The following is a 225,090-nucleotide window of genomic DNA, read 5'->3' as shown; positions in this document are numbered from 1 at the left end:
CAAAATATGCCTGACTTCAATGCCTGGATAGTGGGGTCCTTGTTTAGTCATCTCTGGAGAACAAAACATTGACCCAAAAGTCACTGGTGTCTGGAAGTGCTTTAGTTTCAGCAAGTAGATGCTTTAGAGTCCATTAAAAAGAAAGTAAAGAGAGAAAAGTCCAAAAAGTACAGAGTCAGCAAAGTTGTGAATTGTGTTTTTCTTTTTCCTCAGTTAAATTGCTCTTTTCTTTTTTTTTGACTGAATGGAACATTTGATCTGTAATTCAACTGCAAAAACAACAACAGAGACCCATTTAAATAGAATAAATCCATAATATTTACACAATAATGTGAGTATTGATTATAAAAATGAATCATCTCTTTTTCTTTAAATATGATTTATGTTTATCTACAGTTTTTCAAAACAGAAACCTAATCACAATGAAACGCATCATACTTCTATCATTCAAATCTACTGATAATGATGATTGTGGATTGCCATATTTATGCAGCAACTCTGGTTGCAATGAAACTCAGCTCATCTATCAGCAAAGATCTTACACCAGCTCCAGTCGTGTTAAAGCCATTCTCCGCCTCTGAAGCTCCTCACACGATGACAGATAGTACAGAGGAGTCAAATGTTCCCTTTAAAAAAATAACACTTGGTGAAATGGGCTTGATTCTGTCAGCACAGCAAAAGCAAAACAAAAACTTGGCCAAAGCATCAGTGTCCAACAGTCCGGCTTCTTCACCGGATAACATGAGACCTTCAAACAACTGAGGCAGCGTCTTCTGTTCAGCATTGGCACCATAAAGCCTCACAGGGATGTCCAGAGAGAAGAGCGCCCCCTGCTGTTCACCTGTTGTCATCAGCGATGCTCAAACCATCCACCCAGGTGGGCCATCCAAAGCCAAAGCTGCAAAAATAGTAACTGACAGACTAACCTCAACTAGTGAAACTAAAATGCTTTGCGCTCCATCGTCATCATGACTGAGATGCAAATGAAATCAAACATAAGCATGCTTTTAAAGGATGTTTTTGATATACAGTAATTATAGGAAAATAGACTATCAAGGATGACTCCTTTAAAATCATTTATAAAGCTTTCCTGGATGCAGACAGCTCGGCTACGAAGTAAATAGATACTAAACAAAACAAATCCTTAAAGTATATGCAAACACAAGCATAAATATTTGATCCACAGAGTAAGCTACGAATGACAAATATTAGTGATATATTGAAATTCTGGAACAGGCACCATTTCTGTCTTTTTAAAATTCGCTCTTCTTTTTCGAGTGTTTGTCGATTAAAGGTGTTTCCCAAATCCTAAAAGAGTCACTGGTGACTGAAGTGTTGGGTGCTGCTGCAGTCCATCCAAAAGTCTTTGCTTTGTCTTCATTTTTTCTAAAATGAACCAGCTAAAAAAGTTGGTGCACTGTTTATCTCTCATTCTCTCTCTCTCTCTCTCTCTCTCTCTCTCTCTCTCTCTCTCTCTCTCTCTCTCTCTCTCTCTTGATTTCTTCCATCTACTTTAATCCCCCCCGCCCCTTCTTTGCAAGCTGGCCACCGGGTTTAATGGACGTAGTAGAGCCAGTAGACGACGTTGAAGAAGGAGAAGACGGTGGGGAAGATCATCCTGGACCACTTATCAATAGAGTTCACGTCGGACAGGTCTGGGATATTCACCTTGAGCTGGGAAGCCCGTCTCCGTAGGCGCGACTTCTTCTGGGCGTGGCGCTCCAAGGCGCTGTGGCCATAGTTCTGGCGAGCCATGGCTGCCCTGCGGTACTGCAGCGTCGAGCTATCATAGGCCAGCATGGTGTTGCGGGGGTCTCCGGGTGCTCCGAGGCCCCGGGACAGATCCCCGCCACCACCCATCTCATTCTTCATCTCCAAGGTGCTGAACAGGATGTTGTCGTCAGGAGTCATCTGTGTGAGGGTGTAAGAACAGGTGGAGCCATGAGAGGTTACTGCCTAGGGGAAATCTAAAAGGGTTTATCAGTCTAGTCAAATTATGCATAGCTATGATGATCATTCACTGTGTAAAAAATTCTGATGAGGTGCTAGAATGGGTAATGCAAATGAGTCAAAAATTGTGTTACACATTTTAAGCACTTTAAATTATTATTACTATTATTGATCATCTGTCAATCAATATCTGAGTGATAATATGACCACGAGACTATGAGATAACATTCCTGGAAGAGCACAACGCACTCCACAAACTAATTATCATGGAGAAATTTTCATTGTCATCTCAGAATTTCAACCAGAGTGGTTCAAATTCTGTCGATTCACAAGACAAACTGAATAACAAAAGAGAAAGCAAAGGAAAAAAATGTGACAGGAGAAGGTTGAGAGAAATAGTAAGGACTTTGCAATGATGGAGGAGAGGCTGAAAAGGTTTGGGGGCAGGTCAGGAAAGACGTGGGAAGTGAATTCGGATCAACATTTCTTCATCCATAGCCTGACTTCTGAGGAAAACGTCCCTATAATCCAATGCTGTCCCGCTGTAAATGGAGCTTGTTGTTTTTTGTTGTTTTTGTGTAACTCACAAAGCGAAGCCACTTATCTGGCACTATTCATCAAACTGCAAATTATCTCTTTCTCTCGTATGACCATCCGTGTTTGTCAATTGCTTCACTTAGCCTTAAGAGAGTTATCAATTTCCTTTGAGATTGTCCAGTATTTGTATCTAAATGATATTATCTAAAGAGAAGCGACTGATGTTTTCTTCTCTATAACCATATTTGTCATTTCCCATCAATTTAGATGTACAGCCCAGGTAAAGATTACATTAATGCCTGCAGAAATCAAACTGCTAAGTCATGTTTGTCAGGAAAATGTATGAAGAGCAAACCAAGAGAGGGAAAAAACACAATGGTGGGAGTGATGATCAAAGTTGCCTTTAAAATCTATAGAAATCAAAGAAATGCACAAAAACTACAGCATTTTCCTCTGATCTGAATTGATTCAGATTGATGACATTGTTAGTTTTGACTTTCAAAACCTCCAGTACCTTATTTCTTTGCTCGCCTAGTCCTAATGCGGCATCGTCCACAAAGATGGGATCCCACATCGAGTCATATGCGTCAATTTCCCTCTGTTTCATTCTGGCATACAGAGCATCATCTCTCTGAACTACATTTCCCACCAGCCACTGCAAGCATACAAAATCAGCACTGTTACTTAGGTGAAATCGTAGCTTGCCACACTCAGAAGGAAAGGGTGTTTTATTTTGTATGTTGCTGTTGTTCCTGCTAACTAAAGAGAAGGCTTTGGCACCACAGCGAGTGCTTTTTCCAAGGCGCCTTGAGAGACACAGACATATTGAGATAAAGTATAAGCCAATCATTGCTTCTGCATTCACTCTTTCAGATCCTAGTATGAGTAATAAAGTTGATACAGAAGGCAGTGAGAAATGGAGAGCTAGAGTAGGAGTAAAGAGTGCTGGTAAAGGACATCAATCATAGATCACAGCATCACATTGACCTTGAGAGGAGAAGAACTCATTTGCTCCTAGAAAGAAACACATAAAACACACACAAACACACACACACACACACACACACATTAATAGACAGCACAAATACCTCGACAGGAAGTCCGGCGGCACATGTACCTTGTTGGGGTCGGGTCTCAGCTTCTCGTTATTGGCCGTGGCTGCTTTCTCAGCCGCCTTCTTCTGCCGCTGGGGGCCCTGGCCGAAGAAGATGTAGTTGACGAAGGCGTACTCGAGCAGAGCCAGGAAGACAAACACAAAGCACCCCATCAGGTACATGTCAATAGCCTTCACGTAGGGGATCTTTGGGAGCGTCTCTCGCAAGTGGGTGTTGATGGTGGTCATGGTCAGCACCGTGGTGATCCCTGGATACCACAGGTCACACGGTTAGAAAGAAAGTGAAGTCTTTAGACACTGAAAGACATTGTTTTAAATATGAATTGTACAGTAAAAGAAAATAAGATTGTTAATTTGACTGAAAGTGAATTCAGCTGCATGGCTCTAGGAATGTCAATGTCTATCCGTTGGTCCAACACTTTGATCCAGACTGAAATATATCAACAACTACTGGATGGATTAAGACATTTTGTACAGACATTCCTGGTCCCCAGAGAATGAATCATACTTCATACCCTCACTTTTCCTCTAGCGCTGCCTGCAGGTTGACATTTTCAAGTGTTTGTTGGATGGCCATGAAATGTAGTACAAACCTTTTCCACTCAGGATGAATAATATTCATTTTGGTGATTCATTAAATTTACCATCATCGAAGCAGAATTTTTACTTGTCCAACCCATTATGACAAAATACCTGGAAAACTAGTGACATTCCCATCAGCCTTATATTTACTATTCACTCTTCAAACTGTCCACATACTATGAGTTACCATTATAAAGAAAGTAATGAATGAACAAGGGTGACTTGTTTTGGCGTACATCCAAAAAAGGATTTCAGTTGTGCTTGTGAACATAATAATTCATGTTTTATCACGTACATTGTATAACGTTTAGCTGAAATAATGTGAACCCATGTGGATAAAAAGATCCCTTGAAACCTCCTGAGACTGAAATTGTGTGTGTGTGTGTGTGTGTGTAAGTGTGTGCGTGTGTGTGTGTGTGTGCATGTGTGTGCGTGTGTGTGTGTGTGTCAGAAGGTTTAAATCCAATCATGTATTCAAATGGACACGGAACAAACTGCAGGCTATATAAAAGCACGTTGTAAACATCTGCTATTAGTCACAGCACAATTCACCTGTTTTTTTGACATACACACACTGTGTTTGATACATTAGTCATCTGCATGCACAATCTGCATTTGGTCAGATTCACACGTATTATAAATAACCCAGCAGTGTCGCTGTAGCATGGAACCTCATCTCTCATTGGCTGTGCTCACTCGCTGCACGTTCTCAGGACGCTGAGCAGAGACAGATCTTTCAATCACGTTACCCTCTGAATGTATCATCTGGGGCTCCAACCCGCATGTGTCCCACTCCAGAAAACAAATGGTGTGTGACAATAACGACACACATGAAGCTCAAAGCCATTTCCTCTGCTTCTCCGACCTGTTGTGCCCACGTTTAACACTAAAGGGAGCTTCCATTTCAGCTATTTGGACATTTATGTAAAAACAGTAAAATGTGCAAGATGCATTTATGCAAACGTTGACACCTTTCATTTGGCTGAAATTAAGCTGTGATCTGCCTCTGATTAGCTGGGATCTTCGACCAATGAGAAGCTCCGATAGATAGACAGGCAGAGAGAAAGACAGCATGCTTCAAGGTCGAGCTGCAGCGCATCTCGCTCTGTATGAGTCATGCATATAGTCATCTCTGAACAACAGACATTTAGCCAGGCGGCCAATCACACAACGCTATCACTCACATGCTTAGAGCTAATGAGAAAAAAGAAATAGTCAAAACAGAGATCAGACAGACATAATAATGTATAGATCTAAAACAAGTCTAAATGTACTGGGCGCAGTGTGTGTTAAATGGCTCAATTTATGCTCTGTTATCATTTAGCTTTGGGTTATTTCCCAGGGTCACTGTTCAGCGGTGGCAAGGCGATCCTACCCAGGGCCACTCTGGCAGCCGAGGCGTCGTAGTTGATCCAGAAGGAGACCCAGGAGAGGATGGTAATCAGGATGGAAGGCATGTATGTCTGCAGGATGAAGTAACCAATGTTCCTCTTTAGTTTGAAGCTGAGGGACAGGCGGGGGTAGGAACCTGAAGGAGGCACAGGGAGAGAGGAAGTGGGATGGAAATAGATTTTCCTCAATGGCGCTCACTAAAAACTATATTTTCTTTGACACCGGGAGCCTGCTCCATATTTTATGTGCATGTGGAATTTAATATTTAAAATATAACTATGGAATGTTTTAATTTACTCTACATTTTTCCTAATAACCTGTTCTCAGTGCACAGAAAACCTGCAGCTACAAAGTCAAGTACCAAAGACCAAGCTGGCTGTCATGTACCTGTAGAGAAGACCACATTTTTAGAGATGAGTTTATAGTCAACAATATCGAACTGAGGCAGCTCTATTCTGTCGACCCCGGACACGGCTCCGTCGCCACCACGCCAGTAAAACTCAATATCATCTGTGGTGTAGCCATCTGCAGAGGAGAAACCAAAGAGAAACATTAACATCGCCCAATAATGGTCTATAATACATCATAATGTCAAATGTCATTTTCTAAAGCAGAAGTTCTAAACCTGAGGGTCGAGACCCCCACAAGGGGTCACAAAGTACTTTTGAGGGGTCACAAGATGATTAATATGTTGCCTATGTTAAATGATCGTTTATTTTTTCTGTATGTTCTTTGTATCTTTTTTTTAAATTGTTCGATAGGACAGTTATCATTTCAGCCTCTTGAAAAACAACATTAAATAATGTTCTTAATTGATGTATGGTGAGTCACTTAAAAGGCAAAAAGCTTCAATATGTATACAAATTCAAATGAACTGCACATACAGTATATGGGGATCTACTGGTGTTTATAGTGGAGAAAAATAATCAACTCCAATGCATTTAAAGGACTATGAGAAGAGTAATGTTGGGAGCAAAGCATCTTGCATTGGCCACACGTGCTATTTTAAAGCTACATAACACAGCAGAGATTTGAGATATGTTTGTTGCAGGCGGATGCAAACCGTTGCAGTTGCATTTGGGGGAATCAAGTGTTGCAGACTGTCTCACAGTGTCGCAGGCAAACATGGAGCATCCATCTCTATTCTACTTTGTCTGCCTCACACTCAAAATAGAGGGAGTGATCTATTAAGATGTGATGAATAATTAAACTGCAAGGCTTTGAGTTTTTTAAATTAACACGCAATTCTTCTTGCTGTGGCACTGACATTCAAGGTAAAGTTAATCATGGTGCTTGTGTTGGACTGTGATTGGTTGGACCATAGTTAACTTCACTAGGCCTTTTTCACAGCAGACATGTTGACTTGTCAAAGTAGGGAAAGCACAGGTGTTACTAACAATATCAACAATAACTGTGTTCCACATGCACCGGCATGCACACCACAACACAATGAAACTGAAGACGTTCAGCCATTATTAAACATATTATTTACACCAGTGTATTTCCCTCTGTGACATGTCAATGTGTCGACTGTGAAAAAGTTAAGGTTGCCGTTATTATACTTCCAACAAATCCCATTAAAAAACATGTGTTTTCCCTTCTCTTTACAAATTCCTATTGAATATGTAAATCATGAACGACAGCTCACAGATATATATCAAACATGCTAAATAATTTCCTAAAACGGCTGAGCACTGCAGCTTTTAGCAATTTCTTTTTAAACTGGAGTAAATTCTGTACTTGTTGGGAACTATTTTCCGCTGCAGATTAAACCCCATTTGGAGCTCTAGCAGTGGTTCTCAAATAGGGGTTAGTGTACCCCTGGGAGTACGTGAAGGCACTCCAGGGGGTATGTGAGATTTAAATATAAATATTTTAAATTAGCATCCATTCAAAAACCCTGTAAAAACTAGTTATTTAATAAATATGTAATTAATATAAGTGTAAGCTTATAAACTGAATTGTATATATTCTATATTAAATCAGACACTGATGGCACACGCTGTGTATTACATTTTTTTTTCATCCAAAAATGCTTTGCGCTGGTTAGGGGGTACTTAGGGGGTACTATTTCACAGGGGGTACATCACTGAACAAAGGTTGAGAACCACTGCTCTATAGGACTGCGTATGTGTGATTGACTCAAAATAAATGTGTGTGTGTGTTCATGAAGGAACATCAACAATGGAGCTCTATTTCCACAGAAGAATAATTTAGACTTTGGCTACACAAACAATACTTGTTAGTAGGATCAATTTATTACAGATGTTGGTCTTTTAATGGGATGTGTTGAAAATAAGAAAAATATAGATTATTTGCAGCCTCATTCTTTAACTGTGGCTTTGGTGAAAAGAAACACAGAACACACTGAACACACTGTGGCTTTGAAGCATAATGTAGTTGATGTTGAAATAGTACATCAGCAGATACACTAAGCTCTCGCTACACGCCTGCATTATCATCATTCCAGCCTTGTGCAACCCCACATAACCCCAATTAGGTCCACCATAGAGTCCACCATACTGCAGTTTTGATGTGCAGCTCAGTTCAGTTCTGATGAGCCGGGACTGGCTGCCATCAGGAGGGTGTCGAGGAGTTTGAGAATGGGAGGTTTTGGCACGAGGAATGTCGTAAGGGAGCATTTTATGGCTCCTACATAACTAGTCAGTCAGTTTGTAGCTCCATTAGTTCTGGACCATTGTCTCTGTTCGGAAAGATGTATTCATTCTGGGCATGTGAGAGAGACAATGCAGTATGAGCTATACATATGCGTACATACGTGGGTGTGTTTGCATTTGTATGTATGCGCTACAAAAGATATTCCGTGTTAGAGAGGTAGAAATCAATTATTGCTCAGTGCAGTTCAGCATGTGAGACCAGTGGTCTGAGCCACAGCAGTGAGCTGCTGATGTATCACAGGATCTGGGATTTTAATACTTGTGTCTGTTAAAAATGCATCAAGTTTATCAAGGGAAGTGAGAGTTCTCTGGGCTCATTAGTCTGAATAAAATAGCATGCTCTGGCATGAAGCGATTCCAACGTTAAAACCATTGCCAGTTAATCCATATGAGAGCAGATACTGCCTGGTGATCAAACTGGAGCTCTGTGTGTGTGTGTGTGTGTGTGTGTGTGTGTGTGTGTGTGTGTGTGTGTGTGTGTCCATTTTGTGTTGGGCTGCCTGAGAGAGGAGGAGGAGGAAAAAAAGAGAGCATGAGTGATGGAGAAAGAGATAAAAAAGGCTGGGAGAAAAAAAAGGCGAGGATGAGACTGTGCATGAAAGGAGATGAGAAACGGAAAGAGAGAGTGATGAAGAGAGAGATGGGGAGCATAATGGGAGAAGAGCAGCGAGAGACGGTTCTGACCCGAGCTGTTTTTGTGCTGCTTAGCGCTGCTGGCAATAGCGTGATCAAACCCGGAAAGACTGAGCCCTACAACACATCCCAGCCCCATAATCCTTTTCTCCGGGGACCCAGATAAAACACGCAGAGGACCTCGTCTTTCCTTCTCATGTTCCTCTCCCCTCCCTCCCTCCCTCCCTCGACTCGAGAACGCCTGATCACGTACAATTACAAACTCCATGTGAAATGAGCTCTTTGTACTGTACAAACATGGAGGCAGTTTCGGGAAGAAGCTACACACATAACATCCATTATCAGCACACCCCTGAAACACTGGACCTAATCAGGCTCCTCCACGCCTTAGGAAGCCACTGCAGTTGGAGTTGAATTAATTAGGCTGGATGTTATCAGTCAGTGAGCCATTAGTGATGTTCCTCTTCTTGATACGTATCTCTTGATATCTCATCAGCCTTTCTCAGCATTTTACATGCAGTCCAATCAGACTTCCTTTTACCTTGCTGCCGCCAAGCCTGACAGACTGTTTTAAAACCAGATTTCAGAGCTGCATGTGTACGTGGGATCTGTTTAATTCTACGTCTACGTGTGGGCGTGAGAGCTGGTTGTCAGGGACAACAGTACTTACAGCTTTCAATCTCCAGGGTGCAGTTTTGCTCATCGAGAGGGTAGCGGCGCAGGTCCATCATACAGGCTGCCGTTGTGGTGATCCTACACACAGAGTGGGATAGAAAATATAGGATTTGTCAAAGAGCTCAGGCTCAGGCAGCCCAGTTAATTTCATTTGACCTTCAAGGCAGAAGTCCTTTTACCTCAGGAGCACCTGATATAGAACCATTCCTCCAAAAACAACAGGGCCAAATGGGAAATGTAATCAAATAGGTGAATCAAGATCAACTCACAATCAAATGCTGTTGGCCAAGTCTGAGAAAGTCATCTGAACAGAAATTTGTTGAAATAAAATATACTCGTTAATAAAGTGGTCGGCCATAGCTGTGCTCTCTCTGTCCCTTTAATATGTATTTACTGTTGTAAGGGAACGCTTCTCCTTCCCACATTTATACTCTGGTATGTTTTCATTCCTTTCACCCTGGTGCTGGCCCACAAAGCCACAAAAAGCCCAGGTTTATTATTGGTTTGATGCCCTTGGACCAGTTTCTACTAAAATTTTATTTGCATTTTTGTAAGTTTTATGTTTATCTCAATGTTAGATTTTGTGTACAAAGGGTGTCGGTGTGAAAAAAGAGTAAACTGCTTGCATTGGACCACCCAATATGAATATCTGTTCAATGAATAATTTAATTAATATTTGTAGCAATTGATTTACTGAGTGACAACAACACTTTTCCTCCTTCAGATGTCTACAGATACTCAGGGATCCTGGACTGTGATATGACTTTAGCTTTAGCTTGAGAGTTTGCAGCATTTTTAACACTCTTTAACAACAAAAACTCATTGTAAGCAGGTTTTAGATATGCAGTGTGTTCATACTGGAAAAGTGACAAAAATAAGTAAACTAAAAAAGCACTGCGGTTGCACACTACTGTCCCACAATGCAATGCAAAGAGAAAATGGACTATCTAATCAGATCCTTTGACTTTCATTGTCAAAATGTATTGTCTTCCATTAGTGCACCTATTGTATCATTCCCTGTTAATAAAATGTGCTTTTTCGTAGTGAAATGAAAACATACAGTATATGCAAGTACTGCTGAATGTAATATGGAATTGGGACACAACACTTATTTTACTTTTAAGTAGATAAAACAAGGTCACACAATCCTGTAATAAAGTCTCGCTGAGTGCCAGCCAGCTGCATCCGACAGGTTCACTCAGAGCGACTTACTTCCTGTTTCACACACGACAAGTTGGACAGAGCTGAGACGGGCTGGCACCCGGCCGTGCTAAAATCCCGAGGCTGTCTGAGAGAGACTGGACACACAATTTAACTCTAGGTCTAAGTCTAGCATCCTAGACTAGGATAGCCGGGAGATTATACATTCGGTTGTAAGTGTGTGCGCATCTCTATGTCTGTCCCCGGCTAATCTCACATACTACTGGACACATCAACCTAATATATTATAATATAGTGTTCCTATATATATATATATCCTCCTATATATATATACACAGACAATACAAACACGTTCTACTTCTTCTGCGAATTACGGTGTAGCCTTCAGTAGCAATTTCTGATCAAACTACACTATAGCATTCATATTTCTGTTTTTGCAACATTTAAACATTTTGTTTAAAATGTGCTTTAAAATTGATTGGAAACATGGCTAATGACTGCTGACTCCTCACAACTCTTAACTGGCCGGTAGGGGGGCACACGTAAGACCCCTGGTCTCATATCTCTGAAACAGCTGCCAATCACAGTTAAACCTGATAACAGCAGCTCAGGAAAAGGAAAAGCTTTACTTTATGTTTTGATGGTTTCAGCGTGTCACAACATAAGCAAATAACCACAAACGTGCACCAAAAGACAGATATTCACTAATAGAAATACAAATTAAACACATTAATTCCCATCCTCGTATATATATATATATATATATATATATATATATATATATATATATATATATATATGCACACACACACACACACACACACATACATATACACACAAATATACACATATATACGCATATACATACATACACATATACATACATACACAGATGCATATACATATATACATATATATATATATATATATATATATATATATATATATATATATATATATATACACATAAATATATATAGACAATTTTGGAACATAAATGGAAAACCTTTTTCATCAATAAAACAGGAAGCTGTTAAAATACTTTATCATAATGTTGCAAAACTGATATATAACATCCAATATTGCCATAACTCAGTGCTGCTGATTGAGTTTTAGCATTGAACACAACGTCCTAATTCACACAGAGATATTAAAGGGATGGTGTTGTCTGAGTGTATATATCATCATGTCACCTCCAATCCTACTGGGTGAGATGGAGGGTTTGTTTAATGTATAAACAGAAACAATTAAAAATAAAATGTCATCGAGGGGAAGTGTCCACTTTTGAGCCAGTCTAAAAACACACTTTTGGAATTGTACACATTTTAGAAACATTTTAAAGCTCTTCCCTGTTTAGCATAATGGCATAAACTAGAATAAACTGTTGTGCCATAGAGCGAAGGGATACCGTAGCAGTAAAAACTAAATCACAATATCTTTTCTCTCTTAACTTCATCATAACTACAAACTTATCTTGAAGAGTGCTTTGTCTTTAATAATTAAGAGCAGAAGTTTATTTGAAATATGTCTACATAAGACTTGGAGCTCCCCTGGGCCCAGCCTGGCAAGTTTAGGATTTCATTTTTTGAGATGTAGAGACGCACAGTCTCTCTCTCTCTCTCACACTCAGGCTCTCTCTGCTTCCTTTCTCTTGCTCTCTGGGCTCTTACGTAAGAGCCAGTTAGCAGGGCCATGGTGCACTGGGGAATTAACACAGGAGTCTTATATCTGTCCTAGTTTTACCCCTTTTATGGCCACAACTTACTGGGACGGTGTGCTCACCAGCCAGTCAGTCATCATCACCACCACTAACTCATCACGGTGACAGAGGTAAGCACAGGGGAAAAGCGGAAATGAGGCCAAAATGGCAGGGGTAAAAATAACAGCCTATTTATAGCCCACCTACATCATCAGCAGAAGTCTCGAAGATTTTTTTGTCTGAGACTCTGCATCACTGATCAAGAGCTGCTTCTGCATCCTCTGGCCAAGCTAGCATGTCCAATATCCTCGATAACAATTAATAAACAGCTAATAGCGGAGGAGGAGGAGGAGAGACGGATGAGGATTTCTCTGCAGGATTCCCTCCCTGTCTTCGCCTCTCCTCCTCCTCCTCCTCGTCATCTCCGCTGCAGCGAGAATCTGCCGTGGACCTCTGAAGTAGCAGCAGCAGCAGCTCTCATGAAGCACAGGCTTGTTTGCTCTTCATCAACATCAGGGCCGGTCCCTCTCTCTCATCCCAACCTGCCGGAGGAGAGGCCACGCTCTAACAGATCACGCAGATTCAAACACGCTACATTTGCTCTGCGTCGAAGCTAATAGGACATGGAGCTCTAAAAAAAGGCTGTTCTTTTCCGTCTGTGCATGTTCCATCACAGTTCAGCCAGTGTGCGTGCGTGTGTGTGTGTGTGTGTGTGTGTGTGTGTGTGTGCTTGGACCCCCCCTAAGGCAGCCTGTGCACCTTTATTTCGAATGACCTTGTTTACGGACATAACACAACCACCACAAATTCCCAGACAGAAGCTCATTTCGAGGGAGCATCACAGCAGAGGCTGAATGCAGAGATGTGTTTGCAAGCAGGTTACAAACCTGGGTACCTTTAATTAAACTGACATATTATTAAATGGACATTATAATGAAGTGAGACATTAAATTAAGATGGAGAAGCTTCCTCCATTTTGGATAGAGAGCCTGTGTTGAGCTGAGGAAACATAGCATGCAGGAGGATTGTCTCTCTGCTCAGGCACCGTTGCCAAATTTGAAAATAAAATGTCTGCAGTGGCAACCAAGAGAGTCCAGCATGTGTCAAAGCATGCCAAATCATAGGAGAGGATTCTTAAATTCAAAGTGCACGCTCATCTGAACACATACAACATATAACCCACCCTGTCGGATCAATAGTTTGAGAGAGAGATGGATAACTTTTAAGGCGATGCTAAACCCATAATGATGTTATTGACAGAAAAGAAGGCTTATTTAAATCCCTCTCTTCCACCACTCAGCAGCTTTCTCCTCCTGGCCATGCGATGTCATCTATTGAGCTGTAGAGTGGAACACTCCTCGCCCAGACAAAAGAGAACGCCAGTCTCCATAGCACAAGGATGTGTCCTCTCACAAAAGGAGATACAATATTCACAGAGAGAGAGGAGGGAGGGGGGAAGACAGGAAAGGGAGGGAGAATCCTAATAATTTCTCCATTTTGAATGAAGTCTGACCTTCATGTCTCTTTCTTTCTCTCTGGCTCTCCCTCTTTTCTCAACCCCTCTCTGTGAATTCCGAGTGACATGCATCAGGAGTCGTGCACCAAATCTCTTTCCTTCTTTCCTGCATAAAAAGTTTATGTTTTTTTTCTTGTGTGTGTGTGTGTGTGTGTGTGTGTGTGTGTTTCTTTTCTCGCAGCCTGGGCGGTATCTGTGTTATTGGCTGAGCCTTTTCAGGGGCTGGATAATTAGATCAGACTGCCTCTTCCCGAGAGTGAACTGAGCTCTAAAGTGACAGTTGGGAGCACTGTTGTAATTTTTTCTGCTCCTCCTGGTAATTGAAGACCAGGATTTGGCAGGATTGTGATGCATATATCCAGGGAATAAGGAGTAAACAACACACTCACCCTTCCTCCTCAGCATGCACCCCAACAATAACACTTGCCCACTCGTACACAGACAGCCACCCACCAACAGACACAGATACTCCACACGCAAAAACATATAATGCGTCCTGCAAACTAAATAACACTCTAATCTATTGGTGTCTTCCCCAGGTGTAGCATTAGACCATTTTTAGTTAGTTTGCACAAATCCACGTTCACCTTTGAGGCCAATAATATGTTTCCTTTTACCCCTTATTATTCAATGATTTAGTGAGACAACATTGCATCTTACTTACTAGAGTTTAAAAGGAAGCAAACAAGCAACGAAATTAAGCTGGAGACTAGATCATTAATTTGTGTTTGTGTGTAGTTTCAACAGTTGGTACATTGATAATAGACTGTTTGATTGGCTGGGTTTTGGGGTGCACAGGGTGTTGATATCATGTACAAAAATATAAGTCCCTATTCAGTATTTCCTGTATTTTCCAGCACGTATGAAGGTCAAGGTCATGGCTAAATATGCTACAAAGCATATCTACTCTGTACACCAGTATAACACTCCCATTAAGATAAAGGTACACAAAACAGACTAATTTCCAGAAGAAATGTTCAAAACCGCATAGGTCGACACATCCTGCTCTAAAAACACCAGCTCCTACAGTTCCCATCATGCAACTGGAAGCCATCTTTTCATTAGACCTTCCGTACTGGATACACACTCTTTGTTTTCATCCTGATGACATCAGTATGACATCATCAAGATTGACAAAAACATTTAACAAGATAAAAGTGCAAAAGTGGATCTATAAAACGGAGAAATCCTAAAGCTTCAATTAAAAATACAATTGGATTTGAAACTATCTTTAGCGGTGGAAAGTTACATTTATTCTAGTGCTTTACTTCTTTACAATTTTCAAGAACTTCTAGTACTAGTACACTACTTGAGTACTTCTATTTTGTACTACTTTTCCCTCGACTACATGTATTTGACAGCTCTATCGTTACTTTACAGATGACGATATCACAAAAACATGATCAATTAAAATGTGATGCAATTGTATAGATACAGTATGTAAACTGGATTACTTAGCACGACATTGACCAAACACATCAATAAAAAGGTGCACGCATGTGTATGCATTAGTAATAACAATTACATTATAGATATGTAATAACATAACTTGAACATAAACATGATGACAAGTACTTTTTGCGGACATTTTACTGTTAATGCAGGACTTCTAGTTGTAACAGAGTATTTCTACATTACGGCATTGCTACTTTTACTTAACTAAATTATCTAATTACTCCTTCCAAATGTACACTTATGATAAGGAGTGATGTGAATTAATAACCAAACAGATAACAACACAGACAGGACGTGTTTTCACATACAACCTGTTTTCCCGGGGAGGACTCTGAGTCTCCTCTCAGTTAGCCATCCCCTCCACATCCACTAAAGCCCTGCTGTTGTAACCAGCCGGCCCGTCTCTCCAGGTATGTGTCAGCGTGCTCACAGCGCAGAGGCATCTGGCCGGGCTGACTCTGACAGAAGCTTGTGTCTGGACTTGCTAGCATCAAATAAAACCTGGACCAAACCCACGAACCAAAAGATGGAGAAGCCGGGAGGCAGCGGCACTGACAAGGACAACGTATCCGAGGTAACAACCACATCTCTCTACTGCACGTGTGCTCGGGCTTATATAATTGCGTCAGAGAGTTATAAATTATATTTCTTGACTGTTGAAATAAAATGTAGCGATGAATAATCTGGTGCAGTGCAGATACCTACATTTTTTAAGCAGTCTTTGCACAAGAAGTGCATCTCTGTTTCAAGAGAATGACTGAATGCTGCAACATCTTGAATTAGCAACAATAATCTCATCTTTTAAACACGGATACTAATCTGAGATCATTCGCGCGCGTGCAGTCACACTCACACACACGCACACACACACACATATATGAAGAGGAGGCAACAGATCAGAGGAAGCAGCAGCACAGTGATGGACGGGCTGTGCTAGCTTGTGAAGTCAAATACGCAGCATCAGTACAAATACAGATTCAGTGTTTGTATTGAACTACTACATTATTGATTATGAGTTATCAATTATGGATGCGAGTCTCCTCAGAGGCATCACAGTCCAATACCACAAAGAGATGTCTTGTAGATGGGTTGAACCCGCCTGCACAATCAGACTCAGTTTGGCTGTTTGCACCACCCTGCTTTATTATTGATCACAACCAATACATTATTGATATTGATGATCATCAGGGGATGCGGAAGGCTAAAACATGGAGGCATAGTGCTACTCTTATACACAGTCGTTAAAGAGTGATTTGGCTTTCTTACAATGTAAGTCTTATTTTCATACTAACATACTTTCTAACATATGAAACCAGTGAAGGCTGAGATTTGGAAACATGGTGACCATCCAACAAATGAAATATGATCAGGCAGTTTAACCAAATGATCTAAACCACTGGTTTCCAACCATTCGGTCTTGTGACCACACAGAAACCACACAATCACATTCTCAAGTGTCTATGTGCTGTAACTTCCATTTCAATAGTTTGAATGATCTTAAAAGTCATAAAGAGGTCAAATTATCCAGTATTTCAGCCAAAATATTAAGAAAGAAAGGCACAAAACATACCTAGTTTTTTTGGCTTTCTCTAAGAATTGTGTTTTGTCCTTTCAAATAAACTTTTGCTACTGCATTTTATTAATTTAAATATGGGACTTTTCAGTGTTAGCGCTCTGTAATTTCAACCTTAATCTGTTGTAATTAAATTGTATCTTTCTCTTTTTAAATCCTGTTCAAATGTGTCTTTTTATTTTTTGGTCTTTATTTTATACCTTTATCCGTATGTATTTTTCTGTGCTAAAAAAAATCATTGCATCACTGTTGAGAGGTGCGACACAAGTAAACCCACGTGCCTTCTTGTATCTTCTCTCCAGTCTCGTTAATCATGTCAGAATTACCTTGCAACCCCTTGGGCAGTCCCAACACCCAGGTTGCAAACCCCAGATCTTAAAACACCAAAATATGTCTATAATTTGCCTCATTGCGCTTAACTTAACTATGACGGCTTATTACAACATACAGTTTGCGTTATATTTTTGCCATTTAGCTAATCTGGTTTTATCTTCATTTGACTGCTTGTGTTTCTTGCCCCATCTATTTTCAGCAATGTTGCTGCCTTCCAAGATCTCAGATATTAACTTGGTGTGTAGAATATTATTAATACCGAAAAACAAAAAGATAAGACCCAAGTTGTAAAACAAAATCCTTTCACTGTAACTGTATGTTGTGTCACGCTGAGCAGGAAATTGAATAGCCGCAATAGTTTGATTCAAAGTTGGAGTTCATTAAAAAGGCTCAGTCAGACACAATGTATGTCCTGCAATCACATTACTTCATTATGCATCGTGATCAATCCACTAATAGTCATGACACTGTAGGAAGGGCATTTGTAAAAGGCTTACCTGAGTCCATAAAGCACCGTGCCGTCGGGGTGGAGACGGATCATTCTGTTCTTGACGGTGACGCCGTGAACGAAGGACTTCTTGTCGTTGAGGAAGTAGGTGTCGGGGACCCACAGCTGATCTGCCACTCGGTTATCCAGAGTCAGGTTGTATGCTATCTCAGAGTAGGAGAGACGCTTGTCCCGCCATGCTTGCTGGAAGTACATCGTCAAGGTGTAGTCCTGTAGGACAGAGGGGGGGGGAGTCCATTTAATGAAGCCAGTGCAGCACTTCAAAGACAAGCTCATAAGGAGAACCACTGACGTTAATTCCAATATGGAGCCAGTAAACACTTTCAACTCAATGTACTGGCTAAATCTTTCAGGTGGTATCCGATTATGTTTACGTTCCACAAACATCTCAACTGGGGAACATGTCAAGCACACACAGCATGTCATCTCACGCTCATATCTGAACATGAAAGATATGTGAAAGGCCACGGCCTGTACTAGGGGCCATGGTAGCCAGGGCGGGGGGGTTAATATTCAACTATCCTCACTTAAATTTGGAATCATAACCAGAAGGGAACTTTCTCCGCTGGCTGACTCTTGTCTCAAGCAAACACTATCTGCTTAGACTTGAACCGAATGACTCCACTTTAAAAAAGTGGTTTACAGAGACAATACCACTACTACTCAGTCTTACGCAAATGGGGCTTTATCCTGGTCCCTTTTTTGCTTGGTTTTGCTTCTAATTCTGCATAATATACCACCAAACTACTGAGATTTGGGTGAGCTTTTCCAGGTTGGAAAAGAGGCATTCATACTGTACAGCTTGTTTTTAAACATGCTATAGCAGTACACTGTATTTCCTCCTCCTCTCTCTCTCTTTTCTCTGCTTCTCACTCTTAAAAAAGACTTACACCCACACAGCCACAGTAAAACACAGCACTGCAGTTGGATTTGCTCTGTTGCAGTGTATTGCAGTGCAATCGATGAGTAGGAAAACAAATTAAAAAATACGGCCCGTGAAACGAGGCCCTTGAGCATTTACACCAGGCAGCCATCATCATTACTTATCGCCGTGTTTCTATGTTTCTAAGCCTTTTTTTCTATCATCACACATTGGCGTGACACTGCAAAGCCACTTTTGCTCTTAAACTCTTGTCGTTCATTATATGCAGTGTGCGCGACCAAAGCACTGCGTAAAAAGGGCATCTAAAAATACACGTGCTGCTGCCATGTTGATTTTTTCAGGAGTGAAAAGTCAAGCGAGGACGGCTGCATCCTTATCCTATTTTACAAGAGTTCCCACTGAACCCTCCTCTCACACTTGCTCCCTCTCTGTCTCATTATCAGCCTGTCGATCGGATATCTCTATCACCTTTGGGATCGTTAGCTTCTGCCTGCAGTCTCAATGAACATCACCCACTGAGGCAACATATCCTGCAATACCTCCCTTTCTTCTCCACTACCATCCTTCGCCATATTGATGAAGGAACACGGAAAAATAAGCAGCTAGAATCCTCTGAGAGGAAGAAGTTAATAGCAGAAGCTAAACCTCTCTCTGACTAAATTAGAAGACTGAAGCTAAGAATATTAACTGGAGCCCTGTGGTAACAATCTGAGCAACATGAAGCAGAGATCGTGTATTAAAATGGAGTCACAGACTTTCAGAAACAAGCTTTCTGTATTATTTTTGATACAACTGGAGTGAAATGTAATTTGACATTATGTTGGATATGGTAACAAGGGAGGGAGAGTGGTGTGTCACACACTTTTGCATTCATAGCACTTAATTATCACATTAATAGGATTTATTTATTATTATAATTTAGGTTGCAGCTCGCAATTATTATCTCAAATCGTTTAGTCTTTAAAATCGCAGAACACTGGGAAAATCTTAATTATCCAACAAAGGTTTATCAAAATAGCATGTTTTGTCCAACCAACAATTCAAAACCTCCAAATAATCCAATCACAATGATAGAAAAAACAAAAAAAACAGCAAACCCCGCCAACGGAAAAGCTCAAACCAGAAAATGTTTCTGCTCGATAAATGATTTCCATTAATGATTAACTGTCAAAACAGTATGTTACTTATCTTTTGATTGATAGAATTGACTAATGATTTCACCACCAGTAGGAGTTTTGCTTATAGGTTGAGTTCAAAATAATTTCCTCATTCACTCACTCAATCGTCAAGTCAATTCTAATTTATACAGCCTAATATCACAAATCTCAAATTTGCCTCAACGGGGCTTTAAACCTGTTCACAACGCCCTTGATCAGATGAGGGAAAAACTCCTCAACAGGGAAAAATGGAAGAGAGCTCAGGAAGAGCAAGAGAAGAGTCATAGGGACCAAAATAGCAAAATTACAGTATGGAAAAACCATCACTACTCCCAATATAATTCAATATTTTACACTATAGTGGTTAGTAGAATTAGATGTTTGACACTTGACATTTGTCTGGTCATTTTCTGGTCACTATAAAATGTTGAACGGTGCATTGTAGAATTATTAGCTGAAAGTTGGACATTACTTTTTTCAACATAATCAATGCAATTGACATTCATAACTAGAGATCTAGTACAGCTCTCTGCCAGATGTGTCCGCAATGCCCATTGCTCGCTTGTGTGATGGAATGAATACAACCCACAACTGCTTAACCCCCAGTCTAGACACAAATGGGCTGTAAGGCGTTGCCATCCACACTTCATTCAAACTCCTAAAACAAGCGGCAATCGACTCAAAGCCGTCATATAACACACGTCACACAATCTTGGCCAAAAACCCAATCAAACTCACCAAGCTGTCTGGCCGTTTAGCAGTGGCAGCAATGTACTGAGCAACGTGTGAACTGGTAGTTCCTGCAGCTGTCCTAAACAATGAACACGCTGAGCAGTGCCTGGGGGTCGGCGATGCACTTGCCAATCAAGATTAGTGAGTGAGGAGTCAGTAGGCAGTCAATTGTGGCATGAAATGGGCAATAAATGCAGTTTTGAGAAAATGTGAGTCACTGCAACCGCGAGAGGTCCTCGAGCATTCAGCCACAACTAGCCACCCAAAATATTCCACAGTTTTCTGCGGCAGAATGCGAGATTAGCCTTGGACAGACACAGCGGTGCACACTCACTCACAGACGCACGCACACACAGAGTGGATGACCTGATCCTCCTGGCGGAGATAATGAGTGATTCTGGACACAGCCCCTGTGCCGTCTTCACAGCAGACATTGTGACGTGTCGCCGTTGGAAAAGCACAGGTGCTACTAATAACATCAACGATGGCTCCGTTCTATTCAGGATGTCCCAGCAAGTCATGACGGCGTGACAGTGAGCCAACATGCACAATAGCAGAACTGCTCTTATTTCTTTTCCGTGTGTGCGCATTAGTGTGTGCAGTGCCCCGTTGTGTACGTTTGAGGGGTTTAAAGGTGATGCACAGCTCCAGCACAGAGAACACCTGGGCCTGCACGCTGCCTCTCGGCTGCGCTGTAAAATGGCAGCATAATCACGACCACAAAGATGGTGCCGTTTACCTTCGCTCGGACATCACATGACAAAATACAGCTGCCTTCCCACTCTTTGCAAAACATTTGCAACGTAAAGTACTGTACTGCCAGGGAGTACAATTTGTTCTGTGACAGGTGAAAGGGTTGCACTGTTCTGGTGTAACACAAAGAAGGGAAATCATGTTGTTTTCAGGAAAACAAGGCAACAACATGTTCATTGCTTTTGTTTTTTGTTTTAAAACGGCGAATAAAGAAATAACCACGTATATATATATATATATATATATATATATATTTATGTCACACAACATTAAGCAAAACTCTCCACAGAGCCCTGCGTCTAAACATGAGAGTGCACACCCAAACAAAGCATATTTTAACACACAATATAAAGATTAAGATAGAAGGCCTGTGAGTTAAGGAGTCTTATTTCAATTAGCGTTTTGTCTCCTGGAACAGCAAACAATTCTGAGTAATGCACAAAACATTTGTGTTATGAGCCTCTTCAAAAGACAGAGAAGAAGAAGCAGGTGAGGAGGATTTCACAGCACGCGGGTCCATAAAAAACAGTGAGAGACAGCCGTCTCGTGCCGGAGTGTCGGTCTCCAAGGCGACCTTCAGTCTCCTTGTCACAAGCACTCCTCAGAAACTCCATTAACATCACACAGGACCACTGAGCATCAGTGAGGGAGACATCTTGTGGAGAGCACCAACATTTAAAAGAACTGACAGCAGTGAATATGTAAAGACGATGAAGATACAAACAAGGCCCGGCTAACTTAAAAAACCTCAAAGCTAGTTGCACAGTGACAGTGCCTCACTACAGATATGTCTCTGGGCTCACAAACTCCCATTACGAATCTGACAGAGTGACAAAGAGTACATTTGTGTTTCCCTGATGAATCCGACTGGCTGCAGTTGTTACAAGACCTCCATTACAACACATACCGCTGGGTTTGCACATTTAGGTTTAAAGAACCGATTTGCTCACTTTCTCCCTGTAATGAAACCGTCATGCCAGTTCCACTTATGCATAGTCCTTTTGGTTTGTTGTTGTCTATGAAAAGATGTGTCCACCAATAATCATTCTCATTATTTGTAGTACATTCAGATTTTTCTGCACCGGAAGAAAAACATGATGTGCACTCTCCGTCTTCTCTCGCCCTCTTTAAAAGCTAAAAAAAAAACAGACCTGACATTGTTTTATCAGTGCAATACTTTCCTTTGAACATGATATTGAACGTTTAACATATCTCAGACTGTTTGGTGTCTCCAGCTGTAAAACATGGTTTAATACAATATATTTTCACATGCCCTTTATCTGTGTTTACAGTACTACTACCACTATGACATGCATAAAGTGAATTAGGAGTTATGCAATAGTAGTTTTATACAACTTTGTTTAGACCTCTTTGGGGTCTCAAACATAAGAAACGTCACGATAGAATGCACATTTTAATAAATGAATACACATTTGTTTGTGTATAGCCCATACATCAAAATGTAAACGTTATATAATTTATTTAACAGCTGATAAAGAAATTATCTAAATACACCTGCATGTATTATGTACATTAAGAAATGTATAAAAGTATATTTCTTATTTGGTGTAAGAACAACGCTTCATGGTCATTTCTGGTCTTCATATTAGGGTTATAAGGTTAAAGAAAGGAAAACATAATTAATGGGAAAACGTTTTGATTTTGCAATTATCTTCATTATTATTATATTATTTATTTTTTATAATACAACATTGTAGTGTGTGGAGCAAAGTAAATCAAATTTCAACAAACAAAAGGGTTGAAAAACATAATCTACCCATGAACTGATGGTCCGACTGTGGTCCGTGTGCTTCTCTCTGTCTTCTCTGCAGATTCACGGGACCAGACAGACGTCCACCATATTGCTTATCGCTTTCATCTGCAGCAGAACAGAGAAGAATCTGCTGATAATGACAATGTCCACTGTGCACAGCTACGAGGAGACGATATGACGTTTGGGCAATAACAAGCTCTTCTGCAGACATCTCAGCCTCTTGTCTGTTTGCCTTCCATCTCCAAGCGGGACGAGACGCCACAGCACATCAACTGGTCAAGCTGAGTTTACTAATTTGTTGTGCTCTCTGTGTCCAGTAAAGTATGGGCTTCAAATTAAATAGTAGGGGTCAAGGAAGGAGTTAGCGGATTCTGAATGAGTTTCCCGCCATACGCATCCTGAGGGAAGTGACAACATGGACGCCTTTATGACTCCCCCTTCCAATGGAAATGACAAACCAGCAACTCCATGAAAATACATTATGTACAGCCTTTCATTATTTTAAGTTGAATTGATTCATTTTGGTGAAGTGCATTTCGGACGATTTACTAAATAGAGAAAGTAAATTATGATTTCACAAAATTACACATTTTAAAATACGACACTAACTTCCTAATATATAAAACATGCATTTGTTTTGCACATTTTACAATGAACATTGATACATTCTATGTACCGGGTTTTACTTTCAGATATATTGTCGTTATCTTTTCTTCAGCTCATGGTTTTCCTCTGCACATGATCCCAGTCTCTGTGGACTAAACATTAAACAGAGAACAGCTGCAGGATTAAGTGTTGTTCTTGCTGTAATTATGGTGCTGACCATATTAATCTGTTACTTTGTGTGTCCACTCAGCATAACTAATGACATTGTTCTGGACAACCTGCATTCTTGAGCTGTTTGGAAAGCTAAGCAGAGCAAACCGAGCAGGCACGACAAACAAGGAGACACAATCTGGGAATATATCTGTAAAAGAATGTGCAGGGTCGTAGTTTTGATTAAAACAATTACAGCAACCTCAAAAGAACCACAGAGAAGAGGTGACAAAGAATAAAGATTTCATAGTATTTCAGATGTAATTCTGATAATCATGTAATTGATTATGTATTCTATCATGCAACAATGTCAATACATTTTTTAGCTTTTCTGTGTTTTATATATTTGTGAACATAATATATTTGTGTTTATGGTGACTGTTGTGTGGCTCTGGTAAACTGTGATAAGCATTTTTAACAGTTTTCAGAACTGATTAAAAATCAACAACCCAATCATTAAAATAGTCGTTAGTTGACGCCCTATTTAAGAGACTACAAACATTGATACTAATGGAAATTACTGTATCGTTGGCAAAAATTAAAAAGGCAAAATATCAACAAAATGCAAAAACAACAACAATCCTGCATCTTCAAAACCAGAACAACCTTCACATGGAAAAAGTCCTTAGAAAAAGAGGCCGTATTTGCTTTTCCTTGACTTTCTTGGATCCACCCCCAAAAAAAAGAGGCTGCGTTGTCATGGCAACACTGAGTAAAAATAACACAAGCTTATTTTCCACAAGCTGAAAATAAAATGGAACAGGATCAGTTTGGACAAACAAGATCAAAATGGTTGCTAATTCACAGACACAAGAAGCTGCATCCTTCACACGGATTAAGCGTAGCGTCGAGGCCTGCGTCGCGTTCCCTCTGGTCATCGGCTCGCCGTTATCTGACGCCCGGATCCCCTTACTCATGTAAAGAAACGAGCGCTTGTCAGGATAATGATCGTAATAAAAGGAACGCTCACGCCCCACTAATTCCTCCATCCCAGAAGCCTCCACAGCTGGTTTGTTTAAATCTTTTAATTCACAGCCAGCTAATTAACATTCAGAGAACAGTACTACAGTTCAGGCAGTGCCTCTTAACAACCATCAACTTGAGGTATTTCACATGCAATTAACAAACGGGATGAAGAAAAGACGAGCAGTGAAAATACTTATTTACCTCCATCTTTATTCCGGCCTTGGAGTGCATATATGTGTGGCTGCACTCAACATATGGATGGCATGCTGAACACGCTGTTATGCACCGCTGATGCATTGCCGAGACAACAGACTCAACTTTTATTTAATCAGCTGCGCTGGCTGTGTGCAGAACACTTTTCAATGCACCGTAACCAGGGTTCGGTTCCTGGATCTGTGATTTCAGCAAAAACAAACAGCATTATGCAAATATGATTTTCAGCTGCTAAGTGAGGGAGATGAGTGATGGAGCGGGATGCCAGCACTGAACAGACAGACAGACAGAGATAAACAGGGAGGTGGAGGGTCTCGGCCATGATATCAGATCTGGGCCATATTTTGCACTGACCCCAGTGAGTCAGCACAGCCCACCCAGCGAAGATGTGTGGTCACACCTCGGACTCGAAGGACACTTCCCTCTCAAAATAGCACAATTGTAATGTCATGCAGGCAAGGCTGCTATACAGCGCTGGCTGACCTGCACATTTGTATTGCCCGACAACACAGCTGACCTTTGAGCCTCAACGGGCCATCGTTGAGGAAGGAAATGCCCCAAAAAAGTGACTCCACACGTGTGAACCAGCCTCTTACATGTGCACAAAGAAGAAACAAATCCCATCGAGCACTCAAACACCATCCCAAGAACCATCCTGCCCTTCATGTCAGCTTCGGAAGAAAAACAATGACACAATGGCTTCAATCAGCCCCGACCAAAATGCAGAGTTCATTCTGTACCAGAGGCATTTACATCTTTAATTAGAGGAGTGAGCAGCTGTCTACAACCCAAACCTGCTCACAAACACTGATTTCAAACCCAATCATATTCTTTCATGACTGACAGCAAATGACTCCATTTTGCTTAAGGCTCATATATCGTAGAGACAGAACTCAGTGTAGCCGCTATGGTGTTATCACATACACAGGGTTAAGTTATCTTGAGGAACAATGTAGTTCAAAACATGTTCACCATTGTTCTTATTTATGTGAGAAGTATTTTTCCACCATCGATTTCCACCATGGATTTACTACACATGAAACTGACTCAGCACTTCATTCTTCTTTTTAATTCTAGGTCGAGGTAATTCTAAAGAAAATAAATCTCCAGCTACAGCTGCTCAAGTTTTATTATGTTTTTTACTGGTTTTCTGGTTTTTTTCTGATAGTAAACAGAAAGAGTGATGGTTCTGGACAGCTGATTGGACAAGACACTTGAAAACATGGGCTTTATGAACCTATAATTTACATTTCTCAATTTGTATTGACATTTGTGAGACGAAACAATTGGAAAAGGGAATAATGAATAGATTACTAGCAGCCTTAGATACAATCACAGCTTTATTCCCTCAATCCTCGCTGAAGCACTTCTGGACCAGTCATCACAAACTCAGTGCAGTAAAATATTATTAATAATTTCAAATGATTATGGCATCCCAACGCTTACAAAGATACCAAATATGTCAAGCTGAAATTTGAGGAAAATGTATTTTAAAGGATGCACAGAAGATCTAGAATACCCATTTGATGAATGAATGTCATATAGCTTCAATAATGAGCTGGAACACGCTGCTAAAGAATCAATATGAGATTGAGTCAGGCAGTGAGGAATAAGATGTTTTTCCAACCTCAAAGCCACTTACTTAGAAAGAAAGGTAAACCACATGCTGAGGGGTTAATGAAGCACTGGCTGCAGCTCTCTTGTGCTAACCCAGAGTCTGCCACAACTTTTCCTGGGCCTCCACCAGGCCGTGGATGTCATTGGAGGGGACGGTGAAAGTGATCACATTTATAACCTTCACCTCTCTCCCACCCTGTTCTCCACCGCCTTCACCGCCTTCATCCTCGCCTCTCCGTGTGTTTTCCCTCTCAGCATTTTAATCTTAAAAGCGGCTACCCCCGATGAGGAAGATCAAAGCAGCCCAGCACTGAGCACAGGTCACCAACTCCATCCTTGTGATCACAGTGCAGGGTGATATTATTGATTTCTCTGAGATCAATCTTGTCAGCTGCTGTTACCCTCTATTGTAAGAGAGCTGGATGTGAAGAAAGGAGGAGGAGGAGGAGGAGAATCCTGTTATGTAAGTCGCAGAAAGGATTTTTCACAAGGTGACAACGTGTGGAACACAAGACCGCGGAGGTCTTGGATGTTTTGTATTTTAACTTTTTGTCTGAATTTGTCTGTAGTGTCAGAGGGACACCTGTGCCGATCTGGCAGGGGGAGCTTTCCTGAGAAATAAGCGAGATGAGCGCTCTCTCATAGCCACAGGGAGTTGCATGACGTCAGCCGCCATTCACTGTTTGAGCACAGCTTTGTGCTTTGCTACACACTCACGCGGATGTATGAAGCTGTGTTTTTTTCCAGATGAATGCTCGCATAGATGCCTAGTTCTTAAGTAAGATAACCCTTTGGAGCAAGGCAGAGGTGGATTACATGGCTGCTGAGCCCAGAGTCACAGCCAGGGATCCAGTCAAAGTGGTGGGAGGGGATGGATGGAGGAGGGAGAGGGAGAACGAGAGAGTGAGGGGTTTCTATTTCAAATCTCCCTGGAACCCCAAGGCACTTCCGTTCTGGCTGCATCCTCCACCAAAATAAATCATTTCCATCAAAGGAAAAGCTCTGACCATATTCAATGCTTTTCCTCACGCTGCTGTATTTATGTGCTAAAAACTCATTCAGCGCCATCTAAAATGGCCACACAGATTTGACAGGCTGCCAAATCAAACTTAAAAATGGCTCACTTAATAATAGAGAACACATCTCTTTCAATTCATACTGGCAAACTTGTTTTTCATGCTCTTATATAACATCTCTATTATGTTGCTCCATGGAGAGGCTGCTTTGTAAATGATCTTTTCTTACACTCTGAATTCTCTGCATAGGCTGCCCTTCATATTTATCTCAATGCATTCCAAAATCCCAAGAGCAAAAACCAGTTGTTCTAAATTAGAAATAGAGTGTATTTAATGCAGCAGAGCGACACTGAAGTAGTTTAAATTGCCGTCAGTTTCCTGCGGGTTGCGGTCTGTCTGTCTGTCACACGGATCAATAGGTGGTGCTCTTGCATGGGCTGCTGAACTTTCCCCCCTCTCCTCTTCAAGTGGCAGATAACGTTCATCTTTGTGCACCAAAGCTCAAGCCGTTGTTGGTTTTTTTGCAATGCTGTGACCGAACATTTATTATTAACAATTGCTTACGTCATCTGACAAGTATAAGGGGGAAGATCATTTACGTAGACGGTGACGATGTGATTGGTCGCCCGAATTAAAAGAAATAAAAGCCCTAAAAACACCAAATGATGCCAGTTTGGAGAGGATGCTGTTTTTTAAAAATATTTATTTTGTAGGTAACTGCACGGAGAGTGGAGGAGGGGAGTGCGTGTCAACAAAATTACACCACCGAGGCTTGACAATGTGAAGCAGTCAGGAGCACACACACACATGCAGCTCTCCGCGCGCGCAGCCGGGGCTGCGCGTCCGAGTGCGCCAGTGAGTGTGTGTTTTGAATTCAAATGCAGCAACACACCAGAGCTGCAAATGCGGAGACTGAGAGGAGGATGGCGATGATGTGTTTGGCAACGGAAGCCTTTACGTTTTTTTTTACCCGAGTAAAAAATATATATTCACAAGATGCCTTAGCCTGGCTCACATTATCCCGGCTTCTCTCGCGTACAATCACACACACACGCGCACGCGCGCACAGACACACACACACACACACACACACACACACACACACGTGATAAGTAGCCCACTTCAGGGGTATTCCAACCGTGCCGTGCAATTGGCAACATTAAGCGGGGTAATAATCATGAAGATGCACCTACCATATTGACTTCAGAGACCATGTCTATGCTGGCTATGTCTATATTCATCCCCACTGCCACCGGCGCACCTGTGAAGGAATAGAGGCATTAATAAAAGAACATGTGAATAATTCTCTCATCATGTAAATTTAACAAATTCGTGACGCGAGCTCAGGTTGCTCGCTGCTCCCCTCCACCTACAGGAGACGTGTGCATCATCCGCCTGAGCGAAGAAAAAAAATCTTATGTTTAACACGCAGATGCGCTTAAATGCGGTTAATTTAATCTTTTTAGTGGGATAATCAAATATTAATGAGCGGGATCGATCACGCTAAAAAGCCCGTCTTATCTCGTCCATCAAATGAAATATGCACATCATTTCTCATAGCCTAATTGGAAAGGCCTATTTGGCTGTGAAGAGATGATTACGTAAATTAAAGGAGATTTTGCGATTCATTAAACATGTATTGCACGTCAGGGGGGCGAGAAAACATGACATTCCGTTTTCAATTTGCTCGTTACCTCCGAAATCTGGCCTCAACCGAATGTCGTATCCTTTCATCAGTCTGTCCACGGTTTCCTTTACCAGAGGCATATTGCTCGGATCTTTGAGATCCTTGGCGCTGTGGGAGAAAAGGGTGGTGTAATGCAAAACAGCTTATTAATATCACACGCCATGCACGCTTGTATCGATGCTACATGACATCCGAGACAGGGGACCAAACATAGGAAACGAGATTACCTTTGAGCCCAGACAAAAGTCACGAGTAAAGAAAAAGTAAAAATCCCAAAGTGGTTTTTCCTGATCCTCCCCATCGCAACAGTTTTTGAGGCGGTTTCGGGATGCGAGTGAGGAGAGCGCACATCCAACTTACTCCAGACAGCGCAGAGGAGCCAATGAGAGGCGCATGCGTGCAGCCAGCCCAAGATCAAAGAGTGGAGACTGATGATGGTGGATGAGCAGTTTCCATTGCAGAGAAAAATATTAAAGGGACAAGTGGTTGTGCGTAATGAAGAAGCAAGCAGTTGTGCCAGGAGAGAAATGAATGACAGCAGTGTCCATTTCAGAATTGTTTTATTCTTGTGTTTATCACTTGACAAATGAGTTGGTTCCTGACAAGGTCAAACAATGGGATGCACTGAAGGGTTAAAGTGGTCAAAATATCAACTTACGATCAAGTTTATTTCCTCACCTTTTATGTTACTGGACATATTAAATGGCTAAAAAGAGAATAACACTCCACCCATTTCAGATTGACACTTCATATGCAAACATCTGTGCCCAACAATCATGCAGCATCCGTACAAAAATAGAAAATGAATGTCATCAACACCCATGGGTATTACATCCTACTCTTCCCTGCAATGTTTTCAGAGGACCTGCAGTAGATCGGAAAATGCAGAAGGAGCACCAGAGCGCCAGAGCAGAAAGGTGGGATGGAAAACACAATCCCACAATTCATTTTCCCAGGTTTGAGTACATTTTCGAAGCCGCAGGGAGGGATGCGAGCCTCCTCTAAATTGCCTTTGATCTTGTTGTAGTGGGAGCTGTGCTTCTGTAGAGGGCAGGCTTCTGAAAGCATTGGTTCACTGTTGCATCACCACCAGTTACAGCCATCATAGATTATATCATGCACTTCTTTTTGATGTGTTTCTAAGTGTGTGTCTGAGCATCATGCATGCTGTATGTGTGTGGCGTCTATCTCAGTCCAGGGCACGAGATGTTGTTGTGTGTACTGGCAGACTTTAAAGTGATTGAGGCCCGTGAAGGGCAGCTCTTCAGCTACTGATCAGGACACAAGTGGGCAGTGGTCACAGCCTGTGAAATGAGTAGATGTGCGGCAGGAGAATAAATGAGTTTCTGATTCATTTCCTCTGTCAGATGAGAGCAGACTGACTGCTGAAAGCTGGTTCACACACAGAGAGAGAGAGAGAGAGAGAGAGAGAGAAGAGAGTGAGGTGAGGCTGGCTGGATGCTGAAGGTTTCTCCGGCTGCACGTGCCCTTTTCCCGGTCCTCTTAGGTTTTAAGAACCGCGTCCCTGTAAGAGCAGAATACGGCAGTGAGAGGAGAATACAGAAACCTCTCTCTTCCCACATTCAGACACTCTATATCTGCAGTATACGGCACAGCTCAGACTGTTACTGTGCTCCCTGTCCTCTCAGAGCCTTCTTCAAAAGTACCGAATCAGGGACGTGAGGAAAATATATGTAAAAGGAATAGATGTGATGCAGCTGTTCTCGTGCTCTCCATCTTGTCTCTCTCATTATTCTGCAGAACGTTATCAACAAAAAAAACATACACATTATCTGACGGGAACATGAGAAGCATGATGAGCAGATTTGCACTCCTCAGTGTTGCATAACACATCTCACTCTCCACCGTCTCCCTCTCCCTCTCCCTCTCTTTTTGCACTGTATCCCTCTCTTTCTTTCTTGGACATGGAGCTTTGTGTTCTATAAGTGGCTCACTTATAAGCGGGAAAGTGAATAGTCTCTTTTTCATGTGCTTAGTGTACAAAGTAAGCTCAGGTTTCTTTTTCCTTTGGAGACCTCCATAGGGAGCATGGAGAAACAGTGTTGTCATTAACACAGCTGGGGTTTTGCCAGCCCTCAGGTGAACCTTATATAAAAGAGGAGAGAGCTTGATGCATATTTTTCTTCTTAAATTAACTGAGCCCGGCCCTTTTGCATTTTAAATCTATATGATGATAAAAGCTACAGTGCTGGCGTCAATGCAGCAACGACGGGACGTAACATCATTCTCTTTTTCTCTCCCCCTACAACTCTGGGAGCTGTTTCAGCGTTAGAAATGATTGATGTCTTTACTGCCAGGATACAATTATTTAACAAAAACTGTGGGTAGTTATTGTTCTACTGAAGCTATTGTAATTAGATCAGAGTGAGACATGTTTGTAATTCTTAGAGATACAAAGTAAATATGGAAAAATATATTTTGCCCATTGTTCGATTCTTTGCCCTTTTCAACTCATTTGTTCCATGAATGCTGGATACCTTCAAGTATGTCACTACTGGTATTACTATTGTGCAGGAAAGGCTTTCTGGGTCTGCTGCCTTGTCACACAAAACTCAAAAGGTTAACGCTTAAACTCCAAAAGGGAAGCTTACTTGTAAGATGCGGTCATGGGTAAAAACACTAGTAGTGTGTACGTTTATGTCAGTGGTTTGAAATAGTGGGGCTAGGACCTTCCCCAATGGGTCACAACGTAAATCATATGATTTATAAAAAATGAATGAAATACAAGACAATCTTCCCTCTTCAGTTCTTTAAGTATTATCCAGATTCAGAACAGTCTCAGTCTTTCATAACTGGTTAACAAATTCAACTTGTATATGAGATTGCTGGTAGATATTGCTTTGTTTAAGGGTGTCAAGCCAAAATGGTTGGGACTAACTTCTTGCAATCTCCATTTCCTACAGCAGAAGAACAGGATAGGGCTGATGATAGTCTATGTTTTTTCAGTCCAACTAATATCATAAAACAGCTGGACACTGCAGTACGTTACTCTTACTGGAGGAAATTGTGTAAATGTGTTGTGGATTAATATACATATTTATCTATATCTATATCTATCTATATACAATATCTATATCTATCTATATACAATATATATATATATATATATATATATATATATATATATATATATATATTACTCAAGTGAGTATTTGTGGAACCAGGACAGTGTACAGTATGTGTGATTGACTCAAAGATACCCACTAAGTACCCATAGTCATCATAAATAAAGGAATATTAGTTTCAGTGTAACAGCGTGGCATATTTATGTTTTTTGAAGTTCCTGGCTACGTAGACAATACTTTAGTTAGTACAATCAACTCATTATTGGATTTGGGTTTGTTGATAATAAGAAAAACATAGATTATCGTGGGGCCCTGAGGAGTACCAAGACACATGTAACTGTACCAAGATGATTTAATTGACTGATGTACCTGGCACTCTCCATGGTGTCCTTGGCCAAGTAGATGTACCAGTAGAATAGGTTGAAGAGGGCGAAGGCCAGGGGAAAGAGGATACGGGCATACTTGTCGATGGGGCTAGTGCCGGCCAGCTGCGGGATTTGAGGAAAAGCTGAGCCCTGCTGGAGGAAAATCGGCAGCGGCTGAACATCTCCTGGCTCACTGCGACACGTTGAGTGGTTTCTCCTCTTCAAGCCTTCCTGAGGGCTGCAGTCCGACTGGCGGGAGTGGGGTGGGGTGATTTGGAGGAAAAACAGGAAAAGATGAGATGGAGATGTATGGGTTTTCTTCTCAGTGTGAGGAAAGCGGTTGGTATAAAGAAAAACTAACAAGGAATTTCTAGCCAACAAGTACATGTATGGTGATTTTAACATGCTGGAGTCGTGTATATGAGGCTGGAAGTTATGTTGGTTCCCACGGGAGCTTTCTCTCAATGGCATGCCAACATCTCTATAGAACGCAGCAGGTAGTTTGCTGGATGCCCATAGGATGGTTAAGAGATTATGCAGCGAGTGCTGGAGTTAGTCTCTGTTCTCACACTGAGGCTATTTTTAAAACATCTAACCATGAGCCCTGCACGTGAGACAGATCCCAGGAGGACGCTGTTGTAGCTTACTGTATTAGCATAAAGCATATAGCTCTAGATGAGAGCACGTATTACTATTTAATGTGTGGTGTGCCCTGAATTAAGAGAATAAAAAAGGCAGGGTGGAAATGCATAGAAAAGACTGATCTGTAGCATGATTTCCTATCTCCGCGTTTCTATGAGTCGTGGCTGCCGGCTTCCTGTTCACAATAACCACCAAACTCAGTGAGCAGACTCTGTACCGCCACTCGCCATTATTAGCTATGTAAATGCATTTAAATGTCACGTGATAGGATTGTTTTTATGTCTTTGTTTTACTTAATATCACAGGTTGACCTGACAAACATGGCGGCTTCCTAACGTCCTGTTAACGTACGTTAGCAGTACATCTTGAACCCGCCCGCCCCCGGTAACATTACGCAACAAACACCTGATAAGGTCATGTTAAACATGTAATGTCAGCAACTTATTCATCCTGCATACCCATACAACGAGCGGAGGGTCGGCTAAACAGAACTATTTTTATCCAAACAGAACACAAAGCCAACACCAAGGAAATAAATGAGCACACAGCAAAGCTAAATGTGCACGTGCACATGGGGACAGGACGCGTTTAGCGTTAAGTCCCGCCCACACCTGAGGGGACGATAATTCCTCTCTCTCCATTGGCTTTGTATTGTGTGGAGGTGCCTCCTTGTCACATTCGTCTGAGCAAACAACAGGAAAATGCTTAAAAGATGCAGCTGCTTTTATTCATCCATGATGGGATGCACTACCAACAAGTTAAAGAACCCAGAACAACGTTTTTATAAGGAGGAAGAACAGGTCAACCGTGGGCTCCTGGGTTTACCGTGAGCTCCTGGGTTTACCGTGGGCTCCTGGGTTTACCGTGAGCTCCTGGGTTTACCGTGGGCTCCTGGGTTTACCGTGAGCTCCTGGGTTTACCGTGAGCTCCTGGGTTTACCGTGGGCTCCTGTGTTTACCGTGGGCTCCTGTGTTTACCGTGAGCTCCTTGGTTTACCGTGGGCTCCTGGGTTTACCGTGAGCTCCTGGGTTTACCGTGAGCTCCTGGGTTTACCGTGGGCTCCTGGGTTTACCGTGGGCTCCTGGGTTTACCGTGTGCGTCAAGCGTTTTGTCTGAATGTTAGGTTTAGGCTAACTGTATTTATGTAAATCAAACAAGAACTTGTTGTCAGTATGCAACTTGTTTTACAGTGAAATGTGAATGAATCAGAACATTTTACAGTATTATTTTTTGCAGGAGCCTGAGATAATTATATTAGGTTGCTAACACATAGCCGACAGTAGCTTTCTAACAGCTTGCTAACTTGTCCCATGATCATTTTAGTTAACAACTGCACCCCTACTGCCAAATAAAGCATTTCAGCCATTTTGCCATTTGCTGTGATTTTGACTGTTGAACTCCAAACTTTGAATCAAATTTCTTTAGTTGTGAATATTTAATTTGATAAACTACTACTAAAGATATAAGATCATGTTTTCAGGGGCTTTAAAATCTTTTCTACAATTTTACATTGTTTTATATAAATTGAAACAGCAAAGAGAAATTATTTTGTAGATGCAAACTTAATCAATAACACTCTTTTACTTGTAATTCTGGTTCCACAAACATTGATATAAAATTGGCACAGAAAGGGGCTGGGACATCTGTTGCACTCAATTTAGTGATCACGTTTGAATGATGACAGTAACATAAAGATATGCAGATTCTCACCGAAGCGTTGTCATCATCGTTGCCGGTAGCCAACACCTCGAGCGTGTCTTGTCGAGCTTTCTGCTTCTTCAGGCGGTTGGCCTGGAGGGTGGCAAAATAGTTGACCGCCGCAAACTCGACAAGAGCCGACGCCACAAAGGCAAAACACACAGCGATGAACCAGTCCATGGCGGTGGCATAGGCTACTTTGGGTAGTGACTCACGGGCACTGATGCTCAAGGTGGTCATGGTCAGCACTGTGGTGATGCCTGGAGCAAGACAAGCATTTATGAAACACACATGGAGAAGGATAACAAATATAAACAGGACTAGTAGACAGTAAGTGGTGGGAAGAGGGGCGTACCGGCAACTGTGCGTGCAGGAACAGACTCTTTGTTGATCCAAAAAGAGACTTGTGACAGCACAACAACCATTATAAGAGGGATGTAAGTCTGTATGAGGTAGTAGCCCAGCTTCCTCTTGAGGAAGAAATGGACCACCATCACAGAGTAGTGACCTGCAAGATCAACAGCACGTGTGAAGAGAGTAACCCAGAGGGACCGAGCAGGGTAGCACAGAGCAGATGCCCTTGCCATGCCCTTGAAACCGAATAGCTGCTGAGAGAAACATATAGATTTATTGCTGCTGTTAAGGCTCGAATAGCCTGCTAACTGTAAGACAGCACTCGAGAGACAAGAGGAAGTAAGAGAGGAAGCACCAAAAAGGAGGAGGGAGCACAGCACACATTTATTTAGAAATGGGATAAAGTCAAGAGGAAGGAGCGTGTGAGGAAGGGGGCAGGAGAAGAGCATGCAGTGTCAGTATGCGTAACTGCCTTGCTCTATCCGAACACATGCATGCAGACATTCACAGACCAACAACACGCTGCACACACGCACATACACAGATCTCTCTCTCTCTGTTTTCTAAATGGGTATCATTGCTACATCTTTTCAGCCTGCCTCATCCTTTTCCTCTCTATTCCAGGAATCTGCTGGGTTCACAGCAGGGGAGCACTTCTCCTACTTCTGGTGAGTAAAAGAGAAAATGCACACACACACACGCACGCAGACGCACGTGAGCACGCACACACACGCACGCGAGCACGCACACACACATATTACTCCATCCTTCCTCCTCTCTCTCTGTCAGAGCATTTGTTTGACTTTCAATCCATAGCTCTTTTAAAGGTACACATTAGGCCTGACCACTTAAGCATCTTACAGTAGATGACTGCTATAGGAAGTCTTTGTTTTTATATCGGCTCTACTCTGGGCGAGTAATGGACACTTGTGCAGAGTTTGAAGAAACTCATCTCACCTCTCTCTGCTCTCAGATTCATCAGCTCATGAAATTAAAAAAAAGCTTCTAAGCAATAGTGTCCTTATGAAAGAGCAATGTGATAGCTGACAGTGAGCGTTACCTGTGTTTGATTTGAATATCTCACTAGACAAAGTCTGTCCCACCAGGTCATACTGCAGAAGACTCATGGACTCAGCGGGACAATCGACGGATGCTACTGGTCCCTTCCTCCAAGTGAAAAGGATTTCACTGCTTGTGTAGGCATCTAAAAAAAATACAACAGCAATTAGCAAGAAATAAAGTTACTGGACATTATTATTCCTTCTGTGTATGAACACATCTGTTATACTTACAACTTCCAAACCTGAGAGGACAGGCGTGGCCGTCCATTGGGAAGTCCATGAGCCTCATTGGACATTCTGAAGTGATTGTCAGTCTAACAGCAAGAGAACACGCAGACAGTCAGAAGTTATCTTTTCTCCTATAAACCTCGTCAACAAAACAAAAGGGGTTCAATGTAGGATCACCTCATGGTGTAGAGGACAGTCCCGTTCTGCATGATGCGGAAGAGTTTGTTTGGTGTGGTCATGTTATGAGAAATGGACTTCTTGGAGTTTCGGAAAAAAGAATCTGGCGTCCAGATCTTGTCCACCATGCGGTTGTTCAGCCGCAGGATTTCGGAGGGGCCTTCAAACTTTAGCCGCTCGTCAACCCACATCTGACGGAAGAACATGTCCATGGTGTACTCCTGATGCATAAACATAACATGTTAGTAAGACGCAAGACAGAACAAACTTTAAATTCAAGCTCTAAATTTCAATCTTTGTGCCCGACATTCATCAGTATGCATAATACTGGGGAGACATTTCAACTTGCAGTGGAAGGTGCGGTGAGATGACGAAGCAATGATAGATGCCACTCATCCCAGATAATCATGAATCAATCAATTCAGCCATTCCCTCTGTCTGACGTGTTGTCATATTGATTTAGAGGCCATCAATAATGGAGTTATAGGGCTAGTCAAACAGATTAAAGCTCATTAGATGGCAGATTGCCCATAAGGGCTGTTATCTCCCTGAGTCAGCACATATACATCTCCTCACAACAGTAGTATCTTACCATCTCAACATCTGATACTGGTCCAAAGCTGGTGACAAAGATGTCTGTTTTCACTTCTGTAATACCACCTATAAAAGTAATAAACAACTGTACAATACACACAATAACACAAGATGCACACGAGTGGTCTAGCACCATCTTCTTAATTTATCAATGAATATGTACATCTTTAAAAACAAGGCTTTAGGATTTAAAGTCTGAATTACCTCCGGATCCAGGTCGCAATCTGTTGTCATAACCATCCAAAAGTCGATCCAAAATGAGAGTTATGTTGTCCGAGTAAATTTTCTCACTTCCATGTACACTACCAAGACTGCAGAGGGGAAAAAAAGTTACACTTGCATGCTCATTGTACTCTGACCCATGATCAAGCAGAGAGGGAAGACTTACGTTATCCAGCAGACAAAAGTAACAAACGTAAATATCAGAATGGCCATCCTGGGCAGCATTTGTCACCAAATATGCAGTCAACTCTCGGAGCAACTCATACTTAATAAAATGGCATGTGAGGTGGAGTAAAAAACCGAGCTAGAGTACTTATTGGTGTTGCTAAAAGGACTGGTTGGTATGCATAAGGACACTGGAAGCACTAAGTCAAGAACAGTAATCTAATTAACAGATTAGTAAATCCACTCCATTTTTAGACAAACTGGGGATTCTCTTGGTTTCATTTAAAGGTATTCAAATTAAATGAATTAAAACAGAAATCAAGAAAGACTTAAGTAAATGCAACTCCTTTAATGACAATAAAGCACTGACCATACTGCCATGTATCTCACAAGATCAGTTTGTATTGCTGTAGTTCCTTTTATCTGACAACAGATGGCGCTGCGGCCACAATGTTGTTCACAACCGGAACTGAAGTCCTCACTGAGAGAGGAAGAAGAAGAAGTGTCGGGCAACAGTCTGGAGGGGCAATACACAACACGGGCTAACTATCTAACACTTGAGATGTTGACAGCAACAATTCTATGAAGCAAAGTAAAGAGTGGTGAAGATCAAGCGGAGCAAACTGAGAGCGTTACTTCTTCCGCAGCATGTCGGTGCACTTCGAGGAGCGCAGCGGCGTCGTCCCCTGCAAGACACCCTGGGGCTCCTGGTACCAGACCATGGAGGAGGTTTTCATCGAAGTGGATGTGCCTCACGGGACGTCTGGTAAGGAGGTCAAGTGTCATTTGGGATCCAGAGACATCGAACTGCAAGTCAAAGGGAAGGAAATGTTCAAGGTAACGTTCAACTCCCAATCAGCACACGTTCAACTGAGAGAAGGAATATGCGTGTTCAGGTTTTGAGATCTCTAAAATGATATACTGAATGTGTGAGTAGCAGGTCTGTTATTGATTTGAGTTTGTTATGACACAGCTCTCTGAGGGAAAGGGAAGCATCACATTTACAAATGACACAAAAACAAATTAGGCAGACAAGACAGGGCGCTGCTGAAATGACTTCACATAAAGAAGACTCGTACACAAAAGCTTTGACAAATACAGACTGACTGCTGAAGGGAAGGACACAGTTCCACTGCAATTCAAATTCGAGGGTCAGTAAAAGTATACAGTCAATACGTTAGATCAAAAACTAAATCAGAGAAACTTAAATTGCCAAAATTATGTTGTACAATCACTGGCATAGTCCCAGTTGCTAGTTTTAACACAACGAAAGTCTGCAGCCCCTTAGTGGTAGTAACAGGGCCAGTGTGACAGACTCTCATCTGCACAGTAAACATCTATCAAGCCGAGAGGCACAGTAGCGAGCTGTTTACCCTCAATCAAGCGGGCTGAGTGTATGTATTTAACTTCCCCAGAATCTAATCTCCTGGATTGGAGCATATCAAATCAGTCAGGAAGTGGGATAGGCATCAGAGACCCTTCATCCACTGGGCATCCATTAAACCAGTAATTAAGTAGCAATACCACAGTTTTAAATGCATTCAAAAGGTAACTTAAGTGAAGTATTATCAGAATATTCTGCATATTATTATTATTATTATTATTATCATTATTAGATTACAGTACAGCACTTACATGTTGTAGCTGGTAATGATGGGGCTCATTTTATCTGCTCAACATGCTTGTGAATAACCTCCCGGTGATCAATACTTGTATCCAAACTAATTCTAAAACAATTTAAATATGTGTTGATCATATATTTGTGATTTTAATTTCAAAGATTCAATTTGTTCATCTTGGTCTACTTGACCAGATTAACAATGTGGAGACAATACCCTATTATTTTAAAACCACATCATCCTTCATGGAGGAGAAAAAGAGGAAAGGAGTGCTCAAAGTTCAGCCCAAATCATGTTGGTACATCATGTTTTGTGACCAGTACTTAAATCATACACTCGTGAAAGGTTTGTCTGCAAACACGTGTATTAACTTCACAAAATCTTCTTTTACATTCTGTCAGGGAAAGTTGTTTGACACAACCATGTCTGACGAGGCTACATGGACACTTGGTAGGTTGCCTCTCAGTAACACACTCATGAACTTAGACTTTAGGGGACAGTAGTCACCCTTATCTCTCTCGTTTTGCTGCTTAGAGGACAAGTGTCTCATCCGGATCATTCTGATGAAGACTAACAGAGAGGCAGGGAACTGCTGGTCCTCCCTGCTGGAGGGGGAGTACTGTGCGAATGCCTGGGTCCAAGACCAGATGCAGAGGAAGCTCACACTGGAGAGGTTCCAGCGGGAGGTTAGTTTCATGAATTCCAGCTGAAGGGTCATGGAGTATGTTGCGAAGATTGTATTACAAGTTCTCAGCTGCACACCTGTCTCCCTCTACACAAGGCCACATGATGGTATCGTATTTAGCCACGCAGATACCTCTTTTTAATAAGCCACCTCAAATAAAGGGTTAGAAGTAGTGACTAATGGCTTTATTATTTGTTTATAAATGATTCACTAATGCCTTGTGATTAGCTTTTGTTTCCAGGTTGTGAAAATATCTTAAGACTTGTTTCTGTTTGGTAATAATAAAGTTATAAATGTAAATACACCGTTTATAACTGCTCATGGACTTCTTGTTAATAAGATGCTAATAAATGGATTTTTCTTCTCTAGAAATAAGTGTTTAAACAGTCTAGCCAGTCCAAGGAAGTTGTTCTTATTAATGACTTAACTAGTCTATGAAGCATCAGAAAAGGATCTGTTGACAATTAATAAAGCCAGTATTTACGTTTAATGAACGCCTGATAGTGGTAACGCCAAATAGAAGCTGAATTACATCACTTTGCTGCAAAAGTAAAAAAACAAGTAGAAAAAAAGGAAAGCAGGAGATGTGTTTTTTGTCCATTTACACTTGACCAGTATTTTCCAGGAAGTGAGAGAAGTCCAATATTAATTCATTGTCAGAGCATCAAATTCTGTGTGGATTTGTAAAATAAATGAAAATGTTTGCTTGAAACAAGTGCACTCTGCTTTGCTAGAATCCTGGATTTGACTTCAGCGGTGCGGAGATATCTGGGAATTTTGCTGGTGGTGGTCCGGACTTTTCCAGTTTACAGAAGTGACCAGTGTCACGTTGCCAAATACCTGCAGCTTGCCGGAGATGTCACCTGTTTAATGATCACTCCTGACATCCATTGGATGAAGAACAGAGGATTGATCAGTGCGACTATGATGAAAAGTCAAAAAGGCTTTCCCGGAGGAACTCAAATACTGAGCAGCCGACAAGACTCAATTGTTTGACAATGATAAACTTTTCACAGCAGCTCTTTCATCTGGCTTGTTTGAGCCCGATTTGGCAAGTTTATTTAGCAAGGCGTATTATAGAGGCAGAGCAACAGTTGATGGAAACTGTTGTATTCGCTTGTAAGAAGCCTGTGTGATGTGTTGTCATTAAATAATGAGAAGAATGCACAAGCAATAGCTTTTCAATAAAGTTTTATTGAAAGGTACAAGTACATAGGTTAACGAGATGGTGTATTCAATTTGCCATTTTGAATTTGGTAACACATTTTGTTTTTGTCACCAAGAGAAACTTCTCCTAGACAGGGAAACTGACAAAGAAAATGCAATGCAAATTGCAATCCACATTTCCACTGCAACAAGCATTTTATTTATTTTTTGCTGTATAATTGACAACCAAACTCAATTAATACGTGTAGGTACGTCACTCTAAACAAATTGGTGAAAACAACTCATCTGTAATCACTGGCATTTCAGCTCAAACTGTATGGTCAGCCATACATGACAGGATCGTCAATAGCCTCGCTTCACTGGAGAAAACCAGTATCAAAATAAAAACAAAAAAATCATCACCTTGGGTAGGAGTGTGCAATCAGGACAGTTTAGCAACCTAGGGTGAGAGTTAAGGATTTTGGGCCCGATTTCTTGGTTTCTTTTTTGCTATTCACAAAATCCTTCTCCCTCCTCTTCCACATAGTGGACTGAGGACCTAGGTGGTTATATACTTATTGGCTTAAAACCAGCAACCCGTACCAGGAAATACCAAACACCATGGTACGGATTTTATCAAGATCATACTGTACACTTTTGCAAGCCACTCAGCCAGGAAAGTAAAACTTAGCAGGATGACGGTAGATAAACCTTTCTGACGAAGCATTACACTTCGTCATTGGGGCTAAATAAAAGACTAAGTAAATCAGTAAGATATATTTTTGTTGATTTTCCTTAAAGATATCCATCATTAAGATGAAGATCTGTAAGGAAAATAACTGGAGCTGTACGTAGGTAACCACACTGCAAGAATATCACCCAAAAGTTGCATCCAATTAGATGACAGACAATTCAAGGACAGTTGCAATTTTTCCCTGCATGTAAGGTCACCCGTTCGTACCCCCGGGATTAACAAGCCGACTCTGGTATGGTGGGAAGATGAGTGATCTTGTAGTAGCTGTGCTTCAGCTGACGTGCAGTTCTTCCCGAAATAGTCCAGCGAAGCCTCTGGATGCTGTGCCTGGAGCACCTGGTGGTGGCGTATTCAGCCAGGCATTTCCCAACCAACTCCCGCACACAAACCAGGTCCCCATCTCTGATCTGCACAGATGAAACAACAGATGGGGAAAAAAGGAATCGTTAGTGTTGTAATTTGCACTAATCCTAACATTAAGCAATCTTTGGGTTCAAACCCTACAAAGCTACACAAAAGATAGGAACAGTTGGTACTTACGTTCAGCTGCTGCTGCAGACCTTTCAGGGCCTCTGGTATGTTGTCAGTGTACTCGGGGTCGTGCTGTTCCAGGGCCTCATAACACAGGAGAGCCATAGCGAGCAGAGATGGCTGTAGAGAAACAGATTATAGGTTCCTCATCGCAATAAAACGTTTAACATGGCTAATATATTTTTCTGACAGAAAACATGCCCTTTTTAAACAGATGGGACTTCTTTATACTGCTACTACCACTACAAACATGAAAACCTTTTGACTTTAAGGCAAATGGTTTGCAAAGAGAAATTTAGACATGATGAAATAGTCTGATACAATATAATTCAAACTGTAAATAAACCAGCATTAAAAATTTTCACAGACAGGTTATTTTGGCCTACCTTTAACTTGGAGAAGACAAATGAGCAGTGACAGGCTTTCAGTTGCGCCTCCAGTCTTTCAAGGCTCAGTATCTTCTTGCTGTGAAAACAGGAAATGCTTTTAGTATCGAGATGGCACCTTATGTCGGAGGTAGAACTCAATCAATCTGGCCACAGCAATTTAACAGAAAAAAATACCAAAGAAAAACAACATGTCACTGATAATGTTTTCAACAGATTTTTACATTTGTTTTCGAACACTCCTTTTTTCATGTGTCTATAAATCTACATGACTTCACATAGGACAGTGTCTGTTGGCTTTAAAACATTTTTTGCCTATTATTCTCTTTAAAGCCAAATATGAGAAGACACATTTTAGTAGAGTAAATATAATCGTGTTGAGTCATGGTTCAGCCCTGCAGGTTGATGTGACCGTCTGTCCTTACCTCTCATCGTCGAGCTGCTTCTGAATGTGGCTGTGAAAAAGGCGAAGAAAGCGGAGGGCTGTGGGGGCCTTCACCTTCCAGTAGAGCTTCTCCATGATGATCTTCTCCATCCTCATCATGTCAGACACTATAAAGCGATTCTGACTGATGCGGATCAGTTCGTTGGCCAGAGGCACGTTCTTCTCCTCCTCTGCAGACTTCACGGCAATGTAGAAGCAAGACAGGCCCACGCAGGACAGGTGCTTTGGTTGAATCTGGAGAGGACAGGGAAAGGAATTTAAAAACATAAAACGACCGTTGCCATTTCTAGACAGCCAGAAAAATTTACATTTCAGGGAATAATGTATTTCAAACCTTCATCACAGAGAGGAATCGATCCAACAAGCTGATGGCCAGTGAGAAGGTCTCCGAGCTGAAACCAAAGAACCTGGTCAGAGAGAGCAGGTCCTTCACCTCCAGCTCCCTCAGTCTGGTGGTCATCCTGAGACCATTGTCCTGGGAGCTCTCGATGAGTCTCAAGCCGCTCAGCTTTGGTTGGTATCGGCCCTCCAGATCCGTCAGGGCCTTCAGCTGAACTGCAAAGGGCTGTGCTCCGGGTCCGGTCACTGTGTCGATCATCTATGCAGATAGGTAAATAGAGCTCAATAACACTGACTAGATCCAACTAAAACAAAATATTTTTACTCCAACTCTCAGTACTGATAATGTGACAAGATTGTGTGTATGTCTATATAAATATATGAAACTATAGGTAAGGCTATAACTAAATATATTAGAGTGGAAACAATTAGCTGATTAATTGCCTATTAGCAATTATATACACACACACACACACACTAATATTGTGTGTCTGAATACACATAGGAGCTTTAATAACAGTTTCTGGCGAAATAATAAATGTGGATATGATTGCCAAGCAGGTAGACATACATGGTGTCACTCTGCTATATCATTCAAATAAATTACTAATTTGTATCCGTGAATTAAGATCAGAAAGAGAAAGCAGTAATAACATTAAAGATAACAATGTATACCATAGCCCAAACAGAAGAGCAAATATATAAAACAATGATATATTAAAAGGATGGCATTTTTAGAACAGCCTTACTTCAACGAAAGGCAGTTAAACACACCTCTGTATAAAATGACGGTAGTTTACTCATAACAGATCTGGATTAGGGATATGTATTGCTCAAGAGTAACAGACATGAGTGTTTCCAAAGAAGTTATCCAGTAACAAGCCACCCCCGAGCAGCTGTCATTGAACTGGACTCAACTGGAATGGGCAAGGGGGGGGAGAGACCTAAAACCTAAACCATGGATAACGTTACAAAACAAGGACACGCCCAACTAAGTCTCTCGCGATTTGAAATAGTATATTATCAAGGTTAATACAACTGTATCACGAAAAACAACCATCGGAGAGACATGTTTGATAATGTGGGCGCATAACTGGGCTTCCCATCCAAAAGGACCAGGCCGTGCGCGTCACAGCACAGGGCGTCATGTCTCGACATGTCCCCGCAGCACACACAGCAGAGCTAACGCAGAGCCGATGACAACAAACACAAGTGATATAACGCAGTTTAAACCACTGTGGCTTGAACTATAGAACACTGCACAGTGGATGTTACGTATATTCATTGTCTTTGTGACAGTGAAGGGGGCCTATTGACAACCCACGAGGACGTTAACCACGTAACGTCTACAGTTAGCTCACGGACAACCGCTAACGCTATCATCAGTTTGTCATGGTCATAGCGTTAGTTTACGCTCTTCTCACCGCAAAGTGACGTCTTTTACAGATATGTACACCCAGTCACACTTTAAAAACATATACATATGGGGAGTAAACACGATGTAAAAGGAAGGTTGGTTAACTTACCTTGGGTGAAGTTACGTTGCTTTTAATATATTACAAAATTTAGAGATGGAAAAAAAGGCCTCTACGCGGTTCCAATAAGCGAGTGAAAAGATGTTTAAAATACACAAAAAGTGTGAGTATGAACTTTCACTAAAGAAAGTTTTAAGCGTTGTTTATTTTCTGCCGATGCACACCCCCCTGCCCTTGGTGTAAGGCGATGGGGAAAAGGACAGTGTTGGTATCAGTGCAGGGATAAAGTCAGACCCACGACCAGACACGGGGAGCATTCATTGGACGTCGACGGACGACGTTCCTGGTTCTAATTTTCAATTGGATATATTTCCAGGCTTTCACAATTAAGTCCCGCCTACCCATCTGCAATTGGCCACCAGTATGTAAAGGCGGGACTTAATGACTAAAAAATGCGACCTACTTGTCTGATGATGTACAACATTACAGGAGAGGGTAATAAGATAACAATTGAATACGTTTGGAAAACTGCAGGATTTCTTAAAATGTCATATATTGTTGTTTTTACCATAAGCCAAGCATTATCACAACAAAAAAAGGGCGCTCACTGGCAAGTTTCTGGAACAGTCTGAAGGGACCCTGAACCTGCTGAGACAACACTTTACCGTCCACAACCTGTGGACCCATTTATGTCTTACAGAGCAATTATGGAGAGAACGAGGCACGTTTTTAAAAGTCTTTATTACATCAGGGTAAACAAATCTGCTCACCATATATACTGACATAAAGAGATGTAATCCTGAATTTATATACATCCAGGCTGAATGAAATACTTCTACGTAGATATTTTTGACACAACATAAGGGTTGATATGTTTGCATGATAGGACACCTTTTAAGATAATTAAATATAAGGTAACATGTTAAAGTGCTTATAAATCCTAATATAATGTATAATCCGAACAACATTTAACAGCAATATCATGTCACTTCATAATATGTATATGTCACAGTGTAAATTGTCATCAGTCAAAAACTACTAGCATAACATGGCGGATAAATGAAGGTAGCACATTTAGTAAAAAAATGTGAGAGTTTGGCAATGATCTTTTAATACTTTTGGGAATGAAGGTTAGGAGTCATGCAGAGACCATGCAACACTGCTTAGAAGCTCAAAGGGAGGTTAGTACACATGGATGACTTCAGGCTGAATAGCTTCCAGCGACATTAAGTGCATTTCTATAAAATTGTTATTTCACATTGTAAAAATAATACACTTGATTGCTAATCTGTGATCTTTTGATGTTGTAGAAAGTCTTCTAATTCAAATTCCTTCCTGAGGTTAAGGAGCACGCAGATGGAAGACTAAAGAAGCTATGAAAAGGAAAGAAAAAACATGTTATTTATCTGAACAAACAACTCTATTAATTAAGTCATAAGACAAACCTCGACAAGATGAGAAAGATTAAAGTTAAGTGCAAATGGTAATTAGGTCTAATGAGCATTTTGTTATTTGTCCTCTTTGTTTCCACTGAGTGAAGGCAAACTCACAACTGAAACTTGAATTAAATGGATAATGCTTTTGGAGAAACACTGATAACCCGACCATTTTGGTACATCATGACAAGTACGAGTGAAATATGAAATGCTTTGTATCATAAATGAATGACATGATGGGAAGTCCCAGAGAACTGAGATAATTTAAGAGGAATGGATCAGCTGACAAACACATGAACTGATGCTGTGTTTGGTTTTCTATTTACATATTTGCTCATTTTCAGACTCACTGGGAATTAATTAAATTCTTTTCTTTATAATTTTAAATAGAGTGGTGTTAGACAATTAAATGATCTTACTACTGCTTACTATCTCAAACTACCAACAAGTAAAAAAAAAAAAAAGAGTATCAATAATCATATGTACATTATTAGAAATGCAGTGCTTAAAAACCTGTGACGAGACCATTAAACTAGTGAATAATCTCACATGTTAAAACAAAACGTAACAACTCAGTCATCAGTTCAATTCAGTCGGTAACTAGAAGTCTCATATTCTAAAACAGGACACATTCATGGCACAAGCATAAAACAACACAAGCTAAATGTTATGAAAACTGTTCATGGATTGTGTGTCTAGCAGAGTCAGCATGAGAGACAAAATAAATCCACTGAGCAAAACTACCTTTTTAATCCATACATATATACAGTGGCTTATAGCGTTCACATATTTCAGGCTGGCATAAGTGCAGAGTCACTGTGAATGGTCCACTCATACAGTGTCAGTAAGCAATGTCAGATAGGACACTACTTACTGACACTCACTCTCTCTCTTCCAATGCGGATGGCAGACACATTCCTGGTTCCCTGGATGTTTGATCCATAAATCAACTGAAAGGGGAAAAGAAATGACAGAATATGGGAAAAAGAACAAATGAAGGATTTGAGGAATGATGAATCAATGAAAAGAATAAATTAATGGGTATGCAACAGTATTTTTTAGTTGGAACTTCTGTTAGCATCCACTTCCTTTCCATAGAGAAACATGTTAGTCTATGTTAAGAGTTCAGTCCAGTTTTTGACATTTTACATTGAAATTAAATTGTGGAAAGCAATTACTCCGAATGAGAATATATTCATAGGTGAAATCAGAAACTGAATTTGTATAAATAATCATCAATCTGATCACACAAATCAAGAGTTTATCCAACAACACTGACACCATTCTGGAGCAAAGCTAACCAACCATGAGTTCACCACCAACAATGGTTGCACAAACAAATCAACTTTTTCCTGTCACTAATGCAGCCTGGTAAGACAGAGAAGAGAACATCAGCTTACTGTTTTGTTTGCATCCTGCAAACACAACGCCCCTTTTTTTTAACCACAGCAACCAAAGCAGATGAATGAATCAAGCTTATGACTTGCAATAAAAACAAATCATGGTATTCTGAACAAAGCCTTGCCTTCAACGTTTAACTTCCCCAGATGTATTTTCAAAATTTTTCCTCATGAAATCGAAAGCACTATTTTTAAAACTGGGTTAGCCAGAAGGATCATTAGTTACAGTATTTTAGAGGTAAAACATACCAACACATCTTCTACTGTGTGGCATTTAACAGACTTAATGCCTTTGGTACTCTATACTATATTTTCACACATGGCAGGATATTAAAAAGGTGGTACAAACTGCTATTAACAGGGAAGATCGTTGACGGAACTAGGCTTTGTTTTCTTTCATGCGTTTGTATTTTACTAATCATCCAGACAGCTTTGTGATTGAGGATTTTCAAGGATCATCTTGAACGTTAAGCTGTGTATGTAAGTTTGCAGCATATATAATTGATCCTTACATAATGCTTCCACCTGCGAAAATTATTAACGCTCCATGTGGCATGTCTAAGTCTCATCAGGGCTGTGCATGGTGTGAGCATCGGTGAGACCAGTCGAATGTAAACAGAAGTGCCCCTGCCTGAGATGCAGTCTGGCAGGTCAGCCTGCAGAGACGTAAGCATCAGGCTGTGTCATGCACGCTGTAAGCCTTTCCGCTATGTCGGGGCACACAGTGTCAGTCTGAATCTGTCCCTGTATCAGTTTCTGAGCCAACATGGCTTCTGGGAAAATAACAGTATCTCATTAATCACATTGCACACCTCCCCCCTCTGTCCGATAAACTCTGGCTTGTGAATATATTATGTGTGACATTTAAAAAAATAATTCAGAAAGCAGAAAGATGTCGCTATTTAGTAGTTTTACCGCATGCTCTCTACAACAATGGTGTACGAAAGGAACCACTTGAGCATCACTACAAACCAAATACACACAGAAGATTTGACTTACTTCTTCTTGTCCTTGTCCTTCTTGAATGGTTGTTGTGAGCAGCCTTGGAGAGCCTGTCCCATCAGCGTCTCAGCTGCAACCTTTCTTCTATTGAAGGCATTCATTTCCTCCTCCAGTTCTCGTCTTTTCTCCTCAAGATTCTTCTTTTCCCCCTGGTGCATCCGCTTGAGCTGCTCAAACCTCTCATGAAGCTAGAGATGATGATGATGGTGATGATGATGGTGATAAGATAAGATAAGGCACAATGTGAGACAGACTCAATATGGTATATTTTGAATGAGTAGCTATTTTATGATCATGTCAATCCTCACCTCCTTTTCCTTTTCTTTCAGCTCAGCTTCTGTCTCCTTCACTTTGTTTACAAACATCTGTCTCATTTGTTCTTCTTTGAGCTGCAGATCCACAAGGAACTCCTTCCTTTTGGCTTCGTATGTGTCCTGAAGACTGATCAGAGTAAAAGCAATGTTAAGATCAGTCTAATCTCTTATTGGTAAGGATTAGTCCAGGAACTGGTTGCTCAAGCCGTAACTGGAGCAATAAAACTAGCATGTTAAATATGACCTGTTGAGATTGAGGCAAACAAGAGATAATATGGTCAACTTCTGACCTGACACTTGCTCAAAATGCTGTTCAATACGGATATAAACTGGGAATTCCTTTTATTACAGTGTCACAAAAACACTGTACTTACAAAACATTAGACAAAAAACCTTAAAGTAAATAACCAAATAAGGCCTTATGTTGCATAGATGACATTTTCCACACACATAAATTCTATTAACTCTGAATCCCACTTTTGCAAGTATGCATATGTAAACAAAACAAAGCCATACCTACATTTACCAAGGAGTGTTGACCGGGTTTAATATATCGCTTTGTCAAAAAATTATTTAATCTGGAGGTTATTTTACAATGACTTCCTGTCTACAATGTTGACTGGTTTTGACTGTGCAGCACTACAGATGTCCCCTGGTTAACGCATTACTTAAATCTTCACTAGCTATGATATTCCTTCAATTTAAATGTTGCTGTAACAGGTGTGAGTCCCGGCAAAGCACAAAAGAGGGCAACACACGATATTTCGCAAGTAACCAGCTTTATTATTTCCAGCTTCCGTTTCAGTTCGCTTCAGAACGCTCGCTCAGCGTCTGCTCCCCGCTCTTCCTCCCGTTCTCCAGCTACTACCTGCTCTTATATTGAAGGGACAAACATTCAATTGACCCCAGCTGAGGCGGATTACACACCCCGGCAGCTGAGCCTAACGACAGCCCGCTGCCACATACCTCCACCACCCGTCTTAGGCCAGGGTGCCATCCGGAGCATTGGGTAAGCATATAACCGTGACACATCATTCACCCTGCGATAGTCCACGCAGAACCGTATAGATCCATCCTTCTTGACAACAAGAACAATGGGGCTACACCAGGCACTGTGGGACTCTTCTATTACCCCAATCTCCAGCATAGCAGCCAATTCCCTCTGAACCACTTTTATTTTGTGCTCAGGTAACCTGTAGGGCCGTTACCGCACCGTCACACCCGGAAGAGTCTCAATCTGGTGCATGATGAGGTTTGTGTGTCCTGGCAGGAGAAAGAACACGTCAGCAAACTGCTCTTGCAACTAAGCAATGTCTGTTCTCTGGGTCCCGGAGAGATGGTCTTCATAAAGGAGGCCGGATTGGTGGATTTTGGGACCTCAGGCCCCAGCTCCTCTCTCTCAGATACCGCGGACACCAGAGAAACAGACTCCGCCTACCTCCACGCTTTCAGCTGCCGGGAGCTGCAGAGGTAGCCTCCTCCGTGGGGCGGGTGTCGGACGGGCCGTAGCCGCCACGCAACCGCCGTCCCGCTGCCCAAGGGAATGAACGGCCAGGTGATCCTCCGCCAAGGTGATGGCGGTCTCCGGCACCGCAGGGCTGTGACAGCGGACCTAGGTTGATGTTCGGGCCGGCAGGCCGCCCACAAACTGCTCGAGGACCACCTTCTCCGCTACTTCCTGTTCCCCCACCGAGCCTTCTGGTTGCAGCCATCTGGTGGCGGAGTCCTCGGGCCCCAGTCTGGCCTCTCGGAACCGCTGCCGGTGGTCCTCCGGAGACAGGCCCAGCCGGTCTATGGCGGCTTTACACACGTAAACCTGCCTGCCTGCCGGGGGCAGCCCCAGAGCCGCAGTCTGTGCCTCCCCGGCCAGAAGAGACAGGACCCGGACCGCCGACTCTGCCTCAGGCCAGCCACACTAACCCGCTGTAGCCTCAAAGGAGTCCAGGAATGACTGGGCATCGTCAGCTGCGGTCATCCTGTGTAGAATTACGGCGGGGCTGCAGCTGACCGGGCGGTGATCTGGTCCAGGGCGAAGGTCTGCCTCTCAAGCCTGGTCCTGGAGAGCCCCCAGAAATTGTCGGTTTGTCTCCACCTGCTCGCGCTGCATGGCCGCGATCCCCACCAGCATCTGCCCCAGCGCCACGATGGATGGGTCGGCATGCTGCTCCTTGTGATCCATATGCCAGGCCCCGTGTTGAGCTCCACTGTAACAGGTGTGAGTCCCGGCAAAGCACAAAAGAGGGTAATACACGATATTTCGCAAGTAACCGGCTTTATTTCCAGCTTCCGTTTCAGTTCCGCTTCAGAACGCTCGCTCAGCGTCTGCTCCCCGCTCTTCCTGCCTTTCTCCAGCTACTACCTGCTCTTATATTGAAAAGACAAACATTCAATTGACCTCAGCTGAGGCGGATTACACATCACGGCACCGTTCCCTGAACCACACCCCCGCTCCAAATCATATAAAACATAGATTTGAATGTGCTGTTCATCAAGTCATTCATCGGTTTGTATATGATAGTCCCACTGAAGCAAGTTGTCCAGATGCATTACATCACTGCTACACTTAAGTTCACCTGAATGACTGGCTGTCCGGATCTGTGTCCTTGAAGCCCATCTCTTCTAGCTTGCAGCGACGATAGAGCTCATAGTGTCGAGCGTGGGTTTGCTCCCGGAGATCCTCCATGTTCACACGCAGTAGCATTTCCCTCAGCTTCACAAAATCACAATGGTTTTCATTCTCCACTGCGAAAAAAAGAAGCGTGGTCATTTTGCAGTCAAAATCTGAAAATAAAAACGTGTGCTCATAATAACTGATCATGTTTATATCTCAAGCGTCCGACACTTGCTCCTGTTTGGGACTTTGCGATGCTTGTAAGATCAATTCAACCAACTCACCCTGTACGGATCCCCAGGGGTACAGCCTTGCTTTCACCATCTTGTTTCCCACTTTAACTTCTTCTAAACTCCCAACCACAGCAAAGGGAAGTTGAGTCTGTAATGTATAGTAGTGAACTTGTTACAATATTGGAGGCTTGGAAGCTTCAGTGGTGGAGAAAGTGAGAATGTATATTTTATTGTAAAATACACAATGTATTGTATTATGTCTTTGTGTTTGTGAGACTTACATTCATAGAGGTGTTTATCTCTGCAATAGCTTCATCGTCTGTGGGGAACTGATAAATCTGTACTCCATTACTGACCAGCTCACTCATGATCTTGATCTTCAATTTGTCCAGTTCGCTCTTGGAAAGCGTGTCTGCCTTTGCAATAACTGGTATGATGTTCACCTGCATAGGAAATCATAATATGAGTGTCGGACAGAGGAACAAGTGACATTGATTGCTGAAATACACAGTAAAAGATTATGTATTCACTTTGCTGTCGAGTTTCTTCATTGTGATGAGATCAAGAGACTTCAGGGAGTGTCCAGTGGGGGCGATGAAATACAGACAGATGTGGATTCTGGTGTCATGGCAGTTAAATAAGGAGCGGTTTATTTTTAGCTCCTCCTCAAGATACCTTCCAAACTGGGCATCAATATATTCAAGAATGGGTTTGTAGCTGCACAGAGAGACAGCACAAGACATAGCATAATTATTTTTATCCTTACATGCGTGGACAATAAACTGTACATTGCTTTCATGTAGTTTGAAGACATGTCAGTATCCTGGCTACAAACTCTGCAACTAAGAATGCCCGCTTTTTCTACTCCCTGCTGTTGGAGCACTCAAATGTCTATTGAGATTGCATTAGTTCTACCAGTCATTCCCATTTTCTCTTTCTTCCCACCCAATGCCCATGCCAGAAACGGGCAAGATCTCTTTCTCAAGTCCATACTGTGTAAGTTTGTTGGCTGCAGAACCAGAGCAAGGGTGGAAATGATGAATAGCTGGTGCTGAACTAACCAAGAAAAATGTCTCAGAATGTTTAAAGATCAGTCATGAAAAAGCACTGAAACATTTGAACAGCATTGTATATTTTTCTTCCATCGTGCAAGACAGTTTTGTCAATTCTTTTCTCTCTCTCTGGAAAGCATTCAATCGAACTGAAAGTTAAATAAACATCTCCACAAATCCGTACCTTTCTTCTCTGTTGATCTGGTCTCCAAACCCTACAGTGTGCACAGTGGTCAGTTTGAGCTTGACATTGCTCTCCTGCAGATCATATGTTTGTGGGCGCATCTGTACCTCAGCCTGAAAGTGGCTGGCTTCCTCATTTTCAAATGTCGTGTTGAAAAGAGTGTTCATTAACGTCGATTTGCCGATCCCTGTCTCACCTTTAATGAAGAGAAAATGACACATGGTGAACAGAGATGAGGGAAAGACTCAGTGAAATTTCAAAAGACTGCATGTCACAGCAATAACTTTGGATCATGAAGACCTCCTGGGTTCAGACATACCTACACACAGGATGTTGAAGCAGAATCCCACAGCAACGGATTTACTGACCAACTGGTCTGGAAGACTGTCAAACCCCACGTGACCTCCGAGCTCCAGGTTTCGCTTTTCTTTATGCTGGGGCATTCGGAAAAACAGCCAGGATATGGAACCAATTAAAATAAATAACATTGCATTTCAGCAATACATCATCATATTCACAACAATAACAACAATCTAGAAAGTAAAATGACGACGTTAAAGAGCTCCTTCTTTCAGATCCCATTCCCACATTCGGCTTTCAAGCTGAAAAGCATTTTTTTTAAATTAGGTAATCTCTCTCTACCACTTAACACACTGAATAGTCCAACCTATAAAAAGGTTATGTCTCAATTTCACAAACCAATTTCCTCCTTTAGAGTCACACTAATCTGAAAAGAAAACCAAAAAGCTCCGAGAATTATACAAGTTGTGCAGCACAGATGTCATTCTTTACATTGTGTGTCTTGTGTCTGTTTATGAAGCTTTAGATAGGGCTTATCCTAAGTTCAAAGCTGCAGACAGTAATAGTTTGTGATTATATTCAGGGCTGAAACGTATTTGTTATAAATAGTTTCACCATTGTTTTGTCTGTTGATTAATAGATTGATAATGTATTAATCTAATTGCTTGTTTTGCTTTAATAATAATAATAATAATAATAATAATAATAATGCATTCTATTTGTAAGGCACTCTTCATTCAAGAATCTCAGAATGAAGAGTGCCTTACAAATAGAATGCAAACTGTTCAAAAACAAGATATTTAAATGATAATTATTAAAAACAGGAAAAACAAACATTTTGAGAAACCAAAAAATGTGCCTTGTTTTATAAATGACCTACACATTTAATTGTTAAACATAGGTCAAGTTATTTTTCTGACTAATAGATTAACAATTGACAGCACTACTTTTACTTGTGTTTGAAGACTTGATTCAAGCTAATGAAGACATTAAACTCACTGCACACATTTCCCAACCATCACATTGTCTATACGTTCCATCTTCATATAGTATAGTATCACATAATGTATAGAGTGTATTTTGCCCTGGCTGTATACCAGATACATCCTGATTTACTGGCATATTGCAAAAGGCTCAACATGAGGACCAGGATGTGTTCCATACAACAATCATCCGTTTCTGTCCCTCTATCTTACACACACACACACACACACACACACACACACACACACACACACACACACACACACACACACACACACACACACACACACACACACACACACACACACACACACACACACACACACACACACACACACACACACACACACACACACACACACACACACACCACAAAGAGCTCTTTATGTTTCACTGGGTTGGGAGGATTTCCAAGCTGCTGGCTGCCCTGGTACCCATAACTCCCCTTCACTGACAAACACACACACACCAAAGACTTCAATCATTTCCAATGCAACCTGTGAACGGTTAGTCCTTAAACAAGGCGTGTACTGTAAGCCATGATGGCTTTTTAATAAACACATTTCCGCGAATTACACGTTTGGCTAATACATAATTTTGAGGAGCTAGCTGCCACTTTGGGAGGCTGCTACTTATGTTTATCCTCTTAACTTCGTGTCGCACTGCCTGCTGTCCCGTGTCTCGTTGAACCGCTCGCTGCTGTCCCTTCAGCCCAAGTGTACACCTGTCACCGTGCACAGCGATGTGTTGGTGCGCCGCTTCGTGCGGTTTTAATGCTGTACAGTGTGGATGCCGAAGTGCGCTGTTTCCGCACGGCCACACAGCGCGCACGCATCATACGGGGCGACGACGCATCGTTTCTCCTGAATCCGCCGAGGGCTGAAACTCCCTGATTATCCCGTGTCATGAGGCACAACCAGCCTCCCCAACACCGCAGCGGACCTCATCTCATTATCATCACCTTGCTCTCACATGCACTGAATGCTGTGCCCGTTTAACGACTCCTCTGTGACGACACCGCACCATGAGTCTCTGCAGGCCCGCAGACGGCACATCGGTATTACTTACTCCGAAAACGTCCCCATCATTGGCCGCCATCGTCAGAAGTGGAGGAATGATCCGTCTTCAGCCACAACCTGCTCTCCACTCGAAACACGGACGGACTCGCACTGCTTTCGATGTGGCCGCTTGGAGGCAACACCCCCTCGGTGTTGGAGGGCGACACTACAGCCGCTGACGCGTTCAGCCGTTATAGTTTACTTACTGCACGGTATCTTCTGTATGTCGACGGTCTTCTGCGGCAGATTAACGTTATAGCTTTAGGAAAGGAAACGACAAGTTATCACATAAGTGGTCGGGCTGTAGTGAGAGTCCACTTTAAATTTTAAACGGAATAATAAGCCACCGTATCCTACATGCATAACAAAAACACATTTAAAATTTAAAAAATAACATAATTGTCCAAGTTCATTCAACAGCTCCACGCTTGGACATCAGCTGTCTCCTAGCAACGCACAACCGGAAACAAAGGAAATGTACTGTATTGTACTCTAATATATTGGGCTCAACGGAATATATACCACATTTCCTATACTCCGTACATGTATTTGACAAATATTACATTTATTTTGGAGATGAAGATGCTCCTGTCCACTGCAATATGAACATGATATAAAAGCAGAAGTGTTTTTTCCCCCCAAATAATATCAAGATCTTGTTGGGATCCATTTGCTATATACACATAGAATTGTTGCGTTGTTGTTTGCATGATGATTAATATGAATATAAAGTAACCTGTTACATTAACCATTCTATATGTATTCCAGCATATTTGCACCATTTAACTACTGTACTATTTTGTTATGGTTTCCAGCAACAGACCGCTTTATAGACAATGTCAAGTTGTCCGTTGCTCTGTTGTATATTGTATATCTTCTATTGCCCAATTATATTAACATATGGCTAAATGTTTATTTTTACTTTTGTGTTGCTTGGTTGCAAAGCAAAACCAACAAACACACACAACAAAAAGCCCAAAATCACAAATTACAAATGTGATTACACTATTATTTAGGCTAAATGACAACAATGTGACAATAAATGGTTTATGTGCATAAAAGAAATTGAATTTGTCGTGTTAAACTACTCGACATATAAACAAATATACAAATAGGCCTATAGCTCTACTCTAATTCTATCACATTAGACTTTTTCACGTGCCTATTTTTTAATCACGTAAATATATATGTTTTTAAATGCAATGACTAATGTACAATTCGTCTTTAGACTTTTTTGTATCGGCTGTGACATTGATCCACTTGTCAAACAGCTACTCATTTAACATTAAAACCATAACCCTAAAAACCGGGTGTCTTTTGTTTTGCCAGGCGCCGGAAGCAGCAGGTTGGTGGAGGACAACAGAGGGGGCAGCACGGACAGCGCAGAGAGGATGCCCCCGGGCGTCATCTAACATATCGGTGATATCTTCCACGGTTTGGACCCCTTCCGGACACCATGGCTTTGACCCAAGAATCTCTCTTGTCTTTTCTACTGGAGCACGGAGGCAAAGTGAAGAACTCGGAGCTGCTGAACAACTTCAGGAGACAAATCAACGGCAGCGATCCCGCGGAAAAGCAGCACAATAGGGACCTTTTCAAGAAGCTGGTGAACAGCGTCGCGGTGGTGAAACAGATCGACGAGGTGAAGTTTGTGGTTGTGAAGAAACGGTATCAGGACTTTGTTAAAGAGGCGGCACACGATGCCTCGCACGAGACGCAGATGGATGACAGTCTCTCGAGCCAAAATGCGATCTTTTCGTCCACGTCTCCTGATCGAGCCGAGTCCGCCAGGATCATTTACTCTGACATTGAGAACAATAACAAGTGCTTTCCCTCACGTACGAATGGAAACTATTACAGTGGTACAACCACCGTCAAAGTGCTGAATGTCCCCGCAGACCAGGCGAGCAGAGCGAGGAAATCTGGCGCTGTGTTCGCCGTCATAGCAGTGAAATCCCCTCCGAGAGACCCTGCACCAGGTACGCAGCAGGATGGACTACATTCCCAAGTGCATCCGGATTCAACGTCGGACAAACCAATCACGTTGGTAAACAAGGTTTCTACACCACCAGTGCCCACTCTGAATCCTATCTTTCCAGCTTGCAATAAGGGGTCACGAAGTGACTCCCAATGTTGGAAAACCCCACTGACAGAGCACGTGAAAACCCCCGGTGCCCCCCTGGTGAGGCCCCAAAACAAGAGAGATGATGCAAAGTACTCAGAGTGCGTCCCCTTGGAGCCATTAGCTCATGAGTGGCTGGTAAAGTGTGCGGCGGGGCTGTGGGGACACATCTACGGTCTGCTGCTGCAGGACACGCGCTTAGCGCAGAAGAAAGACTTCATGTCAGGTTTCACAGCCCTGCACTGGGCTGCGAAGAACGGCAACAGCGAGATGATACACCACATCGTGGATATCTCCAGGAAAAGAGGCACGTATGTTAACATCAACAGCAAAGCGCATGGAGGATACACGCCTTTGCACGTCGCAGCCATGCACGGGCACAGTGACGTAATGGTTTTGCTCCTGCAACGTTATGGAGCAAATGTAAATGAGAGAGATCATGACGGCAAGAAGGCCCTCCATTACCTTGGCGATTGTGTGTCAGCTGAGGTCAGAGCACTTATGGGAGGACTGCAACAGAGCAAGTACGGGGAGAAGACAGAAGATGATGAATACAGAGAGCACTCAAAGGGCTTCAACACCATCAGTAAACTGTTCCAGCCTCACAAGAAGCAAAATACAACTAAATTTGCTCATGAAGGGTGAGAATTACAGGCATCACACAAGCTGTGAGATGAACAATATTACAATTGTGGTATAACACTGTCTTGGTTTGTGTATTATAATAATATAAGAACAACATAAACCATTGTTTATCTTTTAGCCATTTAAAGTATATTATTTCATTACTTATTCAATACTTATTGCACCTCTTTTTTGCAGCTTTTCACTGATGGATGTACTATTGATGAATGTTATTTATAATTAAAACCATCTTTTCTCTCTTTAATTGAATTCCATGTATTAACAATGACTCTGTTACATTGATCTAATTTAATGTAATTTTCTCACTAATAACACAAACAATCAGTGATATACACACATATCTTCCTGTGGGGGCCACTTATGCAAAGCAGGCAACCAGCCTGGTGTTGGAATGTCTCCTTCATCAATCTCTTTGTGAACTTGGATGAGGAAGGCCTCCCTTTGTGGGGCAACATGGGTTTCATTCTGTGGGCTAATGTGGTAAACAACAAATATATAAATAGGTAATTATAATCTATGCATCAAATACCCCATTGTAATCAATCATGTATGTATTGATGAGACAATATACTGCCAAATATTAGTTCATACATGAATTCCCAACTGCAAAAGAGAAGATATAAAGGGGAAAACTAAAAAACCCTTGAAACACATTGTATTGGTCATGTTGTCATTAATGAATGAATGGCGTTTTTTTCCCCGATCAAAAACAGTAATCTGCTATTTTTTGTATCATGTGTCCTTAACTGACCCAGAGACAAACAGTCCCAGATGACATGAAAAGTGTTGGCGCTCAGACAATGAAGCCAGAAGCAAAACTGTGCAAGAACAATGTCCTTTGTCTTGTTATCTGGAAAAGACGCTGCTTGCGTAACGATCCTGACAAAGGACTCCACTCACACCAACAATTCAAGAAGTAGATAGACTGCATTGTGTTACATCCCACCACAAAACTTAGCAAGGTAACAGCAATATCATGAATGTGTATCTAGGTCTTCCTGTTGTCTCTTCTTTAATATTTCAGACCAAAATGTCAAGCTTTAAAGACAACAATACTGTGGAAAGGGCCAATTCTATCTTTTCCTCTCAGTACAAACTGAGTACATCATTTTTCGACTACTTCAGGAATATGTAGCTTTGTATATCTTTTAGGAGTACATGGTGTGGAACTGAGACACAGCTAGTTTAAAAGCCCAGCTGGTGGTCCCAAGAGGATACAATTAACCTTCTATGAAAGTGTTGGACGGCACAAACATATTTTTTTTTAACCCTGCAAGCAGTGAGGCTAAATATTTTAAACCTGTTCTGTGGATGGTATTACAGGAAAAACATACAACAACAAAATGATTCATCCCCTCAAATCAATCAACATTAAATCAAAGGTAATCCTATCCCAAACAATGTGATGACATCATGAGAATGGGACTTCACTGGTGAAAAAACAAGCAAGGCAGCAAAGTCTTGATACACAGTGTCAGTGGCCACACCATGAGGGCCAATTACAGCTATTTCCACCACATAACATTAGCATTGCTTTAGCTGACAAAATGTATTCATCACATGTCTTCATTTTGAGTCATTAATTTGTTACATTACATGTTGTTTTATATATATATATATCTTAAATTATGGACAATGTTGTCTCTTTATTTGTTCTTCATATTTCAGGCCAGTAGAGGGCAGGGCTTGCTAATATTATCATTCACAGTTTAAATGGTCACTGAAGTAGTTATGCAAACAGGATTTTCATAGAATTTAAACTACTTTTGCATGGGGTTAGAAAGCATATATTGGGAACCTTAATTATAACGTAGATTGCAAAGCACAAAAGTTAACAATTTAAGTAAGACAATGTGTAATATGAGCTTGTGAATTTAATGCCTGTCCTCTAGTGGTCAGCAGCTTTACAGTAGCTATATGCTTCTTTCATTTTTCAGGAATTAACTTTTTTTTTTTCTCTATAAATTGAGACCTATAATATTAGGTTACCTGCTTGTGAGCCAATCTTGCCTATTTGGTCTGAAATCATTACCCCAAATACAAACAATATTCCATTAACGATGCACACATCTATTATCCTACACTGTAAGGTAATACTGTAAAATAATTGGAGATATTAATGGTACATATTAACGTAACATTAGTGCCCCTTAGCGTTAAATGTTAACATAGCTCTTACAGGTGTCAATTTTCTAATTAGTTGACGTTAATTTACATTGGTATATTATTATACATATTGGCTTCTAAGGGTTGAGTAACACACAACTCAATTACATTAGTCATACTAAAGAAATACAATAGAATATAAATATAAAAAAGAATATTTAATACCTAAATATATAATATGAGTTATAGATTATGTCAGTGGTGTTAAAGTTTATCTATTAATAAATTAAAATAGTCACGTTAATGTGTAAACTATTAGCAATTAGCAACTAGGTTAGCTACTCCCAATAATTCCAAACTCACCAATGTTTCTTTTCTTTTACACTAATATGTTGATATTTCTATACGTTATCTCCAAAATAACTAAACGGGTTTCTTTTAAATAATTAGGTTGGTGCTTGGAAAACATATTTTGGTGAAGAACATGTGTTTAAAAAGTAACCTTTTGGTTTTTAAATCTTAATTATTTTTAAATTATTATTTCGAGTGTTGCATTAAAATGCCAAAATACGTTCAATATCTGATGAGATTCTTGGATCCACGATAGGCTACATCACTGCTTAATTCAACTTAATTAAGCTATCATTTTTAAACTAGCCTCTTGCTGATTATGATATTGTGACTGAATCTGAACAAGTTATAAATTCTGTCCCCCTTTACCTGAGAAAGGAATATGAGCGATAGCGTTGATTGCGAACACCTGCGCCAGTTGATCAGCAGCAGCAGCACGTGCTTGCAGTCGTGTTTACCTCGAGCTCTCAGCGCAGAGCCTCTATACGTTTGTCCTGGTTTCGTTATTTATCATGGAGAAACCCACGCTTATGTCAGCTGTCCTCGGTTGTCTCCGCACGGTTTCCTTTCTGCTGCTGCTCACCTGCAGCGGCCCGCTGGTGGGAAGTTCTCTGGATGCCTCTAATGCGCTGCACGACCTGGGTGACTTCACCTACACGTACGGCACTATCTTCTCCCCGCTGCTCAAGGCCCTCTCGGAGCACGGAGGGTCGAGGTGGAACCCGGGACTGAAGAGAAAGATTAAACCCGAGCGCAGGTACATGCGATATCTCACGGAGGTTTACAAGAAGTCCTCCAGAGTGCAACGGAGTTTGGACGGGAATACCAACTACAACACAGTCCGACTGATCAAGCCACGGGACGAATGTCTTTCGCAAAGTAAAACAGGTGAGCAAACGGCACCGCTGACCTCGCACGCATTGTCAGGCTTGACGACACAGGACTATTGTAGGATTAACGTTGTCCAGCTTTTACAAAATTAAATTAAAAAAACAATGATATCCAATCTTTTTGTTGCGATAAATAAAGGTAAAGAGTAACTCATGTGTTTCTTCTTTTTCAAACCTCTATTACATTGCTCAATGGTCCCAGACCATCACTATGCTTTGCACAACGGTTTTAAACTCATCATGGGGTCATAAGATCAGATATTGTTAACGTGCTGGTCTGACATTTATGACAGACTCAAAGCAAAAGCTACTTGTCTTTTGTTCCTTTTTTTTTTAATGCATTTGAGTAACTCAGACAAACACATTAAAGTTACATTAAGAGGATGCTATTTTCATATCTATGGCAAGAGCAACTGTTTTTGTTTTATGACTTATCTAATATTTCATCACAATTTGAGAATCTTTCTATTTGTGAAAAATTAGCTTCAGAAACTCTAGTGATGAAGAAACACTGTTTAGAAATAAAACATGAGATTGTGTTAGTCATGCTTTTGAACTTTAATTATGAAAATAGAGCGAAATGTCTTGAAATGGGCCAATTTGATAAAAGTTGGTATTTCTACCTGTGGCGCCTCCCTTAAAACTCATGCGTCCTGTTGTAAAGGCATCAGTGACATTGTGCACTTAAACAGGATTATGTATAACAGTCATGTTTATTCTGGATTGTTAACATTTAGTGTATTCATGCACACATGACATTTGTGTGACTGACTTGTAATGGTGACACCGTGTCTTTTTATGTTTCCTAATTTTCTTCAGGGAATTTTATGCAGGATATTTCCTACAGCCTTGATCAAGTAAGAAGAAAAGAACAGCTTCTGAAGTCGGCCCTGCTCTACAATTTTGACCATGCAGCACCTGTCGACTCTATATGCTACCTGAGTCTTGGGGAGCAGGAGCACTCCAACCAGTGTCAGCTGTGTCCTGGGGTCCATCACGCTGTGAACTTCACAGTCCGCACAGATTCAAAGAGCAAGAGGAACTGGGTGGAGGTTGACGTCACCTCGTTTCTCCGGCCTCTCGTAAAGTTTCAGAAGAACGTACACCTGCTCATCAATGTCACCTGCCCAGAGGAACAAAGAGCCAGTGATGATTGGCGCAAATCCCCATTGAAGTTCACCCTGCGATCCCCTCTTCTGTTGCTTTATCTTGATGACACCAGCAAAACCGCCCACCAGAAGTTTCTAGTCCATGCAAAAGCAGGTCAAAAGCCAGCCGCTGCGGCGAACACGTTTCACAAGCAGATGGTCTTCAAATCAGAGCAGAGGATTGGGCGAAAGAGGAGATGGAAGAGGGAATCTCCAAAGATCAAGCGCGGCGCTAAAGGTCTGGATAGCCACCTGCCGGAGCTTCTTTCAACCTCTGTATTCCCGACAAGCGACTGTGCCTTGTATGATTTCAGGGTGCGATTCAGCCAACTCAAACTGGATCAATGGATTGTTTTCCCACCAAAGTACAACCCCAGGTACTGCAGAGGCATCTGCCCGAGGACCATAAGCTTCATCTACGGCTCGCCGGTCCATACCATGGTGCAGAACATCATCTATGAGAAGCTGGACGCGTCTGTGCCCAGGCCCTCGTGCATTCCCTCCCATTACAGCCCCCTGAGTGTCATGATCTTTGAAGAGGATGGATCCTATGTCTCCAAGGAGTTTGAAGACATGGTTGCCAACAGATGCACATGCCGCTAAGCCAGCTACCAACATGGCTGTGCTTCTTTCCCCTTCCTTACAGGCTGACGAACATCACCACAAAATTCAACAGTCACCACATGTGGACCAGGCTCAGTGATTTCATGAATTTATAAGATCGTTGTGCATGAATTTTGATCTGGAGCAGGTGTGGTTACTTAAACAAAAAGTATTTTTATCCTAGTGTAAAATGTTTTTGTTACGGTGTGACAAGAAAACAGGGATAATGCATCCTATTCAACTTACTGTTTGCAACATTATATTGAATGACCCACTGGATGAAGGAAAATTAGTGTTGTATATTTTTTTTGCTAACTTATTTGGCTGGTCTGTCATTATGCTTTAGTTTAACACAATTGCCACGTTTAAGTAGCCCTGTTCTGGACAAACTCATGTCAAACCTTTTACATATCGTTTTATTTTTGGAGTTTAGAGTCAACCGTCTAAATGGCAGCTGCCTTAATGTCCAGAATGAAAGTTGTCAAGGTTTCAGTGTGTATTTATTACTTCTGGTGACTGCATAGGTATGAATTGAGTGCATACTTATGACGTTGTACTGGTTGAATGGGACTAAATGCCTGTATGTAAATGGAATGAGTTCACTGTCTGCTCATCTTAGGGGTATTCAAAATAGCAAACATATGTACCCTGAAAAGTTGGCAAATAAAAATAACATGCATAAATGTTGTCTGTGTGCAGCTGGCTTAATTGAAAATAGGGGACAAGTATGCACAAAAAGGAGGAACACAAATTGGATTCTTGCAATGGAGTGTGGAGTCTAAATGCTCATGCTAAATACACACTATCAGAAAACTAAGTTTATCTCAAAAGAAAAACCAAATGTTCGAACAAGATGCTGACCATAGTATATGAACCAAGTAGTGAAGCCCTGTAAAAGCTTCCTGTGGTCTTTACCTTTTCTCTGCCAACCTCTGATTGTGGTTCTTGAAGATGGTCATTGGCATAATGACAATCAACGATAATCACTGTAGATTAAACGGGTCTCCAGGATATTTAAAGACCTTATTGTCTTTAGCGTGACGCAACTCCAGTCCGCCAGGAGGCAATAAAGCCCTCAGTGTTGGCAAAACGACCGACGCCTGACTAAAACGGAAGGACACCGGAAGTGTGCCGAGAGACACTGTTTTGAGACAGCACGGTAAGCTCCAATGTCACGATTCTAACTGTAGTTTTGCCTCCATTAGCTTTTATCGCCGTAATATGTGGGATTTCTCTGGTTTATAGTAAGTGTCACATAAGTTCGCGTTGCTCGTTAGGCTAAACTACTCCGTTTACCTGCCAGACCCGGAAGCGTGTCAAGGACTTTAGAGGCTAACCGGAGCTATCCGGTGTTCGGTAGGGGCTCTAACGGACACAGCTCGTTTGAGATTGTGGTTTTTCAATCATGTATTTAGATACATACGCCTGAATCGTGCTTTTTCTCCATACTATCTATCCAAAGAAGCTTTAATGAGCAAAGTACGCTTTTGGTAAGGATTCGCTCTTATGTTATCTGACATCTGTAAAACATTTTTTTAATTACTTAGTAAACGTTTAGATTAATTAAACACATACACATAATATCCAGCACAGAGAAGTACCATGCCCAAAGATCATCATTAAAAAGTCAATGTCAACGAAAGTAACACCCGGACCCCGTGGTGACGTTAGATAAATTAGCTCTAGTTATATTGCTTGAATTATTACAGCTGCTCAGTTCTGGGTGGAAACTGATGGACCAAACGGTGAACCCCATGCCTATATTCTAAAGTTGTTTATCACACCTAATAGTTCAGCTGCAAATGAAGTGTTTAGTATTAAACAGCCACACTATAATCACAGGGTGGTTGACTAATAAGATACACTGAACATAATTCATGTTACCGAGATGCACAGAGCATCATGGTGTAAACACAGACTTTTGGCATTTAGTACAATGTTAACTAAATGTCCTATTGTCATTTCAGGTCAACTCTCTTGTAAACATGGGCCACCACTTCGGAGACTTGGCCAGGATCAGGCATATCATTACATATAGTCTGTCCCCCTTTGAGCAGAGGGCCTTCGCCAACTACTTCTCCAAGGGAATCCCCAATGTGTGGAGAAGGGTCACAGCCTCTTTCTTCAAAGTTGCCCCCCGTGAGTTTAAAACTTCTATTCAGTATTTTACATGCAATGCCAGTAGTTTGCTAAACTACTTAACATGTCAGACTAAAACGGGGTTGTAAACATAGCATTGCAAATGTAATTTGGGGTTTCAGGTAAGCGTGAATAATATGGATACAATCCTTGTGGTATGCTGTGTATTCGCATACAATTTATTTTGGTTGTTGACTCAAATTTGTCTAATGTAGATGTTTCAGTTTAGGATAAGAGGATTGAATCACATTTTCACATTACAAAAATGTGGTTAATATTCCTCTATTTTCATGATCTCGGCAGAGATTATATTTATGATTGTAAGTCGCTTTGGATAAAAGTGTCAGCTAAATGTAATGTAACAATTGATTCTGAGGTTGTACTGCCTGGCCTTTTATTGCCCAGCATGGTGTGGCTGAACTCAATACATATAGAGCTTCTCCTGGTGTTAATTTGTTGTATAATCTTTCTGTTGCAGCAATGACCCTCATGTACCTGACATACACCTGGGGCAACAGTTCCCACAAGCAGAGCAAGAAGAAGAATCCAGCTGACTATGAGAATGATGAATGAACTCCTGCCACCTTTATGAAAGCTACCCTCTGTTATTAATTCACCAATAAAGAAGACAAATATTTATGTGAAATCAGTCTTTATTTATTTAATTTAGCCATCTCTTTGTTATTGGATTAATATGGGTGTCAAATAATTACATTTTTTGTACACTTTATAATACATATTTAGTCATTCAGCAGAATTAAGAAGTCATTTATCATGCAAAAATGACAATGTGTAGTTCAATGTGATGATTTGCTTTTTTAATGTTTATTTTTGTGAATTTAATATTTTCCGATTTTGGACAGTGGATGGAATAAATTAGGAGACCGCCTAGGTATCTGGGGGAGTGTGATGGGGATTTTTAACTATTTCTGACATCTCAAAGACTAATAGATACATTAATGTGAGTTCGGCAATGATATTCAACTTAAATGTAGGAAATGTTTTAACGGTGAGAGACTCGGGTATCCAATAAATCAAATTACATTTAAGTAATACGCATTTGCAATTATCTGCAGTGGTTCAAATAATCGTAGTGGTTGAAATTGATATAGCAACTTTGTACAAGTACAGATTTAAAGCTGCTATTGTATTTCCACGCCACTAGGGGGCGCGTGGTCGCAGCGTCTTGTGCTCCGCACTCGGACGCTATTGGTCGGTGGGACATAGAAAATTCCTGAACGCTCTCACGCATCAGCCGGCGCACCGCATGCTGCTACCCAGCTTCATGGAACAAGAACACGGGTGTCTCACCGTCCGCTGACTGAAAAAACACCGTAGCTGCTGCTGCTGTCACCGTTATCACACCCTGTTCCCGTTCTCCCGTGTAACCGCTGTACTCTACGCTGGTCCGTTAGCGCGTGAAGATGTCAGTCGTCGGGTTTGACGTCGGGTTCCTGAACTGCTATGTCGCGGTAGCCAGAGCCGGGGGGATCGAAACGGTCGCTAATGAATATAGCGATCGATGTACACCGTGAGTACAATGGGATACATTGTTGTGGGTGCTTTGTGTTGTATTGTCTGCGGACAAGAATGTGAAATTAGACCCTCTTTCCCCTCCATCAAAATATGTGGTGTAGCTACTATGCTATGTAGCAAGCTAGCTAACGGATTTCGAAACAGGAAACGGCATGTGAGTGCTAAAGCTAACGCTAGCTGAGACGGGACCGTTGTGGGTAAAAAGAAACCCGTGTACCGCGTGATGGGTCCGTTATCGTGGTGTCTTTTTACAATAATGTAATGGAGGTCATCGGAAGAAGAATAATTGACCTGCTCAGTCAGGTGATAATGTTTTTTTTGTACCCCATGCATGAATGAGCGCGTGATGGGAGGAGGCCGGATCGTGCCTGTCAAATTGCTCGATCAATCCATTGTGCTTTAATTTCCAGACCCTTAACCCACAGAAGAAACCAATACAGAAACATAGAATACCTATTTGCTAACATGAATTACATCATGACGCGAACTCGCCGTCACAGTCAAGTGCCATTTTGTTACCGGGTGAACCAACCCTATACGAAGCTGCATCTTTGTGAAACCCCCCCAAAAATGTGGTTGAAGACAGACCTGAATTATGTTTTCTGTTTTTAGAGCATGCGTTTCTTTTGGACCCCGGAATCGATCCATCGGTGCTGCTGCAAAAAGCCAGGTATGTTTCTATGGGAAGACGGTGGGCACTGGATATCTGATAATTAACCTGACAAAAGAACCTGTTATTTCCATTGCCTCGAGTATGCGCATGAACAACTGTAAGCATGAGTACATCACATCAACTGTAGCACCAACAGGGAGACAGTGTTCAAGTCAGAAATGCTAAATTGTTTTACGTGTGCATGTGTTTAATAGAGAATTGTTTGTCTTTTTTTTTTTCTCCCAACAGGTCGTCACAAACTGCAAGAACACAGTCCAAGGGTTCAAGAGGCTTCATGGCAGGGCATTTTCGGATCCCTTTGTGCAGCGCCTCAAAAACAGTTTGGTCTATGATATTGCACAAATGCCCTCAGGAACGACTGGCATCAAGGTAAGGGAAGAACGAGGGACAGTCACAGTTAAATGTATGGGCTATAATGTTTAGTAATGGCCCAGAAACACTCAATATACTTCCAATAGTCCTTGTAAATTTCTATATTGACTATAAGAGATATGTAATGATTCCTATCTCTTTTTATCATTGGGCGAGGCAACCCAGGTAATTATCAACCTGCCAAACACATTTTTGGAGGAAAGAAAGAGAACTCCTCAGGCACTCTGTCAGAGCAGTGAGACAAGTTTTTATTCAGTGGTTTATAACGATAACTAATTTCTACTTTGACAGTGACTCAATGGAACAGAGATAATAATAATAATAATAATATTTTTCTGATCTTGTAGATGATCCACACTTTATTGCACCCATGACGCAGCATGTGTGCTTTTTGAAGTCATGAAATGTCTGTCACTAGCTGACCTAAGAAAGTTTTAAATGTAGCCTTGATTCAGTGGAAATCTAATGGATTAATTGATATTTTCGGCCTATCATTCAGTCACTTGCTGTAAAGAACACTTGGTTTGAGTTGACATAGTAGGAATCATCTGGAGCAATGTAGTAATGTCCTCCATGTCTTGACTATTTTTAAAGGTGAATTACATGGAGGAAGAGAAGGTGTTCAGTATTGAACAGGTCACCGCCATGCTGCTGACCAAGCTGAAGGAGACTGCGGAGCATGCACTCAAGAAGCCTGTGGCTGACTGTGTTGTGTCTGTAAGTGTTGCATATTAAGGCACAGTTTTGGATGCTTACTTTGACAAGTAGAGGGGCAAAATATGTAATCCTTGTCAACTTAAATACTCCACACACAGGTGTTTTCACATCTGTTGTCAGGTAGGTTAATTGAAAACACCTACATGTAAAAAATAAGTCTATTTCAAATGCTTTTCTATTGTAACCAGGTTCCTTGCTACTACACGGATGCTGAGAGGAGATCAGTAGTAGATGCTGCTCAGATTGCTGGTCTCAACTGCCTGAGGCTCATGAATGAGACAACTGCAGGTCTGTACTAGTTGTTTTGGGGCAGGGCATGGGCAAGGATGGGCATGTTACTGATAGACTGCGGCTGCCAGAATGCACACTTTGACATTGATTCCAGTAGACATAATTAATGTAACTAATTTTCCTTCCAGTTGCACTGGCGTATGGAATCTATAAACAGGATCTCCCTGCTCCGGAGGAGAAGGCCAGGAATGTGGTGTTTGTGGACCTGGGCCATTCTGGATACCAGACATCAGTGTGTGCCTTTAATAAGGGCAAAGTCAAGGTGTGTGGCTAAAGCGACAAACCAAACATTCATTATCAATCAGAGGCTTTGTATCATGCCTTCAACTCTTTCTTGGCCTCTTCTTCTTGTCTATCAGGTTCTTGCTACAGCTTGTGACGCAGAGCTGGGAGGAAAGGACTTTGATGAGATGTTGGTGAGGCACTTCTGTGAGGAATTTGGCAAGAAGTACAAGATTGATGTCAAGACAAAGCCCAGGGCTCTGGTCAGGCTTTACCAGGAGTGTGAAAAACTGAAGAGAGTGATGAGTGCCAACTCCTCTGACCTGCCGCTTAACATTGAGTGCTTCATGAATGACATTGATGTCTCTGGAAAACTGAACAGGTAGACAAACAATACACAATTTGTGGCTTTTTGTAATGGTATCAATGGTTCTCAACTGCTGTGTCTTGTTTTAAAGTTACAGATTTTAAATTCATGGTCATCTTTTTTTGTTACACAAGGAGTCAGTTTGAAGTGATGTGTGCTGATATTCTTGCCCGAGTTGAGGCTCCACTGCAAAGTCTGCTGGAACAAGCCAGTGAGTATAATGTTCCCCTTTTTTATCCAATCAGTTTTAGAACTTTACTGTGTGCATGTCCTGGTTTGTATGATAATACTGTTTTTGTGTTCAATAAGAACTCAAAAAGGAAGACATCTATGCAGTAGAGATGGTGGGGGGAGCTTCCAGGATCCCATCCGTCAAAGAGAGGATCAGCAAATACTTCGGGAAGGAGTTGAACACCACACTGAATGCTGACGAAGCTGTGGCCAGAGGATGTGCCCTGCAGGTATGTGATACTTTGGTTTTAAAGATGGGCTCCACCTCCGTCACATCACACTTGAATAAGCATTGATTGGCATAAAAGGGCTTCTTTTTCAGTTTAAAAGAATAAAGATGTGTTATTGAACCCTGGGTGTGTCGCCACAGTGTGCCATCCTGTCCCCCGCCTTCAAAGTGCGTGAGTTCTCCATCACAGATGTTGTTACCTATCCCATCTCCTTGAAGTGGCATTCTGCTGCAGAAGAAGGTCTGAGGTAAAGAAAAAAGCCACATCTTTTTTATATCCACAATATGTTGTTCTCCCTTTCTGTCCTGGGCTTGATTATTTAATTTTGTAATTCTTATGGATTATTCATTTGTTCCAGTGATTGCGAGGTATTTCCTATGAACCACGCGGCACCTTTCTCCAAAGTGCTGACCTTCTACCGGAAAGAGCCATTTTCTTTAGAGGCCTACTACAATAGGACTAATGAGCTGCCCTACCCTGATCCTACTATTGGTAAGCAGCTAAAGCATCATACGGGATGTCTGACGGGAAAGAAAGACTCCAAAACAAACATTCTGTCCAGTGTTGACTCGCAAATTATTAACCCCACCTCCCAAAACTAATGGCATCAAGAGAGGCTTTAAATCAGTTTTGTCTGGTTAATTTGTGTTACGTTTTTTCCATCCCGTCAGGTCAGTTCCTGATCCAGAAGGTTATCCCGCAGGCATCTGGGGAGAGCTCCAAGGTGAAAGTCAAGGTGCGGGTGAACATCCACGGTATCTTCAGTGTGTCCAGCGCCTCCCTGGTTGAAGTGCAGAAGTCTGATGAGACGGAGGAACCCATGGAAACGGAACAGGCCAATGACAAAGATGGAGAGACACTAAGTGTATATTTTCTTTTCTTTTTTTCACACCGAGCTTCAGATTATAACGTGAACTACTATTTGAACTTATTTTTTTAGACAAAAAATGTCATGTTTTTTTTTTTTTACTCCTGCAGAGCAAGATGCAGACCGATCAGGAAGAGCAGCTGGTTCAGGGAGACGTTCAGAAAGAAGCTGAAGAGAAGACCCGCGAGAATGAGGAAATGGATGTAAGATGCTCAGCTTTTGTCCTTTTGGATTGTCTTTACAAGGAGATAGAATTGCCCACAAATTGTCAGCATAATGGCATAATACAATGCCTCTAATGGCATCCTAAATAAAGAATTGACTGTAAAAAAACTAAACTTTGATTTAATGCACTGGAATTCATAAAATTGTACAGATGTTCTAATGAACGGCTGTCATTGCATGTCTTGACCCATTTTTAATCCCACTACAATTTTTTTAAATTTTTTTTTTTACCCTTTTTAGATTACCACAGAGGAGGGTAAAGTGGAGAAGAAGTCCGACCAGCCCCCACAAGCCAAAAAGCCCAAAGTCAAAACAAAAGTGATTGAGCTTCCGATTGAAAACAGTCCACAGTGGCAGCTAGCTGATGACATGCTCAATCTATTTGTAGAAAATGAGGTAACTAAACTTTCAGCATTACAAAATCCACACATGCTTAATTACTTGATCTATTTCTGAGTGTTTAGCAGTTAGAGTCACTGATTGGAATCTCTTCAGGGTAAGATGATCATGCAGGACAAGCTGGAGAAGGAGAGAAACGACGCTAAGAATTACGTCGAGGAGTACGTGTACGAAATGAGGGAGAAGCTGCATGGGATTCTGGAGAAATTTGTCGGTGAATCTGTGAGTGACAATCATTCCCCATCATTGGAAAGTGGATCAAAAGGTAGCATCTTTTAGAATCACTGTCTTTCATTGACATGGTATGAAATTATATTTTCAGGACCGGGATATCCTGTCATTAAAGCTGGAGGATACTGAAAACTGGCTGTATGAAGATGGAGAGGACCAACCCAAACAGGTGTACATTGACAAACTGGCAGAGTTAACGGTAAGTGTGTGTGTGTGAGAGAGAGAGGGAGAGAGTGATAATGTTAGGTTGACATATCGACTTCTTTAACTGACATGGGTATTACATTTGCTGTAGAAACTTGGCCAGCCCATCAAGGAGAGGTATTCAGAGGCCGAAGAGAGACCTAAAGCATTTGAGGAGTTGGGGAAACAAATCCAGCAGTACATGAAATTTGTGGAAGCATACAAAATGAAGGTAAATCTAAATTATCTTTTCTAAAAAGAATGATGGCATTTTTATTACAAATAAAAGTAATGATGCCGGCTGTAAATATTGTTTTTGTAATTTCTCTTTTGACTTTCAGGAGGAGCAGTATGACCATTTAGATGAGGCAGATGTCAAGAAAGTGGACAAACAGACCGGCGAGGCAATGATGTGGATGAACAGCACCATGAACCAGCAAAGCAAACAGAACTTGACGGTGGATCCCGCCGTCAAAGTGAAAGACATTCAAGCAAAGACGAGGGTGAGTGTCTGCTACATCAGAGGAAAATAACACAAAGTACTTAGGAAAGTGACTAGAATGCAAGGTATTTCACATGTAAAATATAGATGTAAGTTGCTAAAGACCACTAGAATTGTCCAATTCATAGAAATTGGAGCCCCTGTTAAAGCTAAAGTAGACGTATTGGATGGTAAGCTTGACTCGTATAGCTCTCATACATTCAGCTGTTATTACTCCTTCCTGCACAGGAAATCTACCACTTTCAGTCATTATGTTAGTGTTGCAACATGAGAAGCTGAGGTCAACTATCTACCAGGAACACATGAGTAGCTCTGGTGTTTCTTTTATTTATTAGGCCAGGATCTCCGACAACTGTAGGGTTAGGGTCCTTTCTTTTAATAAAACCATGACTACATTTTATGCCCTGTGTAATTCTCCAGGAGCTGTTTTCCGCTTGCAACTTCATTGTGACCAAGCCCAAGCCCAAGGTAGAGCTTCCCAAGGAGGACGCTCCTGCAGAGCAGAATGGGTCTGTCAACGGACAGGAGAAACCCCAGGAAGAATCTGCCGACAAGGGAACGACCGAGAACACGGGCAATCCCAGCTCAGAAACCACAGGAACCAAGCCTGACATGGACCTTGATTAAAGCAGCCCAACGCCCCGCTAAGCAAAGCTGAACGGGAGCTGGTTGTTTCAGATTGAGATGCAGCCTGGGTGTATATCAGAGCAGGTAAAATGTTTCAGAAACTGCACTACACAGTAAAAGTAGGCAGGGTGATTAGCACACTGAGCCCAGCTCCTGGTGGTAACTCTGTCTGATGACATAGCATGCCCTCTCTCTTTCTGGATAACATAAATCAAAAGCCAGCCGCAATAAGCCTGTTTTGACAATGAGCGCTGTACACATAATGGTATTTATTTCTGTTGTGTGCCCTGTAAGTGTTCTGGTCTGTGTCACAATATGGTTTTAATAAAGTTATTGAAAATCACATGTACTATCTTTCTTACTTTGACCAAATATTCCCACAGCTTCACAAAGGCATTGCTTATGTCCCACAAGGGTCTAGATGGGGTGTAGATGGCATGAGCAGAAGTTTACATTATGACTGATTGTGATGTGTTTTTAGTCTTCACATCTAGAACATGATTGTGCTTTTCAGCAAATATTGGTAACGTTACAACTCTTGGTTTTCTTCAATCAATTCCAATCTCAATTGATTAAAGTGAAATGACGTAATGCTTGATCATGGGCCAAATATGAAACTGATAAGGTGATGACGTTGAGTTAGACTTTTCTTCAGTCACGTACCAACTACTGTTAATGTTCTGCTCCAGTCTAATTTCCATCATAAAAACTCTTTGGTTCAATGTCATTCTCGCTCTAATCATACTTAAAAATAATAATTCTTTATTCAACAATTGCAAAAAATTAAACTAACATGCCAGGGGGGCAACCACAGAGTATAAAAAATAGACAGAAAATAATAAATAACTAGAAGCATAAGGCTTAAACTCTGATTGTATAATTACATACATCATTGGCAATGCATGCCGTTACTGTTCTCATGGCCTTTTTGTTGGAACAGTGTTTAAGAGTTTTTAGATACATTTCAAACTTTTGTAAAAACAAAAACACACACAATGTGTCTTTGGCTTGTAAACTTACACTTCTGAATATATAATTTTGAAAAAAATTATTACATTTATGCTACACGCCCTTTCCTCAAAATGTCTGTCATAGCTAAATAATCCAAATATCCGATGTTACTAGAATAATGCAACATCCTTGTACAAATCATCGCTCATACATTGTGAGACATTTCCCCATAACTTGCTCTAATCATGCATGTCGCTCAGAGTCACAGTGAAGAAAGACTTTGAGCATAAATGTCTCAACTCGAAGCAGCTCCTTATCGAGCTCGCGAGCTGATGTTCCGTCAACGTCACCTCCGCAGTGGACGCTCCGCATCCTCCAGCAGGAGTCACATGATCCGTCCGCTTTCTGCCCGCCGCCAGTGAAAGACACAGACGCTCCAAGGTAAAGTAAACCATTACAAAGTTATAATTTTGATCGGGTATTGTTCCGGCACTTAACGCGACCGTAAAAGTTTGTTTTGGTCACAGTCCGCAAAGATGACTTTTCTGCCCCTTGTCGATCAACCTCTCTGCATTCTCGGTGACTTCCTTTTACTGTCCCCGGATGGTATAAACCCCTCGATGAGTCTAAAGTCTGATTGAGGCGCGTCCTGTCCGGTTTACTTCGAGGTTGAACTCCTTCAGAGAGCGACCCGTTCCTCTGCTTTTTGTGCGTCTCTCCAGGACGATGAAGCTGATCATCCTCAACGACTACGACCAGGCCAGCGAGTGGGCTGCGAAGTACATTCGAAACAAGATTTTATTGTTCAGACCTGGACCCGACAGATATCTCACCCTGGGGCTTCCCACAGGTGAGTCAGACCTGGCAATTTGTTCAAGAATGTACTTGGCTTTAACACGTGAATACGTGAATGGAAACATGGAAATGTGTGTGTTCACGTATTATTAAAAATGTGTCCTGCAGAAAGTTAAAATAGTGTTGCATGGACCTGTAAACACGGTCTAAATGTTTTAGCTTGTCTTCTCCATGCACATTTTAAGTTTAAAATCAAACAATATATAATATGTTGTGACATACATGCACTTTAGATATTGCAAAAAGCCAGTACAGCCAAATTAATCTGGTGAATAACAACATCGAAGTGTAAGAAGAGGAAACTAAAAGAATCAAGTATGCATAAGTACGGTACTTTTCAACTCTGTCTTCAGGAAGCACCCCCATGGGTTGTTACAAGAAACTAATTGAGTACTACAAGATGGGCCAAATCTCATTCCAGTATGTCAAAACGTTCAACATGGATGAATATGTGGGTAAGTCTCTCTCTCCACACACGTAATGCATTGGGGAATTATTTAAAGCTGTGATCTTGCATAAGAAACTGCCATTAAATCCTGTGTAGGACTCCCCAGAGATCACCCTGAGAGCTACCACTCCTTCATGTGGAATCACTTGTTCAAGCACATCGACATAAAAGCAGAGAACACACACATCCTAGATGGCAACGCTGCTGACCTGCAAGTAGAGTGCGCGGCCTTTGAGGAAAAGATCACAGCTGCTGGCGGGATCGAGCTCTTTGTCGGAGGTCAGCAGGTCACATGGTGATCATGAATGTGGCATAACTGCACATTTACAGATTTCACATTCTGGTATCAAGTAGTGACAGAAATTCAAAATACTCCCCCTGTCCTGTCAGGTATTGGACCAGATGGCCACATTGCCTTCAATGAGCCTGGTTCAAGCCTGGTTTCCAGGACCAGGGTGAAGACCCTGGCAAAGGACACCATCATGGCTAATGCTCGATTCTTTAATGGAGATCTGTCCAAGGTGCCCACCATGTCACTGACTGTGGGAGTGGGCACAGTCATGGAGGCAAAGGAGGTTAGAAGCTTAGAAGATTTAACATACCATTTGTTATGAACAGCCATTTTCTGTCAGAATCATGAGTTTGCAGTACAGTGCATTGCTCAACAACCTTGTTATCTTCCTGGTGATAAAAACAAGCATCAATTGCAGGTTGCTCTTGCTCAATCACATAGGCCACAGGTCACATTTTCAATTTCTTCTCAGGTCATGATTATCATCACTGGAGCACACAAGGCGTTTGCTTTATACAAAGCTATAGAGGAAGGTGTGAATCACATGTGGACAGTGTCTGCTTTCCAGCAGCACCCGCAGACAGTTTTTGTCTGCGATGAAGACGCCACCCTGGAACTGCGGGTCAAAACTGTAAAGTACTTCAAAGGTGAGACTAAATGACAAAGCCACAGTGGGTTGTAATTTATTAAAAGTGAAATATAGGAGTTTAAGCAGTTTGCATTAAGCCTGCATATTTGCAATGAAGGCACTATTCACAGAAAATATTCTAATTCTTGCTCTTTCCTTAGGGATGATGCATGTCCACAACAAGCTGGTGGAGCCACCTCCCTCTCTGTCAAAGAAGAACTGAGGATATCTTGTCCAAACTCTGTTGATCCATGAGGCATTATTGGGGGCAGTTTAGCCCCAAATCAAAAAGACATATGTCCCCTCTTATCCCTTAAGCTGCGCTATTTATTAATAGGTCTAACATTAATTATCTTGAGTAACCGGGTCATGATTTCTGGAATAAGAGCCCAGTGTCATGTAGTCCAAAACTAGCTAACTCAAAACAATGTTGATAATAAAACATATGTGTTTTTGTTTTTGGGTTTGTACTGTCCCTGTAACACTCCAATGATTCTTTTTTCTTCTGATGGAGATGGTGAACATCAAGCAGGGCTTGGAGTTGACCTCAACTAAATCTTGTCGAAATAATCAAGTGCTTATTGTGCAGGATATTCAGGTTTTCATGTGTTTGTTCATATAGCTTTGCTTCTCATTTGCTCTTTTTAATAAAGTGCATTTGATTGTTAATCTTTGTATCTCTGCGATTGTGGATAGTGTGGTATTCAGTCTGTTTAAATGTCATGTCACATGACAATAGGAACAACTAGTGTGGCCTTTAAGTACTCCTTGTACGTGTTCTTTTCCAGATCTGTACTAGAATAAATGGTCCTTTAACTTAAAACTAAATACATTTACTCAGACAAATACTACACTTATGTACATTTTCAAGGTTCTTCTTTTTTATTGGAGCTTTATGATTTTGTTGTACTTCTTTAGGCTCTTCAAGCACAGAGTAATATCCCACTACATTTCAGAGGCACATGTTGTTTTTACTCTACAACAATTATCTGACAGGTATAGTTCTTGGTTACTTGACTGTGAAATATTTTATAAAGAAATCCTATGATCATCTCACACAATATGATGCATTGTTCATAAATTAATTACCGAATAATAAATATATTTCTACACAAGCTACAGGGAGTTCTTGTTTTTTTAAAACACTTTTTATACTTGAAGTACCTGGTGTGGACATATATCTCACCTGAAGTACATTGAACTAATGATAAACATTGTAATATATCATTGTTACTTGTGACTGACTGAAAGTTACATTGTGGTATTGCAACTTGTATACGAATATTACTACAGTACATGAAGGCACCATCGGACAAATATGGCGAAGGCATAACCCGCCCTCCTCTTACTCTGACTGGCTTACCCCGACATTCTTGCCCTAACCTTTACCAATAACACACCTCATGCACTGACCTAACCAACAAATGACGAGAGGTTGCTATCCAATCAGAGTCAGAGTAGGGCGGGTCCTGACTTCGCCATAGTAGCAACGTCCGGGCTTCAAGATCGGAGGGGATAAGGAAGGAGATGGCCGACTAGGAGGCAACCATACCATTGCTACTGAATTGGCGAGATTCCTTTTACTCAACACATCTTCACAGTTGAAGTAGCAGGAGGACGTTTCAAACATTTTGATCCTCTTCCACAATGGCAGAACAAAATGGCAACGTTAGATATCAAGAGGTACGTAACAGTTTGCTGGCACCGTAAAATGCAGTTAGCTCGCAGCTTCCGCTAGCGGCTGCCCTGTTAGCTAACAGTAACATTAGCTAGTCAACATTAGTCACTGAGAGGAAAACAACCAGCTCAACCGACATTTGTTAAGGGGCGGGCCCGAGTTGGCCATACATATCTTCAGATTACATTAACCCTTTTATCACACTGAAATACACTATACAATGATTCATTTCTACGCATATAATTTGAAGCGTGTGTGCCGCTTAGTAAGTTCATGTTAACTCATAACGTTAGCAAGTGTTGGCTGGTAAAATCTAAATGCTGTGTAGTTTCACTTTGTCTAGCCTGGATCCGAGACCAGGTGAACCGTCTACTCCAGAGAAAATACTAATGTTTGCAGACATGTTTATTATAACTACTTGTTACACAGTGTATTAAACACGTGCAGCATCAGTGATACTGGTTACTTTCTTACTCTAGAGTAGTTGGCACAGTTTTAGGATGTTTCCCTAAAGCACTACTCTTTTGTGCTTGTTCAGTACCGGCCTTTGGTAGACATGGGTTGTGCAATCTACATACATTGACGTAGAGTTGGACAATGAGTATAACATCTTCTTGTTAAATTGTTATACAGGCAACTGGGATTTAAAATGTGACAGTTTACAGATTAAATAACATGATATTGTTATTTTTTGGCATAATTAAATGTGTGAAAAACAAGGAATATCCTCACATTGATGATGTGTTTCTGCTCATTGATTTGCAACATTGTCTGTAATGCCTAATAAAATGTAAAGCTTACAAGGATAGCTACCATGGTACGAACAGTATGGCAAGAGTCTAACAAATGTCTGTTTCTTTGTCATATCCACCAATAACAGTTTTCTAGATCTTGCCATTTAAGATGTGTTGTCGTTTATTAACATTTCTTCAGCTGGTGAATGAGGAGGAACCGTCCCTGCCATCACAGGAGGGTCCTGCCCAGGATGCACCTCCACCCTACAGCAGCATTGCTGCAGCAAATGCAGGTTAGGAACCTTCACATCTCCATTACACTCAGCCAATTAACTCGGAACAAACACCATTTACAAGTGGGAATAAAATTGAAATCAATAAATATCATTGCCAGTACATACTAAAACTCTATGTCTTGCATTCAAACGTAAGTAAATAAAAGTATAGATGCAATGAAATGGGTCTCAGAAGCAAAAGTAAACCTCATAATAGTTCTTTCCACAGTCACATTATTTTCACAAAGTATGAACCTTCTCTGATTGCTATGGCTTGCATTTGAGCAGAACCAAGGCAAATCATATATGATCAGTCTCAACTGTATGGAGTATTAATGTTAAAGCTGTTTCAACAACTGCCGCTGACTTTTCTAAACTCCAAACAGGGCCTCAAATTATATAAATTCATCATGTGTTTTGCATCCTGAATCTTGTTGAGCAAAGTAAAACCAGCCAGCAGATAAACAAGGATAAATATACAGTATTCCCCACTGAAATCTCACAAATGAATTAAGGTACCAATGCTTCATAACTTGTGTACTGAACTACAGTACTGAGTAAATGTACATGGTTGGTTTAATCTTCTGCTCTAGCTTGTCCAGCACTGTTAGCCTTGGAATGAATAATGCAGAGGGGCGAAAAGCTTTTGTGCAAGGCCTTTTAGAAAGGCCTGATGGTTGTAATCTCACTTCTTAAGGGGGCATAGGTCAACACATTGCATAAGTGGGTGTAGCTGTGGGTTCTTCTTGGGTGAGTATATTGATCTCGTCCAATGCTGTATGTTTGAACAACCCAAAGGAGATTTCTGGATATCTGCCAAATGACCCAGATAAAAGTCTTGGCTTACATGTGACCGAGCATAAACAGTAATGGATACAGATACTACTAATGGCTTTCTTCCTGCTGTAACTCATCCCTGTTCTGGTTTTTTAACTCTCTGCTGCTTTTCTTTTTGGAGGAAATTAAACTAGATTCTTGTCTGTCAGCAATCAAACAAACCTTCGTAACAACAGTCAATGTTGTATAGTTTCAGTTCTGCAGTTATCTGCATTCTTGGATACACATTTAATGTTAGAATCAAAATCTTCTGACGTAAAAAATGTAATGATCTATGTTTTTATTTGTGTCTGTCGGTTAGTAGAAAAAACAGATACAAGTTGGTGATAAATGTTTATTTTGCCTCTGAATATGTGCCAACATTACAAATAATAGGAAAACACTTGTTTTATCATTTGCTACTAAAATTGTTAATTTTGAATTGATATATTGTTTCTAAATCCAGCTTTATAGTTAGGGTGATGAAACACTAACATTGACGATGTTCTCAAAACTCTAAAATCAGGTTTGTTGGATCAAATCACAGTTAACGGGGAAAATGCCATCTAACTGTAATGAATGTTCCCATCCTAAATATTGTAATTATATTCATGTACCTGGTCAGTTGATAACATTTCCTCATATCGTTCCCAATGAGATGAAACAACTTCACAAAAACAATGTAAAGTTGTTCAAAGTGTAAAAAGTTAGCGATGTAGCTTAGATGAAAGCCCAATCTATAATAAATCAATGCGAAAGCTCCTGAAAAGGATTTCTCTTGTACAATGTAATCTGTACGCTCAGGATTTTATTAATCATGTATATAAAAAACAAGACATGTACTTGGGTGTATTGTAATTAGCTTGATGCCTCCACAGCTTTCTTTGAATACAAGGAAGATGGAGGAAGATTTCCAAATCCTCCATCCTACAGTGTTGCCACCACTTTGCCCTCCTATGATGAAGCTGAGAGAAGCAAAGAAGAGGCAGTCATCCCCCTGGTCGCTGGAAGAGTCACGGTAGGGTGATCATTTTCAAATGTGTAGAAATATACAGTTTCATGTTTGAATACAAGCAAAACATCAACACAAATTGAAGCTAAAGATGAATTCATGCAATATGTCTACACATTTCTTGCTGTTTGTGCAGGAGGACGACTTTGTGGCCAGGGATGACTTTGAAGACGCTGACCAGCTGCGAATAGGAAATGACGGCATCTTCATGCTCACTTTCTTCAGTAAGAACTTGTTCAGTGTTTCAGCACTTGACCAGTGTAAACTGACTTGCACAGAGCCGTCTTGTAATGAGACTAGTTATGTATAATATATTTGTAGAAATCTGGTCCGTAAACATGAAAAAGATGCACTCGTTGTGTAGTTTCTCTTGAATAAAGGCCCTGGGATACCGCTTTCCAAATTGAATTTGGCATATTCACAAAGGCTGTCACATGATGTGCTGTGTACACTCGCTGCATACGTTTGTCTTAGTAAAGTATTGAGGAGGAGAAGTGTGTCAGCCAGTTAGATGACTTCAAAAAAACTAAATACTTCTTGGATTACAAATCTCCCAGTTTCTATTGGTCATGCTTTGAAAATGACTTGTTTTATTATATTTCATCACCAGTGGCATTCCTCTTCAACTGGATTGGCTTCTTCTTGTCGTTCTGTTTGACCACATCAGCCGCCGGCCGATATGGGGCCATCTCTGGCTTCGGTCTGTCCCTCATCAAATGGGTTCTCATTGTCAGGGTAAGAGCTATTAAGTGAATATTCACCGAAAACCAGTTTGGCTATTAGCTGTTTGATGTTGTGACGGTGCAGGTATTTTCTGTATGACTTGAACTCTGAAAATGGTCTCCGATAACTTCCTAGGATCACGTCTTGAGGTTCTGTGCACACCTTCTAACAGGTTGTTCTTCTTTCATGTCTTCCAGTTTTCCACCTACTTCCCCGGTTACTTTGATGGACAGTACTGGTTGTGGTGGGTGTTCCTGGCCGTGGGTAAGTGAGAGACATTACTTAATTGTATTTCCCACGATTACCTTTTTAGGTAATTGTATTATGTGGCATATCTTTTCTTTGCCCTGCAGGCTTCATGCTGTTCATCAGAGGCTTTGTTAACTACTCTCGAGTGCGTAAACTGGCTGATCCCACCTATGCCACTCTTCCCCGAACGAGGGTGCTCTTTATCTATTAAGAGGTAAGGTGTATTTTTTTGGCCACACTCATCATGGTTTGTCTTTGGAGACATTAACATGCACTCCAGTTACAGTGAGTGATGAGATCAAGGCAACGATGGGATTAAACTGTTCTCTTGTTTACCTACTACCCCCCGCCCCCAAGTACTCTTTCTTTGGTAAATAAGTCACTCAAATCTCTAATGGAGCATTAGGCCTTTGAGTTGCATTGTGGGTACGGTGCCATGGTTTTGACAAGGAAGAAAAATGCATGGAATTCGAAAAATAAGCTCTCTGGTTCTGCAGCGTCATTTTGTTTCTTCTCTCTCTTCAATCCGACGATGTTAAAATGTGGAATTGATCTGTTTGTGGGTCCGTTTCAGACATAATACTTCTAGACTTGATTTGTTAATTTTCCCTTCACCTAAATCCAGGATATCAGATGTGGCAGAACTGGACGTGACCAACAAAAGCAGTAACTCTGAAGACTTTCAAATTTGATGTGAAGGCATTTAACCAGAAGTCAGCCAGACCAGTTCTAGATGAAGACAACTCTCAATAAGATATTCAGGAAATATATCACTTGTTTTATTTTGTTTTGAAACTTTATTAATGTAAAACGGTTAACAGTAATATTCCCTTGATGTACTCATTAGTGGCGAATGTTAAGTGCTATTTACATTTGTCTATATTGTATAAGTAATGCCTTATATCATTTGATGGTAGCGTATGAGCATGCATCTGCCCTTAAGGTCAATAAATAGGGAACGTCTTATGTTGGTGACACTTGAAGCCAACAGGAGTCAATACAACAGGTATGTTTGCCACAGCATGCAACACTCTTTGTAATCTGCACTAATCCTAATTTTATCGTGACTACTATAGGCTGTATTTAGATACCACATACACTTAAAAAGCAAGCTTCCATTGGGCTGTAAATGCTCTTCTACCACATCTTTCACTCACCTGTTGGCTTTAATTAGTGTTGCCCTTTTCTTTTTTTCCAAAAGGGGGCAGTGTTTGCTGCTTTTAACTCGTGATAATCGGTTTAGTAAGGGCATGGTCATATTAAAACAAACATGCTTGTGAATCAAACAGTGTCGGTAGAGCACATTAAAATTACATCCGTGTATCAGAACTTGTGATTTGCCTGTTAGATATTTTGTTGTACATTAAATCAGGTAAACTACTATCCCGTGAAATGTAATTTAGGTTACAAATATGATTTTAGAGGATCCAGTGTGAGCTTTTCATAATGAACCAGCCAGAAACCAGATGACCGTAAATGGTAAAGTGACAAACGCTGCAGCCTCAAGTGTCGACAGGGAAGGGGTGCAGAGTTTTTGGACAGTGGCATCAACCAAGAGGATTTCTTTCTAGGCGTATCGGCACATTTTCTGGTTCATGTCCTCAAAAAGCTCAGTTAGATGTAACCGCCTGATCTTTCCATGCCTCTTCCGTGAGTCAGTGGTGTTGGCATTCATTCATTGTCAGTGTTTCTGCTGTTAATGATCTCACGCAGACATTTGGATCAAATTATCTAAGAGTATAAAATTACCAGGCAGGTTTATGCCTTGAGATTTAATTGACAGACAGGAAAGGGATCTCTGTTTTCTTTCTTTTCTTTTTGTTGAAAATGATTACGGTGTAAGTTGTTAGCTATGTTGTGGGTATTTAAAACTATATCAAAGAATGTTGCATGCAGGTGCACATCTAGAAACGTAGCCAATAAAACCCAGAGGACGTTCACAGACATAAAACAAGGAGCAACTGACCCAGTGGTTTCTGTTTGTATTGTGCGGGAAACGTTATGTAAGGATAATACAGTTTTTCATGATTTAACAACTATCAATGGAAGGAGTTCATGTAGAATTTAGTCTGTTGCCTAATAAGTTAACTTCATTCTCCTGCCATGGCTTTGATAAACACCCATTATGCTTATTTCTATGTGATTTAGAGCTACAACCTTGAGGTTTTGTGGTTATGAAGCTGTACAGAAAACATTTAGTGTTAAATAAATGTCACTTTTAATGTTTGAATTGTTCTGGATTGTATTACATACAAGATTATATTATTTACAGGTCAGTATTGTGGCACTTATTTATTTGGTGTGGAAAGGGCATGGAAATTAAAGTGGCTCAAGATCGCAACACAGTGGCTGCTTTTATGTCTCTTTAATGGTGCACTGGGTCATTTTACACATTGGTGGAAGCACAGTGGACCTGCTGCTGGAACGTGAGCAGCTCAAGAGCCTTATAGTTCATATATTTAATATTCAGTCTCTTCTAATCTGCCGAAGCATGACTCCTCCAGAGCAAAGCATTGGTTGCAGAAAAGTAAAACTAGAGAGTACTTGAAACGCATGACTTCCAACAACATTCTCAATTAATTAGGTATACAATGTAATCGTCAGTGCAATATTTGATGGTCTAGACAACTTTAATAACAATCTAGGTCACTACACATGTATAACCTAATCATTCAACATGCCCCTCAGTCCGAGAACCACTATTTCAGACGTAATCTTTCAAATCAGTACCTAAGTTTATTATCCTGTGTTCTTGTTGGCCCTTTTTCTTCTGTGCAACAAGCAGACCTGCTTCCAGCTACAATGGGATGCTGTGTTAGTGGAGCTCTGATGGAAGCTGGTCCTCGCCCTAATAAGTATGCATTAGATTAATCTTTAGAAATACTCGCCAGTTCATCAACCATATTCACACAACTTATTCATTGTGATATAGCATTCATTTAGATTGAGGTATCGCTGTGTGATGAGCCGCTCGTCTTCACTCTCTGGAGTCGCTCAGCTGTCGGGGCAGAAAGAAGATGGCCTTCTGTCCGATGTGAGTTCTTGGACCCAGTTTAGGTCTTCCGTTCTTTTTCAGCGCTACATACCAGTTCCTGACCTGATATTTCTGACTTACATATGTGTTGTAGTGGTTCTCCTCCAGCTTCTCCAGAAAGTAACATTCATCGGTCACTGTGTGCTGAGATGTGAACACACACAACATAATACAATATAAGAACAGCTGATAGCATTTTTTTTAGGGGGTTTAAGTGGTTTGGTTTGAGATAAAAAGTTTAATCATTAACAACATATTTCATGGAGCATTCATTGACATTTGCCTGCATCGTTAAGTTGAATTTACTGATTTACTGTCATAACATCACCAGGTCTGATACTCACTGAACTGTACAATCGGCCCTCGTCATTCATGGCCAAATATCGCCCGGTTTCTGTTCCTTGGACAACCACGACACCTCTATCCACAGCTTTGAGCTTTAATACAGCTGGAAGAAGAAAATATTGTGAAAATGAATAACACCGACATCTGATCCAACTATTTAAAATCCTTTTTCTTGTGCTGAACGGCCAAATAAATGATAGCCAGTGCAGAGTCTCATGATCATGAATGGTGCAGAAATACATTTGAGAGGATATGATAAGAGTCGAACCAGGCAGTTACCATCACCATGGCAACATCTGACTGATGCCAGACCGACACTGGTGACTGAGATGAGCTAATTAGTGCATTGCTGTGTACATTTTCAGGCTTTTGTCTTATATTGCCAGCAAAAATGTTTTAAACAATCTTTAATACATTAACAATATTTTTTGTAATTTATTTTAAAGCCAGCAACAGTACTGAATGTCTTCAAATGGTTTGGATAGAACATTTGAGCATAAAGGTCCTTGCCCCAGCAGCCATTTGGACGTGTCACAGGGTCAACGTAGATTATGGTCCCATTCTATGGAGGGTGTGACACATTCCAGTGAGCCAGCATACACAATGCCAACAATTAATGTTCCCAATTACACCTGTGTTTGCTCTGCAATGACCTGCTGGGAGAAAGGCCACACCAGTTTCAGCTTCCCATCATTGTGCTGCAGTAATGAGTCCTAAAACACCGAAATGAATCAGCATGTTTGCTCAGTCAATTTTAAAAAAAATTTTAAATTAAATACGTCAGTATATACCCCTCTTATTAATTTTTAATCTTTTAAGTTTTGCAAAAAAATCAGCTTGCCACAAAAGTAACATTTTATTTGCCACAAAATGTATTTTCTGCCAGACTCCTGAATATAATGTGAAAGAAACCTTTGGCTTTTTGTTGAGGGAACCTGTGCAACACTTACTTCTATGGATAGTATAAATTAAAACAGTGGTTCTCAAATGGGGGTACGTGAGATTTAATATATACATTTAAAATCAGCCTCCATTCCCAAATCCTTTAAATATAATTCACATGGGGTACATTACTGAAAAAAGGTTGAGAACCGCTGATCTAAATACATCATACCTGCAGCCCTCTCGTGATCTGTCTGACCAATCAATCCGTTTTATTTTACGTGTTCATTTGATAATGAAAAGAGAACTGCTAATGAACCAGAGTAAGCCTAAACAGCTCATTTCCGTCTGTTGTCCCTGAAGATATAAAACACAAATGAAATATCTCAGAATTCAAATACAAAATAATAATAGATGTTCACAAAATATCACAGTAAATAATGCCAAGTAAAAGGACAGACACAATTAGACAACTAATTGTGCCATGTTTGTGTCATGACGTTTAATATATTATATAAAGGTCATGCCACTCACACATTATTGAGAAGGCCCATATATTTAGATTTCTTATAATCGCAATGATCTCCCCTGTTCTCTGGACTATTTACCAATCAAGAGCGGAACGATTGGTCTTCTAGAAAATACATATTCCCAAATGGGCCATAAACCTCTGAATTAGAGACCTCCATGTGTCCTAGTTCTGTATATAATGTGTGGTTTTTACGTGCATATATTCAGCTTTCATTCCAGTTTATCGCAGGTCTCTGCTACCAAATGATATTTAGCATTTTATTCCTCCAGCACTGAGTTCATTCAACATTATTTAAAACAGAACTTATCTTTTCAAAGCCTAAAATGAGCTGCATATTCATTTAAAATGTCAGCAACATGGCTTCCATATCCCCCCCCTAGAATAAGTTAAGGGCGAAAGGAAGTGAGCGCGTCATGCTGCAGCCTTACTGTGAGCGTCCCCTTCCTCCCTCTGGCCCTGCACCGTCCCGTCGGGGAGCATCTGGAGGTGATGTCCGCCATTCATGCAGTACAGCCGCGTCCGCCGCCTGAAGTCTCCCAGCGGGCCGCCGTCCACCACCTGCTCCTCCTCCTCCTCCGACGCGAACATCTCCGCGTCCGTCATCCCGCTCAGAGGACGCGCAGCTGTGTAATCAACGGGAAGGTTTCTGGAAGACTTTTATATTTTGTATGCGGAGAATCAGCGGGCTCGGTCCCCTGCAGTGGTCAGGTGTTTACATGCTCGTGAACGAGCGCAGAGATCACACATGCCGCTCGATGCGCGTCCCCGACTCCTGGACTCAACCTCTATGGGACCATAACATGAAGATCACTGACCATCACAGACCACAGTCATAGTAATGTGCTATGATTTTAGCGTGTTTCGTTTATTTAATAGCTTCTAAGTCATCATTGAGGCCATAATAACAGACCGTTATGATCATAAATAGGGCTTAGTTATCATTTTAGTAGAGGTGGAGAAAGTACTCTGATACTGTTCCAATGTATACTGTAAATATGGCTGGGTAGTTGTATCTAGAAAAATGCATATTATATCAACAATTTGACCCGATGTGCTTGAACACATTGAACATAAAGGTTTAGTGTCAGTAACACTACAAGTCTTCTTCAACAGTCAATGAACCAGCGGTCATCATGGAAAAGCATATTTATTTGATGAACACGTTTGCTATGATGATGAAAAGTGTCACAACAAGCTTACCGTTTCCATAGTTCAGTATCATCGATCATGGCAAACATCAACATACAGAAGTACCACACGAAGACATAGTTTGACCTTTAATCAATGGAGGTAAAGATCAACAGGAATCACACTACAGGAGAAATAATACCGAGGGCCAGGTATAGAAAAAGACAAATACACCACATTTGCTTTACAATGGATTATATATACACATAATCAAATTTTTTAAGCAAAACCTTTTTTTTTTTTTGAGAAAGCATATACCAGTAAAACATGATCTGCCCTTGATAATTCTGAAAAGTTAATGTCTGCATATGCTTTATACAAAATAGTTTTTCAAACAATATTTGGGTAGTGCAAATCTTTTTAAATTTTTTTTAGATTCAAGCTGGCTGATTACTTTCACAAACAGTTTGTGTGTGAAAAAGACTGACTCCTATCCTATTCACAGTATTAAACAATTTGACCAAAGCCATCACATTAAGAGTAAAAACAACATGTGTCTAAAATCAAAACAAAGAAATTTACATTTTTCTTCCAGGAGCTACTTAGTTACATTTGTCTGTGCTTGCTTTGGTCACCTTGTAGTCAAACATAAAATAGGCTTTTTCTGTGCAGTCTATGGAGACTGATTACTGACGAAGTGTTTCTTTTCCTGAAAATCTGGCCTGCAGAGATATGCCAAGTGTGAATCTCCTGTATGCAAATAGCTTATTCTGGAAAAGACTGAAAAAAGGAAGCTACCACATCTTGTTATGTGATGGTGACAGATACTCTGTCGTTCCTATTGCATATTCAGTTGTCCTCCTCAAAAATATACAAGTAAGCAAGGATACATTTTTGAGCAAGAAGAGGCAAGTGTGTGCATATATATATATATATATATATATATATATATATATATATATATATATATATATATATATATATATATATATACACATACACATACACATATATACATATATACCTGTTTAAATGAACAGCAGCAGATATTTGGATACACTGAATGTGAAAGTAACCCATGGGTAACCCCTATGCAGTTAATGAGGATGGTTTTCAACTACTTTGACTGAACATTTAAAAACAAAAGAAGAGGGTATAATGTTTCTGAGCCTGGGTTACAATGAATGACGACGGTGGCAGCACATTACTAAAACGCTCCTAATCCCGACAGAAAAATACACCATAAATCACAGAAGCAGACACATTCTGGGAATCCAAACTGACCGTTTGTTTTTTAAAAATTCAGGACATAAAACGACTTCACATGGCCGACCATGCACTCCGTGAATCAAAACATTACATTTCAACAACCTAAACCTAGGAAGCGGTTCAAAATGTATGAGAGCTTTTATATTGGTAGTTAGGATAGTTTAGCAAGAGCAAAACAATTTGACATTTTCCATATTTAAATGAGTACTTTACTTGACATATTTATCCAATTATATTAAACTGGCAGGGCATCATCTTTAATCCGTCAAAAGCATTTAAATTTTAATTTAATTAATTCAACTAAGGTTAACACTCATCAAAACATGGATTATATTGTGCTTTAAACACATGCATCATGATAAACTGAGCTGACAACTGATGAAAATGTTGCGTCACATTTCAAATCCCCACTTAGACAACACACAAAGAGGGATACCGACAGACCTACACGATCCTGTGTGATTACACAACACATCTGTGAGTGCCTTGTGTTACAAATACAGCTCATTAACAATGACCTCAATCCAGCGGACAGAAGCTCAGATAATTGGACACATTTATAAGCTTCAATACTGGAACTAGTTTCCCTCTACTGATGCAAACACCGATCAACTTTCAGCATCACTGAAAACAGACAAAACTGGAGTTTGGCACTGAAATAGTTCCCAGAGAATTAAAGGATCCATTTTGCCAGCCTCCCCAGTCAGAGGCGCTAATCTTTCACGGTGACATGACTCCATGAGGTGACTGATGCAAAGTGCTTCCAAACATTGGGGCGTGACTACCTAACAGACAGACAGACAGACAGACAGACAGACAGACAGACAGACAGACCGTACTGAAGACAGACATTTGGACACGGTCCCTACAGGGTGTTAAAAGAGCAGAAGGCTTAAGCAGAGGATCAAAGGTTATCAGCAGCTGTGGGAGGTTTCCAGGGTAATTCATCTGCCAACATCTGATCCAAAAAGCTGTCTATCATAAAAATCATTCATTGTAAAAGGAAATACATTCTGGAAAACGTGTGCCGGTTATGTTAGCTTAGCATAAAGACTGAAACCCAGGGGAAACCCCCGACAAAATAAATCAGAGATATACCGATTACTTATATCTTGACACTTCAGAAGTCCCGACCAAGAAACAGTCCGACACATCAGACGTCTCGAATTGTTTTTTTACTCCAGATTAAACTAACCAGCTATAATGTGCACTACTGAGCTTTAGAGGTGCGAGAAAGCAAAATGTTGTTACCTTTGCAGAGAGTCATAAGTTCCTTATTTCCAGTCTTTATGCAAAGGTAAACTAACTGGCTGTTAACCCAGCTTCATATTTACCGTTCAGACATTACAGAGTGGGATCAATATTCTCGGCAAGAAAATAAGTAAATGCATTTCCCAGAATGATAAAAAGTTCCTTTAACAAATACAGCAAAGCAGCGGCTTTAAAAGATCAAATATCTAAAGTCAAATGCTTATTGCGACCATGAATATATGGTTGATAAAAGGATCATCAGTGGCAGAATGAAGACTGCATGTTTGTCAGTTTAAAAAACTGAACTGTAAAAATAACTTAAAAATGAAGGATTGCTATTTTCAACACAGAAATTAGTCCTCCGGATTAATTAAACATGATATAATCTTGCAAACACAACAAAATATGCCCTCTGATTGGTAGACGCAGGTATCTAACACATTCCATTATTAGACTATTTGGGGGAGGAATGGGGGCTGAAATAAATATCAATGCCAGCTATTTCCTATAAAAAAGGTTTTTTTGACTTCCATCTAAAGTAATTTAACAAAAAGACTGATGCAGCATAACAGTCTCTCTTCACAGTCCTTTAAAGCCTTTACAGGGTACAAAGTGCTCTAATCGCAATTAAGGAGTTGAGTGTGCGGATATCGCATAAGAGGGCAGGCTTCGAATATTCACCGCTTCTCCACATCGAGGATGGGCCGAGCTGCCGCTCTAACCGATAAACACAGCCATTGTACAAAAACAGTAACATAAAAAGTACAATCAACATACGATGAAGGTATACCTTGGTGGGTTTAAGAGAGCACGCCTTGAGCAGGAAGGAAGAAATGGCTAAGATGAATTTTGAAGCAAAAAAGGCACATATTCTTTTCCCTTTTCTATTAGACTTGTGTAAACCTGTAAGAGGTCAGCTTGTGTGAGAAATCGTCCTTTTAACGAAGCACAAATAATAATTCAACAGAATGGTTTTGATTGACAGAAGAGTCTCTTCCCCCCCATATGACTTATTTCTTACAATCTCCTATGAAAACTAAATGAGCAACATACAGTCTAAAAGCCTACGTAAGAGCATGTCATATTCATTAAGCTTTGTTACCTTCCCAGGTAACAGCGACCTGGAAAATTGTATAAACTGTTACAATTTTAAAATGTAGAAAATACTATGAGAACCTGTACATAGATATTTGTTTATCTATCTTAGATATTGTTCTGGATTTGAAGGTAAGAAACCTGAGACAACGTGGATGTTAGCCTATATCTCTTTGTGATTATCTTTTATCTTACAAACACTTCGTTATACACATCCTAAACTGCTCAATAAAACAAAAACTCTGTGCTCGCTGTCTCGTTTCTACACAAACGTCTCCAGTCTCTACCTCCAGACCCGTGAGCCATTACACAAAGTTGCATACTCGCTCTCACAAACATCATTCGCTCCTCGCCTCGCGTCCTCATTCATTTCATCGTTGCTCTTCTGGGTGGGTGGGCGGGGGGGTTGGTGAGGTGATGTGGTGGGATTTTAAGGCATTGTGTCTGTTACGGGGCACAGTCATCTCTGGTGGAAGAGCAGAGGTTTGACGCTCCCAGCCTTGAATTTTGGTAACTGGTTGCTGATGATCTCCGCAAGCATCTCGGGGAACTCTACACTCAGGGACTTGTTCACAAAGGTGTAGAAGCAGAAGCTGAGCAGTCCCCCGACCATCTGCAGACAGAGCGGAATGCATTAGTGGATAATTATACCCAAAACACACATGAGAAAAAATGTCCCGATATTGGTATACAAAATATCTGATGGACAGTGAGATGGTACATATCTTTAAAACTAAAACTGTCATTTAGAGCCTTTAGCAAATCCAATAAATGTGCAAAGGAAACCAGAGATCAAGGCATATTGGTTACAATCCCATTTGTTATAACCTTGTCAAATACTACAAATAAAAGTAACTTTGAATTATAGGGGAAATAAAAGCAACGTTGAACTTTCTGGTGGAAGCCTGTACCTCATGCATGGAGTCGAGCAGCTTGGTCAGCTGATAGAAACGCTGCCAGTTCTGGCTGGAGTTCTCCTCGCGCTTCACGATGGCTTTCCCCAGCTCCTTGATGTAAGACATCCGAATATCGTCGAACACCGCCTGGCTCTTCAGGCCGTCCTTTGGCACTGCGGGAGAAACTAAAGGTCAATATCTGAGACAGAGATTTGGATAATGTACTGTAAATCACAAAGGAGGAGGGACATCCTTTACATTTTAAATGACTACGTCCAGGCAGTAAAGGGTGAAAAAGGGCAACTGATTAATATACATCAGGCCATTTTCAGGTTGCACTCCCGGTAATATTTAGCAGCAGAGAGCAATTACGTGTGCAAGAACAAAGCTACACACCCAAAAGGGGATGTGTAAACCCATTTAAATAGGTTTTTATCGGTTTAATTATGGAGTCTTTGTTTATAGCTTCAATTCTCGTGCACTCGATTACCTTAAAGATAACATTAAGTGGAGTTATGTACTCGTGGTTTGTGTATTTTTCTGTATCAAACCACAGGTAGCCCTGTGAATACGTATTTATAATCACTGCATGTCAGTTAGTGAGTTGGTAAAGTGCTGCGATGTGTATACATCAATATTATCTTTTCAGCCACTGTAGACGGTATTGGATTAGAGTAATAGCTTTGGCAATGATTGCTTTAACACAGCACCACAGTCAACATGTGATGGTTCAGCTGCTGCGAGGTAAGAGTCTGACCTGTGCTGAGCAGCAGCAGGACCTTCATGCACAAATACTCGTCATGGGAAACCTGCAGCCGGACAAACTCGCTGGAAATCTTGAGCATCTGCTCGCACTGGTCGGCCATGTAGGGCAGCTTCATCCGATCCCTGGTGGAATTAGACAGTAACGGTTCAATAGTGCGGCACCTGCAGCCGTAAGTGATTTGTAAGGGCGGTTTGAGCAACCTCAATCCAGGAGATGGAGCAGCTCTCTGTAATGTCCTTGTAGATTGAAGTGTTCAAGGTCTTGCTACAAACAATTTACTGGATCCCATTTTAAATCATTCTTCTAGAAGGTTGAGAATGCATATTTCAGATGAGTGCGTGTGGCGTCAGTGATGAAGTAATATTGTGGGTGAAAGAGAAAGTGGGGACAAACTTGTTCAAAATGCCTTGAAATGTATGCTATGGGGTTGCTTTTTCATTCCATCCAATCCGAGTCACAACAGAAAATCCATTTATACATGTGCATCACTAAACAAGCTTTAAGCATCATTCATATGAAACCACCTTAACATGAAATTGCCAAAAGGCTTTCACTAAACTGAGAAAGATTATTTCAAGTCTGTCGTAATCGAATGCAAATATAACAATATGAAAAAAGCTGTAGTTGAATTTTGTTTGGAGGCGGACGGGCAAATAGAGAACAAAACATCAGATATTAATTATGATCATATTAACGTTCAGCTTGCGATCATGGAAAAAAAGGGAAACAAATCAAAAGGCCTATTACAGCCGTAAGCATGGACGCTGTGCCAACACTGTGCTCACTACACTCTGAGCGATGTTTATGAATGGAGTCATCAAGTCTATAAGAGGGATGTAACACTGATTAGTGATGACAGCTGACAGACGATGTTTGATCCTGAGAGCTGCACTGATAAACGTAAAACAAACAGAAGTATGCGTTACAAAAATCAGAGGCTTGAAATATCTCTCAGAGCTTGATTTATGTACGGTTCAATTAAAAAATCCATTCACCAAACCAGGGTGTTGTGTATTCTTACTTTCACCGTTCATAATACTAAAATACTGGCAATACTCACACATTTAATCTAAATATGTTACTGCAGTTGGACTAATACAGAGACTGAAAATGGACTGGTACATACTCGTTGATGACAAGGTCTGGTGCAAAGCAGAGCATGTTGCCGTTGCACTGCTGGTAAGATCTCCCAGCCCAGGCCGAAAGACATGAGGAAGAGCCAGGAGCACTGCAGCAGAGTCATTGGTCGTCCAGGTGCAGGTTCCTAAAACCTGAGGGGAGAAACGTGGAAATACTTCAACCGACTCCACAGTAGTGGGAAGGTGAAAGTGACAATGATGAGTAACCAAATAAAAGTTACTGACCTGGTAGAGCTTTGGCCCACTTGACAGCAGAGATGACCTGCTGCCGGCCACCCAGCCTGTTGAGGGTGGTCATGAGGCGGGTGGAGGTGTCGGGCAGGGTGCTGTCGTAGCCGGCGTAGATGGTGTCCGGCTCGATGGCCTTCAGCAGGGAGAGCATCGTGGGAATGAGTTGAGGCATGCACTTGGGTAAAAGAGAGCGAGCCTCAATTGGTGGAGAAGGAGTCAGCTCAGGTGGGTACTTGGGTTAAACGCTTCAACTTCTTGGTTTTGCGAGCTACAGGATGAGAAAACAGGGATGAACATGCAGAAGAGCGAAGTGCAATAAAGAGAGTCGGTGACGAGGAGACAGGAGCAATTTAACCAACTAAAGGGTACACCGTTTAGGTGTTATCGGTGTGGTTCAATACATACCTTCCAGGTTCATGCCTGCCATCCAGACACTTGCGGAAGCGGCATGCCGGGCAATTCTTCCTCCTGATCTTGTCTATGATGCAGTCGTTCCTCCCAGCACACAGGTAATTATGCTGCCCTGAGGCACACAGAGGAGGAAGATTAATCTGTTATTTACCATCACTGCTGTGGCAACACTCCAGGGGGAAAAAACTAATTAGCTGTATCCCAGTCCTTACTTGGCAACGATCATGCCTCCATCTTAAAGTCAGAATGACTCGAGCATTTAAGCAAACGTATGTGACAAGTCAGTGATGAATGAGTGTTTATCACAGGAGATGAATAATCAGTGAGGAAATAACGATGCGTCATAGACTTTGTACCTTCCACTGCTCTCTTGAAGAAGACCTTGCAGCTGCCACAGGTGAGAACGCCGTAGTGGCAGCCTGAAGCCTCGTCAGAGCCACACCAGGCAGACTTTACGAGTCCCGCTCTTTTCCCTTGCGTTGAGGATGTGGCGGTGATCACTTCCTGTCTGGAATTAGCACTGGAGGGAGAGGGTGGAGACAGAGAAGAGAAATGTAAAGGATAGTCAGTCACTCTCAAAAGTTCCCTGCTGCGTGTTTGACCTCTAGGGATGCTATAGAGCTGCTTTCTATGAGTGGGTCCCCAGTTTATTTGTCTTGTGCACAATGATGCACACGCACGTCTAGGTGGTGAACCGTACACATTCCTGCCGCTGGTTTCACTTTATTCTACTGATCTACAAGTGGCGGTGATCCCAGCGATGCCGAACTGCTTTGGAAAGCGCAGGAAAGAAAAAAAACTGGCTCCCTAGTAATTATGGATTAAAAGCAAGGCAGCTTTTAAACTCAGTGGAAAACTCTGTGTTTTATGAGAATGGAAAAGCATTCATCAATGTTTGCTAGACTACAAGAATACACTGAAGTTTAACAACTTGTTTGCAAGAAACACCACAAGGGAAAACTTTAACCATAAAAACATACTGTATATTTTACACCAGAGACAAAACATGAACTATAATCTTAACTTCCACTGTCTGAGAAGTGTGAAATTATCTTAAGTATCAAAAAATAGTTGCCAGAAAGTCCAATCTATATATGACAAATACTGTATGTCAACAGTATGCCAATTATACTGCCCACCCCCACTCCTGAAAGCATCCTCTTAGTTTTGAGAGTTCAACTGTAGTTCATATTTACAACTCTGTACCAAAACTTTAAAATAATAAACTATACAGGTATACTACACATACTCCATCAGACTCAATGTGGTCCTTGTGCTTGTTTTTCCTCAACTTTGCCTTAGCTGCCAACATCATGGGCCCGTTTGGGCCTTTAAAGCCTAAATGATCTGACTGTCTGTGGTCACATCCTAAATACAGCTCCTCTTCTTTTGATTGAACCTCAAATGTTTCTGGACCGAGTCAACAGCGGTTTGAAATGCACTGTTTCAAAACTACCACTAGAGGATGTCAGGCTTTGCAGCACCCATGCAGAGGACGTCCACACCCCTTTCTAACACAGCGGCCACCGCATATACAACGCCCACACCTAGAATAGTGAGTCGGAACAACATCTGTGTCGGTCTGTCCTGTGGTCAACAAGTCTGCAACCTCAATGACAAACAAACTGTTCCATTTGATATGGACTGCTCTGAACCGTCCCCGCACACTAACACATTTATGATTTGATCCGTGGAGCAAGGTTCACCCGTAGTCATACAACATGAGGGTATTAGCATGGAAGCAGGGCAGGCCCCAGCAGTCAGTGAGCGTCGAGGAGTGGAAAACCTGAATGAAACATCAAGTCCAGAAGCATTCAGCAGCCTAGATAAAAAAATGTCTAGCCAAGACGGGGTTGAGAGCTTTGGAAGTGCTAAGTGGGGGGCTCACTGAACTCTCAGTCCACCTGTGAGAGGTGAAACAGGGCGACTGAATCCGTTCAAATCCAGAAAAACTATTATATATTATAATAAATATTAATAGTTTTAGTGAAAATCAAAGAACTGCTTTTTAGTTTTGGAAATAGGATTCTTCATTCTAACTAAATAAAAGCCAAACCTACACAGGTACAGATATAAACACATTATTCATTCATTCGTAAAAAGGTGGGAATATGAAACATAAATTGTACGCATATCAAAATCCAACCAATCGATACACGACAGGTGAACCGATAAACATCCTTGTTTTAAGTTGCCTTGTCTTAGTCAGAATGTCATCTTTTGTCTGAAACGTTCGTCATAGGATCGTCCTAAATTGATAAATAAAGTTGCAACCTTGTTGTGCTCAATAGCAACAGCAAGTATAATGAAAATTAAAGAACACAATTTGATCTGGACAGCACCTGAATGAGAATTTCAGAAGATGATTTACCAATGATTAAAAAAAATTATTATATTTGCAAAGATATGTATTTTCTCAGTCCATGTGCCCTCTGAAGGTAAGTGCTATGATGTTGGATGTAACAGGTACTGTGATGAATGCAAATGGCTATCCAAATATTCTCATTGCATAGAAAAAGTAAATTCTTTACTCTGATTTTTAGCATATGATGGTTTGTTCTTAAAATATATTTTAAAAATGGCAATATACAGCTTTACAATATATCATCATGTCACCAGATCTTTGCAAATACACGGCCCAAGTCTGAATTCCTGCTGTTTGGGTTACAGCCAACTCGCGTGCGCACGCACGCACACAAACAAACAAACAAAACAAAACAAGCTCCAAAAGAAGCATGTTCTAACATGCGTGGGTGGAGGAGGCTAATGAGTCCAGAGTGATGATGATGATGTCAGAGGGTGTGAAGGGGTAACCAGTTTATCCTTCATTGGCCCACTGGGATGGAACCATGAAGACAGCTTTACCAGAAGGCTGTAGGCTACTGGTTCAAATCCAATAACTGCAGCTTCTCTACGTTTCCAACAGCAAAGTAAGCTTGAAGTGATGACAATGGTTTTCTCTAAACTCAATTTGGAATCGGTCGATGACATTCAACGAACCCATAAAACAAGTTATAAGTCAGTTGTTGAGGATTGTTAGACGTTAACCAATCAAAGCTGCACAACAGTGTGGGGAGACACACATTTCCTCTTTCTGAAACCATCTGTCGGAGTGAGTGCATGCCATCGACAGGAAGTTCTTGCATTCCCTCAGAGTTTACTATCGGCCAGAGCACAGTTACAGCTCAAAGGCAGACACCTGGAGATGGGCCTCGACTTCAACAAGCGCAGTGCTGAGAAAGTTAAGCGCTTACGTCTGTGAGGAGTGTGATCAATCAGCCTGGGTTTAAATGAGGCAAGCCACTTCACGCACTTAGGATACTGCCGGTGGCCCAGTGCCCTGCTTAACAATTCATAATCTCCTTTTAGCCTTGAGTGTCACGAGGAGCGTGGCAGATTCCTGCTCTATACCCGTCTCTTTCGTCAGTTCAGGCGCAAAGCCGTTAAATCTATATCGGTGCAATGCCCAGCCCCTTCTTTTTATGAGAGGTAGATATCGTTGTGTTTCTGCATTTACTGTATCCCACACATTAGTCCTCATCATCCTACTCGACGTAATGCAGGCCCAGACACTTTTCTAGAGTTATTTCAGAGAAAAATATAAACTATCTGACTGGGAGTAGACTGGAAAATCTGACTGGTTTTAAAACCTTATTTATGAGTCACTGTGGAGATTATCACCGCTGCTGATGTGGTTGAACATTGCACAAACATCTCATCTTGATCAAAACTCTGTGAGCATGAAGAGAGCAGAAGGAAGTGCTGCTTCCCCGAGGTGAGGGCCACCAAAATAGAACGGGAACTGGTCTATACACGCTGAATCATACTCGCGTGCAGGAACAACAACACAGCTTCTATGAGGGACTGGGGTGTTGTTGGCCAAAGAACTGGACTTCCCTAAAATATCGGCCTCCTGTATCCTCCAATAAAAACAGACATTATGTCTTTAGAAGTACTTGACATAGTTCAACATATTCACTTCACCATGCTGCCACAGAAATGTCATCAAGTGTTTTATGACCATTGCTTTGGTTCGTGAAACAAGCCATTAGTGAGATATTTTTACACTCTCGGGAGTCACTGGCTGCAAGGAGCCACTGTCTCCCTTCCATGCTGGATTGAACACACCTTTACATAACAGCTACATTTTGTAGCCAAGTGCAGTAAAGACTGTTTGGCTTCAAGCATCAACATCAGTCTGGTTGAGCACAAGAAAAACAACCCCTACGGATTTGAGTTTCCATATTAATTTCCATAATTGGAGCTGTAAATGACTATATGTGTAGGTGGGAGGTGGCTTCTTAGCCTGTAAAATAAATTTGAGACTTGCTGCCGCTATTGTGTGCATAACCATAATACCTTTTGCTGGACACTGCTGGGATGTGGGAGGAACCCGCTCCCAAAGTTCAGCTTTGCTGACTCGACAACTGCACACCAAAGTAAGAAGAAGGGCACAAACAACTCACAGACTTAGCTACATCCTCTTAACCTCAATATATACTTTCTATAAGCCTATTCAGTGTCAAAACACTACAAAAACTAAATACAGAAAACTGTGGTAACGGTAGAATGCGGCAATAACACTAAAGTGACTGGAATGGTTGGCATTTGATGTGCTGCGTTAACTCGGCGCCAGCTGTGGGCAGGGCGGAGGGAAAGTAGGTCAGAAGAGTGAGAGCTTCACGGCAGTCCTCTATGGTCCGCCTGCCTGCCACAGCACTCATGACGACCCGCCCACATGCGCGCACATCTGCGCACAAATGCATAACACACACGCACGCACACACACCAGCAACATCATAAAAGGTGATTTACAGTAGCTGAAAGCTTCTGCTGACAGTCAAATTCCCTGCCCTTGGTTGCAGGAAGCAAAGACAAGGGATGGAGGGTGTGGGGGAGGGGGGAGAAAGAGAGAGAGAGAGAGAGAGAGAGACAGGCGAGTGAGGGGTGTGCCAGATCAACACTGTGTACTGAATAGCAACTCTGACCAAAGCTTACTCTCAAAACATAGAGACCAAAGTGAAACTACTAAGCTTCTTTATTTACATCACGACCTCTCACTCTGATCACTGCAAAGTTGATAAATCTCGTATTCTGAGACAGAATATTTATCCGATAAATACCAAGCTCTACTCCTGAGCTTGTCCTGTCGTGAAAATGCCACATTCAACAGGTCATCAAAGTCCTGCAGGCACAACAGCTGCCAAACAAAGCCTCACGGGATAGGATTCACACCTACATTAGAAGGCATTACAGAGACTATTGCAACTCTTATAAGGAAAATGTCAGTGCCTGAAAGGTGTTCGCAGGTTAGGAGATAAAATGGTGGAAAGGGGTATTTACTAAATAAATTTAAGAAATCCAACTTTTCCAACACTCGTTCCTCCATTGGCCTCTAAAAAGTGTACACAAATAACAATTGCCATACTAGTCAAAAGGATTGCAAGGTCATATGAAAATTAAACGAATAGTCTATTAAAAACCACAGCCATATCAAAAAAGTTATGGCAAAGATGTTTCCATAGACGGCTGTGGAGCGTTGCATTTTAAGTATGTTAGTTTTTTATCTCATGTAGGATGCAATAAACCAACATGGGTAAAGAGTACAAGTGTTTTCTGTGATAAGAAGTCAGAAAACTGCTTTCACAAAGTTTTCAAATGTCCCCCCCCCCCGAGCTTCATTCAGCAGCGAGTTAGTCATTTTCCAAAGTTGACTCGATATCCCACATGTGAAATTCTCTGGAGTTTACCACCTTAGCGCAGACATTGACGGATGTACTCCTCAACCTAAAACGGCAAGCCCTCACATTCAAAAAGCTACGCAAAGTTTAGCATTTTGCTTTAAAAAATGACATCATAAAAGTAGTAGCCAATTCATTATTTTATCTCTCTGTAAATATTCAGAAAACAGAATTAAAGAGAGAATGGAAAACTGAACTCAGGTTATGACTATCGCCATGCATGACTTTAGTGAACGCTTGAACCATACATTCCCCCAACATGGACATAACGAGAACACAAGCTGTTGAAGCTACACAACATCGCTCGTCTAAATGTGACATGCGAGAGCAGCTCTATTCAGTGAGCCCGTTGTTGTACTCCTGCAAACAACTTCCTCAATTGCGCACACTCGAGCCAAAGGTCTCCAAGAAATATATAAATAACGTAACCTAAAGTCAGGAGCAGGATTAATAGCTAAGTCATTACATGTAACCCAAAAAAAGAGCTGGGCAATCAAAGGCGTAGGATGAACTAAAAACAAAAGCTACAGAACACAAGCCGACTAAATGGGCTTTGTGATTATCTGTCAGAGGAATTATATTTCTGAATGTTATTTTTTAGTCCAACCAGAAATTAATAAGGTCATGCTTCATTAAAACCAATCATATTATGAGGGTGTGTATTTACATAAATAGTAACAATCCTGGAGCATTACTCTAGGTGAAGCATTCTTCATTGCGTGAGAACCGTTTGTTTATGAGTCAGACCGAGTCAGATCGTAAAACTGTTGGGCCTAAAATTAACCGCCAAGTTATGGGAAATGTAAGCGCTGGTGAACTGGTAATGTGGGAGACTTATGGTAATGTTACGAGTCCCAGCTGACCTGCACAGTGCAAAGCAGCAAACTGTGGAGCCACGGCAGCCAGATACTCTGTGCCATGCCACAGCCTCAGCAGGAAGTAGCAGCACCACTGCGTGAGAAGCTGGAGGAGATGGTGACCTGATGCCAACTGCCTGACCAGAGCCTCCGCAGCCACGTTGAGGTAATATCAATCCACTAAATGTCACAAAGGTTGTGGCCAACAGGCACAGCACAAAAACAAACTCCCACTCTCTGGAGGGACCCACATATAGAAATGCTAAGCTTTCGAGCAGATAAGCCAATACACATCAGCTCCACACACAAACACACAATTATCCGGGCTCACACTTGCATGCACAGTCATAATCCGATGCTTAAACACAAACACACACCTCTACAGAACAAAAAGACAGGGCAATTAAAGCCAGGTGTGAAAGGAAGATGAGGTGTGTCTCGTGTCTCTGCCATCTGTTCTGAGTCACCAGGCATTAGGAGGCATGTTAGACAGTCGTGAAGAGGTTACCAATATTGGCGTAACAGACCACTGTCGACTCTTGGTCTGTACGGTCAGGACATCGGTATTCATGCATACTAGTCACCGATCTTTGATAATGTTAAGATTGTAAACAACCAATCCGTGTTTAAATCAACAGGAGAGCTGGTAGCACTGAAAATGGTAAAAGGAGGTTACTTTTGGTTACATTATGATGTGTTCATTCTCTGTTCAGTGAAAATGAGAATTGGGCGAAGCTAAATTATAACAGTCATGATGTGATCACATGTAATTCTGTAACATGTAGTGTAGGTGAGTTTGAGGGAGATAGTTTAAAGTGATACAATAAACATTAGATTCATTTTTGACATGTTTATAATACCTCTAAGCAGCTTATAATACCTTATTCAAACTATTAGTATCGGCGGCAGATCTCTAAAAGTTATATTTGCTCCCTTTTTTATTTGTGCTGATCCGATACGTGATCCAATCCAAGTTGAGTGTTCTGATCCGTTGCACCACCAGTTACCACGCATAATTATCACAAACAATAAAAGCACAAAAAACATATTGTTGCCCTGGTTGACACAACGTAAATCAGACGGCGTGAATGTATGAGACGCACAAACAAACAAGCCTTTAGGACACGTGACTGCCACTTTACGGTTGGTGAAGAATTTCTATTCAGCCACTTTACGACTGGATCTCAAAGTCCCATTCACAGCTTAACCCATTAAATTCTACAGGGCGATAAAGTAATAACTGTACAAAAGACACTTTGTTGGGCTGCGTGGAGACAAAATACTGTGACTACACTATATTAATTTAAATGTGAACTCACTGGAAATACAATAAGATTAAGCAAAATCACATGAGCAAGTCAGTGGAACATGCAATATTATTTCACTTTTCTCTGCTACAGAATTCCCTTTTTACTGTTGAGGCCTGACCATTTTGAAAAGGCCACAACTCATTAATCCCTCATGTTGAATGAACTGTCAGCGCTGTTCCTTGGGGACACATCGGCTTCAAGTGAAGACAGTGCACATATCAGGTTTGTTTTTGGCAAAATGAAACTGACGGATCGAAGAGATCTGCCCAAAACAACCCCATGAACCCATTGAGTGGATACGTCTGTAAGAGGCTGAGCAAAGCCAACAGGCTGTTAAACTGAGAAATAAATAAATAAAAAGATTTCTGGTTTAAAAGGAAAAATAGTCACTGATTGCAACTAGGATTTGTCCTAAAACACATACTGATTATACAGTATTGTTCAGTAAGAGAAAGAAATGACACATATCTGACTTTTTGGAATCCCCCTTGCTTTTTAACAGCACATCCTTTCTCTAGATCTTGGTGCTTAATGCTGCAGCCACGTCCTGTAGAGTGCGTGAGCCGGATGAGTGAGGTAAATAACTAATTTAGGGGTTAACACAGGCATTTCTGTCTCAGGACAATGGCTCAATTTTGAAACCAGCTCTGTTGCTATGGTAACTAACACAGCAAACCAAACCTGTAAGGAGACAATTTTGTTTAGGCTCATCAAAAAAAAAGTCCACCTCCTCATCCATCAACTGTGAGGGAAAAAGGACGTGTTTCACTTTGGCTATGAAACTATGTAGGTCGCTACAGATGCTTCTACCAGGAACATATTCAATTGGCTGCTATTGTTACATACTAATTGCTCTGGAAATACTGTATAATATGACTCACAGTGCAACTCAGGTGCACAAGAGGCCCCTTGATTAAATCTATAACTATAAGTGAGACGACACAAGCAAAGAAATAAGAAGTTTTCCCACAGTGCTCCAACAAAATGCACCAATCTACCTTTTAATTACAATAGGGAAATTAATCTTCACGCTAACAAGTAGCTAAATGATGTGCACTACAAGTGGGAGATACGCACCATATTTTCTTAAAGCCTCTATATTTACACATTTCCTTTACTCTGTTCCAAACCGAGCTTGGTATAAGAAAATGCTGAGGCCTTTAAACAGCTGGTATTCCATTACTTTTATTCTTACTCTCTTTCTTGTTCTAGTCATTCAAATGTATATATTTTATTGTGTTTACTTTTTTTAAACTAAAAGGTCCCAATTATCAATAATCCTGACATTTGTTAGATACCTTGTGTTTTTATCTGATGATGCTGCATGTGACTGGCTGTTTGCTAGAAAGCCGAAACTCCTAAAGTGGAAATTCCTGGACTAACGCCACCTCTGTGAGATATGTAATCCAGAATCACCAATGTTTCATTGTGAAACATTGTATAACAGAGCCTTCCTAATTTGAACTGTAAACAATACTTGTGTCAATGGCATAATGTGCACTGTGCAGATGTATTATGGGTGAGGGAATGTAAATATCAGAAAAGATAGATATTCAACAATAAAGGACTAACTGGATCTTGGGGCCAAAACAACAGCAGCTTGTTTAGGGTTTCCTAACTTTAAATGGATTGTGTTGCCTGACCAACACTTAAAAAGCCCAAAGTATCTGGTTTGCAATGATATGAGGATTGATTAGATACATATGAGGAGCAGTAACCAGCAACTATTTTGACATTATTCCAATTAACTACCTGTTACCCCACATCGTCACAAATTAATATTTTCCTGAACAACTAAATAAATAGTTGAATGAAAAGGCTAATAATTTCAGCATAGGGATTTGAGGAGGCCACAACTCTGGTCGTTGAGCAAAGAATATTAGATGTCTGGTGATGCAGGGTAGGATAAAATAAGACATAACTGGGATTACCTACATAAATATATTAGCTCAAGTTAGTTATTAAGACCAAAACCAAAGGTTGTGTCAGACCCCACTGCCTACAGTTCTTACCTAGCAAAGCTGGTGGGGTAAGAGGGAGCGCTTGAGAAAGCCTCACTGGCCCGCAGCATTGCAGAGTTGTTCCCGACACCTTGGTTTCTGTTCCAGGCCCTGCCGATTGTCGTCACCGGGAGAAACAGGCTGGACACTGGCTTCTGATCCTTCTGCTGCTTAGCTTCATTGCTGCTGGTGTTTACCCCAAAGTGGTAGCTCGGTCCTCCGGAAGTGCTGATCCCGCAGATGGACATGGGGTTAGAGCTGGGCACGGCTGTAGCAGATGTGCTGCTCATTTGGCAATAGCTCTGGCCTGCAGACGTCTTCTCCCGTTTGATGACACCTTGGGTGCAGAGCTGAATGAAGCCAGAATCTTTTTCTTTCTTCACCAATGCAGACAAAGTGGTTGTAGGAATTAAGGAGGCAGTTGTGCATATACTAGCGCTGGACTGTTCAGGACTTGTCATGATGCTGCCATTGAGGGCTACAGAGACTGTCCCACTGCTGTTGATGCTCTCAACCACAACAGGCTTTACGTCCCTCTCAGAGCCAACGTCCCCAAGCAGAGAATCATCTGCCAAAGTGGAGAGGAACGCATCTTCCCCAACATAAAAATCTGAGGGGGACCCAGTGAGCTCGAAGTCTTGGAGCAGATCCAAAGTGTTGTCACTGAAAAATTTCTGGTTCACATCCACATCTTTCCCAATGTGATCAAAGGCGTTATCAAGGTCAATGGGATCCTGCTCTCCTTTATCCATGGAGAAATCCTCTGTTTTCATGTGGAAGAAATTGGGATCTGATCCCCCAATAAGTGAATCCATGCAGGACTGTGAAATGTCTGCTATACTTGCCTCCAACTGAGGCAAATTGTCCCTGAAAGTTTGACGACCAAACGTAGTCTGCGTCTGGAGCAACTGCTGCTGAAGCTTCTTGTCTTTGCTCAGAAACCTGAACTCTCTGTCTTCCCACGAGGGGCCGACGGCGGCAGTGACGGAAGTGAGCTCCTCTGGAAGGGGGCTGTTGCTGAGGCCGTTGGGCACCTGTCCTGGCTGCATCAACGGGCTGGATGGAAGGATGACAGAGGGGATGGACAGAGCACTGTGAGGAGCCACTTTCAACAGACCTCCCTTCTCAGGGCTTTCAGTGTAGACCAACTTGTTCAAATGGTCATCTCTTCTATACGTTATCTTCTTCACTCCACCATTGTCCATCTTGTTTTTATTGTTGTTGGGTTTTTTTGGGAGGGGGAAAAGGGGGGCAACAGACAGAGAGCGTTAACAGACGCAGAGCAACCACGTTAAAACACAGTAATATTGGCTAATCAGACGCGCACGATACTGCTCAGCTGTATTGTAACATCAAATGGCTTCAGGTCGTGCACATGCAGAGAGCAAGTAGCGGACGTGAGGTCCCCGCGCGCCCTTGATAGCTAACGAAGCTACCAACTGCGTTAACTGGTCCCAATAGCAACACGTCAGCACGAGCAGCCCCGTCCCCCTCACACACACACCGGGCTGAGACTTTCCAAGACATGCGTCCGGCCACAAAGAGGACAAAGCAGACGGACATGAAGTTGTTCATGTCCCCCCCAGTGTGAGGTCTGCTAGCTAGCTGCTAGCTCCCCGCTAACTGTAGCAATGAGCTAACCGTCTCTCTCCCCCGTTGACAGCCACGTTAGCCTGCTGTCTTCAACACAGACCCCGTAACTGCACATTAGCGTCAACAATGAACGCGCTGCGGTTCCACGTTTGTCTGAAGCTGACATATGTCAACATAAATGAGAACAACAAAGCTCATATTTACCATTCAGATGCCCGGTTGTTGTTGTCGTCGTGTGTCCACAGGTCGTCTGTCAACATTGTTTTGGTTGAAAGTGTCCACAACACGCACCACTGACTCAATGTTTGTGAGCGTTAACTGTTCCTCCCCTCGCGTATCGATGCATGTCTTGATAAAAAAGGACACGAGCGACACGAGCTGGGTGTGTTTGTGGGAGTTTGCGATCTTCCGGTTCGACCTTAGCTGTTAATTGTCATGCAAACTGCGTTGAAGTGACCGAGCTGTGGAGAGTCGCAGCTAGCCATTAGGAAAGTAGGCGCTAACCTCCAAGAAAAACATACAAAATGGAGATCTGAGCGAGCCAACCCCATGACCCGTGGACAACAGGCAGCGCCACCTCCTGCCCGTGCGGGGTAACTGCAGCTTGTGTTATGCGTTGCAGCTGGAGCTCAAACGTTTAGGCAGACTTTGAGGATTCCCACTCCAGTGGCATTAAATAACGCTATCTGTCTTACACGGGGGTACCAAGACCCAGGCAACGAAGTAGTCTCTCCAACAGAGATTGAAGTGCAAAGACAACCCAGGCTAAGAGTGCATTGGCGGTGAAGGTGCTCATCAAAACGTCACATTTGGTTCTCCTCTTACATGATTGTTCACGCAGCTGTCCTCCGTGGGGGCCCACTGTCTTGCAGCTGTTAACGGAGCTGACAGAGAGACAGGTGGACATCTGAGGCAGAAGACAGTGAGAGCAATTATGAAAGGACATTGTCGTGACGATGATCCGATGATGAACTGACATACGTTTGTATTTCTTGTATTTCTGCCATGTTAAACATGGCATGTTCATTGGACGCAAGATCCACAAATAACGATGTCTTGAGAGAATTATGGTGAGGTCTGAATGCACTGCTGGGTGTCTTACCACCGACGCCACCTCCCTATGAACTTATTACAATGTCAAGTCTGTTCAAATCTGAATCTGATGCAATACATTGTTGAGTCTAAATGTGCATGGAAAACCATTTTAGCGTGCACTTCTTGTCGGGTTTGTTTGTATGTTAGATCTTTTTATTCAAGTGAACTAGGCCCCTAGACTGCCCCAGTCAGGATTCAACACAATGGTGGTTGGTGTACTTATGTGAATAATATGATATTGCATTGCCATTTAGACTGAACTGTATAAATAAATTATATTATTATTATTATAGAAATTATATTATGAGACAGTTTGCCTGTTGCCGATTAATTGTACGGTCTGAGGCTCAAGAGGACTCTCAACATCACTAAAATCGCTGCATCAGTATACATAATAAATCACTTTTGGATAATTATTTATCATTAAGTTGTAATGGATAAACTTCTCACCTTACTTTTCAAAGATGTGATAAAGCAAATAATGTATTTATTCGAAAAGAAGGTAGCTTAGAGTTTAAAAAAAAAAGTTGTTACTTTCATTTAGATGTTGGCCAGACAACAGTGGAATACATTTTGTTTCTCAAGACATGCCAGTTCATACTTATGCTTCTTTCATCTGGAAGTATGAGTGGTTGAAAAGTGCCTGGGAAGAGGAAGTAGGATGAGGCTATTACTGCCTGCAAAGGGATAATAACTCTGCAGAGTGGTTTGGGCCTGTGTTCGTTGTTGCTTTCAAGGCTGCATAACAGTACATTGAATATTTTCAAAGACAGCAAATTCATTTTGAACAATGTTTGGATACCAGAAGTGTGAAGTTATCAATGAACATTTCATCATAAATCACGTAATTTCTTAAGATTTAAAAAATCTTTGTTTAAACCATGTCTTTCTCAACAGATGTTTGCACATGCAACATAACCTGACTGCTCTCAAAATATCTTCATTTGCCATGTCAATTGTCAATTTAATGTTATAGCATATATTTTCTTACTTCACGCTCAGCTGGGACTAATATAGTCTTACATTATTCATGCTGAAGTTGCATGAAATTCAACCCTTTCCAACAGATAGAATCCATATACCAGCGAGTATAGGATACAAACAGGAAATAAAGTGAAAAGGAGGCTGGAAAATTGGCTCTAATGGGAGGATGAGTGAGATGAATAAGAAACAGGGGTTATATCACATATGGGAAGATAATTATCCCCAAGCAAGGGACAGCTGATTAACTTCTGTTATACAAGTCCAACAGCAGAGATACACTCAGATATATTTATATGTGTTTATTAAACAACCACAGCACATAAATCCTCCTAAAACAATCTGTCACTATCTAATTATATAGTTTTCCCTGTCTACACTGCACTGTTAAGGTCGCATAATCCACAAAACATTACTATATTATAATGTAAGCAGTGGAACCTCATATTACAGAAACAGAGATCAGTATGCTCACTGTAGCTCTAAATCCCCACTGTTTGAATCCCACTCAGTCCCCTGTGGCTGCTTAGCAACCCCTCTCCAGCACAATATACTCTGAATTAACAGGGTAAAGCGTGACCGCTGCCTCCTCAAAACCACGAGTCAAGGGTGCGCTCCTATCATCAACGCCTTCTCTCACTGCAGCAATAAAAGGCTCGGATTTATTACAGCGTGGCATCAAAAAACACGAGAGAAACAACAAACAATCTGAAAAACAAACATGAGAAACACAACAGTCAGAGATGCGTGTGAGTGCTTCTGTGATGTAGCTGCTGGACATGAGGGATCTTATACTTCATATGTAAAACAAACAGGAGTCTCCCAGATTCAGGTTATCGTGCACCTTTGAATGCATATTGTGAACTATAGACGTCCACATGCATCCTACCTTATATACAACACTTGCTTGTGGCCTAACAGCATATATAGATGATGACAAGCATTGTTGAGCCTTAAATTCAGCCCTGCATCTCACTTCATCCAAACTGGATTTTCCGCCCGATGGCTATGGAGTATACTGATGGCTCTATGGCACATTCACTGAACAGGACCTAAGCAATAACATACTGGGACGTATGCTATTGCTTAGGTTCTCCTGCTATAACCCAGAAATAATGACTCAGTATTGTGGGTTCATGTTTCTGAGTTTTTTCCTCCACAAACATTACTGAGAAAACTGCAAGGAACATGCACTTTATGAGAGGAAATGGACTTCATATTGATGCATTACGTCCACCTATAGCATCAACACATACTTATGTGTAAAATTACGAGATTGTTTTCCTCCTATATTCATTTATTTGAGATTACGGCGCATCAAGCGGCTGAGACGTGGAGATCTGTCCGTGGTCCTGAAATAGAAATTCACTCGGTTAAATCGATGGAGGAAGGGATCCATTTTCATATGCAGTCACATTGTTGGGTATTGGGAATGATACTGCTGCCTGAAGGTTCAATCTGATGCAGAAAAGTGAAACTGCGATTTTGTTTTTTTTTGCTTTATTTCAATATTTGACCCATTGTCTGCAGTTAGAGTTAAACAGTATATGGCCTGTAGAACACCAGCTCTATTCCCGTCTGTCACTGCCGATGAGTCTCTGAGCTAGAGGGGACATAACCCCTCATCCGTCTCTCGGGATAAGCGTGTCAGCTAAAAGCGTTCAATGTAAATGCGAAAGCTTCTGTGAAGACTCAGAAGAAGGGATTAAAATCCGCAACGCTGGATGTTAAAATCTGCATTAGACCTGAATCATCTTCGCCAGCAGCACGCCGCCCGTAGCTTGATCAGAATTTAATGAAAAACTGCACGGATACATCCACATCAGTCCATGTCGATCGTCTGCAAATGTCATTTTCCTTTAAGATGATGCAAGACATTACTTCATGGGACGATTTCCTCTCTCTCTCTCTCTCTCTCTCTCTCTCTCTCTCTCTCTCTCTCTCTCTCTCTCTCTCTCTCTCTCTCTCTCTCTCTCTCTCTCTCTCTCTCTCTCTCTCTCTCTCTCTCTCTCTCTCTCTCTCTCTCTCTCTCTCTCTCTCTCTCTCTATCCCTCTGCCGCCCACAGCTTGGAGCAACATTAGGTTTTCTTTACGCTTCTGCCGGACCAAACGTTTCCGCACTCAGCAGTTTGGAGAGATGGGTGCGCACCGGAGTCGCACCTTCACCCTCCTCTCATGAGCAACCTCGGTTTCAGCATCCCAGTTGTCAGGAGCGACGCTTAGAGTGATGGGATGCACGCACATTCTTCAAAGGATTTTGAGGTGATTAAAGCAGAAGCCAGATGCAAGACGGCGAACCTTTCCCCAGAAAACTTTTTTTTTTTTAAACCCCCGAAACAGGGTTTTTTACTTTTTGGGAAATTTCACAGTGGAGTGGGAATTGCATTTCTTTAAAATCAGAGTAATGACCCAACGCAGTGGATGCGTGTAACATCATGCGCTTCTGTTCAAAAAGGATGCACTGTGGGCAGGCACACTTATGCATGGAGTTAAAGAATATACTGTAGGCACACCGTGGGAGTGTTTGTCATGAGACACTGGATACAAGGACTGCAGCTTGAATCAAGACTATGCTTTGGGTCTGAGGGCGTCCACACCATGCAGCTACACCCCACAACCTGAACTTCGGGACGTTTGCGCTCCGTGATCGACACTCAGATTCCGTGCAAGATCTGGTAAAATGGCACTGAGCGAAAACTGCAAAACGCAAACTGCAAAAGAGCAAGGGTCGGTGGAAAATTCTCCATCGGATGTCATTGAGCTAAACGTGGGTGGACAGGTGTATTATACTCGCCATGCCACATTGACAAGCTTTCCAAATTCCTTACTTGGCAAGCTGTTCTCTAACAAGAAGGGGTCTTCAAATGACTTGTCCCGGGACTTCAGAGGACGTTATTTTATTGACAGGGATGGCTTTCTGTTTCGGTATGTATTAGATTATCTTAGAGACAAGCAAGTTGTCCTCCCTGACCACTTTCCCGAGAAAGGAAGGTTGAAACGAGAGGCGGAATACTTCCAGCTGCCAGATTTGGCCAAACTTTTGTCGTCCGAGGAATCAAAAATATTGTCAGACGACTTGTACAATGATTTCGATGATGCGTCGCAGGGCAGCGACCAGCTATTTTACCCCTCATACTCCTTGGACGGGAGGTATGGCTACATCACGGTCGCGTTTAAAGGCGCGTGCACTGGGGGAGGCAGAGAAAGTCAACTTGATATTAAAGCAAAAAAGTTACCGAGGATTTTCATCAGCAGTAGGATTGGCTTGGCGAAAGAGGTATTTGGAGACGCCCTGAATGAGAACAGGGACTCGGACAGACCACCGGACCGTTACACCTGCAGGTTTTACCTCAAGTTCAGGCACCTGGAGAGAGCTTTTGACATGCTGTCAGAGAGCGGCTTTCACATTGTGGCCTGCAATTCATCCCTGACTGCGTCCTCCATCGGTCATTACGCGGATGACAGGGTCTGGTCCAATTATGCACAGTACATCTTCTACCGTGAGTGAAGATTTATTCCTACTTCGTAGTTTCAGAGGTGATGGGAGATACACTGGTGGCTTTGACCTCCAGAAATAAATAGAATGCAAACAACCAAGTTAAACACAAACAACACCCATATGCCCCTCTTTCCCCCATATAACTGCATCCAGGCAGAAGGTATACGGTATTGCATGCTGACCAGAGAGGGCCTTATTTCCCATTAATTAAAAGGTGTAAAAAAGTTTAACCACACATATTTCTATATGAAAACCCCATGCAATGTATTTCTAATGGTCTATAACTAGAGATGATTTGCAGAAACTGGTGCTTGTTATGGTCAGGTTTCAGCACATCCTTCTAAAAATACTTCCATCCCTTGCAGTGGCTGACTTTAAACATCTGTTTTGGGACCGAGATAAGAGGCAAACTTGGCCACAGGCCTCAGGGGAGTTGAGTCACATTGCTGCTACACACAAGTACACATGCGTCATGCGTAAACATGGGTTATAGCCCAGCTGCTGATGGGTTATGAATAATATAGCACCGCATATAGCTGCACACAATTCACATGAATGCCGCTCTATTTTCTTGAATCAGCTTTGTTTTTCACTTGTGACGAGTTTGTTCATCAGTAAATTCCTTAATTAGCTGCAAATATGGTTCATTCCACTCTCTGCAGAGAGAGCTGGACCATATGGCCAGTTAAAAAGCACTTTGTTCATTATTCTGAATGGCTCCCTTTGGAAGAGCTGAAGAAAACCCAGTTAATGGGTCAAGGTTGGAGGTGCAGGAGGGTGGGCTGAGGAAGACATGACATATGGTCTGCTAATGATTTACCAATAGTGCTCTTCATACAGGCTAATTATAACAGAAGGGTCTGCCTTGAAAGCTTACGGTGTAGGTGTTCATCCCTTTCCCCATTAACGGACATTGTCCTAGGACAAAGACAGGGACAGTGAGAGGAGGATGAGAAGACGGTGAGAGACAGGGGAGAAACAGCACTATAGAAGGAAAGAAGATGCAGAGTAAGAAAAGCACAGAAACTAAAAGAGGGAATTTAAGGAAGCAAGCTGATGGGAAATGAAGAAGAGAGAGGCGGCCAGATGGAGCGGAGAGCGGCTGAGGAGGAGAGATGAGGGAGTAAAAGTTGCATGAGACCTGGCCATGGGGAGAAAGAACTGAGGCAGAAAGAAGAGAGAGGGAGCGAGGTGCAAAAATAGATTAAAGTAAATATCCGACAGGAAAGTTCACCGGGTCTGAGAGAGCGCAGAGAGAAAAAGTGTTTGGTGGTGAGACACGGAAGAAGAGGGAGAGAATGGGTTTTCATTAAAAGAGAGCAGACAAGGTGAGAGTGAAAGGAAACACACATATAGATATCAAGCTTTTGGAGACAAAGGCCTGGTCAGGATGATGGATAGACACATCAGGGGCAGACATGTGTGAGAGCCCTTGGTTCACAGCAGCACAGCCCGCATCCACTTTCAAGACAAATACTTTAACCTGATTCTGAATGTGGGACACTGACTGGCCTAGGGCAGGTAGTCCAAATCCATGTAGACAAATGCACCTTTGAGGTTGGCAGTAAACAGATGTGCTTTATTGTTTTCAGCAAAACATTTCACTGCTCTCCTTTTACCCCCTCCTCCTAACCAATCACAGGCCCATATGGAGTGAAATGGGGAGTCTGGGTTTGTTTAGAGACTAAAAAGAGCAATCCGGCGCAATAAATAAATTGAGAGATTTTCTTCCAGCTCAGCAGTTCCTTGGCGTCATCAATGTTGCTCTTTTTGTTAAATGCGTTAGTTGTTTCCTACAGGCTCCACTGACTCTCCCTAATAGTTTGGACTTTCCAACAGTCGGGCAACATATTCCCTCAAAGTGTTGAGACACTCTACTCTCAATTATTGTCATCCCCTCCTGCTCAGTTGGATGTATGCCACAGGTTTAACAAATGATTCTTTCAGGAAAAGGGCACTCTGCCCTCGCAGGAGGCCGTGGTGTCCGAGCATTCATCACAAACAAGAGTTTTTGATCCTGGCCATGATGAATAATTCCTGTGTATGACTTTGAATAAAAACATCTAACCAGCACACATTAAAGTGTTATGGGACAGAGAGTAGAAGCTGGTTAGCTCAACCAGCGGGTTGCAGCATGTTGCATTGTGTTGCATTTACTGAAGGAATATGTGCGGAAGCCAGAAAAGAGATAGAAAAAAGTAATGTTCAAAATAAAAAGTCAAAATCAATTGTGATCATTGAAGTTTGATATAAAGATGAAAAATCAAAGATATGAGAGACAAAAGTAGAATTGAACTTTCGAATATCTGATGACTTTTTTTCTTTTACTGATAGATATGGTCCGGTTATTTGTCAAGCAGACATTCAGGTTGATTAGCATGATAGAGACATTCATTTTTTTTTCTATTGGCAGTGACATTATTTCCCTAATGATTTACAGCTCTAACCTCTCAATTGGCGTTTGGGACGAGTCTCCTTATTGCTTATCATCTCTGGGGAAAGAGGAGCTCGTTGGCTAATTAAAAAGCAATCTGTGATCCCAAAATATTTCCCGTGTCACCAGCCATGCGGAATGGAGATGCAATTTAGGAGGATAAATTATAATCTATTTTCAAGGCAATTTGCAACATAAGTCATATTTCAATACATAGATGAAAATTATTTGTCGTCATGGACACAATATCATCATAACCTGCTTTGACAGTACCTCTTCCACATCACAGAGGCAGAGCAAATTATCAGTAAACAGTACGACTGGTACAATCAGACCGTTTCCATCTTTCCACATCTGAAAGGGCTGTACTGAAGTGCCTTGACTTAATGGGAGACACGTACAGTAAAGATGGAGAATGCCAGGTGTGCTTTGTTAATATAACTGTGCAGTCTTCATTTGGGCTGTGAACGAGATGATGTGTGGCCATAATTGCTCCTGAACAATGGCCACAAGGCAGCCGGGAGAAAGTAGGGGGGCAAGTAATCAATTACTTGGGTGTAATGGAGGAAAAGATTGGTCCGTCCCCGAGCTCCCAGAGAGCCTGTTGGAGTGTGGATGGATTGGCCGTGCCTACAAGAGATGGATGGTGCTCCCATGAATAACTCCTATTCGTCTTAAAGAGCACCGGGGCTGGAGGATGGTCAGAACTAAGGAGCGGGTGTGCTTGTGCCATTATTTCTGACGATAGTTGCAGCACCTAGTGCACTACATCAGCTCAAGACCAGCTGGATCACCTTGGGAGTGAATCTGAGCTTATTGAAAAACTGCAGATGCAAAGGGAAAATGTCTTTTTTTTAAACTAATCGTTCATTGAAGTCTTGTGTAGTGAATTTTAAAGGACCATGCTTGTGCTTTTTCACATTTTAGATTATTGACTCCAAAATAGTACTCATTACTGCTCAATTTTCTCTAAATCTCACTACAGACTTTTAATATTGATTATGTTGATATTCAATGCAGCTGTTAGTTTACATCTCATGGTATTTAAATGACCTTGCAGAGATGTAGACCACACATAAGATAGTCAATCTTTCATTCTGAACCTTTTTTTTGGTCAACGTTTGAAACGTTTCGCAGTTTCTCAGTCGAGCACACTGATGCAAACTGTATTTTCTAACAATATACTATGATGACTGCTGTCTCCAAATTCACAGATGTTGGGAGTGCCCTTGAACGCATCAACAAGCTGAGTTTTCAAAATAGTTCCTGGTAACTTCATTCCCAAGTAATGATAATGCAATTGTGACGAATAAAAAGACTAAACATAGACTTTGATGGATTACCCACATTAAGCAATTTGCAGTTCCCATATTGAGAAGAGTGGAAGCAAAGGCAAGACATCAATCTAAATATAAAACACTTGCAACCTCCAGTATGTTTCTTTAAAATAATAATAATAATTATTATAATAATAGAAAATAATAGAGTTAGAATATAGTTAATTTACATTTTTTAGACATCATTTGAATATTTCTTTCTGCCACTTCTGTGCTCTTTATTTGTTGGAAAACAGGTATAACAGCTCTTACCATCTGACATTCAACACCTTAATGATCCCCCCAGAGACATTTAATGGCTACTTGGATGGTGGAGTTCAAATTGTGGGCAGGGCTGAGTGTTTCCTGAAGAGAGGGGATCCCGTGTGTTGGCATGTGGGAAGTCGTAAGGCAGTGATTGTTATGGCGTTGGGGCCCGACTCTACATAATGAGATGGAGTTTGACCAAAAGAATCACTATATTTTTCAGTCAGTGATGAAGAAATACAAAGAGGATCAGATGCTTGAGCTTAGAGTTCCATTTCCTTAGATGTCACTCTATATATATCATCTCCTTAACAGGATGAGGGACCAGCATTGCCTGTAGTCTGTCCTGCAGCATCTTATGGCTTCATTTAGGTGATGCCAAAAGCTTGCTGAAAACTCTGGACACCTTCTTCGCTATCTCCCCGTCTCATCTTGCATCATCAGGGTTTGTGCAGTGGAGGGGTGTGGCTCTGGGTCAAGGGGCAGGCCCACAGGGAGAGGCTGATATAGACAGTTCAATCTGTCTAAGTTGCTTGTTCATCTCCCTGTCAGGGACCCACTCGGCGGGGCAGCCACCCTGTGACTCTTGGAGGGGACAGCACCCTGTTGTCATTAACAATCAGTCAATGAAGCTTTCCCTCTCCTCATAGAGAGCAGATAATTAGGGACAGGGCAGTAATGAGTCTATGCAAGAGTAAGAGTGTCCTTGAATTATCATGTAAAGCTTGTTTGGTCACCCGGACTATTCCTCTCCAGCTTGAAGCTAATTAATATTGACAAATTCAATTGTATGCAGATATTACAGACATTATTATACCGGGCAAGAGAATGGCTGTAGCCATCAGTTAGGCTGGCCACAAACTGCTGAAGTGATACTTTTTCAGCAAATAGGGCTATCTTGGTGAAATGGTTTTCCCTCACCCTGTAAGGACGGTCACTGCCTTTGCAAGACAAGCCTTTTTGTTACTGCTGCAAGGACACGCTGGCCTAATTTGTGAGCAAACAAGCATGTAAACTACACTCCTCCTGAGGCGGGTGCAGAGAAAAAAATATTTGTGAGAGCTGGAGAATATTACATTACATTACATGTCATTTAGCTGACGCTTTTATCTAAAGCGACTTACAATAAGTGCATTAAACCATGAGTCCAAACTCAGAACAACAAGAATCAAGCGAGTACAATTTCTTCAATAAAGTTAAACTACAAAGTGCTATCAGTAAGAGCCATTTAAGTGCTACCAAAGTGCTACTACAGCGCTACCTTCCCTATTTAAGGTATAGTCGAAAAAGATGTGTTTTTAGTTTGCGACGGAAGGTGTAGAGACTTTCTGCTGTCCTGATGTCAATGGGGAGCTCGTTCCACCAATGAGGAGCCAGCACAGCAAACAGTCGTGACTTTGTTGAGTGTTTAGCTCGTAGTGTAGGAGCTACAAGCCGATTGGCAGAAGCCGAGCGAAGTGAACGAGCTGGGGTGTACGGTTTGACCATGTCCTGGATGTAGACTGGACCCGATCTGTTTGCAGCACGGTACGCAAGTACCAATGTTTTGAAGCGGATGCGGGCGGCCACCGGTAACCAGTGAAGGTCGAGGAGGAGCGGAGTAGTGTGGGTAAATTTCGGGATGTTGAAGACCAGTCGAGCAGCTGCATTCTGGATGAGCTGCAGCGGTCGAATGGCATTAGCAGGTAGACCTGCCAGGAGGGAGTTGCAGTAGTCTAGCCGTGAGACGACCAGAGCCTGGACCAGAACCTGTGCCGCCTTCTGAGTGAGAAGAGGTCGTATTCTCCTGATATTGTACAGCGTGTACCTACAGGAGCGTGTTGTTGTGGTAATGTTGGCAGTCAGGGAGAGTTGACTGTCGAGTGTCACACCGAGGTTCCTGGCAGTCGGAGTCGGAGCCAACACTGAGTTGTTGAAGTTAATAGTCAGGTCGTGGGTGGGAGAGCCTTTTCCTGGAAGGAAGAGAAGTTCAGTCTTGTCCGGGTTAATTTTCAGGTGGTGTGCAGACATCCACTGAGAGATGTCAGTCAGACAGGCAGAGATTCGTGCTGCTACCTGTGTTTCAGATTGGGGAAACGAGAGGATCAATTGGGTGTCGTTAGCGTAGCTATGGTAAGAGAAGCCATGCGAGCGAATGACAGAGCCGAGATAGTTGGTGTACAGAGAGAAGAGAAGAGGACCAAGGACTGAGCCCTGGGGGACCCCAGTAGTTAGAGGACAAGGCTCAGACACAGATCCTCTCCAGGTTACCCGGTAAGTGTGGTCGGTGAGGTAGGATGAGAAGAGTGAGAGCGCGGTGCCTGAGATACCCAGGTCCTGGAGGGAGGACATGGGGATCTGGTGGTTCACTGTGTCAAAAGGCAGCGGAAAGGTCTAGAAGGATAAGAACAGATGAGAGAGAGGCTGCTCTAGCAGTGTGAAGCTGCTCAGAGACAGCAAGGAGGGCAGTCTCTGTTGAGTGGCCTGCCTTGAATCCAGACTGGTGGGGGTCTAGAAGGTTGTTACTGTGGAGATAGGAGGAGACTTGGTTAAAGATAGCTCGCTCTAAAGTTTTGGAAAGGAAAGGGAGGAGAGAGACAGGTCTGTAGTTGTTGACTTCAGACGGGTCGAGAGTGGGTTTCTTCAGGAGAGGGTTGACTCTTGCCTCCTTCAGAGAGTTAGGGAAACAGCCGGTTGAGAGGGAGGTGTTAATAAGATGGGTGAGAAAGGGAAGAAGGTCGGGAGCAATAGACTGGAGAATGTGAGATGGGATGGGGTAAAGGGGGCAGGTGGTTGGGCGGGCAGAGGTTACCAAGGTAAGAACTTGATTGGGAGACAGGGGGATAAAAGAGGAAAACGAGGTGGGAAGAAAATGAAGTTACTGGAGGTGTAGTTATAGAAGATGGATTAGTGAATGAGGAGCGTATGTCGTCTATATTTTTTGTGAAGTAGTCAACAAAGTGGCTTGGTAGAAGGGTGGAGGGAGGGGGTAGACCAGGGGGGTCAAGGAGGTTGGAAAAAATAGAGAAGAGCTTTTTGGGATTAGACAAAGAGGATTCGATTCTGGATTGGTAGAACAGACTTTTGGCTGCAGAGATAGAGGCAGAGAAGGAGGAGAGAAGAGAGTGATAGGCGAGCAGGTCGTCGGCGTGTTTGGATTTTCGCCATTTCCTTTCCGATGCTCGCATAGTGGCTCTCTCGGCGCGCACCGGTTCGGACAACCACGGAGCCGGAGAGGACTTGCGGACCTTTCGAGTCGTAAGAGGACAGAGAGAATCAAGAGAGGAAGAAAGAGTAGAGAGGAGAGTGTCAGTGGCATAGTTAGGCTGCATGAGTGCGAAGGTGTCAGTTGAAGGGAGGGCTGACAGAACAGACAAGGCCAGAGAGGAGGGTGAGAGGGTGCGGATGTTGCGACGGACAGGTGCAGAGTCCGTTGTGTGAGGGTTGTCAGTTCCAAAGAGTGGGAGAGAGTAAGAGATGAAGAAGTGGTCAGAGACATGAAGTGGAGTTACAGTGAGGTCAGATGTAGAGCAGTTTCTGGTGAAAATATAGTCAAGGTGGTTGCCAGCTTTGTGAGTAGGAGGGTATGGGCTGAGCGAGAGAGCAAAGGAAGACAGTAAGAGTAGCAGGTCCGATGACTTCTCTGTCTGGATGTTAAAGTCACCCAGAAGGTTGAGCAGGGGGGGCCATTTTCTGGGAAGTTTGATAGGAGGACGTCTAGTTCTTCCAAGAAGTCTCCCAAGGGACCAGGTGGACGGTAGAGAACAACAATGGTTAGTTGAACCGGATGAGTAACCGTCACTGCATGAAATTCAAAAGACAGTGGGGTGAATAATGGAAGCGGGTAGAGAGAAATACTCCATTTGGGTGAGATGAGTAGACCTGTGCCACCACCCAGACCAGTGGGTCTGGGTGTGTGGCTGAAGGAGAAGGCAGAGGAGAGAGCAGCAGGGGTTGATGTGTTGTCTGGTGTGATCCAAGTCTCAGTGAGAGCCAGGAAGTCCAGCGATTGCTTGACGGCGAAGCCAGAGATGAAGTCCGCCTTGCGGTTAGGTAACTGGCAGTTCCAGAGGCCCCCTGTGACGAGGCGCTGGGTCTGTGTGGAGTGGGTGGGATAAATAAGAGAGTAGGGATTTTGATGCATGTGTGAACGAGTCCGCGGTCTATAGTATCTACGAGTAGATGTGCACACAGGTATGGAAAGAAAATACATTATCACAGGGAAATGTTTATACTCAGCCGCCCTCAGCCACCACCGAAGACTCCCACGAAAGACTCCTAGGTCTTTATCCTCCGAGTCTTGACTCCCACAAAAGACTCCTAGGTCTTTATCCTCTGAGCCTTGACTCCCACGAAAGACTCCTAGGTCTTTATCCTCCGAGTCTTGACTCCCACGAAAGACTCCTAGGTCTTTATCCTCCGAGACTTCATACGAGGAGTCTTCCCTGACGCTTCAGCTGACGCTACAAGCCCCAACCTGATTATACACCTGAGTTGGCGATAATTAGTTACAGCTGTGATGAGCCCGCCCACAGGTCGTTGAAGGAACAATCTTAATAGTCTAAGATATACATATAATTTATTTTCACCAAACCATCAGAGCTGATACTCTCTCTCCCTCCCTATTCTGTGTGTTTCATAAGGAGCCCTGGTAGTGACATCTAGGGGGGTAAACATCTAAGGTTGAGAAAATGAAAGTACCGTTGCAAGATCTCGCAATACTTTTTCCATTTAGGTTAAAAGAAAAGATAATTAGGTCAACGTACTTCTGGATTAGTTTGTCACCATTGGAACAGCCACAACAATGCAGTGAGGCTCCTCCGACTCACTCCTCGCCCCTTGGAGACTACTTCACCGGGATGAGAACGCACAGCAGCTCCAGTAACAGACCTTCAGTTAGCGGCTGTGAATAGCAACTGGACTCGGACCGATCAGCAAACTTTATGTTGCTGCCGTCACACGTGTTAGCCTGCTGTGACCCCTGCTGATGAGGGTTGAGCTGGCTGAATTCCAGTTGCTACAGTCACTAACTGGAGGTTTGTCTCTGGAGCTGTTGTCTGTTCTCATTCGGGTGTGGTGGGGGAGGAGGAGGATGCGCTAGCCGGCTAATTCTTGCCTCAATTGTAGGGATCCTAAATGAAAAAAAGCAGGATCTTGCTAAAGTAAAGATCCCCCCCCTCCCTCTAAATTCTAGGCAATATACTATTATATTTTATTATATTGCACTAAAACAAAGCAGCAACTGAAGCATTTGAAGATGATTCACACAGTCCCTCAGCCTCCAATATATGTGTTCTGTTTGGAAGGAGAAAGCAGGTATGTTTATCCGAGAAATGTAAAAGTTAAGTCTTTTTTTTTTGTCTGACTCCGACGACAGCTTGTATATAAAGAGCCGCGTTGTGTTGAAAACTTATTCTCATTGATTTAGATTGAGGGCACAGTTCACGTCACTGCTGAGATTCAAATTTAAAAAGCAGACCGCTTCAGGACACTCAAGTCTGAATCTGAAATAAATTGAGCAATGTGCAATAACAACATGAAATTGCTGAGTAATTGAGTCTTTCTTGTTCCTCACTATTTAATTTTGGCCTCTCAGCTTACATGACTGGAGCACAGATTTGCTCCACCATCAGAGAAATAATCATCACACACCATTGATGAGTCCGTTTAGAGGCACAGATAAAAACAAACTCACTAATGTTTGGCAAGAAAGCCACTGACATTTGAATCTGAGATTGTTAGAGCCCTCTGCCCTCAGCCCCCATCATGTCCTACTTTGCTGCCATTTAAAACCTCTCAATGGATACAAATGTGTAATTTTAATCCAATATGCAGGCAGTTGAATTTCCCTAAAACTCCGACCTCTCACAGACACGAGGACAAACATCCCTGCTTTCATTAGAAATGGAGAGGAGTTTGAGGATACCCCTTGTGACACGCCTGCTGCATACCTCTGAGCCAAACTCCACTCGCTCTGTGTTATTTATGAAAAGTGCAGTGAGGACCAGCCCCACTCTTTAAATGTGGTTGCAATATGATATCTTAGACAGGCTATATAGATCTGAGAAACACAATGCAATCAATAGGTTCCCTGAAAAGATACCAAAGGGTATTGCACACACCCACTTGTTTAAAAGTACCCAAGAATAACTGTGTTTCCTGACAAGGGTCTAAGTCGTTTCCTGTCTTGGCTCTGAAGGCTACATCAAAGCTTGACACAACACCACTTTTATTGTGTTTGCGTTCTGAAACAACAATTAATGTATAAAACAAAATGCAAGCCCAGGTCCTTCTCAGCCTCACCAGTGGCTTTACTACAACTCATTCTCCTGCATGGCCTAAACATTTGATGATGCTATTATTGGGTGTTGGCTAGTGTCCTAAATGGGTTGCCCCTCTGGAATACAGCATCTATCCATTTAGAAACAATGCTCAGCCTGATTCCATTTGCCTGGTGCTGCTCTTCGGCTGGATTTAGCTAGATTCATTTTCTGCTGGTGCACTGATTGGCCCCTTTACTCATGGATTGGCCATTAAAAACTGTTAGTGACTCTCTCACTATCAGCTCAATGCAATCGTCTCACTAGAAATAAGGTCATTATTACAGTGGGTGCAGAGAGGTTAAAATCCCCTTCAACTGTTCAGTATAAATTGGTGCAAGCCCTGAAAGGAGGTAATGGACAAATTGTTACTCGCTCTGAGATATCATTGCCATTAAGTCTGTATATATCATTATCAAAAAACCATTAAGAGGTATTAAGAGCCTGTGTGCACCAGTGTATTCCTCAAATGCTGTTGTTTATATTGCATAGAGCACAGCAGCTTTCAACAACACACATATCTACCTGTTAATACATCTAATTGAGACCACAGTTCAGGGATATTTCTGGAAATGAAAGGTTGATACAGTGTTTCTCAACTTTACTTACACACAAGCCAGCAGGCATTACAGCACAATATTTCTGGTTCATAATTAGCAATGTAGGAGAATGAGAGACGATTCAAGAAGTAGGTAGAAGAGGCAGAATGACGACTACTAAAATCTTCTGTTACTACTACAACTTCATGACAGGAGGTCAGGACACCTGCGGGTACATCTGACCCAGTTCTGTTACCACCTAAGATCAACTATACTTTATTTACATGCCTTTTCTACTTGTCTGCCTCCATAAAGATAGAAAGTACCTTGTGGAGTTACTTGACAGAGTGATCTGAAAACACAAAAATAATACACCACCTTCTTAAAACAGGGCAATCAGGTAACAGTTATCATAAGAAACTGCGATGGCAAAGCAAATAGTTTTGGCTCTGAGACAAGCTTTTCCTTGGGAAATGGGAACGGTCTTTTAGGGAGCCGTACTAAACCACACTGAGCTCTGGGGCCTCTCCTTATCAGAGGAAGCAATATGCACAGCCCACAAGCTCTTTGAAATTTAGCAATTAAATGTCAAAGCCAATAACGTGCATGTTCTTATGTCTGTACCTCCGTAACCCCCCCCCCCCCCCACACACACACACCCAAACTCAACTGATGTTCATTTAAATATATTTGTAAGACATTGAAACTGCTGTGTAGGCATTTGTCAGCATTTGCTTGATCAGTGCAACTGTTTCTTTTGATTACAGCTGGAATCTGTCACCATACAGACAGCTAGGACATTAGTTTACAGTGCGTTACAGCATGAAGGAGCATCTTGCTGCAAGAGAATTTGTAATGCATATGCTCAAAACAAGAGACAAATGTGTTTCTGTGTTTTCTAGGTGGGCCCTCAAGGTGGTTGTCCTCTCACGGTGACTGCTGCTGCAAGAGCCACAAAAGCGAGCGGGAAGGAGAGAGCGGCACTTCCTTCAATGAGCTCTCCACTTCCTGTTCTGAGACCCAGTCGGAGGCCAGCTCCCCTCAAGGAACCGTGATCTGTGGCCCTGTGAGCCGGCGCGCCAACATCCAGACGCTGGACCGTCCCATGCCCAAAGGATCAGTTCACATGATGCAGCAGGCAGAGATGCGCCGCAAGACTGACATGCTCCGTGTGAGAACCTTCGGGGTCCGAGATCGGGAGGCTGCAAAGAGAAAAGCCAACAAGGAGAAGATGACTCCAGAGCAGGAGCTGGAGAAATGCATCCAGGACTTCCGGCGCATCAGGATTCCTGATCGCTTTCCGGAGAGGAAGTACATGTGGCAATCAGAGCTCCTGAGAAAGTACCGCCTCTAAAATGAGTGTTAAAATGAAAGAGATGGTCGTCATCGTGTCACCATCAATGACGAGTATTAACTGCATATAGACTGCACCCTCTAAGGCACATACTGTATTAGAAAAAGAAACAAAAAACTATGAACACTTTTCTGCTAGCATGACTAGCTGAGCACACACAGTACAAAGCAGTGGGGGTCATTGATGTGTTAAGTATGCACAGTGTTGTGTATGATATGCACATGTGTAAATCAGGTTACTCCTGTTGGGGCTTACATCACTAACCCTGTTCTCACTTCAGAGAGCTGCTACTTTATCACTACTCAAGCAACAAAGCAACCTCAGGGGCAACATCATTTCAATTCATCAACCTATCACATACTGTATGTGCAATTGCCCACAGTAGCTGATTTTTAAAAATGGAGGTACCCATATGGTGCTGTGAGTTAGCAATGGAATATCACTATACTCCACTGATAACACATATACTCACAGTAGGCTTTGATATCGGCACTGCATGTCATTTCACCCTTAGCATAAATATGCAATATCAAACAAACTTTAAATTCACTGTTTTGTGTGATGGGTAAAAAATGGTGTGTTACAACTGGGGCTAACTTAAAGGAAAGCACTGCCTAGATCTGTTTGCCATTGTAAAACTTTTTGTCCAATGTTGTCATTATGTGTTGGATCGATGATGTTGTGTAGGTAGAGTAAATAATGCTCATGGTTATTTGACTTGATTGTAAGTGTGCAAAAAAGCTAATAAATGGGTTCAAATGGTAATTATTCTTTCCTGCAATCTTAGTAGACTGTGTAATCTTCAGTAGGCTACAATTAGATCGAACACGGAAATTCCAGTTTCTTTCAAGCTGGGTCCTATTTTGATAATTGTCCGATCAACAAGTCTCTCCCCCTGACAGCAAGAGTCCAATCACAGACTTAGCAACCATAACTAAAAGGCCTGACAAGCTGTAACTATATATTTCTTGAACTTTAAAAAGTCCACCGGAGATTCAACTGAGACGTTAGCTTAATTAGTCAGCTAGCTAGCTAACAGTTGCTGGCTAGAAAACATATAACGTAGCTCTCTGGATTCATGGCACAGGCATATATAATAAAATGAGTGATGGATAAATTATAATTATAATATTGTGCATACTGGTCTGGAAAATGTAAACTTATTTGCCAGATGTACAATATGTTTTTTTATTATTTTTTAAAGTTCCTTCTGTCAAATCTCCCCAACGGAGGTGGTGGATGCAAAGTTAGCATAACGTATTAGTCAAAATTGCCACAATTATGAAAACAAGGTTGAAAACTCCCTATGTTTTCCTTTAGGTGACAGCAGTATGTTCACATGTTCCTCTGGAGGTGAAATGATTTTTCATGTTCACAGAATCATTTGGATGAGATTATTTGTATTTTTCAGACTATGTGCTGAAAACAAAAGCATCTTGCTCACCATCACCACCACTTGCCAAGCAACTCCACAAAAAACTGGCTTCATTGACAAAGTGAAATAGATCCCTCCTTGTTGACATTTCAATGTGTGCCTCATACTTTTGGGAGTATCTCAAAGAAAGCAGGAAGAGAACCATAACTGTGCATCACAAGCCCCATTTATAGAGAGCACTATTTTTAGCCAACAGATTTCTGCAGTGTGGCCACATTGCATCCATAAGGAGCAAAGCTTGGGGACCGTATTGCTGCAACCCCCAAAACAGCCTGTGTGATGATAGATGAAGAGCTGCTTCTCTTTTGGGACAGAGAGTGTCCTCCAACACAAGTTCAAAGGAAAACACTTTGTTGTGGCTCTGTGATACATTTTGCTCCATGTGCATAAATGCGCATGACAGAGACATATAAGCCTCTCTACCTTTGAATGCAAACTGAAACCTATAAGCCTAGTCAGAAAAAGGCAGCAACCCATATGTTACAAAAAACCAGTAACAAAGTCTATTTAAAGTCTCTATTTAGCTTCTATTTAACAAAGAAGAGATATGTGTTAGGATGTGAATGGACTTCCAGAAACTCATAAAAAAATAGCATTAGATTCTTAATACTCCAGCAGAGAATAGAATAGGAGAACCTTGAAGGGGAAGGTGACATAATGAATTAGTCAGGGATAGTGGCCTCTCCTCCGCTCTGCACCCGAAACCCATATCTCTTCCTCTCAGCCTCCATTCAATAGTAACACAGCCAAGAATCTCTCAGTTTGAAAGCCCATGCCCCTTTCCCCGTCTTTGAAAACCAGATCTGCTTCGTCTTGCACTTAGCACGTTCTGAATCCTAATACCCCAATGGAAAATCGATGAATCTGTTTTTGCACATCAAATGCACAGAACATCACGGCGTAGCCTGACCTGGCCTGGCTCAGGTGACCTTGCTGGCCTATCCCACAGAACCACCTGAACACTGCCGTTGACAATCTGCTTTCCTTACAGATCAATAGCCTCAGATCCTGCCCTGGCCTTACAGTCTTTATAGACGGTCGATAAGCAACATCCTCCTCTAGGATGTAAAGTAACATTACATCTTCAATCAAAAAACATCACTGCCATCGCTAACCGACTTCAATTACCCGGCAGGGTTGCCTGCAGGCCTTGCATTTCCCACAACTGCTTTGTTTAGCATGAGACAGGTCTGACAGCATGATTACAGCCCTTGCATTAGAACATTACTGTGAAGCCTGAGAGTGGGAGAATTACCCTGCTTATCAGATATTAGGCGACCAGAAAAGACAGTTATTCACACATGGAATAATAGAGGCATGATGTAAAACGAAGCAAACAGGATTTTATTTTTGATACATTGAATATAAGGATTATACTCTGTATTATGCAAGGTTTAGAGGAGACTGTAATTCCCTTCTGTTGTAATATTATAAATCCGAGGTGATAACTGGTGTTATTGTTGCAGTGTGGAAGATCAATGTGGAGGAGCTACACATCGAGGCAGGAACAGGATCATTTCTGCTAAGCTTTGCATCTGGACTAGAAAGCATGCAATTTATCTCTTTCCTTAAAAAACATACTCTTACTGGGAGAGGTCACGTTGCCTGCAGCACATCTCCACAAATATCCAAGACCAACATGTTTTTCTGCTCACTCATCTAAATTTAGATTACTGTCATTTCAGGAAGTGAATGGAAAGGTGGCGGACTAACTGGGAGACTTAAGATCTGTCTCCCGGGCTTCACAACTTTTTGTCATTTGCATATTTGTCCGCCATGGTGGCATAACAAGAGTATTCCCATCCGTCAATTTTCATTAAATAGACTAAAATGCAAATGTTTTTGGCTCATGGAAAATCTTAAAGTACCTCAAACTGGTTTTCCCAGATAACACTTTTTTAATTTTAATGGGAAGACAGCACTGGTAGGAGGCCCCGGGGAAGACCAAGGACACGCTGGAGGGATTATATCTCCCGGCTGGCCTTGGAACGCCTCGGGATCCCCCAGAATGAGCTGGAAAGTGTTGCGGGTGAGAGGGAGGCCTGGGTCGGCCTGCTGAACCTGCTGCCACCGCGACTCGACCCCGGATAAGAGGGTGATAATGGATGGATGGATGGATGGGAAGACAGCACAGTCACAGCACAACATTGACATTCTTGTGTCACAATCCTGTGGCCAAGTTTTCCCATTTGTGTTACAACATTTATTTATTTGTTAACATGTATTGAATAGACTTTTATGACTGTTATCAGGGTCAATCTCTCCTTTTTAAGCCACATTGTGCTCAAAGCTGTGGGTTTTACTAAACCGACTTTGTGCTCTTTCATGAAGAGGCTGCAGGGACGTAGTTAGAGAAATGAAAGCCAATTTACAGCCTTAGAGTACATTTGGGGTCTTACTCTGGCCAATGTGTGGACATACCGATGGAACATATTACAAATGAGTCCAGGGGAATAAATGACAAAATCACAGTGAACGTCGTCCCCGTCACGCCCTGCAGAAAATTGGGAGCGATATCACACAAACACACACACACACACACACACACACACACACACACACACACACACACACACACACACACACACACACACACACACACACACACAGGGAGGTACAAACATGCACATTACGCCTCTGGCCAGCATCTTCTTTCATCTCATCCCCACTTCACCTCATTTTTCTGCCTTTCACATCACATCATGATCAGTTATTGGATGCATTCCTTGAAGAAATGTTAGCTTTTAAAAACATTTTTATTTGAAATTACCATTAACATACTCAACTTTAAAACACTTTAAACTCTTTAAACTCTGAGGGAAAACATACACACAATGAAGACGATGGTTCACCCAAACTACAAAAGTCATGCGTGAGTTGTCCCATTTTGAGATATGTGTCTCTAAGATTTCTTCTGCCTCCTCCCCCAGTACAACAGGGGTGAAAACACTTGTGTTTGTCTTGCTCAGAGCACTGAAATATGTGTTTAAAAATGCAACAAAACATCTCTTTCATCGAACAGTGTCCTAGTTACTCTGGAAAGAATTTCTCCGGTTTCTTTGGTACTACTTTATACTGAAGAAATAGTTCCCTTGAAAACGGTTGACAGACAGTTTTGTAGATTATTCAGGATAACAAGAGACTGACTCCTGCAGTGACAGCTGTCAATCAATAGTGCTGACGTCAGCAGGCATGGTGTCCACAGAGAGTCTACCTTCTGCACTCCTTTGGCGCCCTATCTCAGCTATCAGCTCACTGCCCTGGCGCCAGCACTGAGGCACAACAACGAACACACAATCATTTATCTCTGTAGACATCCGCTGTCAGCATTGCAGTTAGTTATATGTACTGTCTTATCTGTGCAGCTCTACACATTGATCTGGGATCCATCCAGCTTTTCTGTCAAGAAAGAGAGGAAGAATGAGGGTGCAATGGAGAGGCCAGGCCACTGCCTTGTCATGAGGTCAGTCAAGTGAACTTGAAGCTCCATAGCATTTGCGCAGGTGTACTTAATGTATTTTTTTTAAAGCGTTTCCTCTTGTCAGCTGTAAGGAGGCTGATTTACAGCCAAAGTGTCTTCCACTCGTCATTTTCCCCCTCATTACCTTATCCCTTTTCTCAAGGACTGCTCTGGAGAATATACAGGCTCAATTAAGCTGTTCTGACCGGAAATCCCATTGCTCATAAATCACCTCCAAGGGCTACTGATCAGCGCCGGTACACCGCAGCGTAAAGGAGCTCAATGGTGTGTGCTACTGAGCAGGGCAGCAGCCAATATAAATCAATGGAAGAGTACAGAGTATATAGCAGAAGATAACATACTGTACAACACTGTATCGTAAATCTGGAAAATAATCACTGATAGTCTGTGAACTGTGATATCAGACAATGAATACAGCGGGACAGGTAAACAGTTATGATGTTATGGGACAATGGACAAGGACTTACACTCACCTTTTTATGTCAGCTAGGGGGATGAAATTATTGGCAAGGGCTTTTTATACTTTGAATTTTATGATGGAGTTTGCTATACAGGAGATATCACTTTTCTATTGAGACGGATTTTGTACGGTCAAAATGTGCTGTGCTCAGCTAATGTGTCGGCCTATTAAATAATGAGAAGGGGAACATTGTCTTAATTCCTCCCAACATTTTCCAAGCACTGCGCAATTAGAATTGCATGCCCAAACTATACCTTGAGGTGTCTTTGCTTTTAAAACATCTTCAAATAGCTTAAGAGCACTAACCCATTTTACCATAAAAGCGAGATAAAGACTGTTAATTTATTTCATGCCTTTTAACGAGGACCTAGGGAGAAACCCTGTTCTAAATACATTACAGAGCTATTACTGTATAAGCAAATAATCTCAGTATTTGAGAATTTAATTTGACTGCAAGGAAAATGAGGGGTTTCAGGTTTAATAAAACAAATCTGGGCGTAAAATAACCTTAAAGAATATAAATCTTTGTTGGAAATTTGGTCTGCTGATTTTTCTGTAATTGAAATGAGTTTCATCTTGGAGCGTTTCAGTCATCTCGGCTGCAGATGACGATCATGTGGCACACAGTGAGAAATATTCTGTCTCTCTGTCACAATTCTTTGAGTGTAATCCAATCTATTTTCAGTGGTAATCTGTTGTTTTAAAAGGAGGGGAGGCGGGGGGAGGGGTGTACTGCACTACACAACAGAAGCTGCTTATTAATGCCAAATACATTTATTTCCCTGCCACACTCAGTAAACACAATTCTATTCTCTGGAGAAGTAGTTATCTCATTGTCACCTTCCAGTGCAGGACTGCAGGATGTGTTTTCTAGGGGTAACATCGTATTTCTGTATAAAGCTGAGGGCATTATGCATCTAAGAAACCCCTGATGTTACACATGATGCACCAGATTAATCCTCCCAGAGATTAAGTGTAGCACACAGATGGTGGGCATGTTGCATCCACATCAACTGACCTGCTACCATTGCTCTGTGATTATCAAAAGTGCACTAAACATATCTGCACAGATTACTTAAAAGCACATCAGGACTGAAAACATGACATTCAGGCCATAAAAGCTGCATGTGAATGTTTTAGTGTTTGCTGTGGTGGGTTAAAATAAAGCATTAATGTTCTCAGGTCAGTTTATGTCAAAAACAACAATGAACACAGTCAAATAAAGTTATAGTGCCTAAACTAGAAACAGCCTGTGGAGAGAAAGAAATACAACTCTTGTATGGACCAAGTTTGTGCACATCCAGGCAAAGATACCACATGCAAGACATACAGAAATACTGCAGGGCACAAAAGAGGTCTGATCTAGAATCATAGGGAAGTAAAATGTACTTAAAATATAATGAAATACTTAACTGAAATTCGCAACACGTTTGGTGTGAACGCAGCATTAGTCTTGTTTCAGTCTACAGCCATGCTAGCGACTCTGTGAGGCTGTACTGGAGAGTGGTGACAACATTCAGTACCATTGTGGTCACAATGACAATGTGCTGATGTTTAGCAGGTATTTCAATCAGGGAGAGACCAGTTAGATAAAGAAAGGATGCATGTTTATTGTTAACAGATGATATGAAATTATGAAGTCTCAGAGTCTTTGGCGCTTGGACTCTGCGGGGAGATTTGCAATTGAGGGCCGACTGCCCCGATCAGCAATGAGATAGATCCCCCCGTGGAGTCCGGACCTGGTGGTGGCTGATGAGCTGATGGAATGATGAGTTGATGAGGCTGATGGATCCGTGGAGACTGGGCAGAGATGGGGAGGTGGAGGGGTGCGTAACAGCAGCATGAAATAACTGAAGGTAGAGAGACAGTCACATTTAAATGAGACAGCAGCAAGATGATTGGCTAACCATGTCATTGTTTCCGTGTGCTTATTGGATAGAGGGGATCAGCTGATCTGCGCAGCTGGTGTCATGATTGACTGCGCAGAACAATGACAGCAAGTAAACAATGAGTGAGCATGCATGAGGAATGATTGGCAGGAATGTGAGGAATAGATGGCGGGCTGAGGGGTATGGTCTTCCTGTCTGAACTTGCGCTAGAGCTCCATATGTTGACATGGACCATGTTCACCATCTTAGTTTAGCATGTTAGCATACTAATATCAGCAACATTAGCTAAATAGCATCAAACACAAAGTACATTGGAATATTTTGGTCATAAACCAAAGTATTGGAAACAATGAACTGTTGCCCTGATGATGATGCTAGAGAAATGTGAAATATGGAGATGAACAAAGTTTGCACTAATGTTGTGTGTATGATGAGGGCAGAACGGGAAAGGTCAGGGGATCACCACAATCAGTAGGATTTATCCTCTGGAGACCATTGAATGTCATCAAATTATAATTGACTGACTTGTACTCGTGATATACAAGTATTTTTAAAATCCTGGCAGTGGCTACAGTATCATCTGTAGTCTTTTTCATTGTGAAAAAAGTAAATGGCTGTTTGTGAGTGTAAGGTAAATAACACAAGGCTGAGCAGATGTTGTTTCTGGTGTAGCAGTGAACGTGTTAAGACCCCTGTGCTCTCATTAATCTCAATTGGCCTATGTCACCACTCAGAAGGAAAGGCAAGATTACTCCTATCCCCGACCTCAGACTCTCATTTAGCCATATACCTCAAGTCATTATTCAGCCATCATAGGAAAGCCACAAAACAAATGGTATTTGCCTCAAAAGCCAAATTACCTCAGGGGGAGGGAGGGACAGGAGGCCAAGAGACGGGAAAAGGAAGTGGGGTATAAACAAGAGTTTGAAAACTCATCATGGAGCTGCAGCACGCTCACTTCCACTGCCAGTGTCAGGCTGTCATCTGTCATCTGAGAACATGACAAATGGCTGAAATGAGCTTGAGAAGGATTTGACACAGATGTCTGACATCACCATCTAATCCTTCACATGCAAGCTGGAAACGCCACGATGGCATGGATTTGATTGCTATGGCACAAACTCAAAAATAATCCTGCAGACCCTGAAAGCCTGGGTGATTGGTTTTGATTTTGATTGTGGCATTAAATCACGGCCTGCTTCCACACCAAAGAATGACTGATTTCCAAATTAGGGCACTGTTGATTAGTCACCCTCAGTCTATCACAGTCTATCACACAATCAAAGAGCTTACTCGTGTGGTTTTAACCTACAATCTTCTTACACAGCTGAACCAAAGCCTCAAGAGTAATACTGATTAAATCTGCTCTGTCTATCATTTGTTTTAATGCATCAAGTCTCATTTTGCTGGGTGAAATATTAACATCTGCAAAGTTACAAAAGGTCATGTTCAAGTAAGTGAAGTCAAGGTGAGAGAGGAGTAAGGTCAAGTGTGTTAAGGCAACTGGGTGCAGACGCAGAGTGATACTGAGCTGCCCATGTGTGTGTGTGTGTGTGTGTGTGTGTGTGTGTGTGTGTGATAAATCCACAGTTTGGGTGCCAGCCATGAGTCAGGTACAGTTCTGCTGAGTGATGAACTTTAGATAAAGGAGACTACAGACCTGGCCAAGCAGGTGCCGAGATCCTCGAGAAAATAGAGACGAGACTCACATCCGGGATGAAGAACACCTCACAGGATCTTCTTTTGGAAAATAACACACCTGGTGTTTAGAAATCCGTGTGTCAGTCTTCTACCAGACTACTTTGCAGAACTTACTAAGACACTCAAACCATGACAGAAAGTGAGTATGACAAAATAGTGTTCAGTTACTGCTGCTGAATGCGTGTTGCGCGTGTGTATGCGTGCGTGCGTGTGAGCGAGAGAGAGAGAGAGAGCCTTGAGCACATAGCAAAGCACTCTAAGGGACATGTGACATTTCTTGGTTTTGTGCGCCATACAGATTATGTCCAGTTTGTGTCCACGGTGCAACAGGAGTTGTGATCTGGCGTCTTGATGGCATTCACCTTAATCACTTCTGACACACTTTTCATCGCTGCCATGACTGCGACGTCCAATCTCTATCGAACGATGTCACAGCATAGTGACGCTTGACTGACAGAAGAGCTTTACTAGTATTTCAATATTTCCAAATTAAATGTTCACATATTTAAATATATATTCATCTTTTCTTGCATCTTCAACCTTCATTTTTCCAATCATCCATTGTACATCAGCCCAACAGGTAAGTTCCAAAATAATATCATTTTGCTTGAGCGCTGTACCTCAGATGTGTTTTGTTAATGGATGTGCATGAATAACGATGAGGCAGAGAGAGAAAGGAAAAGGTTGCATAACCTATTTTGAATGCTCCGAGTCTTTCTCCAAAATTGATACCAAGCAAACAGTGTGACACATGTATCTGCCTACTGAATGGAAATTAGACACACAAAAGCGCATCAAAGGGTGATTGAGGGGGTTCGTTCCACAGCAGATGAGTGAAAGAAAGTCGGCCAGTCATTTCAGATGTGAATTACTTTCATCATCCGCACACATGCGGCAGGCCATAATAATCATGTTATTCCATTTACTTTGTGAAAGAGAATTTTCTTGTTCACAGAGTCTGGAGGGACGATAAATAGAGGCCACTTTCTTATTCATAGGCCATGCAGCATACATGCGCCTGCTTGATTTGTGTCCTTCATGGAAAAGAGCCAAATCGTTGTCTGCAATGCTGTTCCACCTTTGAATTGATGCTCTGCAGAATAACAATTTCAAAAGCCTTTTGAGGTGTTGCTCTAATTAAAAGACAAAACCAATAAAAAACAAAGTCCATCTCTCAATACTTACTGTGACACTCACTTGTTCCTACAATCATCTAATTAATACATAGTTTAATTTATAAAAAAGGTTTATTGATTTCCTAAAACCGCCGGCTATTGTAGTTTTTTTTAATCAAATGTTCAAAAAAACGATATAATATATTTGCTGTGGATTAATACCCATTTGGTGCTCGTGAAAATAAACCACAGCGCCTATATTCTTCATAATAAAAGGAACCAGCAGAGCATCCCAACAAATTACGTCCACATTGGACAATTCTGCACATCACAATTCACATCCAAAGCCAAGATTCAGGAAACGGTGTTCCTCTCATGTAGTGAGGCGAAAGTAAGGGTGTGTAGTTGCTCGTCCTAACCATACCATAAACCAGATTTAATTAACCAACTACAATCTTTTCCTAACATTAAACCAAACTTGTTTCAACATGCACAGATGTTGCAAACATGGGAAGAAAAAAAAAGGTTAGTATTGCATCACTTCCGGTGTTTTGCAGAATCCTCCATCATTGATGTTCTTGTCTTGGTGATTGAAGGAACATGTCACCAATTCAATTCAGCAATGGTGAGTAGTTTCTGGACAACAGAGGAAAAAACTTAGTCTTTAGCTTCACTCTCGCTCTCTCTTTCTTTTACACTATTTTGCCAAAATATTATATATAGACAATTCAAATTAATATTAATATCCTTTTTACCACCAGATCTTCTTTATTTGAAATGGATATAAACTGTTGTAGGCTGCACGGTGGTGTAGTGGCTAGCACTGTCGCCTCACAGCAAGAGGGCCGCGGGTTCAATTCCCGGTCGGAGCGGTCCTTCTGTGTGGAGTTTGCATGTTCTCCCCGTGGCAGCGTGGGTTCTCTCCGGGCTCTCCGGCTTCCTCCCACAGTCCAAAGACATGCTGCAGGTTAATTGATCTCTAAATTGCCCATAGGTGTGAATGTGAGAGTGAATGGTTGTATGTCCCTACATGTGCCCTCGATGGACTGGTGGCCTGTCCAGGGTGTCCCCTGCCTTTGCCCTATGTCAGCTGGGATAGGCTCCAGCGCCCCCGTGACCCTAATGAGGATAAGCGGTATTGAAAATGGATGGATGGATGGATGGATAAACTGTTGTGTTCTTCTCAAATAATTGGATCCAAGAATGGTGGGACATCAACTTCACATTCTCAGGACTGTGCCACAGTGTTCTAGCTTCCCACCAGGTTGGATAATGGACCGTAGTGAAGAGGAGCGGTGTCCTGTTTCAGACACACAAGGCCTGATTCAGACACTAAGAAAAGTAGGAAAATAGAGAGAGGGGTAACAACAGCCACTCTGTGAGAGGGAGGAGAGCACAGGCCTGAAAGAGGAGAGAGGGGAGACGCAATGGTAGTCCCAAAGGAAGTGAAGAGGCAGCTGGCTTAGAGGTGTGCGCGTCCTATTTTTAGTATCCCTCATGCACATCTCCAACTCAAACAGCTGCTGGAGCATTTGCACACCAAAATACTTCAGCACCATCGCTCTTGCAGACAAAAAAAGACCCCAATGCAACTGAAAATCTTAAACTTTACTCTGGCTCAGGTGTTTCAACTCAAAGCCAAGGGCCCGCCCTGCAGCACCGCTTCTCTCAGGTTGTCTTTTTAGTTATGTTGAGTTACTTCTACACACCATCACAAAAGTGAGAATTGGCGTAATGCCACATGACCCAGAGTGCTGCTGTTGCACACCGCCTGCAGACGGACAGGTAAGACAGCTGTAAAAAGCATTGGTCCCAAGTGGGTAATGGGACCCAACAGGCTAAGAGAGCAGGCTAAGACGTCACTCTGGTGTCTTCTGAAAAACGCATAAATGCATGTTGTTTATTTTTGCAGGCTTTGGAGCAAAGACAGAATAGCATAGCAGTATTTGTTTCCTGAAGAAACACTGAGACACTTTGACACTGTACAAAATATTCAATGCATTAAATTCTTCAGGAAGTCCTAAAATATACCTCAATAATGGCTCCAGACTGAACAAGGGCATCTACTTGAAAACAATTAATGTTTTATTGGTAGAATGGATGCATCTGATGCATAGAAGAAGAAAATGAGGAAAATGTTCTGAAGCCAAGCCTGATTTAGCAATGACTGAAACAATTTCAGAACCGAGATAATAAGCGCCTACATACGTAGGTAGAGAAGCACCTTAGTGCGTTACCCAGAAGTAAGAAAAGAGGTTGTTTCATTTATTTATCAAATATGAAATATTTATAGGTTTCAATCTGCTAGCAGAGGAGGACTGGGCAGAACAAACTGTGGTGAAAGAATCTCAAAGTTGCTTTGGATGTTAATGTGAGCGTCTGGTGGAGGCCGCCTGCTGCTGTGAATACATGTTTGTCCCCAGTCACATTACCAGGCTTTCAACCAGTCATGACTGATCCATTAACATACCACTCCTTTGTGAGCTGGACTTCAGTCTTTGAGACATTAGGAGTGGACACCTCCCCTGCATGAAAGGTGAAGTGTCTGCATATACAACTGCAGATGTTCCGGTTGAGCCAGTTTGACTGGAATAATGTGTTTTCCCTCGTAACAGTCAGCCACACCTCGCATGTTTACTTTGTAAGAGAAAGCTGGCATTTATTGAAGCTATTCAACACATATTTCAGAGAAGAATGAGAAACAACAGGACTGACTCACTAGGTTTTGGGTGGAGGATTAGTTCCCGCTGAAAAAGAGAAGTTCATTACGTGGCTTTGATGCACACTAAAGTGCTGTTCGATCTTTGGTTAATCCTCATCAAACTGCTGCACAAGGATTATCCATCTTGACTGACACCTTGTTCAAATTAAACTGCTGAAACACATCCGTGTACACTTTAAAGCACATCAGCACTCATACGTAGAGAAAGAAATCAAAAAAGAGGGAACAGCAATGTTGAGACAGATCACATTCAATGAGTTATCAGCCCTCTCTGAGAAAGACAGCATTTTAAATAAAACATGAAAGCTGAAGAAGACGGCACTCCTCCCGATCCTGCAACTTGTGACAAGCCATGATATTCTGAGAGACAGCACACTAAGCTGAGAGGCATCCATGGGGAAACCCTTCACTCCCCATCAGATAGACTATGTATCAGAACCATCAAACACAGGCCCTCATCCCACAACATCTGAGGCTCCTCACTGGAAGCCAGACTGACCGCCGGGCTGTAAGAAGCTGATAAGCACTTATGCACTGACTTCCTCTGTGCACTTCCTCCTCCGTATCTCTGATTGGATGACAGAAGATCCATCTCTCGCAGATGGGAGCTACAGTCATCAAGAAGTTATCTTTAAATCCATAAAAAACATTACCCAGACAGAACTAAAATCAGGTCCTGTTTAGGCTCTTTTTCTCTGCCAAAGCCATTAAACTGTAAGAGGCTTGAGAGGAAGGGCCTGTATCAACATTGATATGAACATGTAAATAAGTCATGTCCAATATCTCTCTATCTCTGTCTCTCTCACTCTCTCTCACTCTCTCTCTACCTCTCTCGCTCTCACACTCTCTCTCTCACTCTCTCTCTCACTCCCCCCTCTCTCTCTCTCTCTCTCTCCCGCTCACTCTCTCTCTCACTCCCCCCCCCCCCCCCCCCCTCTCTCTCTGTAAAAGCTGTATGCACATTTTTAGAATTCCCCGAGTTCTGCTGACGTGAAGAAAGAGATGAAAGATTCATGCTTGTTTAAAAAATTCAAACAGATGTCCTGAACTTTCGTTACATAAAGCCAATGTGGATACATTATTTAGTCTTGGGATACAAGAAAGGGAATGTGGGGTGTGTACCGTGCACAGGAAATCCAAACAATAATAAAGCAAATGGATACACCCCGTGAGTAGGAAAACAATCAATAACAGTGACTGCTTTTCATCTGCAGCAAAGAATAATACGATCTCAAATTCATGTTTATTTTCTTTTGCTCAGTAGTTCCCAGTAGGCTTGATGTGCTGACAATTGCAGGTGAAGTTGCAGAGCTGGTCAGGGAATGCACCAGCAGAGGGAGACCATGTCACATGACAGTGCTGCAAACACTGCTGTAGCTTATATTTCCCCTTTTCTGAACATTTTTTATAATAAAAAGGGTACTCACAAAAAATTATAGAAATAGTGGGATGTATAAATACACCTAAACTATTAGGCTATAAGACTGAATAATGTAGGGGGTTGGACCTACTTAATGTAAAACATCCCTTCAAAACGTTTTATATTTATCATTATTTAAGATCTAGTTTAGCAACTTCTAAATTGTTGTCTTGAGATATATACGAGTTTTATAATTATTTTAATGATGATTATTATTATTTTTACAACAGTCTTTATCAAAGTAAAATATGTTGTAAATGTAAGAGCTATTAAGGGTTGAACTCTGAGAGTGCAGTCAAGTTGGAGAAACGGTGTTAAAACCCAAAGGACACCTCTCTGTAACCATAGTGATGTTAACAACAAGCTACAACCTTAAACACCTTAATTTGACCAAAACGGGCCTCTGGGCTGGACGAATAACATTGGTCTCAATGAGCCCAGGGACCGTCTGCAAAGTGCAATCCGGAAAATACATAATACACAAATATTCAATAGATTCACAGTAATAAAGTGTAGGATAACCAAAAACATTTCATACATCAATGGGCTCCCCCTTGTTGTACTATAGCTGTTGTTTTGAAGAAATGTGATTTTGAATAATTATTATGAATTATTTTGAATATTTTATGGAAACAATATTCAATAGCTTCACTGTAATAAAGTGTAGAATGATACAAATAATGTCATACATCCATGGGCTCATTCAATTCAATTCAATTCAATTCAGTTTATTTTGTATAGCCCAATATCACAAATCACAAATTTGCCTCAGAGGGCTTTACAATCTGTACACATACGACATCCCTGTCCCAGGACCTCACATCGGATCAGGAAAAACTCCCAAGAAATAGAAAAAAACCTTTCACAGGGAAAAAGGGAAGAAACCTTCAAGAGAGCAAAAGAGGAGGATCCCTCTCCCCGGATGGACAGAAGCAATAGATGTCATGTGTTCAGAATGAACAGCATTACAAAGTTACATAAACACATTACATGAATATGATAATGTATGAATGGACCTCAAATCTATGAAACAGAAGGAGGTAGAGAGGAGGGGGGGCGGGGCGATCAGCAGGGCCAATCAGCAGGGCCAACGTGAGACCGGCTCACCAGGCATCAGACACCGCCAGGATTCTGCATTCCTGTTTTACTACAACAGCTATATTGATGATGTGCTTTTGCATAATTTTAAATAACTTAATTCTAATGCAGTGTAGCGCCATCAAATGATGTTCAACCACTTTGTCCGGAAGATCTCTTTTTATTGATCTCCGTTTTGTTTTTAGGACAAAGTGTAGTGGCACCAATTCCTCATCAGTTTTCTCGAAAAATACTATTTAAAAAAAAAATACTAGTACAGATAAATTAGGTGAAATCGGCATTTGGGCAATTTGATTTTTCTCATGTACCAACCCATATATTTCACTTTTATATGACTTATGGTGTTCAATATATCCAAATATAGCAGTCTTTGTTGATTAGAAGAAGAAAAATGAATTTTTTCCACAAAAAAAAGCCAAAAATAAGCAACATTTGTGACTGTAAGCGCTAAATCGATTCATGTTGCTGTGTTCTTTGGCTCATATCTCGGTGATGCTTTGGTGCAGAAGGATTTTGAAAAGACATTTAGAATCTGTGTGGAGTCCTCTTGCTATCTGGCTTTTTCTGATAGCATCGAGCGACGGGTTTCTAGTTCCGGAAACGTGCTGAGTGGGCTGACTCCTGACAAAATGATGATTATGATATTTTCATAATTCTTTCAGTTGGTGTTTGAGTTGTGTGGAAATGGCTTACTTAATGGAGTCTTGTTGCCCAAGTTCTCTTGTTTAATTTGATGTATAACATCAATATATTTGCTCATGTTTATTGTAAGGTTTTACACAGTCTAACTATGATGTGTAAATCAATTGGGCGCCATGGGGCTTAAAAGGTTGGATAAGAGCCATCATAAGTAGTTCACACATGTAATCTTCATGAAAGGATACATACCAATATACACATAAAGTGTTACTCTTGAACAACATTTTGCTGAGTTTGATGCAGTACAATTAAAATAACATTTTAATTTAAATGTGGCAAAACAAATACTCCTTGCATAACCATATGATATCTTCCTGTACATTATTAATAAATAAATCAACAATCCTACCTTTGACACTTAAAAAAAAGTGAAAATTGGTGACTACTTTCATCTGTAATGAAAAATATATTTGACATTTGAAACTATGAACAGATGTTTATTTCAGTTGCCCATATTTTGCAGCTTTTTTTTAATGCTTGTTTTTTTTACGTGAGCTTGGCGGCTGTTTAAAAGCATTTAAATACATTTTGCCTGACACACAGTTCACTACATGATGGGAGTTGTGATTCCAAGGCACTGAAAAATATTCATTAAATATCTTGAACAAAACCTGATCCTTTCAACATGTCTTCAGCCATGTCTCTGAAGAGATTGAAATGTCTGTGGAATGTTTGGAAGTTTCATCACCGTCATCTTGGCCATCTGTACGAATGGCAAAACAACACACCTTGTATGAATTTACATAGTAGAAGTATCTCCCCTGTAGAGGCCCCAGGTCTCAGTCTTCTCTGCTTTTTCAGAATTGAGTGTTTAACGATCCCAAACCATCTCTCCGCGTGGCAGTTTGTGTCCCCTTGTTGGGACCAAAGGTGGCTTCTTCTGTGTCAAAAGCATACCTTCTCAAGTTCTCCAACAGCAGACCACTTCAAAGGGGAAAAATGCCCAAGCAGTTCTCAAAAAAGACATTGACATTGCCTCGGCAGAAGTATGGGTTTCCCTCATCATTTTGGGTCTTGGCATCTTCTTTTTCAAGCTCTCCCTTTACCTCCTCCAAGACTTTCTTGAATTCATAGGTAAAGGGAGATCTGCCAACAATTGCATTTCGTCTTTCCTCTTCATCTTCCTCTTGAGCCAGGGGGCTGTCCTGTACAGTTTCTGTCTCTTCCATGTTGGGAATCTTGCATTTCTTTATTAAGTCCTGCATGGTCTTCAAATGAATCATGACAGTATTGGTGTTGTGTTTACCCATTAAGACTAAGACTTAAGATTTTGAGTGCTGTAGTCATTGAGGTAGTGTTTTGCAACCTGGCAAATCCAAATGTTGCTAAATCCTCTAAACATGTGTCTGCTTCTTTTCTCCCAATTGATTGAGTAACAACTTTGAGCTTGTGTGCAGAGCAGATAATGAATCAGCCTACACTTTATTACAGTGAAGCTATTGAATATTGTTTCCTTAAAATATTCAAAATAATTCATCATAATTATTCAAAAATCCCATTTCTACAAGAATAATTTCTGTACTACAACACATCGGTGCCCATTGATGTATGATATTGATTATTTCAGCCTAAACTTTATTACAGTGAAGCTATTGAATATTGTTTCCAGAAAATATTCAAAATAATTCATAATAATTATTCAAAATCACATTTCTTTAAAACAACAGCTATAGTACAACAAGGGGGAGCCCATTGATGTATGAAATGATTTTGGTTATCCTACACCTTATTACAGTGAAGCTATTGAATATTGTTTCCATAAAATATTCAAAATAATTCATAATAATTATTCAAAATCACATTTCTACAAGAATAATTACTGTACTACAACACATCGGTGCCCATTGATGTATGATATTGATTATTTCAGCCTACACTTTATTACAGTGAAGCTATTGAATATTGTTTCCAGAAAATATTCAAAATAATTCATAATACTTATTCAAAATCACATTTCTTCAAAACAACAGCTATAGTACAACAAGAGGGAGCCCATTGATGTATGAAATGATTTTGGATATCCTACACTTTATTACAGTGAAGCTATTGAATATTTTTGTATTTTCCGGATTGCACTTTGCAGACGGTCCCTGGGCTCTCCTCTCACAGCTGACGGCACATTGAGACCAATGTTATTCGTCCAGCCCGGAGACCGGACCGTTTTGATCAAATTAAGGTTGTTTAAGGTTGTAGCTTTTTGTCAACATCACTTCGGTGACAGAGAGATGTCCTTTGGGTTTTATTTATCCGGGAAGTCCGAATCTGTGAATATCTTTCCAACTTCACCGAACTCCTCAGCCCGCTGCGTCATGGCGACGGCGGCGGAAAAGTTACGCATTTCCTAACCGAGTGTGCGGAATATCGCTGTCGCGGTCCGCAGACACAAGTGTAAGTACTTGATGTTTCTATACTCTGAGTTATCGGGACAAATGTGGGGCTTTTTCTTCCTCTGCGAATGTTTCCTGTTTCTGGCTTACCTGTGCCGCCAGGTGAGCTAACACCTGTAAGCAAGCAGCGTCAAGTGTTTACTACGAAGCGCCCTATTTTTAGTACTTCCACTTTATCAAACGTGTGTATAGTCATGGCACTGTCTTTCATTATTATTGCCTTTTATACAGTAAACAAAGACTTTGGTCAGCAATGTAGAAACTCATTCATTGTCGACCTTCTGACTTTAACTTGTGACATCGTCATTATTCTCTCTGGCAGCATGGTGGATTACAGTGTTTCAGATGCAGCAGGAGCCCTACTCCCAAAGAGAGGGGGCCCTTTTAAAATGGAGGAGCTGGCACTGAGTGACTTGCTGGAATGTCCTCTGTGTTATGAGCCGCTGGATGTGTCAGCCAAGGTCCTGCCCTGCCAGCACACTTTCTGTGTGTCCTGCCTGCAGAGGCATGAGGTGGCCCACTCCCAGCTGCTGTGCCCAGAGTGTGGAGCTCCTGTCCCAGCCAGAACGGTGGAGGAGCTTCCTGCAAACGTCCTGCTGGTGCGGATCCTGGAGGGACTGCAGGGATCACCGGGGCCCAGCAGGGACAGACAGACAGCCCCCGCGGTGCCCTTGGTCAGGAGTGGCTTGACAGTCAGGGAGGGTCAGCATCAGCTTGAGGGTCAACACAGAGAGAAGCAAGGGCACAATGAGGTCAGTGAACGACCCCGGCCTAACCCTCCGCATACCTATGAAACAACTTTATCTGACAAATGATATGATCAGATTTTGTTTCTATTACAGTAAATTAGACAATGTTTTGATGGCCATGACCTATACTGTAATTGTACTGTTTGTCTACTGTAAGAAGGTACACAGTGTTAAACATTTGTTATTTAAACATTGAATGCTGCCCATTTTCCACAGCTCAACATTTATTAATTTTTCATGCATTTAATCCTCTTTACTTTGGATTTCAAACATGACCTCCTAGGGTATCCAAAGTTATATATGTGTATTTACTTTTTCCGGAAATCTTTAATGGATGAACTCTCCAGACATGAATGTTTTGGCTAATCCGGTAAATTAAATACCAGTTAGATAGAATTCTTTCTCAATGATGCAACATAAATAAATATATATTGCCATAGAGAAATCCTACATGTTTTCGTCTGACAAAATGTGAGTCGGTGTTACTTCAGACCTGAAGTGATGAGATCTGCTCAAAAGTTCTGTTGCATTTGAGCAAATGTAATGGGAGAAATTAGTGTGTTACATACAAATGTCAAATTAAGTTAATTACTGACAGACAGGACTAAAACAAATCTGTAACATATGGGACTCACACAATTGTAGCTCATTGCTCACAGACTCACATACTAGATTTTAATGTATATCTCATTGGAGTAATAATTTGAATCATACCATACATAACACTTATTATTATTGAGTAGTACTGTTTAACAAGTGTACAATATTGTCAGAATAATTGTCAGTATGTATAAAGATAGAATAACATTTTCTTCTGGTGCAGGTTTAACATCCTCCATCCCTATAAAGCAGATGTGTTCATTTTGCACAGTCACCTAATTCAAACCCAACAGAGATGTAATGGTCATAAAGGTACTTCACAGTCAGTAAATCTTTCCGCAGTTTTTATTTGTTGCCGATGTTTTATTCTCCGAGGTGATTAGAAACTCAGAAACGTGCCTTCTCCGTCGTCCTGTGCAAAAACTGCTCCGAGCGTTTATGAGTTTATTTGTAATTCTGAGCTTGAGTTCAGCCAGAGTTCAAAAAGCGCAGCCAAGTTCATGAGTTCACGAGGGGGTGAGTTTGTGATCATTCTGCTGGTTAAATGTATAATTCAGAAACCTCCAGTGCAAATCGTTTACTGTAATTATCTCATCACTAAAGCAAGGCATCACAAGGTTAATTTAATCAGTAGGCCGACCTCAAAAGAAATGTGTGGTCTGGAGATACATTTATGGGGGGGAGCCTGATGGAAAGCAATAAGCAGAATTCTTTGAAAAAGCTTGGGATTTCCTGCATCTTTAGTTCACATGCAAGACTGGGAAAATGTGGGGAGAAATTATATCATAATACATTTTTAAAAATATATATTATATACTGTATATAATAGTTGCAGAAAATAATATATTTGGGCATTCCTGCGCTGTTTTCTTTCAACATCACTGAAAAAGTGTCAAGACATTATCAGTAAAGCAGTAAAACGTATGTGTCATGTTAAACTCATCTGCTTGTGATATCTCGAGAAAAATTCATCTGTTTAACAAAAAATCTCTTAAGAACATGCAGAAGTTTGGCACCCCGCCTCAACTTGACTGAGAGCCTCTAATGTGTGTCTGAACCGCAGCATTTTACAGATATTTTAGCCTGTTTCTCTTTTTAAACAATATTCTCAGCAAAGTCCCCGGTCGCTGTTGGTCAAAGTAAAGGACACAATAAATATCATTATTTCACCTCCTGAAAATGCAGTTCCATTGGAAAGACAATATTTTTGTAATCTTTAAAAGAGAGCGCAGCCTACACTGCCTGTCCACCCGAAACATCTTTAAACTTTAGGTAATTTATTTCAACATATACAGAAAAGTATATCATCATGTTTCATAAATTCACCACTTCATTTAAGCACACGGTAGCTGATGTGTGATTTTTCTCGTCCGCTCTCCAGCTGGCTCTCAGAGCGTTGATGTGTAACCAACGAGGTGATTCGTCCGGAGAGCTGGTCCTGCTCGCACCTGGTAACGGTATCACCCAGAAACACAAAGTGGATGAGAGCTGGCACCATGGGAACGCTGGTGACGGCAGCGCCGCATCTGTCACTGCCAGCGCGCTGCAGGCCATCAGCTTGACGCCTCAGCTGCAGTCCCAACCTCAGGCTCTCTGCAGGGCGCTGCACAGCTTTAACCCCGAAGAGAGCAATCTGGAAGACAGCAAATGTGGTCTCAGCTTCCTCAAGGTCTGACTCTCAAGCTGCTGACTGAACACAGCAGGACAACGTACTCACTGTCAAAGGGTTCAGTCGTGTATAACTCGATCGTTTAGCATACAGACAGGGTTTCCTTCTATTTAATAAATGCACAAAGACAATTATTACACATAACTTCAACCTTCTGGGACTAATGAAGCATTAACCTTGAGGGGAAAATAGCTTACTTTAATTATATTGTATGAGTGTTCACTAGTATGAATTAAGAAGAGATGCATCAGGATCCTATAATCACCTCTACTGAACCATTATCTGGGGAAACACTAGTAAATTGATGGATCATTTCAGTCATGTATTGAGAAAAAATACCAAATCTTTTATGACCTACTGGTTTTATCGATTAATCGTTGGGTTTAAAGGGGGCAAAGGTGACGTCTTAAAAGATGTTTTGTCTGACGAACAGTCCAAAACCCAAAGATATTCAATTTACTATCATGGAAGAGTAAGAAAATCGGAAAATATTTTATGTGGAAGACTATCTTTGCTTAAAAAAAAAAAGACAATTATTTGATAATCCAAATTGTGGCAGATTTATTTCCTTTGGTCGACTAATCTTTGCAGTTTTAGAAGAAAACAAATTATCATAGTTTCATAAATTCTAAAATTAGCTTTATTTTTATTTGAGGGAGGGGGGGGGATAATATAATAGCTTTTTATTATTTACGCTGCTTTGAGAGACTTGTGGAGCTGGAGGCTGCAGTGGTTGTCACTAACTCTGAAGGATTTCGTAAGCAGTTATATAAGGGCCTCAAAAAAGTGTGCTTTCCATTAAAGCACACTTTTCTTTCAGCTTTAATGCAGATGGTCTAATGTCTTTTAGAGCGAGGCTGGCCACAGAAAGGACCTGACCAGCAGACACAAAGGCAGTTGATGTCAGAGATGCAGTGCTTGGAGAGTTCCTGAGTGCCCAGTCTCGAGGGAAAGGAACAATGTTATAAGCACCTGGCATCCTGTTTTTTTTTTTGTTCCAGCAGTTTCTCTAGCGCTCACCTTTTCACTACTTCCTCTAAGTCCAGTTGTGTGTCTTTTACTTCTTGTTTACAGGGAGACATCCTTACTGTCATCAGACGGGTGGATGAACACTGGATCGAAGCCAAGTTCGGGGAGAAAGTTGGAATTTGCCCTCTGCAGTATATAGAGGTGAGTTTGTCGTAGTTCTCTCTTTTTGTTCCTTCCTTCATTGTTTGAATGTGGGTCATGGCCTTTTCCTCGTGATCAAGGGTGACACCTGCCGTTTGACACTTTGGTCTGATAGTGTAGCTCTTGTAATGGATTGGACCATAGATGTCGTCGCTGGATGTCATTATTTCCAGGTCACTGGCAGGGCGCTACCTTGATTTTCATTCAAATCTTTCATTCATCCGTAAATGTCACTCCTGCGCTGCAAAGTGCTGAGGCAGAGATATCATCTGTGAAGCCGTGCTGTGTCTGCAGCTGCTCATTAGTGTGTGACTATGTGGCTTACTCAGGTTGGCAGCGCTTGCTTGGGTCGCTGACTGTCATTTGTTTTCCTCTGTACTTTCTGCCTCCAGGAATTAACTTCATACGTGCCGGGGAAAATTGTAATTGTTGCTTCAGTGGGGTTTATGTGGTGTCTTTAATCAGTTCTTGTTTACTTCCCTCACTTGTCATCTGCTTTGCTCGGAGTTTCCCTAATATTTTGCTTCTCTTCCTCATACGCCTTCCTCGTCACCTGTCCACCCATGTCTTTTACATTACATTACATGTCATTTAGCTGACGCTTTTATCCAAAGCGACTTACAATAAGTGCATAAAACCATGAGTCCAAACTCAGAACAACAAGAATCAAGCAAGTACAATTTCTTCAATAAAGTTAAACTACAAAGTACTATCCGTAAGTGCCATTTAAGTGCTACTAAAGTGCTATCGGTAAGGGACATTTAAGTGCTACTACGGCATTTAAGTGCTACCTATTTAAGGTATAGTCGAAAAAGATGTGTTTTTAGTTTGCGCCGGAAGATGTAGAGACTTTCTGCTGTCCTGATGTCAATGGGAAGCTCGTTCCACCAATGAGGAGCCAGCACAGCAAACAGTCGTGATTTAGCTCGAAGTGTAGGAGCTACAAGCAGATTGGCAGAAGCCGAGCGAAGTGAACGAGGTGGGGTGTACGGTTTGACCATGTCCTGGATGTAGACCGGACCTGATCTGTTCGCAGCACGGTACGCAAGTACCAATGTTTTGAAGCGGATGCGGGCGGCCACCGGTAACCAGTGAAGGGAGCGGAGGAGCGGAGTAGTGTGGGTAAATTTCGGTCGGTTGAAGACCAGTCGAGCAGCTGCATTCTGGATGAGCTGTAGAGGTCGAATGGCATTAGCAGGTAGACCTGCCAAGAGGGAGTTGCAATAGTCCAGCCGTGAGATGACCAGAACCTGGACCAGAACCTGTGCCGCCTTCTGAGTGAGAAGGGGTCGTATTCTCCTGATGTTGTACAGCATGTACCTACAGGAGCGTGTTATTGCGGCAATGTTGGCAGTCAGGGAGAGTTGACTGTCAAGCGTCACTCCGAGGTTCCTGGCAGTCGGAGTCGGAACCAGCACTGAGTTGTTGAAGTTAATAGTTAGGTCGTGGGTGGGAGAGCCTTTTCCTGGAAGGAGGAGGAGATGTCTTCTGCTAAAGCCCCGCCTCAGTGGTGCTTTTCGTCTTCTTCTACCTCTGTACTCTATTCTTCCATCCTCCTCTCCACTCCCATCTCCTTTCTGAGCCTCTCTTCCTGTAGTGCAGCCAGGCGTGAAGACACAGTAAAGCTTTCTTTGCTTGGGTGGCATAACAGCACATCGCTGTGGGGAGTGAAAGCATTAACCCTGCCATGCCTGTCTGTCTGCCTGCCTGTCTGTGCAGCTTCTCTCTCTGCACCAGTCATCCCTCCCTGGCTTATTGGCTGGTACTTATGCTCCTGCCTGCCTGCCCGCCCGTCCAACAAGTTGTAGGGGTGAGTGGAGTAGAGATAAGTGGGTGTATTTAGACGGCCGTTTCTCTGATCAGCAGGAGCCGAGGTTGACGGGCGCCGGTCGCAGGTAGGAGCAAGTTGGAGTGAATTTCCTTGACTGAGGATAGACTATTCTTTGTGTTAGGATTTATCCAGATTTACACTGCGGTTTCTCTTTATGTGTTCATCTCTCTCAGCCAAACTTAGTGGCTGCCAAACTGCTCGAGGGAAAGACTCGGAGGTGGAGTGACTCAGCAGACTTTCACCATCGGACTGGGAGTGGGGGCAAAGACAAGGCCGCTGACGTATCCAATAGGACCACCCACTACGGAGTTCCTCAATTCCGAGCAAAGACACCCATCGTCAATGCTTTGCCCCTCTCCAACCAGCGGAATCAGCCTGCAGCCAGCAGCATCCGATTTAACCCGGCTACCGGATTAAAAGGAGAGACGACCAACATCAGCACCTTCAACAGCATAAGCCGTCGGGGGCGACCACACATACTCTCCGCGTCTCTTGCTACCCGGGACCCCTCTCATCACTCCAGAGTGAACTCTCAGCGAATTAGACGCCACTCTGACTCTACACACAGACATCTACAGGTGAGTGGTGTGCCAACATATCGGCCTTTATACATGCTAGGGTGATGGTGTGATAACGTTTCATCAGATTCCTCTTTGACCTAAACTGTGTTTGGCTTTGTTTTGTTTCCAGTGATTGGTTTTAACAGAACACATGTGGCTGGCAAAAGGCATCACAGCTTTCTGTGAGATAATAGATGTTTTTATTTGAGTCACCGAAGTTGTCCTCAGGGATGTAAAGAGGAAGTCATGACACTAAGCATCAGGAATGAATGAGAGAGAGAAATCGCCCATATGTTGTCCGCTACATGATTAAAACAACACAGATGTGGAAACGGGCTGGATATGAAAGGAGAGGAGGTGAGTGGACCAAGACTTTAATCAAGAGTTCTGGGACATAGGCCAGGGTTTCCCCTCCATAGATGAGTATCGGACAGGGTGTGTGTTCTTTGTCTTTCTTCAGCTCAGGAATATATAGTTCTTATAGGAAGTTGTGAAGTTGTCTTATTGTGTCTGAGAGCTCCTTTGACTTTACCGTTTCATAGAATGATGAGTAGTTTGAGTCTAAAACACAAACAAGCTCCATAAAAGTACTTCTAATAACTTCAAAGAAGAACAACAATATTGAACAGCAAAGCTTTCCTTGACTGCTATCATGTCGTCTGAAATACTCACAAGAAGAGTGTGTGCGACTCTATTGCTCTTGAAACTGACTATTAGTATTTTCTTGTTTCTTGAGGCTCTTTCAGGGCCACTTTGGCATCAATGAAACCTCTGATTATAAGTTTAGAACATTTTATTTCTCAAGCTATTTCGATGAATTGCGTGATGGTACCTGCTGCATATTTTATACAGCCTGTATCGCATGGCAGTATGATGGATATATGATTAACATCTCTATGAGATAATTTGGTGGGCGTTTAATTTTTCTTTTGTAATGTTGAGATGACCAGCAGAAGCAACATGATAGAAACACTGCAAAACAGTATTTTTTAAACAATAAACAATATCACCTTAGCTTAAAAGTTTTGATGGATATATTTCAAATAAACCATTCTGTGTGTGCATTGCCATTAATGTATGTTATAAGATACTATGGCCACTGCATTAAGTCATAGCCTGCGAATGTCTGAGTACAGTGCCAACATAAAAGCCTCTGCATGTCTGTCAATTTCCCTTTCTAAGGATTTCCTTTGATACAGTTGATAATTTCACAGCTCTATCCTAAAATGATGCATGTCGGAGCACAAAAATGCTCCTGCAGGTTGGCAAAAAAAACAGGAGAGGAAGGGAGGGGGAAGAGACTGGAGAACAAGATTAAAACAAGTAGGAAATAGGAGAGGCAAGGGTGAGAGGAAATACTGAACTTAAGATGCCATAGAGCTGGGAAGAGAAATAGAAAACAAAATGTGTGTGCTGCAAAAAGGCAAAACACAAGAAGTAGGGAGGAGGAGGAGGAGGAGGAGGAGGGGAAATGAGAGATAGATGTAGGCAGTGGGAGGCTTGGAGAGTCCCTCAGTGTGTCTGCTTATCTCTCTCATGCTGATGATGATGAGTCACTGGTGAACTTGGTTACATAACAGACTCCTCTATCCCCTGCCTTCAAACTCCTTCCTCTTCACTAAGCAGGTAACACTCACTCTCACATCAGTGGGCCAGTAATGGCAGACAAGCCACGCACCCTTTTTAAAGGAGCCGAGGGCTCTGTCCCTGAAGCCGAGGCTGAGCTCCCCACTGACCAAGCCAGCGTGTGAGCTATTCTTAGAGCGGCATCCCGTCAGCTCTCACCTCTGGCTCCACGGTTTCACAGAGAGATGTTTCTTCCCACAGACTGTGGATGAAAAGATGCGTATTAGTGTGAATATTGGCACGATTATGTAAGAGCAAGCTTTCAGATGGAAATGAGACAAAAGCTAAAACATCTTCAAATGCAACATAACGAAGTTAAGTTATAAACATAATACTTCACTGGTGCACCCAAAGCCTGATATTATTGAAACAAACGCTTATTTGTAATTAGTTCCCCTTGAAGCCTGTTAGGTGTTCACCAAGCTCTGTCTTCATTAGTTATGAGCCTGGAGCAAATAACAACCACCACACCCTGATCAGAGGACCTTGAAGACCGACTGGCCAATACGGTCAGGTGCCTGACCATGCAGAGCTCTAATAATCACAATGATCACAAAACTTCTGAATCTGATTAGGAGCCAGTGCAGAGAAATGTAGATCGATGTCACATGAGACATTTGAGAGGATCTGGTCAAAGGTTCTGCAGCAGCATGAGCGAGTTATAATATTTGAGATAGAATGAAATAAAAGCATGAATGAATGTTTTTTTTCAAGCAAACATTCTCTTGATCCTGCTTCTCCAATTTGAGGATTTGCAGCTTTCATTCCTCTCATAAAGTACGTCTTAGACTTAGACAAAACATGCAGCTTGAAGATGCCTTGGGCTTTGGTAGATTGTCTGGCATTTTTCACAATTTCTCTGACAGACAAAAGAATAATTGCCAAATTAATAAATATTTGAAGATACTCCTTAGTTGCAGCTATTGCAAATCAGACAATTTCCAGTGTAGAGTGAGTATATTCTAGAGTATATTTTAAATGAATAGTTGTCTCACAATCAGATCCTGACCCCAAATAGAAAGCTTATATTCAAAAATATTATTTTATAAAAGATTCAGTATATCTGTGATACTGACATGAAACCTCAATCTTTAATAACTTATTTTAGGCCTATATAAAATATTCATACTGTGAGTCTTTCCACCTCAAACTCCTTCATATCTCAGCTTCTGCTTCTCTTGGCTCACCAATCAAAAGAAAATTCTTTTAGAGTAAAACATGTGACTAGAATGTAAATAAAATCCAAATATTTAAACTGTTTACACAACATGGTTTGTGAGCCTGGTCCAACCAATCTTGGAGCAGGCTTTTCCTCCTATGTCCAGGGACACATTGTGTGTTGATCTCTGGAGGCCCGGCTCATCTCGAACAAGCCTAATGTTACGGGTTTGGTGACATTCCCTAATTCACACTTAAAACATATGAGATTGTGCGGGGCCATAACGTCCATAATTAATTCTACATTTTCACTTTGAGTTCATTTCACATAAACAATATTGCCTATTACATGTGTCCAAAACCACATTTTATTTACTTTTGAAAACCTTGTCTGAGTTTCAGCATTGAGCTTAAAAATCTTTATCATATGTGTTTTTTGTTTGGGATTTTTCTTTCACCGATTTCAACCGGAAATATTACTGTCTGTTTCGTTCCGATAAGACGAGTTACAAAAATATAATAGTGGCTACAGATTTCTGATACTAGAGTAATTATTCTTTTTTGTGTGAATGTGTAAAATAACTGAAATCCCCTCATTAATCCTGTCTCTCTTTGATTGGTTGTGGTTGCTAATTGACTGTTGTGACTGGCACGAGGACACCAAAAGGTGGATATTAATATTCTGTTTTATTCATTTATTTACGGCAGCAGTGATTCTGGCTGTAGGTATATGCTAACCATTTACACCAAATAAGACTTTATTGACTGCATTACCAAATGCAGAATGACTCTCTCCATGTAAATATAGTTGCTGTCAGTGCAACTGGCGATTACGTGACCGCAGCTTAACTGAAGCAGTATCTGAAACAATTCAAAACGAGAATAGAGAAAAGACACAAAGTAATTACAATAAGTAAATGATTAAATGCATGAACAAAATATTTTTTTTCGATTAAGACTATGGCAGTGCTTTGCTGTTAACACATAGTGATTAGTTGCACATAAAGATGGCTTCTGCTTTCATGCTGGTTGAGCAAAAACAGGAAGTTATCTTTCCTTCAGGTTACTTTTAGTGTAAATGTCACAAAAGACTCATAGACAAAACAACTTTAGACGACCGTAATGCTCATTCATACGCTCCGCTGTATGGAAGGCTGGTATGTCTTGAGGCCATTCTATCATAAGTTTATCTGGCTTTACTTCTGCCTCACAGCACTGGCTTTGATAAGTGAGGCTGAGCTTAACGCAGTGGCTGCCTCTTGATTAGGACTTATTTTGTGTTTCTTTGAGGTAGAGTGTGAATGCAGCTCAATGGTGGCAGAGCTGCAGGATCCAGGCACATGAACCCCAGGCCCACAGGGCAGCATTAATGCGTTAAGCAGTAGTTGAGTGGTAGTGCTGTGAATAGAATAACCCTCTGTAGACGTCACTGGGTATATAATAGAGCTCGGAAAGTTATCTACGTCTTTTTGTAATGGTAACAAAAAGAAAACATTGTGTGTGTGTGTTTTTTTTTTTCTTTTGACAAAATAAAACATATAATGAAGATGTCACTAAATGCCCCTTTCAGTTTGGCAATTAAGTCATTAGGGATTAAGTTTCAGACTGTGTTGTTAACCTTTGTGAGACACACCTCAGTGTCCCTCGCTGCTGACTGTGTCAGGTCTGACTCACATCCTGCTGACTTCAAGCCTGTCAAGAGTTTCTCAGCTTTAAAAAGAGAAGCTCAGATCTATAACAATAAAATGCAAAAGAGGTCTGCAAGGCCATAATATATATATTTACTGTACTGCATTTTAATTCAAATGTATAAATCATCTTTTCTGTATTAATGGAGTTGGAGCTTAAACTAAACAGAACACAAGCAGTCACTGAGTATATGATGAGCAAGAAAATGATGGAACATCATACTTGTGTCCTTGACTGTCCCCATGTCAACTAAATTGAACACCTATGGGAGTTAGTCAGTTTCTCCACTGCCATCCTTAAAACACCAATATAGTTAAATATGGGTTTGTGTCTTTGTCTGAATTAAAACAATACACATATTCCTTTTGAAGCAGTTTAATTTTACATTCCTCCTGCTATAAGGATATCCTTTTCCTAATATACCTCCAATGGAAGTGCTGAAATATATCCCAACGTTGATCTTCAATTAGCAGACTGAGTTGGATAAATCATGTGGATAGTTACTGTCTTTGTAGCACAGACTTCTCTGGTCAGTCCACCACTGGTCCATTCTGAAATATCTCAATAACTATGAGACGCTGAATGCGAGTGGCTTTGCTGATTCCCTGACCTTTCCTCTAGCGCCCACAGCAGTTTGATAATTTGGGCTTTTCAAACATTTTGGTAATGTCCCACACATTGATGTAATCCTGGTAAACATTATACCTATTAAACATCAACATGTTGGCATTGTCACTGTGAGCATGTTGGCACGATGACATCTAAAGCACAGCTGTAGCGAATTATTACATTTAATTCAAAATACTCTATTTGTCCCTTCAGGGGCAATTTGGGACAATCGAGTTTGCAAACAGATATAAAAGACACTCTTGAATAATGTCCCATGCAAAACCATTTGAAATCCATTTGATAATTCATCTGAATCTATCCCTTAACAGAGCGAGAAGAAGATGACCAGTGACACTCCACCCGCCATCTCTATGGCACTGGTGAACCCCCAAATGTCCTCGACCTCTGCAGACAGCAAAAACTCCTCCACACAGCAACTCTCCATCAGTGTGTGAGTCACTGTTTTAAACATTATATTATGATATGAAAATGTCAGATTGAAAGATATGAATAGAAAGATACATATGAAACACTCAATTACCCTTAAAAATGTTTCATAATATAAACATCTTGTAGAAAGTGTGGTAGTCACAGAGACAAACCCCCTGTGTGACTCCTCAGGTGTGCCGTCTTGTACTCCTACAAACCACGACGGCCTGAGGAGCTGGAGCTGAGGAAAGGAGAGATGGTGGGAGTTTACGGAAAGTTCAAAGAAGGCTGGCTGCGTGGGTTATCGCTCAAAACGGGCAAAGTGGGCATTCTGCCCAGCAACTACATCACGCCTGTGCTCAGGTGAGAGGCTGTGATCCCTGACTGCTGAAAGTGGGAGCTGAACGACATGTGGATTCAGACAGTGATTTAGTGTGGGCAGGATGATATGTCATCATGCACACATTTGAATGAGCCTGGTGCAAAGAAACTTTAACTACAGTTTATCAATTGATGTTCAGTGGGTACTTCAGTATGTACTAAGTGTCTCATTGCCTCACTGCAGAACCTCGGCCAGACTCCTGGAGACCAAAGCAGCTAACGCGTCCTCACAGTACAACACAGTAGCCGGAAAGAAGCCCACTGCTGCCAAGAATCCTGCTGTGGTCCTTGCTATTGATAGGGTAAACATTGATGGAGCGATATACTCAACAGGACAGGTCCCATCTGTGCAAAATGGAGCGCAGCGCGCAACGTCATCCACTGGCGCTGGAAAACCGTCTCTCGGTGGGGGTTCAGAAGGTTGGGACACGGTGAGGCGCATCTTTAACCCTCAGAGAGGTGAGTGATAAACAACCACAGCTACCTTCCAATTGCTTGATTTAAATGAAAGATTTAGCCAGATTGTCACTGAAGGCATATTCAATATTTTTTCAGGGTCAAACTATTTCTCCCATACGTCCAATCTGAACATTCCATCCAAGTCACAGCACTTTTCACAAGTTCAGGCATCTGGCTACTCGCCTGCCCTGCAGAGGAAGAAAAGCAGCATCCTCCTGTCTCACTCTGGCAGACCTCGGGGCTGGATGACTGAGACAACAGCGCCCTCTGCTGCTGCAGTCTTTAAGGACAGGAACTTCACTGCGTCACATGACAGACAGCCTCCCAATGGGCCTCACTCTATTCTAGTCAGACCCAATTCACACAAGAATACTGCAGACAAGGTAATGTCATTCTGATGATTTCTTGCGAGAAGCATGAGCATACATTTGTCTGACAATAAGTACTCTGTTTGCATTGGTCTTATACTATTGACACATTGGAAATAGATGATCACTGTTCTGCATGTGCCTTACAGTAAATATGTTACTCCTCTAGCTGGCAAAGTCAGTGCGGTTCTTCACAGATGAAGACTCCCCTCCTCCGAGACCTCGGACTTCCTCTTGGTCGTCAGGAAATCACGTTCCCTCCAACTGCGTCCCTGGCCCTCCACCGTTAGAAGTATGGGCCCCATCACTCACGCTGGGAAGAGACGGACCGGGGATCATTCTTAAAGAAGGAAAAGCTCCTATTCTTAGGAAAGGCATAGAAAATGCCATCTCGGATCTAAATTATAACCCGCAAAAAACAATATGGTCACAGCCGTTGTTATCAGCCGTGCCCGGTCAGTTCAGCCCCAGCAGGTACGTTGAATCTGTCTTTGTCCTTGAAAATGACATGCATATTGATTAACAGACAAACAAGGTAGACTTGAACGTTTTTCATCGATTTGAAGTACTGGACAATAACCTCTTATAACTTTTGCTTTTTTTCCCAGACACAGAGTGTCCACAACGCATTTAGCCCAGACGGACTCAGAGCTCAGTCTGCTTCAAGGAGACCTCGTCCTCGTCCACAGACCTCGACCTGATGGACGGGTTCTTGTTACTCAGGAGAGCAGTGGGCAGACTGGCTTATTCCACAGCATTGTTTTCCAAGACCTCGAGAGGCTCAGCTGACTGTGTGGTACTGTAGTTATGTATATGTCTATATTTCATGTGTTCAACTGCCAAATGACTTGATTGACCTGAACAACAAGAGGTCCAAGGGTAAATACTGCCAGTGACAATCCTTTGAAAGAGGTGTTTATTTTTGTCCTGAGTATATATGAGAGTGTGGTTCAGTTCTCCAGAGATATATTGTGTTTTCTTAAACGTATGTGCATGTTTGTTACACATGTACTATCGTTAAGATTTTGTACAAAATCACATCTAATGACTGTTCCTTGTTCAGAACAAAGTTGCACGCACTGGTGAGTGTCTTTTTCAAAACTCACAAAGAAACAAACTATATTTAAATATATTTAGAGAAATAATGAAGTCAAATATATGTACTGCTTATGTGGTAATAAACTATACTTCCAGAACTAGTTTGGTGTCTTACTTCAGTTGTAAGCTATAATCATAGCCTACCTGTTCTTGCAGCATGTCAAAATAGATGCAAGAACCATTTTAGTATTGCAGTTGAGTAACCACTGTTTTGGGAGTGAACGTTTTCTGCAACCTGGCGGGCGGCCGCAAGGCTGGATTACCTGCAACCCGAGGGGCCACACTAGATCACTGTGTGTCAACTGGTTTGTGGCAATGTAAATAACTAAAAAAGTGATTGACAATATGTGAAAGCACAACATGAGTTAAGGTGGATCCTACCTGATGTTGTCTTAAAGTGGGTCCCTTTGTCAAAATTAGAGCCAGATATTGGCTTTTTAACGCTAAATATCAATATTAATGTTATTGATTATGACTTTTTTAAAGTCTACATGTTACATGAACATATATGAAGACATGTTTTGATGAGAACCTCTTCAATGTTGGTATTAAAGTATTTGTACTGAGTGGGACATATTGCAGTCGAAAAACCTATTTGATTTTTTCAGGAAGACACTGTTCCTAAATAAACAGCAGCATTTCTATAGATGTATTTCCTGCAATTTGATAGCCCCTGATCTGCTGACATATACAGTACAACATACTGATACAGCTGTAATAAGCTATATTAGCCTGACTCATTTTATTTTTTATCAGCTTAACGCTAGTCAAAATCTAGTAACGAGACCTTCAATATTTCAGTAGTGTGCACATTGAGTATGTGCCAAATGAATGTCTGTGTATAAACTCATTAACACACACTAAACTTGGGGCCAGGCAGAATGATAGCATAGGAATGTCGCAAAATGCAGAGTGGGAATAGTGTGGGGGGGGGGGGTCAATGTACCCAGCAACTCATTTTTGGAGTTTCGCACTGAATTGAATCGCCTACAGTTGGTTTAAATGCGACAGCAAATGTATGTTGAAACTCCCTACATGTGTCTATGTATGTCCCCGATATATTAAATATCTGAACGATGCCATCACAACGATGCCATGTAACGCTTGTACCCTACAATGCAGCAGTTACTGTAACCACCCAACAGAAGACCCGCTCCCTCCTTTCACTAAACCCTGGAACGCATGCGCAGTCGGACAGACCTGACAACAAGCTATCGGATGTGAGCCTTTGATATGGGCGCTGCGCTGGACATTATTTGGATAACAAATAACACATGAACAAAGCCTTACAAACGTTTAATTGTCATTATACATACACTATAACTGCCCTTCTGCATTCTAACAATGCCGGTAAGTCGACGCGCCTGTTTGCATTTTTTTGTTTTGTTTGCAGAGGGGCTCCTCCCTTCCTCCTCCGACCGCACTGATGTGATGCTAACCGGTTAGCGTCGTTAGCTTATCAGTTTCCAACACGGACATTGGACACTTCGTTAGTTTGTCAATAACCACAAATAGATTAGCACACATGTCGACAGCGTGGTGGATTGATAAAAAACAGTATTTGTCATTGTCCATGTCTGTGCTGGTCAGCTAGCGTCAGGTAACGTCAGGTAACTCGCGTTGTCGTCAACGTCAGTTATGCTTGCCTGCCTAGCAACCCCAACACACGGCAACGGCGAGGCACTAACGTTAGCTAGCTTTGTATTGACTGAGTCGTTTAAGCTAGCTGCCAACGGACAGCTGCTGTCACGTCCATGTTATTTCAATAGAATGGAAGGGTCGCTAGTTAATTGTTACATTAACGTTATATGGTATTAGCTGCCTCTCATTATGGCCCGTTCTTTTTCAGAGCAATAAGCTTGAGAAACCCGAGAAGCAGGACGTCAACGATAACGTCAAGGTGGTGGTAAGATGTCGTCCCTTCAACCAGAAAGAGAAGATGATGAATCACAAACAGGCTGTCATTGTGGACGAGATCCGTGGGACCATAACGGTCAACAAACTGGAGACTCCCCACGAGCCTCCTAAGACCTTCACATTTGACACTGTGTTTGGACCAGACAGCAAACAGCTGGATGTCTACAATCTCACTGCCCGCCCCATCATTGACTCAGTATTAGAGGGATACAATGGTACATTCAATGTAACATACGTTATTTTTAATACCTAACCATTGCTGTAAAATGTGCATCATTAGTAATGACTAGCGTTAAATCAACTGTTGGAGGCATTTCAACACAGACATATATATATATAATAAATACTAATATTAAGTTTGTCTCAAATCTTCATATTCTATATTGGAAATGGAACTGGGATCTTATGCTCTGCTGTCTGTTTCAGGCACCATTTTTGCATACGGGCAAACTGGCACAGGAAAAACATTCACCATGGAGGGTGTGAGAGCAGTGCCAGAACTCAGAGGGATAATCCCAAACTCCTTTGCTCATGTTTTTGGTCACATTGCCAAGGCAGAGGGTGACACAAGGTAAATAAGCAATCAATCAATAAGGCAAACATTCAGTAAAATCAGCTACAAATATTTTGTTTAAGCACATAATTAGTCTTGTTGATAAAACCCAGTATGTAAATCAGTGTCAATTTAAGCGAAAACTTTTTTTTTATGTGTACCACAAGCAATCTTTTTAAATAAAGTGATCTTTGGACAGAGCTTGATACTATTATTGGTAAACTGCCTTGGTTTTGTTCTGAAACAAGAGTTTCATGTGAATGAGCCTTACTGAATTAAAGGGAATCCTTTTGATCATCGCTCTGCAAGTTATTAGCAGAATAAAAGACTCCACAGAAACAGAGTTCCTGTTAAGGGGCACACATGTTATGATTGATGTATTAAAGCATGTGATGCCTTTTGCAGCTTTACAGTTCAGCATTTATCTGACTTAAAAAAAACACATTTAACTTCCACAGGTTTTTGGTTCGTGTTTCGTACCTGGAGATTTACAATGAGGAAGTGCGAGACTTGTTGGGCAAGGATCAACTGCAGAGGCTCGAGGTAAAATTATGTTTAAAACCAACACTAAAACATATAGTTCAGTGATTCATATCAATACTGTCTTGGAGGATCTGTCATAAAGGACACAACAGTCATATTTCCAAATGGGAAGCTTGCAGAAGATGGCTGAATAGATTTTCTTGTATTAAATGTTTGATGCTGACGACAGTTTTCCATGATAAAGTTGACATTTTTCATCCCAGGTGAAAGAAAGACCAGATGTTGGTGTGTATATCAAAGACCTCTCTGGTTACGTCGTGAACAATGCTGACGACATGGACAGGATTATGACGATGGGCCACAAAAACCGTAAGGAGAATAACTGACAGAAAAGGATACCCACAAAATCAAACATTCTTGTATCTGTATATATCAGTCCCGCTCGCACATGCTCTATATTAATTTGTATGTGCTGCTATTTATTTAAGCACACAGCACAGGCATTTGTGACATGTTGTAGTAGCTTTCTTTATTCACTACAGTACATGTGTATACAATATTGTGTGGATTTATCTAATTGATGTACATATGTGTACTGAAAATGGTTCAAACTGTTAAGCAATGGGATTATGTGCAAAGACTACTTGTGCTGTAAATTGTCAGAAAATGCTTAAGTATACATTTTACAATGTGCAGAGAAAGATTTAATTTATGATCAGATTTTAAAGTAAGTAGTCATGTTGTTTGATTAAATGATATTTCACTGTGTGAAGGGTCTGTCGGATCAACAAACATGAATGAACACAGCTCCCGTTCTCATGCTATCTTCACCATCACCATTGAATGCAGTGAGAAGGGTGTGGATGGAAACCAGCATGTCCGCATGGGAAAGCTTCATCTGGTTGATCTTGCAGTATGTATCTGGCCAGACATATCTGAGTAAAACTAAACTACTTCCTTGAAAATGAAATGATACAGATGTGACTAAGATATATATGATTTATTGTCCGCCATCCATCTGACCATCACCAATTAACCTGCAACCCTACCCCTACAGGGCTCGGAGAGACAGGGCAAGACTGGAGCCACAGGTCAGCGTTTAAAGGAAGCGACAAAGATCAATCTCTCTCTCTCCACACTGGGCAATGTCATCTCTGCCCTGGTGGATGGCAAGAGCACTCACGTACCCTACAGGAACTCTAAACTAACCCGTCTGTTGCAGGATTCATTAGGAGGAAACTCCAAGACCATGATGGTAGAGTGGAAGTTTGAAAATTGTTCTAGAAGTGTTGTGAGCAACAAATACATAATGTCAGAGAGCAATAAATGTGCAGCTCAACATTTTCTCATCATTTGTAAATTCTAAGCATTTTACCATACCCAACTTTGACACTACAATTTCAACTCCCTTTTAAATGACATACTTCTCTCCACTAGTGTGCAAATATAGGTCCTGCAGACTATAACTATGATGAAACCATCAGTACCCTGCGCTATGCTAATAGGGCTAAAAACATCAAGAACAAAGCCAGGATCAATGAGGATCCTAAGGATGCCCTATTGCGCCAGTTTCAGAAGGAGATTGAGGAGCTAAAGAAGAAACTGGTGGAAGGTCGTAAATATAATCATGCTGTTTGGATTACAGTGTTTATTTTTCCAAGACTGTCTTTTTACGTGTTTTGTGTGATTCTAGGTGAAGAGATCTCTGGCTCAGAGGGCAGTGGATCAGAAGAGATGGATGAAGGTGATGATGAAGGAGGGGTGGCAGGAGAAGGCTGCAGGAGAAAAAGAGGTACGAATTTGTAATTTATGCACACATAGATGCACGTTTGCCTTAGAGTAAATTACTTGTTGATGCAATCTTCATAATTTTTATTTAATTTTTTTTAAACAGTGGTTTCCTTTTTTTGTAAATGGTTGGATATAAATCTGTAACATTTGATTATATCTTCTTTTTTTTATCTCTTATTAGCATGTTAATTGTAATGAGTCAGCATTCAGTTCCTCAGATGATTATCAAGCTAAAGTTGCTTTTAGGCCACCAGTTAGTCTTTACTCTCTTAACAGGCTTCCATATACATAACACTCTTCTCATTTGGGAGTTTCCCTTTTCTCACCACCTACATCTTTCTGTTTTAAAGTGGAAACTAGAATGTTTTAAATACAGATAAGCACGCATAATTAGGTAATTACCATATGTTGCAATACTGACACAATGTTCCGGTGAGGCCATGTTCCACAATGCTTTATATTGATTTCTCTAGATTGTCCTATTATTATTCTTTCCAACACTGTAGTATCAGGTTTTTTGAATTAATAATAACCGAGTGATTCAGCTTCTGTGAGTATAGTGCTGTATCTGCAATTTGCATGTGTGCACCTGCAGCTGCCTCATTTGTCGGGCCGTCATATAGCATGTACATTTTGCTTTAAGTTTGCAAACCAGTGGTTCTTTACCTCTACGGGGGGGGGAAAGGTTGCTTCCTCTGCTTCTTTTCCAGACAGTAGCAACAGCAGCAATAGTTCAGAATGTGCCTGCTCCTCCTCATGGCCACCGCCCACTGAGGATAAACCTCAGAATAGGGAGTTGGAGCAGCACTCTCCACCTGTCAACAAACGTGATCTTTTTCCACACATGGATCCTGTAAAATATAGATGTAAGGCAGGATTGAAAGCACTAACACTGAGCTCCTCATGGGAAAATGCCCATGTTGAATCGGTCAGTCTTGACTAATTAAAAAAAGAAATGTCATACCATGGTGGAATCATTGCCAGAGGACATAATGTTGCAAAAAAACCGACACCAAGGATTAAGATGAATCAGTTCTCATACCATGCAGGCTGTCTAACTGATTGAAGCATATGTTGCAACGGAGTGGCTTTTTATCTCTTGCTACTTCCTACGTGCCCCTAATAGTTGTGAAAACACCCTGGAGCTTCCCTTGATAAATGTTCCTGTAACAACTCCTGTCACAAACCCTGGGTTTCCCCCCCCCAGCACCAAAGAATGAGCACACTTAGGGTAATGTTTGGCAAGATACTTTATTATGTGTCTCTGCTCTGCCGGTCCCGTGCCGCCATCTCCATCGCACCTAATATAGGGGAGAGACACAATACCCCTGATCCACTACAGCTGAGGCCAATAAGGCCTCTTCCTGGCACCTGTTCCCTGAGCCACTCCCCCACTCCCCTCCGCAGCCTAACAATGCCCCAGCTACCATAGTTCCATATCAATGTCATTATAATAAATATGACCAGACTGCTTTACTTATAAATGGAAACGATTTTAAAGTACTTTAAATTGTGCTAACACGATATTGGTTGTTGGCATAAATGAAAGTTGAAAATTGAGAGCAACTGGATTGATGTGTTTGAGAGTGGTAAATAGAAGGGAAGAAAGTGTGTGCTATGTATGTATGTATGTATGCGGGTGGTTTTCGTAGTGGGTCTTCCTTCAGTTCAGTCATTCGTAGTTCTTTCTCTTTAAAGTGGTTGTGAAGAATTGCATAACTGTCTGAAGATGGGTGCACATGATTCACATCATAATGCAACCGCATGAAAGGTTTATTGAATTTAACAGAAGAAGCCTTTTTTAATTCTTTGTTGTGATTAGCTATTCATTTCAGTACATGTCAAAAACTGCACACTCCGATCAGAATCTGACTTATTGCCAGGAAGGTTTCACATACAATAAATTTGCTTTGGTATAGTTAGTGCATAATATAAACTGAGGTTGGATTATTTCACTCATTCACTACTTCCTAGCCATACTCACTGTCTATATAGTTCTATGTAGAGAACGACAAAATGAAAATGCCCTTTTCGGACACTACTACTTTCTCTACGCCGTCAATTACATCTTTGTTGTCAAGCATTTAATAAGTGCCAGAGCATTGAGGCTGGTGGATCCTTGATAAATACATAATGTAAGCTATTTTGTGGATTTGCCTCTTTGCAAAATGGTCTGAGTGAATTTCAGTTTTCGCTGGTAAGCAGAGATTCAGCATACACTCTGTGAAGGTTTTCATTGTGAGAGGAGTTAAGCGGCATGCCCTGCCGGTGTGAATGTGTAGGGAAAAGCCTTTTTTCCCACATGAATAAATACAAAGTACTGTGTGGCCGTTTGTGTTGGGATGCATGTCTCTGCCCATATTAAATATTGTTTTTGCTCCATAACTCATGGCTTTGTCTCAGTCGCGCTGCTCTCCTACTTTCTTCCAAGCATGACCTCAATGAACACAGTTTCAACATTCTAGACTGGTTCTGCATGAGGATTTCATGTCCCCAGTTTCAGGTTACACCTCTCCCACTCTGTATTGCGTAATCTGTAGCTTCTGTCCCTCGAACACGTAATTCATCCACATCATGTTTCATAAGCATTTCATATATATTTTTGCCTCATGTCTGTCCACTGTCACTACACCTATGTAATTTTGTTATTCTCGTTTTCTGTTTGATTTGTCTTTCTCCCACTCCTTGTCCCATATGTGGTGTTCCACTTTCAGGATCACTCTGTAATGTGTTGCTCTTTGTCTCTCTCTCTCTCTCTCCTCCTCTTGGTGCAAATGCCGCCTCTCTGACTTGCTATACACCTCTTAATTCAAGAAGAAAGAGGTTGGTGTAAGAATCCACATAGTCCTGTTGTCCTGTAGCAATGGTTTCTCTACTCACACAACTTATCAAGATGGCCGCCGTGTGTTTCAGTAGCTATTTCACTAACGCTGACTAACTGGATAACAGGTTTATTGTATAATATTGCTGTTTAACATGTTTCTGTTTTTCCATATATGACTACCACCCATGTGTCTCTTGCTCTTCATAGCCGCCATGTTGTTAATAGAATCTTGCTCTTTATATAATTTCTTATTTTCAAATGTTGCTTGCACTAACATGTATTTGATTATGTGCATTAGCAAGACAGAACTTTGAGCAGCTGGCTCTCACTGGCATCTTCGGACATTAATTTGATTTCTATATTTATAATCTAAAACCAATATATTAAATAATACTAATGCTGATTATACAAAACAAAGGATATAATTAATCTGCATTTATAATATTGTAACCTATACTCTGACAAGTAACATAGGACAAGAAGATACATCGAAAACAACCCCTATATTAACGTGACCATGGTTCCCTTTGTGTCTCTCAAGGGAGGAAGAAGGTTTCCCCAGACAAGATGGTGGAGATGCAGGCAAAGATTGAAGAGGAAAGAAAGGCCTTGGAGGCTAAGCTGGACATGGAGGAAGAGGAGAGGAACAAGGCAAGAGCAGAGCTGGAGAAGAGGGAGAAGGACCTTCTTAAAGCCCAGTGAGTCCGGGAACTTTGTTATATATGATGATACAAATTAAATAATCTACAATGTCTTCTTCAGTTGTTACTAGATGTGGCGATATGGTATTCAGTCATTCGCTCCCTGATCCTCCTCTTACCCCTTAGGCAGGAGCATCACCTTCTGCTGGATAAGTTGTCGGCCTTAGAGAAGAAGGTAATTGTGGGTGGGGTGGACCTCTTGGCCAAGGCTGAGGAGCAGGAGAAGCTTTTGCAGGAGTCCAACAATGAACTGGAAGAACGTCGCAGGAGGGCGGAACAGCTGCGGAGGGAGCTAGAGGAGAAAGAGGTATGGATAAATGTCCAAATACCAATCCATCTAAATACTTCAATAGGTGAATCAGCTGTCGTACTTCCTTATTTTGTCATTCTGATAAGTTTACATGAATGTGTGCATTAATTACCAACTATCATGCTGTAACTGCAGTAAGTTAAAGTATTAACCAGATATCGCTTACTGATCCTTCTGGAGTAAAATGCTTGATGCCACATTTGTTTATTTTCTAAAAAACAACTAATGAACAATTTGATCCAAATTAATAAACGAGATGATGTTTGGGCATAAATAATTTAATTTCTAAAATTAGAATAGTACCGTCTTCAGCTGACATCAGCGGTCTACAACCAAGATATGACATGAGATACCACATATTCCTGTGGTCATGAGGTGTCAATCTAACCGCCAGCTGATTCTCACTGAAATGCCTGCATCTTTGTACACTACACATACTTTGCATTTTGCATTTTGCACACTGTTTAAACTTAAATGATGTCCTTAATTACACACTGCACAGTTATTCGTATTCTATTGTATATATATATATATTTGTGTATATATATTTTTTATTTTGTATATATCTGTCATCCCAGTTCTTATATTATATTTTATTTTATTTTATTTTGTGTGTTTAGTTTATTTAGTCTATTGCATTTGGTGTCTGTAAAGTGTTGGGCGCTACTATGACAACAAATTTCCCCTTTGGGATTAATAAAGTATATATCTATATCTATCTATCTATTTATCTTTGTGGTTGGAAAATATGGTTAGAATCTCATTGGTACTTTCGATTTTGATATGATCCAAATGTCAGGATTTTAAAAGAAATTCTTGTTTTCATAAAAAACTGTTTCAAGACATTATCTTGACTTCTGCCGCTCATCTATGTAGGTTCTTCACAGTCATGACTGCAGACTACAGCTTTCTTCTGCATGATCACTGATCCCTCTCCCTCTTAAAACAGCAAGAACGCCTGGACATAGAAGAGAAGTACACTAGTCTGCAGGAGGAGGCTCAGGGAAAGACCAAGAAGCTGAAGAAAGTATGGACCATGCTGATGGCTGCCAAATCCGAAGTAAGCACAACTTAAAAGACTAACACAGAGAAATCGTGCCCTGTCAGGGCAGCAGGGTGGTAGAGTGTGTAGAATGTTATGAGTGACCTAGTTTCTATCGAAAATGTTATGAAATACTTTTTCAATCAGAGCTTTAATTAAGTTAATTAATTAAGTTCCAAAAGCCATGGTTGAATTTAGTCTTGATTGATCAAGGAAACAAAACAAGTTAATCCCCTGTCGTTGTCGTGTTTTTGTCTGTTAGATGGCCGATCTACAGCAAGAGCACCACAGAGAGATCGAGGGCCTCCTGGAGAACATTCGCCAGCTGAGTCGAGAGCTGCGACTCCAAATGCTCATCATAGACAACTTTATTCCCCAGGAATACCAGGTGTGATTGTCTACTTATATTCGTAGCTTTACGACTCTTTGACTTTGCAAAATACCCATGACTTGTGTTCCCTTGCATCAGTACACTCAAAGAAGAGGAATGAAAGGAAATAAGAAACCTGCCTTGGTCACTCAGACTTTAATTTGATTTAGGTTGTGTTGGAACAGTTCATTTTCATCCATATCGCTGTTTTTTCTATTCTGCGTATCGTAAAGAAGTCTATCGCTATAAATGAATTCTGTATTATCAGATTTGTGTAGAAACATATGCGCCTAGCTTGTACATCGCTCACAACCTTACAGACCTACTAAACCATGAATATGTACCAGACTGCACACATTATACAGGCACTAGTGGACTTCCTCCAGAGGAAGTGACACAGAATATGATGTTAGCTGATTTAAGGGCCGTTGCATCAGTGACTGTCTTTCCTTGCTTCTAGTTTTTATATTTACTTGTGTTTTTTTGTCTAGGAGATGATAGAAAATTACGTGCACTGGAATGAAGACATTGGAGAATGGCAGCTGGTGAGCTTACTTTGCATATCTCATACACACACTGTGGTTTGCAGTTCGACGGACATCAATTTAAAGGTGCAAACTCTGAGTTACGGACGCCTTCTCAGTAGTGTGTGTCTTTGAACTGTACCTTTTTGTCTTTCAGAAATGTGTGGCATACACTGGCAACAATATGAGAAAACAAACCCCTGCTCCAGACAAAAAAGAAAAAGATGTGAGTTCTTTCTTTCTCTGTGTAAGGACGTATGTTCTCTTTCCCCTCCTTGACAATGTATTGTTGATCTCTCTCTTCTTATGTGCCTGCCTTCTGCAGCCATTTGAGGTGGATCTGTCCCATGTGTATCTGGCCTACACGGAGGAGAGCATGCGGCAGTCACTGATGAAACTAGAGAGACCCAGAACCTCTAAAAGTGGCAAAAGTGGCCGACCCAAGACTGGCCGAAGGTAATGTACTTTCCACACAGACCAGAGGCAACCTGATGCTTCAAACCCTGTTAAGCTGTACCACCAGTCCACTGTGTAGTGTCTCGTGACTTTAGCCTTCTGTCGGACCTTGCTGTGTGTGCACCAGGTAACTGGTTCTCTGCAACTTAAGTTAATACTCAAATTTTAGGCCCCCACAATTTCAATATTTTTTAGTTGAATTTGAGTTTCACAACATCAAATACTCCTATGAGTAAACCGAAGAGTTATTGGTTATGAATGTTTGTCCACTGTGTGTAATTAGTCAATTATAGAATGTGGACATGAAGCTTTAGCATGATGGTATTTGCCGTTATCATGATATACTGTTATTCTGAGAAATAAGAACGCTGAAAGCTCTCTGCGGTTGTTGATAACACTTATCGTGTACCTATCTCCACACAGGAAAAGATCTGCAAAGCCAGAAGCTGTGATCGAATCCCTTCTGCAGTGAAGACAGCATAACGGAGAAACTTGTTTCACCTTAGCTTTTGTCTTACTTTAGGAAACGAAGTCATGAGTCGAGTCTGAAAAATTAATTGTTGAACATTATTTAAAAGATTATCTGAATACACTGTATAGCTGATATGGTTTTAAATGTGACGGAGTTGCACCTGTGACAGGAGAAAGGCCTGTTATTATCCTCTGTTATCTGTATTATAGTGGAAGACTTCTAAGTGGATGTCCAACATGTTGATGTAGCTTTGGAACACATTCTTTTGGCAGCAGCTTCTGTTCAAACACAGCTCTATAACAAGGAGGAATTTAGAATAACCATGTTTAACATGCAACCCCACTCTGAAAGACGATGTTTAAAACAGAGTTGTGGACATGAACTAAAAACTGAATTCATGTCCTTTTGAAATGTGTGGTGTGTTGCAACGAATACCACATTGTTTAAGTTGTAACTTCTTTATTACAGATTTCCTGCTATGTAAGAAACGGATTCATATTAAACGGCCCATGCTGATAGGAATACATTATAATTGAATTCTGATTTAGGGTGTGGATTCACTTGCACAGAGTATGTAGTATCAAGTATGTAACTGCAAAGTACATTATAGCATTTCTTCTTGAGGTCAGAAGCATAGGGGCATGCATGCCAGCCAGCTCTAATATTAGTGCCATTTGTTAATCTAAGCAAGTCATTTTTTATTTATTTTCAAAAGTCGGAACACTTTGTGTTATATTGATATACATCATACATACTGTTTGCCTTAGTTTAATGCACTAGTATGAGGTTTTTGTGGAGATCTTTATTTTATGATGTTCTGTAGATGCAAACTGACTTTTATTTTGTATCATGATGTATGTCAAATGTTTACATGCACCAAACCCCTGGATATTTTATTTATTAAATTATTTTACACGTTTTATCTCACATTCTTGTTGCTCTTGGTCAGTTTCATTATTAAATCGGTCATATTCCATTATTGTTTCCTCTTTAAAAAGGTTATACGTACACGTAACAGTAATCACCACGTCCTTTTTATAGGTCTTCCAAATGTTGGAAAATCTGAAACCCTTAAAGCGTAGCCCAATGTTCAAAAGGTTGTTCTTCAGTGTAAAACTGCTCTTACTGGTTAACCGGAGAGTTTTACTTGAATACTGAGGATGGATCGCTGATGCCCAAAACATAAGCAGACATGCTGTGAAAGATATTGACTCACAACAAATCACTGTGCCATTATAGTTTATTGATGTATAAATACAAATACTACAAAAATAAGATATGTAGGAAAATAAATAGTGTCACAATAAATAGAAATAATATTACACACATTTAAAATGTGTGTTTGAACAATCCACGATTTCCTGAAAAAATTGTGATGGGCTGTAATACACTTTTGATTCAAGGGAACAGCTCTGGTTACCCTGAAAGAAAATCATGACAATTTTAGTTGTAAGCGCACAAAGATCTAGCTGAACACAAAACCAAAGTGAAGAAGAATACGTTTGACATTAAAGAGCAGATTCTGGCTAAACACATGTTCAATCAAATTGAGTTCATCTTTACCGTGTACATTTTCAAAATATGGAGGAGGTGTCTTCCCTTGACTTTTTCTATCAATTTGTCAGTCCTGTTCTCCATAACCTCCCGAGCCAAACAGAAGAACGATTTCTGTGAAGAGAAATGCACAATTAGTACAGTAGTGGCATTTAACACATTGTAGTCAGCACAAAATCAATTAAAGAAACCAGCGAAGCTTCATCTCATTCACAAGTTACATGCAAGTTTACTATGTCGTCACATGTACAATAATCCCAATAATTAGAAAAGGTTTTGAACATACCACACATGATGCGCTTCCACTTGTTGATATCTTTCTGATAAAGTCATCTGACTCCTTCAATGACAAGATACATAAATCAGTATATTATAAAGAAAATAAACCAGCAATGTGTATTATTTTAGTTTTCTTACCACTTTCTTGGACAAATCCCTCACGGACTTGGCCGTTTCATGAATCTGATGCAGCAGCACTTCTAATGTAGTATTGCAGTGTAATGGTACTGCGTAGACCACTGCCACCATCATCATCAGTGTAAGACTTTGAATGTTCTTCATGTCTTTGAAAGAGACCGTGAGACAGCGCTGTGAGGTTGAGCAGAGAAGTTGAATATGCTACACACTCCGATTTGCCACTTATATATTGAAATCCTGACACTCTGAGACCACAGTATACATACACGTCAGAGGAAGTCACCAAATAAGGGCCAAAGGAAGATTTGTATCTCTCATGTTCCACAGGGTGCATGGCAATGCTAAGCAATTTCCTGCTAATCCCTCATCAGAAAAACTCTCACCATGCTTGTCATCACCTTGTCTTAACTTTTTATGAAGGTTTTCCTAATGGCTAAGGGTGGAATATCATTTACATTTTATTTAAAGTGGTTGACAGTGAGCCAGAAGGCAGACATTATAAAGGTGTATGGACGGGAAGTGGAGTACAGGGCAGTTGTGGATGACTTTGTGGAGGGGGCCGGCAGAAATCACCTGCTTCTGAACGTGGCCAAGACCAGAGAGATGGTGGTAGACTTCAGGAGGAAGACGACGGCTCCACAATCTCTGAGAGTTCTGAGGAAGGCCCGCTCCATCATTGGCTGCAAACAGGACTATAAGGAACAGGTGGTGGAGAGGAGGACACTGAAGAAATGATTGTCCATATTGGATAACCTGGACCACCCTCTCCACCACCTACTGCAGGGACAGCGGAGCACGTTCTCCAACAGACTGCTTCAGCTCCGCTTTACAAGGACAGATACAGGAGAACATTCCTGCCCACTGCAATAAGATGTTCAATAAATCACCTCTGGCCAGATCATCCTCAAATTGAACATCAATAAACCTTGCAGCGCTGTCACTTTATACTTTAGATACACTGTATACACTTTCATTTTTTCATTTTATTTTTACATTTTCATTTCCTTTATTATTTAAATTCTTAAATGTAGTATGCCCTGCTATTTTATTGTATTGTATTGTATATTTGTAAACATGTTTGCTGCTGCTTCACGAAATTTCCCCCTGGGGATGAATAAAGTAATATCTTATCTTATCTTATCGTATTATTAATGTCAATATATGTTTAGGCTTTTTCTGTGATGAAAAGTAAAAATGACTGTGGGGAAAAAGATAATAGGAAATATTTTGAGTCAAGCTTCTTGCTTTCTCCCACACATTAGAAAAAGGAAACGGTGACTGACTCCAGTCCTGCTTCAGTTTCCTTTTGACTCTAATTCTTATAATACAGATATGTATCTTGTAGTTGTTTAAATAAAATGAAAATATATTTATTTGATCAAATTAATGTTCATTGCTGGTGATAGCTGCCAACAATCATACCAATAATTTAAAAGACAGACCAGTTGAGTACTTAATTGCACACTGATGTCCTTTGTAGAGCAGCCCCATCTTCGGGTTATATTTGTAACTTTTCACAATCACAGTTTGTTTAAAGAGGATCCAAAGTCAGAGAACAGTCAGGAATGCTCCAAATAATCATGTTATTTCATTTTTGCCCTGTCATCTTTTAGATGCCTATGAGTTGTTAGCAGTCCCACTAAAAGAGACATGCTCCCCTCTAAACTCTCGTTTAATAACGGGTTGAGGCACAACGATTTTAAGTGACTCTGCATTCAACAGAGAAAGAAAAGACAGAGAAAACTCTTTTCCTCTTACTCCATTAAGGAGTTTGGAAGAACGCACTGTGCAAAAAGCAGTTGAAAGTAGTGTAACTCAACCTCAACCGGCTAACAGTAAAATGCTGCTAACCAGTGGTGGAAGAAGTACTCAGATCTTTTACACAAGTAAAAGTAGCAATGCAACAAAATAATCTGTAACAAATAAAAGCGCAGAATTGAAAATGTTACTGAAATAAAGGCACAAAGTATTAGCATCAAAATATACAAAAAAAGTTTAAAAAATACAAAAAAGTAAAAAGTACTTGGTACATTTCAGGAATAAAATTCTGATTATCAGATTATAATAGTGACAATTATATAAACTGCTGGGTTGCAGTCAAGTCTTATCGTTATCCATAATAATACATTAGAATGTTTATCTTAATTTGTATTTTGTATTATTATTTAGATTCTTCAATGTTACTAGTAATCAAATGTATCATATTAACATTGAGTGAAATGTACAATATTTGCCTCTGAAAGGCAGTAGAAGTATACAGTATAGCAGAAAATAATAGTCAAGTAACAAGCACCTCGCATTTGTACAGTACTTGAGTAAATGTCTCAACCACTGCTGCGTACACACTGATATCAGTGTTATCCATCTAATGATGACATTATTGTTGTGTTCCTTGTCCTTCCATACTTTATTTGAATACTTCTATTTATCTACGGCTATTTATGTTTCTATTTTTTATTCTATCATTAATATTGCAATATCGTGTTGAGAAACTATACTAAAGTGGCAACTGGCCAACTATGCTTGAAGAAACATAGAACATATACGTTTGAATAATGTTTAGAGGTTGGAAAGAGAAGGGCGATTCTGCCAAATGCCCTTTCCTTCCAGGACAATATTACACTTCATCAGTAATTATAATGATTAGAATCTTTCTAGATGCTATAAGGTTTTTTTCTAAAGATACGTTTTGGTTTTGATTTCTGGAAGTATTTACAGCTGAGGAGTAGCATGGGGTCAGGGTTTGGATTGAAAAGAGAAAAGGAAGAAGAGAATAAGATTCAGGAGTTCCTAAGTGCTTCCCGTACCCTACACTCTGCCTCAATATTCGATCGTAAAATGTCAAACATTCAAGCTGGAATGTGCGAAGGCCTGAGACTAGTATGGCAAAAAGATCTCAACATTGAGATTAAGGAAGATGTATGGCGAGAAATAATATCAAAGGTAGGCTGGGCTACAAGGGATGCAAGAAGCAAGTTTACTCACTACAAAATTGTACATAGATATTATTTTACACCTCTGAAACTGTATAAAATGGGCTTGATGCAGGATAATAAATGTTGGAAATGTAATATAGAAATGGGCACTTTTCTACACGTGTTGTGGGAGTGCTCCAATGTGTTGCCTTTTTGGAAGGTAGTACTGGAAATGTTAGAAGGGTGGCTCAAACGGCCTTTACCAGAATCCCCACAGCTGTGTTTATTAGGGGTCACATCGATAGTGCCATCAGGCCTCACCAAGGCAAAGATAAGAATATCACTAACAGATTTCATGGTGGCAGCGAGGCTTATCCTGCGAAACTGGAAGAGCCCACATACGCCCAGGCTCACAGACTTGCTCAAACTTATGACAGAGACGGCTGCATTTGAAAATATGATTGCCAGGGTAAAGAAAAGGTCAAGCCATACTGACCAAGCATGGAAAAATCTAATGGCCTTTATAACAAATTAGAGTGGTCAAGTACTTGTGGACGGAATTTGGGTTATCAAGAAAAGGCCGGAATAAATGCAGGGTATGTGAGTACGCACATTTACATGTAAAAGATAATTAAAGGGGTGTCTGGGTGAGTGTAATTTTATTGTTATTGTTGTTTTTTGTTTTGTTTTGGTGTTTTGTTTCTGTTTTGTTTGTTTGTCTGCTGTTTTGTTTTTATGGGTTTCTTTGTTGTTGTCGTGTTTCTGTTTTGTTTTTCTGTACTTTATTATTGTCTGACAACTCTAACTGTGATATTTATGTTTAATGTTAATATATTTAAATGAACATAATAAAAAAAAAGATAGGTTTTGGTAAGCCACATTTTGGCTTTGTTTTCATGCTATTAGCGTTGATGTGGCTACATTTCATGTTTGTTTTTGTTACTTTGGTTTATTTGATAAGTGACAGTGCACATTAATAAAAACATTTCTGTAAATGTGCCAGAGTTAGCCAAGAGGCTAGTTTTCATCTGTAGTCCCGAGAGGCAGATGTCACAAAACAAACCTAAAAAAAGAGATAAGATTACATATACAAGGTTTATACATTATTGACGCTTTTCAATGGGTGCAGAAACAAGTAATAGTGAGAATAGTGAGTATCCTCATTCAGGAGACTCTTAAACATTGTCAAGTACTAACAAGACATGTATTTGCTAATACTATGGTAACACCCTGTTACTGTCAGTCATGTTACTCATATAAAAAAAAATATATTACAAAATAAATGAAAATGGCCTGATGTCAGCCCAATTACACATTATACATGTGTGGTATTAGATACAGCGCTTCAATTCGAATAAATAATTATGTTTAATTAGACAATATTACAACATGTAAATGGCAATGATTCGCTGGAATTTCCCAAAAAATAAAACAGCGCGCCTTTTACTGTATCAACAAATGAATTCAGCCAGCAGTATTTTACTTCCCACAGAAAATCATTCCCTCGTCGGCTAAACGAATCAATAAGCTCTGGCGAGCGCGGACCAATCAGAGCACAGGAGCACCAGAAGTGGTGAGCCAATAGGCAGCCGCACAAGATTTAGGCTAGTGCGCCATTTTGCTGCGTCCACAGCCATCCGCCAAGATGGTCCCCTTGCTTTGTCTCCCCTGACCGGAGTTGTTTCGGTATTCTGAGGCTATTCTTGCGTCTGCAGCATCATACGTCTGCAAATTAGATTGAACTTGCCCCCTGTACCACCGGCGAAACGTGTCTATATCAGTCAAGACATGACGACGGTAAAAAGCAGGTAGGAACACTGTTTAGCCTGTTTGTTTAGACGAGTCATTTGTTCATCGATTAACCGCGAGCACCGGCCCGTTGTTGCCTCCTGCTAGTTAGCGAGCTACTCTAGCTGAGTTGGAGCTATTAGCTGCGCAGCCGGCACGGTTTAAATTAGATCACCCGACGTGTGACGTTATGTGTTACATAATATTGATGAAAGTAAACGAGCTTTTAAAACGCAATTATTCTGTTTGTGTCGCAGCTAGCTAAGTTACGTGCTAGTGCTACTTTGGAGGCTCCTCGGTAACGTTTAGCGCGCTGGTTTGTGCCGTGGTGTCGTCAGAAGGAGGCCTGCGCGTGCGTTTTCTTTTTGCATGCACATGCATTTGAGCTTGTAATGCACTGCCGAGATTGCAGTTTACCCAGGACAACGTGGGGCCGTGAAAATAAGTAGTTGCGAATTCACGGCGGCCGCAAAACCTGCTACTGATAGCGAGCGGAAACTTGGCGTTGATAGTCAAGAGTTCCTGTGTTGTCAAAACATGGAGGCTGCGTTGAGGATAAAGGAGCAGAACAGAGCTACTAAATGCAGTAGGGCGCTCTGCTTGCAAGGCGAGAGGACTCTTTCTTCGACTGACACTGGGTTGTGGACACATTTAGGGCTGGTTGATGCTGGCTGGACTCAGTGAGGGCACCACAGCGGATCAGCACATTATGATGACGCCAAACGGTACAATTAAAAGCGATGCCTCTGTCTCCAAATACACGCGCGTTAAAGCATTTCACGTTAGGTAATGCACATATTTAATTGTTTGAATATATATATATATTCATTATGTATATAATCTTACAAAAGCTGTTGTCGCCAAGTAAAGTTTTAGTTCCCCCCCCCCCTCCCAATAGACTAAAAACAACCAACACCATGTCTGTAACCTTTTGATTTAACCAGTGTAAATTGTCTGGAGAAAACATGTCCAGTAGGTCTCAAGCCCTGAGGACTATAATGGTGTATTTATTGTTACTACTGTCTTGAACATATATGTGTACTTCAAATACTTGCATGGTTATGTTTTGTCAATGCAATTGTCTCGTGTGTTTTTATATAGTAAAATTATGTATATGAATTTGTATCATTGCTTTTTGTCTTATACAATATGTGAGTAATTCCTGCTTGTTTTAGTTGAAGAATTTAGTCTTTTGTCAGGCAGCCTGGAGATAAGAATACAATTATCACATGTATTTTTAGAAGTTCAGCTGCTTTGAAAGTAATGATGACAAATGGTGGAACCATGAACACAAACTATGGTCATACAGAAAAGGTAGAATTGTGATATCAAGTACTGATCAGTACCTACATTGTAATAACACAGCTTGCTTTTATTGGTCGCTGTAAAAATAAAAATGTCAAATCTCTGTAATTCAGAGACAACAATTTGAAACATCTTAATTTACCATTGTGTTCATCTGGAAACAAATGTCTCACCAGGTAAAATGAGTCTGGCTTCTTCAGAATCGCACAGAGACCAGATGTCAGAAAAGGTAGAGGAGGTAAGTCTGCAGCTTCTTTGGGTTGTCAAACAATGTGTTTTGACCACTCCTGTATACCAAAAAAATAAATTATTAGCGTTTTTGTTCTTAACTGTCAAGCTATTTATGTCTTGAATTCTCGTTAGCCTGGAAGCTCAACAGAAACTATGAAGCCCTCTTCTCGCAACAAGAGGTGAGGAGCCGTAATTTTAAATGTGGCTGTTATTGTTTTGTTTGCAGTTTCATTTTCTCAAAAGAATTCACACAGACTTGCATTATTAAAGCTGTGTGTCAATTCATTGTAGGAATTCCACTACTGTATCTAAGCACACTGGACCGAAAGAATCTGATGCCTCAGCTGAGAGTGAAAATGAAGGTGTCTCTTCTGACAATCCTTCAGACAATAATACAAGCAGTGTATCGAAAGGTATGAACTATGGAGGTACTTATTGGTCTTAATTAAGATGTTGTTGCATCTGATTTGAGACTTTTCTGCTTTTGCTTCTCTTTAGGCACTTTAGTCATAAGGCCAGCTGGGAATGATAATAAAGGTGCCATGAAGCTCAGAGTAGATTTCAAACACAAACATACAGGTGACTTAATTTTAATTATTTGGAAACTATTCAATTTTGGCATGTATATGTTCACAATAGAATAACTAATTTAGGGAGTGAGAACAAAGTCAAAGGAATACAAAGTGGCAATTATTGATTTAAGTTTTTTCTCCTTTTTATTATAGAAGATACCCTGCAGAAGAAGGTAAACTGCACTGCCTGTGGTAAACAAGTAAACCAGTTTCAGCGCAACTCTGTCTACGAGCATCCTGCACTCAAAGTTCTTATTTGCAAGGTAGGAAAGTTCAAAAATACATTCCATCTATTTTTATAGCCATTATAGGGAAGGTCCGCACTGATATTTTCGGTCTTTCTATTCTTAATGTCTAATCAAATTATTTCCTCTCCCTCTAGTCATGCTACAAGTATTACACAAGTGATGACATTAACAGGGACTCTGATGGGATGGATGAGCAGTGCAGGTAAGGCATTTTACACATTTTTAATTGTAAAGTAATAAGAAGCACAATATAAATAAATATATGAAGACTAAGAGAGGGGATCTCAAAAGAACAAGACATTTCATTATGTTTCCATGATGATTTTTAATTTGACATGGAATTCACACAAGCTTGTTTTAGTTGTATTCAAAGTGCATGACATTTTATACATATGTTTTGGCTTGGTTCTTATCCAAGTGCCAATCATTTTGGAAATGATAATATATGTGTAAACATCAATTGCTTTATGCCCTAAAGCTTGTTGAACTTTTCCTACCCAGGTGGTGTGCTGAAGGTGGCAAGCTCATCTGCTGTGACTACTGCAACAATGCCTTCTGCAAGAAGTGCATCCTGCGCAATTTGGGCAGAAAGGAGCTGTCTGTCATTACAGATGAGAACTCAAAATGGCACTGCTATGTCTGCAGGTCAGAGCCCCTCCAGGATCTGGTCTCCAAATGCCACAGCATCATGGAAAAACAAGAACTCAAGGATCCAAAACCAGACAAAAGCGAGGAACATGAGAGCAAGAGACACAAGAACAAAGCAGTGAGAGAGCACAAAACCATTGTCAATGGGAAAGAACACACCGAAGGCTCAGGCACCATGACATTCTCCTACAAAAAACTGCAGGTGCCCAAAGAACTTATAAAGAAAGCAAAGAAGCTTGTTGAAACTACTACTGGTCTGAACAATACATTCATCCAGTTCATCCAACAGGCAGCTGAGGAGCAAGGAGATAAGTCTATCAGGTATCGGCATTTGAAAGCCTTCAGGGCCGTGCTTGCTGATTTGAAAAAAGCCCACAGTGCTTTGGAGGTGGCTTTGGGGCCTGAATTCAAAAACATGGAGTTACAGAATGGTAACGAAGGGCAACATATTGTGAGAAAGAGCACTTGTGTTGTATCCCCTGTAGAAAACGACATGGATAATATGACTGATGCTGAGGAGGCTGGTGATGACCAAGCGGAGGAGGAGGGGGAGGAGGAGGAGGAGGAGGAGGAGGAGGTGGCCAATGACAACTTAGCAGAGGAGAAGGCTGAAGCCCTAGCAGAGGAGGAGAAGGCTGAAGACTTAGCAGAGGAGGAGAAGGCTGAATCCCTAGCAGAGGAGGAGAATGCTGAAACCCTAGCAGAGAAGGACGACGACCTAGCGGAGGAGGAGGAGGAGGAGGAGGAGGAGGATGAAGAAGAGGAGGCCAACAACGGCCTGGAAGAGGAAGAGGCCGACAACGACCTAGTGGCGGCAGAGGAGGCAGCCACCGATGTCGTGCTGAAGAAAACCAATGTAGCGTCGGAGGAGGTCCATGACATAGCGGCAAAGGACGCTGATAACCCAGAAGATGAGAAGGCTCGCCACGCAACAGCGGATGAGGCAGACATGGGGCAGCCTAATGAACAGGAAATGTCTGATACTAAAATGAAAGACAACCAAACAGAAACTAATCTAACCAAAAAGAAAATTAAAACTGAAGCATGTGAAGATGGGCTAGTGTCAGCTGGTGAAATGTCTCTTGATCACGATATAATGTCTGTGCCTCCTTCGGTTCCCGAAGAGCTTTTTCAGATGGTGGAGAGTCTTGCAGATTCCACCATGCTCTCACAGTCTGATTCGGTCACAGACGCTGTTAAAAAGTCAAGTGGAAACTCAAAAGACTCTCAACCTCCCCAGCCCAAGGTGAAGAACCTCATAGTTAAACTGACTCCTGTGCCAGTCGTGACGACACGTGGGTCAAGGTCCGCCGTGTCCAAAAATAGGGAAAAGGCTAGAGAGACGCAAAAAAAGTGTGTTGACGATCGTGAGAAGGAGAAAGGCGATGCTGCTAAAGCACCAGTAGATATGACAGCCAGCCCACCACCCAGCCGTCGTTCTAGTAGATTGAAGACCACTCCCCTGAGAAAGCAGGCTGAGAATAAGGGCAAGGAAGAATCCTCAGATTCAGATGAAGATCGTAAGAGCAAGTCTAAATCTTCCAAGAAATCCAGTAAAAACAACAAAGAGAATGTGAAGGAGACCACGGTTTCAGAAAAGAAGACGATGGATTCTGACTCGGACGAAATTCCTAACATACTGCTGGAGAAAGCGGCGGCAGGCTGCAGCACAGATGAGGAACAGGGAAGCACAAGTGCTAAAAAGTGTTTATTCAAACTAAAAAACACATCTACACAGGATACAGACAAGGCGTCCAAACGCAAAAGGAAGTCTGAAAGCTCTGACTCAGACATGGCGATCAAAAGTAAAAAAACGTTGAAGAAGAAGAAGAAACAGACTGGCTCAGACTCGACTAACTCTGACTCTGACCAGGAGAAGGAGTCTAAGAGTAAAGTGGCCACAGTGAAGAGGAGATCTAGCCGTGTAAAGAAGCAAGATGAAGCCAAAGAAGAAGACAAAAGCTCACCTGAGAGGAAGGCAGCCAAGCGGAAAAGGTCTTATGAAGTTAAGCGCAAGGGAAGGAGCCCCAAAGCAGCTTCCAAGCTGCAGTCGTCCTCCAGTGAGGAAGAGCAGCAGGCTGAAGGCGATTCCGGAGAAGACAGCGACGAGCAAAAAATCAAGCCCATTGTGGAGGATAGCGTGGTTGGAGGAAGTGGACCGGTCCATCAGTCCTCAGGTAATTTGTTCTAGAAGAGTTTTGTAGCCCTCAACGTCCATGAGTTACGTAGTCATAAGTTAAACATTTTTTGAACCCCGCTCATTCTCCTCCTTGCCAAGACTTTGGAAAAGATTTGTAACATTCTTATGTCTGTAGGCATACACTAGCCTGGCTTTGTCCAAAGGTAACCAGCATTTCCAAAATTTCTCTTAACATCCCATTTGTTGAAGGCACACACGACTGCATTGTATTGAGTAACAGTCTAGTGTAATGTAGAAGGAAAAAGATTAAGATTTCTATGTCTGTTCGTACATTATGTTTTTTGCACTGCAGTGGAGTTTACAACAAAGCTTTAGATTTCTCTCTGACCAAAGGGAGTTTATGGCCAGGATTATATTCAGGGTTACAGAAAACAACAGGCTAAAAGGTTTTGGGCTGAACTAGTTAATCTTCTGCAAAATGAACAGGGACATTCAAACCAGCCACAATATGTATAGTCTTTGTTTGGGAGGGAGAGACCACACTCTGAGATCTGTGAGTGTATTTACATAGACGTCAATGTCATTGCTGTCCGGATACAGAAAACCAGGACTTTCATCGTGTAGTAGGAACTAATGCGTTCACAGGGTTTATGTGAATGTGTCCAGGGCCACATTGAAGGATGACCTACACCACTGACGTGTGTGTTTTTACCAGAGCGGTGATCCACAACAGTGTGTTTAGCCATGGGAACAGGGACAGATTAGGCAGACAATTAAATCCAGATACAAAAAACAATATACATTTTTATAATAATAATAATCAAGAACTCTTGGAAAGAAAGCCAATCAGCATTTTCTCAAAATGTCAACTTATTTCTTCTATTAACAGAACGTGTGCTATTTTGTTGTGTAGGAGACGAGGAGGATGATAACGCGAGAGTCTCTCAGGATTGTGAAGATGATGACGATGATCCTGAAAACAGGTACTTACAAAACAAAAAATTCTGAAGATGAAGGCAAAAATATGTTTTTACTGGGTGTTGTAGGATATTTTAAGGATTTGAAAAGTCTATCGGGTAGAGCTGTTTAACTTATATCTTGGCTCAGCTCTGACAACCTATTGCAATACTTGAATCGCCAAGCTCAGTGTGAGGGCTTACAGCCTGTACTTCACTGAAGAGTGTTGTGTAGCTTCAAGGAGAAATGTATATCACATTCCTCTTCCTGTTGGAAATGTCTGTTGTAAAAGTGCAGGAGAGCCTTTACTTTCTTTATGTATTTTCTGTAAGTCATATTTTCATCAAAGATAATTAATTTGTTTAGAAGTCACTTGATTCAAGAAAGGAATCTTAAATGTAAGGCGCCATTTGTGAATTTAAATGTGTTGCCACAGATACATTTTATTTTGTGTTCATTAAGCTAATTCTGTAGACGCCCATTTTATGTGATGTAAACCTCATTTTTTCTGTTTGTCTTTCTTTTATTTTCTTCTGAAGAATTGCAAAGAAAATGCTTCTTGCCCAAATAAAGTCCAACTATTCTTCTGGAGCTGAGAGCTCCTCTGATAATGAAGGAGCAGATGAGGATGAAAAGTCCTCCAGGAAAGTTAAAAAGGATGATGATGATGAAGAAGATGAAGAGCAACAAGGTAGTTTACCTGAACTAGATACACCTAGTTTTGATACAAATAAGCCTTTTTGTTGTATGTAATCTGAAGCTATTACTTTCTCTCTTTGAAGACGAGGATTCAGAAGACTCTAGTTCTGAAGTAGAAGTCAAGAAGCATGGAGGACGCCACAAATTACTTCGTCATAAACTCTCGCTGAGTGAGGGTGAATCCGGAGAGGAGAAAGCTGCCAGTAAAGACAAAAAGGGGGGCAAGAAGAAGTCGGGGAAGAAAGGTAATTGAGTGTTTAATTTGCCACCTGTGTCATGTCAACAACATTAGCAGAGATATTCTGAACTCTGATGGTGGTTTGTCTTTTTTGTCTCAGTTCACAGTGATGCCTCTTCAGACTCCGACTCTGACTTTGAGAAGTCAGAGTCCAGTGAAGAGTCGGGGATAAGCGAGGAGCTTAGTGAATCGGAGAACGAAGGAAAAAGTCGAAAGACCAGGTGAGAAGTGACGACTTCAACCAATCGATAGTAATTTATTGCGCCCACCAGAGCTTGATTTATCTCCTGTTGCTCTTACTTATATGCATTCTGTTTTGTGTCTGTAGATCTTCTAAGAAGAAAGCTGAAGCAAAACAGAGAAGTTACAAGCAGCAGAAGAAGAAGAAGCGACGCAGGATCAAAGTTCAGGATTCCTCTTCCAGCAATGAGAAGGTGTTTAAAATGCAGAGCACTTGGTAGTAGTCTTGAACTGCCCCAACGTTTCTTTTTTTCGACAGCAGGATTTGCCAGGTGGACGAAATTGACCCACATAACATTTTCTAGTCAAGTCTAGTCACATAACATGTTATTTGAACTTACCCCTGGAGTGTGTTGTGAGGAATATTGAGGTCACAAATTAATCATGGCTCCTGGGCTCCTGATCATAGGCAGTGGATTTTTTCCCTACGGGCTGAAGATCAGAGAGCTGAATTTAATGCTTATTTCCACAGAGTGGAAAGGAAGGTGATGACGATGATGATGAAGACCACAAAGGACGCAAAAAGATCCGCAAAATCCTAAAGGACGACAAGCTGCGGACAGAGACGAGAGATGCTCTGAAAGAAGAGGAGGATAGGAGGAAACGTATAGCTGAGAGAGAGGCAATCAGGGAGAAACTTCGAGAGGTAATACTGAATTGTTCTGTTATTCTAAAGCACTGGCTTTGTGTTCAGAGAGCTGTTACCTTCCCAGTAGAGTTGCATTGATCAATCACCAAATGATTGAAACCGGCTGTTAAGTTAACACGACGGAGGATTGGCCGATCAGTCTTATGTCAGTTTTTTTTAAGGCCATTTTTACATGTTTACGTCTACACACCAGAACAGACTGTAACGTCACAGCCACGCACACACAAACTATGGAGTTTTTGGCCCAAAAAACCTTGTTTGAACGAGATGTTTCCATAGCAAAATAGATTTTTATATAAAGAATTATGACCTGTTTAACTTACAAAAATGAGCTCTAAGCAAATTGGATATTAATTAATATTAATGCTATTGTGTTTATTAGAGTTTATATAATATACAGTATATCATGCACTCGTATAAATGGCAGATGTAATGTACTTGATGACGCATTGATGGATGTTCGTAAGAAGTTGGTATTAGAATTGTGAAAGGTGCCCTTATGAGACACTTGAAGAATTACAGTTGTATAATATATGAAACTTTTTTTTTTTCAGGTAATATTTGATTTACTTTTCTTTTTAAATTAAACTGACGTGTGTGTGACTCCGTTTATCCTTCTTCAGGTGCTTTTGGTGAAGGAGACCTCCCATGTAATCTCTCCCTGTCCCATCACCACCAAACTGGTGCTTGATGAGCATGAAGAGACCAAAGAGCCGCTGGTGCAGGTGCACAGGAACCTTGTCACAAAACTCAAACCTCACCAGGTTGACGGTAAGCAGAAGGAATTTGGTCACAAAACAAATGTTTTAGATTTTAGATTTTTTCCCCAAATTCCCTTGTTCACTGTTGAACAATTTTTTTTAGCACATTTTGGCATCTAAAAATGACTAATTATGTGGTGGATGAATAAACATTCAACAATTTGGTGAAACACTGGCACAGAGGAGCGAAGCAGCAGGCCCATAAATGAAACTCAAACATAGCGCCATAGTTTTGCTTGAGTGCTGTGAAAAATGCTTAATTGTATGGAAAACCCAGATCTTTCATAATTGCAACCAAATTTGGCGAAATTACATTACATTTATACCTCTGTACATCTATACCTGATTTAATTTAATGGACAATTCGGTCCATGTTTTCTGCATCACGGAAATCATAGGGCCCTATATTAGTCAACATAAGCCTGCATGGGAAACGCCAAGATGCTCTGGACTAATGTTGACCCTCTATTTTTGTGTTTTGTTCCAGGGGTGCAGTTCATGTGGGACTGTTGCTGTGAATCTGTAAAGAAAATTGAAAAGTCTTCTGGCTCCGGTTGCATTCTCGCCCATTGCATGGGTCTGGGGAAAACTCTGCAGGTATAGAGAGAGCAACGTGCACTAAAACTGTGCAATATAAAAACATTTGAAAAACCCACCATAAATCTAAATCGGTTTTGATGTGCAAAAAAACACTTGGCGTGTGTATCTCTCACACACACACGTACCTGGAATTTTTTATTTAATTATAAATAAACAAAACCATTGGTTTGCCTGAATTAGTTCAAACAAAAATTGTTTTAAAAAAAAATTAAAATATGATTTGGTTTTCTCACTTTTTCATTCAAGTACTGAATACCAAATGCTTTAAAAGTGCTGCCAATGTCGAGTTACTTTGGCTCAGGTTAGCTTCTTTTACTTGCATGTACAGCCAGTCTTTTACAAACTGGCATTTGAAGCCTAATACAAGAGTTCATGTAATACTTGTTTATGTAAACTACCAACTGGAGCCTGTTTAACCCTGATGAGTTAATCAGTGTTTGCAGACCTGTGTGGTTTAATGCCCTTGGCCACATTGAACCGTAGTTCTGTTTTTGCCCTGTAGGTGGTGACGTTACTTCACACGTTACTGCTTTGTGAGAAGCTCGACTTCACCACAGCACTGGTGGTTTGTCCCCTGAACACTGTCCTTAATTGGCTCAATGAGTTTGAGAAGTGGCAAGTAGGATTGAAGGATGACGAGAGTTTAGAGGTAAGGAGTTTCCATGGTAACAGTCTCAAATATATTTGACCGGTGCTGTTTATGTGCATTTATTACACCTGATTTATGTTTTGTATGTCTATTTTGTGTTTCCCAGGTGATTGAGCTGGCCACAGTAAAGAGGCCACAGGAGCGAGCATATGCTCTCCAGCGATGGCAAGATATGGGTGGCGTAATAATCATTGGCTACGAGATGTACAGAAACTTGACGCAGGGCAGGAACATCAAGAGCAAGAAACTCAAAGAGATCTTTCAGAAGACACTGGTAGATCCAGGTACAGTGCTGTTGAAACTGCAAGTTTAAGTAATATGTTTAAAACATTATGTATTAGTTTTTTTTTTTTTAATGAGTGAACAGAAAACAACTATTAAAAAATGTCAATGCGGGTGGGTGACACTTTCACTCGTCTCAGAATGACCATTCTGGAGCGTCGTCGTCTCAGTCTGAACAGTCCCATCTTTAATTGATGCAACTTTAATCACCCCAAGATTCACTTTTATTACAGTTCCTTGCTTGTTGGTTCAGCATACACAATATTGGTGGTGCTAGTAGAAAAGCTGGACAGCTGTGAATGTTTTTCAAGTAATTATTTAAAACGTGACCGTCAGTTTACAAAAGTATTTAGTTATACATATATCGCAACTTCTCAGTTTGCATCCATTATACATTCATGTGGTATTGGTCAAATTAGTTTCCATTTGGTATGTTTGTTTCATCCGCATGCACTGACTAGAGGAAATTACTTTATTGTTGTTGGTGCATGTCAGTTCAGGAGCGTGATGTTTTCAGACTTATCATTTGTCTACGTTAGAATTTGTGTAAAATCTTGGCATTAACTCTGAGTTGATCTTTTAAAGCTTTGAAGATCGGCCAGACAGTCACTACAGGCCTCAATTACACCAAAATAATAATTTTCCAGCCACCTCAGATCATCTAATAAACCTGCAGTGTAACCTCTTAATGTCTGAAATCTACCAACCACTTATAATGCAAAAAAATAAAGCTTGATACCACAGATGCATCGGTACACAATGTGTCAAATGCAGAACTTTAAAATAATTGCAGCAGTCTAAAGCATGGGTAAAAGGTTTTAGGCCTGTAGCAGCAAAGTCATATAAGAAACATATTTAGAGAGCTGGCATCTGATATAGGTGTGTTCCATACCTTTGGTACGTAATTGACAAAGGCTGCACCAACAATTTTCTTTTGGCTGTTGGAGCTTGGTCTTAGCTTATTCAGGGCTGTGTTTTAGAGTAAGCCATTGCAGAGCAGCTAAAACTGAACTAATGCACCCTGGTTCTGGCTAATTGGCGGGCTGCAGAGTTTTTGAAAGAGCTGAAGTATTTTTCACAAGGCCAATAAAAAGTACATTATTATAATCGAATCGGCTTAAAATGAGTTCTTCAGTTCTTCTACATCTTTTCGATATTTAAATAGTCGTACACTCAGTGGGTAGAGCGGGTTGTCCTTCAGCCACAAGGTTGGTGGTTCAATCCTAGTGTCAGTGTCCTTAGTGAACCACTGTTGCTCTCCTGGTGCTTTACAGCAGTCCGCTGCTCCTAAATGCTTCAGATGGGTTAAATGCAGAAGTCATATTTCATGTATGTATGACCATTGAAAGAAACATGGTTAAAGTAAACACTCATATTATAATAATAATAATGCATTTAATTTATATAGCGCTTTTCATAATACTCAAAGACACTTCGCATAATTAAAACATCCTAAAAGCTAAAAATAAATAGCTAAAATACAGGTAAAACAAATAAATAGGGACTTTTGAGTCGCTCGGACCCTGATAAGAAAGAAAACAAAAACAAACAATCACACATTAAAAGCAGTTCTGAACAGGTGGGTTTTGATTTGCGATTTGAATGAGGAAAGATCAGTGCAGTCTCGGATGAGTAGGGGCCTGATTATGGAGGGCTTTGTGAGTGAGGAGAAGGATTATGTATTGGATCCGTTGTGGGACGGGGAGCCAGTGAAGGCTCTGGAGAACAGGGGTGATGTGATCACGGGAACGGGAGTGGGTGAGCAGGCGAGCAGCAGAGTTCTGGATGTATTGGAGTTTGTTTAGGATTTTGGAAGATGTGCCATAGAGAATACTATTGCCATAGTCAATTCTGGAGATGATGAAGGCGTGGATTAAAGTTTCAGCAGCAGATGAGGAAAGTGATGGGCGAAGACGGGCAATGTTTTTTAGGTGGAAGAAGGAGGTTCTGATGATTTGTTTGATGTGATGTTCAAATGAGAGGTTGCTGTCAAACATGACTCCGAGGTTGCGGATGTGAGGGGAGGGAGACAGAGTGGAGTTGTCAATGGTGAGGCAGTTTCCGGTGATGTTGAGGGACGATTCGAGGCGGGAGAGAAGGATGTCACAATCTCTAGTGGAAAAATAGTTTTCGGCACCCTGGTAATGTTGGACATAAAGCTCAGATCTGAATCTAAGATAACAAGACCTCAGATGTAATCTAGTTAAATTCCCCAGATTAGTAATTGCATTTCTTTTTGTTTTAGACCCAACTTTTATTTATTTAATTTTAATTGTGTCTTGAGCTGTACTTCCACCTGAACTTTTTCTCCTCTACTCCCTCAAGGTCCAGACATGGTCATCTGCGATGAAGGTCACATCTTGAAGAACGAGGCATCTGCTGTGTCCAAAGCGATGAATTCTATCAGGACGAGGAGGAGGATTGTGCTGACTGGAACGCCTCTTCAAAATAACCTTGTTGAATGTGAGACTGCCTGGTTATATAGATGATGTTAGACCAACATTTCATTTGGTGGTGTGGTTGTATCTAAAACTTGTGATCGTTGTGTCTTTACCAGATCACTGCATGGTGAACTTCATCAAGGAGAACTTGCTTGGGTCTGTTAAGGAGTTCAGGAATCGCTTCATAAACCCCATTCAGAACGGTCAGTGTGCCGACTCCACCCTACAAGATGTCAGGATCATGAAGAAGAGGGCTCACATCCTCTATGAGATGCTGGCCGGCTGTGTCCAGGTAATAAAAAATAAAATGGCTAGGAGAATTGACTCTTGCTCACTTTGATCTCCCTCTGCGTCCTAAAAAATATTATATTTTTTTTGCTTCCCACAGAGGAAAGATTACACTGCGCTCACTAAGTTCCTGCCACCTAAACACGAGTATGTGTTGTCGATCAGAGTGACTCCGATTCAGTGTAAACTCTACCGGTACTACCTGGAGCACTTCACAGGTGAGAACCACGCTCTTATGAACAGGAACACAGGGCCTTTCTCATTTCCCGATTCTGTGCCTCCTTGTTCCGGCTTGTGACCTGGAAATTGATTTCCGATCTCCATTTTGAAAGACATCACAATTGCTAAAATGCTTTTCGAGGAAGCTTGCTTATAGGCAAGGATAAAACTGTGTATCCTTTGTCGAAGTCTTGTGCACATGTGGCAAATGAAAGTTTTCACACAGCTGGAATGATCTCAAACCATGGCAGGACTCACTAATGTGACTGTTCCTTTTCTTTGCATACATTGTAGTTATTTAAAAATGATCAGATGCATGATTAAACATTCTGCCTGTCAGTTTATGCAGTGCCTTTTTTAAGACGATGTTCTAACTGCATTCCTTAATGACCATTCAACTTGTTATTATTTGTGAGCTTCTTTGCTCTGCCATCTCCTACTTTCCTCTTTTGCTCGCATCTCCCATGGGTGGGACTTAGACCAGAGGAAAGGAATTGAGGATGATCAAACAAAGGTGTTGAGAATGGCAGTGCCACTTGCTTTCCCGGTTCAAACTACTCTGATCTTTTTGGGTTTTGGGAACAGCAGGGCCTTTAGGGGCTGCTAGCAGGGCTGTTACAGTGTCATGTCTGATTGCCCAGACAGGAATTTAGCGGAGTCTCAGACTAGAACAAAATTAAATTGAGAATTCCACTGGAAAACATGCGTAGTTTAGGACAATGCTAAATCCATCTGCAGGAGTCTTGTTTCTCTTAAAAGTGTTCTCTACACTGGCTGTCTTTTACTTAGAGAAGAGTTTTAGATAAATGGAAGACCTTTCTGGTCTCACGTGTGTGTGTGTGTGTGTGAGAGAGAGAGAGAGAGAGAGAGAGAGAGAGAGAGAGAGTGGCAGCTGGCATAGTGCCGCAGGCAGGATTTAAGCCCAGTTTCCCACGTCTCCCTAATGAAGAGCTCTGGGAAAGAGGGAACAGAGGGTTTGGGGGGGGCAGAGCAGAAAGGAAAAAAGTTTAGAACGAGAAGGGGCCAGAGGTTTTACACCAAAAGCGAAAACAACGAATAGGAGAGCCGGTATTTATAAAGAGGAGTGCTTTGGGAGGGGGTTGGTGGTATGTGCTGTGACTCATTAGGCCAGGTTGTCCACAAGGCAAAGTGCCAAAGTTGTGACTGGCTCTGGACCTCCACAGCGGTGTTTTAGGAACCAGAACACCAATCGGTCAGCAGGAGGGGAATGACCACAATTGTTTTGCTGCTCCTTATGTAGTTATGTTACGTAACTTTTGACCTCCCTCAGTCAATGCAGGCCAACCGACAGAGCGGTACAACATTAAAACATCAGCAGCTGCCACTCAGTTAAATTCAGAAATCTGCTGATTCAACAGATCAGATTGGACAGTTTGCAGTTCTGTCTAGTTGTAGTTCAAAAGACTGACTATGATTTGAATGTGTAAATTATAGACAGTTTGTCCATAGTCAGGTTTTTAAGCAGACATCAATGTTCAAGTTTTGTTACCTTACATTTTCCACACATGACTTAATGCCAAAATAGATTGAGGGTACGCACTTAAGTTTATAATGCAATTATGTAGCCGTCTTCACCTCACACTCTTTCCCTTATGTGCAGGTGTGGGAAATGCTATGGAGGGGGGCCGGGGCCGCGCAGGGACCAAACTCTTCCAGGATTTCCAGGTGCTCAGCAGAATCTGGACCCATCCCTGGTGCCTTCAGCTGGACTACATCAGTAAAGAAAACAGGGTAGGGTTCGGAAAGACCAGACCAAACCGCACAACAATACTAATGCAAAAAACGGGAATACATTGGCTCAAATCAGACAGAGTGGGAAAACAATAGAAACTTGGTGCTGACAGGTCATGCAGCAGGGTAGAACGACACGCTTATTGCCACTGCAGCAAAAATGTTCCCTAATGCATAATTTGAAAGCTTGGTTGACCTATATCTCACAGACTCTCATGTGTTCACTCTCTTGCAGGGTTTCTTTGACGAGGACAGTATGGACGAGTTCATCGCTTCAGAAACGGAAGAATCGTCCATGAGTATGACCTCTGAGGACGAGAAGGCCAAAAAGTAAAATAAGATTTCACTTCCATTTCCCCTTAGTGTACATTAATACAGAGATGACCTCATTTAACTGCCCTTCTCTTTTGCATCTGTTACTCTCACTGATGACCCTGTCTCTTCCACCGCTCCTCCTTCCTAATAGGAAAAAGAAGCTAGGGAGGGGAAAAAAGAGAGGCTCTGATGACTCGGACAGTGATGAAGTGGAAGTCATCAAGGAGTGGAACACCTGCACTAGGGGCAAAAACGGAGAGAGTCGAAGCAGACCAGAACTTGTAGAAGAACGTAAGTATGTTACACATATGGGCTGCCTGTACAGGAATAATTACTTTTAAACGCATAGACCATAGGCAGCCAGAAATATGCAGACATCAATGTCTAGTTTATAATCTGTAAAACAGTGTAATGTTTTAATGTGTATTCAGTTTCTGTGGCTGTTTAAAGGGGATTCAGTCAACTGTAAAGCAATTTTGGTCCTCCTCCATTAATGACACACTTGATCTAAGTAAACGCCTTTTAAGTGTAGCCTAAAGAAAAAAACACTATGGCAAAACAAAACATTTGACCTGGCTTTGCGCTGCTTTAGAAGTCACTGTATTCTAGTAAGCCATGTGTCATTACATCTGTCATTTTATAATGCATAAATATGTTCACCGCAAAGTCCACAAGTCAAGACTTACATCTGCACATACTGCAGCTGTAGCATAGCATAGGAGCATGTAATAGTAATGTTCTGTATTGTAGGCTTGATGTCTTAAAATGGCTTGTTGTGAGACTATACTGACTGCATGAAGACAAACTTGTAACTAATCTGTGCATCACAAACAGCTCGGGCTGCTAGCTCGACACCAGGTAGTCCCGGTCATGACTGGCACAAGGAGTTTGTCGTTGATGCTGACGCCGAGATCCTGCAGCACTCCGGAAAGATGATGCTCCTGTTTGAGATCCTGCGCATGGCAGAGGAAGTGGATGAAAAAGTGTAAGTGTGTCTGTAGTCTACTCCTTAAATAAAATAGTTTTTGCCTTTTTTATATTGTGCAGTTTGTTTGCAGCGTTACTGGAACGTGTCAGAGTGACCTGTAGCTGTCTTAAAGTGACACTGGTGCATCTCGTGTCCTCTTTCGTCATCAGGCTGGTGTTCAGTCAGTCTCTCATCTCTCTGGACCTGATCGAGGATTTCCTGGAGCTGTCTTGCAGAGCTAAAGATGATGAAAAAGTCTCTCCATACAAAGGTACATTTCTTTGGGGTTGTATGACGGGGCCTCTAATTGAAGAAGTTCTCATTGTTCACATGCCTGTCAATGTGTTAACCATACTCTTATCAAATGTTCCTATGGTTGCCTATGAGCAGCTTCCCTTTTGTTTTCATGATATGCATAGATACATTTTTAATATTATAAGTCAGCTACTGAGTTATGGAGTTTGTGGACCCCAGTTGTGTGTGTGTGTGTGTGTGTGTGTGTGTGTGTGTGTGTGTGTAAAAAAACATTAACATTTGCTTTGGAGAAAGCTGAAGTATTTTCATATGGAGATGCAGGTTTCACACTCGTAAGAAAAAACCGCATGCAACATGTATTTTTATACATGCTCGTGTGCTTATTACCCTTAAACACACAGACGCACACACTGCCGCTGGTGTAAGGTCATGTTCCTAATTAAACTCCAGCAGCTGTTTTTACTTTCATTTTGAAAATGATTAGACCTTGACTTTTTATTCTACAAAAAAATGTTTGCTCAAGGGTTTGTAATTTGTAATGAAAAGATCACAGTGCCGTAATTGGAACCATACTGAAATGTTGGTTATGAAGGCTGGTAGGGGGTTGGCCATCTTGAAAGCTAAACATGGCTGGCCTCTAACCAACACAACCCTTTATCCTCTGTCTGCTAATACCCAAAAATCTTTTTGACAAGGAAAATGCCAGGTTGATGGGTGACGTTAGCTTTTGAGGGTTTTGTGCAGCGTAGATGTTAAGTCGTATCAGATTTCTTAACTGCAATACATCTGTGAAGGTGAAGGCAAGTGGTTCAGGAATATTGACTACTATCGTCTGGATGGCTCCACCAACGCCACCACCAGGAAGAAGTGGGCTGAAGAGTTTAATGACACCAGTAACATAAGGTATTCTACTTTCATTTTAAACAGCACAAACATTAAGACCAAATTCCCAAACTGCTGAAATTTCAGTGACGTTTAAAATGAAAACGGTTTCATAGAGCATTTAAAAGCACTAACTTTTTTTTCTTTTTCCAGAGGTCGTTTGTTCCTAATTTCAACAAGAGCCGGCTCTCTTGGTATCAACCTGGTGGCAGCCAACAGGGTAATCATCTTTGACGCCTCCTGGAACCCCTCCTACGACGTCCAGAGTATCTTCCGGGTCTACCGTTTTGGCCAGATTAGGACCGTTTTTGTGTACAGGTTCCTGGCTCAGGTGAGCTTCTCGAACTGTTTTGGTACTTTCTGAAAAAATTTGAAGCTGTAATTATTAATTCTTTGCTGTCTTCTCATTGCATATTCTTCTTCCAGGGTACAATGGAGGCGAAGATTTATGACCGGCAGGTAACCAAACAGTCTCTGGCATTCCGGGTGGTGGACCAGCAGCAGATTGAGAGGCACTTTACAGGTGTAGAGCTGGCAGAGCTCTACACCTTTGAGCCGGAAATGCTGGATGATCCCTCAGCGAAGAAGAGCAAGAAAGCTACACCCGTGCTCCCCAAGGTAAACATGTACATGTATATGCCATGTATGCACTTAGATTGTTCAAATGTGCTTCTATGTTGGACAAAGCATATTTTTAAAATTACATTTTGAATACATCCTACATCTTATTGGGCTTTGATGATCCATTGACGGAGATTTCATGGTTTTCTTTTGACTGATCGCCCAAGGAAAGGCAGAAGAGCAGGCTGAAACTTAGTAGTAAAATAGTCTCTTGTTTCCCCTTTGAACAAACATGGCACAGACTGCCAGTTTAAATGCCAAGCTTGTTTTTCCCAACTTGCACCAAGTAGTATATTTTTCCTTTTTGAAGTTTAGCACTTAAGGGATAAACACAATGCCAGCTTGTATCCAACTTGACCTTTCCGGGATCTTTCTATTGTTTCCTTTGTAATTCAGTGCTCACCTTTCCTCCGCTTAATGCAGGTGCTGTGTCACTATTTGGGCCCCCTGGGGTTTTATAAGAACACACAACCCTTACATGGGCCATCCAACCCCGCACAGCTGCACCGATTTGTGTGTTTACTGCTATTTACTAAATAGTCTTCTCATTGCAACACTGCTTCTGCCCCGTTATAAACCTGCACTCTTTTTTTCATTAATTCCCTGCTGTCTTACTTCTTTGTTGATCTTTGAATTACTCCCATCCTTTCCCACTTCTTCCTTTTTATGCATTCCCTGGCCTTATTCAGATCATCTCATGTGGTTTTAACTCTTTGTTTTAGTTTGACCCGGGTAACTGCAGAAATCTGTAAACAGAAAGGATAAAAGAAACTCTCAAACTCGCTTGCTCTTTTAATGGACAGTCAAGAGGCCTTTTGGTGCACCTTGATGGAAAATCTGTTTTGCATTTATACTGTCAAAAAGATCTTTACCGCTATTCCCTTCTTGGGCATTAACGGGTATGAGCGCTGCATGAATCCACTCAGCCAGCAGCAGATATCATTGCTCTCACCTACCATATTCCTTTAAACCAGGAGTAGCCTACTTGCTGTGCAGCGGCGCACAGTGTGAGATTTCAAGAGGAAAGATGTGTTCATTGAGCCGCGGCCTGTTAGATGTGTATGATCTTTTAATGAGCCCAGTGACATTTATGTGACACAGTATTAAAGACGGAGAGGCTGACAAGTTCTTTAACAAGCTGACCTGTTTGGCCAGGGGTTGACTATGATGTGGCAGCAGGACTGTAGTATTACGGAAGGAATTTGCCGTCTGGAATGATGAGAAGATGAGTCAGACACCCGCCATCACTTTCAGCCAACAACGCTCTGCACTCAAGTAGTGATTGAAGCCACAGCAGAGGGACTTTTGTACTTATTCTTCGAAACTCTTCTCACTGAGAAGTGCTGATTTCTCAGCAGATCAGGGCATATTACTTTAAAGCTCGGGTCACACAGGCTGCAGAGGCAGTTTTTGATATTTGTGCATAAGAAGCACTTATTATTGGTCCCGTCTATTGCTTGTGTAAAGAAAAAAAAATCTGATTCTCTATTATTCCCACCTGCCTCCTCTTCTGTTCAGTCCCCCTTTATGTCTGCCAACCAGCCGTGGGTTTTTCTGTGCCTCTCTCCACTTTCCTCCTCACAGTCTTTACTGATGTTCTCACTCCCCCGTCCACCATTACACCACCCTGTGTTTTTTCCCTGCCATCTTCGCGACCATCTGTTGGCCTAACTCGCCACTCTCTCAGAATGTTCAAAGCGAACTCTGTAAAGTTGTTTTTCTTTTTCTCTCTCCCTCTGGCCTAGCCTGCATGATGAAGGGTCATTATTTAAACCCCTCTTAAAGATGTCTCTGCGCTCTTCAGAGAAACTAATTGGAGACAAAGGAAGCGGGAGCACTTCCTTCTAATGACAAAGAAGGCCCTTGCAGCCCAGACATGAGACTTTTGACTCCCCACCAATTTCTTGTTAATCACACTTGTTCCTTCCATCTAGCATGCGACCACTTGTAAACTGATGAGTAAAGTTTTGGGCCTATTTTGAAACCACTCTTTAGCGTTCTTTGCTAATCTTGCTGCATTCTGCTTTTTTGTCGGTCAAGCTGGCAGGCTGTGGGTGTACCTTCAGTGCATGTGCTCTCAGCAGGTGATGGCTGCAGTGGTCATTAGGCTCTGTCAGGTACACTGAGGGGCTGTGGGGAGGCTGCACTCAAACCACAGTACAGACGGGAGCAGACTGGAGCAATAAGCCACACCATGCTTGTCTCATTAGGGGTAGGAAGTCACTTTGGCCTGAATGGAAAATACCCCCTTGAATACGCTAAGCTTTATATATCACCAGTCAGTGATGTTCAGTGGATCATAGGGGTTATTTTGTGCTGAAAGTTTTATAAATTAGTTTTTCTGCTGCATGCCATGGCCTGTATTTCCTGCTTTCTGGTCTGGGACTACTGCCTGTGGAGATATTGATGTCTCTGGCTTGTATAAGATTAATCTCTATCTCTGTATATTGAACTTCATCATGTGAAGTGGTGGTGGTTTGTTGCTGATTTTATTTTGCTAGGCTGTTGTGTTTTATTTTCAGTGAGCAGAAAAAAGTGAAACGCATCACCAGATAATAAAATGGGCTTAGAAATGTAAAGAACACGAAAATGCTTGTTTTTAGACTGTTGTAGAACTGAAGCTATACAAAGATGCCTACATTTAGCTTGGTTTTAAGGCGGCAGTATACTGCTTCAGAATTGTGTCTGATGATCGCACATCTTCTGAAATCCCCTCACCTTACCGTCATTGAAATTGGGGCTCTGTGTCGGACTGATATCTGTATCCTCTCTGAAACCTACAATCCGACATTCACACCCACTTTGCACAATAATTGGCCAGCTGTGCGGGAGTGAGAAAGTAGCCGGGGTTTGAACTTCTCAACTTTCATTTTACTTTACATAACTATTTCTGTCACTTTTAACTTCTACAGATCTGCAATTCTGTGAATACCCTCCAGAAGAGACTGTCTGTCTGTGACTAAAACAGTGGTGTTATCCCCACATTTATGCAATATTGAATCTCCCCCTCTCTATGATGGCTGGCTTTTCACCCCACCTTCCAGTGTGCCAGTTCGTAACGGCTATGAATAATCCCATTTTATGAACCACTTCTTTTCAAGCATAACACGGCTCTTAGTTTGTAGTAAATCTCATGAGAAACAGCCAAACCTGGCAACCATAAGCCTGGCCAGTCAATGGGGAACAGCACTTTATATCGAATTTGAACTATGCAACACCTAGCCACCTCTCCCCTCACACTTTGATCAACTACTACAACTAGTGCACAGCCTGCTTCTCACTTAAGATTTATTCAGAAAACGATTTCCCTTTTTTTTCTCTTTTTTTAAACTTTTTTCCTTCCCAGTAAAGTTCCACCATTATGTTCTAATAGACTCTTTGTGAATCCCTCCTGACTTGCCCGTCCAGCTCAATCTGGCTGGTCCTTGTAGCGAGCTCTTGTAGAAATACACCGCCTACTGCTGCTAGCTGAAGCTTGTTTTTATAGGAATGTGCTATGCTTATTGTCTTTGTTTAGCCCTTTGTGACATGTATGATTTGGTTTATTTGTTAATTGACTGACAGCTAGATAAACCCAGTGACTTGTGTACATGTCCTGCAGGGTGTAAAGACCATGGGGTCCTTAGGTTAGGGGTGGCCTCCTGATGTCAGCACAGCGCCTGTAGTTCAGTGCGTTTTTACTGGCCAGTAGGGTTATGTGTATCATTTGTGTGCTGCTGTGGGAGAGAGAGTTTTGACATGCTATGTTTGTGGTATTACAAAAATCTCAGCCACTCACATTCCGTCTGTCGGGATCCTGTTTTGGCCCCCACTGTTGCAAAGGTTAACGCACCTGTGCGTCAAAAGTAGTTTTTGGCACAGACGGACACTTTGAGCACATTCAAAAACTCCTCGACAACTCAAGTAACTAGTTGCTTCATCTGACAACTGAGATCTCTGTCACTTTACCACTTTCAGGCTGATTTTTGTGTGTGAGGGAATCCAGTCTCCCTCTTTTTCTCTGTAAAGTAGAGGTTCATTGTTGTAACAATTACAGAAATAAACTAGAATCCTGGCCGTAGACGCATGGTTAAAGCAGTATCTAAACAATAAGTGGCCGTTAAGGTGTGGGAAATTGGGTTAACATGGTTGAAAATGTTCTCGTTGTGAGAAAATATCTGATATTGAAGCCAAAAATCCTGACCTTTACAGTTCAGCGTCACCTAAAGTCTATTGGTAGAGTACACGTTAGTGCATGTGCCAAGTTGTAAAGTCTACATGAGGCCCACTTTTGTCGACTCCCAAATGTTCATCTTTTAGATGTGAGAGCTGCTGAGTTTGAAAACTGCTTTACCTCATTTATGGACTGCTGGCAGTTTAGCCATTTTTATAATGTATACAATAATTTGGCTTACGGAGGGAATAAATTGTTCTCTCAATGTAAAGGATTTCATACTGTGGTAAATGTCACTACATGCCTTGTGTGATTAGTATACTAATTATAAGTCGTTTTTATTCTCTGTTCACTTTTTTGCTTTTTAGCAGTCAGTTGAAGCCAAGTCTTGTAGCTTAGAGCTTGTTTTACATTAATGGCACATTTGCAGACAGCCTTTGTTGAATAAAAGGCATTTAATTTCACGAGACAGCAGATTATCAGCCGTCATTGTGATTGAAGCTACTGAGATTTCTTTGTCTAAACTGCAAGTCTAGAGCTTATCCTCTATACTCCCTTCCATTATTAAATCTAAACGACCACACGCACCGTGATGTCAAATACCGAAATTCTTTCACAAATCTATCCCCCCAGAAATGCTCGAGCTGCGCCGCATTTTTATTTTTTATTTTGGTAAGAGGGGTAAGTAATGCAGAGACAAGTGAGTGGGGTAATTTACCGCTTTCTGTCGGAGCATCTGCCCACCGCAGTAAAGTGATAGGCTTCACCATGTAGCTCCATAAGGATGACAATAGTCCAGGTCAGTTTACCTACAATCATTAGTGCAGGCTTGGGACACCCACGCACACACATTTAGCGCACTGGGAATGGAGATGGACCAGACCACCCCAGAGCCATTGCTGGTGGGGATTACCCGGTTATCCCAGAATGCACTGGGTTTCAATGGGAGCATCTGTACTGTCAATTGACCTGCAGCTCCACTGACCCGTTACCAGGTCGACAGTCAAAAGTGTTCCTCTTTCATTTATTTGAATAAAACCCATACACATTTTCTACAGGCTCGGCAGATTGCAGCTTTCATTCCAAACATAGTTTACACTTTAGTGGTTAACAGTAAACTTCAGCATTAACCAACACATGTTTTCCCCCAGGTCTTTAGCCAGTCTGATCTCAGAGAGGCTATGGCTTTTTCAGATGAGGTGTGCAACTGGGATGTCTTTCACAATATTACATGTTCTGTTTATAGCAGCAACAAGCTGCCAGCTCTTTATGTGGCCTTGTCTGTTGGCTGTAGTTGTAACTGATTAAAATAATAATACAGCTAAATCTATTTAATTAGGAATCAACTGCAAGCTGTACAAAATATTGCAGTGATTTCTTTATCAATGGAAATGTTTAATTCCGTGATGCAGAGTTTGTTTTTGTGTCAGTCAAAAGTACCTGCCAACCCTCCTCCAGACCAGATAACCGTCCTGTGGCAAGGCAAAAAAGTGAAAATGTATAGATTTGTTATCTTTTCTGGGGAACTCACAAATATTCTTTCACAATTTAACCTATGGGTCGCCACCGGACAATCGTTATAATCATATCGGGTGACAAAGTCCAAAACTGACCCAGTGGTGATCATAACGATGCATGCCCTTTCCTGTGCTGGCCTTTATGTGACCTGGTGCTCACCTATGTCGGCAGAAAAGAACACAGTTGATGCCAACAGGCTCTTGTGTGCTTTTATACCCTAATTGCAGTGCAAAACGGCAGTTGAATTGCATGCTGTGCTGCTGCTCCAAAATGTCTGGTTGTTCAGGGGTGGCCTGGTTTTGTCCTGATTGAGTGTGATGGCAGGGAAATTTAAACATGTGTCAATGAGGAGCATAATCAGTTTCAGTTGTGTTGGTAGGTGGGAAGCTCTGTGGCTCTGTCTGCTCCTGCCTGATTTAGCCACCTTATATGTCACACTCTGTAGTTGTAAGACCTAAAAAATAAGTTACATTCTTTTGTGCAGCTCACTTCTCCCTCCCCCATTCTAGGGATCCAGTTTCGCTCAGTCTGGTCTGGTGTTTATTTTCAGTTTATTCAATAGAGGTCTGCAATCACTGCTTTAATTTTATAGTTTGTTTCTTTCTTCCTCCTTAATACCAGTGACATCTATGATTAATTTAGTTAACAACTTCACACTAATGGTCAAAGTGAGATGAAAAAGGCAAGAGAGAAAAGCAAAGCCCCTCTGTGAATTGGTTCATGATGCAACTTCTGTATGACGTTGTTTTTACGATTGCAAAGGTTCAGCTTAATGTAAGGCAAGACAAAGAAAAGCAAACGTGCTGCAGGGAGAGAAATTTAAACCATGTTTGTGTGAGCAGAGCCTGGTCTATCTCTTAATTTTACTCTGGTATTGTTTTGCAATAACACAAGTCATGGAAACCAGAGCCCTGAAAAAATTCATTTGATTATTTATTTAGTTTTATGTGGTTGATTTTTTTTAGGTCCTTCTAATCCTCCTTACATGGAAGTCAGGATTTATTTGTTCTTCTCTAAAATCTAAACATTAGAAATAAGCTGAGGTTGGATTTGTGTATTCAGGTCTTGTTGACCTATTTGTATTATTTGCCACAGTAACAATGCAGGTTAACATGTTAACTGGTGCCTAATTTTTCCAATATGAACATGAAACTGCTACTTGCAGAATAGACACAATTAAAATCTTGCGCCTCAAACTGTTTTTAATTTAAATGCTAAAGAGACGATTTAGGTGGGTCTTGATGGCCCAGTTGTTAAGACGCATACACTGATTGCGACATCCTCAGTTTGATTTAGGGATCTTTTGTTGCATGTCATTTTCCTTCTATTCCCTAATTTTCTGTCACCTCTCTACTCTGACAAATAATGATTTAAAAAAAATAATAATAAAAAATTCAATTTAAAAAGTGAATTCAAAATCTTGAGAGGAAATATTGAGGCACACATCTAGAAGTTGGATTTTGGTTTCAATCCACCAATGTATTATGCTCAAATCTGTTTTCCACGTAAAAGTTTATGAGCGTCTCAGGTAGGGCTTGGTTGAGTCTGGTTGCTATGATACAGAATATCCGGGGCAGTAAAAATGTTGGCACACGGTAGATAGATTACTTGCGCTGGCCCTTGCTTTGGAGGAAGGGAAGGCTCAACCGTGTAGGGGGAGGGTGGACCCTGCCGATCTGTTTCCGAATTTCTCAAATTTTGTTTTTCAGCGTGTTTCATGTCTCATGTGAAGTGGCATTGTCGTGTGCAGTTTTACCCATAGTTGTTTCAACAATGCATGAAATCTTGGCATTTAACCAGGTTTTTCTTACTGTAACATTCATACTGGTCATTTAGAAATCACTTCCTAATGCGCCATCTTCAGCTCCTTAAGAGCCGTCCCTCCATGTCCTGCCAATGTGGACTTTAAACCAGTTTTAGGCCTGGCTTACTGTGATTGACCCGTTGCCGCTACCAGAACCGTATACCAGAACCGTATACCAGGGGCGGCAATCTCGAGGCACCTCACAATTTTATTTTCCTATTCAGAGGGCTAAAATGCCATTTATGAAACAATTATCGTTTTATCTTGATGCATCAAAACATTTTTATACATAATTAATTTTTTCTCACTGACTATCTGCTATACTACACTGCATATTTGTAATTATTCATAATTAAAATAACAGATGAATTTACTTCCATTATATTTCATTAGTTAAATATTAGTAACGAATAGAGCTGTGTTAACTGGAGGGTTACTTTTCGATCATTGCAAAGAAAACCAACAAGAAAATAAATACAATTGGGCCTGTACCAGCAGCATCGTAGTAAAAACGCATGTTCTTAGTCATTTGACATAAAAAGCTGCCCTTGTTCACAATAAATAAAATAGACTTCCATCAAACAAATAAGCATTCAGCTCTCGTACAAAAATAAAGCTTGAGTTCAGCTACCTTCACCAAAACTCTGCTAGTGTTTAGCCTACTTTAGAACGTAAGCAAGCTGCATGTGTATTACGTCTGTGTTCAGGGGCAGCGGTTAAGATTGTACAGCCCGATGTCACAGAATGGTTACAGGTGAGCGCAACGTTGATAATTTAGTTTTTTAATTTTTTTGTTTTCTGCAATTCGTAATCTTTCAAGATAATCACAATGCATCTAAGAATAAAAATGTTTCCCCCACCCCTACCATATACAACGTTGCTACGTCACTCCTCCGCATTCAAATAAGGAAATTTACATTTATCGGTTGAATAAAAACAAGATGGTGACGGATGTAATTCAAGATGGCGACTGTGAAATTGCCAAACTTGAGGCTTCAAAACAGCAGTCCACAAACAATTGGGTGACATCGCAATGACTACGTCCAGTTCTTGCATACGTTATGCTTTAAACACACTGACCCTTTCTATCTTTTTGTTATCCTTCCTGCTGTAGGATACCTTCCTGGCCGAGATGCTGCAGAATAATAAGGACCAGATTGTGTGTTACCATGAACACGACTCCCTGCTGGACCACAAGGAGGAGGAAGCCCTGAGCGAGGAGGATCGCAAGGCTGCCTGGACCGAGTATGAAGCAGAGAAAAAGGTAGGCGAGGAGAAAAAACAGACGGAGATGCATTCTACACAGACATAACCACCAGTTCCAAAATCAAAGGCGCACACACATGCAGCACTTAGCCCATGTGTCCATCATTCTCCCAATCATTGACATCAAAGTGCAAGGTGAGCTAAGCGAGGCCCCTCTGTTATGTGTCAAGATGTGTGTTAGTATTGGATCTGTACAATCCTTTCATCACTTGGAGTAAGCAGATGGCAATGCCTCTACTACTATGATTGTTATTTTGACCACCAAACTAGAGATCTGCTATACAAATCCTTGAGAGGTTGGCCGTTCTACTGTAAGTCCACTGAGGGTTTGAGACTTTTCTATACCTTTCTTCTTCCATCTCGCCCCCATTGTCCCCTTCTCCTCCCTCTGCTTTCTTGTGGGACAAATCAATAGGCAATTAGTGAGGTTTATTTGGAGAAGTGTATACGGGTGGGGGGGGGGGGTTGATGTAAGACCAGGAGCAGGTCTCCTCTCCCCCTCTGTGTAATCCTAGATTCGAATTCACCCTAATGATTATTTTTCCAACACACTCTCCCTCCTTTGCCCTCTGTGTGCCTTAAGCGGCTTTTCCCTCAGAGCTCTTCTGCTTTTCAAGAGAACAGAGGGTTCCCAGTAACCATGAAAAAACCGTGGCGCTGAGGTCTAATATGAGAATTTCAAGAGCGTTTGCATCACTGCACTCTATACATTTTCTAAAGATGCACAAGACACTCATCCATGAGCAGCTGTTCAGTATGAGGGTTGTATACTGAGCTTTGTATAAGAAACAACTGGAAAGTAACCCGGCCTCTGCTAATGTCTTCACAATTTAAGGGTTGGTCAGCAGTGGCCAGGAAAAGCTATGTGTATGAATATCAGATTTGCAACTCAGGAAATGGGATAAACTGTGAGAACATGATCAGGCGTCCAAAACTAAACTGAACCCGGGAGCCCTCGTCCTCACTCGGATGACTTCAGCTCGGTCCAGAGCTTAGAGAGGCTCATGTCATACGTTTTGGAAATGAAGTCCAGTCTAGATTTTGTGTCTGATGTATGAAGTCTGCAGAGCATCTGAGAACACAGCTAAGGTCCAAGAGTGGCTGCTTGTTAATAGCGTGTTCTTTTGTACTACCGTAGTCTTGCACACCTGTCTATCTGACCAGGTCCAAAGATCCAACACACACCTACATACCGGATGGCCAGATTACAGGGCACAGGAAAAATACCTGCAGCAGAGGCTCAATTACACACAAACATCGGCATCCTGCTGGCCTTTACTGGGACAAGACTGTTTACTTAAGGTCAAACACATGGTGGCATCCATTCTCTCCCATCATGTCCTTCCTTGGTGGTTCTTAACACCTGCCCAATTAAAATGTACTAATCCTGCTCTTCTCTTGGATTCCTCCGTCTGTCTTTCATCTCTAAGGGTGTGTTCATGAGGAACAACTACCAGTCAGCATACCCCCAAATGGACATGGGCAACTCCAACTACTTCTCCTTCAACATGGCGGCTTTGGCCTCCATGACCAACCAGCAGCTGGAGGTAAGTAATGAGCTCCACATGCCCCTCTCCTGCCTCGCCCTCCTCCCTCTCCTTCCCCCACGGCATGGTGCCCCAAATTCTTCGGTCCCTACTGCTAATTGTGACAACAGTCTCGGAGCTGGGGTTCCCGGCTCTGCCCCGCTCCTCCAACCAATAGTTTGTAATACCCCATGTCTGGGGCAGCAACTATTGATACACTATAGTGCATCTGAATGATGGAAAGGATAAAGAGTCTAAGAACTTGTGTTTTTCAATAGGGATGTTGAAATGTAAAATCTGTACACATATGACATCCTCTGTCCCGGGACGTCACATCGGTTAAGGTAAAACTCCTTTAACAGGGAGAAAAGAAAGAAACCTTTGGGAGAGCAACAGAGGAGGATCATATGTACAGAATGAACAACATAACAGTTGCAATACATTCAATGCATATAAGATAAATGATTCATATAAGTCGGGCATGATGGAAAAAGTTGGAACTACCAAAAACGGCAACAGTGGATGTAGTAGAACTAAAAATTATTATAAAAGCAGTAATGGTATTGGCAATACTAATTGCAATGCAACTAATAATAATGATAATAGCAGGACCAGGGTCCCGATATAACAACAATCCATGGACACCTGTGAGGATAGAAAGCACAGACTCCAGAAAAGGAGTAAAGCTGGTAATGTGCAATAATGGTGAATGAATTCATAGGAGATAGAGAAAGGTGGGCGTCATCAGGGCCGTGGCAGGAAGCAGGACCGGCTCCAGACACAACCACGATCCATGGAAACCTGTCAGGCGAGAAAGCACAAAGACAACGGGGAAGAAGTAGAGTTAATGATGCGCATTAATGGGCCATGCATTCTTACAATAGGAGAGAGGAGCTCAGCCTATCCTAGGGTGTCCCCAGCAGTCTAGGCCTATAGGAGCATATCTAGGGGCTGGACCAGGGCAAGCCTGCCATAAGTGCTATCAAAGAGGAACGTTTTAAGTCTGCTCTTAAATGTGGTGACCGTCTGTCCCCCGGACTGAAAGTGGAAGCTGGTTCCACAGAAGAGGAGCTTGATAACTGAAGGCTCTTGCTCTCACCCTACTTTTTAAGTCTCTAGGAACCACAAGTAGCCCCTCATTCAGTGAGCGCAGCTCTCTAGTGGGGCAATATGGTACTATAACATCAGTTTTGTTGTGTTTAACATCAGGAAGTTGGAGGTCATCCAGGTTTTTATGTCTCTTAAGACATGCTTGAAGTTTAGCAAACTGGTTGGTTTCATCTGGCTTGATCGATGTAAAATTGAGTATCATCTGCAACAACAATGAAAGTTTATGGAGTGTTTTGTGATATTGCCTGAAGGAAGCATATATGGTGAATAAAATTGGTCCAAGTACAGAACCTTGTGGAACTCCGTGATTAACGCTGGTGGTCATTGAGGATTCACCGTTTACAAATACAAATTGAGATCGATCTGATAAATAGGATTTAAATCAATTTAGTGCGGTACCTGAAATGCCAATCGAATAGGATGTCATGGTCAATGGTGTCGAACGCAGCACTAAGGTCTAACAAGATGAGAACAGAGGAGTCCTTTTATCTGATGCAATTAGGTCATTAGTCATTTTCACCAGTGCTGTCTCTGTGCTGTGGTGGTTTCTAAAAGTCCTCAAATAAACTAATATGTAGAAAGTCATATAACTGATTTGTGACTTCTTTCTCAAGGATCTTCGAGGGGAAGGAAAGGTTAGAGATAGGTCTGTAGCCAACACCTCTGGATCAAGAGTGGGCTTCTTAATTACAGCTACTTGGAAAGACTGGTACATGACCTGTTAGTAAAGACAGATTGATCATATCTAGTAAATAGGTGCTCATTTAAGGTAAATGGTAAATTCTTGAAGCAGCCTCGTCGGGATGGGGTCAAAGAGACAGGTAGAAAGTTTAGATGTAGAAAAAATTGTTGAAGTTAATTGCTTATGGTCAATAGGAGACAAGCCATCTAAATATGTTTCTAAGGTTACTCTATTTGAGGATAGATCGGTACTTGTTGAGGGCAGGAGATTATTAATCTTGCCTCCTTAATAGTTATAATCTTATCCTTAAAGAAGTGCATTAAGTCATAACTAATTCTATAGGAATACACAACTCTACAGAGCTGTGACGGTCAGCCTGGCTACAGTGCTGAAGAGAAACCTGGGGTTGTTGTTTTTCTCTATTGATGAGTAATAATCGGCTGCTCTGGCATTACGGAGGGCTTTCTTATGTTTTAAGACTCTCGCCAAGCTAACCGAGTATCTTCTTGTAAATTGGTGGAACGCCATATGCTTTAAAGCTTTTGCAATGTTTACTTATTATTTTTTTGGGGTCAGCTGTAGCTCATGGGGATGAGTGGTCGTCCCGTGACCACAAGGTAGCCGGTTCAATCCCCGCTCTCCCCATAGTTGCATGTCGAAGTGTCCTTGAGCAAAACACTGAACCCTCAGTTGCTCCCTGGGCGCTTCACTGCAGCCCACTGCTCCTTAATTACTAAGGATGGAGGGAAGTGGCATTCCATTTTAAAGCTGTAAACACCGGCTATTTTTGCAACTTCAGCGTGGATGATTGTGATGTTTATTGTAACGTCAGCTATATCTCACATTTGTGTGGGACCACAGCAGAGAGGCGCCAGAGTAGCACAGCATTGATTTTAACCACAATAGGATTTGAAAAGAAAAAACTGATTCTGATCATTTAAATAATAATAATCTGTCAACCCCCAGTAAATGTGTGTCTCTTAATAGGCACAATTATGTACCCACCACACAATTGCTTTTGGTAAAAATGAGAAAAGCTAACTGTTCTTCCTCATTTGTCTTTAGGACCTTATAAACCAGGGACGACAGAAAGTCATTGAAGCAACAAATGCACTGAAGACTCTGGCACGGGAGTCACTGGAAGATGCCATCGCCAGACTGGTGAGTGTCTAAATCAGTCTGTCAATGAAGATGTACTTCATACCTTTTCTTGGAGATTAATCTTTATTTGTCCCAAAGAAGTGCTTTTAATGAGGTCACATTTGGGGTGATTTATAGTTGTTGTGGTGGTTAACATGTGTGGGCTTTTCCTCTGTGCCCACAGTGGAAGGAGAACCCAGCACTCACAGAGAGTCAGGTCCAGTCCATGGCTCTGGGTCAACAGGCCACTCTGGAGGCGGAGATCAAGCTCAGGGAAGCCACGTACCGGGACGTCTTGACCAGGCAGCAGACGGTAAGACCTGCTCTGTGTACGAGTAGCAGCTGATGGCTAAAAGACTGCTCTCACCATTTTATTAGCAAACAAGGTTTAGTTATGAAAACTAAATGGCAGCAGGTAGAACTGGCTATTTTTACAAAATCAATATTTGTTTTATAATTTAATGTTTAATTTATGGTGCTTAGAGATGCGTATATGTTAGAAAATGTGATTGTATAATAGTTAGTTCCATAAACACCATGACCAAGCCAATGGAAGCATTTGTTCATTCGCTCTTTAAGAACAATTTAATAAGTTCAGAAAGTTGTATAATCTAAATGAAATGCAGTCTGTTAGAACCAGAAGGGAACAATTGTATTTGCATATTAAAACCTAAATCTTGATTTATGTTTAGTTACACATCACAGCTTCTCTGTATTGCCCTCTCCTTACTCAATACTTTCACCTGCACACGCTAATAAGTTGGATCTCAGTATCTGTTTTCTGGCTTTAGCTATGAATACATAATTTCTTAATTTTCTTGGCTGCATAGCATTTGCTCGCTTGTATTTCATTTATACTGTCATAATATTATACCTTTTTTAGTGATGTTTTTTGTCATATCTGGCGCAAGTTTTAGTGTGTGTGTGTGTGTGTGTATATATGTATATGTGTGTATATGTATATATATGTGTGTGTATATGTGTGTGTGTTGTGGTTTTCATGCCTCTTAGCTTCCCATGTACTTTGGACATGAGAGATCCTTATTGGTCACGCAATATTAATTTAATTATAGTTGTCTGTTCGTAGTAATTTTAAATGTCCCACTATATTTGTGTCTTCCAGCTGATGATGTACGTGCAGAAGCTGATCACCAACAGGAAGGTGCAGGAGCAGCAGCTGGCCATGGCTAACCAGGCCAGCTACCTGAACCAGCTGGCCATGCAGAACGGCATGATGGGAGGTGGCGGGCTTAGTCAGATGGACCTGGTGGGGCTTTACCAGCAGCTCCACGGCCTGGGAGGCATGGGCAAGAATCCTGGGCCCTCCAAGGGCCTGTAGGTCAGAGGGACTCTTCCTCAACAACACCCCCACCCCCGCTCCACCCACTCAGCTAGCTGGCTCCCGGTGGGCCAGTCCAAGAGAGGCCCAGTTCTGTGACAAACGCACTGTGACATCACTGCTCAGAGCTCAAAGCAATCTGGTGCACCATGCAGAGGGTGGAGTAGTTTTGAGACTAGGCTGCTGTCCACTGGCGCCTCAAGTGGGATAGATTCTCAGTTCTTTATTCTGTAGTTCACTGAGAGAAGGTGGAATATAGTGTATAAGTGACTGTGTCAATTAGGCATTTCAACAGGACAAAAATGTATATACCGCCTTAATGTTATTCAAGTTCTATATCTTCATTTTTCATGTATTTAAAGACAAACACATTTTAGCCCCAATGCTTTTAAGCATTGTACTGTTTTTCTCTTGGAAGAGGGTGTCCTTATGATTTAACTTCAGTTTTTTATACCGTTTTAAATGCCGAAGTAAACCTGAGTGGGACCAGTGTCGTTGGTGACAGGACTCTCTGATGTAAAGCACGACGTGATTATTAGCCCCAGTAGATTCCTTCACAAATATCTAACAAAGCAGACAGCTGACGGTGCTGCTTAGTCCTGCTCTTTTGGGGGTTTAGAAGAAATTGATAAGTAAACAAAAACAGAAAAAAATGATGGCCTTATAATCATTTCCTAAAATAAGCTCTAAAGATTTGAGATTTGTTGAATCTTTTCTATTTTGCTTTTTAAGTGTTTACATTAGTTGTCACTGAACATGGTAATGGAATGCTTGTGTTGTTCAAAACTGCCTGCCCGATTCCTATGACCCTTTTGTAACATCATTCTCATTGTCACGTGTTGTCTAGCATAGCACTGTGCGTCCTGTCCATTGTTTATGTTCCACTTGTGTTGATCCCAAGTTTGGGTGAGTGACTGGATCTCACAAAGCACAACCAGTTCAGCCAGATATCACGGGGCCCAAATCTTTTCCCTTTACATTGTCTGTCAAAGTCAGATGTATGTGTTTCACGCTGGATTTGACAGAGTAAAGAAGGAAATCTTATTATATATCTGGTTGATTTGTGTCTTGCTTTGTGAGAAATGCCTTCTGGACACTAGTCTCAGCAGGCATGCAACCAGACTATCTGTATTCTACTTTGGCACATTTTTGCTTCTAAATGCTTAAACTGGTGTAGCTGTTAATCAAGAGGAATATGTACATTTCTCACAAAGAGATGTGTCTCTAGTTGGCTCCTGTGTTTGCACAAGGTGTATTTCATAAATGTAAAGAAACCTTTTTTCCCCTCTAAGAATGTTTTTGTGTTAGCAAATACACCAACATGATTTGCCATGAATCTGATCTGCTATTATCTTGATAAGTATTTAATATAACATTTAATAAAGTGACCAAAAGAATGAGCGACTCCTGTGTTTAAGTCATTTTGTATTTAAGGACAGAACTACTGACCGATGTTTGTCCGTGCGTCACACTGACTGAATTAAGGGGAATGTTGGTCGTTCTGGTTAGCAACACAAAGGTGTTCATGCACCTGTGTGATTACATGTCTACTGACTGACCCATGGTGGATTTTGAGGCTTGTACAAATGTTGGTAGTTAAGAGTTTAAAAATATATGAAAACACTTTGCCCATATTTTGGGGGACATTTTATGCCTTCTTATTAGACTGACGGATGAAGATGAGAAGTGTGTGGAATGATATGCAGCAATGTTAACTAGCCAGACTTTTATCCGGGATGTAGTTTACGGTCGGTGTTATAAACCCTCAAGACATGGACACACGCAATTCATGTTTCTGATTTTGGTACCATTACTTTTATTATAAAATTGGGATAAAGATGTGTTATTAGTGGGACATTTTTGGATAGTACAATAGAAATGTCAGTGTGAGCCAGCTGTCTCCCCAGCTTCATATTTATGGTATTGATCTCCTCATCTAATGCCCTGCAAGAAAGCAAAGCCTATTTCCCAAAATGTAGCGCTCTTCGTTTAATAGCTGGAAAGCAGATAGCTGATACATCCGGAGGCAGTGTCCCTGTATTTCACACCCTCCCACAGCACTGAGTGCCTTTTGTCCCACTCTCCCTTCAATCTTTCATCTATTTTCCCCCTCCTGGTATTGTTTTCATTTCTCAGTCTGCCAGGGTTTTCCCCTGCATGTCTTTGACTTTTCCATTCCCTCCCCCCCCAGGGGAGCTTGCTCTCACAGCTTACAGATATGTGCCAGTGGAGAAACATTACAACTATTGCAGATGTTGAAATGTTGATCTCAGCCCCAGATTACCACCACTCCAGGTTTGCGGCACATCACTGCTGGTTCTCCGTGCAGCTGTGTCTGTCCATTGAAAAGTCTGGACGGCACTATGGTGCAGTCTGTAAGGCCCCTGCAATGAACAACCAATCACTGCTCTAAATCCATGCTGATGTGTAAAGCCAATTAGGAGCCGGGATCCAGTTGCACAAGGAATCAGATTTTGTACGGTGGCTGTAGGCTGACTGAGATCTTGTGGAGACAGAGAGGGCTGTGTACTGTGCACAGTACTTGCTAAAGGATTTATGAGGGCAAATCGGCATGGGATTGTATCGTGTTCTCCTCTGGGGAAGAAAAATCTGCAGTATCTTTTTACTTCCATCTTTCAGACAGCGGGGCAAAATGCCATGCAGTTATTGCTTTTTAAGACATTACGTTTGAGGTATTTTAATAACGATGAGCGTCTTGCATCAACTTATCATATAACTAAGTGAACTCTAAATCGTTTTCGTCCAGACAAAGGAAAGCTAGTAAACTGGGTGGTTTCATTTTCAGGTGAAAACCACAAATGTCGCTTGAGAACAAGTAAAAGGATCACCGATGTCATTTAACTTTGTCTTCTGGGGGCCGTGGATGTCTGTACGAGACGTGATGGTAATCCATTCAACTGTTGTTAAAATATTAGTCTGGACCAAAGCCCGACTGGGCAACATCATCCTCCTGTGAGCCATTCTGAAAATCAAAGTAAAGAAATGCAACATTCACATAGATTCAATATCTGGTTTTAATTTGTACATCAGATTTTTATCCAAGCAAAAATAGTCTCTCACAATGAGTTCTCAATAGCAGGACAATTTTATTGTCATGTTCATTGCATTTTTGTGTGTGTAATTTCAGTAGAATCTACAGTCCAGATAACTTCAAGATCATTACAAAATAGAGTCTTTGCAATAAATAAATATATAGATTTATATTTATACTTTATATGTAGAAAATAAATATATTGTACATCTCATAAATAGGATCGACCTCAGCTGCTTGCATTTTTCGTAATGTTCCTGATAACATTACAAGTCACCACCCTTTTAAAAAGCCCATCGCATTTCTTTACAACCACAGTCAGAGAAGTGCTTTTGTCCCGAGCTTAATCGCTTGTTCTGCATGCAATTCCTACACAACGCCACTTAATATTTTTTATTTAAATGTGATGAATGAGATCGTTGGACTCTGATGATTACAAGGGAGACCAAGTGAGCCTACAGCTGGGACCGGGGATGTGCAGTAAGTGCCCTTTCATCTCTCGCACACTCTTCTTAGAGATTTTATTCCCCGCTTTCATCCCTGATTTTGGAGTCGACTTAATAAAACTCCAGGTCGCCTTGTCTCACAGACATTCTTCTTCTTTAGTATTGGTCTATCCCGACCTGCCATTTAACATGCATGTAAAACATAGACCTTCTCATATCTGTCTCTGTGTATGCGGAATGTGCACTTTCTTACAGTTAACTGTATAGTACATGGCAAATGCACAATGTGAAATCTGCAGTGCTCTCCATCATTTTGGTCTCCTAAAAGTCCCTTCTTTGTGTCCTCAGTCAGCCATTCACCCCACACCGCCCCCACACACACACACACACACACCCCCCACCCACCAGCTTAGTGCTACTCAAACCCATTTGTCATCGCATGTCGCTTCAGTATCTACGCATTTACCTCATAAAAGTGGTTATTTAGAAAACATGGCACCTGATTTTGATCAGCAGGGCGGGCATGCGGGCCTCCTCCGTCCTTGCAGTGGTTTTACAAGATACCCCCACCCATACGGACATCCAGGAACATGCACAATGTTTATGTCAGTGCTTGGCAGTGGGCCGAGGCGCAAACAGAGTGACCTCAGGGGGAGCTGAGGGTAAACAGTTATGTACCACGTCCAAAATATCTTTCCCCCTCCTCTTTTTTATTTGTTATTTCTGTTCCTCTGAATGTAACCAGTTCTCTAACTGTAGGCACTGGTCACCTGTACTGGAATAGTTCCCTGTACGCCTGAGGGATCTTTTCAATCTCTACGGGCCTGGGTAAGAAGTGGGTAAGTTTCTGGTGTTTTTTAGTCCTGTTGCCCTCCCTGGGCGAGCCATCTTTGTTTAGGGCCACGTAGTAGAAGCGTCCAGTGTCTGTGTGCTTGTACAGAGTTGAAGCGTAGGTGTTGTACCAGTTTTCCTCAAACTGCTCCCTGAACACGCATTCTGCTGTCAGCTTCTTCTGCGGGAGAGAAAACAACACATCCGTCATTTGCTGAAGTCCTGCTCACAATGCCACCGAGTGAGAGAAGAAGGCAATTGGCAGCCGAAACATGATTTTACAGACATCAAAATGCAGCTGAAAACGAAATGGATGAATGCCGCTTTGCATGCAGATTGCTCTCTTCCTGATGAGCTTGTTTGTGCATTTGATTACATGTTGCAAACTTCACCTGAAAGCTGAAATGAACCCGTAGAAACTCGTTATGGCAGGTGCTCATCATGACAAAAGAGGGGAAGTCATTACGAGCTGCTTTCCACTTTACACGCCGCACTCATTCCTCAGACCTGTTAACCTCTCATTGTGCATGGAGAATTATTCCCCTTCCCCGTGATGCAACAAGAACAGTGAGCAGGCGTACAATCTTCTCTCTCTCTCTCTCTCTCACACACACACACACACAGGCGCACACACAGCAGCTCTCAAAGCCTCGGTCTCCACTGACAGAGCTGCATGAGCTATGGCTGCGGGTTCAGTAGTTGAGAGTGTGCTGGCTGAGTGAGTGTGTGAGAACAATAAGAGACAGCAGTGCTTAGAGCCGCTGTCCTGCCAAGACCAGTCAGTCATGCAGCAAGAGGGTCGAACCTGAGTCGAGTCAGGGCTATCGCCCAGGAACGAAGGCCACATGGCGACACCCTCTTTCGAGGGTGTCGCCATCTCACTCTCTCCCTCCTCAACACGAGGACAAATGTTTTTGGTTAACAGGATGTGGATTTTGTTGAGAAGCTGTCAGGCTCTGCTTGGCTGCGGCTATGTGGGGAAGCTGTTGTCTGTAAACACAGCCCTGAGGGCACATGACCGGGACAGCTCCATCCTAACACACACACACACACACACACACACACACACACACACGGTTGTGGGACGGAAGCACCCTTCTACCTGCTCCCCTCCCCCTTGCACTTCCTGGCCTCTTAGCTCCAGACAGACGTGTCTGAAGCTCCCTCTGTCAGTCAGGTGACTCAGTCAGGTGTGCAATTACCCCCACCCCCACACATCACTGACTCCCACCATCACCCGGCCCCCCTGCCCCAGGGTCAAAGCTCCAGGATGCCAGACTCTGATAGCACACGGTAACAATATCTGCACTTTCAACATAATGGCCGTGCTTTAAAGTAGCCTCTGTTCAAAATGTTTAGAGCCAGGGGGAGTCTGGGCCCTGAGAGGCCCTCAGGTATTGCCCTGGGACACCTGATACAGGTAACCCTCACATACTTCCCCTTCATTGTCTTTATCTCTTCCCTTTCCTCTCTCCCCGTCCCCAGATACCAACCACGAATGACAGAAAGTCAGCCAGGAGGACATTAACCTAAATGTTCTCCTGATACTACAATTTCTGTGGAAAAGCACAGAATATTCTTTTATACTTAACACTGCAGTCCAAACTTGAGTCCAGCTCTGCACAGAGAGGTAATCTCCTAGATTCCCCCACTGCACACATCCAGAGTGACTCCAAACATTCCTGTCTCCACTTTAGGGAAAAATGTAAATATTTCTGCATATCTCAAAAGTAAATTAAGAGGTTGGTTTGCTCTCTAAAGCTGCAAAATCTACTTGAATCCCTTTACATGAAAAACAAGTGAAGTAAGTTTCTTCTTCCGACTGTTGTTTTCGGTCCTTATTTATTGGATATTCTATTTATTAATTTCCCCGTACGGAAGGAAAACCGCAGGAGAGGGAAGTATGTGACGGAGAGTGTGAGACTCTATAAAAGAAACATTCTTGTTTTGTCTCACGGTTTTCCCCATTTGCCATACGGGAACCGTGATAACAAACGGACTCTCAGATTGCTCCTGAAAACTTATTTTTGATAGCTCAGTACTGACGTGTATTGTAGGAAGAAAAAAAAAGTTTGATTTTCTGAGTGGCCGTAAAATAAGTCGCATGTGTCGAGTGCCAGACTTGTTGTGAATGAGACCCTGGGCTGCATGATGAGGGCGGGGTTGTACATGAGAGGAGGTTCTTTTGACTCACCGACCCATAGAGCTCTCCTTTCTCATTCATCCCGAGGTAAAGTCCAACGTCCACCCCTCTGATGCTGACCAGACCCACTGCCAGACTGATGAACTCCAGGATACCTGAGGTCAAACACACACAATACCAAACAAGAAACAGTCAGTAAGCCCACAAACAGACACCTCTCCACAGCAACAAGTGTCCTCCATTTATGAGACAGCAGACCAGTCACCATCAGTTGACTGCTTTTGGGAGCTTTAGTTTTGCTTTGCTGATCATTGTCACGTTATATCCTGCAATGTGCTTTTGAGCTCTTATTCCTATGTGTAAAAAAAACAGCTTGCATCTTTATTCTACAATTGCAAATAGCTGTTTTAAGGCCACTACATAACTTATGTTGTCATTGCAGAAAAGACACATGCATGGACTGGATGCATCAGAGAAAGATTTATTTGATTTCCTAGCTTGCTTTTTAAAGTCTGGTCTCCAGAACAGACATCAATCATAAAATAGGTTGTGGTGCCTATAAATGTCTGCAACCTGTCTTTGGGACTTCCCAGTGGCTACTAATACAGACTTAGGAGCCACTTTTATGAAGCGGAGATTTGGGTAAGTTGTTTGGTGGGTTGCTGACTCACTGGAAGTTACAGTAAAGTGAACATGCACTTCAAAGGCAGGGAAACAACCAGTCAAATGAAAAGCTATTGGCTGTTGTGATGCAGAGGTTAGTCAGAGGATCCAGCTGGCTGTGCTGGCAGAGGCCGCTTTACAGCCACCTGGTCCCCATCTCTGCGACCTCATGTGATGCCAGAGGATGACAGAGAAGATCCCTCTAATTTTTGTGTGGGGTGAAGAGTGTGTTTCATATCCCTCTAATCAAAGCCATATCTTCCTTGCAGCTCTGACAAAGACCTTGCATTTGCAAACTAAGTGAAGCCAGAAACAAACACGCAGACCACCCATCCCTGTACACCGGCTTGTTTTGGCTGAAGTCTGAACATTAAACCTTCCCTGAATTCCGCATTGGTCATGCTTTAATTTAGGGTTATTCGGCTCTTTCCGCAGCGAGCGAGCCGGCCTGCACCTGCGAGATGACTGCATGGATATGAGGCGCGAGACATGTGCGCGTACGCCCCTGACCTCGTCTTGTTTATCGTTCTCCCGCGAGCCGCACCTCGCTCCATTTACATTAATGATACCAAATCTTCAGAGCTGAGCGCGCGCGCGCGCTGCAGTTGTTGCTTTGACCGCGAGACGCGCACGCGCTGCTTGTTTGCGCCTTCGGAGAGACACCTGCTCCCTGCACGCGCAACGGGGATTGTCAGGAAAAAAAAGGTGTGTGGCTCTGCTTTGCTGCGCGCCAGGTGACAGTGACGCACGAATGAGTATTCACTGGGGATGTGCGACAGGAAAAGCCTCTTAATTACCCCCCCCCCCCCCTCCCTCACTCAAAGTGTTATAGCCTAAAATATGTATTTCAAAGTGTAAATTTACATTTTGTAAATTGATCATTGTTTTCTAGAGATTACTAGATGTCAATACCCCTCTCTAACAATAATTGCGTGTAATAAATCGTTGATGGTTAGTTCATGAACAAAATAAAATCTGTCAGTGGTGATGGCCAAATGATGTGACATAATCTTCCATACTTAGAATTTATAAAGTTAAATACTCCAGAAATAGCCTCACCAAATCTGCTGTGGTCTTGTCTAGTCCCATGCACAGTCCCATTGGGGAATATCTCCAGCTGAAAGCCGGTTCTGCAGTAGAGCTGCCGTCGCCTCAGGATCCCTTTGAGGTGCCCGAAATCCGTCGGCGACCCCCGCTGCAGCCTCCCTTCAATCTGCCCCAGCCGCTCATTCAAGCCCGCTGGAGGCTCCGGTTGGGGCATACTCCCGAGCGCAGGAAAGCTTTGTAAATCCAAGTCGAGTGTCCCCAGAAAACTCCCGACCTCTGCCATAGTGTGCACAGCTGTCACATTAAGCGACAGCATTTAAAATGTTCGGTGATTCAAGCAGGGAGAAAAGTTTACACAAGTCCAACGCGTACCCGGCGCGCCGTGCTCCTCCACAATACGCAGACGTCCGTTCAGTTTATTGGACGTCCTTTGCTATAATCAGCAGTTTGATATCTCTGTTTATCAGATGGAAAGACTCTATTATATACATACTCCCCACGCATTCTCACATTGGATATTCAAACACAAGCCACGCCTGGCTGGCATCCCTTCTTACGCGCATCAGTTTCTTCACTGAATGTGTACTTTCAGTCCAACTTTTCCCACTGATGACGCGTCTGTACTATCTCGTCGCCCCTCACGTAGAAAGCTGTATCTATCTTCCGACCAAAGCAAATCCACGTCCAGCAGAATCTTCTCCTAGCTTCTGCGCTCCGAGGCTGTCTGATAAAACCACATCGCCCATCCTCTCGCAGGGAACTCTGGCACCAGTTCGTGATGCTTTACAATGCGACACAGACGCAGAAGCAAATGTTATCATCACCCACATGGCAGTCTGACACGAACGTTACATCTATGATCATCTGTAACAACCCCTCCGCCACAAAGGCAATACATAATTTACTCTGACTGAGTTTTGGTCTGCAAAAAAAAAAAAAGAAAGACAAAAAGAAAACCACAGAGCATGAGACTAACGTGTTAGCCCACACGGTTATCTAAATAACCTGTGCATATTCTCAGAGCAATCCAACCTCCTGCACAGTGCCAACCACTGGACGTTTTCATGAGAGCATTTTCTCCACCTCCTTGCTGGAAGCAGGTGCTTCCTCGCCCCTCTGCACAACGTTTGCAATGTGCTCCAGCAGACGAGCAGCTTAACCACTTGTACTAGGAAGGGAAAAAAAGGAAAATCCGAATGTTGATGACGTGTAGTGTCAAATCTGACGGCTGCAGAGACTGTTTGGAGACATCCTGAGGGTTGTTTTAGATTTATTCTTTTAAAAACATTTATCTTCCATTATGTTGATTTAGCCCGCTTTCTTTGGTGCAAAACAACAAATAAGCTGCCGCTTAAGTTATGTTACTGGCTAATTAAGTAGATCACACAGGAGAGAAAGTGAAACACATTGTACAAATAAATATATTCATGTGTGTATATATATATATATATATATATATATATATATATATATATATATATATAGATATATATATATATATATATATATAACCACTTTAATATTATAATTCACAAGAAATGTCCCCCTGAATTTGCAGTCGTGGTGGAGGACATATGCAGATCCTTTATTGGAGTAAAAGTAACAATTGTGCATTGTAAGAATACTAGTTAAAGTCCTGCATTTGATATTTTACTAAAGTAGTAGAAGAACATGGGCCTACTCATTAAGCAAACAAGCTGATTAATGCGTCGGCTACTAGCATGTTTCTGACCAGGTGCCGATAAATTAAACATGTATTTCAGAGCATTAGGCCTCATACTACAACAAATAACTATTTGTTATGTAAAAATAAAGTGGAATAATGTCTGCCTGAGCAGAGAACGACGTTGTTCTTCCTCTGACTATAATAATCAGAGTTTCTCTGTACTTTGTGGACATAGCCGGTCCGCGATATTGTGAATCCTACGACAGCGAAGGCGTGAACGGCGCCCTGCTCTGCTTCTGATGGGCTCTGATACCCTGACCCTAACTTATCTCACGCCACATGCCTAAACCTAACCAATCAAGGTAACACGTATTGGCCAATTAGAGGCTTCCTCTGAGCAGAATTCGTAATTCAGTTGCCAGGATGGCTGCCGTCAGTGTACGTCAGAGCAGGTGAGCGTCGCCCAATGGCGAGCACTCGGCTGGCACTCGGCTGGCCCTCGGCACTGCTCTCATATGGTCGTAGCAGGAAGTGTGGCACCCACTCCAGTCCCTGCTCGGGTAAACACTGTTAGCTGTCAGCACTGTTGTTGTTTGCCCTGGAAGCGCTGTTAGCACCGTCAGCCATGTTGAGAGCCAATGAGAGGCAATAGTCATGCTCTCAATTTGTTTCGATGTAAAAACATAATCTAAAAAGTAATTAATAACTACGTTAAATATGAAAATGTAATAGTTAAAGTACACGTATAAATCACATTGCCTGAGTAAATGTCCGCTGATTTCAGGTGCGCAGTGAGCTGTGCCGCCATGCACATGAGCGGGAACACAGAGAAAGCCACAACAGAAATAATGAATAATAGGTGTAATTTATGATTGAACGGGGATTTTGCAACTCTTCTGTGCACAGTGGGGCAACAGGTCCCAACGTGTGGCTTTGAGGGGGGGAAAGAAGAACGCAGCTGTTTAGTGAAGACTTTATATCTGTGTGAAGAGCGAAATGAAAACAAACTCCAGGAGTGTTTTAATTAGTTCACTGTTCTTGAGATATCAGTGACAGCAGGATGGGTGGGAGGGGAGGGCATGATTACATCAAGAACACCGCTTAACTATTAGGCATGTTATTTTAGACCTCCTTCAAGCTGTTTCAGAAACCCCCGTCTTGAGGGGGACTTCTCTCCGCTCATCACAAGCAACAGCAGCTTCCCTGTTGAGCAATGGGAGTGATGACGGTGTCTCTCTTCCATGAATGGTGACAAATAGTATGTTAACATTACCCAAAGTCTGTATAACTGTTTTGATGTCACTGTGAGGCTTTGATTCCCCAGCGTCTTGTTTTTGGCTAATTCATCAACTTTTGTGGTGGTCGGTGCATTCTATGCATCTATTTAGAAGCAGATGTGACTTTCTTTGAGATCTCCTCTGAGTGGGTTACGGTATTATTGACCCTCCAAAGCATGCAGGCCCTTTTTTCACTGCTACTAATTATGCCACGATAAATCTTACGGATGTGTCATGGCTGCATTGAAGTTGGAGGAGGGACAGTTGCTTTCAGCTGGTGCGGGATATGAAAGGTGGTGGGGGTGATGAATGCCCATGGGCCTCAGCTTGATGAATTGGGCAAGGGGTTGACAAGGAGTCAGGGACGGTCAGTCTTTGTGCGAACAGACACCAGGGCCCTCGTTGCAGAAGAGGATGAAAGGAGGATTCGTCTCAGCAAAGGGTGGAAGAGGGATTCAAGAAAAGAGAGAGGCGGAGAAAGATAGAAAGGGAAGTGAACCAGAGTAATATACATTTAAAAGGAAACAGCCAACCCCCCTTTCTTCCCTCCTCATGTGAATGTTTGGATTTTTGCTCACTGTCCATCTCCTGTGTTCAAAACTGAAATCAATCTTAAAGGCTATTAAGTGTTAAAATTACAATCTAGAAGTGGTACATTTTGATTTGGATCTTTTTTTGTTGCTAGCTATTAGAGCGACATCTGTTGTTGGTCAGCTATATTTTATAGTTGACATGACAGATTTATGGCTGCAGACAAAAAAAAATCCAGAGTTAAAATGTTCCCATATGCTGAGAACCTGCAGAGGATATAGAAATAAAGATAATGACCTCAAGTGCACGGCTGCAGCTTTGAAGTTGCTCTCCCACGAGTCACAGCCAGAGAGTCAAAATTGAAAATGAAGTTACACTTGCAGTGGGAATTGGGGGCTAATAAGTGCCTCACCTGTTTATTTGGATTAGATAAACTTCATGTGTCCTCTTCAGAGGGTTGAGCAAAGGTCGGTACGTTGTACAGACTGAGGTGTGTTTGATTCGATTATGGAGCATGCTGGAGATGCGTGTGTGTATTTGGCAGACTCATTGTTGAAGTCAAAGAAATAGTTTTGAGGAAAATACGCTTTTTATGCCGAGAGTTTAATAAGAAGATCGATACAAATATAAAGCTACAGCCAGCAGCCTTTGCATAAAAACTGGAGATGGCTCACATGGTTCAGTCCAAAGATAACAAAATACATCCTCCAGCATCTCTAAAGCTCCCAGATTAGAACGTCATACCTCTGCTACGTGCTTTTAGATTTTTGTACAGATTTGGTATAATTTGTGATCTTCAGAGGTGCTGGTAGATGTGTTTTTTGTTTCTGGGCTCGCTGTTTCCCCCTTTTCCCAGCTATGCTGACCTGCTGCTGGCTGGAGTTTCATAAAAGTGTTATCAATCCCCTTGTCTAACATTTGGCAAGAAAGCAAATACATTTATTTCACAAAATTTTAAAAATGTCTGCCTGTGATGTCGTTACATATTATTTGTGCAAATTCCTCAAAAACATAGACTCAAAAATGTTACCTTCGGCATATAAAGAATGTGAAAGTCTTGAAACAGAGGGACCCCTCATCTCATACTGGTTCTGGTGCAGACAGTTGCAGCCTCCCTCTCCTGTGATGGATGCCCAATTTAGAAGAAGGCCTCCCGCTGCTCCTGATGGCTCACACATAATGATCAGATCTGGGATCAGGTTCCTCAAACCCTCTTAAACTCAGCCAAGTGAAGGCATGAAAAAACGTCTGACTCGATGTCAGCGGCTATTCGGAATGAGACCTCGTATCTTATACCACCCGGTTAACAAGGCGACTAAAGGGGTCAGACCCCTGCAAAGCAGCACAACAATGTGTGAGGAACGTTGAGTGTAGCTGCAGAGCAGCGAGCGGGAGGAAAGAGAGGACATCATCTGTTCTTATTTTACCTTTTGTCAAGCTGCATGTGGAAAATGATCTTCACTTTGAGTTATTTGCAGAGCTGGATTCCGTGTTATTTCATTCCCTCGCAGAGACATAACAGAGAGGGTCTCCTCTTTCACGCAGGTGGTCCTTCGGCCTTGTTCAAGGGCGCTGTGTGCGCTGGGGCAGGGGTGGGAGGGTATGCAGAAGGGGTGGGGGGGGGGGGGGGGGGGGGGGGGGGGGGGGGGGGACACAGACAGATGCATGCGAATTTAGGTAATGGTGTAACATTTCAGCGCCTGCTTTCCTTGGCCACCCCATGTGAAGATAGTGTTAATTAATTTGTTTGCTTTGCTTTCAAGCACTAACGAATGGAGCCCTGCAGGTTTTGAGAAGCCACTCGTATGCATGGAACACAGTCTAAAACCAACATTTGTTATACAAATTGCTTGCATATGTTCTTGGGAGAGGGAAAAAGATCCTTGTCATGACACACCAACAGCGATGTCCCACAGATTTTCTTCTTTCTTTCTACTCAATGGGAAAATATTGGTTGGAATATTTTAAGTTTGTCACCAACATTTTGGTTTAGCAGTTCATTATCCGTACTCCAAACTTGTGGTTTTGCTGTTTTCATTCGTCGACTGACCTAAATATAAACTAGAAAACTAAATGCTGTATTTCATGGTGTAAACTTCCTACTTAACCACGAGATAAGTAACGTTTTAATACTTCGGAATTGCTAATTCCTCCGATCATTGTCACAGCCACTGATTCGTCAACGCATTTACATCTTTCGGATTGTTCTGCCTAATGAGTCTAATTATTTTAGTCTGCTCCTGCTTCATAAATGACCAGCTGAAGGCAGCCTTCACTGTCTGAGCGATGTTCCACCTGTCCATCCACGATGATGACTGAGGTGCGGTGTAATAACATCAATAACAGCCCGACTTGTGTTTCTCAGCTCTGCAGGGTTGCGGTCTGATGTTAGAGAGTGTATATGCGTGATCATGATCCTGTCTGATGAGGGAACAGGCCCTCAGAGCGAGAATATTATTCTTACAACAACACAGAGCAGGAATCTACCCTCAAACAGATGTTAGGAGCCCTTTGTAGAGCCTTTGGCACGGAGCCCAACCCTACCTATCTGCACAGCTATTTACATGGCAATCCAGCTGCTCAGTCTCCTTTTCGTCTTCTCTCTCTTTCTTTCACCCCTCCCTTGCCCTCTCACTCTGCCTGTGTCTTTACATTTTCATTCCCTCTCTCACTCTTCCTCCCTTTTTTGCTCCCCTCACTGTTCTGAAATCAAATACGCCCTCTCGTGTAAACTTTGATCAATCAAATGTACTAATTTGTTTAGCTGAGGAGACAGTGACATACTGATGTAGGTTCAGTTACACAGAGATGAAAAAGGCCAAGCGTCTCGATCCTCAGAATATCTTGGTCCTGACGTAAACCTTTACCCCACACTTTATATTTAGTCATTCCCTTTCACAGAAAAGCCAAATATATCCCAAAAACGTCTACCTGCTACGCTGACTTATTGTCTCCTCTAGTCCAAGCAGATGTGGGAGGGAAGGATTTATAATCATAACCGGAGTTTATATTTGCTTGCTCACTAATCTTGTGAGTCGATATAAAATGCTTTGCACTTCTAGTAAAGCCGGAATGGCCTTTGATGTGTGCATAGATGGAGGAAAGTCATTTGTAAAGGTAATTTATTTAATTTGATTTCACTCATCTATCAAGTTCAGAGAACTTCATGGACTGTACAGAAATGATCGGACTGGATGGAGGCTGAATGTTTCTCTTTATAAAAAAGAAAGGTTCTCCTCATTGTTATACATCTTTCTTTTGACCTTCTTCTTGAGTAAGAGGAACAATTACAACAAATTCCCTTGAAAATAATATAACGGTACTAAAAAGGTACGGTATCACCACTGATTACTAAATGTGAATTAGGAATCATATTCCCACTTCCACTTTTATATATATTATAATATAAACTACCCTCCCCCTTTTCTGACCCCATCCCTCCCTCTAATATGTTACACAACCCCTAACAACAGGAGCCACATCGTGGTTGTTTGAAACAGTGAAAGAAGTGTGAATAGACTCTACTTATCCACCTACTTAGGAACTCCTAAATGTGTAGTTGTTGTGTGGTTGGAACACTTTTTGTTGACTTTATTGTCATTTTCATAATCCTTAGGGTTTAATAACAGTCACAATGATTTTCAATTATGCAAAACAGCACTGAGCTTTCTAGCTCAGAGGATGGATATGGTACTAATTAGCAGGAAGCTCAGTGGAAGCATTATCATAAGACTATAATTAGACAAGCGACCTTCATGTGAGCGTAAGGAAATGAAATCAAAGTCCGCTGGGGCCCTGAAGCTGGCCGGCTCGTCAGTAGAGGGTGCTGATGTTTTCTCCTTAGCCCAGCCAACATCTTAGATTGCCTCAGAATCATGCAATGTCACGCTATGACAAATGGAGATGCATTAGTTAATTACAGTGGGGAGTTCAGAGCGGGGTGACACAGGTTGTCTCTTTTATTTTTTGTTGCCTTCATTCCTAAACATTCCTCCGTGTCACGATACGAAGGCCGAGTCCAACTCGCTGACTCTCTTGGCGTGATTGGATGAGTTCTTTCTCAGTTTCTGTAATCAAGGCCGCTTCAACTTCTGACGTAGTTTTGCTGTTATTCTCCCCTCAGTTGACTTAAGTGAACACACAGATCTGTTTTATTAGTGGAGGTAATTTACTGTCTAGAGTGATTTACAGTTTGGGGTGACGATGTGGGCCTGTGCATGTGAATGCTTAAAACTTGTTTACCAAATAGGATTAACAGAAGGCATGTCTTTCGTGTGCACATTGACTTTGAACAGGTCTTCTACCAGAGACATTTTAATTGACTTTAAGTGATTTTTGGCAAATGAGGAAACCCCAAACAAACTAATGGGGGCAGGGAGTTCATTCTTGTGATTTGTATTGGGATGTTAAAAGGGAAAAGAAAGCACAGACTTCAAGTTCTCCGTGTTTGATGTCATGTGGGCGTATAGTTGTTCGCTTGAGACAGTATCTCCGCTGCCAGAAACCAGTCTGGATTCTGAGACAGGTGCACGGCGTTCATCACATCCTGATGGAGGACAATGAGGGCCAAGATGTTGTTCTCAACATATTGGAAGTGTTTGTTAACAGATGGAGACGCGTGCTGGCAAACGTTACCTCACTTTGTCCAGAACGAGGGGAGAAAAAAATTATGGGTGGAAAGCCATTTTTAATTTACAATGGCACGAAGGACATTGAGATACAGAGAGATAAGAGGGAAATCAATCAAGATTGTATCTTATTATGTGCAATGCAATAAAATATATTCTATACTATAAGAGCAACCACAAAAACCTATGTATGCACTTGTCTAGTAACTGTCAAGCTAGTCTCACAGAAAATGGTTTGTTTATTCCAAGGTTTCGACTATAATATCCAGCTGCAAATTGTGCAAAACCACAAGCAGGTTAAGGATTTTCCCTCAGGAAATCTTTTTTTATCCAATGTCTGTCATACTTCTCAAGCACGTCTAGTCACATATGTTCCCTCCCTGTCCACTCCCCTATCTGTGTTTGTATCACAGGCTTTATTTCTCTTGTAAGGTCATGCAGCTACAGCTGGCATCAATATGGCAAGGTTTCTTTTTCTGTCTGAGTCCAGCGCTGGAAAGTTATATTCATAGGGCTTAATCAGTTTATAAGATAATGAAAACAGAGGATTGTTTACAGAGATTAGGCTCTTGGAAATGGAGTAATCAGTGCTTTGAAAGGGCACTGACAGCGGTGGGCTGAATTACTGTCCGTAGAAAGTGAGCAACGCCACTCTAACTCTCCATCACTAACAAGCTCTCAAAGCCCTGATGTCATCAGAGATAGAAGATAGAGTACCTTATCTTCCACTCCTCTCCATTTGCTCCTCTTTGCTGGAATGAAATTACTCAACGTTTAACAGACGGGGCACCTGTCAGCCAGATGTGTAATGAACAAAGTA

The 225,090-nt window shown here is 41.6% G+C and overlaps 18 protein-coding genes across 24 annotated transcripts; 11 read left to right on the top strand and 7 right to left on the bottom strand.

The window, feature by feature from the left end:
• Positions 1-1,554: 1,554 nt before the first annotated feature.
• Positions 1,555-29,721, bottom strand: gabrb2a (gamma-aminobutyric acid type A receptor subunit beta2a). Of its 3 annotated transcripts, XM_034543123.1 has the most exons (10): positions 29,648-29,721; positions 29,428-29,528; positions 28,927-28,994; positions 17,796-18,016; positions 9,557-9,639; positions 5,963-6,100; positions 5,559-5,711; positions 3,605-3,849; positions 3,002-3,142; positions 1,555-1,911 (listed from the first exon to the last, which is right to left on the bottom strand). In XM_034543123.1, the coding sequence occupies exons 1-10, from the start codon at positions 29,719-29,721 to the stop codon at positions 1,555-1,557; spliced, it is 1,581 nt and encodes a 526-aa protein (XP_034399014.1). The 3 variants fall into 3 exon arrangements, with proteins under 3 accessions (XP_034399014.1, XP_034399015.1, XP_034399016.1); XM_034543124.1 differs by lacking the exon at positions 3,002-3,142 and having other exon boundaries at positions 1,555-1,956; positions 3,599-3,849; XM_034543125.1 differs by lacking the exon at positions 3,002-3,142.
• A 1,202-nt stretch (positions 29,722-30,923) lies between these two features.
• On the bottom strand, positions 30,924-38,060 carry gabra6a (gamma-aminobutyric acid type A receptor subunit alpha6a). Its single transcript, XM_034544176.1, has 10 exons — positions 38,014-38,060; positions 37,830-37,936; positions 37,624-37,691; positions 37,032-37,252; positions 36,858-36,940; positions 36,626-36,769; positions 35,567-35,719; positions 35,224-35,471; positions 32,876-33,120; positions 30,924-30,945 (listed from the first exon to the last, which is right to left on the bottom strand). The coding sequence occupies exons 1-10, from the start codon at positions 38,058-38,060 to the stop codon at positions 30,924-30,926; spliced, it is 1,338 nt and encodes a 445-aa protein (XP_034400067.1).
• Positions 38,061-38,484: 424 nt separating this feature from the next.
• Positions 38,485-41,527, top strand: nudcd2 (NudC domain containing 2). Its single transcript, XM_034543205.1, has 4 exons — positions 38,485-38,849; positions 40,033-40,081; positions 40,166-40,317; positions 41,051-41,527. Exons 1-4 carry the CDS (start codon positions 38,661-38,663, stop codon positions 41,132-41,134), a joined length of 474 nt encoding a protein of 157 aa, XP_034399096.1. The 5' UTR covers positions 38,485-38,660; the 3' UTR covers positions 41,135-41,527.
• A 128-nt stretch (positions 41,528-41,655) lies between these two features.
• ccng1 (cyclin G1) lies at positions 41,656-45,716 on the bottom strand. The gene is made up of 6 exons (XM_034543204.1): positions 45,444-45,716; positions 43,913-44,176; positions 43,559-43,812; positions 43,134-43,212; positions 42,757-42,867; positions 41,656-42,623 (listed from the first exon to the last, which is right to left on the bottom strand). The coding sequence occupies exons 2-6, from the start codon at positions 44,174-44,176 to the stop codon at positions 42,432-42,434; spliced, it is 900 nt and encodes a 299-aa protein (XP_034399095.1). The 5' UTR covers positions 45,444-45,716; the 3' UTR covers positions 41,656-42,431.
• Positions 45,717-46,710: 994 nt separating this feature from the next.
• On the bottom strand, positions 46,711-56,065 carry LOC117737341 (septin-8-A-like). Its single transcript, XM_034543246.1, has 10 exons — positions 55,977-56,065; positions 53,944-54,058; positions 53,625-53,820; positions 52,919-53,105; positions 52,670-52,831; positions 52,440-52,536; positions 52,118-52,286; positions 49,539-49,671; positions 49,228-49,418; positions 46,711-46,765 (listed from the first exon to the last, which is right to left on the bottom strand). The coding sequence occupies exons 1-10, from the start codon at positions 56,004-56,006 to the stop codon at positions 46,711-46,713; spliced, it is 1,335 nt and encodes a 444-aa protein (XP_034399137.1). The 5' UTR covers positions 56,007-56,065.
• A 1,322-nt stretch (positions 56,066-57,387) lies between these two features.
• On the top strand, positions 57,388-58,733 carry sowahab (sosondowah ankyrin repeat domain family member Ab). Its single transcript, XM_034544175.1, has one exon. It carries the CDS (start codon positions 57,423-57,425, stop codon positions 58,731-58,733), a length of 1,311 nt encoding a protein of 436 aa, XP_034400066.1. The 5' UTR covers positions 57,388-57,422.
• Positions 58,734-61,702: 2,969 nt separating this feature from the next.
• On the top strand, positions 61,703-63,831 carry gdf9 (growth differentiation factor 9). Its single transcript, XM_034543754.1, has 2 exons — positions 61,703-62,078; positions 62,900-63,831. Exons 1-2 carry the CDS (start codon positions 61,703-61,705, stop codon positions 63,829-63,831), a joined length of 1,308 nt encoding a protein of 435 aa, XP_034399645.1.
• Positions 63,832-64,899: 1,068 nt separating this feature from the next.
• LOC117737441 (cytochrome b-c1 complex subunit 8) lies at positions 64,900-66,616 on the top strand. Of its 2 annotated transcripts, none has more exons than XM_034543411.1 (3): positions 64,900-64,990; positions 65,799-65,970; positions 66,449-66,616. In XM_034543411.1, the coding sequence occupies exons 2-3, from the start codon at positions 65,817-65,819 to the stop codon at positions 66,541-66,543; spliced, it is 249 nt and encodes an 82-aa protein (XP_034399302.1). In that variant the 5' UTR covers positions 64,900-64,990; positions 65,799-65,816; the 3' UTR covers positions 66,544-66,616. The 2 variants fall into 2 exon arrangements, with proteins under 2 accessions (XP_034399302.1, XP_034399303.1); XM_034543412.1 differs by lacking the exon at positions 64,900-64,990 and adding an exon at positions 65,023-65,321.
• A 525-nt stretch (positions 66,617-67,141) lies between these two features.
• On the top strand, positions 67,142-73,979 carry hspa4b (heat shock protein 4b). Its single transcript, XM_034543356.1, has 19 exons — positions 67,142-67,501; positions 68,119-68,176; positions 68,408-68,548; positions 69,146-69,268; positions 69,457-69,556; positions 69,688-69,821; positions 69,919-70,163; positions 70,283-70,359; positions 70,458-70,609; positions 70,750-70,856; positions 70,968-71,101; positions 71,281-71,474; positions 71,588-71,680; positions 71,943-72,098; positions 72,198-72,323; positions 72,424-72,531; positions 72,628-72,747; positions 72,857-73,018; positions 73,438-73,979. Exons 1-19 carry the CDS (start codon positions 67,395-67,397, stop codon positions 73,642-73,644), a joined length of 2,544 nt encoding a protein of 847 aa, XP_034399247.1. The 5' UTR covers positions 67,142-67,394; the 3' UTR covers positions 73,645-73,979.
• Positions 73,980-74,903: 924 nt separating this feature from the next.
• gnpda1 (glucosamine-6-phosphate deaminase 1) lies at positions 74,904-77,487 on the top strand. The gene is made up of 7 exons (XM_034544054.1): positions 74,904-75,036; positions 75,318-75,445; positions 75,804-75,905; positions 75,995-76,177; positions 76,289-76,473; positions 76,663-76,837; positions 76,980-77,487. Exons 2-7 carry the CDS (start codon positions 75,322-75,324, stop codon positions 77,039-77,041), a joined length of 831 nt encoding a protein of 276 aa, XP_034399945.1. The 5' UTR covers positions 74,904-75,036; positions 75,318-75,321; the 3' UTR covers positions 77,042-77,487.
• A 620-nt stretch (positions 77,488-78,107) lies between these two features.
• On the top strand, positions 78,108-84,650 carry LOC117737309 (NEDD4 family-interacting protein 1-like). Its single transcript, XM_034543171.1, has 8 exons — positions 78,108-78,501; positions 79,430-79,523; positions 81,200-81,339; positions 81,470-81,557; positions 81,944-82,068; positions 82,254-82,320; positions 82,410-82,519; positions 82,931-84,650. Exons 1-7 carry the CDS (start codon positions 78,466-78,468, stop codon positions 82,514-82,516), a joined length of 657 nt encoding a protein of 218 aa, XP_034399062.1. The 5' UTR covers positions 78,108-78,465; the 3' UTR covers positions 82,517-82,519; positions 82,931-84,650.
• A 20-nt stretch (positions 84,651-84,670) lies between these two features.
• Positions 84,671-87,815, bottom strand: fgf1a (fibroblast growth factor 1a). The gene is made up of 3 exons (XM_034543172.1): positions 87,527-87,815; positions 85,684-85,787; positions 84,671-85,483 (listed from the first exon to the last, which is right to left on the bottom strand). The coding sequence occupies exons 1-3, from the start codon at positions 87,699-87,701 to the stop codon at positions 85,283-85,285; spliced, it is 480 nt and encodes a 159-aa protein (XP_034399063.1). The 5' UTR covers positions 87,702-87,815; the 3' UTR covers positions 84,671-85,282.
• Positions 87,816-88,226: 411 nt separating this feature from the next.
• nr3c1 (nuclear receptor subfamily 3, group C, member 1 (glucocorticoid receptor)) lies at positions 88,227-107,324 on the bottom strand. Its single transcript, XM_034543170.1, is given in 13 exon segments — positions 88,227-92,454; positions 92,753-92,910; positions 93,495-93,625; positions 94,630-94,691; positions 94,693-94,748; positions 94,751-94,774; positions 94,868-95,109; positions 95,111-95,141; positions 95,279-95,300; positions 95,302-95,396; positions 95,641-95,804; positions 105,205-106,397; positions 106,990-107,324. Coding segments are annotated over 13 exon segments (2,334 nt in total). The 5' UTR covers positions 106,993-107,324; the 3' UTR covers positions 88,227-92,301.
• A 4,217-nt stretch (positions 107,325-111,541) lies between these two features.
• LOC117737670 (BTB/POZ domain-containing protein KCTD16-like) lies at positions 111,542-124,569 on the top strand. The gene is made up of 2 exons (XM_034543760.1): positions 111,542-112,361; positions 124,118-124,569. The coding sequence occupies exons 1-2, from the start codon at positions 111,542-111,544 to the stop codon at positions 124,567-124,569; spliced, it is 1,272 nt and encodes a 423-aa protein (XP_034399651.1).
• Positions 124,570-142,708: 18,139 nt separating this feature from the next.
• Positions 142,709-157,472, top strand: sh3rf2 (SH3 domain containing ring finger 2). Its single transcript, XM_034544247.1, has 11 exons — positions 142,709-142,977; positions 143,299-143,728; positions 145,707-145,994; positions 147,069-147,164; positions 149,169-149,573; positions 154,967-155,088; positions 155,259-155,429; positions 155,632-155,906; positions 156,003-156,289; positions 156,444-156,748; positions 156,883-157,472. Exons 2-11 carry the CDS (start codon positions 143,300-143,302, stop codon positions 157,061-157,063), a joined length of 2,559 nt encoding a protein of 852 aa, XP_034400138.1. The 5' UTR covers positions 142,709-142,977; position 143,299; the 3' UTR covers positions 157,064-157,472.
• Positions 157,473-158,558: 1,086 nt separating this feature from the next.
• kif3a (kinesin family member 3A) lies at positions 158,559-169,341 on the top strand. Of its 2 annotated transcripts, XM_034543408.1 has the most exons (18): positions 158,565-158,722; positions 159,222-159,504; positions 159,716-159,860; positions 160,301-160,385; positions 160,589-160,694; positions 161,099-161,238; positions 161,383-161,580; positions 161,763-161,937; positions 162,019-162,117; positions 164,931-164,939; positions 165,482-165,638; positions 165,768-165,948; positions 166,901-167,011; positions 167,256-167,381; positions 167,855-167,908; positions 168,045-168,113; positions 168,213-168,343; positions 168,767-169,341. In XM_034543408.1, exons 1-18 carry the CDS (start codon positions 158,717-158,719, stop codon positions 168,813-168,815), a joined length of 2,124 nt encoding a protein of 707 aa, XP_034399299.1. In that variant the 5' UTR covers positions 158,565-158,716; the 3' UTR covers positions 168,816-169,341. The 2 variants fall into 2 exon arrangements, with proteins under 2 accessions (XP_034399300.1, XP_034399299.1); XM_034543409.1 differs by lacking the exon at positions 164,931-164,939 and having other exon boundaries at positions 158,559-158,722.
• A 5,960-nt stretch (positions 169,342-175,301) lies between these two features.
• atrx (ATRX chromatin remodeler) lies at positions 175,302-209,383 on the top strand. Of its 3 annotated transcripts, none has more exons than XM_034542841.1 (34): positions 175,302-175,509; positions 176,971-177,032; positions 177,158-177,204; positions 177,317-177,438; positions 177,524-177,604; positions 177,754-177,860; positions 177,980-178,047; positions 178,347-180,670; positions 181,547-181,616; positions 182,130-182,281; positions 182,373-182,534; positions 182,628-182,748; positions 182,856-182,961; positions 183,240-183,413; positions 184,040-184,187; positions 184,665-184,774; positions 185,280-185,426; positions 185,533-185,710; positions 188,034-188,171; positions 188,266-188,441; positions 188,538-188,655; positions 190,278-190,408; positions 190,644-190,738; positions 190,875-191,014; positions 191,558-191,708; positions 191,861-191,961; positions 192,740-192,848; positions 192,981-193,158; positions 193,254-193,445; positions 202,038-202,187; positions 203,620-203,736; positions 206,573-206,668; positions 206,832-206,960; positions 207,771-209,383. In XM_034542841.1, exons 2-34 carry the CDS (start codon positions 176,976-176,978, stop codon positions 207,984-207,986), a joined length of 6,411 nt encoding a protein of 2,136 aa, XP_034398732.1. In that variant the 5' UTR covers positions 175,302-175,509; positions 176,971-176,975; the 3' UTR covers positions 207,987-209,383. The 3 variants fall into 3 exon arrangements, with proteins under 3 accessions (XP_034398732.1, XP_034398731.1, XP_034398733.1); XM_034542840.1 differs by having other exon boundaries at positions 177,751-177,860; XM_034542842.1 differs by lacking the exons at positions 175,302-175,509; positions 176,971-177,032; positions 177,158-177,204; ... (2 more) ...; positions 177,754-177,860; positions 177,980-178,047 and having other exon boundaries at positions 178,697-178,814; positions 178,979-180,670.
• Positions 209,384-212,000: 2,617 nt separating this feature from the next.
• Positions 212,001-216,484, bottom strand: fgf16 (fibroblast growth factor 16). The gene is made up of 3 exons (XM_034543747.1): positions 216,181-216,484; positions 214,510-214,613; positions 212,001-212,496 (listed from the first exon to the last, which is right to left on the bottom strand). Exons 1-3 carry the CDS (start codon positions 216,482-216,484, stop codon positions 212,251-212,253), a joined length of 654 nt encoding a protein of 217 aa, XP_034399638.1. The 3' UTR covers positions 212,001-212,250.
• Between the last annotated feature and the right edge of the window lie 8,606 nt (positions 216,485-225,090).

Source organism: Cyclopterus lumpus, chromosome 10, assembly GCF_009769545.1.
Source record: "Cyclopterus lumpus isolate fCycLum1 chromosome 10, fCycLum1.pri, whole genome shotgun sequence".
Classification (NCBI taxonomy): Eukaryota; Metazoa; Chordata; class Actinopteri; order Perciformes; family Cyclopteridae; genus Cyclopterus; species Cyclopterus lumpus.
Note: the sequence above shows the minus strand (reverse complement) of the source record. Positions and strands in the feature narration are given on the sequence as shown.

What these genes read in the sequence shown, in the direction of transcription:
- atrx (XM_034542840.1), top strand. Translation starts at nt 176,976, where the DNA reads ATGAGTCTGGCTTCTTCAGAATCGCACAGAGACCAGATGTCAGAAAAG. An exon ending in GGAAAAAGTCGAAAGACCAG is followed by an intron (nt 182,749 to 182,855) that starts GTGAGAAGTGAC and finishes TTGTGTCTGTAG; the next exon opens with ATCTTCTAAGAAGAAAGCTG. An exon ending in ACATCAGTAAAGAAAACAGG is followed by an intron (nt 190,409 to 190,643) that starts GTAGGGTTCGGA and finishes ACTCTCTTGCAG; the next exon opens with GGTTTCTTTGACGAGGACAG.
- LOC117737670 (XM_034543760.1), top strand. Translation starts at nt 111,542, where the DNA reads ATGGCACTGAGCGAAAACTGCAAAACGCAAACTGCAAAAGAGCAAGGG. An exon ending in TGCACAGTACATCTTCTACC is followed by an intron (nt 112,362 to 124,117) that starts GTGAGTGAAGAT and finishes TGTGTTTTCTAG; the next exon opens with GTGGGCCCTCAAGGTGGTTG.
- fgf1a (XM_034543172.1), bottom strand. Translation starts at nt 87,701, where the DNA reads ATGACGGACGCGGAGATGTTCGCGTCGGAGGAGGAGGAGGAGCAGGTG. An exon ending in GGAGGAAGGGGACGCTCACA is followed by an intron (nt 85,788 to 87,526) that starts GTAAGGCTGCAG and finishes TTCTTCTTCCAG; the next exon opens with CTGTATTAAAGCTCAAAGCT. An exon ending in AGGGCCGATTGTACAGTTCA is followed by an intron (nt 85,484 to 85,683) that starts GTGAGTATCAGA and finishes TTCACATCTCAG; the next exon opens with CACACAGTGACCGATGAATG.
- gdf9 (XM_034543754.1), top strand. Translation starts at nt 61,703, where the DNA reads ATGGAGAAACCCACGCTTATGTCAGCTGTCCTCGGTTGTCTCCGCACG. An exon ending in TCTTTCGCAAAGTAAAACAG is followed by an intron (nt 62,079 to 62,899) that starts GTGAGCAAACGG and finishes AATTTTCTTCAG; the next exon opens with GGAATTTTATGCAGGATATT.
- sh3rf2 (XM_034544247.1), top strand. Translation starts at nt 143,300, where the DNA reads ATGGTGGATTACAGTGTTTCAGATGCAGCAGGAGCCCTACTCCCAAAG. An exon ending in ACAAGAATACTGCAGACAAG is followed by an intron (nt 156,290 to 156,443) that starts GTAATGTCATTC and finishes TTACTCCTCTAG; the next exon opens with CTGGCAAAGTCAGTGCGGTT. An exon ending in GGTCAGTTCAGCCCCAGCAG is followed by an intron (nt 156,749 to 156,882) that starts GTACGTTGAATC and finishes TTTTTTTCCCAG; the next exon opens with ACACAGAGTGTCCACAACGC.
- gnpda1 (XM_034544054.1), top strand. Translation starts at nt 75,322, where the DNA reads ATGAAGCTGATCATCCTCAACGACTACGACCAGGCCAGCGAGTGGGCT. An exon ending in CACCCTGGGGCTTCCCACAG is followed by an intron (nt 75,446 to 75,803) that starts GTGAGTCAGACC and finishes CTCTGTCTTCAG; the next exon opens with GAAGCACCCCCATGGGTTGT. An exon ending in GATCGAGCTCTTTGTCGGAG is followed by an intron (nt 76,178 to 76,288) that starts GTCAGCAGGTCA and finishes CTGTCCTGTCAG; the next exon opens with GTATTGGACCAGATGGCCAC.
- LOC117737441 (XM_034543411.1), top strand. Translation starts at nt 65,817, where the DNA reads ATGGGCCACCACTTCGGAGACTTGGCCAGGATCAGGCATATCATTACA. An exon ending in TTTCTTCAAAGTTGCCCCCC is followed by an intron (nt 65,971 to 66,448) that starts GTGAGTTTAAAA and finishes TTTCTGTTGCAG; the next exon opens with CAATGACCCTCATGTACCTG.
- kif3a (XM_034543408.1), top strand. An exon ending in AAGGACCTTCTTAAAGCCCA is followed by an intron (nt 165,639 to 165,767) that starts GTGAGTCCGGGA and finishes CTTACCCCTTAG; the next exon opens with GCAGGAGCATCACCTTCTGC. An exon ending in ACATTGGAGAATGGCAGCTG is followed by an intron (nt 167,909 to 168,044) that starts GTGAGCTTACTT and finishes TTTGTCTTTCAG; the next exon opens with AAATGTGTGGCATACACTGG.
- LOC117737309 (XM_034543171.1), top strand. Translation starts at nt 78,466, where the DNA reads ATGGCAGAACAAAATGGCAACGTTAGATATCAAGAG. An exon ending in TGGTCGCTGGAAGAGTCACG is followed by an intron (nt 81,340 to 81,469) that starts GTAGGGTGATCA and finishes CTGTTTGTGCAG; the next exon opens with GAGGACGACTTTGTGGCCAG. An exon ending in AATGGGTTCTCATTGTCAGG is followed by an intron (nt 82,069 to 82,253) that starts GTAAGAGCTATT and finishes CATGTCTTCCAG; the next exon opens with TTTTCCACCTACTTCCCCGG.
- fgf16 (XM_034543747.1), bottom strand. Translation starts at nt 216,484, where the DNA reads ATGCTGTCGCTTAATGTGACAGCTGTGCACACTATGGCAGAGGTCGGG. An exon ending in ACAAGACCACAGCAGATTTG is followed by an intron (nt 214,614 to 216,180) that starts GTGAGGCTATTT and finishes GTTTGACCTCAG; the next exon opens with GTATCCTGGAGTTCATCAGT. An exon ending in AAGGAGAGCTCTATGGGTCG is followed by an intron (nt 212,497 to 214,509) that starts GTGAGTCAAAAG and finishes TCTCTCCCGCAG; the next exon opens with AAGAAGCTGACAGCAGAATG.
- LOC117737341 (XM_034543246.1), bottom strand. Translation starts at nt 56,006, where the DNA reads ATGGCGGCCAATGATGGGGACGTTTTCGGA. An exon ending in TGAAGAAACTCGACAGCAAA is followed by an intron (nt 52,832 to 52,918) that starts GTGAATACATAA and finishes TTTCCTATGCAG; the next exon opens with GTGAACATCATACCAGTTAT. An exon ending in TGAAAGAAAAGGAAAAGGAG is followed by an intron (nt 49,419 to 49,538) that starts GTGAGGATTGAC and finishes CATCATCTCTAG; the next exon opens with CTTCATGAGAGGTTTGAGCA.
- gabra6a (XM_034544176.1), bottom strand. Translation starts at nt 38,060, where the DNA reads ATGGCCATTCTGATATTTACGTTTGTTACTTTTGTCTGCTGGATAAC. An exon ending in TCCTCTCAGGTTTGGAAGTT is followed by an intron (nt 36,770 to 36,857) that starts GTAAGTATAACA and finishes TATTTTTTTTAG; the next exon opens with ATGCCTACACAAGCAGTGAA. An exon ending in ACGATGATGACAACGCTTCG is followed by an intron (nt 33,121 to 35,223) that starts GTGAGAATCTGC and finishes CACTCCCGCCAG; the next exon opens with TCGGACTGCAGCCCTCAGGA.
- gabrb2a (XM_034543123.1), bottom strand. Translation starts at nt 29,721, where the DNA reads ATGGGGAGGATCAGGAAAAACCACTTTGGGATTTTTACTTTTTCTTTA. An exon ending in ACGGTGCTTTATGGACTCAG is followed by an intron (nt 9,640 to 17,795) that starts GTAAGCCTTTTA and finishes CTCTGTGTGTAG; the next exon opens with GATCACCACAACGGCAGCCT. An exon ending in TAGGCGAGCAAAGAAATAAG is followed by an intron (nt 1,912 to 3,001) that starts GTACTGGAGGTT and finishes ACCCTCACACAG; the next exon opens with ATGACTCCTGACGACAACAT.
- sowahab (XM_034544175.1), top strand. Translation starts at nt 57,423, where the DNA reads ATGGCTTTGACCCAAGAATCTCTCTTGTCTTTTCTACTGGAGCACGGA.
- nudcd2 (XM_034543205.1), top strand. Translation starts at nt 38,661, where the DNA reads ATGTCGGTGCACTTCGAGGAGCGCAGCGGCGTCGTCCCCTGCAAGACA. An exon ending in AAGGGAAGGAAATGTTCAAG is followed by an intron (nt 38,850 to 40,032) that starts GTAACGTTCAAC and finishes ACATTCTGTCAG; the next exon opens with GGAAAGTTGTTTGACACAAC. An exon ending in TGGAGAGGTTCCAGCGGGAG is followed by an intron (nt 40,318 to 41,050) that starts GTTAGTTTCATG and finishes CTGCTTTGCTAG; the next exon opens with AATCCTGGATTTGACTTCAG.
- ccng1 (XM_034543204.1), bottom strand. Translation starts at nt 44,176, where the DNA reads ATGATCGACACAGTGACCGGACCCGGAGCACAGCCCTTTGCAGTTCAG. An exon ending in GATTCCTCTCTGTGATGAAG is followed by an intron (nt 43,813 to 43,912) that starts GTTTGAAATACA and finishes TGTCCTCTCCAG; the next exon opens with ATTCAACCAAAGCACCTGTC. An exon ending in TTGTCTTCTCCAAGTTAAAG is followed by an intron (nt 42,868 to 43,133) that starts GTAGGCCAAAAT and finishes GTTTCTCTACAG; the next exon opens with CCATCTCTGCTCGCTATGGC.
- hspa4b (XM_034543356.1), top strand. Translation starts at nt 67,395, where the DNA reads ATGTCAGTCGTCGGGTTTGACGTCGGGTTCCTGAACTGCTATGTCGCG. An exon ending in CAGGAACGACTGGCATCAAG is followed by an intron (nt 68,549 to 69,145) that starts GTAAGGGAAGAA and finishes CTATTTTTAAAG; the next exon opens with GTGAATTACATGGAGGAAGA. An exon ending in ACAAACTGGCAGAGTTAACG is followed by an intron (nt 72,532 to 72,627) that starts GTAAGTGTGTGT and finishes CATTTGCTGTAG; the next exon opens with AAACTTGGCCAGCCCATCAA.